The sequence below is a fragment of the Rana temporaria genome, chromosome 4 (genome assembly GCF_905171775.1).
Source record: "Rana temporaria chromosome 4, aRanTem1.1, whole genome shotgun sequence".
In the NCBI taxonomy this organism is placed as follows: Eukaryota; Metazoa; Chordata; class Amphibia; order Anura; family Ranidae; genus Rana; species Rana temporaria.
This window is the reverse complement of record NC_053492.1, coordinates 32,737,769-33,026,126: the sequence shown is the minus strand read 5'-3', so window position 1 is coordinate 33,026,126 and position 288,358 is coordinate 32,737,769. Positions and strand designations below refer to the sequence as shown.

The 288,358-nt window shown below is 45.1% G+C and overlaps 5 protein-coding genes across 7 annotated transcripts; 2 read left to right on the top strand and 3 right to left on the bottom strand.

Moving 5' to 3' along the window:
• The first annotated feature begins 4,277 nt into the window (after positions 1–4,277).
• LOC120936096 (GRB2-associated and regulator of MAPK protein 2-like) lies at positions 4,278–16,885 on the top strand. The gene is made up of 4 exons (XM_040348212.1): positions 4,278–4,419; positions 7,988–9,151; positions 13,084–13,259; positions 15,524–16,885. Exons 1-4 carry the CDS (start codon positions 4,393–4,395, stop codon positions 16,509–16,511), a joined length of 2,355 nt encoding a protein of 784 aa, XP_040204146.1. The 5' UTR covers positions 4,278–4,392; the 3' UTR covers positions 16,512–16,885.
• A 36,624-nt stretch (positions 16,886–53,509) lies between these two features.
• HADHA (hydroxyacyl-CoA dehydrogenase trifunctional multienzyme complex subunit alpha) lies at positions 53,510–108,041 on the bottom strand. 2 transcript variants are annotated; one of them, XM_040348210.1, is made up of 20 exons: positions 107,938–108,041; positions 93,604–93,645; positions 93,446–93,516; positions 87,832–87,965; positions 86,521–86,659; positions 78,689–78,808; positions 76,909–77,011; positions 76,671–76,793; positions 75,894–76,012; positions 74,448–74,504; positions 70,865–70,974; positions 69,312–69,446; positions 66,166–66,337; positions 65,984–66,070; positions 64,630–64,770; positions 62,745–62,813; positions 62,100–62,295; positions 60,770–60,884; positions 56,273–56,418; positions 53,510–53,954 (listed from the first exon to the last, which is right to left on the bottom strand). In XM_040348210.1, exons 1-20 carry the CDS (start codon positions 107,987–107,989, stop codon positions 53,809–53,811), a joined length of 2,277 nt encoding a protein of 758 aa, XP_040204144.1. In that variant the 5' UTR covers positions 107,990–108,041; the 3' UTR covers positions 53,510–53,808. The 2 variants fall into 2 exon arrangements, with proteins under 2 accessions (XP_040204144.1, XP_040204143.1); XM_040348209.1 differs by lacking the exon at positions 107,938–108,041 and adding an exon at positions 93,741–93,951.
• A 187-nt stretch (positions 108,042–108,228) lies between these two features.
• On the top strand, positions 108,229–162,938 carry HADHB (hydroxyacyl-CoA dehydrogenase trifunctional multienzyme complex subunit beta). The gene is made up of 16 exons (XM_040348211.1): positions 108,229–108,334; positions 121,023–121,088; positions 127,190–127,231; positions 128,735–128,834; positions 129,120–129,164; positions 132,297–132,396; positions 132,739–132,826; positions 134,497–134,684; positions 135,927–136,107; positions 136,406–136,527; positions 140,371–140,450; positions 142,540–142,587; positions 144,274–144,361; positions 150,557–150,631; positions 153,595–153,759; positions 162,499–162,938. Exons 2-16 carry the CDS (start codon positions 121,034–121,036, stop codon positions 162,532–162,534), a joined length of 1,413 nt encoding a protein of 470 aa, XP_040204145.1. The 5' UTR covers positions 108,229–108,334; positions 121,023–121,033; the 3' UTR covers positions 162,535–162,938.
• Positions 162,939–168,774: 5,836 nt separating this feature from the next.
• LOC120936093 (adhesion G-protein coupled receptor F3-like) lies at positions 168,775–190,527 on the bottom strand. Its single transcript, XM_040348208.1, has 8 exons — positions 190,317–190,527; positions 190,053–190,193; positions 182,800–182,993; positions 180,673–180,864; positions 178,583–179,971; positions 174,297–174,338; positions 170,925–171,011; positions 168,775–169,209 (listed from the first exon to the last, which is right to left on the bottom strand). Exons 1-8 carry the CDS (start codon positions 190,522–190,524, stop codon positions 169,147–169,149), a joined length of 2,316 nt encoding a protein of 771 aa, XP_040204142.1. The 5' UTR covers positions 190,525–190,527; the 3' UTR covers positions 168,775–169,146.
• A 35,923-nt stretch (positions 190,528–226,450) lies between these two features.
• On the bottom strand, positions 226,451–264,484 carry LOC120936091 (adhesion G-protein coupled receptor F3-like). 2 transcript variants are annotated; one of them, XM_040348205.1, is made up of 10 exons: positions 264,185–264,484; positions 259,827–259,862; positions 258,289–258,321; positions 253,113–253,148; positions 252,928–253,001; positions 247,653–247,826; positions 243,760–245,118; positions 237,067–237,108; positions 232,275–232,328; positions 226,451–226,957 (listed from the first exon to the last, which is right to left on the bottom strand). In XM_040348205.1, exons 1-10 carry the CDS (start codon positions 264,390–264,392, stop codon positions 226,934–226,936), a joined length of 2,040 nt encoding a protein of 679 aa, XP_040204139.1. In that variant the 5' UTR covers positions 264,393–264,484; the 3' UTR covers positions 226,451–226,933. The 2 variants fall into 2 exon arrangements, with proteins under 2 accessions (XP_040204139.1, XP_040204140.1); XM_040348206.1 differs by lacking the exon at positions 259,827–259,862.
• Positions 264,485–288,358: the final 23,874 nt, after the last annotated feature.

Below are 288,358 nucleotides of genomic sequence, written 5' to 3'. Positions count from 1 at the left end.
ATTTGGCCTTGGACGTGGCAGTGTTCAGCTAATGGTGCTGAAGGACAGCGAAGGTTGTCTCTGGATCTGGACTCTTGTGCCCTCTAGTGGAGACAGAAGATATTTATAAATGGACCAGGAGAATAGACTAAAAGACCACTCCGTGGGTAGAACATATATGAATGCTGAATAGGCTGTTTTCTTAATTTGCTTCTCATTAAAAATGTAACAAGCTTGATAATGGTGTTTTTTTTAACATAAGAGCAACGGTGCTCAGCTCTGTCCCTAAGGGCTGCCAACAGAGCATGTGTTCTCAACAACCAGGTAGAGGCACGACGGCAATAATAAGTCATTAGGAAAACATTGATTATCTCACCTGTGAAGGGAACGGAGATCTGAGGACCAAAAGTTAAGATTCCGGTCCTAAACACAAGGGGATTGTTTCATTTTTGTTTCTAAACACTAGGTTAACCTCTTAACCACTTCAGCCCTGGAAGAATTTACCCCCTTCCTGCCAGAGCACTTTTTGCGATTCGGCACTGCGTCGCTTTAACTGACAATTGCGCGGTTGTGCGACGCTGTACCCAAAACAAATTTTACGTCCTTTTTTTTCCCACAAATAGAGCTTTCTTTTGGTGGTATTTTATCACCTCTGCGGTTTTTCCATTTTACGCTATAAACATAAAAAGAGCGTAAATTTTGGAAAAAAAACTATATTTTTTACTTTTTGCTATAATAAATATCCCCAAAAAATAAGTTGTTTTTCTCAGTTTAGGCCGATACGTATTCTTCTACATATTTTTGGTTAAAAAAACCCACAAAAAGCGTATATTGACTGATTTGCGCAAAAGTTATAGCGTCTACAAAATAGGGGATAGTTTTATGGCAATTTTTATTATTCCTTTTTTTTATTATAGTAATGGCGGCGATCTGCGATTTTTATTGTGACTGTGACATTATGGCAGGCACATCAGACACTTTTGACACTATTTTGGGACCAATGTCATTTATACAGCGATCAGTGCTATAAAAATGCACTGATTACCGTGTAAACCAACACTGGCAGGGAAGGGGTTAACCACTAGGGGGCGAGGAAGGGGTTAAGTGTGTCCTAGGGAGTGATTCTAAAGCCCCGTACACACGGTCGGACTTTTGCCCAACCAACTTCAAAATCCGGCAGTTTTCGTATTTGTCCGACCGTGTGTACGTTCCATCGGACCAACTTTTTTGGCTTCAATCGGACAAAAAGTTGGGTCTGTGAACGGACCAACTTTCTGTTCAAAAAGTCCGATTGTGCAAAGTGCGACCGTGTGTACAGCAAACCATCGGACTTTTGGACAAAGTACAAATGCGCATGCTCAGAACCAATGTTAAACTCAACCAACAATAGCAGAAGTTAACCAAAGGGTGGCGGTAAAGAGCAAGTAAAACCACGTGATGTTGGGAAAGTGTTAGAAAAGTTTGCAGAAAAGTCCGAGCGTTGGTATGCTATGGGTGTGATCGGACAAATCAATTAAGACAAAAATCCAAGGGAAATTTTGTTGGATGTCCGACCGTGTGTACGAGCCTTTACTGTGTGGGGGCTGGGATACAAGTGACAAGACACTGATCACTGCTCCCGATGAGAGGGAGCAGTAGATCACTGTCCTGTCACTTGTTTACACAGGCATCCCCCTGTTCTGCCTCTCCGTGACACGATCGCCGGACATCAAGTCCCACGGTCACGGACCACGCGGCAGGGGCGTGCGCCCGCACAGCGGAAAATTCAAAGCAACGTACAGGTACAGTGCTTTGCTCATCCACGCCATTCTGCCAACGTATATCTACAGGAGGCGGTTGGCAAGCGGTTAACTATAAGCCTGAAATACCCCTTCTTCACCAGGCCATTTTCCAGTTTTCTGTGATGTGATAGTTTGACTGACAATTACTCCATCATGCATCACTGTACCCAAGTGATTTTTATATCATTTTTTGAGCCAGTGGTATTGGTGGTAGTGATGTTATTATTACCACTGGTCATTTTTTTTTTACTATATAATAGAAAACAAACATTTGGAAAAAAAAAACAATTCCCCTTTCTTTCTGTTATAAAACATATCAAATAAATATACTAGCACAGTACAAACACCCCCAAAATGTTTTTTTTTTTATTGGGGGGGGGGGTGGAGTAGATATTTAAAGGTGATCTTAGTTTTTGCCACAATTTTTTTGAAAATTAAGAATAATGGTGTTATTTAGAGGGTTGAAAAATGGAGCTTAATATTCATTAATGTACAAGTCATACGCAGAGGGAGGAGGAGGTAAGGGGATACATGTACTGGTTGTAGCGGATGGCGATAAAGGGGTTAATGTGCAGGATGAGTAAGGTGAAGGGTGTGATGTACAGGCACTGCGGACAGGTGAGGAGAGGGCAGTGAAAGGGTTAAAAAAACAATCCCACAATCATATTATTAAACCCCCCCCCCCCACCTTTAATCTGCTGTGGCCTACCTCCCTTTTTACCATCACTTCAATTATTTATTCCTCTTTTCCCCACATTGGAGGAAGGGGAGGACTCTCAAGTGTAAACAAGGGCAGTGTTTATATTTATGACTGCAATGATTGGTCATTACAGGGAAGACAAGGCACAGAGCCCTTCAGATTGGCTCTATGTATTCTGCCTGTGATCTGCAGTGTCTGTTTTTTATTATTATGTGGCAATAGTAAGGTGCAGCACAAATTTTTCAAAGGATCAGACAAGCAAATTTCATGAAGCCGTTAAAAGCACTCTACAGCAAAAGCCAGTCTACAGGTGCTTTTCCAATGCAGGACAAAATAATAGGGTCACTATCCACCCTCTTTACCTAGCAGCACATACTCATCTTTCCTTCACTTCGCCACTGCTCCATTCAGTGTCTTGTGTGTCTGGGTACAAGAGATCATGTGACTTGGTCCAGCATGAAAGCAGTAGTTAATTGGCCCAGCACTGTCACATGGAGGTGTGGAGAGAGTCCATGGTCCTGAGAAAGCTCCAGGTCCAATTTCGGCACTTACACAGGGCTTTCTCTCTTCTCTCTCGTCAGCTTAAAGTGGTTGTAAAGCTTCAATTTTTATTTTTTTTATAAATAACAAACATTTCATACTTACCTCCACTGTGCAGCTCGTTTTGCACAGAGTGGCCCCGATCCACATTTTCTGGGGGTCCCTCAGCAGCTGTCTCGGCTCCTCCCCGCTTCTGATAGCCCCCTTGGGAAGCGCTCTCCCAAGGGGGTTACCTTGTGGGCGTGCTCCCGAGTCCTGTATCCGGCGTCCATAGCCCCCGGCTACAGGACTCGGCCCCGTCCCCGGCCATCGCATCATTGAAGTTGATTGACAGCAGCGCGAGCCAATGGCTGCGCTGCTATCAATCTATCCAATGAAGAGCCGAGAAGACCGGGCCGAGATCAAGCACGTTGTCTACGCGGGACTTTCGAGGGCGCAACTAAGTAAACCGGGGGGCTGCTAGTCAGATGTTTTTTCACCTTAATGCATAGCATGCATTAAGGTGAAAAAACATGAACCTTTACAACCCCTTTAATGTAGCAGCAGCAGAGCAAAGGAAGATATCTATGAACTGCTGGAGAAGGGAGATCTTGGAGAACCTGTCACTTTACCGTCCATTGAAAAAACACAGGTTCACTTTACCCTTTAACACTTCCGATTGGCTTCTACATGCTAAATGCATGCTCTCTTGACATACTAAAATAAACCTAAAAAGGCAATTGATGAGTGGTCACAGGACCCATCGGGCTGCCTTTATCTTTCTCTAGTCTTCCAATTACTGAAAATTGTGCGAAAAGGGCTCTCTGACTGGAAGAACTTCATGGAAAGAACCTTTCTTTATAGACTGGTGATGTAGCCTATGTCGCTTAAAATGTATCAAAAGCAAAACATTTTTTAAGTGTTTGAAGGCGCTTAGAACCCCTATTGTCTTATTACTGCTGCCCCAACTTGGGAAATTTGCCTTCTCTATTTGTCCTGGTGGTCATTGTCATAGAGAAAGTAAGGGCAAATCCAAGATTTTGTGTTGTCTGTGGAACAGGAAAAGAGGGAAAATCTTCTAATGAGGACCTGTACGAAAAAAAAAAACAACAAATCATTGACCCGACATAAAAAGGTAAATTCTACAGGCCAAGACTTAGCCGTCTTTTAAGGACAGTGAAGTTGACCACCTCTATCTTAGTGGAACAATGACAGTAGACCTTCTAGGCAAGCAGCTTATGTTATAACATTTGAAGGCGGGTTTTATTTTTTTCCTTCAATCCTTGACCAGATTCTCTCCTCTCTTCAGGGAAGTTCAAGCTGTTGGATCAGGATCGGGATGTGCGGGAACCTGTGCAGTATTTCAACAGTGTAGAAGAGGTGGCAAGCGTCTTTCCGGACCGAGTGTTCGTCATGGAAGCCATCACCTTCAGTGTCAAGGTCAGACGTTGAGAAGCCTGCAAGGATATGTGTGTGTGTTGAGGTGTGTGAGTCCAAGAGAAGCATGAGCAACGTGAATTGTGGTCTATCTGTCATACAGTAGTCCTGTAAAACCAATTGATAAACCAAATGTGTGGCCATTACCACCACAGGAACCTGCTGGTGTAATAATAGCATAGGCACCTCCAAGTGTCAACACCAACATTGTTAGTTTTTGGACAGAGTGGTGATGGAATGGCATCTGTGTCAGTTTTTTTACGGCTATTTTCAATCTCTGTTACCATGTCTGGATCTAGGGGACTGTTTGGGGGGCTGTGCTCCCCCATAGTTCATTCATTTAGAGTTAAACATGAGCTATGGCTGTTCTGCCCTCACTATACGTGGCTGAGGTATAATTCGACAGACAGCTAACTCTTCTCCCTTAACAACTCATTGAGGCAGGTCCTTTTTTCAACTTTTATTTCATGGAAGTTAGAGTAAAACTAAAATAAAATAAATAACATACAATCAGTATACACAATATACAAATATACAGTCCTGACACACTAGTCTAACTAGGAAAAGGGGTTATGAACATACCGGCGATGTTTCCATTAGGCTGACATTAGAATTGCAGCTGAACGGGTGTGGAGTTCTCTGGAGAGGGTGCATGGATGAAGAAGGAAGATGGCTACTGGGGGCTGTCTCTCAGACCTCATGGTATAGATCAGTGTTTCTCAACTCCAGTCCTCAAGGCGCCCCAACAGGTCATGTTTTTAGGATTTCCCTCAGATGAAACGGGTCTGGTAATTACTAAAGCAGTGAAACTGATCAAATCATCTTTGCAAAATAATGGAAAACCTGAAAACATGACCTGTTGGTGCACCTTAAGGACAAGTTGAGAAACACTGGTATAGATAACTGAAATACATGACAGGTGATATAATTTGCTGCTCAGTGAATGCAGTATTCTAGTCTGCATCTCCCCAAGGTATTACATACAACCTGGCCTGCTAGTGGGCCCTGAGGACAGGGTTGATGACCACTGCAATACAGGACAAAACATTGGGGTCACTAACCACCCTTCTTCTCTAGCAGCACAAACTCATCTTTCCTTCACCTACGTGTGTGTGCGTTTGCATCTGCGCGTAAGCCCCGGGTGGGGGGGCAGTGCTTTTAATGTTTTTTTATTATTTAAATTTCTTTTATTTAACAATTTTTTTTTTTTCAATTAATTTTATCTCTATCACAAAGGTGTTAACAAGACCCTTGTGATAGCTTTGAGCAGTGACAGATACTCTTTATGGACGTATCAGAGGACTATTAGACCCCTGATATATCCCCTGCCTTCCAAAGCAGCTGATCAAACACATATCTGTTAGATCAGCTGCTTCCATGGCTGTAATGGCCAGAGAAAGAAAGCTCTGAAACCAGAAGTGACGAAATCCTGATCACTTCCAGCTTTATTCATCACAGAGGAGATCAAGGAATGGATGTTCCTTCATCTCCCCTTTGGGCAGATGACCTAACCACTTACAGCAGTCCTTGGCTCCCCTGGTGGAATGGCAGAGCCCGGGAAGGGCGGCAGGAGGGGGAGGCTCCACAGTGATGTAAAAGTTATCACAGCTGCCCAGATCAATTTTACATGAAAGCCGATTGGCGCCACAAAAAATTGGCGCCAGCTTCATGGCTGAAACTGCAGCCATGATCTTGGCTTAACCACTTGCTGTAATTATAAGTAAATGCCTGCACACCACTACTAAACACTTGCTGTCTTGGACGTATATATACATAAACTGGACGGCAAGTGGTTAAAGTATGGTAATGATTCTAGCTGTACACTTAGGGGTTGATTTACTATAACTGGAGAGTTCAAAATTTGGTGCAGCCGTGCATGGTAGCCAATCAGCTTTTTCATTTCAGCTTGTTCGGTTAAAGTGATACTAATGCCGCGTACACACGGTTGGAATTTCCGACAACAAATGTTCGATGTGATATTCCGACCGTGTGTAGGCTCCATCGGACATTTGCTGTCGGAATTTTCCGACAAGAAAATTTCGAGAGCTGGTTCTCAATTTTTCTGACAGCAAAAGTTCTTGTCGGAAATTCCGATCGTCTGTATGCAATTTTGACGCACAAAAATCTTACGCATGCTCGGAATCAATTGGACGCATGCTCGGAATCAATGAAATAAAATTTTCTCGGCTCGTCGTAGTGTTGTACGTCACCACGTTCTTGACGTTCGGAATTTCCGACAACATTTGTGTGACCGTGTGTATGCAAGACAAGTTTGAGCCAAAATTCCATCGGAAAAAAATCCACGGTTTTGTTGTCGGAATTTCCGATCATGTGTATACGGCATTAAGCTTTGTTTTTTTAAATAACAAACATGTTATACTTGCCTGCTCTGTGCAGTGGTTTTGCACAGAGCAGCCCCGATCCTCTTCTTTTTGGGTCTCTGCCGGAACTTTTGGCACCTCCTCCTCGAGCAGTGCCCCCAGAGAAAGCTGCTTGCCCTGGGGGCATCACTGTGAGCTTTCTCCCGAGCCGCTGCTTAAGAAGACACATAGAGCCATGGCTCAGCCCTGCCCCACCCCTGCCTGGTCTCTCCTCATTGGCTCACTGGCTGTGATTGACAGCAGTGGGAGCCAATGGGCTCCCACTGTTGTCTCAGCAAATGAGGAGGAAGAGTCCACATACAGCCCAGGCTATCATGAACATCACTGGATCGGAGGAAGCCCAGGTAAGGATTGGGGGGGGGGGGCACTGCACACAGAAGGTTTTTTAGCTTCATGCATAGAATGTATGAAGGTAAAAAAAAACTTCAGCGTTTAGGACCACTTTAAGCTAAAAGCTAATTTTCCCAACTGGATTAAATTAGAAAAATGTGTAAATACTGGGAAAAATACTGTGTGAATCTTACGTGAAAACATTTATACAGTATATAGACCCATTAATCATTTTCTAAACTGGTGCATAACTGGTTAAAAGGGATGCATTTTTTTACAAGGAATTTTGTTTTTACCTATCCTATAACCCACAAGTGTCAAACACAAGGCCCGCAGGCCGAATCCAGCCCGCTAGGCCATTTCATGTGGCCCTCACATCTTTTTTTTTGTTTTTTAGCCAGATCCCTGCACCCTGTACGCATTGCACCCCTGGACTTTGCACTCTGTACATAGCACACCCCTGGACTTTGCACTCTGTACATAGCACACCCCTGGACTTTGCACTCTGTACATAGCACACCCCTGGACTTTGCACTTGGTACATAGCGCACCCCTGAACTCTGCACATAACGCACTTCTGGTATTTATTGCTCCTTTAAGATCCTCCCACAGGTAGTGCAATTTGTGGTCAAGTTCCTGCACCAATTTAAAGAAAAGCCCTGGATAAATGTATGTACCCTTACAAATACAAACGGCCCTTTGAGGGAAACCATAATACTGATGCGGCCCTTGACGAAATTGAGTTTGACAAACCTGCTATAACCTAACCTCCTAGATGTTGTCACAATACTCAAAGTTTAGTTTTCAACAGACACATATGTTTGGAGGTTTTTTTATCTATGTTTTTTTTTTCTTTCTAGGTGGTGTCGGGGGAGTTCAGCGAGGACAGTGAGGTATATAACTTCACACTTCACACAGGAGATGAGCTGACTCTCATGGGTCAAGCAGAGATCCTGTGCGCTAAGACAGTAAAGGAAAAGTCCCGTTTCAACACCATCTTGAAGAAACTGGGCAAGACTGGCACACTGGGCAAACAGGTGAAAGGTAAAATGCCCTGTTTGATATGCATGAACCATCGAACAAATGAGAGCCTAAGCCTTCCATTCCAGTGCAAGGGAAGTTTTAGCACCAGGAGCCCATTGGAGCTACAGATGCAGGAGGGCGAGCACACCATCCGGAGTATTATTGAGAAGGTTCGGCTGCCTGTTAACGTCATAGTGCCTACTCGCCCTCCTCGCAACCCCTATGACCATCACATTATCCGCGAAGGTCATCGGTACAAGCTGGTCAGCATTATCTCCAAAACTGTTGTTCTTTGTTGTCTTCTACGTAAGGAAGAGGTCAACCCCTTCCATTTCTTGCTGCTCACAGACATGCCCCGTTTTTCACTCCCTGAGGGTCTTCTTTGTGGAGATCCCCATTTTGACAAGTTGGTAAAAGACTGCGCTCTTTACTGCCAGGATCAGAAGTTCAACCCGGATGAGTATTCCAAGGCTGTTCGAGAGACAAAGACTGATTTTGCTGAGGAATGCGCCAGCCCGCGTAAAATACGGGTTTGCTTGCAGGGTTTCTCGGCCGGCTCAATAAACTACACCCGTGAAGAGCTGAGTCAGGGCCTACAACGCTTATCCTTGTGTGTTTACAGCGGGACAATCTCCAATGATAACAGTCCCCAGGATTGTCGAGAGGCCCTACACCAGGGACTAGGATCCTCATCTGACAACTCAGATTTAGATCGGGAGTATATGACACCAGATTGGGTGGAAAATGATTTTAGGACTCAGGAACAGTTAGAGATACCCTATGAAGAACTTTGGACAAATCAGAATGTGGAAAATTACTCTGAGCCCAGCAGCAAGCCTGTTGGGCTAGAGAGTGGCAACAAGACCCAACATGACCTTATCTCCTTTGCGACCTCCCCATCTCCTCTCGAGAGCAAGTCGTGTTCACCACCTCCACCAGCCGTAGCTATTAATGAAGTAAAAACGGAAGCACCTCCACCGGTGCCCCCAAAATCCGAAGCAGTAAGTACAGAATCCTTTTTCTTCTTCTTAAAGCGGAGTTCCGGCCACAATTTCACTTTTTAAATATAAATACCCCTGTAATACACAAGCTTAATGTATTCTAGTAAAGTTAGTCTGTAAACTAAGGTCCGTTTTGTTAGGTTGTTACAGCATTTAGACACTTTATAAAATAGAAATTGACTGGGGCCATCTTAAGTGTGGGCATCATGAAGCCAGACTGTATGACTTCCTGGATTTCAGCCTTGCAGACCTCGCACATGCTCAGTGCTGCACAAGCAATGTAATAGTTTTCAGATCAGGTTTCAGCACCTGTACTGTCCAAGTCACATGATTCTTCGAGACTGGGGAGTGCACAGACTCCTGGAAAGTTACACCCACTACATTCCCAGGAGTCTGTGCGGTGAAGCTTAAGCACCTAGGTGCAGGAAGAGGGAAGATTAACTATCCTGCCTAGCAACAACACTTTGAAGGCATCTAAAAAAAAAAAAAAAAATTTCTTAAAGGACTAATGACACTTTTTTAAAACTACTGATGTAATGTTATATTTATGGGTGGAACTCCACTTTAAGCCTCATACGCACGATCATCTGACTTTTCCGTGGATTTTTGTCCGAATGGACGTTGGCCGCGAACTTGTTCGGCAGAACATTTTTAGCCAACTTTCACCAAACCACGTGGTTTTCCAGCTCTTCACCGACACCCTTTGTGCAACTTCTGCTATTGCTGTCTGATGTTTAGCATTGGTTTCGGAGCATGCGTGTTTGTACACACGATCGAATGATCCAACGTAACACATTTGTTGTTGGAAAGTTTGAGAGCATGCACAGCGAACATTTGTCCGTGGAAATTCTGACATTTGTCCAATGGAGCATACACACGGTCGGATTGTCCGATAGAACACGTCTGTCGGACCGTTGTTGTCAGAAAGTCCGATCGTGTGTATGGGCCTTTAGAAGATATATCCCCTTCAGCCTGGTACACACAATTCTTATTTTTCTGTTTTTTTTTTTTTTTTTTTCCATTTTAAAAATTAAGAGGTTAATAAAGTTATACGACAGAATAAAAATTCGGAAGTAATGTAATGAATTGTATTGGATTTTCCAATGAAAACTGAACAGAACACCTCAATACAGGGCACTTTCACGCCCTTCCTGCCCAGGCCATTTTTTTGCGATACATCACAGCGTCGCTTTAAATGACAATTGCGTAGTCGTGCAACGCTGTACCCAAACAAAAGTGACGTCCTTTTTCCCCCACAAATAGAACTTTCTTTTGGTGGTATTTGATCACCTCTGCGTTTTTTTTTTTTTTTTGCGCTATAAACAAAAGAAAAGTGACAAGTTTGAAAAAAAACACAATGGGCCAGATTCAGGTAACACTTACGCCGATGTATGTGTAGATACGTTGCGTAAGTGCACAGATGCGCCGTCATATCTCTGCGCCTGAGTCTCAATGCAAGATACACCTGAAATGTGGCTTCATCCAACCGACGTGCGTCTCCTACGCCGTCGGAGCCTGGGCGCAAAATTACGCTGGCCGCAAGGGGCGCTTCCATTGATTTACGCGTTGAATATGCAAATTACTGAGATACGCCGATTCACGAACGTACTTGCGCCCGTCGCAGTAGTATACACCGTTTACGTCCAGCATAAAGTTATTCCTCCTATAGGAGGCACATCACATGCAAAGGTATGGATGACGAAACAGCCGTCGTATTTTACGTCGTTTACATAGTAGTACGTGAATAGGGCTGGGCGTAGGTTACGTTCAGTGATTCGACGTATCTTAGGCATTCGATCCGACGTGATTCTGAGCATGCGCACTGGGAAGCGTCCACGGGATGGCGCATGCGCCATTCGTTCGGCCCTTCATTTGCATGGGGTCACGGTTAATTTAAATGCATCACGCCCACTACCTTCCTACTTTGAATTAGGCGGGCTTACGCCGGCCAATTTACGTTACGCTGGTGCAACGTAGGGAGCGAGTGCTTTGTGAATACTGCTCTTGCCTCTCAGGTTACGTCGGCGTAGCGCATATGAGATGCGCTACGCCGGCACAAAAATGCGCTGATCTACCTGAATCTGGCCCAATATTTTTTACTTTTTGCTATAATAAATATCCTATTTTTTTTTTTTTTTATTTCCTCAGTTTAGGCCGATACGTATTCTTCTACATATATTTGGTAAATATAACTTTTGCGCAAAAAAAAACGCAATAAGCTTTTATTGATTGTTTGCGCAAAAGTTATAGCGTCTACAAAATAGGGGATAGAATTATAGCATTTTTATTATTATTGGGCCAGATTCACGTAGCTCAGCGGATCTATAGATCCGCTCGATCTACGTGAATTAAGATCCGCTCCCGCAAGTTTAGGAGGCAAGTGGCTAATTCACAAACCACTTACCTCCAAACTTGCGGCGGCGGATCCTAAATCCCCCAGCGGAATTCAAATTCCGCGGCTAGGGGAGTGTCATATTTAAATCAGGCGCGTTCCCGCGCCGATTTAAATGCGCATGCGTCGTCCGGGGAATTTTCCGGCGTGCATTGCTCCCACTGACGTCACTAGGACGTCAGTGGTTGCGACGTGAGCGGGACTTGCGACGCGCGTTTTCGTGAATCGGCGTACGCAAACGACGTAGGAAAATTCAAATTCGACGCGGGAACGCCGGCTATACTTAACATTGGCTGCGCCTGATAAAAGAAGGGGTAAGTATACGACGGAAAACCGCTACGGAAACGACGTAAGAACACTGCGACGGGTCTGCGTACGTTCGTGAATTTGCGTATCTCGCTGATTTACATATTATTTATCGTAAATCAGCGGGAACGCCCCCGGGGCCATTTTTAAATTGAAAAAAAGATCCGACAGTGTAACACAGTGTAACACTGTCGGATCTAGCCCTATCTATGCGTAACTGATTCTATGAATCAGGCGCATAGATAGGACCAGTTTACGCCAGAGATACGATGGTGTATCTGTAGATACACCGTCGTATCTCTTTGTGAATCTGGCCCATTATTTTTTTTTTGTTTACTAGTAATGGTGGCAATCTGTGATTTTTATCATGACTGCGATATTTCGGCGGACGTATCGGACACTTGACACTATTTTGGGACCATTCACATTTATACAGCGATCCGTGCTATAAAAATGCATTGATTACTGTATAAATGTGACTGGCAGGGAAGGGGTTAACACTAGGGGGCGATCAAGGGGTTAAATATGTTACCTAGGGAGTGATTCTAACTGTAGGGGGAGGGGATTCACAAGGGGAGGAAACCAATTGGTGTTCCTCTGTACAATGGAGCATACACACGGTCGGATTGTCCGATAAAACACGTCTGTCGGACCGTTGTTATCAGAAAGTCTGATCGTGTGTATGGGACTAGAAGATATACACACCATCGGTCTCCTATCACCTGACAGGACGTGGATCTGTGTGCTTACACACACAGATCCATGGTCCTGCTCCGTATACTGGGCAATCGCAGGTGCCTGACGGACATCACGGCCGCCGGGCACGCGCATCAGGTTCCCAGTGAAGCGGCCGGAGCCACCTACTGGCTTGGGAAAGCGAGGACATCATATGACGCCCGCCCAGAACGAGAGCGGCAAGTGGTTAAACGAAAATCATACGATCTGGTATCGTATGAGAACATTTTATGTGTTTGTCCCTTTGGATAATTTCACATGAACTGTCATGATCGGCTCTCAAAAGCTGTGTACTAACGATCAGATTATGGTATGATCGCTTTGAAAGCGGTATCTTTCGTAAGATTTTCTGATCGTGTGTACTAGGGCTTTACTTTGTAGAGCGTTCTCCTAGCTTCCTGGCGTTTCTACAAGGCAGCAAGTAAACAAAAATTCTTTATATCCTTGCGCTATATTTTATTCTTGTTTTGTATTCTATGCTTTTATTTTTGTCCTGTAGGTAAGGTATGAATGTCGCCTTCTGAATGCCCCACCAGTGCCCCCACGGGATGGCCGGCTCTTCTCCTCATCATCCAGCCCTCCTGTCCCACCAAGGCTTCCGAAAGTCCAACACTTATCCCACACGCAGTCACCCAGCCCCAGCCTTTCCTACTACTCGTCTGGGCTGCATGACATGTAAGTAACTTCTGGCCTGCCAAATCAAATTGCATGCTGTCATAGCTTTAGGAGGATCAGCCATGACTTATGCCGCGTACACACGATCATTTTTAATGTATGTACGTGTTGTACGTCACCGCGCTTTGCTCGAGCATCAAGAATCACGTCGAGAAAAGCTTAGGGCCAGATTCAGATACATTTACGTTGCTCCACGGCAGCGTAACGTATTCCATTTACGTTACACCGCCGCAGGTTTACAGCGTAAGTGCCTGATTCACAAAGCTCTTACCTGTAAACTTGCGGCGGGGCAACGTAAATTCGCTTGGCGCAAGCCCGCCTAATTCAAATGGGACGGGCACCATTTAAATTAGGCGCGTTCCCACGCCGAACGTACTGCGCATGCTCCGTCGGGAAAATTACCCGACGTGCATTGCGCTAAATGACGTCGCACGGACGTAATTTGTTTAGACATTAACGTAAATGGCGTCCAGCGCCATTCACGGACAACTTACGCAAACAACGTGATTTTTTAAATTTCGACGCGGGAACGACGGCCATACTTAACATTGCTTAGAACACCTAGGGCTCAGCCCTAATTTTACGACGCGTATCTCGACGGAAACAACGTAAAGTTAGAGCGACGGGTAACGCGGACGTTCGTGGATCGCCGTAACTAGTCATTTGCATATTCTACGCCGACCGCAATGGCCTCTCCACCTAGCGGCCGGCAAAGAATTGCATCCTATGATCCGACAGCGTAAGTCAATTACACCTGTCAGATCTTAGGGCTATCTATGCGGAACTGATTCTATAAATTAGCCTCATAGTTAGGACGGGCGGATCACAGAGATACGACGGCGTATCAGGAGATACGCCGTCGTATCTCTTTTGTGAATCTGGCCCTTAGTTTTTTCCATGACATTAAAAACGGTTGTGATGTACAACACGTACGGCGGCACTATAAAGGGAAAGTTCCATTCAAATGGCGCCACCCTTTGGGCTTGATTATGCAAATTTCCCTTCTCATAACTTGCTTCTGAGCATGCACGTTTTTTTTCCTCCGTCGTTAAAGCCTACACACGACCATTTTTCACGACGTGAAAAACGTCGACGTGAAAAAACTTCGAGAAAAATGCTCTGGAGCCTACACACGTTTTTATTGACCAATTTAAAAAATGGCATTTTTCTCGTCATGAAAAAAACGGGCGTGTGTACGTGGCATGAGATTAGCATAAAACCATAATGTTTATTCTAAGGTTATTGTAATTCTGCAGGCTTGCATAATTTATTTTTATTATTTTGTCTGGGCATTAATCATGACGCTGAGAGACCCTCCCAAGCCTGACAATTGCTACCCATTTCGTCTTCCATCAAATCTTGCTATCCCCGGTTCCTTAGTGTACATAACAGTATCTAAAAACAGTGCATACAAAGAATAATTCCTTGGGAAGATCAAAAGAAAAAAAGTAGCTACACGACGTGAAAAACGACGACGTGAAAAAACGTTGAGAAAAAATGGAGCATGTTCTAAATTTTTAATGCCCATTTTTTACATCGAGAAAAATGCTCTAGAGCCCACACACGACCGTTTTTAGACAGTTTGGACACTCACTAGCAAAAAAGGATACAGTTGCCATTCTCTAAGGCCCTGTACACACGACCGAACATGTCCGCTGAAACTGGTCCGCGGACCAGTTTCAGCGGACATGTTCAGTCGTCTGTACGTCTGACCGGACAATTTTCCGGAGGATCGGACAGGTTTCCAGCGGACAAATGTTTCTTAGCATGCTAAGAAACATGTCCGCTTGAGCCTGTCCGTCGGACATGTTCGGTCGTCTGTACAGACTCACCGGACATGTCCGCTCGGCCGAAAGCCCTCGCATGCGTCAAAGTGATTTGACGCATGCGTGGAAGCATTGACCTTCCAGGGCCGCGCACGGCGCGGACATGTCACCGCGTATCGTGTCCGCGCGGATTTCTGTTTGATGGTGTGTACAACCATCAGACAGAAATCCGGCAGCGGACATGTCCGATGAAAACGGTCCGGCGGACCGTTTTCATCGGACAGTCCGTCCGTGTGTACGAGGCCTTAGATTAAACATTCCATAAAAAAATTTTGGTATTTTGTGGGCCACATCTATAGACCCGTGGTTTTGGAGTGGGATGTCCAACACGTTTAGGTGTGATGGTCAGGTGTCCACAAACCTTTGTTTACTGTAAATTTTATGTTTATTATCACTTTATTGTAAAACTGATATATATATAATATTTTATCTTCACAGATCAGGAAATCGTAGTGGCAATTGTTCACCCTCCCCAGATTCCTATTCTTTATACTGCTACCCTTGCACCTGGGGAGACTGCAAGGCAGGAGATGCATCAAACCGGCAAATGTCAAACAGCATGGCCTCCACTGCCCAGCCCACACAGACATCCTGGTCAGATTCTTGGGCCTATGCAGACACCGGTCCGAGTGTGGCCAGTGGTCGCTCTACCCCTATACTGAGCACAGACACCACCATTAAGACTTACTACAGCTGTCCCAGGTTGAAGCCCCCACAACCCCAAAAACGCTTTGCCCCTTTCGGAGCCTTGAACCCCTTTGCCAATCCAGCCTTTGCCTCTACTCCTTCCTCCGGAGAGTGGTTAGATCCTCTAGAACATGCTAAATCCTCTACATCTTCCGTCTCAGATGTCCTGGATCCCTTTGATGTCAGTACTAGTCAAAGCACATCCCCAGACTGCTCTTCCATTGGTTCGGAGCTGCGATTCATTCCCGAACCTGTATTTAAAGGTGAAGGATCAGGGACTTCTCCTGCTCCACCACCCCGACCAGCAAAAGGGTTTGAGACTGAAAATATTGTAATTAGGAGCACGGCCCCAATGTCACCTACCATTGTAAGAGGAGCAGAGGGAGGGATCACTAGAGTTTATCTTACTCAAGGTGTCATTGAGGTGCCACCAATCTCATCCAGGAGTAACATGGATGCATCCTCCTCTCACACTCCTGGTGCCCCCAGAGCCCCTGGAGACCCTACAGCTTGGAACCCACCACCTGATCTATCAGCCCTGTCAGTGGAGAAAGTCTCAAGGTGCCTCAGGTTCATCGGACTGTCTGAAGACGTAGTGACGTTCTTTGTGAGGGAGCGTATTGACGGCAGCATCTTCGTCCAGTTGACAGAGGAGATCCTTTCGGATGATTTCAAGTTGACTAAACTTCAAGTTAAAAAGATTATGCAGTTCATCAAAGGATGGAGGCCTAAGATATAGATGACATTGGGCTCTTTTTAGCCTATATAAAGAAGACCGTGAGGTGTAGATAACGTTACAGGGCACAGACTGGGTTATTTTTATCAATAGACTTCCTGACTTTTCAAACTTTTTCCATATTTTGCGGACAATATTTGTTTTTAACTAATAGGTCCTCATAAAACGGTATACATAGCACAATTTGCACAAAAATGTAACACAATGTTGAAGGCAACAACTGCTAAAGGTTTAATATTGGAGCTGTGTATTAAATATTGAAAATGGCACAACTACTGGAAATGTACTATATTTTAAAGATGATGTTGCATGAGATGATTTGGTTCTTCTTTTAGGTCAGTCTTTCAGAGAGTATTGCAAATACAAGTAATAAGCAATTAGGACCTGTTCTCTGGTTATTTTTGCCTTGGCCATGTGTTGGATACAATGGGCAATGGTGTGGGGGTGATGGCGCTGTCTAAGTGGAGGCTGATGTTACCCAGATGGGGTAAGAACAAACTATATGGACCTCAAACTAATAAGTGATAAATATAGTGCCTCTATGAAATATGCCAGTGATAAAAACAAAATAGCTTATGTGTGGCTAGAACCACATGCTGTAAATACAACTTAGTATATAACGTTGGACAATAGTAAAGTGATATCGCACAGCGCAAGTGCTGAAAAATTGTGTCCAAAAAAGTAAAAAGTTGTGTCCACAAAAGTAAAAAATCCAAAAGACTAAAAAATGTCTAAAAGTTCAGGAAAAAAATATATATATATATAAGGAATATATATATATGAAAAGCAACAATCCAGGTGTGAACCAATATAAATAAATTAACAGCAGTCCAGAGTGATATTAGTGACAATGTGACTTTCCAAGTGGGTAAGTGGTCACGGTATGCAGTAGTGCAGTGATGCGAAGTGGGTCCGGTGCTCCCCCTCCTGGGTCCCTACTCACCAGAGGCCCTCACCCCTGCAGGGGTAAAGAGCATAGAAAATCTCCAACCGACTCGGGTCCTCGCTCTCCTAATAGGTCCTACGATCCAGCTGGTACCAAAAAAGATCCTGGATATCCGGATTCCTCCAAGGGATGAAAAAAAGGGGTCTCATAGAGTAGTAGGTTCAGGTTCCAGTGGGTAAGTTTTATTGGTACAGCCACAGGCTAATATTAAAACAATATATACAAGTGTATACAAACAAAAGAAAAAATAATAAAAGATAAAAATAGATTTAAAAATGAAATAAAAACGGGGGCCAGATAGAATGCTTGTGAAAACAAGCAGACAGTTATCTGTGTGATAGCAAGCTTCCCAGCACAGCACAAGCTCCACAAATGAGAACCAGCGTGGGAACGGCGTGCGTTCCACCAAATGAACAGCTGGTTAGTCCAGGAAGTGCGTGCGGGCGTGCGTGTATCCGCTTTACGCACGTTTCGTTCTCTTACGTCTTCAGAAGACGTAAGAGAACGAAACGTGCGTAAAGCGGATACACGCACGCCCGCACGCACTTCCTGGACTAACCAGCTGTTCATTTGGTGGAACGCACGCCGTTCCCACGCTGGTTCTCATTTGTGGAGCTTGTGCTGTGCTGGGAAGCTTGCTATCACACAGATAACTGTCTGCTTGTTTTCACAAGCATTCTATCTGGCCCCCGTTTTTATTTCATTTTTAAATCTATTTTTATCTTTTATTATTTTTTCTTTTGTTTGTATACACTTGTATATATTGTTTTAATATTAGCCTGTGGCTGTACCAATAAAACTTACCCACTGGAACCTGAACCTACTACTCTATGAGACCCCTTTTTTTCATCCCTTGGAGGAATCCGGATATCCAGGATCTTTTTTGGTACCAGCTGGATCGTAGGACCTATTAGGAGAGCGAGGACCCGAGTCGGTTGGAGATTTTCTATGCTCTTTACCCCTGCAGGGGTGAGGGCCTCTGGTGAGTAGGGACCCAGGAGGGGGAGCACCGGACCCACTTCGCATCACTGCACTACTGCATACCGTGACCACTTACCCACTTGGAAAGTCACATTGTCACTAATATCACTCTGGACTGCTGTTAATTTATTTATATTGGTTCACACCTGGATTGTTGCTTTTCATATATATATATTCCTTATATATATATATTTTTTTCCTGAACTTTTAGACATTTTTTAGTCTTTTGGATTTTTTACTTTTGTGGACACAACTTTTTACTTTTTTGGACACAATTTTTCAGCACTTGCGCTGTGCGATATCACTTTACTATTGTCCAACGTTATATACTAAGTTGTATTTACAGCATGTGGTTCTAGCCACACATAAGCTATTTTGTTTTTATCACTGGCATATTTCATAGAGGCACTATATTTATCACTTATTAGTTTGAGGTCCATATAGTTTGTTCTTACCCCATCTGGGTAACATCAGCCTCCACTTAGACAGCGCCATCACCCCCACACCATTGCCCATTATTTCTGTATCCTTTAGGGGATCACATTCTTGGGGGGGCTGCAGTCTTATTATTTACCTATTTTATGTTCGTATTTTAAGTACTACTACATATCTCCAAACTAGTGTTTCCTAAGCGCGGTTATTTGCTTTTTATTCATGTGTTGGATACAGTATGCAAAAACATCAAACATATTGATTACAGACACATTTTCGGTACAGAGAGGAAGGGTTAGAAGTTTGGACATGTCTTGTACAATTGTCACAGGAAGAGATGGAAAATTCCCCAAATGGGGTCACAGAAGAACCTGACAGATTTTTACCCTTCCTCATTCATAGCCCAAAAAATAAAAATGATGGCTAGAGTTATGCCGTGTACACACGATCGGAAAAGTTCGATATGAGCTTTTGGTTGGAAATTCCGACCATGTGTAGCGCTCCATCGGAATTTTTCTGTTGGAATTTCCGACAAGAAAAATTTGAGAGCTGGTTCTCAAATTTTCCGACAAGAAAAGTTCTTGGAGGAAATTCCGATCGTCTGCATGAAATTCTGACGCACCAAAAACCACACATGCTCGGAATCAAGACGACGCATCCTCTGAAGCACTGAACTTAATTTTTCTCGGCTCGTCGTAGTGTTGTACGTCACCGCGTTCTTGTTGGTCGGAATTTGGTGTGACTGTGTATGCAAGACAAGTTTGAGCCAGGATTCTGTCGGAAAAAAAAAAACATGGGCCCAGATTCAAGAAGCTATTGCGCCCGCGCAACCTAGGATATGACAGACATAAGCCTCCTTATGCCTTCATATCTCAGGCTGCATTCTTGCGTTGGCCGCTAGGGGGCGCGGCCATTGTGATCGGCGTATAGTATGCAAATTGCATACTACCACCGATTCACAAAAGTTGCGCGGGCCCTGCGCACGCAAGGTACGGAGTTTCCGTACGGCGACTTTAGCGTAAGGCTGCTCCTGCTAATAGTAGGAGCAGCCAATGCTAAAGTATAGCCACCCTTCCCGCTCGTGAAATTTAAATTTCACGTCGTTTACGTAAGTGATTCGTGAATGGCGCTGGACGCCATTCACGTTCACTTAGAAGCAAATGACGTCCTTGCGACGTCATTTGCCGCAATGCACGTCGGGAAAGTTTTCCTGACGGAGCATGCGCTGTTCGCTCAGCGCGGGAGCGCGCCTAATTTAAATGATTCCCGCCCCCGGCGGGATCATTTACATTAGGCGCTCTTACGCCGGACTAATTAGCATAGCGCCCGCGCAATTTACGGAGCTACTGCTCCGTGAATCGCGGGCAAATCGAAATATTTGCGTGGGCGCAGAGCAAAAATCGTTGCCCTTTGCCCACGCAAATATTGCGCGGATCTACCTGAATCTGGGCCATGGTTTTCTTGTCGGATTTTCCGATCGTGTGTACGCGGCATAAGACTTTAAATTCTCTCTTCAAATTAATCAACTGGACATATTTCATCTAAAACCAAATTATAACAAAGCATTTTTAAACACAATATCAAAAATGTAATATAGTACAGTTTACTAGACTTTAGATGAGGTGGGTGCAATACTTTTTTAGTTGTTTCCTCTATTTTAAACTAATTTATCCTGCCAGTAACATTCTATTTGTTCCTGATTGACCACAGTCACTCACTGCAATGTATTTTTTATTTTTTTTTTGTTTACAAACTTTATTTGGTACAAAATGGTGGTACAAAAAGCAAAATGGCATACAAAAAAAGAGTACACATAAGAAAATGTCCAGGAGTCAAAAAATAGACACTAGTAAACTATACAATCTTATGTAACATTAATAAAACATAGTTCTAAAGAGAATTAAGATGAGTGTCAAAAAGTAGATATAAAACCATAAGTGTTATTAGGATAAACAGATCAGCAAAAGGAATTATGCGATCACTGCAATGTATTCATGGAAGGGCAGCGATGTCACCCTAGTCTGCCCTCCTGATTTAGACTGGAGACACCTACCATTCTGTTACAAATGCCATTTCATGGATTGATATACCTCCTTATATAATATGGAACTGTTTCCCCAATGGGACTTTAGACAGCAATATAGTAAAAGGTCAAACAAGTATGGAATGGATAGCAAAAGGAGACATTTATTCAGAAATAAACAGATGTCATGATTTAATTAAAATACAACATATAAAAACTGGCCAAACAATACAGTACGTATAGCATGTAAGCAAAATTACACAAAATTGTACACATCGTTACAAAGTGCTAGAGAGTGTAGGAACACCAGCACGTTTCGACCTATGCACGGTCATCTTCAGGGGGATAATTGGCTCTATAAGATACATTAAATATCTTCAGAATTTCAAAACATATCATCATAAATCCCATTACAGGTCTAAAATGGCAATATATTTACGGCTAGAGGTCTCCTGATTCCTTCGCACTACCATTCACAGGCAGTTTAACTTCAGATAATTGTAGTACAAAAGGATGTTTTCCAGTTATTTGAATATGTGAATACCCAACACTGACTGAGGGAACATGGAAGAAGTGGGGATGGTCTAGCTAGGACTAAACGAACTAGCACTAAACAGGAGGGGGTGGACACAGGATTGGACAGTGGATTTCTGGTAGGAACAAGTATTTTTCTGTACTTGCAAAAATTGTACTTGGCCTGAGAAAGGAAAAACAAAAGCATCCACTGCATCTAAGGCCTGGTGAACTTCCAAGATATGTATACGAAGGGTCGTCAAAAAAGTTTCCGAAAATATATATATAAAAATAAATATAAAAATCTTACTTAAAAAAGGTTGGATATGATATGATATATAGATAGATATATCTACAAAAATATTGGCACCCCTGCTTTTGTCAGATAATGCACCACTTTGCCCAGAAAATTGTTGCAATTACAAATGTTTAGGCATTCTCATGTTTGTTTCTTTTGTTTGTATTAGTCTGTTACAAAAAAAAAGCGGAGAAACAAAAAGCCACATTCTACGCAAAACTCCAAACATGAACTGGATGATATTATTGGCACCCTCAATTTAGAATTTGGTATCACGCCCCTAGGAAAAAAAAACTGAAATCAATTTCTTTCTGTAACCATCACCGAGTTTCTTACATCGCTCTACTGGAATTTTGGGCCACTCTTCTTCCGCCAACTGCTCCAGGTCGCTCAGATTGGAAGGGTTCCTTTTGCAAACTGCTGTTCTGAGATGTCTCCACAGGTGCTCTATGGGATTTAGATCTGGACTCATTACTGGCCAGTTCATTTCTCTCCAGCGTTTGTCTTAAAGCATTTATAGGTGCTTTTTGATGTGTGCTTTGGGTCATCGTCCTTCTGTAAGACCCATGACCTCTGATGGAGATCCAACTTTCTGATACTGGGCCCTACATTGCACCCCAGAATTTTTTGATAGCCTTCAGATTTCATAATGCTATGCACACGGTCAAGACATCCAGTGCCTTAAGCAGCAAATCATAGTGCCGCAAAAACGTCAGTAAAGTGCGCTAAAATAGCGGTGCTTTACTGCCGACGGCGCAATGCCCCAGTGTGCTGCTGCGCTGCCTGTCTTTGGGGTTCCCCTAATTGCAAGTCTCCTCTCTGTCTTGTCCTCCACAGAAACCTCACCTCATTTTACATTACACAGCACCGCACCTCTGGACCCCCTTTACATTACACAGCACCCTGCACCTCTGGACCCCTTTTACATTACACAGCACCCTGCACCTCTGGGCCCCTTTTACAGCACCGCACCTCTGGAACCCTTTTACATTACACAGCACTGCACCTCTGGAACCCTTTTACATTATACAGCACCCTGCACCTCTGGGCCCCTTTACATTACACAGAACTGCACCTCTGGGCCCCTTTACATTACACAGCACCGCACCTCTGGGCCCCTTTACATTACACAGCACCCTGCACCCCCTTTACATTACACAGCACCTTGCACCTCTTGACCCCCTTTACATTACACAGCACCGCACCTCTGGACCCCCTTTACATTACACAGCACCCTGCAACTCTGGACCCCTTTTACAGCACCGCACCTCTGGAACCCTTTTACATTACACAGCACCGCACCTCTGGAACCCTTTTACATTACACAGCACTGCACCTCTGGAACCCTTTTACATTATACAGCACCCTGCACCTCTGGGCCCCTTTACATTACACAGAACTGCACCTCTGGGCCCCTTTACATTACACAGAACTGCACCTCTGGGCCCCTTTACATTACACAGAACTGCCCCTCTGGGCCCCTTTACATTACACAGAACTGCCCCTCTGGGCCCCTTTACATTACACAGCACCCTGCACCCCTTTACATTACACAGCACCCTGCACCTCTGGAACCCTTTTACATTACACAGCACTGCACCTCTGGAACCCTTTTACATTATACAGCACCCTGCACCTCTGGGCCCCTTTACATTACACAGCACCGCACCTCTGGGCCCCTTTACATTACACAGCACCGCACCTCTAGACCCCCTTTACATTACACAGCACCGCACCTCTGGACCCCCTTTACATTACACAGCACCCTGCACCTCTGGACCCCTTTTACATTACACAGCACCTCTGGACCCCTTTTACAGCACCGCACCTCTGGAACCCTTTTACATTACACAGCACCGCACCTCTGGAACCCTTTTACATTACACAGCACTGCACCTCTGGAACCCTTTTACATTACACAGCACCGCACCTCTGGGCCCCTTTACATTACACAGCACCGCACCTCTGGGCCCCTTTACATTACACAGCACTGCACCTCTGGGCCCCTTTACATTACACAGCACCGCACCTCTGGGCCCCTTTACATTACACAGAACCGCACCTCTGGGCTCCTTTACATTACACAGCACCGCACCTCTGGGCCCCTTTACATTACACAGCACCGCACCTCTGGGCCCCTTTACATTACACAGCACTGCACCTCTGGGCCCCTTTACATTACACAGCACCGCCCTCTGGGCCCCTTTACATTACACAGCACCGCACCTCTGGGCCCCTTTACATTACACAGCACCGCACCTCTGGGCCCCTTTACATTACACAGCACTGCACCTCTGGGCCCCTTTACATTACACAGCACCGCACCTCTGGGCCCCTTTACATTACACAGCACCGCACCTCTGGGCCCCTTTACATTACACAGCACCGCACCTCTGGGCCCCTTTTACATTACACAGCACCGCACCTCTGGGCCCCTTTTACATTACACAGCACCGCACCTCTGGGCCCCTTTTACATTACACAGCACCTCTGGACCCCTTTTACATTACACAGCACCGCACCTCTGGACCCCTTTTACATTACACAGCACCGCACCTCTGGACCCCTTTTACATTACACAGCACCTCTGGACCCCTTTTACATTACACAGCACCTCTGGACCCCTTTTACATTTTACAGCACCGCACCTCTGGACCCCTTTTACATTACACAGCACTGCACCTCTGGAACCCTTTTACATTATACAGCACCCTGCACCTCTGGGCCCCTTTACATTACACAGAACTGCACCTCTGGGCCCCTTTACATTACACAGCACCGCACCTCTGGGCCCCTTTACATTACACAGCACCGCACCTCTGGGCCCCTTTACATTACACAGCACCTCTGGACCCCTTTTACATTACACAGCACCGCACCTCTGGGCCCCTTTTACATTACACAGCACCGCACCTCTGGGCCCCTTTAACATTACACAGCACCTCTGGACCCCTTTTACATTACACAGCACCTCTGGACCCCTTTTACATTACACAGCACCGCACCTCTGGACCCCTTTTACATTACACAGCACCGCACCTCTGGACCCCTTTTACATTACACAGCACCTCTGGACCCCTTTTACATTTTACAGCACCGCACCTCTGGACCCCTTTTACATTACACAGCACTGCACCTCTGGAACCCTTTTACATTATACAGCACCCTGCACCTCTGGGCCCCTTTACATTACACAGAACTGCACCTCTGGGCCCCTTTACATTACACAGCACCGCACCTCTGGGCCCCTTTACATTACACAGCACCGCACCTCTGGGCCCCTTTACATTACACAGCACCCTGCACCCCTTTACATTACACAGCACCCTGCACCCCTTTACATTACACAGCACCCTGCACCTCTGGAACCCTTTTACATTACACAGCACTGCACCTCTGGAACCCTTTTACATTATACAGCACCCTGCACCTCTGGGCTCCTTTACATTACACAGCACCGCACCTCTGGGCCCCTTTACATTACACAGCACCGCACCTCTGGGCCCCTTTACATTACACAGCACTGCACCTCTGGGCCCCTTTACATTACACAGCACCGCACCTCTGGGCCCCTTTACATTACACAGAACCGCACCTCTGGGCTCCTTTACATTACACAGCACCGCACCTCTGGGCCCCTTTACATTACACAGCACCGCACCTCTGGGCCCCTTTACATTACACAGCACTGCACCTCTGGGCCCCTTTACATTACACAGCACCGCCCTCTGGGCCCCTTTACATTACACAGCACCGCACCTCTGGGCCCCTTTACATTACACAGCACCGCACCTCTGGGCCCCTTTACATTACACAGAACTGCACCTCTGGGCCCCTTTACATTACACAGCACCGCACCTCTGGGCCCCTTTACATTACACAGCACCGCACCTCTGGGCCCCTTTACATTACACAGCACCTCTGGACCCCTTTTACATTACACAGCACCGCACCTCTGGGCCCCTTTTACATTACACAGCACCGCACCTCTGGGCCCCTTTTACATTACACAGCACCTCTGGACCCCTTTTACATTACACAGCACCGCACCTCTGGACCCCTTTTACATTACACAGCACCGCACCTCTGGACCCCTTTTACATTACACAGCACCTCTGGACCCCTTTTACATTTTACAGCACCGCACCTCTGGACCCCTTTTACATTACACAGCACTGCACCTCTGGAACCCTTTTACATTATACAGCACCCTGCACCTCTGGGCCCCTTTACATTACACAGAACTGCACCTCTGGGCCCCTTTACATTACACAGCACCGCACCTCTGGGCCCCTTTACATTACACAGCACCGCACCTCTGGGCCCCTTTACATTACACAGCACCCTGCACCCCTTTACATTACACAGCACCCTGCACCCCTTTACATTACACAGCACCCTGCACCTCTGGACCCCTTTTACATTACACAGCACCGCACCTCTGGACCCCTTTTACATTACACAGCACCTCTGGACCCCTTTTACATTTTACAGCACCGCACCTCTGGACCCCTTTTACATTACACAGCACTGCACCTCTGGAACCCTTTTACATTATACAGCACCCTGCACCTCTGGGCCCCTTTACATTACACAGAACTGCACCTCTGGGCCCCTTTACATTACACAGCACCGCACCTCTGGGCCCCTTTACATTACACAGCACCGCACCTCTGGGCCCCTTTACATTACACAGCACCCTGCACCCCTTTACATTACACAGCACCCTGCACCCCTTTACATTACACAGCACCCTGCACCTCTGGACCCCTTTTACATTACACAGCACCGCACCTCTGGACCCCTTTTACATTACACAGCAACACTCTGCACCCCTAGACCCATTTAGATTTACACAGACACCCCCCCCCAGCTTTGTCCTTTCCTACATTAATCATGCAGATGGAGAGAAAGTGAGCAGGGCTGAACAGCGGACAATCACCTGCTGGTTTACTTACGTTAACTTCAGCAGCTGAGAGCTCTCTACTCAGCACTGCTCACTGTCTCTCTCTCTCCCCTGCTTACACTGCTGCTGGATGCTTCAGAAGTTCAGATGGATGTAGAAATTAAAACCAAATTTGGCGCCGCCGTGCTGTAAACAAACGAGCCTAGAAAAAAAAAACGTTTCCCCGCCGGGTGGGCGGGGAATCGTTTTTTTTTTCTAGGCTTGTTTGTGTGCGATTGGCGGGCGGCGGAGTGGGAGGCGCTGTGCCTCTGTGGTGATTGCCCGTATTTGAAATGATGCTGTGTTTACAGCACGGCAGCGCCAAATAGAGAGGCCGGGAGACAGACCACCAGGAGCCCTAGTGAAGTGCCGTGCCACCGCGGCTATAGTGTGGGAGGCGGCAAAGGACGGGTTTTATTTTTTCCCGAGCACTGCGAGCAGGGAGCTTTTTTTTGGTCCCCCCCCCCCAGGGTCGGCGCTGGCGCTGTAAGTCAATTTCCCATGTTGCCTTGTGCTAGCGCCAGCCCTGAGTGTAGGGTAAAAACCAGCAGACTCCTTTTTTCTAACACATGTTACACGGATATCTCACTTCAAAACACCTCCCTCCCCCACCCTTGGAAAACAGGGTGGGTTAAACTGTCCAATGACAATGGACACACAGGTCAGGTGTGTTTAAACTTCTCATTAGTAAACAGTCTTATCAGCAGGAGGGCTGTTGGAGGAATCCCCCTCCCTCTTTCCTCACAGCAAGACACTTGCACATCTCATAATAGTTGAGGCAGACAGCCACAATAGAATACAGTCCCACCCCAAACCATCACATCAAATTGTACACAACAGCATGAGACAACACACAATATATACAGTATACAACATTGAGTCTGATTAGCACAGATCATAGTGGGGTTCTCATTCACCCTGTGCCCCTATTAGAGACATAGGGTGACGTACACATAAGGGGGCCTGGAGAAGCTAGACAAGGAGCCTCCAGAGCTCTCCAAGGCAAGTTGAGTTGCACAAACCCCCCATCCAAAGTGACCCCCGTCGCAGGACTGTATTCTTTTTCTGAAAACAGTAGAATGATAGGCTTTACCAAACAGCTGTCATTTTGTTTCTTCTGTCCACATTACTTCATCCCAAAAAGGATTTTGGCTTCCTCAGGTAAGTTTTGGCAAACTCTTTGATCGATTTTTCTGTTAATTGATACAGGCGAGTTTAATTACAAATTACAAGGAGCTTTACAAACTTGGAATGCAATTATTTCTTACATTTTTGAGAAGGTGCCATTCATTTTGCCCAGTCCATTTTGGAAGTTTTGTGTTGAATGTGTCAGATTTGGCTTTTTGTTTCTCCACTTTGTGTCCAAACAAAACAAAAAATAAAAAAAATAAACACAAAAATGTCTAAAGGTTTATAATTGAAAAATTTTCCGGGCGAAATGGTGCATTATCCGACAAAAATGCAGGGGTGCCAACCTCGGAATTACGAGCATAATCTGTTCCAGGAGAATGCTCGTAATCCAAAGCACTTGCATATCAAAACGAGTTTCCCCATCAATGGAAATGAAAATAATTTGTTCCGCATTGACTTCTATGGCATGCAATACTGCATGTGGCCAGAGGTGTGGGCTGGGGCGCTGGAGAGCCTTGGAAAGGCAGTATTCCAGAGTATTTCCGAACGGCTCCGCTCCGGCGCCCCAGCACCTCTGGCTAAATGCGGTATTGCACACCACTGTGGCTTGAATCCTGCTCGTTTTGCGAGATAACGCTCGCAAACCGAGTCAGGATCTAAAAAAAAATAAAAAAAATGCTTGTATTGTGAAATGCTCGTTAACTGCGTCACTCGCAATCCGAGGTTTCACTGTATATCTAAAAGCACAACTCTGTGCATATGTTTTGGGAAAAGAGGTTGGTCCAACACACAGCAATATTCACCAGTCAGCTGTAGCCATGCGCTCATCATGCATTCTCATTTCTGCCCTTCTCACCAACATCATTACATCTGCTCTGTAATCAGTGCAGGACAAGCTGCCATCTCATTTGGGTAAGGCCCCATTTACACGGGGCAATTAGTTGCGTGCCCTGTACAGGGCCATGCATTACCGGTATGGGGATGCATGCATCCCCATGCTGGCAGTCCTATAGATGTGTAACACATGGTTACAAGGACACAGTCGCTGTGTCCCAATGGGACATGTGTGCCGGTCCAACAGCATGCCCCTGAATGCACCCACCTGTGCATCCCTTTACCGTTAACACTTGGTCCTGTATAGTGCACACAACTAATCTCCCTGTGGTAAAGGTGCCTATGTCTTAGCTGCTGGTAGGAGTGTGCTCCCACATTTTCAAGTCCCATGTCTGGTAGACTTGCAGTGGCATAAGAGGATCAGCAAAGCACAAGAATTTGTTCAAAACTGCTAAGCAAGAAGTAGCACCCGCATATACGTTGAGCGGAAATTTATGATGGGCGCTGAAACTTCGGCCTCGTACAGACGGACGGACTGTCCGCTGAAAACGGTCCGCCGGACCGTTTTCAGCGGTCATGTCCGCTCGAAGATTTCTGTCTGATGGTTGTACACACCATCAGACAGAAATCCGCGCGGACACGATACGCGGTGACGTGGCGACGTGCGCGGCCCTGGAAGGTCAATGCTTCCACGCATGCGTCGAATCACTTTGACGCATGCGAGGGCTTTCGGCCGAGCGGACATGTCTGGTGAGTCTGTACAGACGACCGAACATGTCCGACGGACAGGCTTCCAGCCGACATGTTTCTTAGCATGCTAAGAAACATTTGTCCGCTGGAAACCTGTCCGATCCGCCGGAAAATTGTCCGGTCGGACGTACAGACGACTGAACATGTCCGCTGAAATTGGTCTGCGGACCAGTTTCAGCGGACATGTTCGGTCGTGTGTACGGGGCCTTCAAGTTTCTAAGGGACAGCCAAGAAACCCTAATGATTTAGAGAAGATCTGTAAAGGAGAGTGGACAAAAAAACCCTTCTGAGATGTGTGCAAACCTGATCACCAACAACAAGAAATAACTTACCTTTGTACTTGCCAACAAGGGTTTCTCCACCAAGTACTACAGTTGAGCTCAAAAGTTTACATACCCTGGCAGAAATTGTGAAGTTTTGGCAATAATATTGAAAATATGACTGATCATGCCAAAAAACTGTCTTTTATTTAACCACTTACCGACCACACCATGTAGATATACGTCGGCAGACTGCCGCAAGCTCTGTGACCGTGCCCGCGGGACCCGCAGACTCTATGTCCACCAGTGTTCCCGCGATGGGGTCACGGAGCTGCAAAACGGAGAGAGGCCAGTATAAACAAAGCATCTCCCCGTTCTGCCTAGTGACACGACACTGATCTTCGGCTCCCTGTAATCGGGAGCAGTGATCAGTGTCATATGACTCGTAGCCCAGCCCCCACACAGTTAGAACACATCCCCAGGTCACACTTAACCCCTTCCCCGCCCCCCTACTGGTTAACCCCTTCACTGCCAGTCACATTTATACAGTAATCAGTGCATTTTTATAGCACCGATTGCTGTATAGATGCGAATGGTCCCGAAATGGTGTCAAAAGTGTCCGCCATAAGGTCACAGTAACGATAAAAAGCGCTGATCGCCGCCATTACTAGTAAAAAAAAATAAAAAAAAAAAATATTATTAATAAGAATGCCATAAAACCAACCCCTATTTTGTAGACGCTGTAAATTTTGCGCAAACCAATCAAACGCTTATTGCGATTTTTTTAAACTAAAAATATGTAGAAGAATACGTATCGACCTAAACTGAGGAAAAGATTTGTTTTTTTATATATTTTTGGGGGATATTTATTATAGCAAAAAGTAAAACATATTGGGCCAGATCCACGTAGATCGGCCTAATTTTAAGCAGGCGTAGCGTATCATAGTTGCGCTACACCGCCGCTACTTTGAGAGGCAAGTGCTGTATTCTGAAAGCACTTGCGTCTAAAGTTACGGTGGCGTAGTGTAAATGTGTCGGCGCAAGGGCGCGCAATTCAAATGGATAAGATGTGAGCGTGTTTTATGTTAATTCTACTTGACCCCACGTAAATGACGTTTTTTTTAACGGCGCATGCGCCGTCCGTGGGGGTATTCCAGTGCGCATGCTCGAAATCACATCGCAAATAGTCAATGCTTTTGACGTGAACGTAATTTACGCAACACCCTATTCGCGAACGTTTGACGTAAACAACGGAAAATTCGGGGGGGCGTGGCCGCGGCATGAGCGAGTGAAGACGTGCTCTCTCTGAGCTCCGTGAGACCCGCGCTCTACTCGGCACACACGGCGACTTCCAGGGGGGATTTTCGCTCTGAAAAGATGCCACCGAAGCGCAAGTCATCCCCGCAGCCTCAGCGGACACCACGGGGAAACTCCGGATCCTTGGATGCCTTCTTTGGGACCGGAGGTGAGACGGCAGGCGCAGCCAAGATGGCGCCCGGATCCCACGCTGCCAGGCCTTCTTCCCCCATCATCTCCCCGCACGTGCAGGCATCCACACAGCCTCGATCCCCGTCCACCTCCGGCTCTGAAAGCGTTGATGAGCGGGGGAATGGAGGGGACCCTTGGGAGGATAAGGACATCCGCTCCCATATTCTATCTCTCCCCACCAAAGCTGATCTAGAGCGCTTTGCCCATAAGATGGAGAAGGCTCTGAGGCAGGACATTACAGATCTGCAGACTGACACAGCCCACCTGGGAGGCAGAGTGGAGGCCCTGGAAGCACAATGGGAAGAAACCACCCCAACCCTGCAGGCACTCACTGAACACTGTAAGATGCAGGACCGCAGGCTTGAGGCCCTGTTAGATCAAATGGACGATTTTGAAAACAGAAGCCGCAGGGTCAATATTCGCATCAGAGGCCTACCTGAAGCGACAGGCCCGAGGGAGATTGTCCCCACCTTACAGGGGGTCTTTAAACAAATTCTTGGCCGCCAAGCCCCTGATTTTATTGAAATAGACCGGGCACACCGTGCCCTACGCCCCCCCTCAGAAGATCCGGATAAACCCCGGGACATTATATGTAAGTTACATAAGTACTCCCTCAAGGAGCGTATTATGGCACAGGTCAGGGGAGTTCGGCACGTGGACTTTGATGGCGCGCAGCTGACCTTTTTTCCGGACCTGTCCAGACGCACGTTGATGCAACGCAGGGCACTAAAACCCCTTTTGGGGGCTCTCCAAGACGCCCAGCTGACCTACCGGTGGGGCTTCCCATTTAGCCTGTCGGCTACAAAAGATGGCCAGTCACATACCCTACGTACCAAGGAGGACTTACCCCGATTCCTGGAATCTCTGGGGCTTCCCCGCGTAGATATTCCGGATTGGAGGGCCTCACCAGATATACCACTACCTACTCGCCCTGGACAGTGGCAACAGGTCCGCCGCCGCAACAACCGCCGCCGCGGCCCCAGGAGGGGCCCACCTGGGCACACCCCGCTCCCCCATTCCCCGCAAGGAGAGGCGTGAACTGTGGCCTCAGGGACCCCTGGCCCCCGGTGATGCTTTCTCCCATCCTCACTACCGACTGATGTCTGTCTGATGGCATTGCCGGATGAACTGTGGCTCCTACTGTTCCTGGCATCAGATTTGCTCTTTCTTCCATTTTTTGCTGCTGATATATGCTGGATGATATTCCCCCCTGACTGCCGTTATAATATTAGTCTCCCCTGGGCTCAGGGGTTGACACTAATTTGAGTGATACTTGCGGGCCACTGGACGGGCTCGCTCTCTCGGTGCCTCGTCACTAACCCCCCAGTAGGCCGACTCCATTGGAGTCATGCTCCCTTATTGGGGACAACCTCTGCTCGCTGATCCCCGCCGCTTCCCCCTTTTTGGGAGGCGGGTGGGATCCCCGACCAGGGGTGATATTGCACTAAGTTATGCCCATAGGGCGTATGGTTTTTTTTGTTGTTGTTTTATGGTTTATGTTTTTATGGATGTTTTTTCCTTGTTCCTTCCTCATCCCCCTTGTTTCCGGTACTTGGCATCCGTTATAACCGTGCTCTGTTTCCTAGGCTCCTTAGAGGTTCGGTGGCTCCTGTATGCACCTGTCTGCTGGCGAGGTTGTGTGAAGGGTCTCTCCCAGGTCCAGTTCCTGAATATCTGAGATGGCTGATGTGAAAGTCGTATCCTATAACGTTCGTGGACTGGGCTCGCCGATGAAACGCAGTAAGTTGTGGCTTGAGATGAAACGCACGGGGGCACATGTTCTTTTTTTGCAGGAGACACATTTCCGCACTGACTCGGTTCCCCGCCTTCCCACCCACCTCTACCCCCTGTGGTTCCTGGGCAATTCCCCCCGACCTAAGTCGGGGGGGGTGGCCATTGCGATCCACAAAAATTGCCCTTTTATTGTTGAGGACCAAAAACTAGACCCCAATGGCCGCTTCGCTTTCGTTAAGGGCTCCATCTCCGGCCGCAAATATACCCTCGCTACGCTTTACGCCCCGAACAGCGGTCAGATTTCTTTTCTGGACACTGTTCTGGAATCACTGTCTACCTTCCGGGATGGTCACCTCATCCTGGGGGGGGACTTTAACGTGTGCCCGGACCCCCGGGTGGACACGTCCTCCGGTCGCTCGGGACACTCATTCGCCTTTTTGAAGCGCTTCCGGAAGTCTCTACAGACCCACCATTTGGTGGACTGCTGGAGACTGCTGCGCCCAACGGATAGGGACTATAGCTATTTCTCAGCCACGCACGATGTATATACACGCATTGACCTCCTGTTGATGGATCAGTTCTCCCTGGACTCTTTGGCTGGGGCTACTATTGGTTCCATCACCATCTCCGACCACGCGCCGGTGTCCATCTCCCTGCGCCCCCTTTCGGTGGAGGCACGGACATGGTCATGGCGCCTGAATGACGGCATCCTAGATGATGCGGTTGCCCAAAAACGGGTCTCCGATACTATCTCCATGTACTTTGCAGAAAACACGGTTGGTGAGGTAGGCATGGGATCCGTGTGGGAGGGCCACAAGGCAGTGGTGCGGGGAGAGTTGATCTCACAGGGGGCTAGGCTCAAGAAGGTTAGGGAGGGTGAATTACAGACCCTATTAGCTAAACTTCGTGTAGCAGAGCTCACACACAAGAAAAACGTCACCCCGGCACTGGCGGCGGAGCTGGCCTCCCTCCGCCGGGACTTGGCTGACTTATTGGATTCTAAGATTAGGGCGCGGCTGCGTTACATGACCCACAAATTCTACGAATTCGGCAACAAATGTGGAAGGATGTTGGCGCGGGCCCTTAGAGGCCAACGGGACGCGGGACATGTACACAAATTAAAAACAGCGACGGGCGCGTTGGCGGTTCATTCGTCTAAGATAGCGGCGGAGTTCCGGGATTTCTATGCCCAGCTTTATCACCTGCCTGATACGCTGCCTGGCATATCTGAATCGCAACGGGCCGCTAGAATACACCAATACCTGGAGGAAGCGCAATTCCCACAGCTGGAAGCCTCTGTGGGCAAACAACTCGACGCCCCCATTACCGTCGCTGAGATTCGGGCGGTAGTGAAGGATCTCCCTAACGGGAAGAGCCCTGGCCCTGACGGCTATACTAATACATATTATAAAAAATATCTAGAGGTACTGTCGGGACCTATGTGCAAGTACTTTACGGCACTGGCCTCCGGCACGGCTATGCCACCTGAGGCGCTGCTGGCCCATATTTCGGTCTTGCCGAAAGAAGGGAAGGACCACTCCTTACCGGGTAGCTATAGACCCATATCACTTCTGAACACCGACGTTAAGATTTTGGCCAAAATATTGGCCAATAGGCTTAAGCCGGTTCTCCCGTCTGTTGTCCACCCGGACCAAACTGGCTTTGTTATGGGCAGGGAAGCGAGAGACAACGCGAATAGGGCACTCCAGCTGATCCACTGGGTGGAGTCGCAGGTGGCCCCACAACCGTGCCTTTTGCTTTCAACTGATGCCGAGAAGGCATTTGACCGGGTGGACTGGATGTACATGAACATAGTTTTGACCAAACTTGGCCTGGGGCCTAATATGCTGGCCTGGATATCCTCACTGTATAGCTCCCCATCCGCCAGAGTTAAGGTGAACGGCCTATTGTCGGACCCTTTTCCGATTAGCAATGGGACACGGCAGGGATGCCCGCTGTCACCCCTGGTGTTTGCTTTGACGCTTGAACCGCTGCTCAGCCGGATTCGCCTCAATAGCAATATCAGGGGCTTTACGGTTGGCCCGAGGGAACATAAGTTGTCCGCTTATGCGGACGACGTGCTGTTCTACGTGTCTGAACCTCTGCTGTCCCTGCCCAACATCATGGCGGAGCTGGCAGAGTTTAACCTCTTATCTAATTTTAAGATAAACTATGCCAAGTCTGAGATCCTATCTCTGACCATTCCCCCGGATTTACGTGCACAGCTGCAGGCCTCCTTCTCATTCACGTGGTGCCAGTCGTCCCTGAAGTATCTGGGAGTTCAACTACCAATGAGCTGCACTCAGTTGTATGAGTGTAATTACGCCCCGCTGCTCTCAGCCATCAGGGTGGACCTAAAGAGGTGGGATAAGGCGGCCTTCTCATGGATGGGCCGGGTCAGTGTGCTGAAAATGAATGTGCTCCCCAGAATTTTGTTTCTCCTACAGATGGTCCCGATCGCGCTGCCCAGGGCCTTCTTCTCAAGCCTCAACAGCCTGTTCATCCAATATATCTGGAGTGGGAAGTGCCCCCGGTTGGCCCTTCGCATTCTGCAACGCCCTAAATCTGCAGGCGGGTTGGGGGTCCCTGTGGTGAAGAGGTACTATGAATCGATAGCCCTTCAACGCATTTTGGACTGGTACCATGGGGTCCAGCACAAGGTGTGGGTGCCCTTGGACAAGTTCCTGGCGGGGCGTAATCTGTCCCACGCCCCGTGGGTGCCTGGAGAACATAGGGGCCTGTCGGGGCTGGTGTCCCCTTTTGCCGTCCACGCTCTAGCGATCTGGGATGCCTTAAATAGGACGGGGAGGCTTGCTTTGCCGACTTCCCCGCTGGCACCCCTGGGGGGCTTCCCTTGGTTCATTCCCGGGGAACACCCATCCTTTTTTCGGACGTGGGCGGAGGATGGGGAGTCCAGATGCGGGAGATTTGTCCAGGACCGGGGGCTGCTGCCCCTGGCCACGCTGAGGGAGCAATATGGTCCCTTCCTAATGGATGAGTGGCGCTACCGGCAACTCAGCCATTTTCTCACAACTCTACCCCAGAGGGTCAGGTCACCAACACAGGCGTCCCCTTTCGAGCGCCTCTGTATGGCCCGGGAAGCTGTCCCCCATGCCATCTCTGTGCTATATGCCCTGATATACTCCCTACGGGAGGATGGGAAGCCCAGGTTCATAAGGGAGTGGGAAAGAGACCTGCAACACAACTTCACTAAGCCGCAGCTGGACCACCTATACAGACTAACGCACTCGAGCACGGTTGATACAGGGATGCAAGAAAATAGCTACAAGGTCCTCACCAGATGGTATAGGGTCCCAACTAGACTTGCTCAGATATACCCCTCCCTTTCGGATGCATGTTGGCGGGAGTGCGGCCAGAGGGGCACCTTCCTGCACATTTGGTGGGAGTGCCCCAAACTGTGCCCCTTCTGGCAGGATGTACATGCCCAGGTCAAATTGATCTTGGATGTGGCGCTTCCGGACTCTCCCTTGGAGTCCCTGCTTCACTTCCCTACGGTCCCGGTCAGCCAATATTGCAAATCTGCACTGCCCCATTTGCTCAATGCGGCCAGACGGCTGATTCCGATACATTGGAAGACGCCCACAGTACCGACCCGCTCGGAGTGGGTGTGTATGGTGAACAAAATTATGGAGGCAGAGAAGTGGATGGCGCAGTGCAAAGACAAATACGATAAATTCTACTCCATATGGGCGACTTGGATACACTATGTAGGACCTGAGGAGCTGCCTGTGACTGGGCCCCCCCAGGGGGTGTCCCCCTCTGGAAGGGGGCCCAGGGCAGGAGGGGGGAGAGCCGCTGGGGACCCTGATGATGCTGCAGTGGGCTGTTAGAGCCATAATGGAAACTCTATAGTTTATTTAATGCCTTTTTGATGTTGATGCACATGTACCGGAAGTTACCCCCTCCCCTTTCCCCCTTTCCCCTCCCTTACTGTATGAGTCCCCCTTTTTTTTTTTTTTTTGTTTTTCCCTTCCTTAGTTCCCCCATGGCATGAGGGTCCGAGGCGCAGAGGCCTGTTTTTGATTATCCTGACAGATGGAGGGACTTACCTCCTTTCCGGGGTGGGCTTAGGTGGTGCGGGTGGGTAGATCCACTATGGTTATAGCTCAGAACATGTCCTACATATGCTGTTCACTATTCCCCAGGCCGCGCCTCCAGGCGCAGGCACGCCCCGGAGACATTTTTTTTTTTTTTTTTTGCCACATATGCTTCGCTTGACAGCCCGGGACAGGACCCCTATTGACATGCCAGGGGACTGTTACATTGCCTGTATTCTAATTGCTAGGCCATGTTGGCCGACATTACAACTGTATGCTTGTTTTTCCTATGCAAAAACTTTTTTGAAAATAAAGATTATATAAAAAAAAAAAACAACGGAAAATTCAACGCTGGCCCGACGTCCATACTTAACATTGCGTACGCCTCATAGACCCAGGGGTAACGTTACGCTGAAAAAAGCCTTACGGAAACAACGTAAAAAAATGCGCCGGGCGGACGTACGTTTGAGGATTGGCATATCTAGCTAATTTGCATACTCTACGCGGAAATCAACGGAAGTGCCACCTAGCGGCCAGCGTAAATATGCACCTTAGATCTGACGGCGTACTAAGACGTACGTCAGTCGGATCTAGCCCACATTGTCGTATCTTGTATTGTGGATACAAAACAAAGATACAACGGGGCATCGTAGAACATACGCGGCGTATCAATAGATACGCCGGCGTAAGTTCTTTGTGGATCTGGGCCATTGCCTTTTTCTCAAAATTGTCGCTTTATTTTTGTTTATAGCGCAAAAAATAAAAACCGCAGAGGTGATCAAATACCACCAAAAGAAAGCTCTATTTGTGGGTATAAAAGGACGCCAATTTTGTTTGGGAGCCACGTTGTACGACCGCGCAATTGTCAGTTAAAGCGACGCAATGCTGAATCTCAAAAAAGTGGCTCGTCATTTGGCAGCCAAATCCTCCGGGGCTGAAGTGGTTACGGATAGTGATCATATGAAGCCATTTATTATGACATCGTTTTTTGGATCCTTTTTAAATCGTAATGATAACAGAAATAACCCAAATGGCCCTAAAAAAAAGATTACATACCCTGGAATGTTTGGCACACAGGTTAACCACTTGCCTACTGGGCACATATACCCCCTTCCTGCCCAGACAAAATGTTAGCTTCCGGCACTGCGTCGCTTTAACTGACAATTGCGCGGTCGTGCGACGTGGCACCCAAACAAAATTGACGTCCTTTTTTTCCCACAAATAGAGCTTTCTTTTGGTGGTATTTGATCGCCTGTGCGGTTTTTATTTTTTGGGCTATAAACAAAAAAAGAGCGTACATTTTGAAAAAAACAAATACAATATAGTTTAATTTTTGCTATAATAAATACAGTATCCAATTTTTTTAAAAAAAAAATGTTTTATCTCAGTTTAGGCCGATACGTATTCTTCACAATAATTTTGGTAAAAAAAAAAAATCGCAATAACCGTATAGTGACTGGTGTGCGCAAACGTTATATTGCCTACAAAATAGAGGACATAATTATGTTTTTGTTTTTTTTTACTAGGAATGGCGGCGATCTGCGATTTTTTTTCGGGACTGCGACATTATAGCAGACACATCGGACACTTTTGACACATTTTTGGGACCATTCACATTTATACAGTGAACAGTGCTATAAATATGCATTGATTACTGTATACATGTGACTGGCAGGGAAGGGGTTAACCACTAGGGGAAGGGGTTAAATGTGTAGCCTAGGGAGTGTTATAACTGTAGGGGGAGGGGGTGACCGATCTGTGTCCATATGTACAAGGGACACAGCATCGGTCTCCTCTCTCCCTGACAGGACATGGATCTCTGCGTTTACACACAGAGCTCCACGTCCCTGCTCAGTTACTGGGCAATCGTGGGTGCCCGGCGGCCATCACGGCCGCCGGGCACACGCATTGTGTTCCCAGTAACGCGACGGGTGCGCGCGCGCCCCCTAGTTCTGATGTCCTGTCAGAACAACAGAGTATTCCGCTCGCCGTCATTTGACGGCGGGCGGGTGCTAAGCAGTTAAAATGGCAATTAAAAGGTAAATTTCTCAAATTTGTGGCTTTTTAAATAACAATTAGTGTCTGTGTATAAATAGTCGATGAGTTTGGTAGCTCTCACTTGGATGCACTAAGCAGGCTAGACACTGAGCCACGAGGAGGTAGAAAAGAACAGTCAAAAGACCTGCGTAACAAAGTAATGGAACTTTATAAAGATGGAAAAGGATATAAAGATACCTAAAGCCTTGAATATGCCGTTCAGTACTGTTTAAGCACTTATTAAGAAGTGGAAAATTCTGAGCTCCTTTGATACCAAGCCAAGGTCAGGTAGACCAAGAAAGATTGCAGCCACAACTGGTGGATTAATTGCCCAGGATACAAAGAAAAACCCACAGGTAACCTCAGGAGAAATACAGGCTGCTCTCCAAGAAGACGGTGTGGTTGTTTTTAAGGAGCACAATTCAACAATACTTGACCAAAAAAAGAGCTGCATGGTTGAACTGGCAGAAGGAAGCCTTTACTGCGCCAATGCCACAAAAAAAAGCCCAATAAGGGATGTCAAGGTGTTGTTGGGCATAATGCAACCAGGCTTTTTTGTGGAACTTGTGCAGTAAAGGCTTCTTTCTGGCAACTTGATCATGCAGCTCTTTTTTTGTTCAAGTATCATCGTATTGTGCTCCTTAAAAACAACCATGCCATCTTTTTACAGAGCAGCATTTATTTCTCCTGAGGTTACATGTGGGTTTTCTTTGTATACCGAACAATTCCTGTGGCAGTTGTGGCTGAAATCTTTCTTGATCTACCTGACCTTGGCATCAAGAGATCCCCAAATTTTCCACTTCTTATTAAATTATTGAACAGTAAGTACTGACTGGCATATTCAAGGCTTTGGATATCTTTTTATATCCTTGTAAAGTTTTATTACCTTGTTACGCAGGTCTTTTGACTGTTCTTTTCTGCTCCCCACAAGTTAGTATCTAGCCTGTAGTGCATCAATGTTAGCGCTAACAAACTCATTGACCACCAATTTCGATTTAAAAAGCCACAAATGTGGGAAATTAACCTTTAATAGCCATTTTAACCTGTGTGCGCCACCTTCCGTGTCTTTACCAAGGCCAAACATTCCAGGGTATGTAAACTTTTTATCAGGGTCATTTGTTATCATTATGATTTTAAAAAAGAGCTGAGATGTGATAAGTAGTTTCATGTGATTACTATGCTTGAATAAAAGACAGTTTTGCTGGCATGATCAGTCATATTTTCAATATAAACGCCAACATTTTACAATTTCTGCCAGGGTATGCAAACTTTTGAGCACAACTGTAAATCATGTTTTTCTTGGGGGATAAAATACTTATTTTACTCACTGAACTGCAACTCAATTTATAACATTTGAGTCATGTGTTTTTTCTGGATTTTTAGTTGACATTCTGTCTCAATCATTTAAAATACACCCATGCAGGGGAGGGCTGGCAGGGTGGAAATCTCCCCCCGGGCTGGTGACACTATGCACAGCCACCGGCCACCACTACCAAATGCTGTTTTTACAGAGCAGGAATATGCCTGCTGGAGCTCTGTTAACACAGGTCACAGCCGCTGCTCACCTCCCACTGTGCAGCCGTGCCTGTGTCGGCTCCGAGGTAGATGGCTGCAGGGCTGAGCTATGTCCCGTCTCACACATAGCTCAGCCTCAGCGCACACCAGCACTGACATCCTCTTCTCTCTCTGAGAGATAAAGCTCATCTGCTCCTCCTCCTGAGTCGGCCCTGCCCACACTCCCCGGGCATGTGTGGGCACTGGACAGGAAGTTTGAACCCAAAAAAGCATCAGACAGCCTGCGCCTCAGCCTCCATACTGGCAAGTTAACCCTCTCTAGTCTCTCCTGCCTCCCAGTGTATAAAAAGGGGTGCTCTGTGGACTTTGTTAAAGGGGAGGGGGGGCAGGCTTTGGTGAGCAGAGACTCTCTTTACACAATAGTCCACAGCATGCACCCTTAAATCAAGTTTCCCAGAACACCTCTTACATCAGATCTGGGGTCTGTGCGGACTCTGATATATATGGGATCTGTGCGGACTCTGATGTAAGGGGGGGCCTCTGTGCGGACTCTGATGTAAGGGGGGGCCTCTGTGCGGACTCTGATGTAAGGGGGGGCCTCTGTGCGGACTCTGATGTAAGGGGGGCCCTCTGTGCGGACTCTGATGTAAGGGGGGCCCTCTGTGCGGACTCTGATGTAAGGGGGGCCTCTGTGCGGACTCTGATGTAAGGGGGGCCTCTGTGCGGACTCTGATGTAAGGGGGGCCTCTGTGCGGACTCTGATGTAAGGGGGGGGGGGCCTCTGTGCGGAATTCTGATGTAAGGGGAGGCTCTGTGTAGACGCTTGTGAGGCTGAAAAATCTTAGACTGTTTTCCTCGATCCATCACTTTTCCACGCTCTATGGGCCACTAGACTGGACTTTCCCCCCAGGCTTAAGGCTGCCAGCCCTCCCCTGCACCCATGATAAAAATTATAAACCCTTAATTTCTATTTAAGTGGTCAAACTCTGAAGGGGATCAAATAATTTTTTTCCCCACTGTATAGCCAGTAAAGTGACTGGCCTCAGGTGATACACAGATGAAACAAATCCTCCTACATACGTTGTAACCTTTTATCTGCAGTCTTCTCGTCATTACAGCCATTCAAAGTCCAGAATTTACAAAGCTTGTCTGAGCAATCAGAAAAAAAGAGGACGGAGAGCTGAAGTTACACAACCACTTTAAAGCGGGGGTTCACCCTTAGAGGGCACTTTTCCCCCTTAGATTCCTGCTCGTTATTACTAGGGGAATCGGCTATTTATTTAAAAATAGGTGCAGTACTTACCCGTTTACGAGACGCATCCTCTCCGTCGCTTCCGGGTATGGGCTTCGGGAATGGGCGTTCCTTCTTGATTGACAGGTTTCCGAGAGGCTTCCGACGGTCGCATCCATCGCGTCACGATTTTCCGAAAGAAGCCGAACGTCGGTGCGCAGGCGCAGTATAGAGCCGCACCGACGTTCGGCTTCTTTCGGCTACGAGTGACGCGATGGATGCGACCGTCGGAAGCCTCTCGGAAGACTGTCAATCAAGAAGGAACGCCCGCTCCCGAAGACCATACCCGGAAGCGACGGAAGAAGATGCAGCTCGAAAACGGGTAAGTACTGCACCTATTTTAATACAAATAGCCGATTCCCCTAGACCGAACGAGCAGGAATCTAGGGGAAGAAAAAAAATTTTTTTAGAAATGGGTGAACTCCCGCTTTAACATATAAATGATAATATTTGCATCAAATTGATCTGAAATACGTTTAAAAAAAAGACAAGCTTTTACCTTTTTAGGCACTCTAAGCAAACCATCATCCAGCAATAAAATGCACCATGAATGTCTAACACGTCTGCTCTTTGTTTTTTTTACTGTGTGCTTTTATTTGAACAAAGTTTTCAGACTGCAGCAAGGACTCTGAACAGGGTCTCCTTTCTTGATCCTGTGGCAAACTATTATATACTGCATACCACAATACATCCAACAGCACATCCTCTCCATCCACATAGGAATCCTTTAATAGTAAGGATTTAGTAAAGCACTAGCTTTGGCAATGTTGCTGCAACCTAAGAACTTGGAAATTTAACCACTTAAGCCCCGGACCATATTGCTGCCTAAAAGACCCAAGGGGTTTTTACAATTCGGCACTGCGTCGCTTTAACAGACAATTGCGCGGTCGTGCGACGTGGCTCCCAAACAAAATTGGTGTCCTTTTTTCCCCACAAATAGAGCTTTCTTTTGGTGGTATTTGATAACCTCTGTGGTTTTTATTTTTTGCGCTATAAACAAAAATAGAGCGACAATTTTGAAAAAAATGCAATATTTTTTACTTTTTGCTGTAATAAATATCCCCCAAAAACATATATAATTTTTTTTTTTCCTCAGTTTAGGCCAATACGTATTCTTCTACCTATTTTTGGTAAAAAAAAAAAATCGGAATAATCGTTTATCGGTTGGTTTGCGCAAAATTTATAGCGTTTACAAAATAGGGGATAGTTTTTTTGCATTTTTATTTTTTTTACTACTAATGGCGGCGATCAGCGATTTTTTTCGTGACTGCGACATTATGGCGGACACTTCGGACAATTTTGACACATTTTTGGGACCATTGTAATTTTCACAGCAAAAAATGCATTTAAATTGCATTCTTTATTGTGAAAATGACAGTTGCAGTTTGGGAGTTAAACACAGGGGGCGCTGTAACATTTAGGGATCACCTAGTGTGTGTTTACTAGTGTAGGGGGGTGTGGCTGTAGGAATGACATCATCGATCGGGTCTTCCCTATAAAGGGAATCACCCGATCGATGCGCCACCACAGTGAAGCACGGGGAAGCCGTGTTTACACACGGCTCTCCCCGTTCTTCAGCTCCGGGGACCGATCGCGACGGAGCGGCTATAAACAAATAGCCGCGCCGTCGTCCCAGATCGCTCCCCGAGCGGACCCGACCTCCGCATGTACCGGGGGGGGGTCCCGATCGGACCCCCCACCCACGTCTAGCAGAGGACGTACATGTACGCGATTGTGCCTGTCCGTGCCATTCTGCCGACGTATATGTAAATGAGGAGGTCGGGAAGTGGTTAAGGGACCCTTAGTATGGACAGCTTTTTTTGAAAAGCCAGTGGTGTGTGAAACACACCCAAAAACTCCACCCGGTGCAAAAAAAAAAAGTTCACACACATAAAGAGTGACACAAAACGTGCAACGAGTGTTACACTATTCTCCCTAGGAAGGACCTTACTCTTATCCCCTGGGGCGTTAGGCTCCAGACGGGGACTGAGGGACTTGCTTTCTCTGAAGGGTCTGACGAAACAGACCCACTCAAGAACTTGGTAGGGCTCCCTCGAAGGGAGACCCCATGAGAGAGGGCGTACCAAGCTAGAAGGCCATGTCCACCTCTCCCAAAACTTTCAGGGTGGGCCCGAGGACCCACACCCTATCGAATGTGTAACAATCAACAAAAACCATACAAAAAAAAGTGACAACACAAGGGTAAAATAAATAGAAAGTGGGGGGGAAGCAAGTGAGAAGTGAAAGTGGCCAATGTGCAATACAATGGCCGGCCATTCGGCCAGGAATCAAATTCCGCTGGTCCCAGCCAAAAGGCTCGGCCCTAGAGGCAGGTGCGAAAAAGAAGTGTGTATGCAAAGTGACCATGGTGCCAACACAACTCAGTGTCCCTCAACACAGTGAGAATTATGGCACCCCTTGACTACCACTCCAGGGGCACATTTACCACAGGTTTCTCTCTTAACCATGGCCCATAGCCCGACCGGTACGGCCCCATCCCAACCAGGAAGGTATCAGAACACAGAGAGCTTATGGAGAGGCCCAATTGGCAAAGCCTCCACCATCGCTCCCACCCAATTACATTTAGAAGTACTGGCCAATACCCCTTAACCCAGTGTTTTTCAACTCCAGTCCTCAAGGCACACCAACAGGTCATGTTTTCAGGATTTCCTTTAGATGAAACGGCTGTGGTGATTACTAAGGCAGTGAAACTGATCAAATCACCTGTGCAAAATAATGGAAAGCCTGAAAACATGACCTGTTGGTGTGCCTTGAGGACTGGAGTTGAAAAACACTGCCTTAACCACACAAATCTAGGCCAGAAGGCCAGGGACCCGACCCTTCGGCCAGACCTGGCGTTTCTCTATCCATATCAGGCGGCTTCCCTTCTGGCTTTCTCTAAAGGCGGCCTAATAACGTCCCTCAGTTACATCGAGCAGTACGCTTTTGCATAGCCATCACCACCCCTAACCCACCACCGTGGATAAGGGATGGTTAGCACAGCGCCACCACTTGGCAACTGATAAGAACAGATACTAAACTTGATCTTAGCAAAAAGGCTTACTATGGGCAGCTACTGAACCGAAAACGTTCTCATTATGACAATTTAAAGACATAAGGTTTAAAATAAAGGTGATTTCAAGGTGAGATCTTTTGGTAGGAGAATGTAATCAGTATTACATTTTTTATTTTAAAGGTGAACCCTGAGCAAATGCAAGGGATCTTCAAAACGTTTCCACACTTTTTTTTTTTTTTAAGTTTCACAGCCATCTTTACCACAGCATGACAACTCTTATACTAAATTGCAAGGTCTGCCGGCTTGACAGACTAGTCACATGACACTCTGACACAACCAATTAGTACTTCTCCCGCCCTCACCATTTACAATGAAAATATAAAAAAGTGCAGAAACTTTTTGAAGACCCTGCCTTTAAAAAATAATTGTTACCAATTAAAAATATAAGTATATGCACACTGCTCAAAAAAAAAAAATTAAAACAATTAAAAGAACACTATGAAAACACATCAGATCTCAAGGGGGGAAAAAAATCAAAAGGTTTGAAGTCAGCAACGATCTCTGAAGGTTTAAGATTCATTTGAACCCTTGCAACATCTGGATAGTAAAACACTATAGGGGGTTATTTACTAAAGGCAAATCCACTGTGCACGATAAGTACACTTGGAAGTGCAGTCATTGTAGATCTGAGGGGGACATGCAAGTAAAAAAATAAAAACAGCATTTCTGCCTGCACATGATTGGATGTTAGAAATCAGCAGAGCTTTTCCTCAGATCTACAGTGACTGCACTTCCAAGTGCACTTGCAGTGTCCTTTAGTAAATCAACCCCAATTGTATCCCATTGTAGTCCTTTGCCAACTGCTCCCTTGAGAGGTGAAAGTTTATGTAGCTCGAAGTTGGAAAACATCAAGAGCAATAGAGGACGAACATTGAAGCCAGCATCTTTGTGAACACCCATAGTGCAGACAGGTTGAGACCACACATTTTCTAGTGTAGGGGGCTATACCACAAAGCTCAGGAAGCGCCTATGCACTATAAACCTGAGTACATGGCATCCTTTAAGTCCAAAGCCACAGAATCTACCCAAGATATGCTGAAATGGTTCACATGGCCACAAGTTTAAGACATTTTGGGATTTGGATGCATTATTTTTTACAACCAGATTAGCTAGTTAGGGGTGTATGGGGAGCAGAATCTTGCTTTCCTTGAGGTGGGTTTTAAGGTGGTTCTAAAGCAGTGGTCATCAAACCTGTCCTCAGGGCTCACTACTAGGCCAGATTTTATGTATTACCTTGGGGAGATGCAGACTAGAATACTGCAATCAACGAGCAGCAAATTATATCACCTGTGATGTATTTCAGTTATTTTTCAAACCTGGCCTGTTAGTGGGCCCTGAGGACAGGGTTGGTGACCACTGTTCTAAAGGACCAAAGTTTAGGCATGAAGGTAAAAAATTTCCTCTGTGTAGCAGCACCCACTAATACTCACCTGAATCTCATCATGATCCAGCAACGTGCATGAGAGCCTCTGCTCCCTGTGGGACTCTCCCTCCTTATTGGCTAAGACAGCAGTGAGAGCCATTGGCTCCTGTCATCATAACCAGTGAGCCAATGAGGAGAGAGGGGGCAGGGCCGAACCACAGCTGTGTGTGCGCACAAATGGACAAGCAGAACCATGGCTCAGGAACGAGACTGCTTGGAGGTCCCTACTGCAAGCGGCTTGTTCTTGGGGCACTTGGCAGGAGAGAGGAGACAACAGAAACAGCAAGGGACCCGAGAAGAGGATCGGGGCTGCCCTGTGCAAAACCACTACAGAGAGCAGGCTAATAAGCAGGGCTGTGGAGTCGGAGTTGAGGAGTCGGAGGAAATTTTGGGTACCTGGAGTCGGCAAACAATGCACCGACTCCGACTCCTACTAAATTTAGATTGGAATAAAAAAAAAAAAAGCAAGTTTAAATGTCCCAATTCACAAAAAGTTATAATTAATGACTTCTCTACTGTAAGAATAAAGACCAATGCATGCAGTGCCTCACGTAACCGCAAAACGAACACGTTAAGTGACCGTGAAGAAGCATGCTTTTCATGTGCTTCGCTATATGGCACGCAACGCACAATTAGGAGCTGCAATACTTATACTTTCCATAGTGTTGTGTTCTGCTGTTACAGGGAACGCATGTTAGAGAACCAGTAAGTGTCCAAATAAAAAAATTCCAACAGGAGTTTTATAAAGCACTAAAAGAAGTTGAAAAGTATGATCGCTCATCAAAACTTACTGTTGAAGAAGCCATCCTTGTTTATCCAGAGATCGTTAGTGATGTGGCCAGAATAGTTACTGCAATGCCACCCACCCAAGTCCAACGGCGGATCCAGGGGGGGGCAACATGGCAATTGCTCCTCCCCGAGGCAATCATGTCACATTGGTTAAAAAAAAATATATATATATATTTTTTTTTTTACTATTTTTTAGGGCTGTGCAAATTAACTTTTAATTAATCGATTAATCTTTAATTTTTTTGATCGATCAAAATCTTTTTGATCGATTAAAATTCTTTTAATTGGTACTCACCTCTCCGCCGGCTTCTGGGCCTTCAGGGAGTTCCGTCGGAGATCCGGTGACATCACGGACACCGGCGGAGCTTGCCGTGTCCATCTGAAGGGCTCCTTTGCTGTGCCTTCATATCTGCATGCCGGCGGGACCTTACTATCTGCCACACACAAGGGCTGTTACACTTCCCTCCTATCAACCTGGAATTCTACAACCATCCTCTGGGAGTTGTGATAGTTCCCTTCACGGGACATCTACATGCCGATGGACTGATGTCAACCTCTCCTCATCTGGATTCAGCAGTGGTATCATTGTACACATTTTTATACCAGTATCATACATGTTTTTATGACTGCTTTTGCTACCGTTTGGTATTACTCGCATCATTTTTACAGTTTATGTAGCTACATCGATTTTATCTCCAGTGCAATATTTATTTGGTTACCTACTATAAGACTATGAAAGTTTTAATGCTATTCCCATCGAGCGCTGCCTTTGTGTGTTTTTTGTATCCTTCTATCCATTTTTCCAGTGGTTGGTAGCTGCACTGGGAATCAGCCTGCAAGGAGATCAGCTAAAAGTAGTTGGATCTGTATGTGCGTTATAATTAATCGAAATTAGTCGATTAATCGAGAAAAAAAAAAAAACGATTAATCGAACAGAAAAAATTTGATCAGTAACAGCTCTACTATTTTTTTTTAAACTGCTTTGTGGCAACGGCGGATCCAGGGGGGGGGGGGCAACATGGCAATTGCTCTCCCCCCGAGGCAATCATGTCACATTGGCTTTTAAACTGCTTTGCGGTGCCTGAAGCTCCCGCTGCCGAGTCTCTCACTCTCTCTCATCACCAGGGCTGGTAGGCTGCTTTGAGCTGTAGCTGACTGCAGCACTCCCCTCTCTCCTGCGTGTATGACATCGGGCATCTCTGGCTGTGTGTGAGAGCTGGATCTGTGTTCGGCTGTGCTGCCTGTGCTAGACCTGCTCGTGTGATAGTAGATGGAGATGGAACACTGATTGAATCAGTGTTTTGTCTATCACACAAGCCCGTCTAGGGTGGGACTTTGCTAGAGCCGAACACAGACCTACAGCTCCTGTTTGTTCCATGACACACGTCGGGAGAGGAGATACCTGCTGTGTGTGATCGAGGCAATGCCATGGTGAGTGCCATGCACAGTGGGGCTGCATGGATATACAAAAGTGGGTCTGCATGGATATACAAAAGTGGGTCTGCATTGATATACAAAAGTGGGTCTGCATTGATATACAAAAGTGGGTCTGCATTGATATACAAAAGTGGGTCTGCATTGATATACAAAAGTGGGTCTGCATTGATATACAAAAGTGGGTCTGCATTGATATACAAAAGTGGGTCTGCATTGATATACAAAAGTGGGTCTGCATTGATATACAAAAGTGGGACTGCATTCATAGACAAAAGTCGGACTGAATTTATACACAAAGGTGGGGCTGCATTCATATGCACAGTGAGGCTGCAATGGTGGGCACTGATGAGGCTGCATTGATCTCTTGTACCATGTGTTCAGTCTCTGACCATCCCTTGTACCATGCCTGCAGTCTCTGACCATCTCTTGTACCACGTCTGCAGTCTCTGACCATCCCTTGTACCATGCCTGCAGTCTCTGACCATCTTTTATACCACGTCTGCAGTCTCTGACCATCCCTTGTACCATGCCTGCAGTCTCTGACCATCTCTTATACCACGTCTGCAGTCTCTGACTATCCCTTGTACCACGTCTGCAGTCTCTGACCATCTCCTGTACCACGTCTTCAGTCTGACCATCTCTTATACCACTTCTGCAGTCTCTGACCATCCCTTGTACCATGCCTGCAGTCTCTGACTATCCCTTGTACCACGTCTGCAGTCTCTGACCATTTCTTGTACCACGTCTGCAGTCTCTGACCATCCCTTGTACCACGTCTACAGTCTCTGACCATCTCCTGTACCACGTCTGCAGTCTCTGACCATCTCCTGTACCACGTCTGCAGTCTCTGACCATCTCCTGTACCACGTCTGCAGTCTTTGACCATTCCTTGTACCACGTCTGCAGTCTCTGACCATCCCTTGTACCACGTCTGCAGTCTCTGACCATCTCCTGTACCACGTCTGCAGTCTCTGACCATCTCCTGTACAACGTCTGCAGTCTCTGACCATCTCTTGTACCATGCCTGCAGTCTCTGACCATCTCTTATACCATGTCTGCAGTCTCTGACCATCCCTTGTACCACGTCTGCAGTCTCTGACCATCTCCTGTACCATGTCTGCAGTCTCTGACCATCCCTTGTACCACGTCTGCAGTCTCTGACCATCTCCTGTACCACGTCTGCAGTCTCTGACCATCTCTTGTACCATGTCTGCAGTCTCGGACCATCTCTTGTACCATGTCTGCAGTCTCTGACCATCTCTTGTACCATGTCTGCAGTCTCTGACCATCCCTTGTACCACGTCTGCAGTCTCTGACCATCTCCTGTACCACGTCTGCAGTCTCTGACCATCTCCTGTACCATGTCTGCAGTCTCTGACCATCCCTTGTACCACGTCTGCAGTCTCTGACCATCTCCTGTACCACGTCTGCAGTCTCTGACCATCTCTTGTACCATGTCTGCAGTCTCTGACCATCTCTTGTACCATGTCTGCATTCTCCGACTATCTCTTGTACCATGTCTGCAGTCTCTGACCATCTCTTGTACCATGTCTGCAGTCTCTGACCATCTCTTGTACCACGTCTGCAGTCTCTGACCATCTCCTGTACCACGTCTGCAGTCTCTGACCATCTCCTGTACCACGTCTGCAGTCTCTGACCATCTCCTGTACCACGTCTGCAGTCTCTGACCATCTATTGTACCACATCTGCAGTCTCTGACCATCCCTTGTACCACGTCTACAGTCTCTGACCATCTCCTGTACCACGTCTGCAGTCTCTGACCATCTCCTGTACCACGTCTGCAGTCTCTGACCATTTCTTGTACCACGTCTGCAGTCTTTGACCATCCCTTGTACCACGTCTGCAGTCTTTGACCATCCCTTGTACCACGTCTGCAGTCTCTGACCATCCCTTGTACCACGCCTGCAGTCTCTGACCATCTCCTGTACCACGTCTGCAGTCTCTGACCATCTCTTGTACCATGTCTGCAGTCTCTGACCATCTCTTGTACCATGTCTGCAGTCCCTGACAATCGTCTACAAACTATGGGATAGATTTATGGCATTTATATTTAAATATTTTTTACTAGTAATGGCGGCGATCATTGATTTTTTAGCGGTACTGCAACATTGCAGCAGACACCTAATTGAGTTCTGTAAGCAACACCTTATATTCTGGCAGTGCCCCTCCCGAGACTAGACTCTGGATCCGCCCTTGCCCAAGTCAGTGTCGAAAGATTATTTTCAGCCCTAAAAATAATAAAGTCTGACTTAAGAGCCTCTATGAAAGAGGATCTGGCAGAGGCAATTCTCTTCCTTAGAACTCTACATTGAATTGATTTGCATTTGCTAAGCCTATAACTACATTTCAAGATTAATATAAACCATTTCTAGGTTTTACAGATTTTGTTTTTGGTTCATTATAGATCAGCTTTGTTTTTGTTCTAAAACAACCAAATAATGTGGTTTGTATTTTTGAACTGGTAAAGATCCTGTTCCTGATGTTTATGCCTGCTGCTACTATCCAGCCACTTGATTGATTAATAAAAAAAAAAAAAAAAAAAACTTTGTTTTCATTGTGTTTGTCTTTTGCTTAAACTGTGCAATACAGTAGACTGTTGGCTTCCCAGCCAGTAGTCCTGTGGTAGGTTGCCTTTCTTTCCCTCAAGGAATGTATAAAATACATTTGCATATTAATACATCGGAGTCGGGGAGTCGGAAGTACATAAAACTGAGGAGTCGGAACATTTATCTACCGACTCCACAGCCCTGCTAATAAGACATGTTTGTTATTTAACAAAAATGCCTTTAATAGCACTTTAGTGCTAGTGACAGACTAGATCACATGTGCCATTTTATATTTTGCCCAGAGTTACACTTTAACATGTCCCAATGAACAATGACATGACACATGATGCAGTCCTGTCAATAGCATTAAAAGTGCATGTCAAATGTAGAGGTAGACCGATATGGGTTTTTCTATGGCCGATGCCGATATTTAGAAATTAGGGCGGCCGATATATAATGCAGATTTTTGCGGCCGATATTTTGGGCCGATTTTTTTATTTTTTGCTAGGCGCGGGTGGTGCTGCGTTGTGGAGAGGGATGGGTGGTGCTGCGTTGTGGAGAGGGATGGGTGGTGCTGCGTTGTGGAGAGGGATGGGTCGTGCTGCGTTGTGGAGAGGGATGGGTCGTGCTGCGTTGTGGAGAGGGATGGGTGGTGCTGCGTTGTGGAGAGGGATGGGTGGTGCTGCGTTGTGGAGAGGGATGGGTGGTGCTGCGTTGTGGAGAGGGATGGGTGGTGCTGCGTTGTGGAGAGGGATGGGTGGTGCTAGGTGTGGGTGGTGCTGCGTTGCGGAGAGGGATGGGTGGTGCTGCGTTGTGGAGAGGGATGGGTGGTGCTGCGTTGTGGAGAGGGATGGGTGGTGCTGCGTTGTGGAGAGGGATGGGTGGTGCTGCGTTGTGGAGAGGGATGGGTGGTGCTGCGTTGTGGAGAGGGATGGGTGGTGCTGCGTTGTGGAGAGGGATGGGTGGTGCTGCGTTGTGGAGAGGGATGGGTGGTGCTGCGTTGTGGAGAGGGATGGGTGGTGCTGCGTTGTGGGGAGGGATGGGTGGTGCTGCGTTGTGGGGAGGGATGGGTGGTGCTGCGTTGTGGGGGGGATGGGTGGTGCTGCGTTGTGGGGGGGGGATGGGTGGTGCTGCGTTGTGGGGGGAGGGATGGGTGGTGCTGCGTTGTGGCAATGAAAATGATTGATTTGCAATGCATTGTGAAAATGAATGAGGATGACAGTTACATTGTGAAGAGGATCTCCACAATGTAACTCTGATATGCACCCAGAGTCATCCTCATCCATTTTCTCAATGCCAGCCTCAGCCAGGTTTCACTTTAAAAAGACATAAAATTAAGTCTGCAGGTATCTATCTGCATGCACCTGATAGGCTAGGTTCATGCTGATGTGATGACCAGCAAATCATTGAAGTAAAATACCAGCAGCCAGCAGGCTCCACCTCAGCAGGAAAGGAAGACAGAGATAGTGCTGTCCACGATCTCCTGCTGGGGGGAGTTACCATGTCAGGTGGAAGCTGATTTTTTCTCTATTACAGCACGCCGAGGGAGGGGGCGGGGCGGTACGATGAATGCCAGTGAAATCTCTCCCTAGCTTCTCTATAGTGGCCGTGCGGGTGTATGAATCAAAAATATATTGCTTCAAGAGCACTGATCAGTACTGCAAGTCAGGTGGCAGAGAAACAATCATTGGCCCTTTACAAGTATCTGCCACCTGACTTGCAGTACTGATCAGTGCTCTTGAAGCAATATATTTTTGATTCATACACCCGCACGGCCACTATAGAGAAGCTAGGGAGAGATTTCACTGGCATTCATCGTACCGCCCCGCCCCTCCCTCGGCGTGCTGTATTAGAGAATCAATCATTGGCACTAAGTATCTAATACAGCACGACGAGGGACGGGGCGGTACGATGAATGCCAGTGAAATCTCTCCTTAGCTTGTGATTGTTTCTCCAATACAGCGCGCCAAGGGAGGGGGCGGAGCGGGGGCGGGGCGCTACGATGCAAGGCCAGTAAAATCTTTCCTTGACATCAATAGTGGGCGTGCGGATGGAGGATTCAGGGACACACGCTGCTAGAGCACTTGTCAGTACTGCAGGGCAGGCGGCCATGCCAGCCGTTTTTTGTAATAGACGCGAATGCCGCGAATCGGCCGATTTTTTTACAATAACCTCGGTCGACCTCTAGTCAAAGGACCACCCAAATGGACCCCCAAACCTCCCTCTCCAAGTAATATGCTATGTTTATTTATTTTTTCCTTTCTAGTGTTCTTGTAGCAAGAAACAGCTTCTTATATTCCCTGTGATGTCACCAGGATTCATAGTCCCTGTGATGTCACCAGGATTGCAAAAATCTTACAGCAGCTGCAAGAAGGTCATTTCCTGTCCAGGAACTACGGCTCCCAAGAAAGTTTTTCCACCAAAACAAATCTAGACTACCCCCTTAAAAAGAAAATCAGCCACGGCACAAAACTGAAAAGAAACGTTTTATTAATCATGCCCACAGAGTGGAATGGACGCATTGCTGGGGTTTAGAAACCTAGGTTTCCTCATCCATATTGGACATTCGAGTTAAGTCTTTTAGCCAGCGCTATAAGTGCAAAAATTAAACTCCATTCAAGAAAAGCTTCTTTGAGGCAGAACACAGTGTCCGAGTAATCGTAGATCTAAGGCACGTACGGCTTCTAGCCTTTCCTCTTCTCCGCAGCCTCCTTACAATCACGGGTCTCAGGGCTCAAACACTGGACACAGCTACGATGTGGGTGGATATAGTTAGTGGTGAAACTTCTTGCTGGGGTCGTTGGCGTGGTCAAGCAGTAGCTGGCAGGGTGTGAACTGACTTCCATACACGCTTTCATATTTCCTCATCTTCGCCACAATACCCTTTGCTCCATAGGCATCTGTGTATCTGAATGGACCTGTGTGAAGCAGATACAAAAGGTTTCATAAATAAAGCAAAAATAACAGTTGCTGAGCAGGTAGAGAATTTGGAATTTACAACTTTTACATCTGAGCTGAAACTAGGAGGTACGTGCAGGAAAAATCTCTCTCTCTCATCGGCAGGACCAAATACATGTTAGCATTGCCAAAGCAGTTGAGTTTGTACAAGAAAAGATGAATGGACATAAGTCTGTGAAAGGATTTTTAAGTCCTCAGTCTGACACGGTGTCACATATTGGGCAGCTATCTTCACCATTGGCTCCTCTTCTCCCAGTAGAAATTGGAGTTTCCTCTTCTCTTCTGTAGAATTGAAGTCTGGGATGAGAGCGGAGAGTCTCCCTCACTGATGAGTTCTCTCTCTCCTAAACGGTACCTTTCATCTCAAATTCCTCCTGATAAATAAGAGTGCCTAGGCAATCATGATCTGTAGCCTCCAAGCTGTATACCTGCAGTGTGATATCTAAGGCACCTCCATCTGACTGCCAATTTCAGGAGATTTGGCGATGCCGCTATTGTGCTGCTCACTGTTCTACTTGCTGGAGAGGAAGCTCTACCTGAAGACCTGCAGTGCAAGGATCTCCCTGCTTCATCTATTCTATGGATCTGTGCTGCCTCCATCTTTCCTGCAGGTTCTTGAATATAAACCCCACCAGTCATCCGAGGACAGCTTCTCGACATAAGGAAGCAAATCCCAGCTTCCACCAAGATAGCCATCACTACGCCAGAATATAAGGCATGGTACAACAGCAATAGTGAAAAGATTAGTTGCAGGGAGACCACTGTTGACTAGTCATTATCCTCTGCTTGCCTATTTTAGTCACAGCTTTATTTAGGACCTCTGTAACATATATGTACATGTTCATTTATTTTAAATATGAACATCAAAATTGTGACCAAGGCTTTTGGAGAGGACTGAATGCGAGCATCCTGCCTTCCGATTATCGGCCAGGGCCTCAAAACAGGAATGCGGATGGGTTATCCCGGCAGACAGACCTGGAACCTTAAGACTTTTCCAACATCCTCGAGTTGACCCGTTCGGGGTCCCACTGTGGCTGTTGGACTGTTTCTCAGGGGGGAGTATTGTCATGGACCTTGGAATGCTGAAGTGTTTGAATCCGTTACACAGTGGGGGGTCTTCAGCCCTGTCTTAAGGCTAACCACCCCCCCACTCCAGACGGCTCCATGGTCTGGAGGAAAAGCACTGTTCTGTGTTTGGCTGTTTGTGTACTTTGATTGCCCCCTGGGGCTTCTGTCTCATTACACATAGCAGTCCTCCTATTCAAGCTATCGGACCAATCCCTGCCGACCCTGTTTCAAGTCCTCATTTGCATGGCTAAGAGGACCTAATTGAAAACTACAATGTACTTTACAATTGACCAATAGGAAAGCAGTTGTTGGGGGCGGGGTGTTCAAACTGCTGTATAAAAGTGTGTTGTGTGCATCCGATAAAAGAGTCTCCTGTTTGAACTTACATACAGCCTGCCTGGTGTTTGTTCTGATGGATTTCGAACGGCACATAGCTGTAGTTCGAAACCCGGAGCATCGGATGGCCGAACCATCAGACGTTGCGATCTGCAATCTGATCCAATAGTAGCAGAGGAGTGTCGGGAGAGTGGAACAGAGCGAGCAAGGGTCTCGTTACATAAAAGCACCTAAAAATGTGACTTGGCATCAGCCTCTTGTAGTTTACTGCACAGGGGAACCAAGTCTGGGAGAGGAACAGCACAATCAGGTGTGCTGAAGGAAAATACACTATATTACCAAAAGTACACAACACCTGTGGCAAATGTGGGTAGTTATTACTACCACCACTTCTAATCTATTGCTATGGCAGTGACATATTCTTAAAATAACCACCACTAATTCTAAGTTTAGGAAACTAGCGGTGAATACCAGCCCCGAATTTGTATAGAGAAGTAGTGGGCTGTGCCTGTATTGTGAAGATAGAATGCATGCGACAGCTTCCTGCACAGGAGACGACCAGACCAAAGGCTAAATGGTAAACAAAAGTTCAGTGAAAATGCTGGTGTCATTACCGGCAATGCCTATATTTGGGAAGTGACTTGTCATTGTCCAGAGTGGACACTCTTTACTTTACAAATTTAGGGAACCGTCACAGAAAGGTACATTGGGAGCCATCGCCAAAACTTTGGCGTTGCGCCCTGACCGAAATCCAAAGGACATCTTTAAAACGCTTGAAAAATTTCCCTGAGTGAATGTTTCCTGCTGACACAGCGTTTGCCTCCCAGGCGGATCTGCTGCACAGAAGATGCTAATAAACCAAATACGATCTTACCTCCAAGGCATGGTGGGAAGCCCAGGCCAAACACCGCGCCGATATCTCCCTCAACTGGATTGCTCAAGATACCTTCCTGCAAGCACATGATGGCTTCATTCACAAACCGGGTGATCAGACGCAGCTGGATGTCCTCATCAGAGGAGCTACAAGGAAAATAGATAAGAGTCAAAAAGTGCCAACATCACTCAAAAAAACAATCTGAGATTTACGTGGTTGCAAGTTGAATAATATTCCTCCTTCTTAAAGTGTTACTTAACCTAGGACCTCCCATTCACTATATCTGGTCTCCCACAGTACACAGAACACAGAAAAGCAATTATTTAAGTAAATATAAACTGCTAAATACCCTCTCTCATCAGCAGTATATAGCAGTCTTGTGAATTCCATCAGTGTCTGTTTAAAGCTTGTAGGAGGAGTTTTTCATTCTCCTCTGACCACCCTACAAGGCTTTATGACGCCTGACCCTCTGGACAATGCCGATCACATGCACCCTTTCAAGAAAAAAACTACTGTAGCAATACACATCAAACGGAGCATGTGCACAGTGCCCGCAAGGCTCTGTTCCATCAGAAAATGGATTGGGGACTATGGAAGAAGAGGAGCAGAGGAGAGACAGGATCAAACAGCCTTTTTTAACCACTTAAGGACAGAAGGTGTTTTTCAGATTCGGTGTTTACAAGACTAAAACTGTTTTTTTTGCTAGAAAATTACTTAAAACCCCCAAACATTATATATATTTTTTTTCTAACACCCTAGAGAATAAAATGACGGTCATCGCAATACATTTTGTAACACGGTATTTGAGCAGCGGTCTTACAAGCGCACTTTTTTTGGAAAAAAATCACTTTTTTTAATTAAAAAATAAGACAATAAATATGGCCCAATTACTTTATATATTGTGAAAGATAATGTTACGCCGAGTAAAATGATACCCAACATGTCAGGCTTTAAAATTGCGCCCGCTGATGGCATGGGGTCAAACTTTTACCCTTAAAAATCTCGATAGGCGACGTTTAAAAAATTCTATAGGTTGCATTTTTTGAGCTACAGAGTAGCTCTAGGGCTATAATTATTGCTCTCGCTCTAACGATCGCGGCGATACCTCACTTGTGTGGTTTGAATACCGTTTTCATATGCGGGCGCTACTCGCGTATGCGTTCGCTGCGCGCGAGCTATGACGGGTGAGGGCCATCTTGCCCTCACTCAAGTCCTCACACACGAGCTGGCAGCATCCGATCTCCTCCGCCGCTACCGACGGCTCCGGTAAGCGGCGGAGGGCGCGGAAGAGCGGCGGGAGGGGCCCTCTCCCGCCACCGATAACGGCGATCTCGCGGCGAATCCCCCGCGGAGACCGCCGTTATCGTTTACACGGCCGACCACTGTATAGATGGATACCTCAGTTGTGGCAGCAGCAGCTGCTGCCGTTACTGAGATATCCATCTTTAAAAACAGAACGTATATATACAGTGGGCGGGCGTTAAGTGGTTAAACCATGGGTCTTCAAACTACGGCCCTCCAGTTGTTCAGGAACTACAATTCCCATCATGCCTAGTCATGTCTGTGAATGTCAGTGCATTACAAGGCCTCATGGGATGTGTAGTTCTACAACAGCTGGAGGGCCGTAGTTTGAGGATCCTTGCGTTAAACAATGCAGAGGATTAACCCCTTAGGTTTCACAGTGAGTATAACAAGCATGCTTTACTGCATATACACACACTGACAACACACTCAATACTCTCCTCCTTCTGCCCAGTCATCACCAATGAAGTTGATAAACTCCTCTCCTTGGCCCACCTCACTACCTGTCCCCTCAATTATTGCGACCACCTTCTCGCTCTATGCTTAACTCCCTAACCCACATCTTCAACCTCTCCCTCTCCTCCGGCACTTTTCCTTCCCCACTCAAACATGCACTGGTTACCCCCATACTTAAAAAAAAAAAAAAAAAAAAACCTCACTAGACCCCACCTGTTTGAATAACTTAGGACCCATCTCCATGGTCCCGTTTGCCTCCAAGCTCATTGAACGTCTTGTCCATGACTGAATGAGTCGCTACCTCATGGTCAACAACCTTCTCGACCCCCTACAGTCCGTCTTCCGCCCACAACATTCTACTGAAACTGCCCTACTAAAACCAATGGCCATTACTCCATACTCATACTCTTAGACCTCTCTGCTGCCTTCGACACAGTTGACCACCTGCTCCTCCTCCGCAAACTACACTCCCTTGGCCTCCGTGATTCTGCCTTATCCTGGTTCTCCTCCTACCCATCTCAGAGCACTTTCAGTGTCACAACGCCATGTCTTCCACTCCTCTTCCTCTTGGGGTACCCCAGGGCTCTGTATTTGGGCCCCTCCTATTCTCTCTATACCTCCTCACTGGGCCAGTTGATAAACTCTCATGGCTACCAATACCACCTCTACGCCGACAACCCCCAGATCTATCTCTCAACTCATCCCCTCATGGATCTCAAACTTACTGAATGACATATCGATATGGATGTCACACCACTTTCTAAAACTCAATCTTTCTAAAACTGAGCTTGTTATGATTTCTCCTTCCCGCCCCCCCCCCCCCATGACTTTACCATTAATATCAGGGTCCTGGGTGCAATTCTTGCCTCTGACCTCTCCTTCAGCCCCCACATCCAATCACTGGCCAAATCCTGCCGCCTTAGCCTCCGCAACATCTCCAGAATTCGATTCTTCCCAACTAATGACACCACAAAGCAACTTATTCACTCCTTGATTATTTCCCGCCTTGACTACTGCAACTCTTCTTAATGGCCTACCCTTTACGGAGGCTATCCCCCCTTCAGTCTAAAATGAATGCTGCTGCTAGACCAATATACCTCACTAACCGATCCGTGACAACTGCTCCTCTCTGCCAATCCCTTTACTGGCTTCCCCTACCCCACCGTATAAAATTCAAAATGCTAACCACAACATACAAGGCCATCCACAACATACAAAGCCATCCACAACATCGCCCCCAGCTACACCACCAACCTCATCTGCAGATGTCGCCCAAATCACCCCCTCCGCTCCTCCCAGGACCTCCTGCTTTTTAGCTCCCTCGTTACCTCCTCCCATGCTCACCTTCAGGACTTCTCCAGAGACTCTCCCATCCTCTGGAACTGCCTACCCCAGTATGTCCAATCATCACCCAACCTGTCTACCTTAAGGAGATCCCTGAAAATTAATTTATTCAGGGAAGCCTATCCCACACCTACCTAATAACTGTCCCTGAGCCACCCCTATCAAACCATTCACTGGCAAGCTCAGTGTGCGGCTGTGTCTCCTCCCCCCAGCGCCGATGTAGCTGAGAACAGAGGGAATGTGAGCACGTATAAGGCATTTATAATGTATTTTTATATCTATACAAAAATCTTTTGCCTTTTATTTCCATTATAAAAATGAATGGGTTGTTTCAGCTCACACCCCACAGCCAGTGGCAGAGGGTGTGCAAATTAACTGAAAAATTCTAAAACAAAAACATCAATTGCAGCCACTGTGCCATCATATGTAGCCAACTGTACCCCATCAATTGCAGCCTTGTGCCCATAATATGCAGTCACTACGCCCAGCAAACTCAGCCAACTGTGCCCCATCAATTGCAGCCTCTGTGCCAATATGCAGCCAGGTAGCGAGCTGTGCGACTCTGCGCGCGTCTTCTTCCTGTTCTGCACAGCGGCCAATGAGCTTGGCCTTCAGCCAATCAGGTGACCGGTATTACATCTGCTCCTCCTGATTGGCTGAGAGGGGGTTCTGTTAGCGAAGCAAATATTTTATTTGCTTTGCCAACACACCTGGGTAAACTATGAGCGCAATGGATTGCGCTCGCAGTGCACCTTTTTTGAAGCCTATTAGCGCCTATGGCTCCAATTAGGTGCTTCAAAACCTGCCCCCGCTCTAATTCAGGTGCCCGAAATGGGGCCAGATGCCTAAATATGGGGTGGCTACAGCGCCCATGAATCTATCCATACTACACAGAGGGGGTGGCCAGAGAGAGGGGGCAGCACCTGTGCGCCCTTAATGGATGCACCACCACTGCCCACAGCTATTACCTTTTGCATCACTTGACCCCCCTCCCCCTTAGATTGTAAACTCTAACGAGCATGACCCTCTAAATTCCTGCACTGAATTGTATTGTAACTGTACTGTCTGCCCTCATGGTGTAAAGTGCTATGCAAACTGTTGGCGCTATATAAATCCTGTATAATAATATCAATGCTGATAAAGCAAGGAAACACCCGTCTACATTTCCTTTTTTGTAAAGCTGTACATAATGCTCAGTGCAAACTTGTATCTGCATTTGATGCCAGCACTATATAAATCAAAAACGAAAATGTTGGAGATACATTTTATTTGTTGGCAAGCAGGGCCCAGCGTAATTTTCTTTTACACCCTTGTACAGTCCCTGAACTTTTTAGTTATAAGCTGCCAGAGATGCTGCAATTTGTTTTGTTTGATCACATTACGACAAAGACTTACACGTCAGGCCTTGCCTGCAGCTTGAATTTCTCCAGAAGTTCCTCTGTGCCGGAGTTGATGGCTCTTTCCTTCGTTCCCTGCTGGTAGATGTAAAAACCTTTCCCGGATTTACGGCCTGCGACAAAAACACAAGGATGTTCAGGACCTGCATGAGGCAGAGTTCACAAAAGTAGAGAGAAAGTGCCAATTTCATGCAGGGAAACGAAAATTCCATTGGAGTGCAGAATCTGGTGCAGCTCTGCATAGAAACCAACTTCGTTTTTTTTTTTTTGTCAAAGCTTAATTGAACAAGTGCCTGCGTCTCTCTCCACCCTCATAACAATGCATCATTGTACAGTAAGCAGGAAATGATCCAGAGGTAAGTAGCAGAGTACAGCGATCTTCTGGGCTGTACTGTGCAGTAGGTGTGTGTATAACACAAGATTGATTGTACAGAATTACAGGTAACACCTGCAATTGTATTTCAACTGGTATTTACCCGTTTGCCTTGAGTTCCACTTAGTGATACTAAAGGCTTTCTTTTTATTTTTAAAAAAACAAACATGTTATACTTACCTGCTCTGTGAAATGGTTTTGCACAGAACAGTGGGGCAATCCTCCTCTTCTCAAGTCCTCCACCATGGGGGCACTCATGTGAACTCGCTCCCAAGGCCCACTCTGTGTCCATATGACACATAGAACAGGACTCAGCCCTGCCCCCTCCTCACTGGCTACGATTAAAATAGCGGGAGCCAAAGGCTCCCCCGCTACTGTGTCTGAGCCAAAGAGGGAGAGAGCAGCTGCTCTCACACAGTACTGGATCACGATCAGGCAAGTATTAAGGGGAGGCTGTGAGGAGAGAGCTGCACACAGTTTTTTTTTTTTGGTACCTTCATGCAAAGAATGCATGAAGGTAAAAAACCTCCAGCCTTTAGAACCACATCTCAAGTAACAAAAAACATTACAAAAGAGCTTAAAGCAAAGTTCCACCCAAAAGTGCAACTTCCGCTTCAAGCACTCCTCACCCCTTACATGCCACATTTGGCATGTATTTTTTTTTTTGGGGGGGGGGGGGGAGCGGAGCTTCGGGTAGCCACGTCGCTGGACTGTGGAGCAGGTAAGTGTGTTTATTAAAAGTGAGCCGCTACACTTTTTGTAGCGGCTGACTTTTAACATAAAATGGCTGGAAATCCTCTTTAATTCACTTCATTATGCATTATGACACATGAAAAGAACGACTCATTATTATTCCCTATCTGTTAATATAACCCAGAGAGCTCTTAGTGCCTACAATGTTAGCAAAACATATTTGGAGACCAATGTCCAAACCACAGTCTCTCCAAAAACGTACCCAGAAATCCCTTCTGTACCATGGCTTTCAACAATTCAATGTTTCCCCCTCCAAAACGCTCGCCAAAAGCTTTTCCTAGATCTTCTGCCACATGAGCTGCCACGTCAATACCCACTTCATCAGCCAGAGTGGAGGCGCCCACTGGGAACCCAAATCCAGTGGAGAGAGCATCCAGTTTCTTGGGAGCAACCCCTTCCTAACAAAAATAAGGAACACATACAAAGTAAGGAACACATACAAAGTAAGGAACACATACAAAGTAAGGAACACATACAAAGTAAGGAACACATACAAAGTAAGGAACACATACAAAGTAAGGAACACATACAAAGTAAGGAACACATACAAAGTAAGGAACACATACAAAGTAAGGAACACATACAAAGTAAGGAACACATACAAAGTAAGGAACACATACAAAGTAAGGAACACATACAAAGTAAGGAACACATACAAAGTAAGGAACACATACAAAGCAAGGAACACATACAAAGCAAGGAACACATACAAAGCAAGGAACACATACAAAGCAAGGAACACATACAAAGCAAGGAACACATACAAAGCAAAAGATATATAAAGATAAGAGATGCCATCAACCTAATCTGTAGAGAAGGTATATACAAAAGTTTATTCATCACTGACCTGCAGAACTCTCACAACTTCTGCCATCATGGGGCCCAGACACCTTGTGGTATAAAATCCTGGCCCGTCCTGAAAGTAGATTAAACAGTAAGTAGGCATAGAAGCAAAAATCAGAACTGCGGCATAAATATACAATTTAAAGATAATTCAAGTATCCAGCCTAAAGTGATTTCAGTTCTGGACATACTGTGAGTTAGCCTACAACTTCTCTGTACCTGGCAGTATAACTCAAAGGTGAAAAGACCTCCTGTGTCCCTCAATGGCCAAAAAGAATCAAATACATAAACTTGAATCAAGGCATATCTCCCCCCCCATCATAATTGCCACAGTAACTTTCAGATTTGGGAATACAACCACAAATCACACCCCCATACTACCCAGGAGTAAGAGGTAATAAGAACTTTCAGATACTGGTGCAAGAAACCATCCAGAGAACCCTTCCCTCGAAGCCTGGTGGCAGACGATAGGGCATGGTCGCAAGTACGACCCCAGTAGCTCTGCCACCGGTGTCAGTAGTTTACTTTTTTTTATGAATTTTATACCATTTTATTTATTCATTCATTAATTTCTAGGAGTCCCGCTGGGCTGTCTCGAGATATCAGGGGTCTAAACAGAACTCCGATGTTTCACCTTTGAGACAGAGAAAGGTGATTTAGGACACAGCCCTCCATCTCTGCAGCCTCAGCGGCACAGAATGAACGAACAGGAATAGTTTTGTACAGAACCTCCCATTTATTCACAAACTGAAGCATAGTTCATCATACTGCAGTTATGAATGAACATAGTCTGCGATCAGCATAATCACTGACTGTCCATTCACAAAAACAAGGGGCCGGTTAATGACATTTACAGGACCCTTCCCCTGCTCTTCATCCTGACACATCCCTGCACCAGCCAGGGGGGGAGAAGCTGGCTAAAAAAAATAAAAAAAAAAAAAAAATAATATGAGAAAGCTGGATAGGAGGTGCAGCATATAGAGGAACAATCCCCTCCCATTTTCCTCCTGCAGGCGCTGAATGCTGACGGGAGGGAGAGAAGGAGAAGCAGGTTTTTAGCTGCTGGAGGAAAATGGAGGGGGGGGGGGGAAATCGGTTCCTCTATAGGACGCTCCTCCTATACAGGTAAGCCACATGGGGACGGCTCGCAATTGCGACCCTTGTAGTTGCACCTCTGCTAGGAAAAAAAAAAAACAAAAAAACATTTTAGCATTTTAACTGCAGCATTTACTAAACATTGAAAAAACGGTTTTGGGTAAATGTAATCTTTAGGAGCAAAAAAAAAAAAAAAAAAAAAATAACACTGAAAAATAAAAACGTTCCCTATTACAAAGGACATACTAGCACACAAAAAAGTAGTCCAACGTCTGAATGTGCAAAAAGGAATGTAAACAACTATGGGGATTTGCAACTATATGGTAATGTACTCTCAGGAGCTAGAGGGCAACATAAGGGTATCAGCATGAGGCCAGGTAGAGGACAAGGCAACGTTCACTTGTCAAGGACCCATCAGAATTGACATTGCTCTCTGACTGTGAAGAGATAATAGAACACATAAGGGCTTATTAAAGGTCTAAATTATAATTACGACATTTTCCTTCTCAGAGAAAAAAATAAATAAAAATTCAGAAATTATCTGACAAATATTTTATTCTGCAGACAACAGTCAATTTTAGGATTATGCAACCTTTTATTATATAATCTTCTCCTCAAAGCCAGTCCCAACACTTTCTAGTCTATACAGTTTTCTATACCTACTATTTTGCCTGGAAAGAGGTTGAGCAAAACTTTCAGCAAATAATAAAACGGGATTACAAATTCTAATATCCTAAGTCCGCCATTCCCTTTACTTGTCACTAGGTGGCAGTATGCATCAGAAAATAACTCACCTTCACCACAATGATGACTTTGCCCTGCTTCAGCCCAACAGCTACAGCGGAGGCGGCTGTGTCTGGGGAGGTTTTATCTGTAGTGATGATTTCTAATAACTGCATCTTATCCACAGGGGAGAAATAGTGCATTCCTATCACCTGTACGAGACAGAAAAAGGAAAAGGTACACGAATAAGAATAAAAATGTGCATTCAATTTCAGATGCTCTCAAGATCCTGCAGTCCTGGGTCTGGAGAAAGTCTACACACCACCTATTTCATCACGCAAAGACAGCACAGTGGCTAAGTGGTTAGCACTTCCTGCTTGGTACCTCGAGGGTTCTCCGTTTGATCCCAATCACAGCACTACCTGCATGGAGTTTGCATTTTCTCCCTGTGCGGTTTTCCTCCCACACGCCACAGACATGCTGATAGGCCAAATGGCTCCTGTTTAAATTGACCCTAGGATATGTATGAATGGGAGTTCGGGACCTTGGATTTTAAGCTCCTTGAGGACAGGGACTGACGTTGGTGTACAATATACTGTACATGTAAAGTGCTGTGTAAATTAAATAAGTACCCAAAACAAATAAGAGAAACAAACTTAGAGGTCTCGAAAAAGGCATTAAAGATGGCAAGCGGCTGTTTGTTGTAGTGAAGCACCCAGAATAAGCTCGTTAGGTTGTACTTCTCCTGGGGATCACAGAAGTGCAGTCCGTTCTGCGCTCCTGTGACCCGTTTACAGCCGACAGGCTGAAGCCCACTGTTGGCTGACGCCACGGAGCTGGTGTTCTGTCGATTACTGCAGATCATAAGATAATGCCTCAGACGATCTGCGCATGTGCAGAAGTGTATAAAGGGGGGAACTAATGCGCAAAACCAAACTAACCAGGGGCACTAAAAATAGTATAAAATATTAAAATACGATGAATAAATTAAATTTAAAAGGCAGCAGCCACTACTAAAAAAGTGCTCACGCACCAAATAGCATATGTAAAGAGGGGGGTGTAATGGCGCTTACCAGTTGAGGACTGAATAATCAAAATTATATCTAATACGCACAACAACGTATGAAACTTGACCAGTAAATCCAATAAAACGTGTTCCACTCCTATTTCCTCAAAGACCCCTCACACAACAACCATGATGGGAAGGATGGAAATTGTGAAAATAATGAAATCCAAAATTGTGACTCAAACACCAAATTCAAGTCGTACAATAAAATAATGTGAGACAATTGCAATATTAAGTGATAAAATCCAGTGCAAACACCAAATATGCAAACGTTTTCCTATTTCCAGACTTAAAGATAAACCAGTAGCAGAACTGTAAAAAAAAAAAAAAAAAGTATAAAAACAGAACAGTGCACTCACCTTGTCTGGTCTCTTACTGACTGCAGCGATCTGACCAATTGGGAGGGCGGATGTGTTACTGGCAAATATACAGTGAGGGGGGACAACCTGCAGAGAACAATCAGCCAGTGTTATAAAGAGGCCAAAGCATAGATTACATATATATAACTGACATGTACGTGGAATAGGATCTGAAAACTCACAGCCTCCACTTCCTGCAGCACTTTGTGTTTGATCTTAATGTCCTCGAAGACGGCCTCAATCACCATATCTGCCGTCTCAAAGCCCTTATAGTCCAGCTGTCCCGTCAGGTTACTCATCACGCTGTCCCTCTCAAAGGAGGTCAGAGTTCTCTTCCTCACCTTGTCATTCAGGCTGCAGGAGAGATGACAATGATATAACAAGGCACACAGCAAAGTGCGCTTAAATAATTAAGTGGATCAGTGCCCCGTAATTAAATAGTAATCATTTTATTGAAGGAAAAGCATAGAGTTTTGGATCAGTTTGGGCTTTTAAAGTTTTAGGTCGTCATAAATTATAACTAATATTTAGGACTGGAATGCATCACCTCATTATGCAATAAGCACACCTGTGCTTTACTTAGTATGTCTATTAAACCCCTTTCACACTGGGAGGAGTTTTTTTCAGGCGCTTAAGTGCTAAAAAAGAGCGACTGTAAAGCACTTGAAAAAAGCCTCACCTGCAATCCCAGTGTGAAAGCCGGAGTGCTTTCACACTGGGGCGCTGCGTTGGCAGGGTGAAGTCCTGCAAGCAGCTCCTTTGCAGCACTTTAGGAGCAGTGAATACACAGCTCCTGCCCATTGAAATCATTGGGCAGCATCGCCAAATCGCCTCAGTAGTGGCGCTTTTAACCATTTATTCGGCCGCTAGCGGGAGTTAAAAGCGCCCTGCAAGTGCCGCAAAAATTATGGTAAAGCGCCGTTTTACCGCTGACACCCGGGCGCTGTCAGTGTGAAAAGGGCTCCAAAACCCCGTTCACACTGGAGTTTATCAGGCACTTTAGCGCCTGTAAAACACCTGAAAAACGCTGCATCAGCAAACCCAGTGTGAAAGCCTGAGGGCTTTCACACTGGGGCGCTGCGCTGGCAGGACGTCAAAAAGTCTTGAAAGCCGCTTCGAGGCACTTTAGGAGCGGTGTAAACACCGTTTTCTAAAGTGCCCCTGCCGATTGAAATCAATGGGCAATGGCGCTTTTCACCCCTGCCCCACTAGCGGCCTAAAAGTGCCTCTGAAATGACAGTAAAGCGCTGCTAGTTTTAGCGGTGCTTTACCGCCGACGCCCCCCCGCACTGTCAGTGTGAAAGGGCTCCTAAAAACGTGTCCATCTGCAAAGGAGTAAATCAAACGGACTCTATTCCCAATGCATAAAGCTGAGAAATACAATGGTGTGTGTGTGTGTGTGTGTGTGTGTGTGTGTGTGTGTGTGTGTGTGTGTGTCAATTGCAAGAAAAAAAATAAAAAATAAAGAGCAGTTTCCGCCCTACAAGCAGTGCCAAACTACACATGTTCAGCCAGTGAAACTAGACTTGCACGTGTCTGGACTACATAAGGTTCTAAACAATAGAAGGAGGAGAGTGTCTAAAAAAAAAAAAAAAAAAAAAATAGCCAAAGTCCCAGCATGCCTTGCCAACTTAGATAAGGACAGGCTGGATCACCTTGGACTCTGACAACGTGTACAGTGGTGGAACATTACCGAGGATCAAATGCTACATGCAGGAATAATGTTATCTCCAACTAGCCATAAAAGGGAGGACAGTTGTAGCATACACTACCAGGAGCTGGAAAGATGCACAAGGAAGGGTGCCTCATTTGCTGCTTCTGCAGTTATGAAGCAGCAGCATTAACCACTTGCCTACTGGGTCCTTTTTCCCTCTTTCCTGTCACTGTCACACTTGAATGACAATTGCGTGGCCATGCAACACGACCCATATAAATGTTTTTATTATTTTTTTCCTCCATACAGAGCTTTCTTTTGGTGGTATTTAATCACTAAATGTTTTTACATTTTTTGCTAAACAAATAGACGGCACTCATGGGCAGCACTGACAGATGACGCACTGATAATCAGGGTCAATGTTATCGCGAGTTATCTCTCCTCACGCTCTTAGGAAAGAAAAGCCAATAACCGAATTGTGTGGGCATCTGTCACTGGACACAGTTGATCATGTGGTAAAAGGCCACTGTGATTGGCCCTGTGACCAGCTGAGTCGCAAGGACTCTGCGATTACAGAACGTGCGATCACGGGAGGACATCAATAGACACCCTCTCACCAAAGTTAAACCCCCGCTGTAGCCGTCATTCGACTATAGCGCCGACGGGATGGGGTTAAAAGCACATATTCACTTTTTTTTAATAACCTAGGTATATCCAGCATTAATGAGAAGCATTAAGCAAGTTTTTTTTTTTTAACAAAATAAGAGTCAGTCCTAAAGCCTGGCACACACACCGACACTTCAAGCCAGCCATTGGCCGAGAGCGCCAATCAGGAGTTGGTCGGCAGCTGGTTTTCCAGCATGCTTGTCTGACACAAGTCAGTCAGACCGACATACACACGGGACGAATGTCTGACTTTATTTATTTTTTAACCGGCAAATGTCCTGTTTGTACCCGGCTTAAGTCAGTCCTCATTAAAATATAAGGCAAGAAGGCCATCCTGTAAGACCTTAATCCTTTGTTAGGTTAGGACAGTGTTCAAATCTAGTTGCAATTAATAATAAAGATTTGTCTGCACAATACAGACAATTATGGCAAACACAGCTCCCCCCCCCCCTCATAAACAGAGGCGATTCAGTTCGCATGTGTTGCGCTATATAAGTTTCTCACTCACTCGCTCAATGGGTAGGATTTTTCTTGCTGGAGGGTCCAGAACAATGTAACTTAAAGTAAGCTGCAAATGTTTTAATATTAAGTTACGCTATGTGAATGGGGACGTGTAATAAATATAAAAGTAGGTGTTACATCAATTAACTGCTAAATGTGGAAATACACTTTAAACATTCAGTCTGCTCAATAAAGCAATACATTGTAAAATAAAGGCAGAGTTAGTATCCCCCTAATTCACTCTATTCCATTTATATGAAAATGCCATTACACATCCTGCCTTTTACATGGGAGGCTCCCCATGGTGCCTGGCACTCACAGGGTATCATTACACCATGAGCGCAGGGTGCTGTGGGGCATCATTGAATTCCACATAGAAGGTGAAGAGAGGATCATTGCTGTAAGCAAATTTGAAGAACATTTTTACCATCTCTTGCCCTACCTTCAAAAACAAGGTCTAGCATTTACCTTTATACCGGAGATGAGCAAATGAGAAGCTTTCCTTACCCTTTGTAGACCTGCTGCTGTCCTCTGCCCAGACCTTCCACCGTCGTATCTTTCAGAATGGTCTTAAAACCTTTATCCACAGAGACTTGAGCGACACCAGCTCCCATCAGACCAGCACCCAAGATGGCCAAATTTCTGCAATAGGAGGGAAGGCTGTTAGAACACTTCATGCACCGCTGTACAGTATAATCATTTTGATAACTGGGGTATATACAGAAATAATAATGAGCACACTGTTGGATATACAGATAGAGAGAGTATATATATATATATATATATATATATATATATATATATATATATATATATATATATATATATATAAAAAACACAATTACTCAAACATATTCACTGAGAAGTTACACAAGTATTTCCCCTTTAAATCTGGACTCCAAGCAAGCAGTTAAATATACAGATGAAGTACACATACAGCCGTTTCACCGGCCAAAGGATCTGATATTTTGGTCCATCCAGTTCTGGGATTTACTGACACACAGCACAGACCTGTTTGGCAGGACAGGAGACCCGATTTCTCCTTGCTGCAGATCAGTAACACTCACAGGTCTTGTCCCATCCCCAGCCTGTGATTGGACAGTTAATCAGAGAAGCAGCAGATGAATGAGCCCTCTGTCACTCTGCTCTCTCCTATCACCATGCTCCTTTAACAAAAAGGGGGCTGAAGCACAACGGATTGGCTCTTTATATGGCTGCTGGATCGCTTTCGTTAGAAAGCCGACAGATGGCTTGTGGAGTGTATGCAACCCTCCCCCCCCACCACTACTGTGGGCACGATCCCTCCGTCGCTCTCTATCCAATGAAGAGCCGAGAACCGTGGACATGGATAGCAGTGCAGCCATTGGCTCCCGCTGCGGTCAATCAAATCCAATGGCGAGTGTGCTTCCCAGAGGGGGTTATCTGGGGGAGGAGCCGAGAGCCACCGTGGGATCCCAGAAGAGGATGTTAGGGGCCACTCCACTGTGCAAAATGAACTGCACAGTGGAGGCAAGTATGACCTATAGCAGTGATGGCGAACCTTGGCAGCCCAGATGTTTTGGAAGTACATTTCCCATGATGCTCCACTACACTGTAGAGTGCATGAGCATCATGGGAAATGTAGTTTCAAAACATCTGGGGTGCCAAGGTTCGCCATCACCGACCTATAGTATCACTTTAAGTTGGCCATAAATGATTTGAACCTCAGCTGGTTCAGCAGGGACCAGACTATCTATAGGCAGGCTGGCTGACTGTACCCAATTTGATTGTTGTACGACTTGGGTACAACCAGCATGTTGGATTCTTTATGCGACCATTTCCAGTGGCTATAACTGTGAATAATCACTGTGGCAAAGATGGCTCCCTCCAACCACATGGGGTGAACACGACAGCTCAACCAGAGGGATTTCCCCATCAACACAGTCATGGAAATCAAGTAATTTGTTTTTCCTGCAAGCTGTGGTCGCAGGAAAGGGGGGGGGGGGTGCATAGTCTATGGCATGCCTTATGTACATCTGAACTAGGGGAAATACAGATGGCTCTTTGGACCAGAGACTTACTTGACTTCTTTCTGAGGAGCGCCAAATTTATTCTTTTTGCACTGAACCTGTCCATGGTAGAGTCCAATCAGGGCTTTTGATTCGCCGGTCATTGCTAGCTCTCCAAATTTCTGCAAGAAAAAAAGAAGAATGAAGGTGAGAAACAGCAGCCACATATCAGAACTGGGGAAAAATGGCAATACCAATTTCCTATTCCATGTGAAGGGGGTAGCAAAAGACAAGTCAGTAGGGGAAATTTACTAAAGCTGGTGCACTGTGTATGTATGGTAGCCAATCAGCTTCAACTGCAGCTTGTTTGGTTAAGCTTTGGTAAAAAAAAAAAAAAAAAAAAAAAAAAAAAAACTGGAATCCGATTGGTTTCTATGCAGAGGTGCACCAGATTTTGCACTCTCCAGTTTTAATATCCCCCCCGTGGACTTATACGGGTACATTCACCCCCCTGAACCAACTGATAGTACCTACTTTCATTCTTCCATGTATATACACTGGACAAGGAAGAACCAATCATTGGCTGTCAACATAAATCCAAAATGTAATGTGTATATTAGGGGCACTAGAAATATTCAATGCAATCAATAAAATGTTGCTGGTTTTATAAAGTGTCTAAATGTTTAAAGCTGCACATCAACCCAGCTACAATATGTAAACTTTTCACCAGCTAAAATATCATTCTTTTCAGCCAGTTTTAAGGTGATCACACTCCTGCCAAACTGTATAGCCAGGGGATCGACACCAGTTTATCTGTACTTAAAGAGCTCTAAAAAAGCCAAGTAATACAGTAGTGTCAGCTCCTTGCACATAGGCAGTTTACTAGATAGTGAGTAGAAACACATTGATGAGTTCCGTCCTGTAATCTTGCTCACTAGAAGCATTTTCAGTGTTAGACTATCAATCCTTTAAAACGCTACTCAATATGCGCTGCTGCGCATGCAAAAGATAGCCGGTAGACAGATTGAGGTGTACTAGACAAAAAAAAAAAAAAACACATACATATGCAGACTGTTTATTATTTGCTTATGGCTAAATTATGACACTCAATAATGCTGCTATATACAGGCATACCCCGCTTTAAAGGAACACTAAAGGTACAATTAAAAAAAAAAAAACCATACATGTTATACTTACCTCCACTGTGCAGATCGTTTTGCACAGAGTGACCCGGATCTGTGTCTTCTGGGGTCCTTCGGGGGCTGTCTCGGCTCCTCCTCGCAAAAGCTTTCCACGTTCATGCGAGGTCCATGGTGGAAAGCTTTTGCGAGCGCGCTCCCGTGATACAGCAGCGGCCATAGCCGCCGACTGTATCACTCAGCCCCGGCGCGCCGCGTCATCCGCTGTGATTGACAGCAGCGCCAGCCAATGGCTGCGCTGCTATCAATCCGCCCAGCCTAGCCAATCAATGGCCAGGCTGGGAACCGAGCAGGATGACAAGCACGCGCCCGGGACTTTCGAACGGTGAGGTAAGTAAAACGGGGGCTCGGGGGGGGGGGGGGGGGGGGGGGTGCGGTGCTGTCAGATGCAGATAGGATGCATTAAGGTAAAAAAACTTTTACCTTTACAAACCCTTTAAGTACACTCACTTTACATACACTCGTGGGTATGTCCTTATTCGCGAGTGCATGTAAAGTGCCTTACAAGTACTGTACAGACATTTTGCAGCTGCAGTAGAAGGAGCTGAAGCTCCGAGAGCATAGCCCGCCCTGTTCCAGTGTGCCACTGACACCCCCACTACAGCCCCTGAGACCTCAACTACAGCCCCCGAGACCCCCCACTACAGCCCCCGAGACCCCCCACTACAGCCCCCGAGACCCCCCACTACAGCCCCCGAGACCCCCCACTACAGCCCCCGAGACCCCCCACTACAGCTCCTGACATACCCCACTACAACCCCTGACCCCCCCACTACACCCTAGAAGTGAAAAAAGTTATTGTTTCACTTTAAGTACATTTTAGTTTTACATACATGCTCAGGTCCCATTGTGTACTTAAAAGTGGGGTATACCTGAATACAGCCGTCATAGGTATATCAATGTAGCAAACTGACAAAAAAACAAACAAAAAAAAAACAACACACACACACACACAACAGGTTGACATATTGGCATTAGTAGGCTCTTAACCACTTGACCCCCGGAAGGTTTTATCCCGCATTTTTTGCTATTCAGCACTGAGCTACTGGCAAGTGCACGGTCATGAATCGCTGTACAAAAATTTTAAGTGTATAGAATTTCTTTCAGACAATTCGAACTTTCTCATAAATTTAGGACCAAATGTATTCTGCTACAGTTCTTTGGTGAAAAATAAAATACAAAAATAAACCAAATAAGTGTATATTAATTGGTTTGTGTGAAAGTTATAGCATCTGGTAGAGATACTGGAATTTTTATTTATTTCTACTAGTAATGCAAGTTATAGTATCTGCAAACGATGACATATATACTGGAACTTCCCAAGCTATGACGCTATACTGGTAATGGTGGTGATCAGCAACTTCTAGTGGGACTGCGATAGTGCGACGGGAAATCTGGTACAAACAGACCCTCGCTGGGAGATACACTAACTGACAAATGACTAATCTCAATAGTGACACTAAAAGTGATCAGGTATAATAATGTACACTGGCTGGGAAGGGTTTATCAAAAATGTAAACCTCTAAGAAAAAAACCCTGAAAGACAAAAAAGGCATAATGAGCTAGTATGGATCGCATACTAGCTCATTATGAAATACTTACCTTAGAACATGGATATGCAATTAGCGGACCTCCAGCTGTTGCAGAACTACAACTCCCATGAGGCATAGCAAGATTCTGACAGCCACAAGCATGACACCCAGAGGCAGAGGCATGATGGGACTTGTAGTTTTGCAACAGCTGGAGGTCCGCTAATTGCATATCCCTGCCTTAGAACGATGTCCCTGTAGTACCACCCGCATTCCGCTCCCATGGCCGACATCTTTCACCGGAGTTACTTCCAGGTTTGCGGGCTCCAGCGCTGCGATTGGCAGAATCTGCGATGACATCACTCTCCGCGCATGCGCACAGGGTGCTGCAGGAATGGGCCCTTTCTTCTGTGCGCATGCGCCGATGACATTGGCAGCAACGCATATAGTGAATCTCCTGAACTGTGCAAGTTTAGGATATATTTACCAGTACCTACCTGGTACTACCTGTAGGTCCAAGTGGCGCAACAGTTTACAACCACTTTAACTGTGTGCCTAATAAATGTAATGCGTGTATTATGTTCTGATTTTACCAACAGATCTGGCTGTTTTTTCTTCCCGACAAGAAACAACCAGATCACTGATCTGTGTACCGAGCACTGTGTGTTCATAAACACAGGACTCTGATGTGATTGGCTACAGATGATCAACAGGTCTCAGACATAAACCATTGTCCGGGACCTACTAACAAAGTCTCGCTGTAACCAGCAACAGCGCAGGTTAGCAGTGGGAGAGCACACGTCTGCCCCTAACCCTGAACAGGCTGGATGAAATACATGTACGAGATCCAGCCTGCCCGTGTCGACCGTCCGCAGTAAAAGGTACTGTGGATCAGCAAAAACTGATTAACTTCAGCAAACACTTTACCTGTGACTCTGACAGATATCCGGCTCCAGAACCCTGATCCAATCCAGTCTTCACCACCTGAGAGAGAACATGGAAAAACAGTGATGTCAACTCAGAACTGAGCGAAATTATGCTTTTATGATAGTGTACAAAGATATAAATACTGCAAATGAAACCAAATTTCAAAAGGCAATTTTTTTTTACGTATGACTAGAATGTAACTAATTTAAAAAGAAAACTATGACCATTTGGGTTTGGCCTCTTCATTGACCCTGTGTAGACCAGCGATTCCTGCTTTGCTGACCTTCCCACTGGCGACAGAGTGTAAGATGCAAAGGCAGCAGGAAGGGATGGACTAGACCAGTGTTTCTCAACTCCAGTCCTCAAGGGGCCCCAACAGGTCATATTTTCAGGCTTTCCATTATTTTGCACAGGTGATTTGATCAGTTTCACTGCCTTAGTAATTACCACAGCTGTATCATCTGAGGGAAATCCTGAAAACATGACCTGTTGGGGCACCTTGAGGACTGGCGTTGAGAAACACTGGACTAGACAAAGACCAAAAAGAGCTCTGGATACTCTTTATTCCAACATATGGTACAAAAAAAATGTAACAGAACTTTAAAGACTTCTGGCTACCCTGGATGGAATTGTACAGTGTCAGTGAAGATCAATTATGGGACAATGTGCAACATGCTTAACTGAACCTCCAACCTGGGGGGCCACATGTATCCCATAGGAACTTTTTCTATGGGCCTTGCAGACAGTAGTCTATGTTTTGATGCTTACATCGCGCCTATGGTTTATGTCTTTCACACTTTATGCCATGTATCCCTTTTCTCTCTCTACATTTCTCCTACTTTTTTTTCTCATCTTTTACAATGAATTTTGCAGAGAGAAAAATAAAAATGTGCCACAACAGATTTTTAAGTAGGCAGCATAGAAAGCGACAATTTGTAAAAAGGATGCAATAGCAGCGGTCTCATTTAATGTGTCTTCAATATACGACTGGCCCCATTCCTTATTTACGAAAGGCAAATCTACTTTGCACTACAAGTGCCATTGAAATGGCACTTGGAAGTGCAGTCGCTGTAGATCCGAGGGGGACATGCAAGGAACATAAAAACAGCATTTTAGCTTTCACATGATTGGATAATCAGCAGAGCCTCCCCTCATTTCAGAGTTTCCCCTCAGATTTACAGCAACTGCACTTTCAGTACAATTCCGAGTGCAGTTTGCAATTGTAGTTTGCACTTGTAGTGCAAAGTGTATGTGCCTTTTGTAAATAACTGCTAGCGTCTTGTAGACATGCCAGTAGGCTCTGACTATCTCCTCTTGCACGTTTGCAGCCCCTGGCAGCTTTCCATAGCATTACATATATTATGTGCTGCCCTTTGGTGATGGCTGGGTTCAAGACCGCCTCCCCCCCCATAACAAGTGAACCACCACTGGCCTAGACATGCCTACCTCAATGATTTTCAGAGGAGCCGGATACAGGCCTTTGGTCTGTTTACGGACTTTGTTCTCCACAGTCTTGTAGATCTGCTGCCTTACAAAAGCGATGGACATGATATAGTCTGTGATCTCTGGAAGAAAGGATGGCACATATCACTTACACATGTGAAACATACTCAATAGAGATTACATATGACACATACACAACAGACCGTGTAATATGATACAATGCAAAAAGCCTACCAAAGAATTCTAATCTCTCTGCAACCACTTGTAGACCACTATTGGTGAGATTTCTGCGCTGCAATCTTTAGTATTCATGCTTTGATGAAGGCTTCTTAGCCAAAACACGTCAGTGTATAGCCTGTACCCATCTAACCAATAAAGTACGTTTATTGAAGAGCATCAGAGTTGCCAGCCCTTTTTGATTCAAGCAGTCTTTGGTCTGCTTTGGCCTGAACAATGGGTTCCTGCTCTGCCGGTTTAATCTCTTTAGGCCACAGACAGAGCCAATTTATTTTCTGCAGCCACGGTAGAACATAGTGCTTATTGGTAGTGGCCATAACAGCTGCTAGCAACAATCACATGTAAAATCCAGCAAACTCATTGCATCCAAGTTGATCGATTGATCAACTTGGGTACGTTCAGCCTGTCCATACAAGTTTCAAATATCGGCCAGTTCCTGCTGAACCGGCCAACATTTGAGCCAGCTTTAGTTTGATATCATGGAGAAAGAATCAGGACTGTGAAAACCAAAATCTTCCATATAAGTGAACACCCAGTTCTTACTTGCTATCAGCCCCTTGTGCTTCTTCAGGGAGATTTGCTTGTTGGCGATCCCTCTGGCAAAGCCCACAGCAACTTCTTCCAGATATTCCATAGTTCGCTCTTCAGGGTTTTTCAAACCAGGTCCTAAAAGAAAAAAAAAAAAAAAGTTACAATGCTTGCTGCACTTCCCAAGGCCCAGAAACTGGGCGATAGCCGTCAATTGAATACAAGACGTTGCAGATTTGTCATGAGGACTCACCCAGTGGATCTACAAGTTGATCTACAAGACCCATCTTCTTGGCACGGTCAGCACGAATGTTCCTGCCAGTCAGCATCATGTCAAAGGCAGCTGGTATGCCAACCTTGGAAGAAATGACAAGAAGCATTACAACAACAGGTACAGACTTCTCCAATATATTTTTTGGACTCGTCTATAAAATCCTTTTTGGGGAGCACATTAAAAGGTCACAGAAATGTTAATTCCTAAACTATTGGGTTATAATTCTCCACCTACAAGTGACTGAACACTGGAAAATAGCAAACACTTCTGGTGCACTGGGGTTTCACAGGAAAGGAAGGAACCCTACACCTTTTATATAGCAACGTCTGGAGTAATGATTTGCGTAAACCAGGGGTCTCCAAACTTTCTGAACAAAGAGCCAGTTTACTGTCCTTCAGACTTTAGGGGGGCCAGCCTGAATTGAAAGTTAACCAGATATCTTTGGGAGTAAACAGCGCCCCATCTTTAATACTAGGGGGAGGAATAGGGCCCCATTGTTGGTGCCAGTGGCATGAATTATGCTGCTTTTTTGGTGTCAGATGGCAGAATAGTGTCTCATATCAGTGGAAAGAATAGTGCCCCAAGGGCCAGATAAAGGCAAGCATCTGGCCCCCGGGCCTTAACCACCTAGCAATTGTGGATCGAGAGAAAGCCTGTCCCTTTTGGGAGCCTTCAGGCAATACAAACAGGGCGTCAGGTTGAGGAATCAATGCAGTGGGGTAGACTTGCACAGCCCTAACCACATCCAAGCAGTGGAGAGAGCAATCTCCTTGGGATGTTTTGGATCCAGACAAAAAGAGAGCAACACTATGGGGGAGATTTTCTAAAACGGGAGCACTCAGAATCTGGTGCAGCTGTGCCTAGTAGCCAATCGGCTTCTAACTTCAGCTTGTTCAATTAAGCTTTGGCACTAAAACCTGGAAGTTGATTGGTTTCTATGCAGAGCTGAACCAGATTTTGCACTCTCTAGGTTTAGTAAATAACCGTTTCACATGAAACACAAAGACCACTTTAGGGAAGAAGCAAAACGCATTGTCTCAACAAAACCTTGTCCTTCTGAAGCACAGAAAAAGGCTCCTTACAGACTAAAGCCGTGAGCTCAAACACCCACAAGAAAGGCAACCTGATGTGACAGGAGACTGAAGAGAAATCACTCAAATGGGTTCAAACTGTGGCCTCAGTGACCAGCACTCCCAGATTTAGGACCCAAGGAGTGGGCAGAGAGTGTACTGGTGTGTCAACGTAAGCGCAAAGGCTCTGCTCAAAGAGTAAGCCGCCAGCAATCTGGTCTCATTTCATTGTGTTCTCTGCTATGTCACTTAGTAACGATCATGTGCCCAGTAGATTTCAGTGATTGAGAATGGTAAAGCTGTCTCCAGGTAGATCCAGAAGAAATTAAAGCGCTAGTAAACAGTGGGGCGTTCCCCCAACTTAAAAGGTAATGTCATAGCACATAGTGTACTAGCACATTATGACGTTACACTTTCCTGAAAAAGAAGCATTCCAGTGCTAAACTGTCACCGCTGGAGGCACTTCCATCTTCACACGGTCTTCCTTCTACGTCTGTGGACTCCAACTGTATGGCTGGCCGGAGCTGCAATGTTATCCCTACTACGCGGGAGCCGCCATTTGCAGCACAGAACTCTATTGTCTTCAGGCAGGCCCTGTCTGATAGGCTTGTAGTGAGGATTACCAGGGCCTTAAATATCTGCCCATAGTTTCAATTTAAATCAACATACCCTGCATAACAGACACTTACCATCTTGGGCAGCCTCTGAGTGCCCCCAGCTCCTGGTAACAACCCCAGGAGGACCTCAGGGGTACCTAGAACCGTCTTTTTGTCTTTTGTAGCCACACGGTATTGGCAAGCAATGGCCACCTAGAAAAAAAGCAAGAAATTAGTTGACAAAACATGCACAAAATTTTAAACATATCTATAAATTTAAAGTGATACTAAAAGCTATTTTTTTTTTTTTTTTTTTTTAAAAGGGAAAAAAGAAACAAACATCTTATATACTTGCATGCTCTGTCTCAGTGGTTTTGCATAGAGCAGCCCAGATCCTCTTCTTCTCGGGTCTCTTTGGTGCTCCTCCTTTTGAGTGCCCCCCCCACAGCAAGGAGCTTACTATGGGGTCACCTGAGCCAAGCTGCATTCAGACACACAGCTGCGACCCGGCCTGCCCCTTTCTCTCCTATTATTTCCCCAAATAGGGCTTTCTTTTGGTGGCATTTGATCACCTACGGTTTTTAATTTGGCTGCCAAATAACCAGAGCACTTTTTGCGATTCGGCACGGAGTCGCTTTAACTGACAATTGCGCGGTCGTGCGACGTGGTGCCCAAACAAAATTGGCGTCCTTTTTTTCCCACAAATAGAGCTTTCTTTTGGTGGCATTTTATCACCTCTGCGGTTTTTATTTTTTGCGCTATAAACAAAAATAGAGCGACAATTTTGAAAAAAAAAAAAAAAATTTTTTACTTTTTGCTATAATAAATATCCCCAAAAAATATATATACAATAAAAAAAAAAAAAAAATAAAAAAAAAAAAACACGATTTTTTTTCCTCCGTTTAGGCCGATACGTATTCTTCTACTTTTTTACGAAAAATATCACAATAGGCGTTTATTAATTGGTTTGCGCAAAAGTTATAGCGTTTACAAAATAGGGGGTAGTTTTAGTGGCGAGCGGGTGGCGCACGCCCCTAGTGGCCGCTTCAACTGCCGACGTAGAGCTACGGGCTCTTGCGCAGGAGAGCCGACCTGCCGCCGTAGAACTGCGGCGACTGGTCGGCAACCAGTTAACTGACAATTGTGCGGTCGTGCGACGTTGTACCCAAAATTTACGTCCTTTTTTTCCCCCCACAAATAGGGGATAGTTTTATGGCAAAAATAAAATATTTTTTTTTTACTAGTGATGATGGCGATCAGTGATTTTTGACCACTTTTGACGCCATTTTGGGATCATTGTCATTTATACAGCGATCAGTGCTATAAAAATGCACAGATTACTGTGTAAATGACACTGGCAGGGAAGCGGTAACCACTAGGGGGCGAGGAAGGGGTTAAGTGTGTCCTAGGGAGTAATTCTGTGTGGGGGCGGGGGTACATGTGACACGACATTGATCACTGCTCCCAATGACAGGGAGCAGAAGATCAGTGTCCTGTCACAAGGCAGAACAGGGAGAGGCCTTGTTTACACAGGTATCCCCCCGTTCTGCAGCTCCGTGACCCAATTGCAGGACAGCGGCGGCAAATTTAAATGGACGTACTGCCCGTGCCATTCTGCCGATGTAAAAGTGCGTGCAGCGGTCGGCAACTGGTTAAAAAAACCATGTGAGTGGCCAGATGCTGTACCTTTATTAAATGTAACCATATGGCTACACTTAGAGGCGTCTTTCTCATCTTATATACAAAGTTGTGACATGACGCTACTTGTATATCAAGACATCACTTGTAAGTCAAAATGTATTTTAAAAATGTTGCTTGTCTTGCAAAACGCTCTCAAACCAAGGTTCTACTGTAGAGATAAAAATACACAATACTTCCAAGTAAAAGGCAGAAAGTGACTCTGCATATGGCCGCAGGAATAGTAATCCGAGTCATGATTAAGGCCCGGGTTGAAGTGACTTGGAGCTTACATTGGGATTCTTAAACTCCCAGTAGCTGAATGGAGGAGTGAAGAGAAGACAAGTACTGCCTTGCGGCGGGATATCCGACACCAACTTACACTTTTGAAGACACTGTGGGAACCAGTGACACCAATACAGTAAATCAGTACTAAAAAATGTACACTGTCACTGTACTACTGACACTGGCTGGGAAAGGGTTAAACATCTAAGGGGGCGGGGGAGGAGAAATCAAAGGCGTGTCTAACCCGTTTTTTTTTTGTGTACTGTGTGTGCTGCTTTTACTAAGAAGTGCTGGTTTTTATTCCCTTTGCAGGGAAACAAAAATAGGATTTTTGTACTCACTGTAAAATCCATTTCTCTGAGTTCATGGACGGACACAGCAGCAATTGACCTTAGGGTATTATCCTCCCTTTTAGGACATTTACTAGGCAGAAAAACACCTCCCCCATTCTCTGTTCTGCAGCCTCAGTTCGTAAACAAGCAGTACAAGCAAAGGAGGGTGGGTGCTGTGTCCATCCATGAACTCCGAGAAATAGATTTTACGGCGAGTACAAAAATGCTATTTTCTCTTCTGCTCATGGACAGACAAAGCAGCAATTGACCTTAGGGATGTCCCCAAGCAGTGTCAAAAATCGAGGGGTGGGAAAACACAGCAAACCAACTTCACCCCAAATAATCAGAGCTCCTCAACGGAGGAACTTCAACCTTAAACAGCCGCCTGCAAAACCTTGCGGCCAAAGAAGGCATCTGAAGATGCACTCACATTCACCTTGTAAAACTTTGAGAAGGTGTGGACCGACGACCAGGTCGCTGCCTTACACACCTGTAAAACAGACGCTTGATGGCGATAAGCCTAAGAGGCACCAATCGCCCTGGTCGAATGCACAGTAACCAGGAAGGGGGTCGCCCGCCCCTTTAGGGCATAGGCCTGAAGCACGACCTGCCTGATCCACCTAGAAATGGTGGCCGACGAGACCGCTAGACCCTTCTTAGGACCAGTCACCGACACGAACAGTGAATCCGACCTCCGAAACGGAGCCGTAGCAGACAGGTACACCTGTAGGGCTCGAACCACGTCCAAGGAATGCAACGCGGCCTCCTTTGGATTCGCCGGCCGAGGACACAAGGATTGAAGAACAATGTCCTCAATGTGAAAGGCTGAAACAACCTTAGAAGGAATGATGGCTGCGGCCGCAGCACCACCTTATCCCTGTGGATGACCAACTAAGGGGCCTTGCAAGACAAGGCCGCTAATTCAGAAACCCATCTGACCGATGTAATTACCACCAGAAAAACCACCTTCTGGGAAAGAGTCAATTTCCCTAAATGTCCTCAAACGGAGACCGTTGAAGCACAGAGAGGACTAAATTCAAGTCCCATGGAGGCAGTGGAGGAGGGACCACATGTCGAACCCCCTGTACAAACGTACGCACCAGAGAGTGCGCCGCCAAGGGTCGCTGAAAGAAAAACAGCCAAGGCCAAAATCTGACCCTTAATCGTACTTAAGGCGAGAGCCTGATCCACTCCACGCTGTAAGAACAGCAGAATCCGGGACATCACGTATGTACGGGATTGCCAATTAATCTCCTCACACAGAGATGTAAGCCTTCCACGTACGATGGTAAATCTTCCGTGAAGTAGACTTCCGCGCCCGCAGCATGGTAGAGATCACCCAAGTCCGACAGGCCTCGATCCTGCAGCACCTGGCTTTCAATAGCCACGCCGTCAAAGCCAATGACTGTAAAGCAGGATGAAAGATAGGACTCTGCGACAGAAGATACTCTCTCAGAGGCAGGCGCCAAGGAACGTCTGCCACTAGACGCACCAGATCTGCGTACCAGGGGGGGGGGGGGGCGAGGCCAATCCGGAGCGATTAGGATTGTTGGTATCCCCTCGGCTTCCACTCTGCGTAACAAACTAGGGAGAAGCTTCAGAGGGAAGGCGTAGATTAGGCGATAATGACCCCACGGAGCCACCAACGTGTCCGCCCACGGGTCTCTTGACCTGGCCACGAACCGTGACACCTTGCGATTGAGACGGGACGCCAGAAGATCCACGTCTGGAGTGCCCCATGACAGACTCTGAAACACATCCGAGTGTAGTGACCATTCTCCTTGGTCTAGCGTTTGGCGACTTAGGTAGTCGGCCTGCCAGTTCTGTACTCCCGGAACATACTTTTCGGCCCACCGGAGGATGTGCGCGACTTCCGTAGCTGCAGCCGAGCTCCGTGTGCCCCCTTGATGATTGACATACGCCACAGCCGTGGCGTTGTCCCACTGGATCCTGACCGGGCGGCCCTGCAGTCTCAGAGACCACTTGGAGAGGCACAGCCTGATCGCCCGGAGCTCCAGGACATTGATCGGCAGACGGGACTCTTCCAGAGTCCAGCGCCCCTGGGCTGACTGAACACCCCAGACACCCCCCCAGCCGGAGAGACTGGCATCCGTCGTGACCACCGTCCAATAGTACGGCAGGAATGATTTTCCGGCCCGAAGTACCGGAGATGTCAGCCACCACACTAGGGAGGACCTGACCAGGCGACTCACCCGGACTTGGTAATCCAGAGACGAAGGGAGCTTGTCCCAACGCGACAGAATTTCTCTCTGTAACACTCGAGTGTGGAATTCAGCACACGGAACCGCCTCGAAGGAGGCCACTTCTGGGTCGCCAACCGCTGCACCGCAGACTGTAGTTTCTCCGTGGGAAGGAAAACTCTCGCCTCCGAGGACCAACCCCAGGTATTCCAGACGCTGAGACGGGACCAACACTGACTTCTGGACATTTAGCAGCAAACCGAAATCCCGGAGGGTCTGGCAGGTGATAGACACATCCACCTCTAATTCTGAGCTTGAAGAAGCTCTCAGAAGAAGGTCGTCCAAGTATCCTACAATAGCGATCCCGCGCTGCTCAGCAGGGCTAGAATCGGAGCGAGCACCTTGGTGAAAACCCTTGGCGCCGAAGCCAGGCCAAAAGGAAGGGCCACAAATTGAAAGTGGTCTTCCGACCGCAAAGCGCAAGAAATCTCTGGTGCTTTGCGCATATGGGGATATGCAAGTACGCGTCCTTGATATCCAAGGACACCAGAAAATCCCCCTGATGGAGTGCCGCCACTACAGAGTGAACCGACTCCATCCTGAACTTTTGCACTTTGACAAAACAGTTGAGGGCCTTGAGATCCAGGATTGGACGGACCCCTTCCTTCTTGAGGACTACAAACAGATCCTGAACAGCCCCAAACAGGGCCTCCCGACGACCTGGGGAAAGCTGGAGGTTGGAAGGAAAAAAAAATCTGTTTGGCGGACAAGAGAGAAACTACATCTTGTACCCCGAGGAAACTACTTCGCAAACCCAGCGGTCGGAAAGAAGAGACCTCCACCGAGCCGCGAATTCGCGAAGCCGGCCCCCATGCAGAAGCAGGCTTTTCTGCAGGCTTGTTGGGCTTGCGGAACCAGGGGCGCTTCTGCCCTTCAGCAGGCGCCTTAGCGCCCTGGAAATGGTTACCTGCCGCACCGGGCAGACGAAAAAAACGCTTGGGAGCGGTAAAGGAGGGCCCCTGCCTACGGCAAGGCTCCTTACCTTTACCCGATTGTGGGAGCAGAGTGCTCTTACCTCCCGTGGCATCTTTTATGATGTCATCCAGAGACGCCCCAAAAAGCCGTTTACCCTTAAAGGGTAAGTCCACCAAGGCCTTTTTAGAAGACACTTCAGCCAGACAAGGCTGAAGTGTAGGCGGAGGCCCTGGAGAGCAAGGGAAGCGTATCCAGGGCCGACTCACAGACAAATTTTAGGCCCTGCACTAACTGGTCGGCCAGCGCCACACAGTCCTCAGGGGCAGTATGCGCCTCCAACTCCTGAAGCAACAACTCTGCCCGTTCAGTAAGTGTGACACTAGAGCCTCGGCCAAGACCGGTCTCACCGCCGACCCCACCACTGTGAACATGGAGCGGGCCACAGCCTCCCTATCTGTGGGGTCCTTGAAAGCGGGAGCCCCCTCCACAGGCAACATGGTAGCTTTGTTCAGCCTGGACACAGGGGGGTCCACTGACAGAGGAGAGGTCCACTTCTTTAGGAAGTCCTCCTCAAAAGGGATAACGGATCGAAAAGCATTTCGGAACAGAAAAAAAGTTTTGCGGCCGATCCCATTCCAAATTTTTTTCCAGATGAGGAACACAAGGAAACACTTTCGCAGTGCGGGCCGGCTTACGGAACCCAAAAGGGACCGACATCTCTGATGTCTCCGCCGAATCCTCAATTTTTTTGAGTATCCCGCACCGCAGTGATAAGAGCTCCCACTAGCGCCCTATCATGTGCTGACCCTGATGCAGAGTCATCCTCAATGTCCGTGTGGACTAGGCCTGCATCCTCTGACACCACGGAACCAGGGCCCAATTCCGTGTCAGAGGCATCCCCAGAAGAAGGCGGGGGGAGGGGGCTTTTTACCCCCCCCCTCCTCTGGCTACGCGCCGCTTCAATCCTGGCAAAAAAACGCCTCAAGGACGGCCGTCATAGCATCCACAGAGGCCGCAGGAACAGGGGCACTAAGGGTCAACTCCGGCATGTCTGGGGAGAAGCACCCGGTTCGGACGCCATGCTGACCCACCCAATTGCCGCCCTTGGACTGCAAGGCAAGATTCACAGGCCACCCTCCCGGCCGCAGCTGTCCGTGCTGTGCCGTCCCTTAGGAAGTGTGCTGGAGTCGTTCGCGCTGTTATTCTAGCCACTAGAGGCAAAAACCCCATCCAAAATGGCCACGACATGCAAAAAACAGCATTGCGGGCTTCAAGAAAATGGCCGCCGATCACTAATAAAGGCGCCAGCAAAACCGTCGGCCACGATAGAGCAGAAAAAAACAAAGTAAACACACGAGCAAACACCCGGGACCCCCGCGGACACGTACGGCAGTAAAAAAAAAAAAAAAAACACACAGCACCCCCGATAGCAGACACAGCCCCCCAGACACAGGATGGAGCCCCCCAGGCGGACCCCCACCTCACAGCCGACCACCCAGAACGCAGGGAAGGAGGGAGAGGAAGGGAGAGAGGAAAGCAGGGCGGACCCCCGATCGACCTCCCCAGGAATGCCCCAGCCGCACCACCCTGCCAAAGCAAGGGGACTGCTACTTACCCGTCCTGCGACCACCGGCTGGAGGCATCCCGGACAGAACCAACGTCCGCGCAGTTACGGCATGGCTGTCGGCCCGGCACACTGTGACACAGACATAGAGCCCGGTCATATGTGTGCCCTGGAGCGTATAGCTCACCGGCCACCCCTGGAGCAACGGGGCATGTCGTGGATGGCCCAGCGCGTAGCTAAAGGCCAGCACATGCTCGATGGCCAAACATGGGGGGACTACAAGGATCGAGGATCCAGCCTGTCACCCAGTCGGCAGTTGATTGTAGATCCCAGGATCCAAAAAGGAAGGAAAAAAGAAAAAGAAAAAAAAAAAAATCTCCAGAGCACATGGGCCCATAGGAGCCATGTCATCTCCTTGCTAGGCAGAAGAAAAAAAAAACGAGGCTGCAGAACAGAGAATGGGGGATGTACCTGGGGGAACCGCCCCCTGGGAGGTACTGTGGAGTGTTTAACACTTAACATGCTGTTTTTCTGCCTAGTCAATCTCCTAAAAGGGAGGATAATACCCCAAGGTCAATTTCTGCTGTGTCTGTCCATGAACGGAAGAGAAATCCAGGACATCCCTGCCAACGGGGATGTTGTTTACAAAGGCAGAGCTCCATCCAGTGTTTCTCCTTGCCGATCAGTGGGTGCCGGCATCTGCCGATTAGCTTCTGCTGCGACTCATCACAGCAGAAGCGCCACATGCATCCCTTACCCAGAAGTGCAGAATAACACACACACACACAATGGTATAGGGCAGTCTGCAAGTGATTAGTCTAAAGTACTACATCCCACACTCACCTAAATAAGACATTAAACATCTCATTCTAGCTCAGTCTTTACACCCACCTCCAGGCCTCCTCCCAAGCATGATCCATTGATTGCAGCCACTATGGGTTTTGGGGACTTTTCAAGTTTTTCAAACATTTTCTGACCCTCGGCGGACAACTGCGAGACTTCTTGTGCACTGTTACAGGATTCAATCATGCTGAAAGAAAGATTGATTAAATGAGTCATGAACAGAGCAACTTAACTTGATCTCAGTTTAACAGGAACACATTACGAAGCTTTAGACAAAGTTTGAAAACTGCCGCTTGCTTGGAAAAAAAATATAAAAGTATATCTAAAGAGAATTTTTTTTTTTTTAAAGCCCAATTACAGACACTTGACCTTACCCAGGTTAAAGCAGTCAAGAAATTCCTTTGCTTTAAAATCCACCTTCTTGTTTACTAAGGGGGACAGTGCAGCGATGTTGCAGATCTTCGCATGTAACTAGAAAATGCATTTCCTGCAGAAAATGTGTGGGAATGCTGAATTGCTAAGCCCACACCAAAGCCATTCCCCATAACCACTACACTATCTTTAGGACATATAAACAGTGTTCCTTCAGTATTTATAAAGCCTCTCTTTGAACATTAATCCCCACACCTAATGAGTAAGAGACAGTGTGAGAGAACCCTTCAAACAAGCCTTAATAAATCCACAACAGTACATGCTATCAAAACAGCGACTTCACCATTAGAGACACACAGCCTTTGTGAACGTATCGGTATAAAATTTATGTTGATAAACTAAAAAATGTGGGCATTTCAGCGATTTAAAAAAAGAAGTTCGCTGTGCATTTCGCTGGGAAATGTGAAGAATTTTATACAGGACAGTCAGTCAAATGGAAGAAAGTGTAGAACTATTGTCATTTGGAAGCTCAACCAGCCTAAAGTAAAAGGCCCATCACAAAACTGATAATTTTGCATGACCTGTCCTAATCAGCTCTTGAAAGCGGTGTACCAAAGATCAGATTAAAAGGTACGATTGCTTTAAAAGCGGTATTTTCCCATACGATTTCCTGATCGGACCTTTAGAGTGACCATACAAAGATCAGATTCTGGCCGAACCTGGGCATTATCTGCAATGACTGGCAAATGTAGGTCTTCAACAGCAGGCTGTAGTAAACTTTTCTAGATATCGGAGTCCAAAAAATAGTCAAGTGCAATGGAAAAAAATCTTAAGATTCTTACCATTGGGAACACCACCTCTTTTTGCTTGTTAAAAACCCCAACAAGGCAGTGATGTGTTTGAGGATCAGCAAAAGACACCAACTGGCCTAAAAGGAGGCCTAGAAAAATCTAAACAACCAATTCCATCTGAAAAGGCATCTCTTACTTGATATCAGCCCCAGCGATGAAGCAGCCTGGTTTGCTAGAGATCAGGACGGCACTATTCACAGCATCATTGGCCCAGACTTCATTCATGACTTCACCAAATTCACTCTGCACTTGCTTGGACAGTGTGTTCACCTGCACAGTACATAAGAAATACCATTTGAGTGATTAGCATACAGCTACTACATTGTATTTTAGAACATCAAGTAGTACATGGTTTAAACATCTACAAGAGCAGTTTGCAGTCTAGTCATTGGCTGCCACGAGCGACATGAACTTTGTTAACACTTACAGTGAAGTCAGCATCTAAGGCAGACCATACATTAAGCATTAACTGCAAGAAAAAATAAAAACATAACAGGCTGGTTGTACAGCCTATCCCTGTCCCACCCCTTTTATTCATTGGATTTCAGTTTTGTCAATCACGAAGGCTGAGCATTACATGTGGACGTTACCTAGGGTGGTGTGCATGGGCAGGTGCCATTCCTCTGGAATGGCACCTGCCCATCAAAGCATTCTGATATTGGCATAACTCACCCCAGGGCTCTTGGGAGAAGTACTGAGGCAGGGGGCACTGGGATGTTTTTAGGACGCTATGTACAGAATTCTGCTGGACTATCCCATCTGCCATGATGACCCCAGCTCACCACCGTCAATAGTAATTGAAGAAAAATACCAGTTACACTTACGGTAGCTGTTTTTCTGTAAGTCTTACAGGACGGCACCTTGAGAGTAGACTGGCTCCACCTGACAGGAAACACAATCAGAAAGAGGTTTAAAAGCCCCGCCCCTCCCCGTGCACCTCAGTTAGTGATAAAGTAACCACCATAAGAGCACGGGAACCAGTATATAAAAATACAAACCATATAAATTCCTCAGGGTGGGAAATAGGCCTGCCGTCCTGTAAGACTTACAGAAAAACAGCTACCGTAAGTGTAACTGGTATTTTCTCAAGTCGTCTTCCAGGACGGCACCTTGAGAGATAAGCAAGTAACCCTCAGGCCTACCTTAGGGCGGGAAAACTGCCTGCAGGATTCTTCTGCCAAACGTCAAGTCTTGGGGTGACAGAAGTTCCACTCGGTAGTGTTTGAGAAAGGTGTTCTGGCTTGACCACGTTGCTGATCTACAGATTTGTTCCACTGAAACTCCTGCTCTCTCTGCCCAGGAGGTTGCTATAGATCTCGTGGAATGTGCCTTGACTTTAGGTACCGTTTTGCCAGCCTTAATGTATGCTAATGAAATTGCCTGTCTTATCCACCTAGATATAGAGGCTCTAGATGCTTGGCAACCCTTTTTCTGTCCTGAAAAATTAATTAGCAAGTGAGATGAGCGTCTGAACTCGCTCACCCTTTCCAAATAACTTAACAAACAGCGTCTTACATCCAAACAGTGGAAGGTCTCTTCCCTTTCGTTCTGTGGATTTGCGCAAAATGAAGGAAGAATAATTTCTTGTGACCTATGAAATTTCGTTGCCACCTTAGGTAGGTACAGGGGATCCTGACTTAGGACTACCCTGTCTTCAAAAAGACGAAAATAAGGCTCTTTGATTGAGAGCACCTGCATGTCTCCTATTCTTTTGGCCGTAGTAATAGCCAGAAGAAAGGAGAATTTAAATGTCAACAGCCTAACCGGAATGCTGTCTATCGGTTCAAACGGAGGTTTGGATAGATGGTCTAGAACCAAGGTGAGGTCCCAGGGGGGAACCCTGGAGATTTGAATAGGGGATAACCTATCCCTAGCCAACAGGAACTGCTTGATCAGCGGATCCAGGGCCAGCCTCTTGTCTAAAAAGTAGGACAAGGCGGCTACCTGTACTCTTAAGGTTCTTGTGGCTAGTCCTAGATCAACTCCTTCCTGGAGAAATTCCAGGATGACAGATATTTCAGGTAGTGGGGCTTGCCTGGCTGCACACCAGCGTGAAAAAACCCCCCAGGTCTTAGCATAGATTTTCCTAGTGACCTCCTTATGACTAGCCAAAAGGGTATTTATTACCTTCTCCGAACAACCTCTCCGCTGCAGGTTCCACCTCTCAAGTACCAGGCCGTCAGACTGAAAAAGTCGGGCTCTGGGTGAAAGATCGGTCCCTGCCGCAGAAGGTCCACTCGGACCGGGAGGACAGCACCGGAGCCACGCTGAGGAAGCCCTCACACCCGCCCAGCAGGTAAGGGGTCCTGGAGGAGAGGGAACATGGCCACATAGGAGTACTGGAATAGCCACTATCCCAGGGATTCCTACAGAAAGGAAAGAAGGGGGGTATTGTTTGCAATCTTCCTCCCCCCCCCTATCACACAGGGAAAACCCCCCAGGACAGGCATTACACCTTTTAGCTGAGGCAGGGACGGCCCCCAGGACCCACTGCTCAGTACCCGGAGGGGGACCACCAGCCCCAGGCCTTAGGTCTGATAAAAAATAACAAACTGTTTCGCTGGTGGGAAACACAATCAATAACTGAGGTGCACGGGGAGGGGCGGGGCTTTTAAACCTCTTTCTGATTGTGTTTCCTGTCAGGTGGAGCCAGTCTACTCTCAAGGTGCCGTCCTGGAAGACGACTTGAGAAATAAAGTTTGGTCGCACGCCATGGAAGGAAAAAACTTCCGTAGAATAGTTACTTTATTGCCAAAGGATGTAGACAGGACATTACAGGAACATTGGTAGACCGGTTTCACACAGATAATTTGTGCTTATTCACAAAAAAAAAAAAAAAAAGGGGGGTCATTCAACAGGATTGGTTAATAAAATCTGCCGGAAGATCTAAAACAATGCAAACTTTGATTAAAGCAAGTCATAGACGGAATTACATTTTCCCAGTTCAGCAGGGACTGTATGAACTTTGATCCATCTATGGCCACCCCCCAGCCCCCCCCCCTCTACAGAAGTTGACAGAAGTGAGTGAATATGAGGTAGATGGGACCCCGCCACTTCATCCATCCTCTGCCTGTGGCCCCTTTGCAGCCAATATGGATCATAGCTGCAGCAAGGAGCCCATGCCTCAATAGCTGTACATGCCCATAAGTAATTTGGCCAGGGCCATGGATAAGGAGGTACCATCGGTCCTCCTGTATGAGGCCAAGGCATGAGGGTAAATCGTGTGGGCAGGGAAGGTGATCAGCAGCTGAGAGCTGGCTTATTTTCCTTCCCTCCCACCGGCTTTGAGCTGCTGCAGAGAGCCATACAGGGGCTTGGTTCCAGCGATTGCCTCACTGCCATACCGATCACCTTCACTCTGCACCATGATTTCCTCCTGCTACCCAAGCTCCACAGTGCTGCCGACTTCCCTCTTCTCCTTCCTGCTGGGACACAATAGGATCCTTTTGGGAGGGCAGTAGAGGAAAGGTCCAGTAAATATATTTACCAGCCCCTTCCTTTCCTGAATGAACACAATGAGGGAACGGTACCTATTACTCATAAGTGAAGCATAGTAAAATTTGGAGCGTTTATTTGGAGGGAAGGGGGCTGTTAGGTTGGCTGTATGGGGCCCCGTGGATTCCAACAGCAGCCCTGACCATGGCCGGGATCCGACTTGGTATTTTGCGAGAATGACACCATCCACGTGCAAAAGGAAGGGACATCACCACAAGGATGCCAGAGACAGTCCATGTGCTCCCTGCACAAGGGCCACCATTTTGAAGAGCACTCCTGTGTTCCAGCCCAACAGGTATGCAAAAGACATGGCCCCACTCCTCAGGGAGTAACCCTCTGGTTACTGATAACCCCCAGGCACTGTAATCTCCTCTTCCCTGAGTGGGATTGCTTGGGACAGTTTGAGATCCCTCAGCAACCAAAAAAAAAAAAAAAATGGGGATGTGTCCTATCTGGCCAGGAGGATGAAACGCATAAAACAGAGGACATGAGAGCATGCCGGCGTTTCATCAGATTAGGCGACCCGCTAGTAACGGAAATGACGTTCCGTCGCCGCCATCTTGCTACACCCTGCTTTCGTCCACAGAAAGGATAGATACAGTAAGAAGGCGGCAAGCGGACACCTTGTTACACTCACAGGAGTCTTGCATTGAACGCTTATTTTTAACAGTTAACGGAGCTTATATAGTGAAATTCAGTATTTTGAAATCCATCAGACTGTTTTGATGTTGATTTTTCAAAGCAGCGGTGTTCTGTCATATGCAAACCTGCGAGATCAGCAGACTTGCCATCGCTTTTAAATTTCAACATCTAAACAGTCAGATTTCTAAAACCTGTATGTCACTATATAAGCTCAGTTTACTGTTAAAAATAAGTGTGAAATGCAAAACTCCGGTGGTTGTAACAAGATGTCCGCATGCCGCCTTCTCACTGTATCCTTACTGTGGACGAGTAGATGGAACGTCACTTCCATTACAAAATCTGTTGAAACACCGGGGGTTTTAAAGAAAAAGTTGATCATGTGTTTCCTGGTGGGGGGGAGTGTCTCTCTCATGCAAGAGATCTTAGCAGATGACTTGGGGGGGGGGGGGGGGGGGGGGTGGCGGTGAAGTTTTCCAACGGAAATGTTGGAAAACTTGCGTCGATCGCTAATCAGTGTATGCCGACAGCGGAGTCCTACTGTCAGAATACAATATGAGGGTGGGGAGGATTCCTTTAAAAGGGGTGGTTCACCCTAAAAACTACTTTTTTTTATTAAACTGGCCCCCCACATTACAATACGATTAAGGCTATTATTTTTTTGATGCTGTACATACCTTTGTACAGCATATTCACCCGTTGCGAGTCCCGCGGGAGTGGGCGTTCCTCACATGTCTGTGATTGACATTTTGACCAAAAATGAGCTCCCCCCCGTTGCGTAAGCCACGTCACGGTTGGCGAAAGGAGCCGAACGGCGAGTCGGCGCTATACTGCGCATGCGCATCGCCGTTCGGCACCTTTCGCCAATCGTGACGTGGCTTACGCGCGACGGGGGGGCACTCGTTTTTGGTCAAAATGTCAATCACAGACATGTGAGGAACGCCCACTCCCGCGGGACTCGCAACGGGTGAATATGCTGTACTAAGGTATGTACAGCATCAAAAAAATAATAATAGCCTTAAAGGGGTTGTAAAGGTTCATCTTTTATTTTCTAATAAGGTTCCTTTAAGCTACTGCATTGTTGGTTCACTTACCTTTTCTTTCGATTTCCCTTCTAAATGCTTTTTTTCTTTGTTTGAATTTCTCACTTCCTGTTTCTCCTCAGTAAGCTTTCCACCATCATTCGAGCGGTGGAAAGTCATTTAGAACAGCTTACTGAACACCTTACTGAGGAGGAACAGGAAGTGAGAAATTCAGACAAAGAAAAAAAACATTTAGAAGGGAAATGGAAGGAAAAGGTAAGTGAACCAACAATGCACTAGCTTAAAGGAACCTATTTTGAAAATAAAAAACAAACCATTACAACCCCTTTAATCGTATTGTAATGTGGGGGGCCAATTTAATTAAAAAAAAAAAAAAAAAAAAAAAAAAAATAGTTTTTAGGGTGAACCACCCCTTTAACCACCATACTTGTGTAGATGGGGGATTTATTTTTTTCCCCCGTTTGACCCGCTGGCTTTAAAAAATAAAAAAAATAAAAGGATTTATCTATGGGCAGCTTTAGGATCAGAAAAGACAATTACAAATGAACAGATTATGTGGAGTCTACGTTATACCTTAGAATTTGGGGTGTTAAAGCGGACAACGGCGACATCTTTTTTGACTTCGTAGTTTACATGCGTTCTTGCTGCAATGACATAATACAGATAGTAGCATTATACAGTGAGCTGCGATTTCTTCACACCACAAGACAAAAACACAGTTTGCGACTTACAAAGCATGGCGGATGATATCGATAGCGATCGGCAGGTGAAGCCTGTAAACAAAACAAGATCAATGGTGAAAATAGGTTTATAAACAGAAACATATAGAAGTTCCATCATGGCTGAAGGACAATACTTTGACATGCACCTCCATTATGGTTAGGAAGGTCGGTTGAAGTTTTTTCCCTTCCATTAACTAATGTTCTTGCGTTTATTTGCAATATATGATTGCGACGCTTGAACAAAAGGAAAAAGAATAAATTGACTAGACGGAGGAAATTTAGATCAGGATTCAATCTGAATAAGAACTCTTGTATATAGAAGGGCTTGGCAATGATTTCCATCGCTCCACCCCGATGTGGAAACTCTCCAGTACTCCCACACCTCTAGCTAAAGGACTAACCTTCACACACACGTGGACTTTGCCCTGCGGCTGAGTCACATGGGAGGATCAGAGAGAGAATTGGCTGGCTGACAGATGGAAAAGATCACTGCCAAGTGTACAACGTTCACTGCAAGAGAAACCTGTACACCTCTGATTGTATTACATGACTGGAGAGCCGGGCCGGGACATGATAAGCAGCAACATGGCGATTAGATACCATCTCACAGTACACACGTAGATAACTGCTTCATGCAGATGCACAGAGATGGGGGGGGGGGGGGGGGAAATAAATAAAAAAACACAAACAAAAACACAAACGCAAACAAAAACACAAACGCAAACAAAAACACAAACGCAAACAAAACCTTCTCATATAGACCATTTTTATTCACCTACACGGTTTATGCATTCAAGTTATATTGCCAATGTAGTGACATTGATGGTGATTACTTTTTTTTCATCATAACACTTATTTTGTTGTATTTTGCATATAAATTTGACGTTTTTGATAGTGCAGCTTTATTTGTGTTTATTTGTGTCAGTGTCTGCTCTGCATAAGCATAGCGGACATGGACCTGTCCATACAGCTCAGCGGACATCTCCTACTGAGCAAAACTGGATCTGTCCCGTGTGAAGGGGGCCTTGGGGTGCAGGCGTGTACCTGGCTCTTTAAAACATATCTTCAAATTTGATCTAGGAGTCAGCAGGATGCCACTTTCCAAAAGTCAACATTAGCGAATGCTAGGGAATTCCCCTTCTTCTCCACGCTCCGGCCTAGTAACAGGTCTCTCAGACCCCGATCACTGCTCTATGACAAGACACAAGGAATGGGAGGCATGCCAGCTGTCCCCATAGCATGGAATTTGTGGTATTTTTAGAGATCCTGCCGCCGCCTTGGAGGGTTATTGTGGGTAGAAGAATTCAGAGTCTTGCACCTTCTGGTGCCTTTTGTTTTGTAGCATTTCGTTTATTTCATTTTTTGTAATCACCGTTTTGATGTGTCTGCTTTGTATAAACATTAAAGATTTAATTCAGCGGCTGCACCCAGCGAGCAGAATATGTTGGCTGTGTGCCCGGCCCGTCACTATTTATATAGGGTAAAGGTTGAAGTCTACACTGATAAGTAATATAGGGGAAAGGTTTCCGCAGCTATGCAATAAAGCGTCTGACATGTAAAATGTGACCATTCTGGTAATGTCACTTATGTCAGTCTGTTGCTTGTCTCTGTCTGAGGAATATGCCGGCACATTGAACTGCCACATGCCGGACAACACCGACAAGTATGGAATGTTACCACTTCTCTGCTTTTCTAAGATCCCTTTCACACTGAAGCGCTGCAAACACAAAGCGCTGGTCGTTTTCGTAGTGCTTTTCGGGTGCTAGTGGGTCACTTTTTTTATTTTTTTAAGGTCATGTGATAAGGTGACCTTAAAAAGAAACAAATAAGACCCATTTTGAGGCGCTGCCCATTTATTTCAACGGGCAGGGGCATATTTGGAGCGCTTTTTACAGTACCACAAAGATGCTGCTTGCAGGACTTTTTCTACCGCTCCACAAGCGCACCGCCCCCAGTGTGAAATCCCCCATTCAAATGAATGGGAGGCAGTTTGCAGGCGCCACTTCTTGCGTTAAAACGCCTGAAAACTGCCTCAGCGTGAAAGGGGTCTAAAACATGGTTTGCCATTAAATTAAAGTAATATTACCGTATTTTCCGGCGTATAAGACGACTTTGTGGATGCAAAAAAATGCATCCAAAGTCGGGGGGCGTCTTATACGCCGGGTACGGTCTCCTCGTGCTGCGAGAGCGTCAAGGATTTAAAAGACGCGCCTTCTCCTCAGAGTGTCCTGTGTTAGGCGGAACACAAATCTTCCCAGCAGCGCCTCTGTTCTGTTCTGTGTTCCTCCTATCACAGATGCCTTATCATCCTCGGACGAGATGAGAAGACGTCCGTGATAGGCGGAACAAAGAACAGAACAGAGGCGCTGCTGGGAAGATTTGTGTTCCGCCTAACACAGGACACTCTGAGGAGAAGGCGCGTCTTTTAAATCCTTGACGCTCGCAGCACTGAGACTGGCCTGCTATTCAGAAAAAAAAGTGAGTACCGTAAATGCACCGTTTGCAGTGATGGCACAGAGAGGGGGCAAGTGATGTAATGGCACAGTGAGGAATGTAATGTAATGGCACAGTGAGATTTGAAAAAGCCTGTTTCTGTCAGCGGTTCTGGCTCCCCCTCAGCTTCCAGAAAGACTAGTAAGAAGGGGGTAGTCTTATACAGTGAGTATATCCCAAAATCAACATTTTTCCTGGAAAATTAGGGGGTCGTCTTATACACCGGAAAATACGGTAAATAGAATTGTTTTTTTTTTTTTAAATAAACAAGAGAAAATATATTATAATATATATATATATATATATATATATATATATATATATATATATATATATATATATATATATATATATATATATATATATATATATATATATATATATATATATATATATATTTTTTTTTTTTTTTTTAAAGTGCGCAAACCTAACAGAACTGTCAAGTTATATGAGATCATAAAGTCCATATAATGATAAAAATCTAGTGAATGTCCATATATATATTTCAATATACAAAAGTGGACATTCGTATATTCAGTGGTGTGTTAATATCATTTCATAAAAGGAATAAGATTGGCCTCTTACCAGATAGGATGGATCCCAGATAGGGATCAAAAAGCGCTTGTTATCAGGTAACAACCTGCAATATTCTAAACTGTTAGCTCCCAGGTGAGAGAGACCTCCTCCCGCTGTAATATTCGATCCACTAGAGACCAAGGAATAATTAGGGCAGCTTAGTTTCTCTTCAGCATATATGGGATTCAAAGAAGGAGAAACTTCATGGTATAGTAGAAAATACTTGTGTTTATTCCAAATATTTGCACATCCATGAACACCCGTAGAAATCTATGTAAATTATAGCCGCAGAATTCCTCATGAACCTGCGGCTATGTTTTACATAGATTTCTATGCGTGTTCATGGATGTGCAAATATTTGGAATAAACACAAGTATTTTCTACTATACCACAAAGTTTCTCCTTATTTGAATCCCATATATGCTGGAGAGAAACTAAGCTGACCTATCGAAGGACTCTGGAAGTGTTTTCACAATATTCCTTGGTCTCTGGTGGATTGATTACAGCGGGAGAAGGTCTCCCTCACCTAGGAGCCGATAGTGTGGAATATTGTAGGTGGTTACCCAATAACAAGCGCTTTTGATCCCTATAATGTGGGATCCATCCTATCTGGTAAGAGGCCAATCTTCTTCCTTTATGAAAGAAGAAGAACATACAGCTGAAAATATAGATATCCCCTTTGTATGTTGGAATATATGGACATTCACTATATTTTTAATTATATGGACTTTATGAGATACAACTTCACAGTTCTGTTAGGTTGCCACACTTTAGTTTATATATAAAATAAATAAATAAATCTTTAGTTGCTGCTGCACCTACATATTTAGTTTCCGATTTTTTTTTTTACATTATTATTTCACAGATTTTTTACATTATATTTTTTTCCACTAATATTTTTGGGTAAGCGCAAGATATAATTTGAACATGTTATTTACCTAATCTGTGCCCCCTGTCAGCGGTCCTGACCACTCCCTCCTGTCCCCAGAGCAAGCAGCTTGCAATGTTGGCACCTGAGTAGGCTCACTCTCGAACCACTGCTGCGCGTGTCCATTTACACACACAGCTTTGGCTCAGACCCGCTCCCTAGTCCCCTCATTAGCTCGCTGGCTGTGATTGACAGTAGCAGGAGCCAATAAGGAGGGAGAGCCAAGGCTCTCGTGCACATTGCTGGATTGGGGCTCAGGCAAGTATAAGGGGGCTGCTACACACAAAATACTTTTACACATAAAATGCATAAAAATAAATAAAAAAAAACTGAAAACCATTTTAAAATTAAATCTGTGGACTACAAAAAGGTTTTACAGTACAAAATCAGCAATCCTCCGAGGTTGAGCAGAGGGTACCCCACAAGGACCAAAAGGCTTGGGTAGATCAAAGTGACTCAACATTCTGGCTGGGCAGCAAAGCCGATACTATATGTGATCTTAGCCAAAAGCCCAGAGAGGCAATCTAGAACCATTCGAATATTTAATGACCATTGGAATTTACATACCAAGCCTCCCTTTTAGATATACAGAATTCTAATAAAGTAATGGTTTTAATGGAACACTTCGTACTTTACACCTCTGTAGCACCTGCAAAAGCCCCAGCATGTAACTAACTGCAGCAGTTGTACATACAGTAGTAGCCTAGAATGAAGAACTTAATTTGTCCTCCAGAGGGCGATGTGACCCCTCAACACCACTTTCCTTCCCTCGTGCCCACTGAACCAAAAACCCTGCAAGGTCAACTATATCTTTGTTCTCTGGACAACTATGAACACAAAGTGAGGGTTTAGAAATATGCAGAAAATTCTAAATTCGGCAACTCAGATTGCAGAAGAAAGAAAACAGGACAGGGAGAGCTTTGCATATAGTAAACGTCTGATGCTTAATGTCTTTAAGCTTTGTTACTGCTGTCATTCGAGGTTTACAACCCCTTTAACCACTTGCCAACCAGGTCAATTCTGACATTTCTCTCCTACATGTAAAAAAATCATTTTTTTCGCTAGAAAATTACATAGAACCCCCAAACATTATGTATTTTTTTAGCAGAGACCCTAGAGAATACAACAGCGGTCATTGCAACTTTTTATCTTGCGCGGCATTTGCACAGCAATTTTTCAAACGCTTTCATGCTTAAAAAAAACAAAAAAAACAGTAACGTTAGTAATTTTTTCACATAAGCATTATTATTAAAAAATGCTTATAAACGCAGTCTTACCCATGGGCCTCAATGCGTATGACTATAATGAGCAGGGAGATTCTGATCTTATTAATCTTCGTCTTCAAACTCTTCCTGAAGCTTAGCAAATTTGGGGTGTTATGCCGAGTAAATAGATACCCCACATGTCACGCTTCAAAATTGCACACTCGTGGAACAGCGCCAAACTTCGGTACTTAAAAATCCCCATAAGCGACGCTTATTTTATTTTTTTACTGGTTGAATGTTTAGTTACAGAGGAGGTCTAGGGCTAGAATTATTGCTCTCGCTCTAAAGTTTTTGCGTCACCGCACGTGTGGTTTGAAGACTGTTTTCATATGTGGGCGGGACTTACACATGCATTCGCTTCTGCGTGTGAGCACACGAGGACAGGGGCACGTCAATTTTTTTTTATTATTTATTGTTAATTTCATTTAAAAAAAAAATTTAGTTTGACACTTTCAAAAAATAAAATAAAAAAAATGTATCACTTTTATTCCTATTACAAGGAATGTAAACATCCCTTGTAATAGGAATACGCATGACAGGTCCTCTTTACAGAGAGCTCTGGGGTCAATAAGACCCCACATCTCACCTCTAGGCTGGGAAGCCCGAAATCAAAAATAAATAAAAACTCTCGGCTTCCCAGCCAAGGCGGCGCCGTTTGAATGCAGAGGCCGGTCGTGACGTCATAACATCGCGCCCTACCTCCGACGATCATAGAGACTCCGGCGACCATCTGGTCCGCCGATAATCTCTATGTTAAACATCCGGGGCCGGCGGATTCGTTCTCCGACTCGCCGATCGCAGAGGTGAGACGGTAGAAGCACCGGAGGGTGGCGGAAGGGGGACGTCGCCTCTCGCCGCCCAGATAAAGCGACTAACCAGCCGCTAGGATTGTTCTTATGGAGTAGGGCAGTGATGGCGAACCTTGGCACCCCAGATATTTTGATACTACATTTCCCATGATGCTCCACTACACTGCAGCGTACATGAGCATCATGGGAAATGTAGTTCCAAAACATCTGGGGTGCCAAGGTTCGCCATCACTGGTGTAGGGAATCGCCAGCTGAAAAAGCCAATATTTGAATGATGCCTGTTGCTGCAGACATTGAGATATCCCCACACAAAGCCCAGGACGTCATGACGGCCAGCCATCGGCAAGTGGTTAACTCAAAAAAGTCCCATCTATTGCTCTCAGCCTCCTTCAAATGCCCTTTCTGCTGTTGCAATCCACCTTCCTGTGAGAGGGTGGCTACGTTCGTTCTTCATGGTCTGACTTTATATAGGAATGTAGCCACCATCTCTTACTCGCTCCAGAGATGGACTATGGGATGTCTAGTGTGCCTAGAGCACCAACGTGCATGGCTCTTTCCACAGTAAAGCGAGAAGAAAAAAAGAACGAACAACAAGAAGAAAAAGAACGAACAACAAGAAGAAGAAGAACGAACAACAAGAAGAAGAAGAACGAACAACAAGAAGAAGAAGAACGAACAACAAGAAGAAGAAGAACGAACAACAAGAAGAAGAAGAACGAACAACAAGAAGAAGAAGAACGAACAACAAGAAGAAGAAGAACGAACAACAAGAAGAAGAAGAACGAACAACAAGAAGAAGAAGAACGAACAACAAGAAGAAGAAGAACGAACAACAAGAAGAAGAAGAACGAACAACAAGAAGAAGAAGAACGAACAACAAGAAGAAGAAGAACGAACAACAAGAAGAAGAAGAACGAACAACAAGAAGAAGAAGAACGAACAACAAGAAGAAGAAGAACGAACAACAAGAAGAAGAAGAACGAACAACAAGAAGAAGAAGAACGAACAACAAGAAGAAGAAGAACGAACAACAAGAAGAAGAAGAACGAACAACAAGAAGAAGAAGAACGAACAACAAGAAGAAGAAGAACAACAAGAAGAAAGAAGAAGAAAGAACAACAAGAAGAAAGAAGAAGAAAGAACAACAAGAAGAAAGAAGAAGAAAGAACAACAACAAGAAAGAAGAAGAAAGAACAACAACAAGAAAGAAGAAGAAAGAACAACAACAAGAAAGAAGAAAGAACAACAAGAAAGAAGAAAGAACAACAACAAGAAAGAAGAAAGAACAAGAAGAAAGAAGGCGGCGGCAATGTCATTAAAAAAAGATTACAGGATCATCAAGTAGTAGGTGTGTATGGACTCATTATGATAAGGATATTGCTTTAGGGGCCCTTTAAACTGTTGTCATTCTAAATCTTTTAAATTACTCTTAAAATTCTTTTTTTTTTTTCTCCCCCTCTTTTTCTAATTACTCCTCAATTCTACATTGATTTGTCCATCCTCAATTCAGCCAAGGATGGGATTTAAAACTCAGAACTTCAGATCACATGAATAATACACATTCCAAACAGTAATCTTTTTTTTTTTTTTTTTTTTAAAGAAGGAAGAAAGGACTTTCTTGCGTCTCGGCCTGTGTTGCAGGATCCAGCCATGTAATCGGGTTATCTGAGGACACACAGTTGACACTACAGAGCAGCAGCAGCAGAGCCACCGCCTTATTAATAGTCTACAAGATGGAAGCTGGCAAGTATGTAATCTCACTGACCCAACAACAAGGCCTGAAGGTCGTTTTATAAGAATGGCTGAAGAGCGGAAGGGTCGCGTCACTGCAGAGCCAATTACAATGACATCACTTGGCATTAGGAAGTAAAAAGGAAACTAAAAGCATCTCTGCAGCTGGACAACGTCCCTTCTGTAATTCTGTTATTCTTTCTATATCCATCTATTTATTCCCAATAAGTGTGACTTTTTTAATACGAAAATAAACTCAAATTCTAAAACATTGGAATTTTATGGCCATGAATCCATTCACACTTGTTAGGTATGTTGCTCAAGGGGACCCCCCTTTAGAGAATTGGGTGCAGAACCTCATCTTATGCTCTGCACATTGCCCATATATAGATGAAAACACCAGCTGGCTGCACTCTACAAAAAAAAAATTCAAACAATGGTATCTTTATTCATCAGGACAACATGGACCTTGTGCTCTGAAGTATTTCACCCACAAAGCTGGTCTTCCTCAGAGGTCACCTCTCTGATCCTTGTGGGTGGAGCATGTCAGAGAAGGAGGTCCTAGGTGGGGACTCTCTGTTCATGTTGTCTAGACAAATAAAGTTACCAGTGCTTGATTTTTCTTTTATGGTGCAGCCAGTCTTTTCCCTTGGATTTCTGCACACTTGCTACTCTTGCAATGGTTGTATGAGGAATTTCTATCTGCAACCACTGTAGCATGCAATTCGCACCGCATTCCTGACCACAACCCATGTGATGTCTGTGCAGTGCGATTTGAGCCATACATTCTGCATGGCTCAAAGCGCATCAACATGGTGCAGGATCCTTTTTTTCCCCCTGAACCACATCACATGGGTGTCCACACTCATATGATGTGCTGCTGGCAATCGCACTGCGTTTCGGGGGTGTCATGGATACCCGTGGATCACATGAACACCATTTGACTGCAATGTGGTGCTGGAAATGCATAGGATTTGCTGTGTTCCCCCACATCGCATCAGTGTGAACAAGGGCTTAAAGCGGAGTTCCCCCCCCCCCCCCAAAAGTGGAAGCTCCGCTTATCTGCCTCCTCCCCCTCTCCTCCTGTGCAACATTTGGTACCCAGTGTTTGACAGGTACCCATTCCCACTTCCGAGAGATCGCACTGCAATCACTCAGATGTTCGCCCGCCCCTCCTTCCCCAGCCGCCAGGCCATTTAGCGTGCATGTGCAGTAGGGCAACGGCTGTGAAGTCGAAAGGCTTCACTGCCAGTTTCCCTTACCACAAATGAGTTGGAAACATCGACTGGGGTGCCGACATTGCTGGATTCCAGGACAGGGAAGTGTCCTACCATTAAAAGTTGGCTGCTACGTTGTATTGAGCTGCTGACTTTAATATTTTTGCTGGGGGGGGGGGGGGGCTGGCTACAACGACTCCCCGTAAAAAAAAAAAAACGAAACCCTAGAGCCACTTTAAAAGCGGAATTAAACAAGCCTATCCTTTGCAGCCAAGGAAGCTGCTTCTGTTTGATCTGCAACTGCCATGGTGCAGCACATGTGATCAGTGATGACTCCAGCCATTTGAAGGTTACGACAGTTTGGTTGAGGGCACAAGCAAACGTGATGGTTACCAATCCCAGTATTCCAGGAATGGTTTGTAAAAATCATTAGAATTGATGGCTTTAGTTCCACTTTTTGATTTACTGCTGCTCAGGGGCTCTGGGCTTCAGCAAAAAAATGGCAGAAACAAGAAAACTGGAAAAAGTCTGGAGGCAATTTACAGCACACACTAATCTTGGTGGCACAATTATTAATGTGCAGTGTATGCTCCTTGCTAAAGAACATTATTTTTTTTTATCATGTTATGAGTAAAGTTCTGCTTTAGACCCCTTTCACACTGAGGAGCTTTTCAGGTGGTTTAGCGCTAAAAATAGCGCCTGAAAAACTCCTGCCCTGCAGTCTCAGTGTGAAAGCCTGTGCGCTTTCACACTGATGCGATGCGTTGGCGGGACCGCTCCAAAAGTCCTGCTAGCAGCATCTTTGGAGTGGTGAGAGGTGCGGTGTGTTTACCGCTCCCTCCTATTGAAAACAATTGCGCATTGCCGGCGGTATTAACCCCTTTTTCGGCCGCTAGCGGGAGTTAAAACCGCACCGCTAGCGGACGAATACCAGTGCAATTCCGCGGCAATTCAGACGGTATAGCACTCTATACCGCCACCGCACCTCCCGCCCCGATGTGAAAGGGGCCTAAGGTTGGGGTCACACTGAAGCACTGAGCGGCTCACAGCAGGGGTCCGGTGCGTCCTCGGTCACCATTTCAGCCCAAATTTTTGGCCTGCGCCATTCGCACCGGAGCCGCGTGAACTGGCTCCATAGAGAGCCAGTCACAATCTCCTGACATGCGAATTGGATGCAGTGAAACTCGCATCCAAATTCACACTAGTGTGAACCCAGCCTCAGAGTGGAAGTAAAACCCTCCTATCCTTTTCAGCTGATGAAACTGCCATCTTGGCCTCTGATTAATCTTCAACTGCCATTGTGCTACGTGACAGTCCCAGCATGTGCCAGGAATGCAACCGTTTTTTTTAAACTGTTTTATCGATGGGTTTACCTCCGCTTTAACCACTTCCCGACCGCCGCATGTAGATATACGCCGGCAGAATGGCACATCAACGTACCTGTACGTGCCTGCCTAGACGTGGGTCGGGGGTCCAATCGGGACCCCCCCCCCCCTACATGCTGCGGTCGGATTCCCGCGCGGAGCAATCCGGGACGACGGCGCGGCTATTCGTTTATAGCCGCTCCGTCGCGATCGCTCCCTGGCGCTGAAGAACGGGGAGAGCCGTATGTAAACACGGCTTCTCCGTGCTTCACTGTGGCGGCGTATCGATCGAGTGATCCCTTTTATAGGGGAGACTCGATCGATGACGTCACTCCTACAGCCACACCCCCCTACAGTAGTAAACACACACTAGGTGAACCCTAACTCCTACAGTGCCCCCTGTGGTTAACTCCCAAACGGCAACTGTCATTTTCACAATAAACAATGCAATTTAAATGCATTTTTTGCTGTGAAAATGACAATGGTCCCAAAAATGTGTCAAAATTGTCCGAAGTGTCCGCCATAATGTCGCAAGTCACGAAAAAAATCGCTGATCGACGCCATAAGTAGAAAAAAAAATAATAATAATAAAACTATCCCCTATTTTGTAAACGCTATAAATTTTGCGCAAACCAATCGATAAACGCTTATTGCGATTTTTTTTACCAAAAATAGGTAGAAGAATACGTATCGGCCTAAACTGAGGAAAATAAAAAATTTGATATATGTTTTTGGGGGATATTTATTATAGCAAAAAGTAAAAAATATTGAATTTTTTTCAAAATTGTCGCTCTATTTTTGTTTATAGCGCAAAAAATAAAAACCGCGGTGATCAAATACCACCAAAAGAAAGCTCTATTTGTGGGGAAAAACGGACTTCAATTTTGTTTGGGAGCCACGTCGCACGACCGCGCAATTGTCTGTTAAAGCGACGCAGTGCCGAATTGTAAAAACCCCTTGGGTCATTTAGCAGCATATTGGTCCGGTCCTTAAGTGGTTAAAGTGATAGGTTAAAGTAAACCCACCTATCATTTTCAGCCAAGGAAGCTGCCATCTTGGCCTATGTTTAACCTTCAACTGCCATGGTGCTGCACATGTGATCAGTTATGACACCAGCCATTGGATGGTTTGACAGTTTGGTTGAGAGCGCAACCAATGTGACAGTTAGAAATCCCGGCATGCCGGAAATGTAACTGCTTTTTGAAACTGTTAAAATCGATGGGTTTACTTTCGCTTTAAGTTTCAGGTTTCTTTAACTGATCAAAAAAAATGTATCTCTGACATGCTCAGAATGGATACAAAAGTAACATTATGCTACATTGTTTCTTTGTACAATCTGAGCAGCTTGGTAGACCAGCTACAGATTCTCAGAACTTCTCTGCATGCACATTGGAGACATTAGAGTGTAAGCTCCTCTGGTACAGAGGCTGAGGACTGGCTCAGTGTTCTCTGTACAGTTCTCTGGTATATGTCAGAGCTCTAGAAATGTATAATAGCATGACTGTGGTGGAGAGAGTGTAAGCTCCTCTGGTACAGAGACTGAATGAATGGCTCAGTGTTCTCTGTACAGCACTGCAGTATAGGTCAGAGCTATAGAAATGTATAACCATGTGTCACATTAGAGTGTAAGCTCCTCTGGTGCAGAGACTGATGTGGCCCAGTGTTCTGCACTGCTGTATATGTCAGAGCTATAGAAAGGTATGATATTGGAGGACGGTGGTGGGGACAGAGTGTAAGCTCCTCTGGCACAGAGACAGAAGTGACTGGCTCAGTGTTCTCTGTACAGCACTCTGGTATATGTCAGAGCTATAGAAATGTATAACTGTGGTGTAGCCATTAGAGTGTAAGCTCCTCTGGTGCAGAGACTGATGTGGCTCAGTGTTCTGCACTGCTGCATATGTCAGAGCTATAGAAATGTATAATAAAAAGTGTATGACTAACAGGGACATTAGAGTGTAAGCTCCTCTGCTACAGAGACCGATGTTAATGGCTCAGTGTTCTCTGTACAGCACTCTGGTATAGGTCAGAGCTATAGAAATGTATGATATTGGAGGACAGTGATGGGGACAGAGTGTAAGCTCCTCTGGTGCAGAGACTGGCTCAGTGTTCTCTGTACAGCACTCTGGTATATGTCAGCGCTATAGAAAATGTATAACTGTGGTGTAGACATTAGATTGTAAGCTCCTCTGGTTAAGAGACTGATGACTGGCTCAGCGTTCTGCGTACAGCAATGTATAATAGCATGACTGTGGTGGAGACATTAGAGTGTAAGCTCCTCTGCGACTGGCTCCGTGCAGAACCACACAGTGTATGTCAGAGATATATAACGGTTTAAAAAAAAAAGCGATTGTGATGGGGACATTAGAGTGTAAGCTCCTCTGGTCAATGTGACTGGCTCAGTGTTCTCTTTACAGCAATCTGGTATATGTCAGATCTATAGCAATGTATAACCATGTGTGATTGTGACAGAGTGTAAGCTCCTCTGGTACAGAGAATGATGTGACTGGCTCAGTGTTCTCTGTACAGCGCTGTGGTATATGTCAGAGCTATAGGAATGTATAATAAAAAGTGTATGACTCTAACAGGGACATTAGAGTGTAAGCTCCTCTGGTCAATGTACCTGGCTCAGTGTTCTCTATACAGCACTGCAGTATATGTCAGAGCTATAGAAATGTATAACCATGTGTCACATTAGAGTGTAAGCTCCTCTGGTGCAGAGACTGATGTGGCCCAGTGTTCTGCACTGCTGTATATGTCAGAGCTATAGAAATGTATGATATTGAAGGACGGTGATGGGGACAGAGTGTAAGCTCCTCTGGTGCACAGACTGAAGTGACTGGCTCAGTGTTCTCTATACAGCACTCTGGTATATGTTAGAGCTATAGAAATGTATGATATTGGAGGACGGTGATGGGGACATTAGAGTGTAAGCTCCTCTGGTACAGAGAATGATGTGACTGGCTCAGTGTTCTTTGTACAGCATTGTGGTATAGGTCAGAGCTATAGAAATGTATAATAAAAAGTGTACCTGTTATAGGGACATTAGAGTGTAAGCTCCTCTGCTACAGAGACCAATGTTAATGGCTCAGTGTTCTCTGTACAGTGCTGTGGTATATGTCAGAGCTATAGAAATGTATGAATCAGTGTGTGACTGTGGTGGAGACATTAGAGTGTAAGCTTCTCTGGTACAGAGACCGATGTTAATGGCTCAGTGTTCTCTATACAGCAATCTGGTATATGTCAGCGCTATAGAAATGTATAACCATGTGTGATTGTGATATTAGAGTGTAAGCTCCTCTGGTACAGAGACTGATGTGACTGGCTCAGTGTTCTCTGTACAGCACTCTGGTATAGGTCAGAGCTATAGGAATGTATAATAAAAAGTGTATGACTAACAGGGACATTAGAGTGTAAGCTCCTCTGCTACAGAGACCGATGTTAATGGCTCAGTGTTCTCTGTACAGCGCTGTGGTATATGTCAGAGCTATAGAAATGTATGAATCAGTGTGTGACTGTGGTGTAGACATTAGAGTGTAAGCTCCTCTGGTACAGAGAATGATGTGACTGGCTCAGTGTTCTTTGTACAGCATTGTGGTATAGGTCAGAGCTATAGAAATGTATAATAGAAAGTGTGACTGTTATAGGGACATTACAGTGTAAGCTCCTCTGGTGCAGAGACTGCTACTACGTATCTCTATGAATCTCCAAGTGTTGCTATGGTGACAGAGACCCCAAGACAACTATATATATATATATATATATATATATATATATATATATATATACACACACACACACAACCATCCCAACCAGTCTAATGGTGAGATGACTGAACTCCTTACACCCCTCATTAGTCAGTCATGTCCCGTACAAGGGAACACCCGTCCCCCCTCCTCTTCCCCATCTGGTTCCTTTCCTCCCCTAGTCACCCTGCACTCTCTCTCCCCCGTTCCCAGTTACCTGTCTTCCCGCCCAGCCGGAGCAGCGCTCCCACACTCCTTACAGCCGCCATGTTGTCCGAGGTGACACTGACAAGACCCCTCCGAGAGCCGGTTTTCTGTCCTGCTCGTCACGCCTCACCCTCAGGGCTGGCCAAAGAACTGCCTGACTGACTTTACCCATTATCTACAACGGTAACCCGAAAAATAAAGGAATATGTTCAGATGGATGAGAAAAATTGTATGAGATTTAGTGGTTTGAGAGTATCAGAGAGGAGTGAAGGTGGCGGAATACGAAGATAATTGATACAGGCACTCCATAGACAGCCCTAGAAGGCAGAACATGAGGAGGGGGCCTCGTAGTGAACTTGACGCATCTGGCGGCTGAGAGAGAGAAGAGTGAGCGGAGGAGAGCTGAGGTGAGGGGGAGCGCTGACCTGGGGGGTGTCATAGAGACTGGAGGGGGGAGAGAGGAAAGGGCCGTACACCTCACTCTGTTACTATACCAGGACCCTCAGTCCAGTCATGTTTAGGCCTTCTCTGCCAATTGGGAGGGTCTCTATATGTTGTCACCAGTCATGTGTAGTTCTCCTAAGGTCCTTGAAAGTTTCTACGTTGTCACCAGTCATGTTTAGGTGTCTGAACGTTGTCACCAACCATGTTTAGCCCTCCTCTGAGGTCTCCACATTGTCACCAGTCATGTTTAGGTGTCTGAACGTTGTCACCAGTCATGTTTAGGCCTTCTCTGCCAATTGGGAGGGTCTCTATATGTTGTCACCAGTCATGTGTAGTCCTTCTCTAGTCTTCCGGGGGGCTCCATGTTGTCACCAGTTATGTTTAGTCCTCCTCTGATCTTCTGGGGTCTCCACGTCGTCACCAGTCATGTTTAGGCCTTCTCTGCCAATTGGGAGGGTCTCTATATGTTGTCACCAGTCATGTGTAGTTCTCCTAAGGTCCGTGAAAGTTTCTACGTGGTCACCAGCCATGTTTAGGTGTCTGAACGTTGTCACCAACCATGTTTAGGCCTCCTCTGAGGTCTCCATATTGTTATCAGTCCTATTTCGGTTCCTAAACGTTGTCACCAGTCATCTCCCCCCCCCCCCCCCCCGGTTATCTGGGGTCTCCATGTTGTCACCAGTCATGTTTAGTCCTCCTCTAGTCTTCTGGGGTCTCCATGTTGTCACCAGTCATGTTTAGTTCTCATCTAGTCTACTGGGGGGGTCTCCATGTTGTCACCAGTTATGTTTAGTCTTCCGGGGGGCTCCATGTTGTCACCAGGCATGTTTAGTCCTCCTAAGGTCCTTGATGGTTTCTACGTGGTCACCAGCCATGTTTAGGTGTCTGAACGTTGTCACCAACCATGTTTAGGCCTCCTCTGAGGTCTCCACATTGTTATCAGTCCTATTTCGGTTCCTAAACGTTGTTACCAGTCATCTCCCCCCCCGGTTATCTGGGGTCTCCATGTTGTCACCAGTCATGTTTAGTCCTCCTCTGGTCTTCTGGGGTCTCCATGTTGTTACCAGTCATGTTTAGTCCTCTAGTCTTCCGGGGGGCTCCATGTTGTTACCAGTCATGTTTAGTCCTCTGGTCTTCTGGGGTCTCCACGTCGTCACCAGTCATGTTTAGTCCTCCTCTAGTCTTCTGGGGGCTCCATGTTGTCACCAGTCATGTTTAGTCCTCCTCTGGTCTTCTGGGGTCTCCATGTTGTCACCAGTCATGTTTAGTCCTCCTCTGGTCTTCTGGGGTCTCCACGTTGTCACCAGTCATGTTTAGTCCTCCTCTGGTCTTCTGGGGTCTCCACGTTGTCACCAGTCATGTTTAGTCCTCCTCTGGTCTTCTGGGGTCTCCATGTTGTCACCAGTCATGTTTAGTCCTCCTCTGGTCTTCTGGGGTCTCCACGTTGTCACCAGTCATGTTTAGTCCTCCTCTGGTCTTCTGGGGTCTCCACGTCGTCACCAGTCATGTTTTAGTCCTCCTCTAGTCTTCTGGGGTCTCCACGTCGTCGCCAGTCATGTTTAGTCCTCCTCTGGTCTTCTGGGGTCTCCATGTTGTCACCAGTCATGTTTAGTCCTCCTCTAGTCTTCTGGGGTCTCCATGTTGTCACCAGTCATGTTTAGTCTTCCGGGGTCTCCATGTTGTTACCAGTCATGTTTAGTCCTCCTCTAGTCTTCTGGCGTCTCCACGTCGTCACCAGTCATGTTTAGCCCTTCTCTGGTTTTCTGGGGTCTCTACGTTGTTACCAGTCATGTTTAGCCCTTCTCTGGTTTTCTGGGGTCTCTACATTGTCACCAGTCATGTTTAGTCTTCTGGGGTCTCCACTTTGTCACCAGTCATGTTTAGTCCTTCTCTGGTCTTCTGGGGTCTCCACGTTGTCACCAGAAATGTGTAGTCCTTCTCTGGTCCTTGAAGGTTTCTACGTTGTCACCAGTCATGTTTAGTCCTCCTCTAGTCTTCTGGGGGCTCCATGTTGTCACCAGTCATGTTTTGTCCTCCTCTAGTCTTCGGGGGTCTCCATGTTGTCACCAGTCATGTTTATCCCCCCCAGTTATCTTATCTGGGATCTCCACATTGCCACCAGACATGTTTAGGTGTCCTCAGGGGTCTCCACATTGTCACCAGTCCTGTCTATGTGTCTGCAAGTTGTCACCAGTTCTGGACTCATCCAGTCCTTGGAGGTCTCCACATTCTCACCAGTCATGTGTAGGCCTCCTCTGGCTCAGGACGGGTCTCCATTATTTTTTTTATTTTTTTTTAGGCCTCCTACGTCCTGTTGTCACTGGTCATGTTTAGGCCTTCCACAGTCCTTGGATGTCTCCACAATCTCACCAGTCATGTTTAGGTCTTCATATTGTCACCAATCATGTTTAGGCTTTCTCTGGGGTCTCTACACTGTCACCAGTCCTGTTTAGGTGTCTGCACATTGTCATCAGTTCTGTTTAGTCCTCCTCCAGTTTTTGGAGGTCTCCACACTCTCACTAGTCATGTTTAGGCCTTCTCTGACTCTGGATGGGGGTCTCCATGTTGTCACTGGTCATGTTTTCTTCTCTGGTCCTTGGAGGTCTCCACATTCTCGCCAGTTCTTTAGTCCTCTTCTGGTACTTGGAGGCCTCCACGATATCACTAGTCATGTTTAGGCCTTCTCTGGCTCTGGAGGTCTCCACACTCTCACTAGTCATGTTTAGGCCTTCTCTGGCTCTGGAGGTCTCCACACTCTCACTAGTCATGTTTAGGCCTTCTCTGGAGGTCTCCACACTCTCACTAGTCATGTTTAGGCCTTCTCTGGCTCTGGAGGTCTCCACACTCTCACTAGTCATGTTTAGGCCTTCTCTGGCTCTGTAGGGGTCTCCATGTTGTCACTGGTCATGTTTTCTTCTCTGGTCCTTGGAGGTCTCCATATTCTCACCAGTTCTTTAGTCCTCTTCTGGTACTTGGAGGTCTCTACGATATCACCAGTCATGTTTAAGCCTCTTCTCTTCTCACCGGCCATGTGTGTAGGCCTCCTACGGTCCTGTTGTCACTGGTCATGTTTAGGCCTTCTACAGTCCTTGGATGTCTCCACAATCTAACCAGTCATGTTTAGGTCTTCATATTGTCACCAATCATGTTTAGGCTTTCTCTGGGGTCTCCACACTGTCACCAGTCCTGTTTAGGTGTCTGCACATTGTCATCAGTCCTCCTCCAGTTTTTGGAGGTCTCCACACTCTCACTAGTCATGTTTAGGCCTTCTCTGGCTCTGGAGGTCTCCACACTCTCACTAGTCATGTTTAGGCCTTCTCTGGAGGTCTCCACACTCTCACTAGTCATGTTTAGGCCTTCTCTGGCTCTGGAGGGGTCTCCATGTTGTCACTGGTCATGTGTTCTTCTCTGGTCCTTGGGGTTCTCCACATTCTCACCAGTTCTTTAGTCCTCTTCTGGTACTTGGAAGTCTCCACAATATCACCAGTCATGTTTAAGCCTCTTCTGGGGTCTCCACATTGTCACCAATCATGTTTAGGCCTCCTCTAACTCTAGGGTCTCCATGTTTTCACCATAGCAACAAGGGGAGATTGGGATTTTGGGGAATTGGGTTGCAAACATCGCCGGTTTTCCTCTGCATCTAAATCGCATGACAGGACAGTGTGCCCGGCTTTCAATGGAGCCAGTGTTCTATCGAATAGGTGGGCACTATTTGATAGAACACCAGTTCACACATCTCCGGGGTGGCTGTGAAGCGCACAGTAGAAGGGTCCGGTGCGTTTTTTGCTCAGTTTCAGGTCTGAATTCAGCCCTAATTCAGACCTAAAACGATTAATCGGGGACGCACCGGACCACCTGCCGTGCCCTGCGGCTGCACATAGTCTGATCCCAGCTGAATGTATATGTGAACCCTCGCCATGTAAAACCATACATTCAGTTCAAAATAGTAATGAAAAGCAAAACATTTTGTGTATAGATATACACAAAATAAATACATAAAATGTATCTCGGCTGCATAAGGGTCTTTGAGGGATGGGGGTAGAGAAACGGCAGCACGCTGATCTTCCCAGAGAATGGCTGTGTGTGGGGAGTCAGCACAAGTCTTGGTCATTGGAGGACAGGCAGGCTGTGCAGCGGTGGGGAGTCGGCACAAGTCTTGGTCATTGGAGGACAGGCAGGCTGTGCAGCGGTGGGGAGTCGGCACAAGTCTTGGTCATTGGAGGACAGGCAGGCTGTGCAGCGGTGGGGAGTCAGACCAAGACTTGGTCATTGGAGGACAGGCAGGCTGTGCAGCGGTGGGGAGTCAGCGCAAGTCTTGGTCATTGGAAGGCAGGCTGTGCAGCGGTGGGGAATCAGCGCAAGTCTTGGTCATTGGAGGACAGGCAGGCTGTGCAGCGGTGGGGAGTCAGCACAAGTCTTGGTCATTGGAGGACAGGCAGGCTGTGCAGCGGTTGGGAGTCAGCACAAGTCTTGGTCATTGGAGGACAGGCAGGCTGTGCAGTGGTGGGGAGTCAGCACAAGTCTAATCATTGGAGGACAGGCAGGCTGTGCAGCGGTGGGGAGTCGGCACAAGTCTTGGTCATTGGAGGACAGGCAGGCTGTGCAGCGGTGGGGAGTCAGCACAAGTCTAATCATTGGAGGACAGGCAGGCTGTGCAGCGGTGGGGAATCAGCGCAAGTCCTGGTCATTGGAGGACAGGCAGGCTGTGCAGCGGTGGGGAGTCGGCACAAGTCTTGGTCATTGGAGGACAGGCAGGCTGTGCAGTGGTGGGGAGTCAGCACAAGTCTTGGTCATTGGAGGACAGGCAGGCTGTGCAGCAGTCGGGAGTCATCACAAGTCTAATCATTGGAGGGCAGGCTGTGCAGCGGTGGGGAGTCGGCACAAGTCTTGGTCATTGGAGGACAGGCAGGCTGTGCAGTGGTGGGGAGTCAGCACAAGTCTAATCATTGGAGGACAGGCAGGCTGTGCAGCGGTGGGGAGTCGGCACAAGTCTTGGTCATTGGAGGACAGGCAGGCTGTGCAGCGGTGGGGAGTCAGCACAAGTCTAATCATTGGAGGACAGGCAGGCTGTGCAGCGGTGGGGAGTCAGCACAAGTCTAATCATTGGAGGACAGGCAGGCTGTGTAAGGAAGCAATACAAAGAGAACAGGATAGTTTTTCATACAAGTACATGGTAGAGCAGCCACATATCAGGAATATGAAATGTTGGGGGAAATATGATTTAAGGATATCTAAACCAAAGAACAAGAATATAATATATCTTGGCTTAGTGGCCCCTACAGGTGGTGGCTGCATTGGGTTTCTTATTTCAGGCTAAGAACAATTTCAGCAAGTACAGAAAATGTTCATCCTGACAGAAATGCCGTGTCAATCCTCCCTACGTAATGGAGATGGGGAGAGATATTCTGTAATCCTGTCGTCGGATGACAACGCTGTTCCTCCATAGGTACAATAGAGTGAGTGTTGTCACCCTAGGACAGGAAGTGTATTCCTGGTAGGATCACAAGATGAAAATAAAGGAGGGGAAAACCTGATGAAAGTAAAGTCAGCCACCGGGATGAAAACATTTGTTTCTATTTGCCCCTGCAAAGATCTTTTATTGATCCGGCGCAGAAAATCTTGTGTTTCCACGTATGGTGTGAACAAGCTCAAGTTCAGCTTAGGCAAACAAATAACAAAAAGTCATGTAAACACCAGTAGTGTAGCGCTGCTAAAATAGAAAATATTTTTTTTTTTTAGAGAACACACAAATATAAAGTAAGGAAATTATGGCCAAAATCTCAGTGCTGTAAACCACAGAAAAGATCACATGCGATATAAGTGTCAAAGGGACAGCATGCTGGAAAACCTGTCAGTCAGTGGCTGCAGCTGCCGATCAGTGCATTTTGAGAGGGGCAAGTCCTGCTGTTAAAATGCAGTATCATGGCGGGAGTGTGGCTCCTCCAGCCGACGTGGTAGGTGGCTCCTCCAGCCGACGTGGTAGGTGGCTCCTCCCAGCCGACGTGGTAGGTGGCTCCTCCCAGCCGACGTGGTAGGTGGCTCCTCCCAGCCGACGTGGTAGGTGGCTCCTCCCAGCCGACGTGGTAGGTGGCTCCTCTCAGCCGACGTGGTAGGTGGCTCCTCTCAGCCGACGTGGTAGGTGGCTCCTCTCAGCCGACGTGGTAGGTGGCTCCTCTCAGCCGACGTGGTAGGTGGCTCCTCTCAGCCGACGTGGTAGGTGGCTCCTCAGCAAGGCACGTGTTATGGGGACACTCGTGCAGGCTCTCGATCCCAAGCCAGCTCTGTGTGTCCATTGACACACATAGCCCAACTTCCTCTTCACTTAGCCTCTGCCCTTGTGCACATCACTTGATTAAAATCGGGCTCAACGGCAAGTATTGAAGAGGGGGGGAGCTGTATGTAGAAGGTTTTTTACATGCATTTTATAGAATGCATGAAGGTAAAAACCTTCTCCCTTTTAAAGTGATACTAAAGCTTTTTTTTATTTTTATTTTTTAAATAACAGACGTGTTATACTGGCCTGCTCTGTGCAGTGGTTTTGCACAAAGTGGCCCCAATCCTCTTCTTTTCAGGTCCCCCGCCGGCGCTCCTGGCTCTTCCCTTTCAAAGCAGTTTACCCAGAGAAAGACCTGTCCAATCACATGACAAGTCGCACCCTATTGTTCCCTACTGTCTGCAATGGAACTGTTAAGAGTGGTGAAAAAGAAGTTCCTGCACCATATGTGCCGATTTCAGGTGCGGCTTGCATCGATATGTGCATGAAGTTGCACTGACATGCGGCTTTGAAATCGTGCGATTTCAATTGAAGTTGCATGATTTCAATGTGCCGATTTGGTGTAAGCGGAGGGCTTAAAGCTCAACTCCAGCCAAACCTTTTTGTTCTTTTTGATTTTTAGGATATGTGGAAGGTTTAGAACATCTGTAAGTATTATATGACAGACAGTGGGGGGTTATTTACAAAAGGCAAATCCACTTTGCACTACAAGAGCAAAGTGCACTTGAAATTGTATTGGCAGTGCAGTCGCTGTAAATCTGAGGAGTAGATCTGAAATGAGGGGAAGCTCTGCTGATTTTATCATCCAATCATGTGCAAGCTAAAATGCTGGTTTTTATTTTCCTTGCATGTCCCCCTCAGATCTACAGCGCACACACACACACACACACACACACACACACACACACACACACACACACACACACACACACACACACACACACACACACACACACACACACACACATACATACATATACACACTCGCTTGCTGTCCAGGTGATGGGTGTCACACAGAACAGGAAGTGAGGGGAGATACCCTACAGCAGGGGTCGACAAAATCCGGGCGCCAGGTCGCAATTGTGACCTGGCGGCCGGTAATTGAGGCCGCGGACTCCATTACCGGCCGCCGCAGTCGAGCACAGAGGCACGGAATCCTGTGTCTCCGTGCTCCCCCACCGCGCGATCACGGCGGGCCTGCGACGGCCGGTAATTGAGGCCGCAGCTTTGCGGCCTTGTGAAGTCCCAAGCTCTTCCTTCCGTGAGCTGTGACCTTCTGTGAGCTGGCGCCATCTGGTGGTGGCCGTTGGCATTACAAGTTAAACAGCTGTTCTAATGTGTAATCTTTCACTATTTCCACTGCCATCTCCTTCCCTCTAAGTAGAACCCCCAAACATATTATATATATATATATATATATATATATATATATTTCTTATTCTAACACCCTAGAGAATAAAATGGTGATCGTTGCAATACTTTCTGTCACGCCGTATTTGCGCAGCGGTCTTACAAGCGCACATTTTTGGGGAAAAAATACACTTTTTTTATTTTTAATTAAAAAAATAAGACCACAGTAAAGTTATCCCAATTTTTTTTATTGTGAAAGATAATGTTACGCCGAGTAAATTGATACCCAACATGTCACGCTTCAAAATTGCGTCCGCTCGTGGAATGGCGACAAACTTTTACCCTTTAAAATCTCCATAGGCGACGTTTACAAAAATCTACAGGTTGCATGTTTTGAGTTAGAGGAGGTCTAGAGCTAGAATTATTGCTCTCTCTCTACCAATCGCGGCGATACCTCTCATGTGGTTTGAATACCGTTTACATATGCGGGCGCTGCTCACGTATGTGTTCGCTTCTGCGCGCAAGCTCGTCGGGACAGGACGCGTTTTCTGGCTCCTAACTTTTTTAGCTATCTCCTAGATTCCAAGCAAATTTGTCAAACCCTGCCCTACGGGACACAGCATTGAAAACTGACGGCGACTCTACAGTCCTGTATGGAAAGATATTTGGCTTGGACTTTTAAAGCTGGAATCCTCAGATCTGAATGAAGTAATAGGGGTTGCCGCTGTGCCAAACTTCAGAGCCGTTCAGAGACTCGGCAAGGCGATCTCAAGACGACTTGAGAGGCAACTTGCAAAATGACTTCTGTATCGAAGTCAATGCGAGTCTCCCCCCAAAGTCGTACAGGAACCTTTTTGTATTGCGTCGCTCCTATTAGAACGGTTCCATTAAACAGAGCGGGCCGCGACATGTCAGGGGGCTGAGTCGCCTGACAGGTGGCCCCTGTGTGACCCGGCTCTGAGGTGGTTGTAGCCGTATCGGCAAATGAATACTGTCCGTGATATATTTTTTTTATTTGCACAAACACAATTTTTTAGGACATTCTTTCGGGGGTGTCCCCCCTTCTTCAAGGTCCCAGCAGTTCTGATTTATTGTATGAACCAGATTATAATAGAATACCTGTGTTACAGTCTGATCATGTGACCTCCCATTGAATCCAAACTTGATGTGATTGTAGCCGTATTAGTGCAATTGTGAATTATGAGTACTGCTTGGACCTTGAAGAAGGGGACACACCCCGAAAAATTGTATGTCGGTGCAAATAAAAAAAAGTCTCACGGGCCGTTCTCAATCCGAACAAATTTTGTATGTGAGATTTGCTTTTGTAATGGAGATCTGTCACGTGATGGCGATACTTTGATACCCTTGATGGGTCATAAACCCGTTGGTGTGGTGGTATGTATGAGCGGAGGAGGTCATTGTCATGACATTGCAATAGTACATGACATTGCCTGCTCTCCTATGTAATAATAGTGAACATGTGGGTCTCAGGCCCCGGTGGAAGGATTGACCTTCAGGGCCCGTGTGACTTTGTATTGTTCCTGATATGTGGGAGGAATCTGCTGCGATGGAATTGGGTGAAAGGTGACGGAGGGAGATGTAGGTAAAAGGTCACCGCCTGGAGGAGTGTGTGTGACCAGATTTGTAATGATGGGAGGAGGGGAGAGAATACTTCCTGTAGGAGACCAGATTTGTAGCATGCTTTCTGCTTACATTATGTACATGCTCGGGGCTTTATTGGCTCCAGGGAGGAATAAAAATAGGACTGAAACTCCGCTTATTATAGTGTCTGCTAAACCTTTTATAATCGGCGTCGTGTCCTTCTTTGTACACAGCGTAGGCATTTGTATTCCATTCACACTTTTTATTTCCCCCTGCTTTAGTTTCTTCCCTGGATGTTCCAGACGCCAATAAAATCAGTTTATTAAAGCCGCATTACCCACTTAAAGCGGGAGTTCACCCAATTCGGTTTTTGTTTCTCTTTTCCCCTTAGATGGATGCTCGTTTTGGTCTAGGGGAATCGGCTATTGGTTTTAAAATATGATCCGTACTTACCCGTTTTCGAGATGCATCTTCTTCCGTCGCTTCCGGGTATGGGTCTTCGGGAGCGGGCGTTCCTTCTTGATTGACAGTCTTCCGACGGTCGCATCCATCGCGTCACTCGTAGCCGAAAGAAGCCGAACGTCGGCGCGGCTCTATACTGCGCCTGCGCACCGACGTTCGGCTTCTTTCGGAAAATCGTGACGCGATGGATGCGACCGTCGGAAACCTCTCGGAAGACTGTCAATCAAGAAGGAACGCCCAGTCCCGCAGCCCATACCCGGAAGCGACGGAGAAGATGCATCTCGTAAACGGAAAGTACGGATCATATTTTAAAACCAATAGCCGATTCCCCTAGACAAAACGAGCAAGAATCTAAGGGTAAAAAGTGTGCGCTATGGGTGAACCTCCGCTTTAAGGACCTTGGAAAAAAGAAATGTTCCTGGACTGCCGCACTCTGATAGGCGATTTATTGAAACAAAATGAACAAAGGATAAAATCCAAAGCTGTATAACATCCAAAAATTAATGCAACACTGCAATCAATGGTAGAAAGTGAACATAGGGGACAAAAAAGCTGACTAAGCATTAGGGTTGTCCTGATACCGATACTGAGCATTTGCGCAAGTACTTGTACTCGCGCAAAAGCTCCCGATGCTTTACCGATCCTTTTTTTTTTTTTTGAGAACGGTTGGAGAGGGGGCGGAGAGCAGAGCAGTCCTCGTATGGAGGAGAGCCGCTGCCGCCTAGTCCCCTAAGAGAAAACCAAGTCCCCCCCGCCGCTGCCGACATCTAGTTGATTTGCGCTGGGGGAACATAACAGCTTTCATTTGAATAGCTGTGTGTTCCCCAACGCGCCTCGTCATGTATAGACACTCCTTGCCCGGAAACTTTGATAGACAGATCACCCGTCCCCTGGATTGGATGGGTGATCGGTCTATCAAAGGGACATGGCTGCATTTGGGGACACATGGCTGCATTTGAGGACACAAGGCTGCATTTGGGGACACATGGCTGCATTTAAAAAAAAGTATCGGTAATCGCTATCGGCGAGTACATGGAAAAAAAAGTATCGGTACTTGTACTCGGTCCTAAAAAAAAGTGGTATCGGGACAACCCTACTAAGCATCTATCCATGATGTGAAACATGTTAGCTTTTTTGTCCCCTATGTCCACTTTCTACCATTGATTGCAGTGTTGCATGAATTTGTGGATGATTCAATAAAGCGCAGAGTCTGCACCTGTCCGTACTACAGGGCGGGAGCACAGCATAGGTCGCAGGGCTTGGAGCGGTACTCTTTTCCACTTAAGGACCTTGCCTGTTTTTTCAGACTCAGTGTTTACAAGCCTAAAACAGTTTTTTTTTTTTTTGCTAGAAAATTACTTAGAACCCCCCCCAAAATTATATATATATTTTTTTCTAACACCCTAGAGAATAAAATGGCGGTCATTGCAATAAAATGGTCCTCTCTGATGTCACAAGAATTGAGGAATATAATGCCCCTCTCACACGGGGGACCGTTCAGGTGCGCCTGTCGGTTTTCTTAGGCGGAGTTACTTTGGACCCGGGGAAATGACCGCTTCCAGCACAAGTACCTTTTTTTTTTTTTTTTTTTTTTATGACTGGTTGTAATTTAAAGGGAATTTCTAGTGTGTTTTTTTTCATGGCACATTAAGTTATAGTAAAAGTGTACAAAAGAAAAAATGTTAAAGCCATTACATTTTACTCTTTACTACTGTACATTCTACATGTTATAATTGTGTTTTATATATAGATCTGCTGGTCCTCTAGCACTTGTGTGTATGACGGACATTGGCAGTTGGCATCTTTTGCCCAACAGCTGCAGACATAAGACCAGATACATAGTAAGTCACATTGAGATCACCTTGTTTTCAGACCAGCAGAAACCTCATACAACACTAAACTAAAGGAGAAGCACAACTTCTTCATGTGTAATGTGTGAATAAAAAATGCTGCCCCATGTACAAAAGTCTAGCTTGGCCCAGAATCTCGAGTCCCACCATCGGTCCTTTTTCATAGGATCGGCAGTCTCATTGAGCAAGTCAAGAGAGTCGGGCCAGATTCAAGAAGCAATTGTGCCTGTGTTAACCATAGGTTACACAGCGCAATTGCTTACTTGCTCCGGCGTAGCGAATGCTCCTGATTCAGGAACATCGCTACGCCGACTGCAGCCTAAAATCTGCATGGCATAAGGCTCTTATGCCACGCAGATTTTAGGCTGCATTCTTGCGTTGGCCGCTAGGGGGTGCTCCCATTGTGATCTGTGTATAGTATGCAAATTGCATACTAACACCGATTCACAACATTGCGCGAGCAAATTATGTAGTTTGCGTACGTCGGGTTTCGCGTAAGGTTACACATCCTAATGGCAGGCGCAGCCAATGCTATAGGATACCCACATTCCCGCGTCGTGATATTTAAAATCTACGTCGTTTGTGTAAGTGAATCGTGAATGGTGCTGGACGCCATTCACGTTCACTTTGAAGCAAATGACGTCCTTGCGATGTCATTCCGACGGAGCATGCGCTCGGCGTGGGAGCGCGCCTAATTTAAATGATTCCCGCCCCCGGCGGGATCATTTACATTGCGCGCGCTTACGCCGGGCAATTTTGCCGGCGCGCCCTCGCAATTTACGGAGCTACTGCTCCGTGAATCGAGGGCAGCGCAAAATATTTGCGGGGGGGCGCAGGGCAAAATCGTTGCCCTGAGCCTCCGCAAATAAAGCGCAAATGTATCTGGGCCAATATTCACAGGGAAAGTCAATATACATTCACCTTTCTATATCTGATTTTTCTCACATTTTTAGTAAAGGTATCTTCTGTTCAATGCTCAATTTGAAATGCCCAGCTTTGCCGTACATTTTACTATAACAAGGCAGCAAATATTTATTCTTGGCTGCAGGTATATTATTGTGTAATTTGGAACTTGTCTGATTCTTGCCTGACTGCTTTTTCTTTTTCTTGTAGCAAAATCCAAGATGGCCTTCATGTTAAAACAAAGCGCCCGATGCCTCCCCACAGCAAGCAGGCTTGGTAAGGATGAAACTGCAACTTGGATTTCTGGTCTTGGCTTTATAGTTAGTGTAGTGTTTGTGTTAAATACATTTGGTATTAAAACAATAAATATACAGGTGCATCTCAAAAAATTTGAATATCAAAAAGTAAATTTATTTCAGTAATTCAATTTATAGAAAGAAACTCATATTGTGTACAGTGTCTTGAAATTTTTCACATTTTGTCATGTTCCAACCAAAAACGTAAATATATTTTATGTGATAGACCAACATTTATACTGGGCCAGATTCTCGTAGATATCCGGCGGCGTAACGTATCTCCTTTACGTAACTCCGCCGCAAGTTTAACGGGCAAGTGCCTGATTGCCAAACCACTTACCTGTAAACTTGCGGCGGCGTAGCGTAAAGTCCACCCGCGCAAGCACTCCTAATTCAAATGATCCTGCTAGGGGGCGTGGATCATTTAAATTAGGCGCGCTCCCGCGCCGATCGTACTGCGCATGCTCCGTCGGGTAAATTACCCAATGTGCATTGTGCTAAATGACTTTGCACGGACGTCATTTGTTTTGACGGTAACGTAAATGGCGTCCAGCGCCATTCACAGACGACTTACGCAAACGGCGTTAAATTTTCAAATTGCGACGCAGGAACGACGGCCATACTTAACATGGAGTACGCCACCTAGGGGGCATGTTTATCTTTACGCCGCGTATCGCTTACGGAAACGATGTAAAAACACTATGACGGGCAAGCGAATCCGCGTGACTAGTCATTTGCATATTCTACGCTGACCGCAAAGGAAACGCCACCTAGCGGTCAGCATAGATATTGCAGCCTAAGATACAACGGCGCTGGCCGTCGTATCTTAGGCATGTTTAAGTGTATCTCAGTTTGAGAATACACTTAAACATACGACGGCCTTAGATTCGGACTTACGTCGGCGTATCTGCTGATACGCCGGCGTAATTCTTTGAGAATGTGGCCCACTGAGATTAAAGTGGATGTAAACCCATTTTTTATTTTTTATTATTAAGGCTTGCACTTTGTACAGTATATGATTTCATGTCATCTGTGCCCAGCCTTGCCACAAAGTTAATCCAGCTATGAGCAATCCTTTTTTCAGTGAGATAAAAACTGACAGAGAAATAGGAGCCAGTTCCTTCCCCCTTGCTGTGAGTGACAGGTGATTTACATATCTCATGCAGGAGTCTGAGAGGGACATTGTGTGTACTTCAGATCCCCCATCCTTTCCTCTCCAGCTTTCCCAGGATTGGCTGCTCCACACCTCTGCATGATTGGGCATGCTGAAGTCATGTGGTGACTTTTCTGGGTTTTGACTGGATGTTGGTGATCATAGCAGAAGTTCAGTGTAAGAAATACACAGGAGAAAATGCATGTTGACAAGGAGTGTAGAGGTGGGCGGGGAGTCTATTGACATCACGACTCCACCCACCGAGCTCCGGACAACAGACCCACCCACAGAATCTGCAGTTTTTCAGGTCTCATAACAGGCAGAAGGGAGAGACATATGACAGGTAAGGACACTTCACACCAGATGCAGTTCAGTGCGCTCTTTTTTTTTTTTTTTTTGTTGCACTAAAAATGCATGCACAGTGTTTTCCATGTATTCCAATGGCTCTAGTTCACACCATGCAGTCAGTTTCCAGTGCAGAAACTGGAAACTGACTGCATGGTGTGAACTAGAGCCATTGGAATACATGGAAAATACTGTGCATGCATTTTGTACAAAAAAAAAAGCAAATGGAACTGCGTCTGGTGTGAACTAGCACTTATCCTTTCTAAAATACTGCCATAGTGGTTGAGAGTGGGTTTACATCCACTTTAAATTACACACATGTGGAGCCTACTAATTTTAGGTGACTTCTGAAGGCAATTGGTTCCACCATATTTTAGTTGGGGGTATCGGAGTAAAGGGGGCTGAATACAAATGCACACCACACTTTTCACATATTTATTTGTAAAAAAAAAAATGAAAACCATTTATCATTTTCCTTCCACTTCACAATTATGTGCCACTTTGTGTTGGTCTATCACATAAATTTTTTTTATTTTAATTTAGATGATTATGGCTTACAGCTAGTGAAAACCCAAAATTCATTCTCTCAAAATTTTGAATATTACATAAGACCAATAAAGTTTTTTTTTTTTAATACAGAAATTTTGGCTTACTGAAAAGTATTAAGTATAGAAAAAATGATTAGCGCTAAAACACACACACACACACACACACACACACACACACACACACACACACACACACACACACACACACACACTATATATATATATATTGGAGGTGCACGATTGATCGCGGAGAGAATCTCGATTCTCCCCGCCCACGATCTCCCCGTGGGAAGACCCGCGATTCTTCCGTGTTCACCGCTGGTTCCACGTAACCAGCGTGTAACGCAAATGCCACCGATTTTGAAACCGACGTCAGCAGCCTGCGCCGCTGGATAGATGTCTGAGCTTCTCTCACAACAGTAGTTTGTATCCATGCGCCACCCAGTGGTTGCCGGCGGTACTGCTCCTGATGTATTAAACCTTCTCACAGTTCTGTACAACTGTGTGTATCCATGCGCCACCCAATGGTTGCTGGCAGTACTGCTTCTGATCTATAAAAAAAAGAGACCAGTGATATGTCTATAATGTTAAAGACCATATAACTCCTATGAAAAAATCAGAATCAAAGTTTTATTCTGCTTTTTTCATAGGAGTTATATGATCTTTAACATTATAGACATATCACTGGTCTCTTTTTTTATATATTCATATTTTCAGATAAATCACAGGTTTATTAATTAATTAAAACATTTTTTTTTGGGGGGGGGGGGTTCTGGCATTACATTTTTAAGAATCGTGAGAGAATCGTGATCTTTTGTCTAAGCAAAAGAATCGTGATTCTCATTTTGACCAGAATCGTGCAGCCCTAATATATATATATATATATATATATATATAATATAATATTTATATTTTCGCCATGTGCCGTGATGCTGATACAGGTAATAAATACTACCGTATAGAATTGGACATTAATATCCATATGTATAAAAATCAATATAGATAACTGATGTGAAAGTGATCCTGTGAAAAATAGTGATAAAACACCAAAAAATTGAACTGTTGCTGAATGCAACGACTCTATATAAAAGTGTAACACGTGCCTCCTGGACCATCAATGTCCGTGATGAAAAATGGTTTAATAATGCAATAAATTGAAATAGTAAATGATGAGATTGTTCCCGTAGATGGGAGGCTGGAAAACCTCCTGACAGTCCAAATTCCGATCCACCCCTGGTTTAGTTGAAATATTGAACCATATTAGTGATCCTCCACCTGTCTCTCAAAACTCCCAACTCTGTATAATAGGCCCATACGAATATTCACAGCCTCCTTGCGCCTGTGGGGCGTCCAGACGGGTGGTCCGCTGGTTACCACAATATGGTATCCTAAAGCAGGTAGCTGAAATAAGGGGAGGGGGGCAGTGGGGGATCGCTCCAGCCAAAGCCCAAAAGGAGAGGAGACTACTATAGTGTAGTAATTTCGGTAAATATTTTAATGTGTGATAAAAATTGGACTCTTACAATTAAGCAGTATAAAGCAGGCAGGGTATAATTGAAGTGTGATAACACTGTCTTACTGTGAACTCCGCTGCTCCCGGTCTGCGCTGTCGGCCTCGGTGTTACGTCACACTCCACGTGACTTCTTCAGGGGAACCTGATTGGCTGTTCAACACCTATTTGACCCCTTTTGCTTCCATAAAACTAAGCTCTGATTCTGTGTCTGCTCTGTTCTGTTTTCTTTGGTGGAATCTGAAAAGTATATACAGTATAGTATGCACTCAATACTTGGTTTGGGCTCCTTTTGCATGAATTACTGCATCAATGCAGCGTGGCATGGTGGCGATCAGCCTGTGGCCCTGCTGAGGTGTTATGGAAGCCCAGGTTGCTTTGATAACGGCATTCAGCTCATCTGCATTGTGTGTCTGGTGTCTCATCTTCCTCTTGACAATGCCTCACAGATTCTCTATGGCAGGGGTGCCCAACCTTTTGAAGGCCACTTAAAGCGACTTAGTAACCAGTCACGGGCCACAATGAGCAGAGTAGGCAGATGACAGGTCTGTGTCCATTCTGCATATGCCAAGCCGATACAGCCCAATCTACTCTATGGGCCCTCTAAACCAATCAGATGGAAGGGGACAGATCCACTTCTGTTATTTTATAGCAGATCGAATTGGAGGTAGGCAGGTGTAAACGGACAAAAGTCTGTTTACATCTGCCGATCCACATCGGTGAATGGAGGGTTTGATTGGGTCGGACCGATCGCTTGAAAGGGGCCTAAGGCTGCTTTTAAACTGATGGTCTGTGGTCTATTGCGGCACAGTGTACCTGTGGTTTTCCTGCCGGTTATCTGCACTTTGCCATAAACATCTATTATATTTCGCAGGCGTGGTGCACTTTCTAAAAAGCCGCTTGCTTCTTCTACCGTCGGCTTTCTTTACAACACTGATGTTCCCAGATGGCAGGGTGGCAACCTGCAATCTGGGCTTGCCAACCAGCCATCCCAGAGCAGGGGGTCGCGGGTCACATCAAAGGGCTCCACGGGCCACTTGTTGGGCACCCCTGCTCTAATGGGTTTAGGTCAGGCGTGTTTGGCCAATCAAGCACCGCAATACCATAAACCGGGTATTGGTATTTTTGGCAGTGTGTATGTGTGGTACCATTTAGAAAAGTCCCATTTGGTAGGCCACTTAAGTCATGACCCTGGTAAGCAAAATTTAAGGGGTGCTGGTAGGAGGAGAAATCGGTGTGTTACTGATTAGGAATCTTTACCGCAAGACAGGGATGTGCAATTCCTAGATCTTTAATGCAAAGTTAGTCAGCATGTCAATTTGACATAAAGGGAGCTTAAACAGTGCAAACTGAGTCCAAAAAGGACAAGTCTTAGACAGTGGCGAATGCCTTGTAGTACATTGTGTTATGTGTGGAGGCAGCCATGTATTTAGAGGCAGGACTCGTGGTCTGATGACTGAAGGGGAAATTATTAAAAAGCCAAGAAGCGGCAGGAGAGGTGGAGGAAACGTAGATCCACAGAATGAATGAAACAGAAGCATGGAGATCTTGCACAGCAGGTCCTCAGGTGCAGCTTTCTCTCCAGCAATAACCACAGTGAGCAGCATAGAAGAGACCTCTCCAAATCTGGTGAGGACAACCATCTGAGGCAGCAGTGTCTTTTCAATGATCTCACACTGCACATATGTAACCTGATTACTTCCATCTCCTTTTGTCTTTCCCGCTGAAAAATATCAATACTTATATTTCTTGTGCTTTCCACTAAGGATGAGCTTGGGCGTGTTGCAACTCCACGTGCCCAGGCCCGCCAGGATGCTGACACTCTGAAGCACTAATTACTGGTAGGCTGCACAGATCAGGAAATGTCTCCCTACCTGTGAATAGCGCTGTGGAGTGTCGGCTTACTGGCGGTTGTGGGCCCATGGAGTTGCGAACACGCCTTACTTTACATCCCCCTCTGTTGGCTTTTTTACATTTTGTGGTCAAAAGAGGGTTGGAGATCCGAAAGGGCAGACAGCACAGTGACCTGATCTGTTTTCACTCTCATGCATCCCTCAGATTGTAAATTACACAAGACACTGTACATAGAAAAGGAACACTACATGAACTGTTGCTGAAGTGGTTGCAGGTTTGCTTTAAAGCTGCGTATATAGTAGGCAAACCTAAAATAAAAAAATTATGTGGTTATGTATTCGTCTAAGTAAACCTGACCTGGCTTAAAAGGTTGCTAATTATAATAATATTCCTGAAGTGGTTCTTGTAAGTACTTCTGGTAGCCTTCAGATTAATGCTTGTGTTTGTATGAATTTCAGCTTTATGTATGCCAGGGCCCCCAAATCCTAAAGCAGTAATGCATTGATATTGGACCTTTGCACAATTCATTACTTTATTTTGATACCTGCTGAATATTGCAGCTATCCCATGTGTACTGACACCGGACTTGTAAGACCTATTATTAGATGTTTTACTGACAACAAAGATCTGTTCATCACTTTTTCTTTCTCTCCTTCTTTTGTTGTTGCAGTGATCAGGCCCATCAGCTGCTCCTCCCACCTCCAGGCACCAGGTAATGCCGCTAATTGGATTTCTTCATGGCCTACTGATGTCAGGTTTTTAAGCCAGGTTATATAAGCTTATTTTAATGCCAGGGATACAAATGCAGCCCTTATGGGTCATGGCTCCATGGAAATCTTCAGTTTTCTTGGAAGTGTCTTTGCAGGTCCCTCCCTCTCCACTCTTGTTTGGAGTGGACAGGCTGACAGGAGTTGGCCACATGGTCCCTCTGTGACAATAGTAGATTTATTTCCATTAAAATCCTGGCAATAGTGGGGAAGGGAGATTTTTATTTTTTCCAGAAAGTAATACTAGTAGAGTTGCTACGTCATCCCTTTAAACCCGAACACGCATAAATTACACAGGTTCTGAGGCTGATTTAAAGCAGATAAGGCACCAAGTGAGTTTAATTACCACCTTAAAGCGGTTGTATACCCGCCACAGGTTTTCTTATATTTTTTTTTTATTTTTTGCACCGCATACTAGCTCATTATGAAATACTTACCTTGTAACGAGATGTGGAGAACTTACCTGGTCCACGCCGAGAAGGTGTCATCTTGCCTCGGCGTGTCTTCTGGGTATCGCCGCTCCAGCGCTGTGATTGGCTGGAGTGGCGATGTCGTCACTCCCGCGCATGTGCGCGGAGACTTCATTCCGGCAAGGTACGGTGGCTGGCGGCCCTTTAGCCGAGAATCCACGCTGCGCATGCGCCGCTGCAATCAGCGGCGCATTGCGAAGGGAATATCTCCTAAACCGTACAGGTTTAGGAGATATTCTTTATACCTACAGGTAAGCCTTATTATAGGCTTACTTGTAGATAAAAGTGGTAGTAAAGAGTTTACTACTACCACTTTAATAATGCTACAGAACCTGTGTAATCCATCAGTGTTTGGTTTTAAAGGGATGCGGTGGCAACCCTAAATACTAGTCGTAGCAATGTTGTAGAGTTGTCAGTATAAACAATGTCTATAGAATGCCTTGACACATGAAGAACTAGTGACAGATCAATGACCAGCTTCATCTTACTAATGGTTTTATAACTGTTCGAAAAGGGAAAAAATTATAATTCACAAAACTGATGCTTTTGTGGTCTGGATGGAATGTTTCCTATGCATGTGGCAAACTTCTTCAGTTGCCCAGAGGGGGTCTGTGATGCCTTTGTCTGAAGTAGAGAGGCTGGAACCAATGGATGTTTTTTTTTTCAACATAAATAACAGTTGTTTGGTATGTGCAAGTAAGTGCCGGTTCACACAGGGGAGACTTGTCGGGCGATTTAGCCTCCTGACAAGTCGCGCTCCGTTCTGTACTATAGAACCGTTCTAATAGGAGCGACTCAAGTCGCTCCGACTTAGAAAAAGGTTCTTTTACTACTTTGGGACGACTTGCATTGACTTCAATATAGAAGTCATTTTGCAAGTCGCCTCTGAAGTCGTGTGCAGATCACCTTGCAGAGTCACGCGGCAAGTCGTACCACCCCTGTGTGAACTGGCACTAACGCTCAACGTTTTCATTCTAGCTGTCCAGGCAAAAACCAAGAAGACGCTTGCAAAGCCAGGAGTGAAGAATATTGTTGTGGTTGAAGGCGTCCGTACCCCATTCCTGCTCTCTGGCACCACGTAAGTTATGACACTGCTAAATTTTGGCACAGGCATCTAGGCTTCAGTGACCTCTCAGCTGTATAGTGATTTAGTTTTTTTTTTTTTTCTGCTTCTACAAATATAGAATATGTATTATAGTGTAGCAAACTTTGTTACAAATTATTGTTCTCTGTTCTGTGGTAATTCATTCCTTACCGCGTAGCCCAAGTACATGCTTGCTTTATGTTACACAGCTTGGGGACAGAACCTAAATACCAAGATGGGGCACATGTAGAGAGTGACTTCCTGTTTTTTGTCTTTCAGGTATTCAGATCTGATGCCCCATGACCTTGCCAGGACAGCATTGCAGTAAGTGTCCTGTAATTCTTCTGTGGGTAAGATGTGGTCTTGTATAATGGGAGAAACGAATGAACCTGAATGTACCCTTTCCAAGAAACTGCATGTGTGGTCCTAGAAAATGACCGGGGGCGCTTTTTGAGTTGTTGAAATCCACATCTTTGCAGCCTGAAGTTCTGACCTTCTCCCTCCAGCTTCTCATAGTGCCAAGAGAGCGGCCTCTATATTTGCCACTGAAATTCCCACACCACCTTTTGGGAGCACAGGCTAAGCCATAGATTCAAACTGCAGCGTATTCAAGCTTTTCCCCAGGTGTAGGTGTTTCCCAGGCATTCTGGAAGACGTGTTGTGGTTAAGGTGGTAATATCTGTGAATTTTTATTTTAACCTACAGGTAAGCTTATGATGGAGGTTACCTGTAAGTTAAATGAATATCTCCTAAACCTGCACCGTTTAGGACAGGGATATGCAATTAGTGGATCTCCAGCTGTTGCAGAACTACAAGTCCCATGAGGCATAGCAAGACTCTGCCAGCGACAAGCATGACACCCAGAAGCAGAGGTATGATGGGACCTGTAATTTTGCAACAGCTGGAGGTCCGCTAATTGCATATCCCTGGTTTAGAAGATATTCTAGGGAACATCAGCTGGTGATGTCACCAGCTAATGCCCTCTAAAGCAATGGCATACCCGTGCTGTTCATTCAGAGCCCTGTGCCATAAACGGTGACTCCCACGCGCAGGAGTGACGTTATCGCAGCTCAGCCATTCAAGCAGCCCACAGACCTGGAAGGAAGATCGTTGAATATGGAAGCCCTGTCAGCGGTGACAGCGTGCCGCCGGAGTACTTAGTTTTAAGGTTAATCTTTTATAATGTGCTCTGTGGGGACGTTCTGTAAACGATCTGTGTACAGAACACCTCCAGGTAGCCATTGCATTGCAATTACAGAGCTGCAGATTGAAAAGGAAAGGTACTTTTTCATAACATTCAATTACAATATGACTTGTGTCACAATTGTATATGATATATTATTTTTATTTTTCCCATGAAAGTGGAGTTACCCTTTAACCACTTTTCACCCACGATATATGAATGCCGGCTACAGAGCGGGCTTCCAGTGCCGGGAGGGAGTCAATAGACTCGGCTGATCACAGAACAGGGTAAAGGGCCAATCGTGGCGGGCCCTTTTATCACGTGATCAGCTGTCATCCAATGACAGCTGATCAAAAAGTAAACCGAAGTCGGTTACCAGCTTTTTTTTTTTTTTTTTTCTTATGATTAGTGTGAGGGGAAAGAATAAAGCCGGTAACCAACTTCTTTTACAGGGACATCTGTCCCGATCTGTGCCGTTAATCATTGTCCACCAGTGACACCTATCGGTGCCTCATCAGTGTTGCGTTTCAGTGCCACCTCATCAGTACCCATCAGTGTAGCCCAGGGGTCTTCAAACTATGGCCCTCCAGTTGTTCAGGAACTACAATTCCCATCATGCCTAGTCATGTCTGTGAATGTCAGAGTTTTGCAATGCCTCAAAGGATGTGTAGTTCCGCAACAGCTGGAGGGTCGTAGTTTGAAGATCCCTGCACATCGGTTAAGGAGAAAAATTACCTGTTTGCAACATTTTTTAACAAGCTCTGAAAATTGTTTTTATATATATATATATATAATTTTTTTTTTCTTTACCAAAAAGTGGTGATTACCACCAAAAGATTTGTTTAAGAAAAAAATATAAATGTAGTTGTGTTAGTTTTGCATGACCACGCAATTGTCATTCAAAGTGCAACAGCATTGAAAATTGGCCTGGGCATGAAGGGGGTTTAAGTGCCCAGTAGGCAAGTGGTTTAATGAAATGGGTTCACTTTAATGTGGAACACCAGGCAAATTAAATCCATGGTTTAAATACTCCTGATAAAGGTTTTACCTGTTAAAGGATTTGATATACACATCTCTGTTGATAACATTACTCTGACACTGTTTGCTTCACTGCTTCCTTACTGCTCTTTGCTCCTTGAACAGACCTCATATATTGCACAATGAGGATGCAGACTTAAAGCGGAGGTTCACCCTAAAAACAAGTATATACCATTCAATCCAGCATACTGCCGACATGTACAGTATGCTGTTTTTTTTTCGGTTTACGTACCATAGTATAGGTATTTTCCTTCCGGGTAGTGAATCCCACGGGAGTGGGCGTACCTATTCGAGACTAAGTGATTGACGTATGACAAAAGCTTCACCCCCGGCGCAAAAGGCGCGTCACCAGTTTCCAAAAAAAGCCAAACGTCGGTGCGCAGACGCCGTATAGCGCCGACTCGACGTTCGTCTTCTTTTGGAAACTGGTGACGCTCATTATGCGCCGGGGGAGAAGCTTTTGTCATACGTCTATCACTTATTCTCTGAATAGGAACGCCCACTCCCACGGGATTCACTACCTGGAAGACGGGGGGAAAATACCTATACTACGGTATGTAAACCGAAAAGAAAAAAACCCAGCATACTGTAAATGTCGGCAGTATGCTGGATTGAATGGTATATTCTTGTTTTTAGGATGAACCTCCACTTAAAGCTGGTCTTGGATCGATTGGAATGCGTCCAGTAGAAACCAACCCTATCACCGTTCCTGCTCAACAGAAGTCAATCTGACGATCAACTTGTGTTGAACTGGACTGTTGGTAAACTTTTATTTGATCAGCAGTTGCAGCGCCCTGCTGTCAGAATACAATGGTATAGTGGGGAAGATTTCTTGATTCACCTCACTTGTGTTCGAATGGGGAAATCCTTTATTTTTTTTTAATGATTCATCCATGGCTGAATTGCTGAACTTGTGTGTTTTTTATCTTTTTGGCTCTGCAGTGTGAAACTTTACACAAATTTAAGTCACAAATTGTTTTGCAAGAAAATCAGTTAGTGTGTGTGTGTGTGTGTGTGTGTGTGTGTGTGTGTGTGTGTGTGTGTGTGTGTGTGTGTGTGTGTGTGTCTGAAATGTTTACATTTGGCTTTAAAAGTAGAAATTCCCATCCAGTTTTTCTAAATATGAGCAGGTGCCACAGTCCTCAAAGTAAAGAGACCATTGAATAATATAAAGCATGTGTTTTGTTTTTTGTTTTTTCTACTTTTATCATCTCTGCTTCTCTACATTCAATCAGGGGTTTGCTGAATCGGACCGGTATTCCTAGGGAAGCTATTGACTACATTGTGTATGGCACCGTCATCCAGGAAGTGAAAACTAGCAATGTTGCCCGCGAGGTGGGTGTGTTTTTTTTTTTTATTTATTCTAAGTGTGTTTTGTCATAATGTCTTGGTAGAATATACATCACTTATGGTTTACGTTAGAGTGGGTGTTGTAGCTACCTTTTCTAATCATGGAGCTGACAAGTGGGCATTTGAGACCTATTTACAAAGATCCTTTTTGTTTTTTACGTAGCCACAATGTTTTGCTCTAGTTTCTGAAAGTGTAAGATAGTGGTACACCATCAACGGGCCATGAAAACTAGATTGGGGGGGTGGTGGTGTTAGTCATGAAATGCAACATTTGGCTGTTGAGATTGTAAATTCTAAACTTTATGTATTTTGTTTTTCTGTGCCCAGGCTGCTCTTGGAGCTGGTTTCTCTGATAGGACTCCCGCTCACACCGTCACCATGGCATGTATCTCCTCCAACCAGGCCATGACCACAGGTTTGTATTCTGTTAGAAGATTCCTACATCCATAAAACCCCCCTTCCCCACCGCAACATTCTATTCTGACAGCAGGGCCTGCGGCTGTCAGAATACATTAATTGGCGAGTGCATCTGTTGGTCGAGAACAGCTTTCTTGCATGTCCTTTCACCAGAAGTCAAATCAAAAGATTGACTTTTGTTAAGCAAGGACAACCACACACTGATTGAAATTTGGCTGGTTCTATGGCCTGGCCAAATTGAAATTGGTGTATGGCCAGCTGAAAGTGGTGTTCCGCCCCCCAAAAAAATGAAAAGTCAGCAGCTGCACATATTGCAGCTGCTGGCTTTTAATAATGGGACAATTGCCATGTCCTGGAGTCCAGCGATGTCGGCACCCGCAGCTGATGTTTCCATCAGCTGTCAGGTGCTGCCATTGCGGGTAAGGGTACCCAGCAGTGCAGCCTTTCGGCTTCACGCCGGAAACCCTACTGCGCATTGCCCGAGGCCCCGCTCCTTTCTCCTACTGGCTTCCGGTGGAGGGAGCCCCAGCCGTGACATCGCCACCCGCGGCTGAGGCTCCCGGAAGTGGGAAAGGACAGGTATCCTGTCCTCCTCCGTTGAAAGGTGCCAATTGTGACACGGGGGGACTCAGATGAGCAGTAGTTCCACTTTAGGGTGGAACTCCGCTTCAACTACTTGCTGACTAATGACGTAGTACAGTACAGTTTGACCGACGCTTGTGTTCACCTTTTGCGCGCATGCATGGGGAAACAGGCTTCTAATTTAATTTTTAAAAAAAATATTCATTATGTGTTATCACAGGGAATGTAAATATCCCCTATGATAGCAATATGTAGTGACAGGTACGGTACTCCTTTTTTGAAAAATTTGGGGTCTATTGGACTCTAGATCATTCCACAGTCCATTAAAGCATCTGACCACACCAAGATCAGTGTGATAGGATTCTTTCCCAATGGCGCTGTTTATATCCGGCGTAACTGAAGTCATGAAATGCTTGTAGCTTCCTGTTTCTTAGGCCATAGAGATGATTTGAGCCATTCTAGTCAACGATCAGCTCTATGGTCAGCTGGTGGAACAACTGGTCTCGCTCCCACTCTCACACACCCTCACTCTCTTTTGTAAAAGCAATCCTAGCAGCTAACTAGCCACTTGATTACTTTTACAAGCAGCTGGAGGGGACATCCAACCATCACCCCAACCCCTTGTTACCAGGGTAATGGCAGATTTTAAATAGCCTGCCAGGCTTTTCTGCTCTCTAGTGTGCTTCACTGAGCTTCTGGCAGTCGTCCTGACACACAGGGGTTGATTTGCTAAAGGCAAATAGAATGTGCCCTCTGCAAGTGCAGTTGCACTCATTTTTCCAAGAGCCTTAGTAAATGTGGTGAAGCTCTGCTGATTTCCATCATCCACTCATGTCATGCAGTCATACTCTCTCTTTGACAAATGTTCCCAAACCCAGAGCAGGCATGGTGAGATTTGCTTGAAAAGTGCAGGCACTGCGCCAGGTGTCTCGGACAGCCATGTTGTTGTTTAACCAAAGCTGGGGACAAGAAATTCAATGTTCGCTACATTTGGAAATCCCCTTTTTAGTCTTTGTGATTGTGGGGGGCGCTGGCAAGACTTGGTTCTCTTATATCTGCTCACAGTCTTTTTCCCCTAATTCACAGGTGTCGGATTGATTGCATCAGGTCAGTGCGATGTGGTGGTGGCCGGTGGCGTGGAGTTTATGTCTGATGTCCCTATTCGTCATAGCAGGAAAATGAGGAAGGCCATGCTAAGTCTTAACAAAGCCAAGACTCTAGGCCAGAAGCTTGCTCTGGCATCCAGAATCCGTCCTGACTACTTTGCCCCAGAGGTAAGAGGATGGGACACCTTGAGATCTAATTTAAAAATTGCATATGGACAAAGGAATTCTGTATTGCCATGACAACCAGTCCAGTTATGTGTTCCATTCTGCTACTAAAAGGTGGGAAGTAGGGACACTTTAAACAATTTTTAGGAAGCCGCCATATATCATGGCTAGGTGTTTGTGTTATTGTTTTCTTGAAGAAAAGATCGTCTTGTTCCCTTCTTTATGGGTCCTATCTTAACTACAAAATGTGTGTGTGGGGGGGGGGGGGGGGGGGGGAACGAGGACACAAGGCTTTTTACCATAGTGTAGTGTTGTTGATGGACCCTTGTACCCTAAGCCCTGTTGTTCTGTGGCAGCCCTCAAGTATTGGGGGCGGGGAGCTTCTGATCTTTTTCTATTATGCATTGTTTAGGCTTGAATGCTGTCACATCATGGAGTGAAGTCATCAAAGATTCAGCAATGTCCAATATGAATCTTGCACCGGGTCTGTCTCGTGACACCTGGGTTTTTCAAGTTACTTTGTCACTTGGCTCTGAAAGGGCAAAGTGAGAGTCTGTTTTAATAACAAGGGTTGGAACATAGAAGTAAGACGAGTCATGGCTTAAAGGGTAAGTTCACCTTTACATAAAATCTGTCAGGTGAACTTACACTGGACCCCCTTCCCTCCCCACGGTCCCGCTATACCAGAGTACCGCTGTCCAGCACAAGTGTCCCGCTTCACCAGCCCAGGGATTTGAAATCCTCCTGGCTTTCTCTTTTCTCTTCTCTCCTCCAGCACTGACAGGATGGGCTAGACAGATTCTGATTGGTCAGTGCCATCCATGTAACGGTGCTGAGCAATTGGCATGTACAGACAAGAGGCATTCTAAGAGGTACGGACAGGGATTTCAAATCCCTGAACCGTTGAAGCGGCGTCCTGGTATTTGACAGCGGGGTATCATGGAGCTCTTGTTCAGCGGGACCAGGGGTGGGGAGGGAGTCCAGTGTAAGTTCACCTGTAAAGGTGAACTTGCACTTTCATGTCCACATGGCTAGACGTGAGGCTCTGTGTACAGCTCGGGCATAGGATCCAGGGGCTGTGCAAAGTAGTAAATTTACATTTACAGCTTTTTACTAAAGGCACTATTGGTGGTTTAGAAACTTTTTAGCCCATGCCAGGGTTACCTTAAATGAGCTGACTTTTTTTATGGAAATATCTGAACTGATGACTTATGTCTTTTTATGTAACTCTTCTCTTTAATTCAGCTTCCAGCCGTTGCAGAGTTCTCTACCAGTGAGTCAATGGGACACTCCGCAGACAGACTGGCCGCAGCGTTCGACGTGTCTCGGGTGGAACAGGACGAGTACGCCCTACGCTCACATTTAATGGCCAAGAAAGCCCAGGATGCTGGACATTTGTCAGACATCATCCCATACAAAGTTCCAGGTGATTGCTGTTGTCTTTCAATCTTATAGATTTTGTTTGCAATCCGTTAATAATGGCTGATCTGCTTTAACATTTTCACTGCCTCCAATATTGTGTTTCACAGGTATGTTAGGAAACGTTTTCCTGCAGCTGCAAAATTTTGTAAAGAATTGGAACAACTTGTTTTTATATTCCTAATACCCTGAGCCGCAGAGAAAGGAGCGAGAGTGCGCACGTGGACTGAACATTTTTTGACATGCTTCATATAGCTTGGTGGTATTGGGTACAACACTCTGACCTTTTCTTCCTCTCGTTGCAGGCAAAGATACAGTGGAAAAAGACAATGGAATCCGGCCCTCCTCTATGGAGCAAATGGCAAAGCTGAAACCAGCTTTTGTAAAACCATTTGGGACAGTGACTGCCGCCAATTCCTCCTTCCTGGTAAACGCTTCTACAACTTTATTACCACCACAGTTTGATCAAGAGCTATTTATTATTTAAAAGTAGAGCTTCTTCCAGTTATTAAAGTGTGTCTAGCAAGAAGCAGAAAGCCTGTGTTGTTAGCATCTGATGGAAGCTGGTATAAGTTATAGTAATTGTAAAGGGAATTTTTTTTTTTTTACCTGCTCTGTGCAATAGTTTTGCACAGAGCAACCCTGATCCTCCTTTTCTCTGGTCCCTCGTTGGCACTCCTGGCTCCCCTTCTGTGCTGAATGCCCCCATAGCATGCTACTTGCTATGGGGGACTCGTGCAAGCTTGGCCCCGCCCCCTCTTCACTGGCTGCGAGTGACAACCGCAAGAGCTCCCGCTGCTGCCTCTGAGCCAGTGTGGTGAGAGAATCAATGCTGCTCCCGTGCACAGCGCTGGATCAACATTGGGCTCAGATAAGTGGGGGGAGGCACACAGAAGGTTTTGTACCTCAGTGCATAGAATGTATTGGGGTACAAAACCTTCTGCTTTCTTCCTTTTTAGAACCACTTCATGCCTCTTCTAGTTCTGAGGCCCTGGGTAGCTAAAAGTCATGGCCCCAGAAAAAGTTTTGAATGGGTAAGGGAGCTGCTCTTCTTCTTCAATTGCTTTTTATTGCTACAGGTATTTTGCTATGTGTTGGGGTCACTTTAATGCAGTATGGATTTTGTAATTTTATATTGCAGCAACTCTGTACAAAGTTCAGGTGTAAAGTTTAAAAATAAAACTGCAACATATACAAATGCATAGAATAGTTAGAACTAATTCTGCCTGTGCAATGTGGGGAGGTTTGTGTTTACAAGTCCAGAGTGGCTCATGTTTGCCAGGATGACAGACTTCTTCACATGCATAGGAGTTTAGTCGTCCTGCAGAAGCCAATGAAGATGCCTGAACACCGGAACCCGGGGGAGAAGATGTTGGCAAGGGACTCCTCCAGTGCCTCTGGAAAGTATTCACAGCGCTTCACTTTTTCCACATGTTATGTTACAACTAGGGCTGTGGAAATGAACTATTAATTCCTTGATTAATCGTTAATTTTTTTTGATCGATCAAAATTCTTTTGATCGGTACTCACCTCTCGGCTGGCTTCAGGGAGTTCCGTCGGAGATCCGGTGACGTCAGACACCGGCTGGGCTTGCCGTGTCCATCTGAAGGGCTTCTTTGCTGTGCCTTCATATCTGCATTCCGGCGGGACTTTATTATTTGCCACACGCAAGGGCTGTTACAATTTCCTCTATCACTTCCCTGGGATTCTACAACCAGAGTTGTGATAGTTCCCTTCACGGGACATCTACATGCCGACGGACTGATGTTAACCTCTCCTCATCTGGATTCAGCAGTGGTATCGTTGTACACATTTTTATACCAGTATCACACATGTATTTATGACAGTTTTTTTTATTTTTTTGCTACCGTTTGGTATTACTCGCACCATTGTTACAGTTTATGTAGCTACATCGATTTTATCTCCAGTGCAATATTTATTTTGTTACCTACTTGAAGACTATAAAAGTTTTAATGCTATTCCCATCGAGCGCTGCCTTTGTGTGCTTTTTGTATCCTGCTATCCATTTTTCCAGTGGTTGGTAGCTGCACTGGGAATCAACAGGCAAGGAGATCAGCTAAAAGTAGTTGGATCTGTATGTGCGTTATAATTAATCGAAATTGGTCGATTTAATCGATAAAAAAAAAAGATTAATCTAACACGAAAATTTTAATCAGTAACAGCCCTACTTACAACCTTATTCCAAAATGCATTAAATTAAAATTAAACGTGAAAGAAGTTTGTTTGAAATCTTTGCAGATTTATTAAAAATAGAAAAATTCCATGTACATAAGTATCACAGCCTTTGCTCAATACTTTGGTGAAGCTCCTTTGCCAGTAATTAGTCTCAAGTCGTCTTGAGTATGATGCTACAAGCTTGGCACATCTATTTGGGCAGTTTCTTCCATTCTTCTTTGCAGGACCTCTGAAGCCCCATCAGGTTTTTTTTTTTTTTGTGTCAATGCACAGCCATTTTCAGATCTCTCCAGCGATGTTCAAGTTTGGGCTCTGGCTGGGCCACTCAAGGACATTTACAGAACTGCCACTCCTTTGTTATCTTAGCTGTATGATTAGGGTCGTTGTCCTGTTTGGAAGATGAACCTTCGCCACAGTCGGAGGTCCAGGGCGCTCTGGGGCAAGTTTTCATCATTCGTTCGATCCTGACTAATCTCCAAGTTCCTGCCACTGAAACACATCCCACCAGCATGATGCTGCCACCACCATGCTTCACTGTAGGGATAGTGTTGGCCAGGTGATGAGCAGTGCCTGGTTTCCACCAGACATGAAGCTTGCCATTCAGGCCAAAGAGTTCCATCTTTGTTTCATCAGACCTGAGAATTGTGTTTCTCGTGGTCTGAGAGTCCTTCAGATGCCTTTTGGCAAACTCCAGGTCGGCTGTCATGTGCCTTTTACTGAGGGGTGTCTTCTGTCTGGTCACGCTACCATACAGGCCTGATTGGTGGAGTGCTAGAAGGTTCACCTCTCTCCACAGTGAAATGCTGGAGCTCTTTCAGAGTGACCCTCGGGTTATTGGTCACTTGTGGTGCAACGGATCGTCATTGATCCGTGATCTGAACAGGGCAACCTCCCCCACTGTAATATATTATAGTGGGGGGAGATGTGGACATTACAGTGTGGGGGAGATGTGGATATTACAGTGGGGACTATATATGGTGGTGGTCTGAAAAATGATCCGATCTGTGACTCTGATCCAAGGAACGATCCGAATCGTGAGAGTTTTTGATCTGTTGCACCCCTATTGGTCACCTCCCCGATTAAGGCCCTTCTCCTCCGATCTCTTAGTTTTTCTGGGCAGCCCACTTTAGGAAGAGTCCTGGTGATTCCAAACTACTTCCATTTAGGGGTGATGGAGGCCACTGTGCTCATTGGGACCTTCAATGCTGCAGAAAGTTTTTAGTACCCTTCCCCCAGATCTGTGCCTCCATACAACCCTGTCTCGGAGGTCTACAGACAATTCCTTGGACTTCATGGCTTGGTTTGTGCTCTGACATGCACTGTTAACTGTGGGACCTTTATATAGACAGGTATGTGCCTTTCCAAATCGTGTCCAATCAACTGAATTTACCACAGGTGGACTCCAATCAAGTTGTAGAAACATCTCAAGGATGATCTGTGGAAACAGGAGGCACCTGAGCTCAACTTTGAGTGTCATGACAAAGGAATGTGTATATGTATGTATGTGTGTGTGTGTGTGTATGTGTATGTGTGTGTGTATATATATATATATATATATATATATACACACACACACACACACACACACACACACACACACACACACACACACACACACACACACACACACTAATGAATTGAATCCATTTTGGAATACAGCTGTAACTTTAACAAAATGTGTAATAAGTGAAGCGCTGTGAATACTTTCCTGGACGCATTGTAAGTATAGTGCCTTTAGTTCCACTTCATGCATTTAAAGGAGGAGGCATGGCTATGTGCTTGAGTTTATAAGACTAGGACAGTGATGGTGAACCTTGGCACCCCAGATGTTTTGGAACTACATTTCCCATGATGCTCAACTACACTGCAGAGTGCAAGAGCATCATGGGAAATGTAGTTCAAAAACATCTGGAGTGCCAAGGTTTGTCATCACTGGACTAGGATGTTCAGCAAGTTCATATTGGTGTGATGGTAAGCTGTCCACCTGTTTTTGGCCAGACAAGAAAAGATGATGTGCAGTGGAGGGTTTTACGTTCTATTATGGATGTTTTCATTGCTTTTCTCTTCTTTTCAGACGGATGGGGCTTCAGCTGTCTTGATCATGTCTGAGGAAAAAGCTCTGGCCATGGGTTACAAGCCTAAAGCCTATCTGCGGTAAGCAAATCGGGCTTATCTACACCTGCAAAATCCAGGTCAAAAGCCTTCTAATGCTACGTACACACGGGCCAAAAAAAGTTGTTTTTGCAGTTACCGGATGACTTTTGGCCCGTGTGTACAGCTCCTTGTTTGACAGAAGCCAGTCTCATGACCGCCTTCTGTTGCTCAAGCATGCAGGGAAACCAGCAGAAAAAAAAAGAATGAGCTGGATCAACTCTGAAATAATGTTTTCAATATACTTTTGGATTTTGAAGTTGATGGTTTTGAGGCAGTCAAACCATCTTTTTTATTGCATCCAGTCAATTTAAACAATCAGACTTTAGGGATCTGTCACTAAATGTATTTCAAGAGAAAACATCGCTTAACCGCTTCCGGACCAGCCACCACAGTTATACAGCGGCAGGTTGGCTCCTCTGGGCGAGCTGTCGTAGCTGTAAGTCGGCTCTTTAAGACGTTTTTTGCAGGTGCGTGCGATGACCGCCGGGCACCCGCGATCGATTGTGACAGAGCAAGAACCAGGATCTGTGTGTTAAAAAAACAAAAAAAAACACTTGATTCTCTCAGGAGAGTAGAGACAGATCGTGTGCACTTACTAAATGAAATGGGAACACCAATCTGTCTCCTCCTCCTAGTCAGTCCTACCCAGCCTCCACAGTTGGAACACACCTAGGGAACACAGTTAACCCCTTGATCGCCCGCTAGTGTTAACCCCTTCCCTGACAATGACAGTTATACAGTAATCTGTGGCTATTTTTAGCTCTGATCGCTGTATAAGTGTCACTGGTCCCAAAAAAGTGTCCGATCTGTCCACCGCAATGTGGCAGTCACAATAAAAATTGCTGATCATCACCATTTTATAAAAATTCCATAAATCTATCCCCTATTTTTGTAGACGCTATGGGCCAGATTCAGATACAATGGCGTATCTTTAGTTGGGCGTAGCGTATCCTATTTACGCTACGCCGCCGCAACTTAGACAGGCAAGTGCAGTATTCACAAAGCACTTGCTACGTAAGTTGCGGCAGCGTAGCGTAAATGGGCCGGCGTAAGCCAGCGTAATTCAAAGTAGGCTGGTAGGGGGCGTGTTGTATGGAAATGAATCGTGACCCCACGTAAATGACGCGCCTAACGAACGGCGCATGCTCAGTATCACTTTGAATTTTCTCCGTAAATTACGCCGGCTCAATGCTTAGTCAACGTGAATGTAACCTACGCCCATCCCCATTCACGTACGACTTACGCAAACAACGTAAAATACGACGCTGTTCCGACGTTTCCTACGTCCATACCTTTTAACATGACTTACCCCTGCTTTATGAGGGGTAAAGTTACGCCGGTCGTACGCCTTACGTAAACGGCGTATTTTAATACGCCGGGCACAAGTACGTTTTGTGAATCAGCGTATCTAGCTCATTTGCATATTCGACACGGAAATATACGGAAGCGCCCCTAGCGGCCAGCGTAAATATGCACCACAAGATACGACGGCGTAGGAGACTTAAGCCGCTCGTATCTTGGCAACAGTGAGGCGTATCTGATTCTATGAATCAGTCGCAAAGATACGACGGCGCATATTCGGACTTATGACGACGTACGTGAAGATACGCCGTCGTAAGTCCTTTGTGAATTTGGGCCTATAACTTTTGCATAAACCAATCCAATATTTTTTACCAAAAATATGTAGAAAAATACATATCGGCCTAGACTGAGGAATGAATATATATATATATATATATATATATATATATATATATATATATATATATATATATATATATATATATATATATACACCCCCACCCACACACATATCTATCTATCTATCTATATATATATATATATATATATATATATATATATATATATATATATACAAATACCACCAAAAGAAATCTCTATTTGTAGGGATAAAAGGACATAAATTTTTGTTTTGGTACAACGTCGGTACGACCGCACAATTGTCGGTTAAAGCAACGCTGTACCATATTGCAAAATATGGCATGAATAATTAATTTATCCTAGAAGATCTGCTGCGCTGGAGCGCAGACGACTAACTAGACTTTTAAACTGTTTCTTTTTTTTTCAGTGACTTTGTCTATGTCTCTCAGGACCCAAAAGATCAACTTCTTCTTGGGTATGTATGAATATTCTTGCATGTACTGTACGAATGATACTTTATACCACACTTTCTCAACCTTTTCGACACTGAGGAACCCTTGAAATAACACTACGGTCTCGGGGAACCCTGGTTGAAAAATGTCTATAGCTACAACTCATGATACATTGGTGTGATGGTCGGTGGAAGAGTGCTCCCTACATCTGTGGTCTTGGGGAAGAATTGTCTCCCTACAGATGGCTAAAAAGGCAATTGGTGTCACTGGGAACTTATCTGAGCATCAAAAATTGGTCATTGCTCAAGGAACCCCTAGCAATCATTGGAGGAACCGTAGGGTACCACGGAACCCTGGTTGAGAAACCCTGCTATATACAGTACCATACTGTAATAACTGATTCTAAATAAGGTAGAGCAGTGGTCATTACCCCTGTCCTCAGGGCCCACTAACAGGCCATGTTTGCAAGATAACTGAAATACATCACAGGTGATATCATTTGCTGCTCAGTGATTGCAGTATTCTAGTCTGCATCTCTTCCAGGTAATACATAAAACCTGGCCTGTTGGTGGGCCCTGAGGACAGGGTTGATGACCACTGAGGTTGAGGGTCATTTGGACTCCAGTAGCTGGATTCATAAAGACCGCCTTAACTTCGCGGCGGCGTAGTGTATCGTGTTTACACTACGCCGCCGTAAGTTAGCGAGGCAAGTACATGATTCACAAAGTACTTGCCTGCTAAGTTACGGTGGCGTAGCGTAAATCGGGCGGGCGCAAGCGCGCCTAATTCAAATTCGGCTGAGGGGGCGTGTTTAATGTTAATGGGGGGTGACCTGACGTGATTGACGTATTTTACGAACGGCGCATGCGCCGTCCGTGTACATATCCCAGTGTGCATTGCGGCAAAGTACGCCGCACGGTCGTATTGTTTTCAACGTGGACGTAAATTACGTCCAGACCTATTCACGGACGACTTACGCAAACTACGTAAAATTTTAAAATTTTGACGCGGGAACGACGGCCATACTTAACATTACTAGTCCAGCTATTTGATGGAATAACTTTTTTAAACGGCGTATCTTTACTGCGTCGGGCAAGCGTACGTTCATCAGCGTATCTACTCATTTACATATTCTAGGCCGACCGCAATGGAAGCGCCACCTAGCGGTCAGCCTAAAACGTACGACGGTGTAAGACACTTACGCTGCTTGTATCTGAGCCTAATTTAAGCGTATCTGGTTACCAGAATACGCTTAAATTTGTGTCGGCGCAGATTCAGACTTAGGCTGGCGTATCTACTGATACGCCAGCCTAAGTCTTTCTGAATCCACCTAATGGTTTTTATTTGCACATACCCCAGTCCGAAAAAGAAGTAAAGTACACATACTCTAAGAATAAAGTTTATGCGTCCTTGAATGTTTGCATGTGTCCTTTAAAAAATCTGTACGACTCCCTCTAATTTTGGGATACTCGGACACACACACACACACACACACACACACACACACACACACACACACACACACACACACACACACGTTTCCAGGAAGTGTCAGTAGCTGTTACTACTACCCCCATTGCTGTGCTCATTGCCATTGGCTAAAAACCTTTCCTAAACAGCAGCGCCACCTGCAGGTTGGCACTGGATCCAGAGATGGCTTCTTAGTTTTAAATGTTTGCAATTTCTAACATGCGTATAATTCATTTCAGGCCAACCTACGCTACACCCAAAGTGCTTGAGAAAGCCGGTCTGACGTTAGCCGACATCGATGCCTTTGAGTTCCATGAGGCCTTTGCTGTAAGATAGAAGTACACTGTGTTTGCATGTGTTATTGTTTTTTTGTGTTGCTTTTCAATATTTGCTTTTCTGGTGCAGAGACTGATGTGAATGGTCCTATGTTCTCTGTACAGCACTGCCAGAGATATATAAATATATTGTAATAGTGTCTCACTGTGGTGGGACATTCGAATGTAAGCGGAGGGGAAGGAGAAAAGGCGCCAAGCAACCAGTAGTGCAATGGTTCTCAACCTTCTAGGGCTGTGACCCCTTAATAAAATTTCCCAGGTTGTGGGGACCCCTAACAGTAAAATTATTTTCTTAGCGTGGGTTGTCAGCACCCAGAGCAAGACACGTACTTTACGCCCCTAACCATTTAGTGCTCCCTGAGTCCTTTCCACTCATACAGTATTAAAACCCCTTATGGTATATTTTAGGATGTACCACTCTTTCTCTTTGTTCTCCTTTCTTTCCCTTTTATCTTTCTCTATCCTAATTTCTTATTTTTTTCCCCCCATCCCTCTCTCTAGCCGTCATTCTAGCTCTTTCGCTTATTCTTTCTCTCCCTTTTTCTTTGTTTCCCCCTTTTTTTTCCTTTCCCTTCTATGTATTCTCTATTTTTATTCCTTCTCTTACTTCTTGGTTGAGTAGGGTGGGATGAGTGGCAGTGCTGGTGGGGAGTTGGGATGAATGGTAGTGCTGTTACTCACTGTGTCTCCGGCTTCACTGTATCTCTGTGGTGTCTCGCAGCAGTGACACCTATGCCAAAATCAGGAGATGGGGTCTCCTCCAGTCCCTACCACTTCACATTCCTTACCAGTCAGCTGACCTCTAGTCTCTGCCCCCCACCCATGTTGTGAACTGAATGGGTGGCTGTGAAGTGGCTGAGTGGGTGGCTTCCACAGGCTCCAGGGACAGCCCAGGTGGGCAGCCGCAATAAGTTTTAGTTTTATTCTCACTTTTAATCTTATTTTTCATTTATATCCATTTGGACATTCCAGTTTTCAATTTTTAGACTTTCCACCAGACAGACTACGCTGGGAATTTTTTTTTTTTATTGGAATATAAGCTCATGTGGTGCCGATTTGAATGGTTTACTTTTTTGTTATTCAGCACTGTGGTCTCTATCAATATATCTATCAAAATATATAGAGATAGATGGATAGAGCTACAGAGCTAGAGATATACCTGTGTGTGTGTGTGTGTGTGTGTGTGTGTGTGTGTGTGTATGGATAGATAGATAATAAATAAATAAATATATATATATATATATATAATATAATATATATCCGTGCATGACTGTGATGAGACATTTAAGTGTAAGCTCCTCTAGAACAGGGACTTGATAGGCTCAGTGTTCTCGGTACAGCACTGCGGTATATGTCAGAGATATAGAGTATTATTGTTGTTCTAGCTGTGACATCTATTCCGCAGTGTTGTACAGAGAATACTGAGCCAGTCACATCGGCCTTTGTACCAGAGGAGCTTACACTCTCCAATGTCCCCAATGTTTACACTCTCTCCTCCGTAATTCTGTTGTCGTCGTCTTCGTCGTTGTTTATTAACTCTTGCTACCTGTGCATTATTGGGGTAATTTCTCTTCACTTGTCATATACACACAACAGGAAGTGAGAGAAAATCATTTCAAAGCAAGGTACATCCACTGCTAGACAGTTGTTATCAGAATGCATGTCCCCTTGAAAGGGTTCCTTTCACCTCCTACCCAGCGGGGACACGGCACTAGAATCTGACAACTTTTCTCTCCCTTCAAAGCCATATCCAAAAATGCCTAAAAATAAAGTTTTGCCTTTTTTTAGATGCACTTTACCTTTTTTATTGGATACTCTTTCCCCTTTGTGGCCACTAGGTGGCGATCCTTTCATTGTAAATTTGTATTGCCTCAGAGTGCGTTAAGCCAGTGTTCTGTTGAGAAGTGTTTGCTATCGAGAAGTAGCCGGGTTGAACTGTGCATGCGCAGTACAGATGGCACAACAGCTGATTTTTACCATCGGCTGTTGTGCCGGCGAGATATCGCCTGCGCACAATAGTGGGCACTTCTCGATAGAACACCGTCCACTGTTGAGGCACGTTCATGTCGGTGAGGGGAGAATTTTTTTACATGATGGGGGCAGATTAATAAATGATGGGCAGTGCTGCTAAGATGGGGGCGAATTTTTTAATGGTACAAAACCTGCCCTTCGGTTTACTAAACACGCCCACAAGCGTCCAGGAAGAATATCAGAAAAATGTGTTTTGCAGCACTGCCCATCATTTAATAATCCGCCCCCATCATGTACTAATCCGCCCCTCACCGACAAGCGCACGCCTCGGCAGCACGGGGCACAATCTGACAATAAAATTCTTCTGTCTGCTATTGTGCGCAAAAAAAGAGGAGTTTCTTCTGGACAGCCGCACTCCGAAAAAATTGCCTTTTATTGTAAAAGCCAACACAAGTCACAGCACGCCGGTCAAACTGACGCGTTTCACACCATACTAGTGTTTAGTCATAGCTATTGTGCGTAGGCGCCATTTTTCCGTCGCAACAGCTGATCGTAAACTCAGCTGTTGTGATGTGCATGCGCCGTCCGTCCCGGGCACTTCTCGACAGAACACCGACCATACATGAATCCAATTTGGCTGGTTTAGCAGGGACTGGCTAAAATTTGATCCATGTATTGGCAGGAAGATAGAGGTGCCTAGCAACAACCTCAGGGCTTTTGCATGTATATTCAAGGGAGCATTTTTCAGGTAGCATAAAATACACATATAATCTTATGGGGTGATTTTACTTGATACAAATGATCTGGTAACAGGGTCTCTTAGGCCTCTTTCACACCACTGCAACTTCAAAGTCGCGCGATTTTTGACTGTGTAACTCTCATCAAAGTTGGTGGACCAAAGTAGTGCAGGGACTACTTTTGAAGTCGTACTAATATGAATGGTTGCCTTTGGAAATCGTAAGGAACGACTTGTCATGCGACTTTGCAGTCCCAAATCGTGGGACAAGTGTGAAAGGGGCCTAAGTCTGTAACTTTCTCAAGAGCTAAAAGATCCTGGCCCAGATTCACAAACGGCTTACGACGGCGTAACTCCACGTTCGCCGTCGTAAGTCCAAATGTGTGCCGTCGTATCTATGCGCCTGATTCTTAGAATCAGTTACGCATGAATTTTGCCTAGATACAAGCGGCGTAAGTCTCCTACGCCGTCGTATCTTGGGGTGCATATTTACGCTGGCCGCTAGGGGCGCTTCCGTATATTTCCGCGTCGAATATGCAAATGAGCTAGATACACCGATTCACAAACGTACGTGCGCCCGGCGTGTCAAGATACGTTGTTTACATAAGGCGTCTGACCGGCGTAAGGTTACCCCTCATAAAGCAGGGGTAAGTCATGTTGGCTATGGATGTCGGAAACATACGAACAGCGTCGTATTTTACGTCGTTTGCGTAAGTTGTCCGTGAATGGGGCTGGGCGTAGGTTACGTTCACGTCGACTAAGCATTGAGCGGGCGTAATTTACTTTGAAAATTCAACGTGATACTGAGCCTGCGCGTGCATGTGCCATACGTTAAGCGCGTTATTTACGTGGGGTCACGAATCATTTACATACAACACGCCCCCTACCAGCCTACTTTGAATTACGCATGCTTACGCCGGCCCATTTGCGCTACACCGCCGTAACTTAGGACGCAAGTGCTTTGTGAATACTGCACTTGCCTCTCTAAGTTGCGGCGGCATAACGTAAACAAGAGACGCTACGCCCACACACAAAGTTACGCCGCCCTACGTGAATCTGGGCCTCTGTATTTACTTAAAGCGAAGCCCTAGCCCCCTCCCACCACCACCTAAAAATTTAAGTCCGCAGCTACAGAATGTTCCTTACATTGGTGATCAGTGTGAAGAATGTCCCTTACATTGGTGATCAGTGGGAAGAATGCTCCTTACATTGGTGATCAGTGGGAAGAATGTCCCTTACATTGGTGATCAGTGGGAAGAATGCTCCTTACATTGGTGATCAGTGGGAAGAATGCTCCTTACATTGGTGATCAGTGGGAAGAATGTTCCTTACATTGGTGATCAGTGGGAAGAATGTTCCTTACATTGGTGATCAGTGAGAAGAATGCTCCTTATATTGGTGATCAGTGGGAAGAATGTTCCTTACATTGGTGGCCAGTGGGAAGAATGCTCCTTACATTGGTGATCAGTGGGAAGAATGCTTCTTACATTGGTGATCAGTGGGAAGAATGCTTCTTACATTGGTGATCAGTGGGAAGAATGCTCCTTACATTGGTGGTCAGTGGGAAGAATGCTCCTTACATTGGTGATCAGTGAGAAGAATGTTCCTTACATTGGTGATCAGTGAGAAGAATGCTCCTTACATTGGTGATCAGTGGGAAGAATGCTCCTTACATTGGTGATCAGTGGGAAGAATGCTCCTTACATTGGTGATCAGTGGGAAGAATGCTCCTTACATTGGTGATCAGTGGGAAGAATGCTCCTTACATTGGTGATCAGTGGGAAGAATGCTCCTTACATTGGTTGGTGATCAGTGGGAAGAATGCTCCTTACATTGGTGATCAGTGAGAAGAATGCTCCTTACATTGGTGATCAGTGGGAAGAATGTTCCTTACATTGGTGGCCAGTGGGAAGAATGCTCCTTACATTGGTGATCAGTGGGAAGAATGCTCCTTACATTGGTGGTCAGTGGGAAGAATGCTCCTTGCATTGGTGGTCAGTGGGAAGAATGCTCCTTGCATTGGTGGTCAGTGGGAAGAATGCTCCTTGCATTGGTGGTCAGTGGGAAGGATGCGCCTTGCATTGGCGGTCAGTGGGAAGGAGATGCGCCTTGCATTGGCGGTCAGTGGAAAGGAGATGCGCCTTGCATTGGCGGTCAGTGGAAAGGAGATGCGCCTTGCATTGGTGGTCAGTGGGAAGGAGATGCGCCTTGCATTGGCGGTCAGTGGAAAGGAGATGCGCCTTGCATTGGTGGTCAGTGGGAAGGAGATGCGCCTTGCATTGGTGGTCAGTGGGAGGAATGTCGCCTTCATTGTTGATCAGTGGGAAGGATGCTCTTTACAGGTCTGTGTGCATGTCACAATTCAATTCAACTTACCCGCCTGAGGACTCACTCTGCTCTCCGTCCCCGCCCCCCGCACCTCACCCCGCCCTCTGCCCGCACCTCGCCCTGCCCTCTGCTCCCCAACCCTAGTCACCATATTTACTTGGGATAATCCAAAGTAAATGTGGCGGCATCTGCTGAGAGCTCGGCTGCCTTCTGAATGCAATGTTGTGATCTCATAATTCCCTTCACCTTATATATGATGACCATTGTCACCAGGGCAGAATGTAATTCAAAAACAGTTGTCACTGGAACAGGAGGTGAAGGGAAACTTTTACAATGGTGATGGATTCCTCCAAACTTGATTGTAAAATCTCGTATTTTTTAGTTATTTATTTTTCCTATAAAAATAACAAACCTGTTGTTATACTTACATGTGGAGTCTCCATGACTCAAAGAACTGAATTCAAAAGAATGTATGTCGGCTGGCCAGGGACACTCAGACTGGGGAGGAAAGGCCTAGGTCAGTGATGGTGAACCTTGGCACCCCAGATGTTTTTAAACTACATTTCCCATGATGCTCAACTACACTGCAGAGTGCATTAGCATCATGGGAAATGTAGTTTCAAAACATGTAGGGTGCCAAGGTTCACCATCACTGGCCTAGATGATGTTGCATGTCCTTCATCCAGGAAATTAGGTGGGCTCTATCTGACTTGCTGCAGCTTCTAATGCACATTGTGAGAACGTCAGTGTGCGGTGAATTCGGAGTAAATGATTTCAAAACGGTTGAGTCTGTACAGCTGTGCAAGACTGAAGGGAAGGAATTAAAGAGGAGCGTTCCGATCTGTAAAAAATATTGTAGCTGCTGAATTTTAATATAAGGACACGGGGTCACTTCTAAACTAAGCCTACCCTGTAAAAGAGGAGCGTATATACCGTACTTGCCTTTGTTTTTAAAACTCTGCTTTGCTGTTTGTTGTGTTTCTGGTGTGCAAATTCCTGCTCCTCCTACTAGCTTCTAGGATGTACAAGCCAGTGAGAGGAACAAGTGTTCCACACACCCAGAATATTGAATATTACAAAAAGCCTGTCCTGTGTCAGCAGACTTTGATAGTTTTGGTAAACATTGTGTTGTTTTTTTTCTTCCTTGTATAGGGGCAGATCCTGGCCAATTTGAAAGCAATGGATTCTGACTGGTTTGCCCAGAATTACATGGGAAGGAAGACAAAGGTGACCTTGCCTAGTTGTGGTTTTTTTTTTTGGTTTTTTTTAGTTCTTAAAGTGGAGGTTCACCCTATAAAAAATTTCTAACATTATATCCAGCCCAGTTCTGCAAATTGACACTGACCTTTTTTTTTTCCTGTAGATATCGTTTAGCCATAGAATTCACCGCGGCTTCCGGGTAGGGAAAATCCCGCGGGAGTGGGCGTTCCTATTGACATGCCAATCAATTGGAATGCTAAACGACGGCGCACACAGCGCGTCACGACTTCCCGAAAGAGGCTCGGCTCTATTCGGTGCGCAGGCGCCGAATAGAGCCGAGCCGACCCGAGCTTCCTTCGGGAAATCGTGACGCGCTGTGTGCACCGTCGTTTAGCATGCCAATTGATTGGCATGTCAATAGGAACGCCCACTCCCGCGGGATTCCCTACCCGGAAGCCGCGGTGAATTCTATGGCTAAACGATATCTACAGGGAAAAAAAAGGTCAGTGTGATTTTATTTGCAGAACTGGGCTGGATATAATGTTAGAATTTTTTTATAGGGTGAACCTCCACTTTAATATAATACATTTAGCCCTCAGGTCTGGAAAGGACTATGTTGCATTTTTTTTTTTTTTACTGGTCGTTGGAGATGGGCTCAGGCGTGTTTGGTATCCTAGTCCCAACCCACCTGCCTGTTCCTGCCAGGAAGCCAACACTGCAAACCGCTAATCAAAGGCAGTGAGACATTTCCCGGAAATTTCTCACTGTCTGTGATTGGTGGTGTTCAGTGTCGGCTTCCTGGCAGGAACGGGCAGGTGGGTTGGGACTAGGATACCAAACACGCCTGAGCCCATCTCTACTGGTCATTTGTCCAGGACAGCACAGTAGAGAGCATAACTCCACCTCCCCAGAGGCAAGAAATGCAACAGGAAAGACTTTGAGCCTAGGGTTCACACTAGCGCGTTCTCAGATCGCATGTGATTCCCTCCTGCACCGCAGGTGCCGATCACATGCGATCTCTGAGCAATGTGAGTGCAGCCATACAGTTGTCGCATTGGATTCGCACAGAAAATAGTGCAGGGACATTTTTTTTCCCCCGCACTAGAATCGGATCGCATGGGTGTTCTTACCTATTCGATTCAATTCCTGTGTGAGTTCACAGTTCGCACTGCGATCTGAGAACTAAATTTTGGGGTGCTATTAACCCACAGTGGTTCGCAGAAGGCAGTGTGAGCTGTCTGCGGGAAGGATGCGATGCGAGAACCGGCGCACGTATGTGAACCCAGGGTAAAAGGACGGTATTTGTTTCCTCCCAGGGTCTTTTGGAGCACTCTCCTGTGGTTTGTCTGTAGGGGAATATAGAAGAGAGGATGTTTTTCTTTATATCCCTTACTTCCAATATGTCTTTTTATTCATCTTCCTATTTGGAGCCCATTCCTCAGTTCCAAGGTCCATGAAGGCTCATGTGCTCTCTGTGTTTTAAAGATCCTCAAAAAATCTTTAATTGGTTAAAATAAATGCATTTTAAATCACAAAAGTGGTGTAAAGAGATGCTTCTCAGATCATTTCCATAAGGATCATCTTATCCACCCATTAGTGCTTCATTTGACGACCGACCTCTAATGTCCTGGCTAATGCATTTTGAGGCAGCACCTCTTCATCAGAGCATCACTGGAGTTGGCTTTGCTGAAGAGCTGCTGCCTCGAAACGCATTAGCCAGGATTTTAGAGGTTGGTCTTTGAAGGAAACACTAATGGATAAAGATGTTCTTTCTAGAAATTATGTGAGAAACCTGTCTTTATGCCACGTTTGAGTAAAATATATTTATTTTTAACCAATGAAAGATTTTTGAAGATTTTGCACCATGCCAGTGCACTCTGCTTTTATTTACAGTTACCGTATTTTCTGAGGATTTCCCGGTCTGGAGAAAGCTGCAAGGAAGTGGATGTTTTTCCCTCTAAATTATGTTGAGGAAAGAGACTAATAATAGACCGGTAATAGAACTTTAGTAGACATGTAGGGGCAGATCCACAAAAGAATTACGCCGGCGTATCTCTTGATATGCCGCGTAATTTCAGATTTTGCGCGTCGTATCTTTGTTTTGTATCTACAAAACAAAGATACGACTGCATCTCGGATCGATCCGAGAGGCGTACATTTTAGTACGCCGTCGGATCTCGGGTGCATTTTTTCGGCGGCCGCTAGGTGGTGTTTCCGTCGATTTCCGCTTCGAGTATGCAAATTAGCTAGTTACGGCGATCCACGAACATACGTCCGTCGTTTGCGTTTGGCTTTTTCCAGCGTATAGTTACCCCTGCTATATGGTGGCGTACTCAATGTTAAGTATGGCCGTCGTTCCCGCCTCGCACTTTGAATTTTTTACGTCGTTTGCGTAAGTCATTCGCGTATAGGGATTTGCGTAGAATGACGTCACCGTCGTAAGCATTGGCTTGTTCCGGTTTAATTTCGAGCATGCGCACTGGGATACCCCCCACGGACGGCGCATGCGCCGTTAAAAAAAAAAACATTGTTTACGTCCGGTCACAACGTATTTACATAAAACACGCTCCCATCACATCCATTTGAATTCCGCGCCCTTACGCCGCCGTAACTTACGGCGCAAATTCTTTGAGGGTTCCAAAAAAAATAAATAAGTTGCGGCGTAGTGTATCTTAGATACGCTACGCCGGACGCAATAATGCGCCGATGTACGTGGATCTGCCCGTAGATTCCATTGCTGTTGAGTGAGTTTATTATTATTTTTTGGTTGTTGCAGCGAATCGATAGGTTTACTTTAAACTGTATGTCCGGCATTATCCAAACCCCAAACCGCTCTCCTCCTCCTCTAGATCTTGTTCCTATAATAATAATAATATATATATATATATATATCTATCTATATATATATATATATATATATAATTTTTTTTTTTTTTTCTATGTTCCTGCAGTAAGAAACTGCTTTTATTTACTCCCTCAAATTCTTGCAGGTTGGCGCTCCTCTCCTGGAGAAGTTTAACACCTGGGGTGGATCATTATCTCTCGGTCACCCTTTTGCCGCTACGGGTGTTCGGCTGGTGATGGCAGCTGCTCACCGGCTGAAGAAGGAAGGAGGACAGTATGGACTGGTAGCAGCGTGTGCTGCTGGAGGACAGGTGAGCTTTTCACACACCGGGTCTACTCTGTGCCTTTTTGTTTTGGATTTTATGTTCATGTGATCTGCTCAATCTTCGCCGTATGTGTGTGTGGTTTCTAAATACATGAGCTTGTATGAGCAGCCATGATTAAAGCGGAACTAAACACATAGATTTAACAGTGTGGGGGAAAAAAAAGTTACATTGCCGGCACATGCTGGGAATGTAATTGTCACATTGGTTGTGCTCTCATCCAATGGCTAGTGTCATAACTGATCACATGTGCATTATCATGGCAGTTGAAGATCATGCAGAGGCTAAGATGGCAGCTTCCTAGGCTGAAAAGGATAGAAGGGTTTAGTTCCGCTTTAAGCTTATGCTGCTGCTGCTGTGTAGTGCTGCCCATGCTGTTCAGAGAACAGAGCCACTGCCAGGGTTGCTCAGAGATCAGTGTAATGCAGAAATCACTTTAAAAGCAGATCAGTGATGGTGAACCTTGGCACCCCAGATGTTTTAAAACTACACTTCCCATGATGCTCATGCACTCTGCAGTGTAGTTGAGCATCATGGGAAATGGAGTTCCAAAACATCTGGGGTGCCAAGGTTCATCCTCACTGGACTATATGGAGTCTATCAAAATTCTTGTGTGCTTTTCCTTGGTTCATTCACGAGCGGCGCTCACTAAAGCCCAGCTGTTCAGGACATATTTAGAAGCACTAATGTCCCCTATCTGAAGAAGTCGCAGGATTTGCAAGTTTTCTTTACTCTGCTCTTTTGTCCTATTTGAATGGGCGCAGTTGTTCCAAAACTGGTCTACAGCTGTGTTTCTCAACTCCATTCCTCAAGGCGCCCCAACAGGTCATGTTTTCAGGATTTCCATTTTTCCATTTTTTTTGCACAGGTTTTTTTGCACAGGTTTTTTTGCACAGGTTTTTTTGCACAGGTTTTTTTGCACAGGTTTTTTTGCACAGGTTTATTTGATCAGTTTCACTGCCTTAGTAATTACCACAGCCATTTTCATCTGAGGGAAATCCTGAAAACGTGACCAGTTGGGGGTGCCTTGAGGAATGGGAGTTAAAGTGGAGTTCCACCTAAAAATTGAACTTTCTCTTAACCCACTCCTCCCCCCCTTACATGCCACATTTGGCATGTAATTTTTTTTGGGGGGGGGGGGGGGGAGTGGGGGCTTCAGGAGAAGGGAACTTCCTGTCCCACTTCCTCCTTCCGCCGAGGGGCTGGAAAGGCGATTAGCTTAATCGCCTTTTCACAGCCCCTCCCTGTAGGCGAGCGCCTGTCCAATCGGACGGCACCGCGCCGCCCGCGCATGCGCACTGGGTGCCCGGCCGTGAAGCCGAAAGCTATCACTGCCGGGTGCCCACACTAGGAATGAAGATGCCGGCCGGCACGTCGCTGGAGCCGTGGAGCAGGTAAGTGTCTGTTTATTAAAAGCCAGCAGCTACACTTTTTGTAGCTGCTGACTTTTAATAAACTTAAAAAAAGGGTGGAAAACCCCTTTAAATCACTGGTCTACAGCATGCTCTGCCCCTCACGCGGCTCTGTAGGAAAATAATATTTAGATTTGATTGACACTGGTTTAATCCCTCCCAATATAAAAACACGTTAACTTTGAACACTATGGAAAAACAAAACTTAATTCCAGTACTCAATAGATTAAGCTTACATTTATATACACAAATAAACACGTCAGAGTAGTGACTCCTGCTCTGCACAACATGAGGGGGGGAGGGGATGTTAAAGTGGTAGTAAAGTTCACTTTTTGATTTATACCTACAGTTGAGCCTGTAATAAGGCTTGCCTGTAGGTACAATGAATATCTCCTAAACGTGCATCGGAGATGGTTGCTTTAGTAGCAGTTGGCTGAAGCCCGCAACCCGCAAAGACTGGGTGAAGATGGAAGCCCTGGCAGCGGTGACAGTGGGGGTTATTTATGGAAGGCAAATCCACTTTGCACTATAAGTGCAATTGAAAGTGCACTTGGCAGTGTAGTTGCTGTAAATCTGAGGGGTAAATCTGAAATGAGGGGAAGCTCTGCAGATTTTATTATCCAATAATGTGCAAGCTAAAATGCTGTTTTTTATTTTCCCTGCATGTCCCCCTCGGATCTACAGCGACTGCACTTTCAGTGCAATTTCAACTGCACTTTGCACTTGTAGTGCAAAGTGGATTTGCCTTTAGAAAATAACCCCCAGTTTGTTGCTGGAGGGGCTTCGCTTAACTACTTTCCGACCTGCCGCCGTCGTTTTACGGTGGCAGGTCGGCTCCCCTGCGCGAGAGCCCGTAGCTCTACGTCGGCGCTCTCGCAGGCCCCTAGGGGGGCGCGCGCCGCCGGAGGGGCGCTCGCCACCGACTCCCGTGCGTGTGCCCGGCGGGCACGATCGCCGCCGGGCACACGCGATTGCTCGTTACAGAGCGGGGACCGGGAGCTGTGTGTGTAAACACACAGCTCCTGGTCCTGTCAGGGGGGGAAATGCTGATCTTCTGTTCATACATTGTATGAACAGAAGATCAGTGTTTCCCCTAGTGAGGCCACCCCCCTACAGTTAGAACACACCCAGGGAACATACATAACACCTTCCCCGCCCCCTAGTGTTAACCCCTTCACTGCCAGTGGCATTTTTATAGTAATCCAATGCATTTTTATAGCACCGATCGCTATAAAAATGCCAATGGTGTCAAAAGTGTCCGAAGTGTCCGCCATAATGTCACAGTAGCGAAAAAAAAACTCTGATCTAGCGAAAAAAAAACTCTGATCTAGTAAAAAAAAATATTAATAAAAATACCCCCTATTTTGTAAACGCTATAACGTTTGCGCAAACCAATCAATAAACGCTTATTGCAATTTTTTTTACGAAAAATATGTAGAAGAATACGTATCGGCCTAAACTGAGGAAAAAAAATGTTTTTTATATATTTTTGGGGGATATTTATTATAGCAAATGTAAAAAATATATATTTTTTCAAAATTGTCGCTCTATTTTTGTTTATAGTGTAAAAACTGCAGAGGTGATCAAATACCACCAAAAGAAAGCTCTATTTGTGGGGAAAAAAGGACGCCAATTTTGTTTGGTAAACAACGTCGTACGACGCGTAATTAACAGTTAAAGCGACGCAGCGCCGAATCGCAAAAAGTGCTCTGGTCTTTGGGCATGCATAATAAGCTGGGTGTTAAGTGGTTAAGGCTGTTTACCAATAAACGGCCGGCGCTTTCAGTGTGTAAAGCATCGCTAAAATGTTTTTTGGAAACCTTCCCCCTCCGGTGTCACATTTTGGCACCTTTCAGGGGGAGGGGGGTGCAGATACCTGTATAATACAGGTATTTGCACCCACTTCCGGGGAGAGACTCCCACAGGAGTCACTCCACTTTTCGTCCTCTCGTCCCCCACCCCGCTGCCTTCTGGGAAACACAGGGGTCCCAGGAGACAGCGGGGGAACACTGGGAAAGTCCCGCACTACTTGAGCATGCGCAGTAGGGAACCGGGCAATTGAAGCCGCAAGGCTTCACTTCCTGATTCTCTCACCGAGGATGGCGGCGGGGGCAGCAGAGAGACCAGCGATTTGCTCATCTTCTGCTGTCGACTTCGCGGGCGCGCTGGACAGGTAAGTGTCCGTTTTATTAAAAGACAGCAGCTTTAGTATTTGTAGATGCAGACTTTTTTAATATCTATTTTTTTTTGCATGTTGCATGTTACACCCTAAATACAGTTGGGTCCATATATATTTGGACACGGGAACAATTTTCATACTTTTTTAAAACATTTTACAATTTTCATACTGCCACCAGAATAAAATTAAACAATTCAAATTTAATTTGAAGTCATAGCTCGCATTGAAACAGCTTTTTGATTTAATTTTCCAATTACTTTTGGTCCTTTGAAAAAGGGGGGTTGCTATTCTTAAAGCGGGGGTTCACCCTATTAAAAAAAAAAAAAATTTTTTTTTTTTTATTCTAGCATTACATTCGGCATCGTAGCGCGAGCTACAGTATGCCGGTCTTACATTTTTTATCCCCGTACTCACTGTGCTATTGTACATTGAAGATTCCGGGGAATGGGCGTTCCTATGGTGAGAGAAGGTGATTGACGGCCGGCCCTGGCACGTCACGCTTCTCCGGAAATAGCCAAAATAGGCTTGGCTCTTCACGGCGCCTGCGCATAGCCTGTGCGCAGGCGCCGTGAAGAGCCGAGACCTACTCCGGCTGTCTTCGGGGAGCGTGACGTGCCAGAGCCGGCCGTCAATCATCCTCCCTCTCCATAGGCACGCCCATTCCCCGCGGGGAGTCGGAATTTTCAATGTACAATAGCACAGTGAGTACGGGGATGAAAAATGTAAGACCGGCATACTGTAGCTCGCGCTACGATGCCGAATGTAATGCTAGAATGATGTTAAGGAGGGTGAACCACCGCTTTAAGCGCTGTAATTCCTAAACCCTTCCTCCCATTTTGGATGTACAAACTCTCAAATTAAACCTGAGTGTTGCACTTTCAGCTCATATCCATGATATAACTATAGCTTGAATATGTTTTGGTAAGTACATGAAAAAAATTGTGCCTGTGTCCAAATACATATGGACCTAACTGTATGTGTGTAGCATGGAGTCATGGGTGCACCCTGTATTTGAAATTTTTGATTTTTTTTTTTTTTTTTTTTTTTTTATAAATCTTAAAATAAATGTTTATGCATTAGCTTAAAGTGAATGTAAAGCCCTCTCATCCTTTCTAAACTACTGCCATAGTGCTGATCTATAAGGATATAGATGCCTCCTGCATGTATCCTTACCTGTCAAATGTCTCCCCTCTGTCTGTTCTAAGAACTGAAAAACTGCAGATTCTGTGGGTGGGTCTGTTGTCTGGAGCTCGGTGGGTGAAGTCTTTACTGTCAGTAGACTCCCCGCCCTCCTCTACACTTCCCTTTGTCAACATGCATTTTCTCTTGTGTATTCATTACACTAAATTCTGCTATGATCACTAACATCCAGTCAAAATCCAGAAAAGTGACCACATGACTTCAGAAAAGGTGTGGGGGTGGCAATTAAAAAATAATGCCTGTCTGAAGCTAGTGCATCAGATATGTAAATAACCTGTCACTCACAGCAAGGGGGCGGAACGGACTAAGGTTTTTCTCTGTAAGTCCGTTTTGAACAAGAAAAGAGGATTGCTCAGAGCTGGATTAACTCTGTGTGGCAAGACTGGGCACAGATGATAGGAAATCTTATACTGTACATTGTGACATAAATAAAAAAAACAGGTTTACATCCACTTTAAAAATCTTTAGAAAACCTTAAAAATAACCGAAAACCATTGCGTTCTAACTTCCAAAGATCTAATATAAGATGTCATGGTAAGGAGAAATTAAGGTAGATTCAGGTAGAGAAGCCTATAGTTACGTCGGCGTAGCTTAGCGTGTTTAGGCTACGCCGCCGTAAGTTAGCTAGGCTAGTACATGATTCTCAATGTACTTGCCTGCTAATATACGGCGGCGTAGCCTAAAGCGGACGGGCGTAAGGGCGCTGAATTCAAATGTGTGGAAGGGGGGCGTGTTTAATGCTGTTAAGGCTTGACCTTACGTTTTTTCGTTAGTGCGCATGCGCCGGGCGCCTGCATTTCGGCTAAGTACGCCGCACGGGCCTATTGATTTCGACATGGACGTAAATCGCTATTCGCAGACGACTTACGCAAACGATGTAAAAAATTCGAATCTCGCGGCGGGAACGGCGACCATACTTTAACATTGTTATTCCACCTAATAGATGGAATAACTTTAGGCCTGAAAATGCCTTACGGAAACGGCGTAAATCGACTGCGGCGGCCGGACGTACGTTCGTGAATCGACGTATCAACTCATTTACATATTCTACGCCGACCGCAATGGAAGCGCCACCTAGCGGCCAGCCGAAATATTGCCATCTAAGATAGGACGGCGCAAGCCGTCGTATCTTAGATATGTTTAAGCGTATCTCTGTTTGAGCATACGCTTAAACATAGGTCGGCGTAGATTCTGAGTTAGGCCGGCTTATCTACTGATAAGTCGGCCTAACTCTTACTGAATCTACCTAATAGTGTGCAGCAAGTTTTTTATATTTTGGTCATTTTGTTGTCTGCTGTTATCAATCGCAGCAGTGTGAAATGTGTATCTATGGCTAAGATGTAATTCCTCCAGGTAAACTTGTTTTGCTATTCCTGCTGCGGTGAGCAGGCGCAGGCTGTGGATAAATATAACCGCATTTACCTTGTGTGTTAGTATTTTCTGTCTGATCTTCTCCCCGAAGTTTATTGTCAGAGGGAAATCTCAACATATTATGAATTACCAGCAGGTTGAGTGAGTGTTTGTGAGTTGTATGCCTTGGGGGGGAGAATTCCCTGATCTCTGAGCAGAGAATAGAACACACAGCACCTGTCGCTGCTCTCATGGATCCCTCGCTGCCGTTTCTGTCTCTATTGTGTGTTTATCTTATTCAAACATCCGCACCTGAGCACACCGCGCTTCTCTGCAATCAAAGGTCACGGAGGGTGCGATCACACATTAAATCATCTGACATATAGTGCTTTTGTGTGTGTAAAAAAATATATATATATATATATATATATATATATATATATATATATATATATATATATATATATATATATATATAATATTTTTTTTATACTGTACACAGTATCTCACAAAAGTGAGTACACCCCTCACATTTTTTGTAAATATTTTATTCTATCTTTTCATGTGACAACACTGAAGAAATTACACTTTGCTACAATGTTGTGTAGTGAGTGTACAGCTTGTATAACAGTGTAAATTTGCTGTCCCCTCAAAATAACTCAACACACAGCCATTAATGTCTAAACCGCTGGCAAATAAAAGTGAGTACCCCCCCTAAGTGAAAATGTCCAAATTGGGCCAGATTAGCCATTTTTCCTCCCCGGTGTCATGTGACACGTTGGTGCCTCATACTGCTCACTTGACGTTCAACATGGCACCTCATGGCAAAGATCTGAAAAAAATAATTTATGTTCTACATAAAAATGGCATAGGCCAGGGGTAGGCGATCTCGGCCTTCCAGCTGTGGTGAAACTACAAATCCCATCATGCCTCTAGGAGTAATGCCTTTGAATATCAGGGTCTTGCAATGTCTCACAGGAATTGTAGTTTTAAAACTAGTGGAGGGCCGAGGTTGCCTACCCCTGGCCTCGGCTATAAGAAGGTTACGAAGACCCTGAAACTGAGCTGCAGTATGGTGGCCAAGAAGACCATACAGAGGTTCAACATGACAGATTTCACTCAGAACAGGCCTTGTCATGGTCCTCCAAAGAAGTTAAGTGAACATGCTCAGCGTCATGTCCAGAGGTTTTCTTTGGGAAATGGACGTATGATCAGATCCTCTTCTATGGAGCAGCGGGTGTCAACAGACATGTTCGTTGATGGCAGTCGGGTGTAAACGGACAAGCTGTCCATTTGCACCCGACCTCCCATAGAGGAGATCATGCGGTGTCCACTCAGCAGTAGCGGAGCGGAGACAGGCATGCTGTCCGCCTGCTCAGTGAGGATCAGCAGGCTGAGTCCACCCCGTATGAAAGGGGCCTTAGATGTTCATCCGGTTTACAGCAACTGATTACAAGGCTCAGTAGCTCAAGCTTACATTTACATACACACTCAGCGAAAGAGCTAGACAAGTGATTCATTTCCTAAGCCCTCTCTGCCTGCCTTTTCAAATCTGCATATACAATTTAAAGTGGTATTAAACCGAAAACCCGAAATTTTAATATATTGCAGCTTGCCAGTCCTTTCCAAATGTGGTGGCTGCAATCTTTTTTTTTTTTTTTTATGCTTTTCTTTCCTCCATAGGCTCTAATAGGCTTCAAAATAGGGTGGACTCGGAACGCAGAGCATTGCGTCTGGAGCCCACCAATAAAAATTCACTGTTGCAACACTGATCCTCCTCCCGGCCAATAGGGAAGCAGGTATGAAACATGTTTCCCGATTGGCCAAAACGTCAGGTGATTCTATTGGACGCCTAGCGCTGGGAGAGGAGACACCGCGGAACCTGCTCCAGGAGAGGTCACCGGAGCAGCTTTCCCACACTTTTTTTTTTTTTCCTTTTGAGTGCAGCTATCAAATAAGAAGGGGGGTACACAGGGCAGGACTGGGAGTGGCCTCATTGGTCAGTACTGGTCTTTGCCCTTTAATCGATGCATAATGACATGACAAAAGGGAGGACTGGAAAGCCTATGACCTCTGAGATGTATAGCCAGAAGAGAGGTAGTGAGGTCAGAGTCCCAGCAGCTGGGAGACCTTCAGGAAAAGTCATAAGGCACATTGGGGTTGATTTCCTGAAGTCGAATAGACTGTTCACTTTGCAAGTGCATTTGCTCTTTGCAAAATATTTATCCCCAGAGCTTAGTGAATGGGTTCAAGCTCTGCTACCTTCCATTATCCTATCATGCACAAACAAAAATGCTGTGTTTTTTTATTTTCCTTGAATGTGATTGGGTATTCTTTGCTAAAGGGAAACCTCACCACATTCACTAAGCCCTGGAGAAATGTATTTTTCAGGCTGCAAAGTCACTTGCAAAATGAACAGTGTATTTGCCTTTTAGTTGGTCACCACAGTTTTGCACGTATACCTGCATGCATTATTTATACTTTGGAATTCCAGTGTTTGTATAAAAACAAAATATATGTTTCACTGAATGTAGAAACCCTTGTGTACTTTTGATAAATGTTTTTTTTTTTTTTTCCTTTTCTTAGGGTCATGGAATGATTGTGGAGGCCTATCCCCAATAACCTGTAACTCGGTTTACTGTCCCAGCCTATGCACCAGAGCAATGCACTAATAACAAAGAATGTCTCCCTCCTGCACAGGATAATTTTGCCGCACTGTAAATATTTTTTTAGTTGCCTTGTCTGCGGTTTTCAATACAATACTGATTTGTACTGAGCACCAAGCAATTCCTACAACATCGGATTCAATTACCTAATGATGGACGGGGCCTATGTACGTACCCATGGCCGTTCCTTGCTTTTCTATGTCCTGCACAAGAAAACAGGAGTTGTTGAAATACAGAAGATGAATTGTTGCTGAATAAAACGGCTTTGAAATGAGCTTCTGGAAATATGAACTGTGTCAGCGTCTCTGCAGGAATTACAGAGTGTTAAGAAGTTTTGCAAATTAATAAAAATTTAATTTAGCAAATATTTGTTTTGCTTTTATTCAGAGCAAAGTGTCAAACTTCCTTTTTTTTAACCACTTCTCTACTTTGGGTGTTTTTCAGATTTGGTGTTTACAAGACTAAAACAGTTTTTTTTTGCTAGAAAATTACTTAAAACCCACAAACATTATATATTTATTTTTTTCTAACACCCTAGAGAATAAAATGGCGATCATTGCAATGCTTTTTGACACACCATATTTGCGCAGCGGTCCTACAAGCGCACTTTTTTTGGAAAAAAAACACTTTTTTTTTAATTAAAAAATAAGACGGCAATAAATTTGGCCCAATTGTGTTGTATATTGTGAAAGATAATGTTACGCCGAGTAAAATGATACCCAACATGTCACGCTTACAAATTGGGCTCGCTCGTGGCATGGCGTCAAACTTTTACCCTTAAAAATCTCGATAGGCGACGTTTAAAAAAATCTATTGGTTGCATTTTTTGAGTTACAGAGGAGGTCTAGGGCTATAATTATTGCTCTCGCTCTAACGATCGCGGCGATACCTCACTTGTGTCATTTGAACACAGTTTTCATATGCGGGCGCTACTCGCGTATGCGTTCGCTTCTGCGCACGAGCTCGTCGGGACGGGGCGCTTTAAATATATATTTTTTTTTTTCTTATTTATTTTTAGTTATTTTCTTATTTTTTACACTGGAAAAAAAAATGATCACTTTTATTCCTATTACAAGGAATGTAAACATCCCTTGTAATAGAAAAAAGCATGACAGGTCCTCTTAATATGAGATCTGGGGTCAAAAAAGACCTCAGATCTCATATTTACACTAAAATGCAAAAAAAATTTAAACTGTCATTTTTTCAAATGACAAAAAAAAAGTTTCTTTAAGAGGCTGGGCGGGACTGACGTTTTGACGTCACTTCCGCCCAGCAGAGCTATGGGGGACGGGCGAAGGAGATTTTTCCTTCAGTCTCGTCCCCGCTCAGCTGCAGAACGCACCCGATCTCCTCCGCCGCTACCGACGGCTCCGGTAAGCGGCGGAGGGCCCCACTCCCGCCGCCGATAACTGCGATCTCGCGGCGAATTCGCCGCGGAGACTGCCGTTATCGTTAACAGAACCGCTGACACTAAAGATGGATACCTCGGTTGTGGCAGTAGCTGCTGCCGTTACCGAGATATCCATCTTTAAAGTTAGGCCGTATAAAGACGTACGGCGGTTTGGAAGTGGTTAAAGAAATGAAGCTCCAATATTCTTAAAGGACGTGCGTTGGTATAACTGTTACTTGAATAGACAAAGATTCACACTGTTGCATATTAGTTCAGCGGGCTGCTTAGCACACTGCTGCCTGGGGGTAAAGAATTTTGAGCTCTTACTGGAGCTGACTTTCGGACTCGCACCAAAGTAAATTATTAAAAAAACTGTTTTCGTGCACAGTATCTCGTTTTTAAAGCAAACCTGTATTGTCATGGGAGAGTGCCATTGCTGGCCTTGTCTAGTTGTTTTGGCTGTCTTATACCTCAGTGCTTCATAGTCACAAGCCCCAAAATAAACCTGCATTAAATGAGAGCCAGGGAAAAGGCAGAAATACTTATTTCTATACTTGTGACTCAACAATTATGAAAGCGAAAGTATCTGCAATGTAGCTTGGCTATTGTCATTGATCGCTTTTAAAGTGGAGTTCCACCCATAAATATAACATTACATCAGTAGTTTTAAAAAAATGTCATTAGTCCTTTACGAAAAAAAACCCTTTTTTTTAGATGTCTTCAAAGTGTTGTTGCTAGGCAGAATAGTTAATCTTCCCTCTTCCTGGACCTAGGTGCTTAATGCTTCCTAACCTACACCGCACAGACTCCTGGGAATGTAGTGGGTGTAACTTTCCAGGAGTCTGTGCACTCCCCAGTCTCAAAGAATCATGTGACTTGGACAGCACAGGTGCTGAAACCTGATCTGACACTGCTTGTGCAGCACTGAGCATGTGCTAGATCTGCAAGGCTGAAATCCAGGAAGTCATACAGTCTGGCTTCATGATGCCCACACTTAAGATGGCCCCAGTCAATTTCTATTTTATAAAGTGTCTAAATGCTGCAACAACCTAACAAAACGGACCTTAGTTTACAGACTAACTTTACTAGAATACATTAAGCTTGTGTATTACAGGGGTATTTATATTTAAAAAGTGAAATTGTGGCCGGAACTCTGCTTTAATAAGAATAAAATTGTATGGCTGTATTCTCCAAACTGAGCCCTGGGGGCCAGATGTGGGCCTTTGCTTGCTTTTATCCCGCCCTTGGGGGAACTTATTCATTCACGGATACCTACAATGGGGCATAATTCCCCTTCCCCCCCCCCACAGAGACCAATGATGTGGCACAACACTTTCCACCGACGCCAACAAAGGGGCACAGCACAATTCCTACTAATGAGCTGGTACAATTCCTCCTAATGACACCAACGTTGGGGCACAATGCTATCAATGTTAGGGCACAATTCCTCTCAATGACGCCAATGATGCGGCACGATTCCTCCCATTGATGTTGAGGATGGGGCATTGTTTTTCCTCACTGACTGTCGGTACCTTTTCTACTCCCAGTGGACACAGTCTGGCCCCCCCTAAAGTCTGAGGGACCGTAAACTGGCCCCCTGGTGTAGAAGTAGAGCTGCACGATTTTGGAAAAAATGAGAACCGCGTTTCTTTTGCTTGGAATAAAGATCACGATTCTCAAAAAATCTCTGTCCTCCCTATGTCACCATGCACCACCCACAGATCTACATTTTAAAATGGTTAATTAAAAAAAGAAAAATCTATATCGAAGTTAAACTCGGCAAGAAAAAAATAAATTGTGTGTGTTTATTTATTTATTATATATATATATATATATGTTTCTTTTTTTCTTTTTTTTTTTCTTGTTGAGTTTAGCCACTTAAGACCCGGACCATTATGCAATTCGACACTGTGTCGCTTTAACTGACAATTGCGCGTGGCTCCCAAACAAAATTGCCGTCCTCCCCCCCCCCCCCATAAATAGAGCTTTCTTTTGGTGGTATTTGATCACCTCTGCGTTTTTTTATTTTTTGTGCTATAAACAAAAATAGAGCGAAATTTTTTTAAAAAAATGCAATATTTTTTGCTATAAAAAATACCCCCGCGTTTATCGATTGGTTTGCGCAAAATAGGGGATAGTTTTATTACATTTTTATTTAATATATATATTTTTTTTTTTTACTACTAATGGCGGCAATCAGCGTTTTTTTTTTTTTTTTTTGTGACCGACATTATGGCGGACACATCGGACAATTTTGACACATTTTTGGGACCATTGTCATTTTCACAGCAAAAAGTGCTATACAAATGCATTGTTTACTGTGAAAATTACAATTGCAGTTTGGGAGTTAACCACAAGGGGGCGCTGAAGGGGTTAAGTGTGACCTCATATGTGTATCTAACTGTAGGGGGCGGGGCTGGACGTGTGACGTCATTGATCGCCTTTCCCTATATCAGGGAACAGACGATCAATGACAGCGCCACAGTGAAGAACGGGGAAGGTTTGTTTACATATACCTCTCCTCGTTCTTCAGCTCCTGTAACCGATCGCGGGTCTTCGGCGGCGATCGGGTCCCGCGGTCACGGAGCTTCGCGACCCATGGCTGGGCATTTAACCGCTTCCATACCGGGCACTTACGCACCTTCCTGCCCAAGCCAATTTTCAGCTTTCAGCACTGTCGCACTTTGAATGACAATTGCGCGGTCATGCTACACTGTACCCAAACAATTTTTTTATCATTTTTTTCCCACAAATAGAGCTTTCTTTTGGTGGTATTTGATCATCTCTGCGGTTTTTATTTTTTGCGCTATAAACAAAAGAAGAGCGACGATTAAAAAAAAATACTATGTTTTACTTATTTAATAAATATCACAATTTTTAAAAAAAAAAAAATTTTCCTCAGTTTAGGCCGATACGTATTCTTCTACATATTTTTGGTAAAAAAAATCCCAATAATCATATATTGATTGGTTTGCGCAAAAGTTATAGCGTCTACAAAATAGGTGATAGATTTATGGCATTTTTATTTTATAATTTTTTTTACTAGTATTGGCGGCGATTTGTGATTTTTTTTTTTTTTTTTTTTTTTTACTGTCACCGTGACATTGCGGCGAACACATCGGACACTTTTGACACGTTTTTGGGACCATTCACATTTATGCAGCGATTAATGCTATAAATATGCATTGATTACTGTGTAAATGTGACTGGCAGGGAAGGGGTTAACCACTAGGGGGCAAGGAAGGGGTTAATATGTGTCCCTAAGATGTGTTATAACTGTAGGGGGCAGGGGACTCTCAAGGGGAGGAGACCGATGTGTGTTCCTCTGTACTGGGAACACACATTGGTCTCCTCACCGCTGACAGGAGGTGGATCTGTGTGTTTACACATACAGATCCACACTCCTGCCGTGATTACCGGCAATCGTGGCCGCAGGGCACCCGCGCCGGGTCCCGAGCGTCGCCGCGGGCGCGCGCCCTAGATCGCCGGGAACGCAGGACGTCATATGACGTCCACCCGGATCGAGAAGGGGTCCCTGCCGCCATCATTTCACAATGAGGTGGTAGGGAAGTGGTTAACAATCACGTACATTCTGCCAACGTATATTGGCGTTAGGCGGTCCTTAAGTGATATCAATTTTTTTTTATTTTTTATTTATTTATTAACCATTTTAAAATGTAGATCTGTGGGTGGTGCGGCATGGTGACATAGGGAGGACTGACATTACTCCCCTTGTATGTCATGGGCTTTCTGGATATCAAGTTTAAGCAAGCAGTCATAATATATTATAAGCTCACATATGAGTTGGAAAAAGCATACCATGCGATCAATGCTACTGGTGCGCACGCTCCACACTGCAGTGTTTCCCGGCTGGGGTCACTGATGAATAAACATGGTACCGCCCACGCCCAGGCGTCCACTGCGCCGCATCCCACCTTCACTGCATTCCTCCATCTACTGCTGCAGCCTATACAAAATATTCTGCAAATACCAGCTGTCTGTATTTGCATGGGGCTTGGCATGCCCTCATGGGACAATGTTTGGCCCTGGCATTTGGACATTTAGGAAATGTTCACTGTATTTGGATTTCGGGGTGCTGCTGAAGGTAAGATCACACACTGTGTGGTTTAATAACTAAGGTGAATAGAAACAAAACGGTATAACACTTTAAAAACATTTAAAAAATAAAAGCAAAATTGCAACCTCACACATAGTATAGTTTTCCATTAACTCAAATCGACAGGACCAGCCCCCAAAAAAAGACTACTGTGCTGGCTCATCGGCTACCCCATAGGGTTCTGGGAATCCTTTTGCCACATATTAAAGGGGTTGTAAAGGTTTTTTTTTTTCTAAATGGGTTCCTTTAAGCTAGTGCATTGTTGGTTGTTCACTTACCTTTTCCTTCGATTTCCCTTCTAAATGTTTTTTTTTGTTGTTTTCTTTGTCTGAATTTCTCACTTCCTGTTTCTCCTCAGTAAGCTTGCCTCCATCATCCGAGCCATTCTGGTTGGGGGTTAGTCAGCCAGAACGGCTTACTGAGGAGGAACAGGAAGTGAGAAATTCAGACAAAGAAAACCAAAAAAAACATTTAGACTTTAGATATAGAACACATTTTTCCGATGGAATTCCGTTAAAATTCCAATGTGATTTTGGCCGGGCAAAAGCCTGATCGTGTGTACGCGGCATTACGCTCCCACCCTGCGACAGGATAGTGGAAGTGGAAGCCAATCTTTTGGCCACCTATCAGCATGCTGATTCTGTCCCTGCACCTCTCCAAGCTCTACTGTACAGTAGACTGCAAGAAGCCAATACCAAGCCAAATTCAAGTACTTACAGATAAATAAAAAACAAAATAACTGAATAGAGAGCTGCATTTATTTGTATCCTTTAAAGCTGAACTCTTGGCATATATAAACATAAATCCGCATATAAAACATATTTCCGTAAACATACAGATTCAGATCAGAAAAGCATATAGTACACGTCAAAGCCTTTTGAGGTAGGAGCACAGCTAGATGCCATACTTGCTGAAAATGCTTCTTGCCATGTCCTTAACAAAATATTTATCCAGAAAAAATAACTGGTGTATTGTCCTTCTGTCCACATACTGTTCAAGACCGCCAGGACTGTGACAAGTGTGACATAAATGCCACTCATATATGATGACTGCCACTGTTTTCAGCTGTCCTCTATCTTTCGGTAGGTCTCCACACTGTACACAGCCAAGTCTTGATTCTGCTCCTGTAATGATATGAAAAAGTACCATAGCTGCAATGTTACAGCAAAACATAATTTGCAGACGTAGCATTATCATATATAATATATTGCTCTATGTAATTTATTTAAAATTTGTACTTGTAAAAGGGCAGACATTACAACATACCTGCTTTTATATATTATATTATTATTATTTAATATTATCCCGAAAAACTGCTTTTGTGCCGCTCTATGATTTAGTTTCACATTGTCACCTGGACCTGACCTAATGGCTAAGGTCCAACAACCACCATCTCTAGTCTAAAGCCTCGTACACACGGTCGGGTATTCCGACAACAATTGTGCGATGGAAGGGTTATGTGCGGATAATCTGACTGTCTGTATGCTCCATCGGACAATTGTTGTCGGAACAAATGTTCTGACAACAAATGTTGGATGGCCATGGTCTCAAATTGCCCGACAATAAATGTGTGCCGTCGGATTATCTGATCGTGTGTACACAAGTCCTTCAGACTAAAATCCAAAGTACAAATACGGATGCTCCGAACCAATGCTAATCATAAGACAACATTAGCAGAACTTGCCTAAAGGGTGGCGCTAAAGAGAAGAAAAACTACATAGTTTTGTGAATGTTGGCTGAAAAAGTCAACCGTGAACTTGTTCTGCATACAGACGGCAGAACTTTTACAACCAACATTTACGAAACTACGTGGTTTTTCTGCTCTTTAGCGCCACACTTTGGACAACTTCTGCTAATGTTGTCTTATGGTTAGCATTGGTTCGGAGCATGTGTGTTTGTACTTTTTGTATTTTTTTTCCGAAGGACTTGTGCACACACGCTTGGATATTCCGACGGCACACATTTGTTGTCGAAAAATTTGTAAGCATGCTATCCAACATTTGTTGTAGGAAAATCCAACAACAATTGTCCGATGGAGCATACAAATGTTTGGATTTTCCAACAAAACCCTTCCATCACACAGTTGTGTGTAGGGGCCTTAAGAATCTCTGATTTATTTTTCTGCTTGTGTGCCCATTGGGGACATTTCTGTTAACTTCTCGACAACAATGCAACCTGGACAAGAAGTGAGGGGAAATTTCAAACATGGACAAAGGCAGCAGTTAAATATTGACAGAGGTTCTAACTTCCCCAGTTCTACTGACAAATTCCTGTTTCCAGAACAGCAGGCAAGGGCTAATCTCCCCAAAGTGAAAAAAAAATAGCCAGTAAAAACCTGACTGAGAATTCTAAACTAAATGAAAAAAATAAATAAAAATTGCTTGAGTTACACTTTGATACTTCATTTAGAAAGGTGGAAACACATAAAATTCTGGGACTTCCAACAAAAACTATATAGACGATTAAGGAGTATGTAACCTAGACTTACATCAAGGTGTAATTCTAGAAAGCCTTGCAGGAAAACCATTTTTCATCAGACAGACCCTCCCTCCAAGGTACGATCTTTCTATATCCAAACTATCAAGTGGAGATGACCTTTAAGACCAAATCTGAATTACCTTGATGCTTCGTTTAGAAAGGCGGAAACACATACAATTCTGGGACTTCCAACAAAAACTATATAGATGATTAAGGAGGATGTAGCCTAGACTTACATCAAGGTGTAATTCTAGAAAGCCTTGCAGGAAAACCATATTTTATCAGACAGACCCTCCCTCCAAGGTACGATCTTTCTATATCCAAACTATCAAGTGGAGAAGACCAAATCTGAATTACTTACCAGATTGTAAGAGCTACATTCACAGCAGCTAAGTGATGGAAATATAGCCAGAAATTTTGGAAGTCTTTCAGAAATTGCTTCCCTCGCCTGTGGACAAAACAAGATTGCTAAAGATCTAGGTAAAGATCAAATTATTTTACATGCTGCACAAAATGCGTCAATCCTCAATTTCAGCCAAGAACATTTTACCAATCTGCCTAAGGCTGGATTCACATATCTCCAGCTGTGGTTCCCAGCATGGGGTCTAGTGCGTGTCTGTACACCGATTTAGGTGGGGTTCAGGTCTGAATTTTTGCCTGAATTCCCAACACACACAGGACCCTTTTCCAATGCGCTCTGCCGCCGCCCCCGGACCTGTTTGAACCGGCTCCATTGAGAGCCAGTCACACTCGCCTGTCGTGAATTGGATGCCGAGAAACCCGCATTCAATTCGCATATATGTGAACCAAGCCTAAATTAGATCTGCAACACATTGAGTAGAGATGCTGGGTCAATGGCTACCAACTAATGTCTACAGTCTTAAGCCTCGTACACACACGATTGGATTTCCACCCGACAAACCCTTGGAATTTTGTCCAAAGGGCGTTGGCCGTGAACTTGGTATGCATACAGATGGCAGAAACTTTTCAGCCAACATACACAAAACTGTGTGCTTTTTCAGCTCTTTAGCGCCACCCTTTGGGCAACTTCTGCTAATGTTGTGTTATGGTGTTTGTACTTTTTTTCGGATGGAAACAAATACCTACAGTTGAAGCCCTTGGCATACATCTTTGTTGCTGCTAAATGAACCCTTTTACAACAGCATGAATATCTTCAAATCCCACCACAACCAGTTAAGCATTCAATGGACTGGTGAACCACAACAAAAATCACAGGTGCTGCTCAAGGCTCCACCAGGTCTTCACGACAAACCCCTAGGATTGCCGACAAGGGCAGAACTCGTAATAGCTCAAAACATACAGTCAGGAAAGTAAGTCCTAAAAGTCGCACATCACAGCAACACCCTGTGAGAGGGTGTAAGGTTGGCGCCCGGGATGAGGCTGTCCTATACCTTCTCACATTGTTTTGCTTTGATGTGCGACCTTTCGGACTTCCTTTTTTGGTTCAATGGACTGTGACTGAAGAATGAAAAATTGTCATTGATCATACCAATCTCTACTACGTTTCTTATTCCTTGCAACATGATGTCCTTTCCACAACATTCAATAAACACTAGTTGACAAGGAGAACTATAGTCTGGATAAAACCCAAGCATAAAGGTTCATACTCTCTGGTTATGTGTGTCACAGGCAGCAGTGGACTGCTGGCCATATCTAGGGGCCTTTGGGAACTACTGGGTTTAAGAGACTTAATGAAAGAAGCATACAGGCAATCCAGGGCAGAGCGGATCTCAGGTCAGGGCAGGCAAACATGACAGCACACCAGTGATGAAGTCGTAGCACCTTAAAACTACTTCTCCTCTTGGGGTGTCTTTTTTCTCAGACAATGGGTGCAGGAACTCCCCCTTTCCGAGTCACCCCCTTTCTCAGTCCCCTACCCACCTCCGAGCAGCGTCCCTTGGTTCCATCCTCCTACCCATCTCCCAGACAATACAGAACCAAGTATCATTTTTTTTAAGTAATTTGTATGGAATTTGGTAATGATATCAAGAAAAGCCGGATCCCCTGCAGCCAGCAACAATAGACCCTGCTAACAGCAAAGGATCAACCCACGAAAAAATCCCCCCCCCCCCCAGCAACAATAGACTCCCGGCAGCATCAACAGATCTCTACACAGCCAGCATTAACAGACTCTCCAGCAGCCATCAGCCAACAATAGACCCCTTCCCACAACAGTAGATCTCTTTCAGCAACAACTGATCCCCCCAGCAACTTAAGATCTTCCACCAGCAACAATAGACCGCCCCCTTCAAAAATAGATGCCTTCCAGCTAGTATAGATGCCCCAGCAGTGATCATCAATACCCTGCAGCACACCCCAGCACCCCTTGTCATTACATACAGTAAGTCCAGGAGGTGCCGGAACTGCGTTCACCCGCGTTCCCGCTGAAAAAAAGCCCTGCTTAAGGCTGACTGTATAAAGTCTCCATTACAATTGTTTTTGTTCTTGGCACTCCCTCACCTCTTGCCAGCAGTAGATGGTAGAACTGGTACAACCAAATGTTGAGGGTCATGCTATGGACATGTTTGTTTTGCTTCCGATTTGTATGTAGTGTTTTATTATACTGGTATTAAAAGATGATGTTCTGCAAAGTCCTTTGTGTTGTTTTATATTTTACACACACATGGGTATACTGTATTGCAATCTAATAGCAAATGGCTTTCACCAGATGCAGAGATAAGAGCCATTGAAGGTACGGATGGAACTTGTTTGGCAGGGTAACTCCTGGTATACCTTACGGCCCACGAGATTGCCTATCAGGAAACCTACAGACTATTGGTGATCAATCTGCATTGCATGCAATGGCTAGATGGGGCTTAACCACACAGGAACGACATAGGGCCAGATTCACAGAAAAAGTACGCCGGAGTATCTGCTGATACTCCGGCGTACTTTCAAATTTGCCACGTCGTATCTTTATTTGTAATTCACAAACAAAGATACGATGGATTTTGGCTAAGATCCGACAGGCGTACGGCTTCATACGCCTTCGGATCGTAGGTGTAATTCTCCGGCGGCCGCTGGGTGGAGTTTGCGTCGTTTTCCAGCGTCGGGTATGCAAATTAGCTGTTTGCGGCGATCCACGAAGGTACGCGCGTTTGTCGCATTCTCTTACGTCGGTTTTTCCCGTCGTAAAGTTAAGAGTGCGATTTAGAATTAAAATTACACCATCCATGTTAAAGTATGGCCGTCGTTCCTGCGTCGAATTAAAAAATTTTTTTTTTTTTTGCATAAGACGTCCGGGAATACGAAATTACGTTACGCACGTCGCCGTTCAAAAAAACACGTCGGGCGCCATAATTTCGCGCAGAGCATGGCGGGAAAATTCCTAACAGGGCATGCGCAGAACGTTCGGCGCAGGAACGCGCCTAATTTAAATGGTACACGCCCCATTTGAATTAGGCGGGCTTGCGCCGGACGGCTTTACGCTACGCCACCGAAAGTTTACACGCAAGTGCTTTGTGAATCAAGCACTTACGCTGGAAACTTGCGGCGGCGTAACGTAAACGGGATACGATACGCCGCCGTAAATATTCATGAATCTGGCCCATAGTTCTTAACAGGCTTCACTTCCTAAAGGTTTTACCTTTCAAATGTTACATCTACAAGGAAGAAGTAGACCCACGTCTGTCTTTTTATTTTGTATATGTACTAGTACTACTATGTTTTTTGTATCTTGTCTGCCGTTATTACGCCCATTTTCTTAACTCACCTTTTTATCCAAAAGGCACCCAAATATCATAATAAAAACACCCTAAAAAGAAAAAAAAAATATTTTAGCAAATATGTCACATTATAGAAACATACATAGTTACTTTGAGTGGTTCCAGTTAAAGTCTCTTTCTTATGCAGCATGAAATTTTCACGGAGATGTGTGAGTAGTTCACAAATTGAACCGTACAGCCCACTGGTGCAATTCATTTGGCCAGGTTGGATATCCAGATTATTTTAAAAGTCTCCCGCCCCTAAATGAAACTTCTAAAAGGGTGCTTTTTTGGACCACTTCTCAGTTCTCCTCAGCTGGCCATAGATGTATAGAATTTTGAATGAAAATTCTTAGGAAAAGTCTTATGAAAATTCATATGAAAATTCTCAAAACCTTCAAATGTTCAAAATGTTTTGTTTGCTTTTAACATTTGATTTAGGAATGAATGGACTTTACCAAACAAAATCACGTACACTGTTAGAAAGTCATTCAGGGAAAAATTTTCCTTCCTGCTCCTTCAAATGTTCTCATCACTCTGGTCGAAAATGGACATTGATGTGAACTAATGATTAGAAAAACAAACAAACTTTCTGAAAACATTCTTCCTAAGAATTTTCATTCATAATTAAGTATTTTCCTAAGAATTTTTGTTCGTTAATTCTACCCGTCTATGGCCAGATTTTACTCATCCTTCTTCCATGCCTAGAATTGTGGTCTCTCCCACTTCCGTAGAACGTCACTATTTAACCACTTGCTTACTGGGCACATATACCCCCCTCCTGCCCAGGTGAAATTTCAGCTTCCGGCACTGCGTCGCTTTAACTGACAATTGCGCGGTTGTGCGACGTGGCTCCCAAACAAAATTTACGTCCTTTTTTCCCCACAAGTAGAGCTTTCTTTTGGTGGTATTTGATCACCTCTGCAGTTTTTATTTTTTGCGCTATAAACAAAAAAAAGCGACAATTTTGAAAAAATATTCAATATTTTTTACTTGTTGCTATAATAAAAAGCCCAATTTAAAAAAAAAAAACATATTTTTTTTCTCAGTCTAGGCCGATACGTATTCTTCTACATATTTTTGGTAAAAAAAAAAAAATCGCAATAAGCGACTGGTTTGCGCAAAAAGTTATAGCACCTACAAAATAGGGGACAGAATTATTATTATTTTTTATTATTTTTATTTTTTACTAGTAATGGCGGCGTTCTGCGATTTTTATTGGGACTGCGACATTATGGCGGACACATCGGACACTTTTGACACATTTTTGGGATCATTCACATTTATACTGCGATCAGTGCTATAAATATGCACTAATTACTGTATAAATGTGACTGGCAGGGAAGGGGTTAACACTAGAGGGTGAGGAAGGGGTTAAATGTGTACCCTGCATAGTGTTTCTAACTGTGGGGGAAGGGGACTGACTGTGGGAGGTGACCGATCTGTGTCCCTATGTACAAGGGACACAGATCGGTCTCCTCTCTCCCTGACAGGACGTGGATCTGTGTGTTTACACACACAGATCCATGTCCTTGTCTGTGTAACTGCCGATCGCGGGTGCCTGGCGGACACCACGGCCGCCAGGCATGCGCATTGGCATCTCAGTGATGCGGCGGCGCTCGCGCGCCCCCCCAGTGGCAATTGGCATCCACACTGCGGCCGTACAAAGTCGTACGGCCGGCAGGAAGTGATTAAATACTCTAAATCAGGGGTCTCCTAACTTTTCAAACAAAGGGGCACTTTATTGTCCTTCAAACTTTAGGAGGGGCGGATTGTGGTCAGGGGGGGGACGGGCAGAAAATGTCCTGGACCCAGCTCCAGTGAGAATAAATGTGGCCTCAGGGTTGGTGGTCAGTAGGAGGAGGAGTAGGGCCCCTATCAGTAGGAGGAGGAGTAGGGCCCCTATCAGTAGGAGGAGGAGTAGGGCCCCTATCAGTAGGAGAAGGAGTAGGGCCCCTATGAGTAGGAGTAAAAGTATCCCATCATTGATATTAGTAGGAGAAATAGTGCCCCCTTGTTAATATCAGTGGGAGGAATAGTGCCTCATATAAGTTGGAGGAATAGTGCCCCAGGGGCCGCAAAAAGGCTATCAAAGGACCACATCTGGCTCTCGGGCCGCAGTTTGGAGACCCCCTGCTCTAAATGATGATGTATCTCAAGAAATTATGGGCTGGGAGTCCTGTGCTGTTAGTTGGGTAGGATAACTGTGTTGTCAGTTAAGTCCAACTGCAGCCAAACCTTTTTATTTTTTGTAGAGTGAGGAATAGTCTATGCTGTCTACATTCCCATATTGGAGATTTCTCTTCACTTCTGTCTATTTCACAGGAATCAGAATGGACTGAAAGTGAACAAATAGCAATAAATTGCTTTTTTTCCCCCCCAAGTGTGGAGAAAGGTTATAACATTCTTTAGGTCTATATAGCTGTCTGTCCCAATTTAAAGGAGATTTTTTCATAATTCCTGTTCAGATAATGAGTGGCGGAGAAAACAAGAAATGAGGGCAATCCACTTAACTTGGACCCAAAGCTAAAAAGAAGGCTGGAGTGGGCTTTTAGTGGCATAACACAAACACCCTTCCCAATATGTCCCTGGATTGTCATTATTAACTACATCAATAAAAGAAGAACTACTGTAAAGGCAAAATGTTTCACAGGTTTGGATAGAATAGTGAGGGGTTAGAGTCACTGACAGGTTTATATTACTGTCTGTATCCCCGTTGGGGAGATTTCCATTCTGAAAATATCCTATCATCATCACAATGCCATCACTGGAGAATGGAAGTGAGCATAAATCCATATTTTGAGTAGTTACTAGAACAAGACCAAAGGGAAAATCTTCCAACAGGGACACTTAAGCCTCATACACACGATCCAGTTGTTGGCAGGGGATTGTTGTCCTAAAATCTGACCGTTAGTACGCTCCTTTTAACAATTGTTGTCCAACTTTCTGTCAACAAATGTTGGATGACATGCTAGTAAATTTTCGATTTTTTTGATGGTCAATACACAAGTCCTTCACACATAAGTTGGAAGTACAAACACGCATGCTCGGAATCAATGCTCACCATACATGAAATTAGCAGAAGGGTGCTCAAGAGCTAAAATTCCTTGTAGTACGTCACTACATTCATGTTTGTTGCACGAAAATTGTGTATCCTTAGTGTGCAAGACAAGATCCAGGCACACACCCTTAAGACAAAAATCGGGCACTTCGTTGGCCAACAATTGGATCATGTGTACAAGTCTTAACTCTACTGTCCGAGAAGGAACAGAGGGCCAGATTCACATAGAATTGCAGCCGTGTAACGTAACCCGTTTACGTTACACCGCCGCAAGTTTTCAGTGTAAGTGCCCGATCCACAAAGCACTTACCTGTAAACTTGCGGCGGTGTATCGTAAACACGTCCGGCGCAAGCCCGCCCAATTCAAATGGGGCGGGCACCATTTAAATTAGGCGCGCTCCCGCGCCGGACGTGCTGCGCATGCTCCGTCTTGAAATTCCCGCCGTGCTTTGCGCGCAGTGACGTCATTTTTTAGAACGGCGACGTGTGTAGCGTCCATTCATATTCCCGGACGTCTTACGCGAAAACAAAAAAAAATTGAAATTCGACCCGGGAACAACGGCCATACTTTAACATGGCTCGACTAAAGTTAAGCCATGTTAAAGGTGCCCTAACTTTGCGTCGGGAAAAAATTACTAGCGCCGACGTAACGACGGGAAAAACCTTTGTGGATCGCCGTAACTGCTAATTTGCATACCCGACGCTGGATTACGACACGAACTCCCCCCAGCGGCGGCCGAAGTATTGCATCCTAAGATCCGACGGTGTAATTCAATTACACCTGTCAGATCTTAGGGTTATCTATACGGAACTTATTCTATGAATCAGTCGCATAGATACGACAGGAGATACGACGGTGTATCAGGAGATACGCCGTCGTATCTCCTCTGTGAATTTGGCCCCGATTTCCTTCATTGGAAAGATTTCCTCTCACGTCCTGTTGAGTTTACAGTGAATGCAAATCTCACAAATGAAAAAGTGGCTTTATATATACTTTATTAGGTAGTAGTACAGTAGAGATGAAACTCAGAGAGTTTGGATGTGGCAACCCACCCCTAAATCAAACTGAACTGGACGGTCCACTGCCCAGGAGAATTAATTTGGTTTACCCTGTAAATCTAGAAAGATTTGTGCATATTTTAATATATGTATCTTCCCCATCAAGGCTTCATTGCAATTTATAAAACCAGTGCTCATCTCTCTTTTTGAAGTAATTAATTTTAAAAAACATACCTGGAAAGAGTTGATGATTGTAAAAGCATATTCGAAGAACTCATGAGCTTCTTCTATTAGTGTTAAGGTCCCCAGTATCCAAGACACACCAAGCACTGATGACAGGATTGCAACGGCTCTGGCCACCATGGCTTTTCTGTCTTCTTCCTGGTCTTCAGACATAGGGGGCCTCAGTATTCTCCAGATGACAACTCCAACAATAAAAAAGTTCATGAACGTGATAAGAAGAACCGGTCCAGAAAAGGCAAACACAGCTCCATTCTCACCATTAAGAAAACAATCCCCTTCTCTGATGTATGCATTCTTGGGGTAGTCCAAAATTATTGTCACAATTGCAATGACAAGGGGGCAAATGTATCCGATAATCACCATGCTGGGAATCACAATGCTCCTCACCAGCTGATGAAAGGAAAATACCAACTGGTGAAAAAGAATAAGCCCCTGAAACAACATCCAGAAAAACGAGGCTAAATAAAACAGGTGCTGAAAGAAAGCTGCTGCAACACAAAGTTTGTTTTCTTGACTCTCTGAAATGAAGGTTGAGGACAAGAACCAAACATCAGCAATCAATATAGACAGAAAAATATTGATCATAGCTGTCTGACGGTAAAAGGAGATATCATTATTGACAACTACCTTCCACTCTACAATATAGACAGTGATAGATATAAGCAGGCTTAAGATAGATAAACTAACACCAATTTGGCTGAGAATTTCCAGAAATTCATCTTCGAGAACACCAATTGACATCAGCACAGAGATGGATGTCAAATGGTTACACCTGCATAGAGTGACGTTACGTCCAAGGAAAGTCAGACATCCTTCTGTTGACCACCCTCCAACTCCCTCAAATAGAGAATAATCCCAAAACACACATTGTGGCAGAGCGTCTTCCAATGAACTGGGATTTATCACTCTCCCAAAGACAATATCTAAATTGACTTGTCTTAGACTGTGGCTACTCATCCTAACGTTGTTAATTACAAGACGATTGCTCACAAAATGGTGGTGTCCTTCAACGCTATCTCCAAAATAAGGAGGAAGAAATTTCCCAAGATTCCTAAGCATCATACTTGTCACCATGAGTTTGTCGACCATGACTTGGTCAAGGATTTTAAAAATTTTCATGTAGACTTCTGTGGTCAGGGTTGTGTTAAAAGTTTTGTTGTAGCCAGTCAATGCAGAGCTACTAAGAATCACAGCATCCAATTCAACATTGGGGTAGTAAATGGTAAAGTTAAAACTGTTTTCATCTAGCTCAAAAAGTTGAGTTATGTTTTCAATGGACTGCATGAAGATGGGAGCAATGGTTGGGTCTTCATAACGAACATCCATCCAGATGGCCCCCAGACTCTTATCCAACATTTGACTGTACACTTCAAGAAGACCCTACAGCAGATGAAATAAACTCAAAATTACAATTTATAATCCATGCTTGCTTTTTGTGTTTTAGTGCCATTTTAAATTCCTTTGTCTAATTATGTCAAGACAGCATAGACTGCAGCCTAGGTGTCCTGACTTTACTGTGTCACGTTCTTCAGGGACAATGTTAGATCCAATGCATCCCGATGGAGGTGCATCCCATGGTAGCAATAAATCTGAACCTCATCCCTAATATACCACATTAGGGAAAGTCCTGTTTAAAGCCCAATGCCTGGAAATTAAAAAACAATTATCCCTTGCAGGGGGCTGAGCACACACACTGCTAAGGGTTAACCTCTTGCTTAGTCTAGAGAAGAGGAGAATCAATTTTACTTATCTGATCCTCTGCTCCTTCAGCGGATGGCATTCCCCAACGCTCCAGTGCTAGACTGTCCCTTGGCATCATGTCCAATGCAGGACCTTAGATCGCTGGAACATATCGGAGAAGATGCTGTAGGGACTTCTCTAGCATGGCAGAGGAACAAGTAAGTAATTCTACTTTAACAAGCCCCTAGACCTAAAGTGGGTGAGTGTGGTGTGTGACTCTTTTTGATAGCATATACCCATCATCCCTAATTTTTCCAAGGAGTGAAAAAAGTTTTCATATTACTATCACGTTTGTCAATGTTAAGTCTACAAACTTCTATAATTAAATAAAACATACTTACAGACACAATGCTAAAATTTAATTTGATGTTGTTGTCCAAAGCAGTCAGCGAGATTGTCTTTATTGTCTCTACCACATTACAAATATCCCAGGAATTATTGACATGTCCTTGGCTTGACAAAATTAGGTTACTTAAAGTTTTGATCATCCCGGAGATCTCCAGCTCTGGAGTTCCCAGTCCACCACTGACCCACTGAGAACACCACAAAGAAAAGAAACAACTATTGTTAGTATGACATTTAGAGAATAATTCCTAAGACTACAGTTGAGTTTTCATCTTTTGCTTAAAATCTGTTTTTATGTTGTGAAACCACAGCAGAAAGTTAAAACTAAGGCTTGCCATATGAGTGCCTGCACTGTAATGATGTGTGGAAGATAGAGCTAACTAGGTGAGCTAGTAGGTTCAGCGGTGTTGTGATGTTCACTGGTATTCCATAAAATGGCAATAGCACTGAATTTTGGTGTCTGTATGTTGAAGGGCCCCTAGCATCCAGGTTATTAAGCCAATTCCTAAAGGTACAGGGGCCTCTTGCGCAGTAGCAATGGACTGTGCACTACCTTGCCCCCCCCCCCCAGATCCTAACACATTCTCTTGGTGGTTATCCTTGCAGGCCTTAAGCTAGGAGCACTACACATTTTCTTGCAAAGACCCTTATTATCTACAGTAGTCCAGATGCAATTAACAAATGGTCAGGTCCACAGCTGGGGCCAGTGCGACATGGGTACCCAGGTGTACCTGAGGGGCCTACCCAGTCACCACTTTAATTGACCCATACAGTTGACCAACACCATTCCTGTACCAAGGTAGTAGTAGAACTGTACCATTGTACCCTGCTATAGGCTTCACAATGTGTACCCTCCAAAAGAGATCCACACTACCCCTCCATCTTGTCCTCTTCCCTTCTAGACCCAGAAATTCCCCTCTCATAATATATATGGGCCTCTCCCTTAGCTCTATGCCAATTGGTGGGTAAACGCTACCTAGTTAGTAACCTTTTTTTACATTTAGGCTTTAGACCTAAATATTTTCCCCCAATACTCCTTCATCCACAACATAGAACCATACCAAAGTTCTTTATCCAAATTACAGGCTCTGGGTTGTGGCTTCTGGCTGACTATCACTTTAAACATAGGGCCAGATCCACAAAGACTTACGACCGGCGTATCAGTAGATACGCCGTCGTAAGTCTGAATCCGCGCCGTCGCAACTTTAAGCGGATGCTCAAACTGAGATACGCTTAAATGTTGCTAAGATATGGCCGGCGTAAGTCTCCTACGCCGTCGTATCTCAACTGCATATTTACGCTGGCCGCTGGGGGCGTGTACGCTGATTTACGCCTAGAATATGTAAATCAGCTAGATACGCCTATTCACGAACGTACGCCCGGCCGTCGCAGTAAAGATACGCCATTTACGTAAGGGGTTTTCAGGCGTAAAGATAAACCACCAAAAACATGGCGCAGCCAATTTTAAGTATGGACGTCGGAACCGCGTAGAATTTTTCAAATTTTACGTCGTTTGCGTAACTCGTCCGTGAATGGGACTGGCCGTAATTACGTTCACGTCGAAAGCATGACGATTTGCCGACGTCATTTGGAGCATGCGCACTGGGATACGTCCACGGACGGCGCATGCGTCGTTCGATCGAAACGTCATTTACGTGGGGGTCACAGTTAATATACATAAAACACGCCCACATCTTTGTCATTTGAATTCCGCACCCTTACGCCGACACATTTACGCTACGCCGCCGTAACTTTAGACGCAAGTGCTTTGTGAATACAGCACTTGCCTCTCAAAGTAGCGGCGGCGTAGCGTAACTACGATACACTACGCCTGCCTAAAATTACACCGAGCTATGTGGATCTGGCCCCAAATCTTTAAATGGCACCAGTGGTCATGTGAGCTCCAGTGACTTTCTCATGGGGACTGGGAGAGTGATGTGTTAGTCATGTGACTACCATTTGCCCCACCACATATGCAACTAGGGGAAAGAACGTCAAGAATAAAAAATAGGGGCCTGAGAGGAATTCAAACTCTTACACACTCTATCCGAAATGCGAGGTGACGGGAGCAGGAAGAGTGATTTTAGCATTGGGCCAGCAGAAGCCATGAATAATTATCTCACCTGGGCCTTCTGGAGCAGACGAAGCAGCCTGACATCCACACAGCTATTCTTTGGAATGTCCCACTGACCCTTCTTGGAACAGCTTCTGGTTATTCTGCCTCTTTTACCAGAAGGACAAAGGATTTCAGCTTCATGTCCAGCTTTGGTGGTGGTCCATACTTTATCACTATCGGCTGAGCAGAAGGCATCTTGGCCTGTACACACAACACACGCCATAGAAGACAATGGTTAACAGAACAGATAGAATAAGTAAATGGCAATGTCCATGTCCCGCAATTCCTATGAATCATCCACACTGCAAGGCAAGAAGTATGTCACCAGCACACCAAAGAGTGATGGTCACATACTTCTTCCCTTGAACGTCTTCGGTTTCCAGGCAGTTGGTCGCTGCATTTACATTTACAGCCAACTTCAAGAATGTGTGCATTGCGAATATTGCACTTGATCCACACTGCAAGGGTGCAGTTCCTGATGCAACAGAATACATTTGAATTGCATTTGTTATTTATTGTAATGAAGATGCAGTTGTCATTCACATACTGTAGTCACCTTTTACCAAACATGCCCAACTGGGCACATTTTTATATTAACTAGGAGTGGTAGTGCAACAGAAAGAGGCTCAAAGTAAAGCATTTTTTTCTAGCTTTGGGTGGAGTGGTGAAGGGTTAGAACCATGTCAGGTGTTTATTGCTGTCTGTGTTTCTGTTGGAGAAGTTCACCTTTTCTGTTGGTTCTGGTGACCAATGTCACAGGACAGAAAAGTATGAGAAATGCTGATGTCACCAGACTAGTGGCTTAGGTGAAATCTTCTAATGGGAACACTGGTTTGAGTGATTTCTTCTTTTTTTGACAGACAGCCTCACTGACTAATAGAGAGGCACATGGGAAGGTGCTCAACTAGCAAACGAGGGATAAACCTACAGGAAAGTAAGAACAGAAGAATTCCAGATATGGTATATTTTTATATTGTTACAGCTTGGACCAATAATGCCATATATAAACCCACCTGTGGGATCTCTCCAGAAGGTGGAAATCACTGAAATTAACACTGCTACTCCAGTGATCCCCACTTGAGGTTCAGCCATTCAGAATGGGTACTATTCAGAGAATGCTTTGTGTTTTCTGAAAGAATGTAAAGTGATTTCTGATTGGATGAGGTAGAGAGGTTGGGCAGTGATGTCACATTCTCTACTTCCTCCAATTAGAGAACACTTTGCATTCATTCAGAAAATGAAAATAATTCTCTGATTGGTGCCTGTGCTCAGGGCCTGACCTCCTGTGTTCAGAACGCATTAGGCCAACTGCTGAGCATGGGACCCAGTGGAGTTCACAGGAGTATGTATTGTGTTTGATATATACAGTACAACTGTCTCTAAACAATGAGATACTATTGTTGTATATTGGGCTAATTGTAGTGTTGTAGTGTTGTAGTTAAATGCTTTTATTGTTCAACAATTCAGATAACCAATGGTCAGCATTAGCTTTACCCATTTGACATATAGGACACGTATAATACAACAGTGCCAACAAGAAGTTCAGCTGTGAAATGTTCTCCGATATGGAAGTAGTGAGAGCAGATACATCCACGTGGGTTTGTCTACCTAAACTTTCTAAACTAAAAGGCCAGCAGCTTAAAGGGGTGGTTCACCCTAAAAACTACTTTTTTTTATTAGACTGGCCCCCCACATTACAATACGATTAAGGCTATTATTTTTTTTTTGATGCTGTACATACCTTTGTACAGCATATTCACCCGTTGCTTCGGGGTTGCGAGTCCCGCGGGAGTGGGCATTCCTAACATGTCTGTGATTGACATTTTGACCAAAAACGAGCTCCCCCCCGTCGCGTAAGCCGCGTCACGGTTGACGAAAGGAGCCGAACGGCGAGTCGGCGCTATACTGCGCATGCGCATCGCCGTTCGGCTCCTTTTGCCAATCGTGACGCGGCTTACGCGACGGGGGGAGCTCGTTTTTGGTCAAAATGTCAATCACAGACATGTTAGGAACGCCCACTCCCGCGGGACTCGCAACCCCGAAGCCACGGGTGATTATGCTGTACAAAGGTATGTACAGCATCAAAAAAAAAATAATAGCCTTAATCGTATTGTAATGTGGGGGGCCAGTCTAATAAAAAAAGTAGTTTTTCTTTTACCAGAAATATGTAGAAGAATACATATCAGCCTAAACTGTGGAATAAATTTGTTTTTATATATATATATATATATATATTTTTTTTTTTTTTTTTGGGGGGGGGGGGGATTTATTATAGCAAAAACTAAAAAATATAGCTTTTTTTTCAAAATTGTTTATAGTGCAAAAAAAAAACCATGGAGGTGATCAAATACCACCAAGAGAAAGCTCTATTTGTGTGAAAAAAAAGGGTGCAACGTTTCACGACCGCGCAATTGTCAGTTAAATCAACGTAGTGCCGAATCGCAAAAAATGCTCTGGTCAGGAAGGGGGTAAATCCTTCCGGGGCTGAAGTGGTTAAAAATCACAAAACAAAACAGAGTAGCGGTGTGTATTTTATTGATTTCCAGTTTCCATCAGTCAGGTGTGATACAGTGTCTTGAAAAAGTATTTATACCCCTTGACATTTTCCACATTTTGTCATGTTACAACCAAAAACATAAATGTTTTTTTATTGGGATTTTATGTGATAGACCAACACAAAGTGGCACATAATTGTGAAGTGGAAGGAAAATGATAACTGGTTTTCATTTTTTTTTACAAATAAACATCTGAAAAGTGTGGTGTGTATTTGTATTCAGTCCTCCTGAATCAATACTTTGTAGAACCACCTTTCACTGTAATTACAGCTGCAAGTCTTTTTGGGGATGTCTCTACCAGCTTTGCACATCTAGAAAGTGAAATATTTTCCCATTCTTCTTTGCAAAATAGCTCCAGGTCTATTAGATTCGATGGAGAATGTCTGTGAACAGCAATTTTAAAGTCTTGCCTCCACAGATTCTCAATCGGATTTAGGTCTGGACTTTGGGCCATTCTAACACATGAATATGCTTTGATCTACACCATTCCATTGTAGCTCCGGCTGTATGTTTAGGGTCGTTGTCCTGCTGGAAGGTGAACCTCTGCCCCAGTCTCAAGTCAAATTTTGCAGACTCTGAGGCCCCGTACACACGACCGAGGAACTCGACGTGCCAAACACATCGAGTTCCTCGTCGAGTTCAGTGTGGAAGCCGCCGAGTTCGGCGGGCCGACTTTTCCCATTGACTAACGAGAAAATAGAGAACATGTTCTCTTTTCGGCCCGACGAGTTCCTCGTCGGCTTCCTCGCTGAAAAGTGTACACACGACCGAGTTTCTCGCCAGAATCCAGCTCCGACCGAGTTTCTGGCTGAATTCTGCCGAGAAACTCGGTCGTGTGTACGGGGCCTAACAGGTTTTCTTCTAAGATTGCCCTGTATTTGGCTCCATCCATCTCTCCATCAATTATGACCAGCTTCCCTGTCCCCACTGAAGCATCCCCACAACGTGATTCTGCCACCACCATGTTTCACGGTGGGGATGGTGTGTTCAGGGTGATGTACAGTGTAAGTTTTCCGCCACACATAGTTGAATTTTGGTCTCATCTGACCACCTTCTTCCACATGTTTGCTGTGTCCCCCACATGGCTTCTCGCAAACTGCAAATGGGACTTCTTGTGGCTTTCTTTCAACAATGGCTTTCTTCTTGCCACTTTTCCATAAAGGCCAGATTTGTGGAGTGCACGACTTATAGTTGTCCTGTGGTCAGATTCTCCCACCTGAGCTGTGGATCTCTGCAGCTCCTCCAGAGTTACCATGGGCCTCTTGGCTGCTTCTCTGATTAATGCTCTCCATGCCTGGCCTGTCAATTTAGGTGGACGGCCATGTCTTGGTAGGTGTGCAGTTGTGCCATACTCTTTCCATTTTCAGATGATGGATTAAACAGTGCTGCATGAGATGTTCAAAGCTTGGGATATATTTTTTATAACCTAACCCTGCTTTAAACTTCTCCACAACTTTATCCTTGACACCACAGCAACACTAAGATTCTCTGAGGGCTTCACAGAACAGCTGTATTTATACTGAGATTAAACTACACACAGGTGGACTCTTTTTACTAATTAGGTGACATCTGAAGGCAATTGGTCCCACTAGATTTTAGTTAGGGGTATCAGCGTAAAGGGGGCTGAATACAAATGCACGCCACACTTTTCACATATTTATTTGTATAAAAAATTGAAAACCATTTATCATTTTCATACCTCAATACCATAAATAATAATGTAGCGCTACCCCCTCAGGAGCCGCTGATTGATTTGGGATCAGCGTATTAAGTTACCTCTATGTAGTGTCTAGGGGTGAAGGTAGTAAGCAGAGCAGTAATCGAATGTCCAATCTGTAGTTAAAGGTTTTGAATGCTTTATTTTCCTGGCCCAACACGACCAACATCAACTTGAGGTAGACAGGAAAGGTTGATGAAAATAGAGTAACTTCGCAGTATCAGGCTTTGGATAAGGAAAGCAGTCCTGTCTTCTGTAATTGTATCAGTACGTCGCCACTCCAGCCAGAGTGGGTGAAGTGCCCCCGGACAGACCTCTGCCACAGGCCTGGCAGCCAGAGCGCCACTTAAGGTTGCTGGGAGGAACAAGTCTCTGCCACAGACTTGGCTCTGATTAAATGTTGAGACCTCTGCCACAGGCCTAGTGCAAGGTTAAGCTGAATGATAGAGTGAATCCTCCCAGCAAATCACGTCAGGGTCACCGGGTTGACAGTGTGAGTGTACCTGTCAGTGTCAAGCCGATCCCCACCGAACAGCATACAGCCTGGGATCTTCTCGATAAAGGCGGGGACCCAGTGAGTCACTGGGGCCCCTTGGTAGCATCAGTTGCTCCAAGCCAGGAGGGCCCAGAGTCAGAAACTCCGCGTAGCACGCGACCCGAAGTCAGGAAGGCCATAGTGGTGGGGCCCATGATGTGCGCACACCCTAAAGGTGGGTGCCGCACCTGGAACCAGGAACCCGCGAAGAACCCAGAACAACGGCCTCCGCCATAGAAATACCCTTCCCCAGCATGCCCCGCGAGGGAAAACTCCTCCAATTGGCTACTGGGAAGAAGCGGCTCCGCCTGGACCCCCTCTGGCGCCACCTGCCGCCCAGAGATGGAACTGCATGCCTGGAACGCAGACTGACCCACAGAACAATCCAGATTTGGCGACAGCCAAATTTGACAAAATCAAGAATGAGAGCAACATAACTCTCTCATTCCCCCACTAAATTTAAAATAGCGTCCTTTCTAAAAGTAAAGGGGCGCTACACAAACATATTCTATTTTTCACTCCAGTAGTATGTAATAAGATTGGAAATTGTAGCGAAATGTTAACTAATGCATTACAAGTTTAGTCTACCAAAATGTACTGGAGATTTTAGTCGATTAAAACTTAGTAAATTTTAGTTGACTAAAATCTATTGGAGATTTCGACTAAATACAACTAAAATGCCATTTTAGTCCTAAGACTAAAACTAAATCGAAATGTGCTGCCAAAATTAACACTGTGTGCCACTTTGAGGTGGTTTATCACATAAAATCCCAATAAAATACATTAACTTTTTTGGTTGTAACATGACAAAATGTGGAAAATTTTAAGTGGTATGAATACTTTTTCAAGGCACTGTATATACATTGTTTACATTGGTCTAAGCTGGATCAATGTAACTATGTATAAAATATATCATGCCTGGAATTAGTCTTTAACCACTACACTATACACTTTACTGTATAATGTTCTCTGGGCCAGATTCACAAAAGAGATACGCCGTCGTATCTCTGAGATACGATTGTCGTATCTATGCGCCTGATTCATAGAATCAGGTTACGCATAGATAGCCCTAAGATCCGACAGGTGTAACTGTGTTACACCGTCGGATCTGAGGCTGCAATTCTAGGCCGGCCGCTAGGTGGCGATTCCATTGCGGTCGGCGTAGAATATGCAAATGACTAGTTATGGCGATTCACGAACGTCCGCTTTGCCCGTCGATCTAAATTTACGTAGTTTCCGTAGAGATGCGTCGCGTAAAACTAAGCATGCCCTCTAGGTGGTCTAAGCAATGTTAAGTATGGCCGTCGTTCCCGCGTTGAATTTTTAAATTTCACGTCGTTTGTGTAAGTCGTCCGTGAATGGCGCTGGACGCCATTTACGTTAACGTCGAAACCAATGACGTCCTTGCGACGTCATTTAGCGCAATGCACGTCGGGTAATTTTAGGGATGGAGCATGCGCAGAACGTTCGGCGCGGGAACGCGCCTAATTTAAATGGTCCCCGACCCATTTGAATTAGGCGGGCTTGCACCGGGCGGATTTACGTTACACTGCCGCAAGTTTACAGGTAAGTGCTTTGTGAATCAAGCACTTATGCTGTAAACTTTCGGCGGTGTAACGTAAATGGGATACGTTACGCCGCCGCCGCATCGTAACGCATTTCTATGTGAATCTGGCCCTCTGTATTTAATGATACAGGGCTAGATTCAGGTACGAGATACGACGGCGTATCTCCAGATACGACGTTGTATCTCTGAGTTGCGGCGTCGTATCTATGCGCCTGATTCATAGAATCAGTTACGCATAGATTTCCCTAAGATCCGACCGGCGTAAGTGTCTTACACCGTCGTATCCTAGGCTGCATATTTACACTGGCCGCTAGGTGGCGCTTCCGTATATTTACGTGAGGAATATGCAAATTAGGTAATTACGCCGATTCAGAAACGTACGTCCGCCTGGCGCAATTTTTTACGTCATTTACGTTAGGCTTTTTCCGGCGGAAAGTTACCCCTGCTATATGAGGCGTATCCTATGTTAAGTATGGACGTCGTTCCCGCGTCAAATTTTGAACATTTTACGTTGTTTGCGTAAGTCGTTCGCGAATAGGGCTGGACGTAATTTACGTTCACGTCGAAAGCAATGACGATTTGCGGCGGAATTTCGAGCATGCGCACTGGCATGCGCCATTCGTAAAAAACGTAAAATACGCGGGGGTCACCATTCATTTAAATAAAACACGCCCACATCATCCCCATTTGAATTAGGCGGGCTTACGCCGGCCCACATACGTTACGCCGCCGTACTTTAGGGCGCAAGTTCTTTCTGAATACGGAACTTGCGCCCTAATTTACAGCGGCGTAACGTATCTGAGATACGTTACGCCCGCAGAAAGATACGCTTATCTTTCTGAATCTAGCCCACAATCTCTAGATGTGAAATATATCCAGATCTAACCTTTTAGAACGGCAATATGAACTCCAGACTCTACAGCTTTTTTTGTGCTGTCCTGGAAGACACATCTGTAGTAGGTATCCTGCTCCGGCACCCTATTTATGGACAGGGAGTAGCAGTGCTGGTCTCCTCGCAGCACAGCCTCTACATAAGATAGGTAAACAAAAGTCAGACAGGTTATGTTAGAACAAGCCTGGAATATCATGAATCTAAGGTCCCAACATTCACTTCCCTCCTCGAAATATTCAGAATCGCTGTTGCTCTGACCTGATAGGATGTGGCCAGGCTCCCAGGAGACGTGGTAGGAATTGCCATCATTCCAGATACAGCACTCAACGGTGACCCCAGGGAAGTTGGTGTAGTTATTCCAAAGGAGGACGTGCAAAGGGTTCGGGGTGATGTCCAGGGACTGAAGAGGGAATTTCACAGGGTGACTGGCCTGCCATTGTAAATGGCGATACTTAAACCTACACATGTATATCCCTGCAAGACATAAGGAACACTATCAGAATGTCCAATCCCCTTTTACCCTGTTTCTCCGAAAATAAAACCTACCCCTAAAATAAGACCTAGCGTATTTTTCCAGGAGGACTGCAATATAAGCCCTACCCCGAAAATAAGCCCTAGTTTAAAATCCTATAACCCACTCTATTACAGTAGTACACAATGCACAATGTGTGTGTTTCTGTAACATAAATGCAGGGAAGAGAGCTCAGGCAGGTCACAAAAGCGCAGAGCGGTGCTATAACGAAGGTATTTGGTACAATTATATTACAGAAATACACACATTGTACATTATATACTACAGTAATAGAGTGGATTACAAGATTTTACAAGCATTTTAACTAAGTTCACACTGGGGATTCCTAACAGGCAGGTTGAGAGAGGGGAAGAGAAGACCGCACATTACATGGTAAGACCTACCCCAAAAATAAGCCCTACTGTGTCTTTTGTTGCCAAAATTAATATAAGACCCGGGCTTATTTTCGGGGAAACACGGTATTAGCTATGCATTCCCCATGTCTGGCCAAAAACAAATCTGATGAAGCTAAACCATGTGCAAATAATAACGCCCTCCCACCCCCTCAAACCCATCCTGCAATTTTTATCCTACTTTGTGAAGCAAGGTATACTGGTAAGCAAGGCCTGGACAAGGTACTTGCTTGGGAGGGACCACTCATACACATAGACCAGGGGTCTCCAAATTTTGTAAACAAAGGGCCAGTTTACTGTCCTTTAACTACTTGAGCCCCGGGCCATAGTCAAAAGACGACCTCAAGGTGGCTCTATAAATCTGGGAGGACGTCTTTTGACGTCCTTGCGTCCTCCGGCCACTGGGGGGCGCACCGGCGGTGCGTCCCTGAGATGCCGATGCGCGTGCCTGGCGGCCGCGATGACCGCCGGGGTACCCGCGATCAGCAATGACAGAGCAGGGACGTGGAGCTCTGTGTGTAAACACAGAGCTCCTTGTCCTGTCAGGGAGAGGAGACAGATGCTGTGTCCCTTGTACATAGGGACACAGCATCGGTCACCTCCCCCAGTCAGTCCCCCTCCACAAACAGTTAGAACACACCCAGGATACACATTTAACCCCTTCCTCGCCCCCTAGTGTTAACCCCTTCCCTGCCAGTCACATTTATACAGTAATCAATGCATTTTTATAGTGCTGTTCGCTGTATTAATGTGAATGGTCTAAAAAATGTGTCAAAAGTGTCCGATGTGTCCGCCGCAATATCGCAGTCCTGACAAAATTCGCAGATCGCCGTATTACTAGTAAAAAAAAAAATAATAAAAAAAATGTCAGAATTCTATCCCCTATTTTGTAGCCTCTATAAATTTTGCGCAAACCAATCACTATACGCTTATTGCGATTTTTTTTATTTACCAAAAATATGTAGAAAACATATCGGCTTAAACTGAGATTTTTTTTTTTTTTTTTTTAAATGGGATATTTATTATAGCAAAAAGTTAAAAATATTGGGCTAGATTCACGTAGCTATTAAGGCGGCGTATCTCCAGATACGCCGCCGTAATTTCAAATCTGAGTTGGCGTATCGTTACGCCGATTCTCAAAGGCAGATACACTCAAAAAATAGGCTTCCTCCGCCGACGTATCTTGAATGTGGCGGCGTATAATTGTGTGCAATACTACGTTGGCCGCTAGGGGCGCTTCCGTTGTTTTCGGCAAAGAATATGCAAATTACCTAGATACGCCGATTCACAAACTTACGTACGGCCGGCGCAATTTATTTACGTCGTTTACGTTAGGCTTTTTCGGCGTAAGGTTGTTCCTGCTATTAGGAGACGCAGCCAATGTTAAGTATGGACGTCGTTCCCGCTTTGAAATTTGAATTTTTTACGTTGTTTGCGTAAGTCGTTCGCGAATAGGGCTGGACGTAATTTACGTTCACGTCGAAACCAATACGTCGTTGTGGCGTACTTGGGAGCAATGCACACTGGGATATGTACACGGACGGCGCATTCACCGTTCGGAAAACACGTCAATCACGTCAGGTCATCACACATTAGCATAAAACACGCCCCCCTTCCACATTTGAATTACGCGGGCTTACGCCCCTCCCATTTACGCTACGCCGCCGTAAGTTAGGAGGTAAGTGCTTTGTGAATACAGCACTTGCCTCTCAAACTTACGGCGGCGCAGCGTAAATACGATACGCTGCGCCGCCGTACAAATGGGCGCAGCTACGTAAATCTAGCCCAGTGTATTTTTTTTCAAAATTGTCGCTCTTTTTTTGTTTATAGCGCAAAAAATAAAAACCGCAGAGGTGATTAAGTACCACCAAAAGAAAGCTCTATTTGTGGGGGAAAATAGACGTCAATTTTGTTTGGGAGGCACGTCGCACGACCGCGCAATTTTAATTTTAAGTGACGCAGTGCTGAAAGCTGAAATTTTGCCTGGGCAGGAAGGGGGTATATGTGCCCAGTAAGCAAGTGGTTAAGCTTTCAGGGGTCCGGACTGTGGCCAGTGTAAGTAGAAAATGCCCTGGTGTTGGTGAAAGAATGAAAACATGCAACTGCGGAGCCTGGATCCAGTATTGGTAAACTAGCAATAATATTGCAACCTATCGCCATACAGTCCACGTGACCCGTAATCATATGTAAAAAAGGAAGGATAACCAACCAAGAGGGTCACATATGCGGAACACTACGGTTGAATTAAATTATTTTATTATAGAAAAAGCACCATAAATTTATAAACAGCAGAAAATCGAAAGAAAAGGCCTTCCAAAAACAATATTAAAAACACAAAGTTGTCGTGGGGGAAACCAATCACAGCTGCGCTCGCATCCATACACCCAGGAAAACACATATCCTAGGTACTAATGGACTGGGCTGAATAATAAGGTATAGCAACTGCTAAATTGAATTGATGTTAAATGCCTTAATAGTTCAAAACTTCTGTGATGGGCAAACTAGGAAATAGTGTAACGTCCACTGATGTGGATGCATGTACAGTTAGCGCATTGGGTTCTTCAGCTGCCCAGTATGAAATTAAAATTCTATACGTTCAGTCCATTCCTTGTCTTCATGGGCTAGGCTCATGAGATGTGTTGACTAGAGGCATAATGACTGCGATTGGCTGTGACAGGTAATTAGTGTCTTGACAATTTGTGGGAACAGTTTGGGGATGGCCCCTTCCTGTTCCAACATGACTGCGCACCAGTGCACAAAGCAAGGTCCATTAAGACATGGGTGAGCGAGGTTTGGGGGAGGAGGAAAGTGACTGGCCTACACAGAGTCCTGACCTCAACCTGATAGAACACCTTTGGGTTGAATTAGCGTGGAGACTGTGACCTGGGCCTTCTCGCACACATCAGTGCCTGACCTCACAAATGCGCTTCTGTAAGAATGGTCAAACATTCCCATAGACACACTCCTAAACCTTGTGGACAGCCTTCCCAGAAGAGTTGAAGCTGTTAGGCCCCGTACACACGTCCGAGGAACTCGACGTGCCAAACACATCGAGTTCCTCGTCGAGTTCAGTGTGGAAGCCGCCGAGATCTCGGCGGTCCGACTTTCCTCATTGAACAACGAGGAAATAGAGAACATGTTCTCTTTTCGGCCCGACGAGTTCCTCGTCGGCTTCCTCGCTGAAAGTGTACACACGGCCGAGTTTCTCGGCAGAATCCAGCTCCGACCGAGTTTCTGGCTGAATTCTGCCGAGAAACTCGGTCGTGTGTACGGGGCCTTAGAGCTGCAAAGGGAGGGCCAACTCAATATTGAACCATACGCACTAAGACTGGGATGCCATTAAAGTTCATATTTATGTAAAGGCAGGTACTTTTGGTAATATAGTGTACATGTCAAGCCAAAAGCAATTTTTTTATTTTATATATATATATATATATATATATATATAGGAACATTCCCACTGGATGCTTAATGTAACGAGGATCAGGCGGGAATAAAAACAATTCTAGTGGGTAGATTCAGGTTGGGGCGCGTAAAATTAGGTCGGCGTAGCCTAGCGTGTTTACACTACGCCGCCTTAAGTAAGAGAGGAAAGTACATGATTCTGAAAGCACTTACCTCCTTACTTAGGGCGGCGTAGTGTAAATACGGCGGGCGTAAGGGCGCCTAATTCAAATTGGTTGGAGGGGGGCGTGTAGTATGGTAATGAGGCTTGACCTCACGTTTTTTGACGTTTTTAGTTACTGCGCATGCGCCGGGCGCCAACATTTCCCAGTGCGCATTGTGGCTAAGTACGCCGTACGGGCCTATTGATTTTGACGTGGACGTAAACGACGTAACTCCCGATTCGCGGACGACTTACGCAAACAACCTACGTACGCCCGGCGGCCGGGCGTACGTTCGTGAATCGGCGTACAAGCTCATTTACATAATCTACGCCGGCCGCAATGGAAGCGCCACCTAGCGGCCATCCAAAAAATTGCAATCTAAGATAGGACGGCGCAAGCAAGTTGACTTGACTTTAGTTGTATTAGAGTGAACCTGTACCTGTATAATGGGCACTTTAAAGGAATCTGTCTGGGTATAAATATAGAAGTGGCCACTGCTGACTTGGTTATGAAGGCCAAAACTTTACCCTCCGTCCTTCCTGTAATGAATATGTGGCCAATCCCAAGGCTAATGACACTACCATTAGTCCCTGCTGGATACTCTCTAGGACTACATTGGGAATACACCTCAGAGCCACAGAGAACGAGAACACCACAAAACCACGGAAAACTAAAGCTGGGTCTAGTTTTGTCTTAATTTAGTGCACCTTTCGCCTGATGTCCCCATACATAACATACACACAGTATATAAATGTAACACCTTCCCAGTCCCTGGGTATGTTGTCAATTCTGAGGGTTGATTTCCTGCTGGAGGTGACAATGGTGACTTTGGTGCCGTTGTAGACCTCCTTTGCTTCCTCCCTCATCAGGTTCACCATAAACCATCGGACGTTGGAGACATCTTCCGTGGAGGAGAATTCCAGACATACGTCACTCCCAGGGATAACCGGACTCGGAAATAGTGTCACCCGTCCCGGGACTGCACAATGAAGAGAAGCAAACAATATTGACAACAGCCAATGGGGCTATTAATACATGTCACTGCAATAATAATAATATCTACTCTATTCAACACCGTTGTCTGATGTGGCAATGTACAACGTGCACTATATGGTCAAAGATTTGTGGATGCTCCTACAAATGATTGAGTTTTGATGTTTCCAGTGAAGGTTACTGTTATTTCAACATCATGCAAAGACAATTTATACAATGGTGCTCTTTTAATCCTGTTGTAACAGTTTAGGGAAAGTAATTTTCTGTTCCAGCATGACTTTGCACAAAGCCAGCTCCATACACACATGGTCAGGGATGGACTGGCCATTGGGACTACAGGGAGTTTCCCGGTGGGCCGATGGCTCAGTGGGCCGGCTTCAGTGACAGCGGACCGCCTCCCCCCTCCGCTCCTCTGTCTCTCCCTTCCCGCACTGCTCACCTGGGGGGGAACAGAGAAGCAAGGGGAGGACCAGAGGAGCAGGGGGGACAATAGGGTGAAGGGACAGACATCTGACTCAACAGCTATGGCCTGGGAGTTTCTCAATGCCTAATCTTGTCCCCTAAAGTTGGGTTCTGAACTGATTCTTTCCCCCGGGTGAAATAATGTCTAGCTTCCCCACTGGTACTGCCTATAAGAGTACCAGTACCATCCATTCTACTCTAATAAAGTAGAATGGCTAGTGAAGGGGGAGAGGAGGCTTGGGTGGCCGGGGGGGTGAGGAAGTTGTCCGGCAGCCAGGGGAGAGACCTGTCAAAGTGGGCCAGTCTGGATGAAGTCCTGGGCCAAATTTTTGTCCCAGTCCAGCCCTGCACATGGTTGTATGGTTTGACCAATTTGGTGTGGATTAACTCGAGTGGCCTGCATAGAGGCCTGACCTCCACTCTACTGAGCACCTTTGGGGTGAACTGGAATACTGATTGAGAGCCAGGCCTTATCCAACATTGGTTCCTTGACCAAGACCTTGTAAACTTTGGGTGCTGCTTCAAGCAGTCATCCTATAATGCTCTTGTAACATTGAATGCAGGTGCCAGCTTTGAGTCTGTCCCAGCTCTACATACACATATGGAGAAAGGAAGATGGAACGTGGAGGTGAGAAAAGGGGAAATAAGCTTTAGTTCAACTCCTCCCAACACATGGCACTGACACGTTTCGCCCCACCTTCAGGGCTTAATCATAGGGGTCATGACGGCGCTCCATCATCCTTTCTCCACATCAGTACCTGACCTCACAAATGGGCATACATTCCCACAGACATAATTGAAAATCTTGTTGAAAGCCTTCCAGAGGAGTGGAGGCTGGTATAAGGAGGCAATTCCAAATTAATGTCTATAGTTTTGGATGGGCTGTCCAACAAGCTTACATACCAGTGGCCTACAAATTGCGGCCTGGGAGCCAGATGTGGCTCTTTGCTTGTACCATTCATCTCCACTGACTCCATTAATGGGGCACAGTTCCACTAACTGACATCAATGGGCACCATTCCTCCCACTGACACCATTGATGGAGCACCATTCCTCCCCACTGACATCATTGACGGGGCATCATTCCTCCAACTGACACCATCAATAGGGCACTATTCCTCCCACTGACACCATTATTGGGGCACCATTCTTCACACTACCGACACCATTGATGTGGGCACCGTTCCTCCCCACTGACACCATCAATGAGGCACCATTCCTCCAACTGACATCATTGATGGGGCACCATTCCTCCCACTGACACCATCGATGGAGCACCATTGCTCTTACTGACACCATCGATGTGACACAATTTCTCAGACTGATATCAAAAAGGGGCAAGGTTAAATCCCACTGGCACCAGGGTATTTTCTACTCCGGTAGGCCGCAGTCTGGCCCCCTAAAACCTGAAGGACAGTAAACTGGCCCTTTGTTTAGAAAGTTGGGAGACCCTATTGTATACAATAGGTGTGATGCTCAGGTGTTCACAAGCCTTTTTGGCCATATATTGTAAGTGATACAAACAAAGGTAACTAATGAAAATACACAGTGAAAAAGGATGTAATAGAAGTGTGAATCTCCAAGAAATAATCATATGGGGTTGTGAGGCACTGGCTGGCAGGATTGTGGGTGGCATATAGGTGTCACCTAGATTCTCACCTACATATCCTGAGAGGCTTCATGGTCTATTATGAATGATATAGAGAAAACTAATTTTGTATTTTTTTCCAAATCTTAATAAGTCCTGTTTTGGGTCCTGGAGCCTGGAGACTTCATAGAAGTTTGAGAAAGATTAAGCCTCCATTCCCAGGTCAACATCCTGGTAGTCAGACCTCATTATTAGTCTCAGCTGTCCACAGGCCTTTGCATATGAGCTGATTGATGCTCAGGGCTCTTTCTGGTTCTGTTGTGGGAGCGTGCTGCTTAGTGAAAAAGCTGATTACTAACAGAACACTAAAAAGGTATAAGAGTTGACTGTTTGTTTAGGGGAACCCATTAGTGGCCACCCTGTTAGTCAGGAACTGACCTGAGTTTAGTTAATGACTTGGACAAGCAGATGTTTTGTCTGTTTTATACTATAGACTGCATTCAGACTGTCTTTATTTGCTGCCTTGATAAAAAAAAATGCAAGAAAAAACTTCTTGGACTATTTCTGACTGTATCAGTCTCGTTCGTGGTTTAATGCTGCTAGTAACAGTTCAGCCTATCCCCTTTTAAATAGTTTACCTTCTCCTTTGTGTCAAAGGGAACATATTGGCCCGGATTCTCGTACGAGTTACGCCGGCGTATCTCCAGATACGCTGTCGTAACTCTGAGTCCGAGCCGTCGTATCTATGCGCCTGATTCTTAGAATCAGTTACGCATAGATTTGTATTAGATCCGACCGGCGTAAGTCTCTTACGCCGTCGTATCTTAACTGCATATTGCATATTGCTAGGGGCGTTACGCTGATTTACGCCTAGAAATATGTAAATCAGCTAGATACGCAAATTCACGAACATACGCCCGGCCGACGCAGTACAGATACGCCGTTTACGTTAGGCTTTTCCCAGCGTAAAGTTACCCCTGCTATATGAGGCGTACATGAGGCGTACCAATGTTAAGTATGGACGTCGTTCCCGCGTAGAATTTTGAAAATTTTACGTTGTTTGCGTAAGTCGTTGGGCTGGGCGTGATTTACGTTCACGTCAAAAGCATTGGCTTCTTGCGTGTTAATTTGGAGCATGCGCACTGGGATACTTTCACGGACGGCGCATGCGCCGTTCGTAAAAAGCATCATTTACGTGGGGTCACATAAAATTTACATAACACACGCCCACATCTACCACATTTGAATTAGGCGGGCTTACGCCTGCCTATTTACGCTACGCCGCTACAACTTTCGTTTGAGAATACAGCACTTGCCTGTAAAAGTTGCGGAGGCTTAACGTAAATAGGATACGTTACGCCCGCACAAAGATACGCGATTCTACGTGAATCCGGGCCATAGTGTCTAATATTTTTGCTTATTATTGCAGGAGCCCAGGTTTGTGGACACAGCCACAGCCGGGAAGCCTGTGACAGGCTGTCAGTGGCTGCAACTGTCTGCCGGAGTTCAGATGCATTTACAAATGGGGCGATTACCTGTGTTTAGGGGCAGATGAACGCCCCTGGAAGAAAGAAGCTAGCATCTAGGGGCAATCATCTATCCTTACCTGCAGGTAATTGCTCCATGTGTAATTACTTCCAGACACTGGTGGATAGTGGTGGCTGCTGTCAGCCTGTCATTGCTTTGTACAAGCTTCCTGGCCAGGACTGATGCACACACCTGAGCTCTTGGCTACAGTTTCCTGAAAGATACTTGATGCACCATGGCTGATTTGGCTGTGATTATACACCTACTTGCTGGCAGCTCGTCACAATACACGTCACTGCTGGAATTCAGGTTATTGCAGACACAGTACGAGTCGATTTCCAGCGGGATGTGACATGACCGGAAGGATTCACACTTGTCCATGTCGAAGTGGAAGCCGGGCTGGCAGGAACACTGGGTACCCTCTTGTCTCTTGGTACATTCTAGAAGACAAATAACCCTTCCATCAGGCACACTAACATCTCTACACATGACCAAAAAATCCATTGGGGAGAGTGCAAGGCATAGGCTTATAGATAGGCAATAGGTTTTCTGGTCATGTGTAGGGAGCAGAGATGGAATTTCAAGTGAACTTGTCAGGATAGAAATAAGCTGCCTTTGTTGATTCGGTTATGAAATTGGAGACTCCAGATGACCATACACCATAAAGACTGTGGATGTCGTTTCAGGTCTCCATCACAAGTTCTGGTGACTCTCACTGAAAAGGGTGCCGGATTGGATGTAACCTATGGAGACTTACGCCGGTCGTATCTTAGCAACAGAGAAGCGTATCTCAATTTGAGCATACGCTTAAAGATACGATGGCGCGGATTCGGACTTATGCCGTCGTAAGTCTTTGTGAATCTGGGCCATAGTAATTAGCAGAAGCTACCTGGAAATAAAAAGGTCAAAATGATCAGTTGATCTCAAGACAGGCAGCTGAAGTAAGTTAAGTGCAAATCGTGAATACTCCAGTAAATCTGACCTTCAGCCCGGCCTGTACCTCATCCATAGCCTTTCTGTTGGTCAGCGAGGCTACCAGAAAGGTAGAGGAGGTGGGAGGGGGCGGGACCAACCATAACGTGTACAAGAAATGTGGAGGTTTCAGCTGCTTATGTCTCTGCATCTACTGATTGTTTTTGAGGTGGCACGTAGCACCAACTTTTTTACAACTCAGTGCTGCTGATCCGGGCTTCTTTCAGCCACTTCCTATCCACATGCATTCTCCTCCAGTGTGAGATGTACATCGCTGCTCTGGACTGGCTTCCTGACGGTAACTCCAGTAGACCATACCCGCGCAATAAGTGCAGCGCTAAAAACATATCAGATTCTATGATAATACAGTCCTTAATAGAGTAATGCCGCGTACACAACATGATCAGATTTTCCGTCGGAAAAACCTTGGATGTTTTTTCTGATGGAATTCCGCTCAAGCTTGGCTTGCATACACACGGTCACACAAAAGTTCTCTTAACTTTCGTCCGTCAAGAACGCGGCGACATACAACACTATGACGAGCCGAGAAAAGTTCAATGCGTCCGAGCGTTTCCAAGCATGCATTGGAATTTAGCTCATCGGAATTGCTACAGACGTTCGACGATCGACGAACCTGCTCTCAATCTTTTGTTGGCGGAAATTCCGACAGCAAAAGTCCAATGGAGCATTCACACGGTCGGAATTTCCGTTCAAAAGCTCACATCGGACTTTTGCTGACGGAATTTCCAATCGTGTGTACGGTGCATAAAAGTCCTTTTCAGAGAAAATCCAGAAGTGCTCAGGAGAAACAGTTGCACAAACACAAATCTGGTGCTTCAGAGAAAAGGAAAGACCACAACCCTCACCCGATCACACTTACTTACTCTTACTGAAGGGTTAAGGATGTTTCTATGCTGTTTCTATTCTGTATATTTCCATGTTGTTCCTATTATCTGAGTTAAACTTGGAGTGTGTTTAATTGCTAGAAATGTTTAGAGTCGGTTCACATTGCGGCGGCACGACTTCAGGGGCGACTCTGCAAGTCATCCTGAGGACGACTTCTGTATAGAAGTCAATGCAGGTCGCCCCGAGCCGCTCCAGAAGTCGTGCAAGAACCTTTTTCTAAGTCGGAGAGACTTGCGTCGTTCCTATTAGAACGGTTCCATTGCATTGAATGGGACGCAACTCGTCAGGCGGCTGAGTCGCCTGAAGAGTCGCCCCAGTGTGAACCGGCTCTTAGGCTAATAGATTAAGTGTGTCTGGTTTGTTGTGAGAACATTTTAGCTTGTATGTTTTACCTGAAAACATTATGAGACTACACGTCATATGGAGATAAATACCTTTTCTTAGAATTGCCATCCTTTTTTTCTGTAACCAAACCCTAAATGTATTGTAATCCATCCTTTCTTTATTTTGTATAAAACAAAGGGACATCTTCCTTAACTACTTGAGACCCGCGCTATTGACAAAAGACGTCAACAGCGCGGCTCTCAAGTGCCAAGTGGACGTCTTTGGACGTCTTTTAAAGTGCATTACCTGCGCCCGCCTCTGGGGGGCGCGCATCGGGTAAACACTGTCCCGGCGCATCGCTGGGAAGCCGATGCGTGTACCTGGCGGCCGAGATGTCCGCCGGGTACACGCGATCGTCAGTAACACAGCAGGGACGTGGAGCTCTGTGTGTAAACACAGAGCTCCACGTGCTGTCAGAGGAGAGGAGACCGATCTGTGTCCCTTGTACATAGGGACACAGCATCGGTCACCTCCCCCAGTCACCCCTCCTCCCCCCACATAGTTAGAACACACCCAGGATACACATTTAACCCCTTCCTCACCCCTAGTGTTAACCCCTTCACTGCCAGTCACATTTACACAGTAATTAGTGCATTTTTATAGCACTGATTGCTGTATAAATGTGAATGGTCCCAAATTTGTGTCAAAAGTGTCCGATACGTCCGCCGCAATATCGCAGTCCCAATAAAAATTGCAGATCGCTGCCATTACTAGTAAAAAAAAAAATAATAAAAAAAAAAATCATAATTCTGTTCCCCATTATGTAGGCGCTATAACTTTTGCGCAAACCAGTCGCTTATTGCAATTTTTTACAAAAATGCGTCGAAAAAAACGTATCGGCCTTAACTGAGAAAAAATATAGTTTTTTTTTTTTTAAATTGGGATATTTATTATAGCAACAAGTAAAAAATATATATATATTTTTTAAATTGTCGCTCTTTTTTTGTTTATAGCGCAAAAAATAAAAACCGCAGAGGTGATCAAATACCACAAAAATAAAGCTCTATTTGTGAGGAAAAAAGGACGTCAATTTTGTTTGGGAGCCACGTCGCACGACCGCGCAAATGTCAGTTAAAGCGACGCAGTGCCGGAAGCTGAAATTTCGCCTGGGCACGAAGGGGGTTTATGTGCCCAGTAAGCAAGTGGTTAATAACCACAGATATTTTGATCTCATCTTGCGTGGGTTTCAATCTGTGTTCCCGGGATCCCGGTGGAAGTTATCCAGCTGTCCGGTTCAAGTCCTTGACACTTACCATCAAGTATGGACCCTCACAAAAGAAGGCCAAATGCACAGTGTAATAGCACTCCTGAAAAGGTGTCCTGTGGGGATACCACCCATCTCTTAAGGCACACTCTTATTCTCCCGATTAACTTCTCCGAGGACTCCACAATAGTATAGAAAACAGTGAAGAAAGCATCTCATAGTGTAGTAATTTCAACTAAATTTATTTGTTTAAAAGTATTACATTTCAGTAAGATAAAAAACAGCATGTCTGTATATCACACCAGCGTTACCAAGCAGCAAGATGGCTGCCATGTCCCGATGAGCAATGACATTGCATGTTTTTGACTCCTCCCAGGAGGAGTGCAATAGTGAGTGCAATACTGTTTATTGAATAAATAGGGCTAGATTCACAAAGAAGATACGACGGCGTATCTCCTGATACGCCGTCGTATCTTCGAATCCGGCCGGTCGTATCTATGCGACTGATTCATAGAATCAGGTTACGCATAGGTCTCCCTAAGATCCGACAGGTGTAACTGTGTTACACCGTCGGATCTTAGGCTGCAATTCTAGGCCGGTCGCTAGGTGGCGATTCCATTGCGGTTGGCGTAGAATATGCAAATGAGTCGTTACGCCGATTCACGAACGTACGATTTGCCAGTCGCTGTAAATTTACGTTGTTTCCGTAGAGATACGCGTCGTAAAGATAAAGCTGACCCCTAGGTGGTCTAGCCAATGCTAAGTATGGCCGTCGTTCCCGCATAGAAATTTGAAATTTCACGCCGTTTGCGCAAGTCGTCCGTGAATGGCGCTGGACGCCATTTACGTTAATGTCGAAACCAATGACGTCCATGCGACGTCATTTAGCGCAATGCACGTCGGGAAATTTTAGGGACGGAGCATGAGCAGTACGTTCGGCGCGGGAACGCGCCTAATTTAAATGGTCCCTGCCCCATTTGAATTAGGCGGGCTTGCGCCGGGCGGATTTATGCTACGCCGCCACAACTTTACAGGCAAGTGCTTTGTGAATCAAGCACTTGCCCGTAAAACTTGCGGCGGTGTAAAGTAAATGTAATACGTTACGCCGTCGCAGAGTAAGCCGATTCTACGTGAATCTGCCCCATAGAGTTGAAATTACTACACCATGAGATACATTTTGAGAAAATTCAATTTCAATTACATTTTGAATAGAATTCTAATAGATTTCAAATGGAATTTTCCAAATTTGGTTGAATTGAACTAAATTAATTCCAAAAACGAATTAAATGAATTTAACTAAACAAATTTATGTAAATAACAAATCGATTCAAACGCGATAAACAAAATTAATTCCGAAAACAAAAAAATGAATTGAAATAAATTTTAATCCAAAACACATTTTTCCTTCTGCACATGTCTAGTCGCTGTACATCCACATGTGTGACCTCAGCATTACACAGGGATAAAGCTAACCTGTTGATGTCTGAATTCTCGTGATCTCGATGGCAGAGTTGACGTCAGCCAAGTTCCTGCTAGTCAGTAATGTCTTCAAAAGCGGCAAGTCTTCTGCTGCCCCGTTTTGAGGGATAACTTGTATGTAGGCAGTAGCGTGGTATCCCCCTGTTGGCAATGAGCGATCGTGAAATATCTACATTTGTGTACAGTGTACAAATCCTCACCCACAATTAGTGGGCTTCAAGTTTAATTTAGGGAAAACAAGGATGACCTACTGACCACATGCACTTTTAACCATACCCCCCCCAAAATCACAACCACAAAATCATGCCCCCTGTTTTGATTGGGGGGACGCAAGTTTGTGCGAGCGTAGCGTATCCTATTTACGCTACGCCTCCGCAACTTAGACGGGCAAGTGCAGTATTCACAAAGCACTTGCTCCGTAAGTTGCGGCGGTGTAGCGTAAATCTGCCGGCGTAAGCGCGCCGAATTCAAATTGTCAAGAGGTGGGCATGTTTTATGCAAATAAAACATGACCCCACGTAAATGACGTCTCTAAAGAACGGCGCATGCGCCGTTCAGGAAAGAATCCCAGTGCGCATGCTCGAAATTACGCCGCAAATCGACAATGCTTTAGACGTAAACGTAATTTACGCAAAGCCCTATTCGCGAACGACTTACTCAAACGACGTAAAAATGACAAAATTCGACGCGGGAACGACGTCCATACTTAACATTGCGTACGCCTCATATAGCAGGAGTAACCTTACGCCGGAAAAAGCCTAACGTAAACTACGTAAAAAAATGCACCGGGCATACGTACGTTTGTGAATTGGCGTATCTACCTAATTAGAATATTCCTTGCGTAAATCGACGGAAGCGCCACCTAGCGGCCAGCGTAAAATTGCAACTAAGATAGAACGGCGTAAGAGACTTACGCCAGTCGGATCTTAGGCAAATTTCGGCGTATCTTGCTTTCTGAATACAAAAAGAAGATAATCTATTATTTTCTATTCTATTCAAATTCGAATTTTGGAAGAGGGTTATATTCTTTCTATTTTATACTATTCTATTGTTTTCTTCTATTCTTTTCTATTCTATTCTATACTACACACTATTTTATGTGGTGACATTTTGTGGATTTCCTTAATGTGGATTGCTGCTGAATTTTAATAGTATTTAGAGCCTAATCAGTTATATATTGTAAATATCTTTGTACATTTCCCCCTGAAATTATCTACATTGTTCTATTCTATACTAATTATTTTTATTACAGAGCACCTCCTGGGTGGGTCTCTCTAACCACAGCTGCCAATCATGAAAAGCACCATGAGAAATAATTTATTTATAGGTTTAATATTTTATAAACAATGTGATTTTTAAATGTTCTGCATTTACTTACCAGATCTTTTGGATCTGTATTCATTGTCTGTTCTTTGGATCTCTGCCTACACAACACAAACAGATCAAATAAACAAGAGATGTATATTGAAGCAGAAATGGGATTGGCACAAATAAATCATGGAATTTTATTTGCACAGATTCCAAAATTAGGTAGTGTGTCTAGTTGGGAGTTCAATCACTTAGTGGAATTGAAGTGGAAATGGAGACTAGATAAGCAGGGGGTCCCTAACCACTTGCTTACTGGGCACTTAAACCCCCTCCTGCCCAGACCAATTTTCAGCTTTTAGCGCTGATGCACTTTGAATGACATTTGCGCGGTCATACAACACTGTACCCAAATTAAATTTTAATGTTTTTTTTCCCATAAATAGAGCCTTCTTTAAATGGTATTTGATCACCTCTGCTGCTTTTTATATTTTGTTAAATTTTTTTAAAAAGACAGATTAAAAAAAAAAATACAAAACCGTTTTATATTTTGTTATAAAATTTTGCAAACAGGTAATTTTTGTCCTTCATTGATGTACGCTGATGAGGCTACACTGATGGGCACCGATAGGCTACACTGATGGGCACCGATAGGCTGCACTGATGGGCACCGATAAGGCGGCACTGATGGGCACTGATAAGGTTGCACTAGTGGGCACTGATAGGCAGCACTGGTGGGCACAGAGAGGTGGCACTGGTGGGCACTAAGAGGTGATCACAGCGCGCGTGCCCTGCAGGGGGCGCGTGCAAAAGGGAGGACATGGTAATGGCACATAGTTAATAGGAAGTGGTTAAAGAATATGTTACCCCAACATTTCATCATTTCATCATTTTCTTGATATGTCCCTGCTGTACCATGTACTCATATGAGAATGTATCCTGTTCTCTTTGTATATTGCTTCCTTTGTGTGAAATTTCTGGTGTTCCTGCCAGTCCCTCTTCTTTCCTATTTAAAACTGACCACCCTAGGCATGAGATCCATCCCAGTGTAATCAGTTTTCTGGCCTGTCCTCTAATGATCAGATTTATGCTGGCACACTGCCCTACTTCACAGCCTGCCGGCCCATCAATGAACAAACCAGTGCAAACATTCCCCCCCCCCCCACCCCGCACAGCCTGTCTGTCCTTCAATGATCAGACTTGTGCTGACACCGCCCCCCTGCACAGCAATTTACTGGGAAGACCAGTGTGCTGCTCTTTCTCCACTCCCACCTCTCTAAGCCCCTTATGCAGCTGAGAACAGAGATTTTATATATCTATATATATATATATATATATATATATATATATATATATATATATATATAAAAATATATGTTTGTTAACAGAACTAGTGTCCTTATTGGAAGATTTCCTCTCTATCCTGTTCGATGATAATGGTAAACAAGACAAATAGACAGGGTGAATGCCTCTAGCGGAGGCACAGACAGCAATAAAAACCTGACAGGGGTTCTAATCCTTCTCCACTCTATTCAAAACAAACAGAAAAAAGGTTTGCCTTTAGTTACACTAAAATACAAAATACAAGTACAAATTCTGTCAGCGTGTGATAGTTCTCACTTCATGTCATGATGATGGGAATGTTCTATGACCCGTGAAACACATTGGCTCTGTAATAGCGTCTTTTGTGTTTCAAATATTTTATTGAATTTTATAATTATCAACAAAATTCCATTAACAGAGCATATGCAATAATATATTAGAAATACCGGTAGATATTCCATTAACAGTACATGTACATTAGTATAGTAGAAAAAGGCGTAAACATTCAGGAAAGTAACTCTTATTAATGTAAATGAAAATAGATAACCTAGCGAATTGTAAGATAGGATTATGTAACATGAAGTGTCATAATCATAGCTTCATGGCAGCTATTTGACGACAAGTAATTGAGAAATTAAGTTGATTGAAATAATATAATATAATCATGTCATCTATGAAGAGAATAGAATTGAAGGAACCTATAAATAAATATAAAGTGAATGTGTTGTAGAATAGCTGGGGGAATAAATTAGGCTAAACCAGGGCCAAGTTACTTCTCTTGGCTTGGCTTTATCTGGTGCGAAGGTGAAAAATCCCAACCATTCAAAGCATCTTCTATTACAGTTGGCATATAAGATAATTAACAAGAATAAACCTAGTAGAGGGGATAGGGCACAGAGGGGAGAGAGTAATAACGTCTTTTATCTGGAATTCATTTACAGTGGAACCTTGGATTGCGAGTAACGCGGTTAACGAGCAGTTCGCAATACGAGCACTGTATTTTAAAGTATCCTAACTCGGTTTGCTAGTGTTGTCTCGCAAAACTAGCAGGATTCAAGCCGAATCGGTGTGCAGTACCGTGTTTGGCCTTAGGTGGGGGGGTGCCGGAGCCGAACGGAACCGATCGCAGATAATATGCGCCGTTCGGAAATGCATGGAAAGGCCCAAGGACAGCCTGACTGACCTCGACAAACCTCGGGAACGGAGTCTTTCCGTGGTTTGCCGAGGTCAGCCGAACTGTCCTCGGGCCTTTTCGGCCGTTTCCAGGCTCTCCGGCGCCCCCTGCCTCTGGCCGCATGCGGTATTGCATGCCATTGAAGTTAATGAGGAACAACTTATTTTAGTTTCCATTGACTTCAATTGGGAAACTCGCTTTGATATGCAAGTACTTTGGATTACGAGCATTCTCCTGGAACGGATTATGCTCGTAATCCGAGGTTCCACTGTATATTGTTTTTGGGCAATTCACTTCCAGGGTGGCACTTTAATCCCAGACTTATAAACCAAGGAAAGAGCAGCAATAGGTCCTAGGACCCCTTCCATTTCTCCTAAGTATCAATGATGTAACAGTGGTGTTGACCTGGTGAAGTTGGCACTGCTCTTTGTATCATTGGATGTGAGTACAGGGTACTGCAAGGATACACCATCAGGAGGCAGATCTATAGTGCCCTGTACTCACAGCATGTCCTCAGCATCATTCAACCCAGAAGACTGAGGACATCTAGTTGTGAAAAGGAATAACTGCAGGAGAGCCCAAGAAAAGAGGTGAGTATTATAACCAGAACCCCTTCTGGGGTTCTATTAGAAAATGTGTCCATATTTGGTCTCTTAATTGAATTTCTTTTTTTTTTTAATCCAACCAAAAAAGTTTTTATTGAAGAAAAGGTGGTATACAACGTGGGGGACATTTTTCACAGCAAAACCAAGAATACATTTCTCATATATCGATCACAGCCAGGGACTACAATCACTGGGCCTCTTAATTGAATTTCACTTTTCCCCTCCCTACCTGAACACCGGAATAGAGTAATTATTTTTCCGAGGAGTTTATTTAACTCCCTGTTTACACTAAGCTTCATATCCTGCTATAGATAAAATAGCAAACAAAAACTTGGACAGTATTTGAATAAGGAAACAAATAAAAGGGGCCGGATTCTAATAAATTGGCATTGAAGAAAGTGGGCTGACATTTGTTGAGGTCACGGAGGTGAATACTGTAACCAGCCTAGATCCATCTTATGTAGACTGGTGTGTGAATGTGACTAATAAGACACACAGGCCATAGACATAACAATGTGACTGTACAATATAAATCAATCAAATTGCGTCTTTCAGAAATTAGTTGTACAAGATGACCTATGGGTGACAGTCCTTCATGGTGAAATGTGTGACAATGTACAGAGGCTATTGTCTATATTTATTTATTAATTTATATGGTTTTCTATTATCTCTATTGTTGTTTGTTTAATCTATTTTTTGTAATAAAATTATATTTTTTATATACTTCCGTCTTGCCTTTAAAGTCCGACCATCAATTGCTTTTTTTGAGCAACTGTTCTCTTTTTTGTTTACTCACCTAGTATGTGATCCAGCTCTTCCTGGGTAGGGCGTGCGCACGCGCCCGCCACCCCGGCTGTTCTGTGATTAGTCACAGCACAGGCTGATCAGCAGGTCCCGGCCAACGATTGCCAGACGGGGCCCGCTAATCTGCAAAGAGGATTACAGGACAGAGCTAAAACAATGTAAACGACACAACGCACTTTCCTGTCAGTGATGTGCCAGTTTTTGTTTCGCTACAAAGCAGGGAATAAAAACCAGCACATCCTTTAGTAAAAGCAGCTCACAGTGAATGCACCAAGCACCGTTAGGCGCACAGTTAACCCTTTGCCCTTAGATGTTTAACCCCTTTCACAGCCAGTGTCATTAGTACAGTCACAGTATATATTATTAGCACTGATCACTATATTAGTGTCAACGGTTCTCCTAAAGTGCCAAAAAGTGTCAGTTGATGTCAGATTGTCCCGCTATAAGTCACTGATAAGACATAAATAAAAATTCCAGTATACATCCCATAGTTTGTAGACGCTATGGGGCAGATCCACAAAAGGATTACGCCGGCGTATCTACTCATACGCCGGCGTAATTTTAAATTTCCCGCGTCGTATCTTTGTTTTGTATCCACAAAACAAGATACAACGGCATCTGGGATCGATCCGACAGGCGTACGTCTTAGTACACCGTCGGATTTAAGCTGCAATTTTTCGGCGGCCGCTAGGTGGCGTTCCAGTCGAAATCCGCGTTGAGTATGCAAATTAGCTAGTTACCGTGATCCACGAACGTACGTCGGCCCGGCGCATTTTTTTACGTCGTTTGCGCTCGGCTTTTTCCGGCGTATAGTTAAAGCTGCTGTTCTGAGGCGTACTCAATGTTAAGTATGGCCGTCCTTCCCGCCTAGAAATGTGAAATTTTTACGTTGTTTGCGTAAGTCGTTTGCGAATAGGGATTTGCGTAGAATGACGTCACCGTCGGAAGCATTGGCTTGTTCTGGGTTAATTTCGAGCATGCGCACTGGGATACCCCCACGGACGGCGCATGCGCAGTTTAAAAAAAACGTTGTTTACGTCGGGTCACAACGTATTTACATAAAACACGCCCCCATCACTTCCATTTAAATTCCGCGCCCTTACCCCCGCAAAAGATACACTACGCCGCCGTAACTTACGGCGCGAATTCGTTGAGGATTCAAACAAAAAAAAAGTAAGTTACATACTGGCTGGAAAAAGCGCCCAGAGGCGATTCAGTTCGCTTGCGTTGCGCTATACAAGTCATTCATTCATTCATTCATACAGCGGCGTAGTGTATCTTAGATACGCTACGCCCGGCGCAATAATGCGCCGTTGTACGTGGATCTACCCCAAAAACTTTCGCTCAAACCAATAAATAACTCTTTATGGGATTTTTTTTGTATGTAGCAGAATACATTTTTGCCTAAATTCATGAAGATATTTGATTTTTAAAAACTTTTTTTTGTTTTGTTTTTTCAAACTTTTAGGTATTTTTTTTCTTATATAATAAAAAAATAAAAACCCAGCGGTGATCAAATACCACCAACAGAAAAAATGATAGATATCAATTTTTTTTTGGGTGCAGCGTTGCATGACCGTGCAATTGCCAGTTAAAGTAGTGCAATGCTAAATATCAAAAAATTACTAATTTACAAAGCAGTCGCCTGTCAGAATCCACGTTACTAAAGTCAGACAAAAGCGTTTCAAATTGAAATAAAGGACTTACTGTATTCCTGGAGGAGCAGGACCAGACATGGACCAATGTCAGGAGGAGCAGCGATACCTGGAAAGCCATGCTGAGCTCTCAGTGATCCACGCTGTGTCAGGACGGGACGGAGGAAATGGTTGGCCCTGTGCAGCACTTTGAATAGGAAGCAATGGGCACCCATCCAAAGATTAGATGAGGACAATGATGGGATCAGGTTTCAAAATCCTGACCTCTCTCACTCTAGTCTTACGCTGGCCATACATGGATCAAAATTCACCTGGTTCAGAAGGGACTGGACAAATTTCGATCCATTAATGACAGAATGTCTCCTGCACATAAGTGTGATAGCCTGGTGCAGGTGTAAAGATGGCATCACATCGCTGGGGAATGCTTCAAGCCTCGCTGCCCTCTAGTATTCGGGATGAAGCCACCACAATTGTGCATTATCACACAACATTTATTTAAGATTAACAAGAATAATACTAACAAACATGTGAATTAAAATCACTCATCTACAGTCGTATGCAAAAGTTTAGGAACCCCTGACAATTTCCACGATTGTCATTTATAAATATTTGGGTGCTTGGATCAGCAATTTGATTTCGATCTATCAAATAACTGAAGGACACAGTAATATTTCAGTAGTGAAATGACGTTTATTGGATTAACAGAAAATGCGCAATATGCATCAAAACTAAATTAGACAGGTGCATAAATTTGGGCACCCTTGTCATTTTGTTGATTTGAATACCTGTAACTACTTAGCACTGATTAATTGTAACACACAATTGGTTTGGTGAGCTCATTAAGGCCCCTTTCACATGTGCGGACCGTATGTCCGCATTTTCATCCATCCGTTTGCGGACGAAAACGGGACATACATTGGTCCCTATGTGATTGCGGGTGTCAGCAGATGAACATCCGTAATCACCCGCCTCCGCAAAGATCCGATTTTGTGGACGGAAGAAAACCCTATTTTTTCTTCCGTCTGCGGATCGGATGAACACAGACACACCGTCCATGTTCATCCGATCCCCCATAGGGGAGAGCGGAGAAAAGACAGGGCGGTCCCTGCACAGTGTCAGCCGCCGGCTCAGCGGGGATTTACGGAGCGATCCCCGCTGAGCTTACGGACACACGGAGGCGGATTATTACTGATCCGCCCCGTGTGAAAGGGCCCTTAGCCTTGAACTTCATAGACAGGTGCATCCAATCATGAGAAAAGGTATTTAAGGTGGCCAATTGCAAGTTGTTGTTGTTGTTCTCTTTGACTCTCCTCTAAAGAGTGGCAACATGGGGGCCTCAAAACAACTGACCTGAAAACAAAGATTGTTTTACATTATGGTTTAGGGGAAGGCTACAAAAAGTTATAAGCTGTCAGTGTCCACTGTGAGGAAATGGAAGACCACAGGCACAGTTCTTGTTAAGGCCAGAAGTGGCACCCCACATAAAATATTGGAGAGGCAAAGGATTGTAAAGGATGGCAAAAATGGTAAAAAACAGCACACGGACCACCTACAAAGACCTACAACATCAACTTGCTGCAGATGGCGTCACTGTGCATCCTTCAACAATTCAGCGCACTTTGCACAGGGAGAAGCTGTATGGGAGAGTGATGGGAAAGAAGCCTTTGCTGCACACACACACCACAAAGTTGAGGGTCACATGGATTCCAATCAATATCAGCAGATTCTTGAGAATAATGTTGAGAAATCAGTCACAAAGTTGAAGGTACGCCGGGGCTGGATATTTCAACAAGACAACGACCCAAAACACAGCTCAAAATCTGAGAAGAATATAAATCGCGCTACCTCTAAAGCAGAAAACACTTGTTGAAAACCCAAAATTATGAATTTACAAATAGGTGATATATGATGATATATATAGCACTCACTACTATATCAAAAACATTGAAGTTTAATGGCCACTAGGGTGCACTATACAGCAATCTCAAAAACCCTCCAGTAATAATGAAATAAAAGTGATATAATGGTGACTAATACATTTCGATCAAGAAACATATATATACAATAACTGAAAATAAAATATAGTTAAAAATAATCAAATAAAAATAAAAATAATAATAAAAAAAATTGAAATTGTGACAATAAAAGGCCATAAATATTTAACAGATGAGATGTCAAACACCCGTGTATTTGTGCCACATTTCAGATTAGTTGAAAAGCGTGTCCAAAAGAAAACAGTGATGTATCCTCCACCAGACTATGGATTGGCTCCTTACCAGATTTCCACGATCCCTTATGACAGGGGATCATAAAGAGCATGTATTAGGTAGTCACTCCCAGTCTCGCAGTTCAGACATATACGGTCCTAATGGGTCTCATTCACAAGTAATTTCACCGGCATCAATGCCCACCATGTAAGAAACAATAACAGCTCCACATAGTGTATTAAATGAGTAAAAGAATTTATTAAAAAGTAGTATTGCACTTACAATCATGCAGTTAATAAATCGCCTTGAATCTGATGTGCCGGCCGGTACACAAACTCTCAGGAGCCTGTCCACTGGGGGAACGTTTGGAGCTTCTTGGATGACAACAGCGCGCCGCTCCGCCCTACGTCCGTTTCGTAAAATATTACTTCTTCCAGGGGCTCAAAATCTACTCGGGGCATTTATGCAGAGGAACAAGTACAATGTTCTGGAATGGCCGTCCCAGACCTGAATATCATTGAACATCTGTGGGGTGATTTGAAGCGGGCTGTCCATGCTCGACAACCATCAAACCTAACTGAACTGGAGATGTTTTTTAAGCAGGAATGGTCCAAAATACATTCATCCAGAATCCAGACACTCATTACAGGCTATAGGAAGCGTCTAGAGGCTGTTATTTCTGCTAAAGGAGGCTCTACTAAATATTGATGTGATTTTTCTGTTGGGGTGCCCAAACTTATGCACATGTCTAATTTCGTTTTGATGCACCTCATTTCACTACTGAAATATTACTGTGTCATTCAGTTATTTGATAGATCGAAATCAAATTGCTGATCCAAACACCCAAATATTTATATATGACAATCATGGAAATTGTCAGGGGTTCTTAAACTTTTGCATATGACTGTATAGCCCAGTAGTCCTAGACTTGGCACACTGCAAAGGGTAGGAGGACCTCACCAGGATCCTTTAATGGCTAATGGGTTTCGAAGGTAACCCCTTCTTCATCAGAGCCAAACGTAGCTGCCAAGATCGCTATAGCAACAGCGTGAAAAAGCCCTGTCATAGATATTGCAATAGTTAAAGGAAAACTCACATGGATCATGTTAAATGAAAAAATTGTGAGTGTCCTACGTGATAAACAATCCATTTTTGCTAAAATATGGTCCCCTTGGCTAGCTTACCTGCAGGTCCCAGATGCATGAATCTGGCCGTTTGAATAGGCTAATGTAGGATCCTTGGACGGAACCCCTTTCCTTTTCTTCTCTTTTCCCTTTCTTCTTTCTTCCATTGATTCCTTGATTCCGGACAGCCTTGGCTTCATGTTCTCTTAGCCCAAATTGTATCCCCCCCTCTTTTATCTTTCAATATTTTTTATTGAAAATGAACAATGTTGTATCAGACACAAGTAACAAAGATAGAAATAACAATCGAGCTCTGTCAGATTATATTACTCATACAAAGAGTCGTAAACAAAAAACCTATAGACAAAAAAGAGACTCAACATAAAATGCAGTTAGCGGGAAAGCCTGTTAATATATCCATATGACATAAGGATAACCAAGGAAAAAACACAATGTTCCCTTTGAACTGTATTCTTCCCCTCTTCCGCTGTTAAATCATTCATTGAATGGTAATAAAAATAGAAATAACAAAAAAGAAAATAAGAATAAAGCTAATGAGCTATATTCTCGACTCCCTAGGGTCCAACTAGTGGTTGTCCCAGGAAGCCACACTAACCCATAATCGCAAGAATGATTCACACCGGGAGCAAGATGTATATTATAAAGAACAGAGGAGGAAGAGAGGAAGAGAAGAGGGAAGAAAAAGGAGGGGAGGGATTGGGAAGGGTAGGGAAAGATAGGGAAGGACAAGGAAGGGTAGGGAAGGGGAAAGAAAAGGGAACCCCTCCATATACTTCCACCAGCATCATGTTAACATAGAGATAGAAGTTCCGTTAAAGCATCCCACAGTTGGCAACAATAACAACAATAGCCAATTCAACATTAAATGTTTTTTAAAAAAAAAGAGAAAAAGAAAAGAAAAGAGGAAGAAAAAAAAAAAGGAGAGGAAGAGAAGAAGAGAAGAAGAGGAGAAGAGGAGAGGGCCAGCCGGAAACATTTTATGGTGGAGATAGGTAACGTATCCACGGATCCCACGTTATATCGAATTTCTTAGTAGAATCGCGAAGGATACAGGTGAGTCTGTCGTTAACCATGATCCAATTAAGTTTATTCTTCACATAATCAAGAGGAACCACCGACTGCTTCCAATATCTAGCAATAGTTATTCTTGCGCCAAAAACATATATGTGATTAACGTCATTGATTATTTGGGAACCTCACCGGGTAACTTATGAAAAAGCGCTGATTGCGGGGATTGACGTATATTAACACCCGTTACCGAGTAAATTAAATTAAATATACGAATCCAAAATCTAGTGACCACGGGGCACTGCCACCAAACATGAAGCATTGTACCCATCTGTCCACAACGCCTGAAGCAATTGGGCGATGCGGTCCCCCCCTCTTTTTATTTTTCACTATTTATTTATTTTTCTTTCCAATTCAAGAAAGCGATGTCTACATTCAGGGACTCAAAGCCCCTCTTGCGGGCCTGAAATAATGCTCGATAACGAGTAATCCTTATTGGCCATGATCTCTGGGGATGGACTTCTCTACATAGGGGGCCTACTCCCAGAGATTGAGCTTTCCGGCGGTCTTGACCACAAAATCACGGGTTTACTGGCCCACATTATGACTCAGGGGCTGATTGTGTAGAGACCACGCCACAGTGTTCATAAGGTTCTGGTCGTTTCTACATCCATGTTATAGCACAAAACTTTTACTCCTGCTTTTAAAGGTTGGTGATTAAATGCTCATCTGTGAGTTTAGAGAAGACATCACTCAATTGCCGAGAGATTCTGTAACCTTGTTTTCCCCCTACTCGTGTACCATCTCTTCCTGTTTATACAGAGAACGCAAGGATTGTTTGCTGCTCTGCACAATGTTCATATTGCTTTTACTCTTTAAAAATTTAAATAAAAACGATTGAAACAGAAAATGTTCGCTCCATCAGCACTGTTGACTACAGACAGCAAAGCTGATCAGTGCATTCTGGCAGCAGGGAAGTCTCCCCGCTGTCAATATACAAAGGCTTAGTGGGAGAGATTCCCCCCATCCACATTGAGAGGTATGGGCTGCTTTACTATGCCACCTGTGTTTTAAGCATGTCGGGGCCCCCCATGAAAAACTAAGACTCCATTCACACATCAGACAACCCTTTTTTAAACAAATGAGTTACATATGAATACATTTTATTTAAAAAAATGACCTGTCCCCCTCTCTTTTCCCCCTCACTTTTTTTACTTCCCTCCTATTTTCTCTATCTCCTCTCTTCTCCTTTACATTCCCCCTCTCCCCTCCCTCCTCCCACTCTCCCTTCTCCTCCCCTTTCTCTTCCCTTCTCCTTTATTCTCCTTCTCTCTATATCTTCCTCTTTCCCCTACCCTCCCTCTCTCCCTTCCCCCTTTCTGCCTTCCTCCTCCCCCTCCCACTCTCTCTCCTCTCCTACCCTCTCTGTCCTTCTCCTCCCCTCTCTCTTTATCTCTTGCTCTCTCCCGCTCTATCAATCTCTCAATCTTTCTCCTCTCTCTCTCCCTTCCCCCTCTCCTTTTGCTCCTCCCCCTTCCTTTCTCCCTCTCTCTCCCCCTGATCCTCTCCCCTCTGCCTCTCTCCCTCTCGCCTCTCCCCCTGCTCCTCTCTCGCCTTTCTCTCCCTCCCCTCTCTCTCCTTTCCCTCTGCTCCTCTGCCCTCTCCCTTTCTATTGCCCCTCTCTCCCACCCACCTCCCCCTGCTCCTCTCTGCCTCTCTCTCTCACCATTCTCTCCCTCCCTCCCCCTCTCTCACCTCTACTTCTTCTCCTCACCCCTCTGCCTCTCTATCGCTCTTTCTCCCTTCCCTCCCTCTTCTCTCTCCACTCCCCTGCTCCTTTTCTCTCTCCCCACTCCCTGTCTCTTCTCTCTCTCCCCTCACCTTTCCCCACTTCCCCATAAATAGTGGTTATACAGTAACTGTTTCCTACTAATCTAACAAAAAACGAATTTGCTTGAGATAAACCTTAACCACTTCCCACCTTGCCTCGACACTCATTTAACTGGGACTTTACGTCTGGCGTCTGGGGGCAGGATGGATTTCCTGATCACATGACCACTGTGATTGGCTGACACAGTTCAGTACTTGAAAACCTATGCCTGAGTGACCCTACAATTAAGCTTCTTGCTGAGCGAAACACGCTGAGATGTGTGCATCTTGAATGGACTGGTATTTTAGTTGGACTGGTGAATAAGACGATATGAGGTATTTTATACAGTGAAGCATTCTTTCTCTTCTTTTTGAGTTGCTGCAGAGTCGATCCTAAAAGCCTACAACTGTAAAGAACCGTCTCCTGTCATTGGTGAAAGCAGGGGAAGTAGACATGTGCAATTAGTTTCGGTTCAAATACAAATTCAGACAAATTTTTTGTTATTCGGAGATTCGGATGTATCTGAATCTCTGAATGTAATAGTAATGAATAGTAATGAAATTCATTAAAATTCGTTTAGCTTATTAGTTTTCTAACGAATTCCAAATTTTCAGAACGATTCAAATTGTTCAAAAATGATCAACCAATTATAATTTTGTGTGAAAAATAGCTGGTTGTCAAGCAGCAGGCTGGAAAGCCGGCTGCTGCATCCTTAACAATCGATGACTCATCAGCTGTCAGCAGGCTTCCCCACTGACAGCTGAAATGTAAACAAAACAATGCCGGCAATAGAAATTTCAGAAAAAATCAATCAATACTAGGCCCTTACCCAATTCATACCAGGCCCCCTGCCCCAAAACACACCCCCTGTTGAAGGGGGGCGCTCACTCATCCCCCTACTTTCCTGGCCTCTGGACTGCCAACTCGCATAAGGGTCTAGTATGGATTTTGGGGGGGACCCTACGCCGTTTTTTCAGGGTTTTAAGGGTTCCCCTTAGAATCCATACCAGAGCTAAAGGGCCTGGTATGGATCGGGGTTGAACCCTACACTGTTTTTTTGCCAGTGGGGAAGCCTGCTGACAGCTGATGAGTCATCGGTTGTTAAGGACAAAGCAGACAACCAGCTATTCTTCATACAGAATTTAAATAGGTCGATCATTTTTCCAACGATCCAAATTGGAATTGTTTCTGGAACTTTGGAATTAGTTAGAAAATTTATAAACAGAATGAAATTTAACGAATTCAGTACATTTCGACGCTAGGTACATTTTGCTTTTGGTTCCCTCTATAACTAGGGGAGCAATGATTGCTTGCTCTGGTCTGTTCAGGGCTTCACAGGCTGGGAGTATGATTGCTTACCCTTGCCTCTAGAAGAAATTTATGGAGTTTAGGGAGAAATAATTCAAACGACCAGCCTGAATATTGAGCAGGGCCTAGCCAATCCCTGGGGAGGTTTACCCAGAAGGTGGCTGGAATGCTGTTAAATAGCCTGGAGCCTTGAGGAGATTGTCTTTTTCCTGATGAGGGAATGGATCTATGAGCTGAAAGGAGTGGGAGGGGGCTGCTTTCTTGTTCTAGGATCTTATGAGTAGAGACTCTTTACTTGTGCTCCAACCTATTTCATGGTCTCCAGCTGTGAACCTGTAGACTGTTCCAGACAACCTTTACTTGTGCTTAAACCTACTTCAAGGTCCCCAGCCGTGAACATGTAGACTGTTCCAGACTACCTTTACTTGTGCTCAAACCCACTTCAAGGTCCCCAGCCGTGAACATGTAGACTGTTACAGACTACCGTTACTTGTGCTCAAACCTACTTCATGGTCCCCAGTGGTGAACCTACAGACTGTCCCATCCTACCTGTTACCTGTGCTGCTGTTACTGAACAAGAAGTGTCCTATGCTAACTATGGATGCACCGATATTACAACGAGTATGAGTACCGATACCATTTACCGATACCTATTGTTGGTATTTAGATGGATCAAGATGAGGAGGAACAGGGAGGAGGGTGTCCATCATCTATCAGTGTGCTGTCTAATATTACCATCTGGATGAGACCAAGTGATGAAGAAATACAGCACTCCCAACACTCAGCACTGTTGGCCCCACAATTACGACCTCCTCCTCCTCTAATCTGGGTGACAACTGAGCCAGAAGGTATTGGTTTTAAGTATTGGTGCATTTTCACAAATACCGATACTTGTGTAAATGCTTAGTTTCAGCACCGATACCTGTATCGGTATCGGTGCAACCCTAATGCTAACAATACCTACTGTTACGGAGTGTACCGTACTACCTAAATGCCCCTCTTGTTACCACTTCTACAAGCAAATAACGTTTAAAAAGACATCCCCTAGATTGTTCAATGAGCCGGAGTGTTGCTTTGTGCCTGACTGCCCCTGCACTGTTTTGAGAAAGAACCTGTTAAAAATACAGTGGCCCCTCCAGGGGTAACACTACATTATTTTTTGGGAACAGAAACTATGCAATGCCTGAGTCTTGTCAATCACTTTAAAACACCGGGTTGTGAGACGATAATAGAGCATTCCCATGTCTATAGTCTCATTTCTGGGTCATACCTTGCATTAGTGTCATGGCGCATCTTTATAGCCCACTAGATAGATATTTAATCAGCGAGAGCCATCTATTGGCTATGATAGCCTTGTGGGTATTTTGTTTGTGAAAGCTGAAAGCACATACTTGCAGGGCACAGGATGATCACCACGATCCTGAAACCGCGTCACAGAAATTACTCCTCTTCCCGGACCGCCCTTTCTTTGCGCCCAAGTAAGTTTGGTGAAATGCATTAAGGAGGAGCGACATATGAGTAATGATCTTTTCAGATTGGACAGTGGTGTGTAGTTCTCTTTATTACAGTTTACTGTATGGCAGGCTGTCACAGTTGTCTCATGGTTGGGATGCAGTCCCGCCAGCTCCTGATCATTACTAAAGACCTGGAGCAGTCTTTGACAGCGAGTCCTAAGAACACAGAAACCTCAGCCGTTCATGGACGCATATGTGTGGTGCGTGGGCTTTTCTTTTGCTTCTTTTAGGTTACTTTGTGGTAAAGCAAGGAAGCGGAAACCCCTCTAGTATATTAATGTGCTTTTACTAAACAAGAATGCTGTAAATACAAACTAAAGACATACAGAGTATTACAAATATACAAACATGCATGCACTATTTAACCTTTCTAGGAAATGAGCATTGGTAATGGTCTGTATGTGATAAGGATACACTATAAACTTACGGAGCTTGGGTTATAATTTGCAATTTCAGTAAAAAACGCGAGCCCAGACTATTTCAAGCAATTACAGAAAACAAGGTTCTCTCGTAGTATAGATTTAGTTTCATCCCCAGGTGAAGTCCCTTCTTAGTTCTTGTGAAGTCTCCTCTGGCTCAGATCTTCCTTGGTGTTATGGACTGTCTCTCTCCCATTCTTATCCTGGTTCCTTCTAGTCACAATCATTGAGGAATCTCTGAATGGTCACAACCATATCTTTTTCATGAAAGGCAACATTTTTATTTTTTTCGGTTGAGAGGGATTAGAACACCTGTCAAGCCTCCTGGCTTCCCATAAGGATGGTTTTTTACCCTTTCTATTTGTCCTGTTTACCATTGTTACCGCGTAACGTAATAGGAGAAGGAGCCTTCAAATGGGGACACGCAAGGATTCCTTCACTTTGGAAGGATTTCCTCCCACTTCCTGTTGTGGCTATGGGAATTGAAAGGAAATCCCCACAATTTGCCCACAGAGGTGACAGCTTCCTGGCGGGCTCACACATGTTGGTTGGGATCCTAGTCCGAACACGCCCAAGTTCATCACTACTTACTATGAATACACAGCATCTTGTCTACTGGTTTCTGCTTTCTTCCAATAGAATATGAAGTTCTCTGCCCCCTATATACCCCCGCAGTGGTGATCTTCTGGTGCTGCTGGAGTTAATATGAGTGGCTGCACCTGTGACCAACTATGCCAGCTTTTCACCCCTTCTTCATTCATAGAAGTCATACAAATGGTTCCTATTATGTAAATTGCTCTATAAATGCAGGATGGTTGCATGGGCATCCGCTTCATAGGGCAAGGGACGGGCAATTGACCCCCCTGGAAAATCGAGAAGGTGTTGAAGAGTCTAGTGGCCGCGGGTTGTCTGAGCGGTTTTGGCCCGGATGTCACACAGGCACAGCGAGCAGAGTGAAGCCGCCTCCCCCTCCGGTGTTTATGTGTACACAGGGGGAGGGAACCTGCTGTGCCACGCTGATGGCTGATCTGAGGTACTGAATGGGATGGGGGTCCATCTGTGCTGAAGATGGACCCCCTGTCTGTACATTCTCTAGGCTATATTTATATGGGCATGGAGTGAAGCTGAATCATCTCAAGAGCTATTTCACACTGCCAGATGACCGCGTTATCGGTTTAAGAAAGGGTTAAATGTGACTGTGTATCACCGCTGCCGTAGCGCCCCCCTCTGAAAAAAATTCTGCAGACGCCCATGAATGGTTGGATGAATCCAAGGTCTGTTGCCTTCATTCATAGAAGTATTATCAGCTCCCACAAAAAGGCACTCTATGAATGAAGGATGGGTGGATGAATGAAAGGTCCTCCTCCATTCATAGAGTGTTTTTTTTATTGTGGGAAGCAATAGCATGGCTTCTATGAATAGAGGAGGGGAGAAGAAAGGGAGGTATAGTCGGCACTTGAAGAGTGCCTGTCATAGCTAAAGCCATTTAAATTAGAAGGATGGCACTCGCTCATGTACTACTAGGGAGTGCTTGTCCTAATGGCTGGTCCAACCTTGAAAAAAGGACAGGATTGAACTGTAAAAAAAATCTGAAGGGTTTGGGGCAGCCGTCACCTTAAAAACAGGCATAAATTAATATTTTTACAATCAGATTTGGCTAAAATTATGGAATGGGGTTTATGGGCTGCACAGTGTATTTTTTTAAAAGGGTGAATTAACCATTTAATGTGGTACAGATGTTCAATGGGTACTCAGGGGCCTAAATCCTGGGCTACACATTAATCAAAAGACCCAAAGGTACACTCTACGTTTCAGGCCAAACCTGCCCACCCCCATCCCCAGTTCTCCGCTGAACTTAGCTCAGTGGGTGATTAGCTGTCAGTGCCCACCATGCAGCTGGTGCAGCTGTCTGGAGAGTTGCTAATCTTTAATAAAGGCCCATAATGCATATTTTAAAATTCACATTTCTCAGGACACCAGGCGCTCCTTTCTTTTTATCTCAATCTGCATGCTGAAATGACCTCAAGGTCGCACAGAAAAGGCAGCAGCCCAATCCCCGAAAGGGCCCATCGCCACCATCCATCATCAAGCACTATCCATCGGAAGGTATTCCTTCCTTTTTTCCCCCACACGAATACCCATTCAGGACCAGTGACCAATCCAGGTATTCCAGTGTGGTCTCCAACACAAGTCTGATCTGTCCCGGAAGCCCTAAGGCAGTGGTTCTCAACCTTTTAGTGCCGTGACCCCTTAATAAAATTTCCCAAGATGTGGGGACCCCCCCAACAGTAAAATTATTTTCGTAGTGTGTGTTGTCAGCACACAAGGCAAGTAATTTGCGCCCCAACCCACGGCAATTTAGCGCTCCCTGAGTCCCTTCCACTCGTACAGTATTAAAACTTCATATGGTACATTTTAGGATTTACTATTATTTCTCTTTGTTCTCCTTTCTTTCCCTTTTATCTCATTATCCTCATTTCTTTTTCCCCCCCCCCACCCCTCTCTCTAGCAGTCTTTCTTGTTATTTCTCTTATTCTTTCTCTGCCTTTTTTTTCCCTTTCTTCCTCCTCTTTTTCTCTCCCTTCCATGTATTCTCTATTTTTATTCCTTGGTGGGGGGAATGGGATGAGTGGCAGTGCTGGCAAGGAGTTGGGATGAGTGGCAATGATGGGGGGGGGGGGGAGTTCTGATCAGCCAACTTAGGTGCTCTTGATCAAGGTCTTCTGCTGATCTGAGAACTGTATTGGGGACATTTAATGGCAACTATAATCACAGGTTACTCACTGTTGCTCACTGTGTCTCCGACTTTGTGGTGTCTCGTAGCAGTGACACTTATGCTGAAATCAGGAGATAGGGTCTCCTCCAGCCCCTCCCACCTCACAATCCTCACCAGTCAGCTGACCTCTAGTGTCTGCCCCACAACCATGCCGTGAACTGAATAGGTGGCTGCGAAGAGGCTGAGTGGGCAGCCATGGGCTCCAGGAACAGTCCAGCTGGGCGGCCACTGGCTCCAGAGACAGCTCTGCTGGGCAGCCGCAAGAAGGCTGGGAAAGTGGTGCGGGCTTCAGGAACAGCCCAGGATTTGGTGACCCCCTGGCAAATCATCATTTGACCCCCGAGGGGGTCCCGACCCCCAGGTTGAGAACCACTGCCCTAAGGAAAGACCGGCTCCATGGGCGGTGACAGGTAATAACCCACCGCTATAAGTTCAGCTGGAACCAGGGGTTTGGGAAGGGGGTAGGGTGTTATTTCACCTTTTTAATTTTCTGCAAAAAGTGAATTTACACTTTAACTGTTCATTACCTAAAGGGAAATTACTCCCAGCCATTTGTGTTCTTCATTGTGATACTAATTCTATTCTATTGAATTATGTATTCTTAAAGCGGAGTTCCACCCAAAAATGAGACTTCCACTTTAAGTATAGGTGACCCCCTGACATGCCACATTTGGCATGTCATTTTTTTTGGGAGGAGCGGATACCCTGTTTTTTTCGGGCACCCAGCTCCCACTTCTTCCCTGGCTCAGCGGCGCCAGAAGGAAGATCACCTTCTCCCCCCACCCCCCTCCCTGCAATCTTCTGGGACTTGTGACGTGTCAATGCTGGCGCCGCGGAGAGGAGGGGGAGAGGAGCGGGGCTCCGTGCACCCACATCGCTGGACCGCAGGACAGGTGAGTGTCTGATTATTAAAAGTCAGCAGCTACACATTTTGTAGCTGCTGACTTTTAAATGGGGTTTAACTAAAAAAAAGTCAATTTTATTGCTCTCGGCCTCCTCCTAATTTATGAATTCCTTTTTCTTCCTGTTGTGTTCCAACTTCATTGGTACATTTGTTCTCCATGGTCCCACTGTATGTAGGAACGTAGCCATCCACTCTTGCTGGCTCCCAAGATGGACTATGAGCTATGGGATTTGTAGTGTACATAAAGTTATGAACATGACCACATCTAATGTGCCATAAACTAGAGGTTCAGGAGCTCACAAGGAGGCAGAAAAGCCCAGTAAGAAACAATTTAATGATAAATAGATTATAGGACCATGTATGGAATGTGGATGTGTATGGAATATTTATGGAGAATAGGGATATCATTTAGCCTAGGTTCACACTGCTGCGAATTCAAAATCGCGGTAAAATGCGCGATTTTGCCGCGATTTCGGCCGCAATTTAATGTAAATCGCGGCCCGAAATCGCAAAAAGTAGTACAGGAACTACTTTTTGAAATCGCAGATGCGGCATCGCACTGATTAGGACAGTGCCATTGCCGACAATTGCCGCCGATTTGAGATGCGATTTGACATGTCAAATCGCATCTCAAATCGTTCCAAATCGTACCCAGTGTGAACCAGGGCTGAATGTCACTTTAAATATAACATTCTACTTGTATCCAAAAAGAAAAGCAATGCTACAGCAAAGCTACGTTCTAAAACATATTGAATCATAAATAGATAGAGAATAATATAAGACAAATGTGAAACTATCCACATGGAGCCTATAGAACCCTGAGCTGTACATGTATAAATCACAGTAAAAGGAGTAGGTGGAGCCTTGTAGTAAAGCGAAGTTCCAGCCAAAGGTGTAAGCTCCGCTCATCTGACTCCTCCCCCCTCTGCTGCCAAATTTGACCCCTTCCGGAGGGGAGGGGGGGACAGGTTACTGTTTTTGACAGGTACCCATCCCCACTTCTAAGGCCCCGTACACACGATAGAATCCATCCGCTGAAAAATCTCAGCGGATCGGTTTCAGCGGATAGATTCTATGGTGTGTACATTCCAGCGGATATTTATCCGCGGATATTTCCCAATTCCAGCAGATAAAAATTTGTAGACATGTCTACAAATCTATCCGCTTGATTTGGCTCCCGCGGATCGATCCGGTGGTCTGTACAGACTCACCGGATCAATCCGTCCGAAGGGATCCCCCGCATGCGTCGTAATGATTCGACGCATGCGTGGAATTCCTTTTATGACAGCGTCGCGCACGTCGCCGCGTCATCATCGCGGCGACGGCGCGACATGTCATCGCGATGGGATTTCGGCGCGGATTTCAATGCGATGGTGAGTACACTCCATCGGATCAAAATCCGTGGAAATCCTCGAGAGGATTTATCCGCGGATACGGTCCGGTGGACCGTATCCGCGGATAAATCCTCTCGTGTGTACTAGGCCTAAGACACTTTGCCGTGGTGCGATCACTCGTAAGTTCGGCCCCCCTCCTACTTCCCCCGCCACCGGGCCATTCAGAAAGTGCAGCGTGCTTCACGCATGCACAGTAGGGAACAAACCGGCTTCCCTTACTACGAATGGTGGTGGCAGCACCCAACAGCCGATGGAAACATCGGCTGGGGTGCCGATATCGCTGGATTCCAGGACAGGTAAGTGTTCTAATATTAAAAGTCAGCAGCTACAGTGGGACGGATTCAGAAAGAAGATACGACGGCGTATCTCCTGATACGCCGTCGTATCTCCTGATACGCCGTCGTATCTCTGAGTCCGGCCGTCGACAGGTATAAGTGACTTACACCGTCGGATCTTAGGCTGCAATTCCAGGCCGGCCGCTAGGTGGCGCTTACGTATCTTTTACGCGTCGAATATGCAAATGAGCATTTACGCCGATTCAGAAACGAACGACCGCCCAGGGTTTTTTTTTACGTCGTTTGCGTTCGGCTTTTTCCGGCGGAAAGTTACCCCTGCTATAGGAGGGGTAAGTGCGGCGTATCCTATGTTAAGTATGGCCGTCGTTCCCGCGCCGAGTTTTGAATTTTTTACGTCGTTTGCGTAAGTCGTTCGCGAATAAGGCCGGACGTAATTTACGTTAACGTCGAAACCAATGACATCCTTGCGACGTCATTTGGAGCAATGCACGCTGGGAAAATTTGCGGACGCGCCTGATTTAAATTCTACACGCCCCCTAGCCGCGGAATTTGAATTCCGCCGGGGGATTTACGATACGCCACCGCAACTTTAGAGGCAAGTGCTTTCTGAATAAAGCACTTGCCTCAAAAAATTGCGGCGGCGTAACGTAAATCAGATCCGCTAACCTATCTGAATCTAGCCTAGTATGTGTAGCTGCTGACTTTTAATTGTTTGCGGAGGGGGCAGAACTACTCTTAAAAGGACGGAGCCGTGTTCCATATATCCACATTTCTGAACACTGTAAAGAAAGAGAAAATTGCAATATCATACAGATCACAAATCAATCTGAAATTATCTTGTTTGCTGGGATTAAAATTATACTACAAAAGTTTATAATATGGTGACATACAAAGACACTGTCATGTAATAATCTACAAAACAAATGCAAGACTGACAACATCCAGAAGTGTCTGTTGTGGCAGCAGAAGTGAGACTCCAAGATGAGCGGGGTCAGAAACTAGACTGGGGAAAGCTCTACATTGGACCTCCCATGATATACAGGAAACCAGTTCAGGCTCCACCGAAATCCCACTTATTGGTGGGTGACCCTTTATTGTCCTATTACCATCAGGCGTGGTCTTCAGTAGGAGCTGACAGTTGTTGCCTACAGATAAGGAAAAGAGAATTAAAACTACGCAATTCTACATGGAAATGTACAAGCATCTTGGGAAATTCAAATCCCAAAATCGAAATTCCATTCTGTGTCTCAGACAATCACAATAAAGTGAACCACTGTATAAAAAAAAAAAAAAAAAAAAAATATATATATATATATATATATACACATATAAATAGGGCCAGATTCACGAACGACTTACGCCAACGTATCTTCTTACACGCCGCGTAAGTCCACGGATGCGCCGTCGTATCTATGCGCCGTATTCTTGAAACCAGATATGCCTGAATTCTGGCTCCATCCGACCGACGTAAGTCTCCTACGCCGTCGTATCTTGGGTGCATATTTACGCTGGCCGCTAGGGGCGCTTCCGTTGATTTACGCGTCAAATATGTAGATGACCTAGGTACGCCGATTCACGAACGTACTTGCACCCGTCGCAGTAAGCTACGCCGTTTACGTAAGGCGTACGTCCGATGTAGGTTAGTCATGTTAAGGTATGGGCGTGGGAACAGCGTCGTATTTTACGTCGTTTACGTAAGTCGTACGTGAATGGGGCTGGGTGTAAGTTACGCTCCTGTCGTACGCATTGAGCCGTCGGATCTTAGGGAGTATATGCGACGTGATTCTGAGCATGCGCACGCATGCGCTGTTCGTTCGGCCATTCATTTACATGGGGTCACGGTTAATTTTAATACAACACGCCCACTACCTGCCTACTTTGAATTAGGCGGGCTTACGCCGGCCTATTTACGTTACACTGGCGTAAATATGGGAGCAAGTGCTTTGTGAATACTCAGCTTGCCTCTCAATGTTATGTTGGCATAGCGCATATGAGATGCGCTACGCCCGCTCAACGATACGCCGAGCTACCTGAATCTGGCCCATACAGTATATATATATCTCACATAATATAAGAATATAATATAAAAAAATAATATAGAAAATATAATATAATCCATAATGTAACATATATACATACGCACCGCTCAAAAAAGAAATAAAGGAGCACTTTGATAACGCATCAGATCTCAATAGGGAAAAAACTCATGCTGGATAACCATACTGATATGGGCTGGGTAGGAATAAAAGGATGGCACATCATTTGATGGAAATGAAAATTATCCACCTACAGAGGGCTGAATTCAAAGACACCCCGAAAATCTAAGTTAAAAAACGTTGCAGCAAACTAGTCCATTTTGCTGAAATTTAATTTGTATGGCCCCCAAGTGCTTGTATGCATGCCTGACAACATCAGGGCATGCTCCTAAAGAGACGACGGATGGTGTCCTGGGGTCTTTCCTCCCAGATCTGGAGCAGAGCATCACTGAGCTCCTGAACAGACTGAGGTGCAACCTGGCGGCACCGGATGGACCGAAACATAATGTCACAGAGGTGTTCTTTTGGATTTAGGTCAGGTGAACGTGGGGGCCAGTCAATTGTATCAAGCTCTTCATCCTCCAGGAACTGGCTGCATGCTCTCGCCACATGAGGCTAGGCATTGTCGTGCACCTGGAGGAACCCAGGACCAGCGTAGGGTCTTACAATGGGTCCAAGAATTTCATCCCGATACCCAATGGCAGTCAGGGTGCCATTGTGTAGCCTGTAGAGGTCTGTGCGTCCCTCCATGGATATGCCTCCCCAGACAATCACTGACCCACCACCAAACCGGTAAGGCTGAATGATGTTACAGGCAGCATAAAGGTCTCCGTGGCTTCTCCAGACCCTTTCACGTCTGTCACATATGCTCTGGGTGAACCTGCTCTCATCTGTGAAAAGCACACGGCACCAGTGGCAGGCCTGACAATTCTGCCAATCAAGCTCTAAGGTGCCGGGCAGTGAGCACAGGGCCCACTACAGGACGTTGGGCCCTCAGGCCACCCCCATGTTTCTGATTGTTCGGTCAGAGACTTTCACACCATTGGCCTGCTGGAGGTCATTTTGTAGGGCTCTGGCAGTGCTCATCCTGTTCCTCCTTGCACAAAGGAGCAGATACCGGTCCTACTGATGGGTTGACCTTCTACGGCTCTGTCCAGCTCTCCTAGAGTAGCTGCCTGTCTCCTGGAATCTCCTCCATGCTCTTGAGGCTGTGCTGGGACACAGCAAACCTTCTGGCATCTTGGAGGCGTTGGACTGCCTGTGCAACCTCTATAGGGTCCAGGTATCGCCTCGTGCTACCAGTAGTGACAGTGACCCTAGCCAAATGCAAAACTAGAGAGAATATATTTATAATTATATTTATTTTTTATTCTATTTTATATTATATTCTTTTTTTTAACTTTATATTTATGTTTTTTTGTTAGTCATCAAGGGTATCTAATACCCTTTGCTAAAGTCGCATGTGAGTGAAGAAACGCATCAGAGCGGGGCTTGAGACGTTATCACATCGTTTGTATGAAGTATACGGCCACCCGACTTGCAGACGATTTTGTGATGCCAGGCATGGATCTGTATATGTTCAAGTACATCACCTGTATGCACCAGGGATAATGCATTCCTAAAAAGAAGTAGAATAGTTGCTTGTGTTTGAAATACATTTTGTTTTACATTATTACACTATGCTAGTTCCTTTTTTTACCCTTATGTTACCATCCTATATGAGAGATCACGCTTGCAGGAGTTCACTATTGGGAGCCTAAAGATCCTGGATTAAGACCCCAAAGGAGAAGGTGCTGCTTGGTCCAATTGGGGGCCGCTCTGGGAGGCGAGCGCATTGTGTGACTGGTGGAGGGTCCATGTGGTGTTAAGTTACTAATTTTTTATCATTTACCATTGGATTGTGTGTGGACAGCATTGGTTCACAGAGTATATCACTGGTTCAATGGACTTTGCATGATATATATATGTGTTATAAGTTTTGTAACCACTAGAGGTCACTGGTTGTACATATTAAAGCGGGGGTTCACCCCAAAAAAATGTTTTACATTACATTCAGCCGAGTTGTTAGAATGACAGTCGGCAGTTTTTTTTAAATCTCCTTGCCGTACATACCGTTCTATATATATATGTTTACCGCGGCTTCTGGGTATAATCTGCGGGACTGGGCGTTCCTAATTGATTGACAGGCTTCCGACCGGCGCATACAGCGCATCACGAGTTGCTGAAAGATGTCGAACGTCGGTGCACAGGCGACGTATAGAGCCGACTCGCAGTCAGCTCTATACTATACCCTGAGGCTGTAGTCGGCTTCCTGAAGCTCATCCTCGGGGCGTACCGGCCGTACGTCCGAGGATAAGACTGACAGGCGTCTCAGCCAATCAGGTAACCTGATTGGCTGAAGCGTCATCGAGGGCGGGACGAGGGACATCGAGGGACGTAGAAGCCATAAAGGTAAGTGCCGGGGGGGTACTGGGCACAGTGGCTACAAGTGGGGGCATAGTGGCTACAAGTGGGGGCACAGTGGCGGCAATTGGGGGCACAGTGGCGGCAATTGGGGGCACAGTGGCGGCAATTGGGGGCACAGTGGCGGCAATTGGGGGCACAGTGGCGACAATTGGGGGCACAGTGGCGACAATTGGGGGCACAGTGGCGACAATTGGGGGCACAGTGGCAACAATTGGGGGCAAAGTGGCGACAATTGGGGGCTGTGTTTGATGGCATAGTGGTGACAATTGATGGCACAGTAGCTGCGTTTGATGGTATGGCACAGTGGCTGTGTTTTGATGGCATGGCACGGTGGCTGCGTTTTGATGGCATGGCACAGTGGCTGCGTTTTGATGGCACGGTGGCTGCGTTTTGATGGCATGGCACAGTGGCTGCGTTTTGATGGCATGGCACAGTGGTTGCGTTTTGATGGCATAGCACAGTGGCTGCGTTTTGATGGCACGGTGGCTGCGTTTTGATGGCATGGCACAGTGGCTGCGTTTTGATGGCATGGCACAGTGGTTGCGTTTTGATGGCATGGCACAGTGGTTGCGTTTTGATGGCACAGTGACTGCATTTGATGGCATGGCACAGTGGTGACAATTGATAGGTACAGTGAGGCTGCAATTGTTTTGTTTTTTTTTCATTTGCGCCCCCCCAAAAATTTTGAGCACCAGCCGCCACTGGTTGGATGATTACACAACAAAGCTTCATCTCACTCACTAAGCTGTTTGAACATTTAATAAATAGTTTAGTTTAAATAGAAAAATAAATGACAGGGGCTTTATCCGTTCTCTACTGAATGCCTTAAAGATTAATTCCAGTTGTGGCAATTTTTACATAGTTACATTGGTCTAAATTGGGCTAACGTTATTGTTGTCTTTTTTTATTAAAAAAAGTGATTTTTTTTACCAAAAATCAAAAATCAATAGATACGCCGGCGTAATTTCTTTGTGGATCTGGGCCACTGTGTTTACAAGTTAAAAACAATTATTTTTTTTGCTAGAAAATTACTTAGAACCCCCAAATATTATACATTTTTTTTATAACACCTTAGAGAATAAAATGGCGGTCATTGCAATACTTTTTGTCACACCATATTTGCGCAGCGGTTTTACAAGCGCACTTTTTTAATTTCTAAGATCCCCCTTCGTATCTTTGTTTTGTATCTACAAAATAAGATACGACTGACTGAGGGCTCGATCCGACTGGCGTACGTCTTAGTTCGCTGTCGGATCTTAGGTGCATATTTGCGCTGGCTGCTAGGTGGCGCTTCCGTCGATTTCCGCGTTGAGTATGCAAATTAGCTAGATACGGCGATCCACAAACGTACGTCTGGCTGGCGCATTTTTTTACGTCGTTTCCGTAAGGCTTTTTTTGGCGTAACGTTACCCCTGCTATATGAGGCGTAGCCAATGTTAAGTATGGACGTCGTTCCCGCGTCGAATTTTGAAAATTTTACGTCGTTTGCATAAGTCGTTCACGAATAGGGCTTTGCGTAGAATTACGTTCACGTCAAAAGCATTGGCTTGTTGCGGGTTAATTTGGAGCATGCGCACTGGGAGACCCCTACGGACGGCGCATGCGCCGTTCAGAAAAAATGTCATTTACGTTGGGTCAAGTAAAATTAACATAAAACACGCCCATATCTTTATCATTTGAATTCCGCGCCCTTACGCCGGCAGATTTACGCTATGCCGCCGTAACTTTAGAGGCAAGTGCTTTGTGAATACAGCACTTGCCTCTCAAAGTTGCGGCGGCGTAGCGTTACTATGATACGCTACGCCGGACTAAAATTACGATGCGCTACGTGGATCTGGCCCAGAGTCTGAAAAATAAGCTTGGTCCTTTAGTGGTTAAACACAAATAAAAACCTACCCATGTTAGCTTTAGATTTGATTTCAACTGTCCATATTAGTTGACAATATAAAAAATTACTTACAGTGCTGCTGAAGACAGAGGACTTATATATCCGCTTCTTCACCGTATCCATCACCTGCAACAATAAAATAGGTTTTCTATTATTACCTTAAATATGCTTGCTTTTATAATTTAGGTATATGGGCAGCACAGTAGCTAAATGGTTAGCATTTCCATCTAGCAGCACTAGGGTCATCCCAACCTTGGCACTACCTGCATGGGGTTTGCATGTTCTCCCTGTGCCTGCGTGGGTTTCCTCCGGGTACTCCAGTTTATTCCCACACTCCAAAGACTAGCTGGTCAGTTAATTGGCTTCTGTCTAACTTGTCCATAATATGTTTATGTATGAATGTGAGTTAGGGACCTTAGATTGTAAGTTCCTTGGGGTAGGGGCTGATGTGAATGTCAGTGCTATAGAAATACCAATAATAAAGAAAATAATAGAGTTGTGCATAGCTAACCTCATTCATCTAGTTTTGAATTCACGATTGTATTATTACATCCTCATAATAGATGAGGCAGTTGTGAGGCATAGGAGGTCAAATCAAGACACCACATCCCATATGACGATCAAAAAAAGGGAGAGAGGGGAAGGGTAACAAACCCTGGGACTTTAGAGGTGTCACAATAAATGTCAAGTAGATCAAAATAGATAAAGTAAAAAACGATTTATTTATTTAATTAACATACATAATTGATAAAAATGGAAGTACAAACAACCAGAATTCAATCCTCTAAGGACATGAGTGGCTTCAATGAAGAGCCACAGCAAAAACCTGTATGTCAGATGCCCAACATGTTTCGCTCTGAATAGAGCTTCATCAGGAGCTTATACAGGATATACCATCTGGGCCACGTTCAATCCAAATGCATTACAGAAAAATATTTGTAAATTCAATGAGGATTTAAGGAAAAAATATATCCAAAGATTGCCACCATCTGCCCCAATCAGGCCACTGAAAATCCGGTCCGTCCCACAATAAAGACATCGGCTGATCCTTTTACATTAAGCATAGGGTCAAAGATGATTTGGCTGCAGTAATGAGGACAAATTCAGTAATTGAAAGTCCCAGCCACCTTCAAGGTATGAGCAGCAAGTGGTCCTATTTGGATAGCTGGAGATTTTGGCTTTGATTGATATGTGATAGTGGATAGCTGTGATCCACAGCACTAGTGGCATCAAAGGGCCAGGCAGCCCAGTCAGGATCCCTATGCTTATTGTAAAAGGATCAGCCGATGTCTTTATTGTGGGACGGACTGGATTTTCAGTGGCCTGATTGGGGCAGATGGTGGCAATCTTTGGATATATTTTTTCCTTAAATCCTCATTGAATTTACAAATATTTTTCTGTAATGCATTTGGATTGAACGTGGCCCAGATGGTATATCCTGTATAAGCTCCTGATGAAGCTCTATTCAGAGCGAAACATGTTGGGCATCTGACATACAGGTTTTTGCTGTGGCTCTTCATTGAAGCCACTCATGTCCTTAGAGGATTGAATTCTGGTTGTTTGTACTTCCATTTTTATCAATTATGTATGTTAATTAACCACTTCCATACTGGGCACTTAAACACCCTTCTGACCAGACCAATTTTCAGCTTTCGGTGCTCTTACACTTTGAATGACAATTACTCAGTCATGCAACACTGTACCCAAATTATTTTTTTGTCCTTTCTTTCCCACAAATAGAGCTTTCTTTTGGTGGTATTTGATCACCTCTGCGTTTTTTATTTTTTGCGCTATTAATGAAAAAAGACCGAAAATTTGGAAAAAAAATGATTTTTTCTTAGTTATTATCTTAGTGATAACATTTTGCAAATTATTAATTTTTCTTCATAAATTTTGGCCACAATTTATACTGCTACACGTCTTTGATAAAAATAACCCAAAGTTTTTGGAAATTATTTGGTCTGTGTGAAAGTTTTAGAGTCTACAAGCTATAGTGCAAATCATAAAAAATTATCACATCTGATCACACCTGATGTACTGAAGGCCTATCATTTCTTGAGACCCTAACAAGGCAGGAAAGTACAGATGGCACTGATGAGGTGGCACAGATGGCACTGATGAGGTGGCACAGATGGCACTGATGAGGCGGCACTGAGGCGGCACAGATGGCACTGAGATGGGTACTGATGAGATGGGTACTGATGTGCACCGATGAGGCCTGTGTACTGGTGGACACAGATGAGGCGGCACAGATGGCACTAATGAGGCGGCACATATGGCACTAATGAGGCGGCACAGATGGCACTAATGAGGCGGCACAGATGGCACTAATGAGGCGGCACAGATGGCACTGAGATGGGTACTGATGAGATAGGTACTGATGTGCACTGATTGACTGTGGCACAGGTGGGCACTGATGAGGTGGCACAGGTGGGCACTGATTGCAGATGTGCACTGAGGTGGCAGATGGGCACCGTGGCACAGGTGGGCATGGTGGCACAGGTGGGCACGGTGGTACTGGTGGGCACGGTGGTACTGGTAGGCACAGGTGGGCACGGTGGTACTGGTGGGCACAGTGGTACTGGTGGGCACACGGTGGTACTGGTGGGCACATGGTGGTACTGGGGGGATACTGTGGTACTGGGGGGGCACTGTGGTACTGTGGGGGGCACTGTTGTACTGTGGGGGGCACTGTAGTACTGGGGGGCACTGTGGTACTGTGGGGGGCACTGTAGTACTGGGGGGCACTGTGGGGGGCACAGGTGGTGGCACTTGTTACTCACTTTTTTTTTTTTTTTTTTTTGCGCTGGTTACTCGGATTTCTCTCCCTCTCCCTCCTCACACGCGGTGTTTGTGTGAGGAGGGAGAGCCGGCAATGAGAGATGATCTCATATGTTTACATATGGCGTAAAAAGACGGCCTGTTAGAGATTGGGAGCCGCGCTGCGGCCGTACAAAGTCGTACGGCCGTCAGCTAGTGGTTAAATAAATCTTTTTTTACTTTATCTATTTTGATCTACTTGACATTTATTGTGACACCTCTAAAGGCCCAGGGTTTGTTACCCTTCCCCTCTCTCCCTTTTTTTGATCCTCATAATAGATGTTAAAGTGTAGAAGTAGAGGGAGCCCTTGACAGCAGTCAAAACCTGACAGGGGTTGTAATTCTTCCCCACATTAACCAAAACGAATGCCACGTACACACGACCGGTTTTTAATGGCATGGAAAAAAATACGTTTTTCTCAACGTGATTCTTGTCAAGCCTGCCTCGCATACACACGATCGTGAAAAAAAAAATGCTCGAGGCAAAACGCGGTGACGTACAACACGTACGACGGCACTATAAAGGGGAAGTTCCATTCGGATGGCGCCACCCTTTGGGCTGCTAATTTCGTGTTAGTAAAAGTTTGGTGAGAGACGATTCGCGATTTTCAGTCATCGTGCTTTTCAGTCTGTTACAATGTGACGAATGTACTATCTCCATTACAAATGCTAGTTTTACCAGAACGAGTGCTCCCGTCTCATAACTTTTTCCCGTCGTTAAAGCCAACACACGACCGTTTTTCACGACGTGTTCTGTCAATATCTCCAACCCATCAGAAACTCCAACAACGTCACTTGCGGTTTATTTAAAGCCTTAGTAATCTGAGAGTTTGACGAATTGGTGGTTGGACACAACACCGACAACCGAATAGAGTCCGGTACATGAAGACTGAGCTGTTTTGACAGCACAGCGGCTAACGAGGCAAAGTTGTCACTGCCTCAGAGACGGACATTTATTGGGCTAGTATCGGAGCAGAGTAAGATAGCAGAGGGAGGAGAGATCAGAGAGGAACCACACAAGGGGGCAGATTCAGATAGAGATACGACGGCGTATCTCCTGATACGCCGTCGTATCTCTGAGTTCCGTCGGTCGGATCAATGCGCCTGATTCATAGAATCAGTTCCGCATAGATCTCCCTAAGATCCGACAGGCCTAAGTGACTTACACCGTCGGATCTTAGGCTGCAATTCCAGGCCGGCTGCTAGGTGGCGTTTCATTTTTTTTACGCTACAAATATGCAAATGAGGATTTCCGCCGATTCAGAAACGAACGACTGCCCGGCGCATTTTTTTTACGTTGTTTGCGTTCGGCTTTTTCCAGCGTATAGTTACCCCTGCTATGTGAGGGGTATCCTATGTTAAGTATGGCCGTCGTTCCCGCGCCGAGTTTTGAATTTTTTACGTCGTTTGCGTAAGTCGTTCGCGAATACGGATGGACGTAATTTACGTTCACGTCGAAACCAATGACGTCCTAGCGACGTCATTTGGAGCAATGCACACTGGGATATGTACACCGACGGCGCATGCGCCATTTGTACAAAACGTCAATCACGTCAGGTCAACACACATTAACATAAAACACGCCACCCCTTACATATTTGAATTACGCGCGCTTACGCCGGCCCCATTTACGCTACGCCGCCGCAACTTACGGAGCAAGTGCTTTGTAAATACTGCACTTGCTCCTGTAAGTTGCGGCGGCGTAGCGTAAATACGATACGCTGCGCCGCCGTAAGATCAGGCGCAGCTACCTGAATCTAGCCCAAGTGCTTTCTGAATAAAGCACTTGCCTCAAAAACTTGCGGCGGCGTAACGTAAATCAGATAGGTTACGCGGATCTAAAGATCCGCTGACCTATCTGAATCTGGCCCAAGGTGCTTTGGATTGAGGCTAGTACACACTATAGAGGGATATGCTTTGTTTATTTAAGAGATTTATAACCACTTAAAGTATTTACTTAATTTTCGTGATCAAAAAGGGATAAGCCACACAGGATTTGCAAATCCAAGCATATATGATCATCATTAAATGTGAGGTCACCTACCTTTTTATCGAGCAGGCAACCAAAGATAAAAATGAAAAACCCCTGTGAAAGTAGAGGAAAGATTGTTAATAAATGATGCATTCACACTTATGACTCTTTATGCCGAGTGACCTCATCTTACTTTATCTCTAGAAGGCTATAAAAATGTTTTTCCATTCAAGGCCAGCATTTACTTCCCGAATTAAAGTCCTGCCCCTGTTTGACGCTCTTCATTTTTCTCACGCCACTTGCCAATCACTTTTTGACCAGTTAAATATTTTAGGCTCTTGTTCTGTTTTCTCCCCCAACAAGTGTGTAGCGCCCCTTAGTTTCAGTATGGGCACTACGCTAAAGTTAATGGGGAATGGGAGAATTATTTTGCTCCCATTCACAATTTGTTAAATTATGGGCTGCTGTCATTCCAGAACTGTCCTGTGGGTCAGTCTGCGCTCCAGGGGTGTTGTTTCCACCCTTGGGCGACAGATGGCGCTAGAGGGGGTTCTGACAGAGCCACTCTTCCCCAGCAGCCAATTAGAGGAGTTCTCCCTCGTGGGGCATGCTGGGAAGGGGTATATCTGTGACAGATGCCATCTTTATTGGTTCTTCCCGCGAGTTCCAGGTGCGGCATCCACCTTAAGGGTGCGCGCATCCAACGGACCCCAATGATGACCTTCCAGGCCAGGGTCGCATACTACGCAGAGCTCCAAATTGCTGAGAGGGGCCCCAGTGACTTACTGGGTCCCCCAAATTACTGAGAAGATCTCAGGCTGGGTGCTGCTCGATTGGGGGGTCGGCTTGAGGAGAACCAGGAGGCAGGTTGTCCAACAGAGCTTGAACGAACCATCGGGGATCTGGTGACTGGAATGCTGACAGGTACTCTTGCTGTCATCCGGTGACCTACTTTCAATCTACTGGGAGGATTCGCTCAATTCGTCCATTTAGCTCATACAAGTAATAGGCCTGTGGCAGAGGCCCTAGAGCCAGGTCTGTGGCAGAGGCCTGTTCCTCCCAGCAACTCAAAGTGACACTTCGGCTGCCAGGCTCGTGACAGGAGTCTGTCCGGAGGCACTTCACCCTAGAGTGGCGACGAACGGTGACTATTATTATTGTGCTGCTGAGAGCAGGATTGCTCTTTCTATTTCCAGGCCTGATACCGCAAGTTCTCTATCGCTTCATCAACCTTTCCTTCCTACTGTATGTTGATGTTGGCTATGTTGGGCCTGAAATAAAGCATTTGAAAACCTTTCTTCGTGTACTGGACATTCGCTCACTACTTTATTCATCAGCTGCACCCCTAGACAACATTGAGGTAACTTAATATGCCGATCCCAACAACAAACCAGCGGCTCCTGCGGTGGTAGCGCGACAAGTGTAAAAATCCATCATAATCTTTTGGTTCAGTTCCCCAGTTGCTTCCTCTACCTTGTGATAAGCCATGGTAAACGTTTGCCATACCCACAGAGCTCAGTCCTCTTGTTGCTCACTTCACCCTGTGACCAGAAGTGTGCCTTCCACTGGCCAAAATGTAAGGGGGCACTTCATCACTAACCACCAATGTGACATGGTATTTACATTGACTTTTGATGTAAGTTGACCAATGTAAGGGGGCTTTCATTAGAGGCAACAACTCTATTTGCAGTTTATTACATACTCTAAACCACTTTGCATTGTATGCTGTATGTATGTTACATATTCTACAAAGCTGCATCAGACATACTCTGGGCTGCCCCACTCTGTGCATCCTTGGTGCCTAACCTGTGGCCCTTTGGCACTTTTTGTGCAGCCATCTGGGTCCCTGCAAACAACCCTTTGTTCTGTAATAGCAGACTCATGTAACATGTCTCCGACCTATGGCTGTCTCGTAAAGCACCCTCAACTCCTATATCAGTGGTCTCCAAACTGCGGCCCGGGGGGCCAGATTCTCATCCACTGATACCAACAATGGGACATAAATCCCCCCATTGACACCAATGATGGGACTCAATTAATCCCAATGGCGCCAACGATTGAACACAATTCCTCGCAATGACACCAATGATATGGCACACTTCCTCCCAATGACATCAGCGATGGGGCACACGTCCTTCCATTGACACCAACGATGGGACGCTATTCCTCCCACTGACACCAAAGATGGGGTAATGTTTCTTCCTACTGATGTTGGGACCTTTTCTACTTCCAATAGCCACAGTCCGGCCCCCTTTAAGTTCTGAATGACCCATATGATGACATAGAGAGACAATGACCCATACGATGACAGGGCTGGATGTATACTATTTGCCTGCTAGCTTGTGGCACCCAACCCCCACCACCCCACAACCAACACTCTTTGTGAATTGCAAATGTACTGAGCACCATGGTCTACTGTATGTAGCATACAAAATGGTCTACAATATATAGCGGTCAGCAGAGGATACTATATATTGCATACTGAATTTGATATGGGGGGCCTTCAAGTGTGACCCCCGACATCACCAAAGGGCCACACAGAAAATTCTGTGAATGTTTATTATCAAAGACAGTTGGTTTAGAAAGTTTCCTATATCATGTTCACAGACTCTGACAGTCTTCTGCAGCATGTCCAATGTCTTTGACCATCTCTTTTACTTTGCCCATTGTCTATAACTATATCCTGTTGTATGTCTGCTGTCTCTGATAATAAAGATTCACTGAATTTTCTGTGTGGCCCTTTGGTGATGTCGAGGGTCACACTTGAAGGCCCCCCATATCAAATTCAGTATGCAATATATAGCATCCTCTGCTGACAGCTATATATTGTAGACCATTTTGTGTGCTACATACAGTAGACCATGGTGCTCAGTACATTTGCAATTCACAAAGAGTGTTGGTTGTGGGGTGGTGGAGGTTAGGTGGCACAAGGTAGCAGGCAAATAGTATAACTCCAGCCCTGTCCTCGTATGGGTCATTGTCTCTCTATGTCATCGTATGGGTCATGGTCTCTCTATGTCATCGTATGGGTCATTGTCTCTCTATGTCCTCGTATGGGTCATGGTCTCTCTATGTCATCGTATGGGTCATTGTCTCTCTATGTCCTCGTATGGGTCATGGTCTCTCTATGTCATCGTATGGGTCATTGTCTCTCTATGTCGGGGATAAGCAATTAGCGGACCTCCAGCTGTTGCCAAACTACAAGTCCCATCATGCCTCTGCCTCTGGGTGTCATGCTTGATGCTGTCAGAGTCTCGCTATGCCTCATGGGACTTGTAGTTTGGCAACATCTGGAGGTCCGCTAATTGCTTATCCCTGCTCTATGTCCTCGTATGGGTCATGGTCTCTCTATGTCATCGTATGGGTCATTGTCTCTCTATGTCCTCGTATGGGTCATGGTCTCTCTATGTCATCGTATGGGTCATTGTCTCTCTATGTCATTGTATGGGTCATGGTCTCTCTATGTCATCGTATGGGTCATTGTCCCTCTATGTTATCATATGGGTCATTGTGCCTCTATGTTATCATATGGGTCATTGTCCCTCTATGTTATCATATGGGTCATTGTCCCTCTCTGTCGATGTATCGGTCACCAAAACTCTCATAAACTTGCAGACCAGGAACTACTCTTCTATGACTGACAGATGGATTTTCACTATCATGACCAGTTTCTTTCCTCTCCATCATCCTAACACATTGCAAATTACATCTCCTGTTCTTGCCCCACTCTTCTTCGTTGACCCTTTTGTGTGTTCTAACACACACTACATCCTTCTACTTTGCCAACATGGTCCAAGTCTTCTTTGATACAACCTTTTAGCACAGATATTTTCAGAACAGGAAAGGCCCTCACAAACTCCACCATTGTGGAAATCAATAAAGAGGCCTTATCTCCTCTTCACAATAAGAGCTAAAGTGTATGAAAGCCAATTTATTTTTAGTTTTGGATTGAGTTCGGAAATGCTAAAACTTATTTCAGGCTTCTGTTGCTGTCTATGTCCTCATTGAGGAGGTTCACCCTTTTGTTTCCAGTACAGAAAGTAATGGGAAATTTAAAACAGAAATAGTGGGGACCAGTGGCGGTTTGTCCATAGAGGGAGCTGGAGCGCCGCCCCCTCTGCCTCTCGCACAGCCACTGAAATACATAGATTCATGTATTGCATGAATCTATGTATTTTCGCAGCTGCCGCCCACTATTCAGATGGCCGGATGCTGAGCGCTGGCCATCTGAATAACGGCAGCTGGTTGGCTGTGTGGAAGTGCCTATCAGAGCCAGTGGCTCTGATAGGCTTTCCGAGTACAGCCCTCAGGCTGTAGTCGGCTTCCTGAATGCTTATCCTCGGGACGTACCGGCGGTGCGTTCCTTGGATAAGACTGACAGGCGTCTGAGTCAATCAGGTTCACCGGTTCTGGTTACCGGTAACCTGAACGGCTGACCCCAGAAAGGTAAGTGACAGGCGGGGGGGCATTTTACAGGTCACAGTGGCAGCATTTTACTGGGCACAGTGGCGACAATTGTGGGGCACAGTGGCTACAATTGCTGGGGACAGTGGTAACAATTGATGGCACATACAGGTCACAGTGGCAGCATTTTACTGGGCACAGTGGCGACAATTGGGGGGCACAGTGGCTACAATTGCTGGGCACAGTGGTATCAATTGATGGCACAGTGGTAACAATTGATGGCACAGTGGTGACAATTGATGGGGGGCACAGTGACTACAATTGCTGGGCACAGTGGCTACAATTGATGGGCACAGTGTTAACAATTGATGGCACAGTGGTAACAATTGATGGCACAGTGGTGTCAATTGATGGCACAGTGGTGACAATTGATGGCATGGCATAGTGGTGACAATTGATGGAACAGTGGCTGTGTTTGATGGCATGGCACAGTGACTGCGTTTGATGGCATGGCACAGTGGTGACAATTGATGGCACAGTGGTTGCGTTTGATGGCATGGCACAGTGGTTGCGTTTGATGTCACAGTGGCTGCGTTTGATGGCATGGCACAGTGGTGACAATTGATGTCACAGTGGCTGCATTTGATGGCATGGCACAATGACTGCATTTGATGGCATGGCACAGTGGTTGCGTTTGATAGCATGGCACAGTGGTGACAATTGATGGCACAGTGGCTGCATTTGATGGGCACAGTGAGGCTGCAATTGAGCACCAGCCGCCACTGGCCGGGACGTCTTCCAACAGAGACACTTGTTCCAGTGACAGTTGCCTTAGAGGTGATATCCCCTCACTTTGTAGAGATTCCTACTTCCTGTTGTTTCTCTGGCACAGGAAGTGAAGGGAAATCACCCCGACTGAAAGTTGTTTACACATTTTTTATAAGTAATTAAATTACATCTATATTATTTAATGATCATGCCCTTAACCTTACACTTACGGTATACTACTAGTGGTTTAGAATCCACCTGTTATCTAAAGCCTTTTGGAAATTATTTTATAATTTACCTCCAAAATTTCCATGTTCATTTTACTATGTTGAGCTTCAATCTGGACTGTTCTATCAAATGTGTGCTTACAAGTGATTTCTATAAAGGCAATGCTGTCCTAATACTAGGTGTTTGTATTTCCTTTATATATCCCCTTCTTTTTTTTTTACCTTTGCAGTTGCTGATTGGCATTGAATGTTGCTGTGAAGCTTGTTATTAACTAGTGTTCCCATGTCCTTCCCCAGCCCTTTTTTGGCATTTTTCTCATGTAATGATTTGGTAGGAAAAACTATACTCCTGGCTTAAGTGCATAACCTTACTATAACAATAATTGTAACCTTTAACTGCATATTTTGCCATTCAAGATCCTTCTGCAATATGTCAATATCCTGCTAAGTTTTATGAATTCTACGTTATTTCATCCTCAAAATCCATCTGAAAATTACTAGGCCCAACACTGACTCCGTAGAATTTCCAACAACAAATGTTTGATGTGAGCTTTTGGTCGGATATTCCGAGCGTGTGTAGGCTCCATCGGACATTTGCTGTCGGAATTTTGAGAGCTGGTTCTCAATTTTTCCGACAACAAAAGTTCTTGTCGGAAATTCAGATCCTGTGTACCCAATTCTGACACAAAAAATCCTACGCATGCTCAGAATCAATTTGACGCATGCTCGGAATCATTGAACTTAATTTTTCTCTGCTCGTTGTAGTGTTGTACGTCACTGCGTTCTTGGCAACCTGAATTTCCAATCAACATTTGTGCGACCGTGTGTATGCAAGACAAGTTTGAGCCAACATCCATCGGAAAAAAATCCACGATTTTGTTGTCGGAAATTCCGATCGCGTTTACCAGGCATGAGTTAGAGTTTGGTGTTTTGAGAAATTCACAATGCAGTAAAAAGCTATAATTGCCTATAACATCATTATAGCATGGGAAAGCATTCACTGCAACTGTGAAGCCTCGTACACACGTCCGAGAAACTGGACGGGCAAAACACATCGTTTTGCTCGTCAAGTTCCTTGTGAAGCCGCCGAGGATCTCGGTGAGCCAAGTTTCCTCATTCACTAACGAGGAAATAGAGAACATGTTCTCTATTTGGCCCGACGAGATCCTCGTCGGTTTCCTCAGCCAAAAGTGTTCAGACGACCGGGTTTCTCGGGCAGAATACGGCTCCGATCGAGTTTCTGGCTGAATTCTTCCGAGAAACTCGGTCGTGTGTACGGGGCCTTTAGTGAATAGGATGTATTGGTTGATTCACTAGTTGGTCAGCTACAAAAATTCACCAACTTACCTCTCTAATCATCACTTACTTGGAGTGGGTTGAGCAAGACGAAAAGATAATGTAAAGCTATTACACTCCCATCAGACAGTAAGGGGATCCCAACAGCCCAGGTCAATCCAAACTGTGGGGTGCAGAATACAATGGCCTTCAAAAGCTTCTTAATAACTTCCTCATCCTCACTGTTGCCTTCAGAAATAGATGGTCTGAGTAGCTTACGGATCACCACAAGAAGCACTAGAAAATTTCCAGATATGGTAACAATGGTGGGTATATTGAAAGCCATTGATGCCCCAGAGTCACTGCTGAGCCAACAAACATTGACCTTATTGTATTCATTCGTAGGTGTGTAGTAAAGGAAGGTCCATACAGCTATCACACTGGGACATATATACCCAAGACCAATGGAAAGGCCCATGAATTCCTTCTTGGTTATGTGGTGGAATACGAAAACCAAGCGGCAGAATAAGAAGATACTTTGGACCAAGGTCCAACAAAAAAATGCTATCAGAGAAAAATGAGTCAAGAAAGTCAACCCAACACAAAGCCTTATGTGCTCTTTTGGTCTGATGTAACTTGTGGCTATAAATGATATATTACTCAGTAGCAGGAAACTGGAGACATTGAGGATAGCCGTATGCCGGTAGTAAGCTACAAGGTTCATTGGAACCCTCATTACATACACCTGGAATGCAATACAAAGAAGAAGAGATGCTATAGAAATGGCAAGACCCGTGATTGTGATGTAGTCAAGTATGGGGGAGTTTAGTAGGCTTTCTGGTATGAATTTCGCCATCAGCACAGAAAATGAAGTAAGATGCTGGCAAACACAGCTGGTGACACCATCCATGACTTCGGTGGTGCACCCATCAGAAGACCAACTGTTTGTGGAGAAATTCCAAAATGCACATGTGGCTGTCTCGTCACAGTCTCTGCTGTTACATTGGAATCTCAAGTTCACTTTAGGGTTGCTGTAGCTTTCATTTCCAAGCAACATGACATTAGTTAGGATGTTGCTGTCCACTCTAAGTGCACCCAGGTCTTTGTCATAGTTATCTGGAAATCCTATGCTTAGTTGCCTGTAGGACAGTAAAAAAATGTTGACTAGACAAGAAGGACCAAAGTCTTGCTTGCTGTCTTCTGCAGATAATGCAAGACTACCACGTGGAAGTCTCAAGGCTGTCTGATTGGTCAAGTTACTGCAGGGAGCAACCAAGCAGTAGAAGTCAATATTTTCTTTGGACACATTGAAAGATGATTTAGACATTGCCATCCTTGATAAAATTATCTCCAAACTTTCCAAAAGTTGGGGACCAATGGCATTGTGGGAGCTGGAGGCTGGACTCCAAGAAGATTCGTTCAGAAGATGGTTAGTGATAGTGAGAATGTCCTAAGAGGAAGAAAACAAAATGACTGGATTAGACTTCTGAATCAGCTACTTTATTCAAAATATAACGTCCTCTACTGCACAATTCTTTCTTGCTTTCAAATGTCATAATTCACTAACTTTCTGGGAAACTCTATTCCAGTGGTCGCCAACCAGTGGTCCTTAGACCACCGATGGTCCACAATAAACTTTTATAGGTAGATTCACGTACGGCGGCTTAACTTTGTGTAAGCCCGCCTAATTAAAATGTGGAAGAGGTGGGCGTGTTTTATGGAAATTATTCGTGACCTCATGTAAATGACGCTTCGAACGAACAGCGCATGCGCCGTCCGTGGACGTATCCCAGTGCGCATGCTCCAAATCACGTCGCGAAAAGTCAATGCTTTCGACGTGAAAGTAACTTACGCCCAGCCCCATTCACGGACGAGTTACGCAAATGACGTAAAACGTGAAAAATTTGACGGCTGTCCGACGTCCATACTTAACATTGGCTGCGCCATCTTGTTGGTGGTTTATCTTTACGCCTGAAAACGCCTAACGTAAACGGCGTATCTTTACTGCGACGGCCGTGCGTACGTTCGTGAATAGGCATATCTTGCTGATTTACATATTCTAGGCGTAAATCAGCGTACACGCCCCTAGCGGCCAGCGTAAATAGACAGCTAAGATACGACGGCGTAGGAGACTTACACCGGTCGTATCTTAGCAATATTTAAGCGTATATCAGTTTGAGCATACACTTAAATATACGACGGCGCAGATTCAGAGTTACGTCGGCGTATCTACTGATACACCGTCGTAACTGTACCTGAATCTGGCTATTAGTGGTCCCCAGGGGTTCTGTTGCAAACCAACATTGTGGTGGATGTATACCGCCCAATGTTGTTTCCAGTGTTGTTCTCAGTGCGCTCTGACAGTCAATACTGTGATACCCAATGCCTCCTCTGTAGTCCCAGGCTTCTGTGAACTCAGAGGGAGGTGCCGGGAGTAGTGCAGAGAGCGGTAGTTAAAGAAGGAGGGGACTTCAAATAGCAGTGCTGATGACAGACTGTGGGAGGGAGCACGGTGCTCGAGCACATGGCTGGATAACGAGGTGAGATCCAATGATGGATAAAGAGGTGAGATCCTGTGTAAGGCAGCAGTGTGATGCAGAGTGTGGGAGGGGGGAAGCAGAGGGGGCAGAGCGCTAGAGCATTGTGTGTATAAGGCAGCAGTGTGATCCAGGGGGAGGGGGGCAGAAAGCAGGAGTACTGTGTGTATAAGGCTCATAAAATTCATGTTAGTGGATTCAAAATTGAGAGTTTAGTAGTCCATGTGGTCCTAAAGGTTGGCGACCAGTGCTCTATTTCACAAAAAAATTGAAACAACACTGGGAGAACTTGCACCTACCAAGACAAAATTACCAGCCTGTATATTTTTTGTTCTTGCTTTTTGTTACGTTCTCTTGTTCAAATAAGGGTAAATCTGCCTCTATATACAGTAAATTAAACTTTAACCCCTTGCCGACTGCTGCACGTCTATATGGGTCGGCAGAATGGCACGGCTGGGCAGATCGACGTATATATATGTCGCTTAAGGCCTGGGGTTGCGGGCGCCCACCGCAAGCTCCGTCAGTCTGACCGCGGGTCCCGCGGACTCGATGTCCATCGGGAGTCCTGCGATCATCTCACGGAGAGGAAGAAACAAGCATTTCCCCGTTCTGCCTAGTGACAGGACACTAATCACAGCTCCCTGTAATCGGGAGCAGTGATCAGTGTCGTGTCACACGTAGCCCATCCCCCCTACAGTTAGAACACATCCCTAGGTCACACTTAACCCCTTCAGCGCCCCCTACAGGTTAACCACTTCACTGCTAGTCACATTTACACAGTAATCAGTGCATTTTTTTTAGCACCGATTGCATTAAAATTGTGAATGGTCTCAAAATAGCGCCAAAAATGTCTGGTGTGTCCGCCATAATGTCACAGTCATGATAAAAATCGCTGATCGCTGCCATTACTAGTATTAATAAAAATGCCATAAAACTATCCCCTATTTTGTAGACGCTATAACTTTTGCGCAAACCAAAATAATGTAGAAGAATACGTATCGGCCTAAACTGAGGACATTTTTTTTTATATATATATATATATTTTTGGGGGATATTTATTATAGCAAAAAGAAAACAATATTACTTTTTTTTTTTTTTATTGTCGCTCTATTTTTGTTTATAGCACAAAAAATAAAAACCGCAGAGGTGATCAAATACCACCAAAAGAAAGCTCTATTTGTGGGAAAAAAGGACATCAATTTTGTTTGGGAGCCACGTCGCACGACCGTGTAATTGTCAGTTAAAGTGACTCAGTGAAAGGTAACCATGAGCTTTAGATACACCCAACTTTCACCAATTAGTGCACATTGCATGGAACATGATATTTACGCAGGAATACGTGCCTAAACTGCCTATCAAGAAAGGACTATCCCCAAGCCTAATATATCCAGTCCTCACCCTTGTGTTGGCCAGTATTAGAACTCACAGACTAACATTCAGGACTCACCAGGACCACGCTAATAGGAAAAGTCATGTTTGATTGGACAGCTGTTTGTGTAACATTCCCAAGAATATAGACAATGAGGACCACTTCATCTTTATGGATTCCAGAGGGGCTAGCTGAAGAAGTGTATTTCTGTAATGCTGGAATAATGTCCATTCCTATGTCCATAGACCCATTCTGTTAATGGAAGAAAGATCAGTAAATAGTTACAATCCACCCTATTTTTTTAAAATAATCTTTATTTTTATTTTTCAAATTAAAAGACAAAAACAATATGACTTCACAACAAAGCCACAACAATCAGGGAGCGAGGGAAGGGTAAGAGGCCAGGGGAGGAACAGAGGGCAAGTGGAAATGGGGGAAAGGGGAGGACACTGAGGGGAGGGGGGGAGCACCAGGGGGTATGTTTAGCATAGTCCGAGCATAGACAACCATCACATTTCGCTTGGGAGAACCGCCATCAGTAATGTGCGAACGTCGGGGCACCCCGCCCGTCCCGGCCCGACCTGGACATTCGGTCCTTGTGGACAGGCCTCCCCCTTAAACTAGAGGGGGGGCAGGGTGGCCAGACGCTCCACCCCCAGAGTGCTTTATGATACGGTGCTTTATTGCACATATTATATATGTTCTGTTTAATATGTATGCTAAATACCGATATACACGTATAAACCATCAACAGTCTGTTCTTTTCTTAGAAATATCATTAGCTCCCGAAGAAGCGTTTTCTCCGCGAAACATGTCGAGCTGGGTTGTGATCTACCACTATTTATGCTAGCCATCATATCTCTTTGGAGATTCTATTGATGTCCTTTCTGGATCTTTATTGGTTTAATCCGATCCGTTGTTGTTTAATACAATTTACTGTGTTAATTTTTCCTTGTATTTTTTATGTATACTTACTGTAATGTTGGTCCAATAACCCCTGTGGGAAATTGCATCAATAAATATATTTTTAACTTCACAATTGGTGCCTATAAAGTCCATTTTTGTTCCTCTCCAACAACCATTTTGTAAAGGAAACCTAACAATACACTGTTTTCTTGAGTTCCAATAAAAATATTTTTGTTTAAATTACTCTCAGAAAAGGGATTGTAGTTATGATTGTTTTAATTGAAAAACATATAAAAATTATAATTATTTCTCATTTTAAAAAGATAAACAACACAGGGCTCTCTACAGACCATGGGCGTCCGCTGAAATTTTTTCAGGGAGGGGCTCTTCGGCAGCGGTGATACACAGTCGCATTTAACCTTTTCTTCAAACGCTAGCAGGGTTAAACGTGCCCCACTAGTGTCCGAATAGCGCAGCTAAAATTATGGTAAAGCGACACTTTTTAGCAGGGCTTTACCGATAACGCGGCCAGCTGGCAGTTTGAAATAGCTTGAGATAATTCATGTTCACTCCACGCCCATATAAATATAGCCTAGAGAATGTACAGACCCCCCCTTCAGCACAGATGGACCCTCCTCCCCCCACCCCATTCAGTACCTCAGATCAGTCAATTGCCCCCCCTTGCCCTATGGAGCGGACGCCCATGTACATAAGGTCACTCTGCCATGGAAGGCAGCCGGCCAGAACTATAATTGAGCAGAGCAGGGTATGTACTTACACCACTAAAATTATTAAAGAGTTCCTGCAATGCTACCACCTCCTGGGCCCCTCTGTTGACCTGATAGGGCCCAGGAAAATATACTTATACACCCCCCCAAAGAGTGTAAGAGCAGGGATGTATTTTAGTAAGCCCTTTCTTTGGCAGACATTAAAGTGGATGTAAACCCAATTATTTTTTTGGGGCTGGTACAATGTATAGTATAGGATTTCAGATTATCTGTGCCCAGTCTTGCCACAAAGAGTTAATCCAGCTCTGAGCAATTCTCTTATCTTTTTTCAGTGAGATAAAACTTCTTCCCCTCTGCTGTGAGTGACAGGTGATTTACAAATCTCATGCAGGAGCCATTATGCAGGCATTATTTTTAAATTCCCACCTCCACTCCTTTCTTTTGCAACTTTCCCAGGATTGGCTGTTCCACACCTCAGCGTGATTGGGCATGCTGAAGTCATGTGGTTACTTTTCTGGGTTTTGACTGGATGTTAGTGATCATAGAAGAATTTAGTGTAAGACATACACAGGAGAAAATGCATGTTGACAAGGGGAGTGTAGTGGTGGGAGGGGAGTCTACTGACATCAAGACTTCACCCACCGAGCTCCGGACAACAGACCCACCCACACAATCTGCACTTTTCGAGGTCTCATAACAGACAGAGGAGAGACATTTGACAAGTAAGGATACATGCAGGAGGCATGTATATCCTTATAGATAACCACTATGGCAGTAGTTAAGAATGGATAAGAGTGTGTTTACATCCACTTTAACTATAAAGCTCCCTCTGTTGAGATAATGGGGCCCGGGCCAGATACAACAGGTTCGGTTGTACTGCCTTATCTGCGGCCCTGACAAGGGGACTAAGAAGCTTCCTGTGTGATAGCATGAATGGGTCATAGTTACACTTTATGGATGGGTTGGGGGTCTATTAGACCATTTTCCATTACTTTTATAAATATTTCACCTGTTGATACTGCTTCTTAGTCTATTTCAGGTTTACTAATACTTATTAATTACTGATATTCTTACCACTACTTCTACTATTGCTATCAGTACTGCTGAGATTACAAACTCTACAATGGCTGCTTTTGCTACAGCTATTACTGTGTTGTTGCTGATACTACTACTACTCAGGCCTCTTACACACGACCGAGAAACTCGACGGGCAAAACACATCGTTTTGCTTGTCGAGTTGCTTGTTCGCGGCTGTCAGAAAACTCGTCGAGCCAAATGTTCCCATTGCCCAACGAGGACATAGAGAACATGCTCTCTTTTTGGCTCGACGAGTTTCCCGACGGGGTTCTCGGCGAAAAGTGTACACACGACCGGTTTTCTCGGCAGAATACGTCTCCCATCGAGTTTCTTGCTGAATTCTGCCGAGAAAACCGGTCGTGTGTATGGGGCCTGACGCTATTAACCACATCCATACCAGCCCATTGTAAAATGACATCCACAAAGGACCTCTAACGATCCGGGTGGACGTCATATGATGTCCTGGGCTTTGTGGGGGGATATCTGAATGATGCCTGCAGCTAGAGGCATCATTCAGATATCCTTCTCTTGTCCCGGCGATTCTGCACAATGTAAGAACGATCTGGTGACCATATGGTCACCAGTCATCTCTATGACCGTCGGAGGTCCCGGGCGCGATGTGATAACGTCACGCCCAGGTCCCCGTAAGTAAACAAAGCCGCAATTGCGGCTGCTAAGCAACAGTAAGCATGAGATCGGTGAATTTTTTTTCACCGATTTCATGCTTTTCAGCCTGGAGGAGAGATGTGGGGTCTTATTGACCTCGCATCTCTCCATAAAGAGTACCTGTCACACGCATTCCTATTACAAGGGATGTTTACATTCCTTGTAATAGGAATAAAAGTGATAAGAAAAAAGAAAAAAGAAAAAGAAAAGTGTAAAAAAATTAATAAATATGTAAAAAAAAAAAAAAGAAATACATTTTTTTTTTTAACGCCCCTGTCCCCAGTAGCTCGCGCGCAGAAGCGAACGCACACGCAAGTCCCGCCGACATATGTAAACACCGTTTAAACCACATATGTGAGGTATTGCCGTGTGCGTTAGCGTGCCAGCAACAATTCTAGCACTAGATCTCCTCTGTAAATCTAAACTGGTAACCTGTAAAATAATTCAAAGCGTTGCCTATGGAGATTTTTAAGTACCGAAGTTTGGCGCCATTCCATGAGTGTGCGCAATTTTAAAGTGTGCCATGTTAGGTATCTATTTACTCAGTGTAACATCATCTTTCATATTTTACAACAAAATTGGGCTAACTTTACTGTTTTGTTATGTTTTTAATTCATGAAACAATTTTTTTCCAAAAAAAAGGCGTTTGAAAAATTATTGCGCAAATACCGTGCAAGATAAAACGCTTCAATGACCGTCGTTTTATTCCCTAGGGTATATATAATGTTTGGGGGTTCTGCGTAATTTTCTAGCAAAAAAATTATGATTTGTACATGTAGGAGAGAAGTGCCAGAATAGGCCTGGTATGGATGTGTGTATAAAAGCTCTGTATGGAAGTGGTTAAAGAACAAACTTCTATTTTTTGCACTCTTTTGGTCTGTTATATATAATGTTGAAGTTTTTTTGTTATATCTGTTCAATAAGTGCAAAATAAAAAAGACCTGTCAAAAAAAATCAGAGCTGTCCTGCGTTCCTGTGCACACTTCCTGTGCTATCACAAGGAGCCTAATGAGCCCTCACAGTTCTTGTCCACAATTACAGAACCTAGTTTGTGGAGAATTAGATAGCGGGAGTGTTTGAATAGTTTAGCAAAAAAAAACTGGGTTGACATCACTTTGTCTACAAAAACCCTGTGTGTTGTCATCACCCAGCAGCCCCCCCCCCCCCCCAAGTGAAATTTACTGACAGACCACCCAAAACTCACCAATTTGTTATTACTGAAATTTACTGATAGAGACACTTTTTTTACTGACACTTTTAAAAAAGTACATAAAATGGGCACCACAGCAGGACTTGCATTTCTGTCAGATCAGCAGTTTTCTTTTTTTTACTCAAAGTGACTGTAAATGATCACCTTATAAAAAATCCATTTAGTTTAAAATAGAAATAAAAGACAAAACATTTTTGTTTTGAAAAAAAAACAACCCATTATAAATACCTTTTTCTCTTTTTCATAAATGATCACATTCCCTCTGTTCTCAGCTGCATAAGAGCTGGGGGAGGAGAAGCAGCAGCACACTGAGCTTCCCAGTGAAAGGCTGTGCAGCAGGGGCGTATCAGGACGAGTCTGATCATTGGAGGAGAACAGGCTGAATTCCAAGCACAGCTAGGGAACCGACCATGGTGTACTCTCCTGCTTAGTGTGGTCCGTTTTTAATAGGAAAGCAGAGGGACTGGCAGGAACACCAAGGATGTCACACAAAGGAAGCAATACAAAGAGGACAGTATACTTTCTCACACAAGTACATGGTACAGCAGGCACATATTAGGATTATAAACTGTTGGGGGTAACAAACCCTTTAAAAGATAGACCATGAGGAAATATGCATATATTTTATGGATGTGCTGTATATTTTTTACCATTATTATTACTACTATACCTTTAACCTTTAAATTTGTTGGAGGTGGCAATGGTATATTGCCACCTCCAACAAATTTTAATATTACAGTAACCAACAACATCAAGCTGTACTTACCTGGCTTAATAGGTCTAGCCATTGGGCCAGCTGCTCCCAGTCAGTGGAATTAGTGATGTTAGATGAAGTAAAATCTAAAATAAATAATAGTTTAAAAATGTGCTTTCCAACCTATTTTAATTAATAATTTCTATGTATGTTCCATATCATGGGAGAATACCCTCTATGTAAGAAGTGTTACTTACCTGGTGTCTGTAAAGTGCTCGTGGTTGATTGTGTACCTGTACAATGGAAAAGGGAAAAAATGATCTTTTTACACTTTTACTTATAAAGCCTCATTTGTATATAAATATTACAAAAGGTTTTTTTTTTTTAATTATTGCAGTAGCTTTGATTTCATAAAATAATTTACATACCTGGACATTATTTTTATGAACTCACTTTAAAAGAAAAAAAAATCCAAACTTTCAAATACAGCCTAAATAATTATTAGAACAAGGTTGCATTTTTATGAAATTATGTTTTTTAAGTGTCTCAAACATTGCCTTTAAGACATGAATTAGAAGGATGGTCCTTTGGAACCCCTAGTAATCCACTACACGGCAATACTGTATATTGTGACTTTTAAAGAAGCAGAGCCCAGGGATGTCTACTCACGGAGTAACCAAATCAAAAGCTGGGAATATATTATATATATATAGGGCCAGATTCACAAAGGAGATACGACGGCGTATCTCCAGATACGCCGTTGTATCTCTGAGTTGTGCCGTCGTATAGATGCGCCTGATTCTTAGAATCAGTTACGCATAGATTTGTGTTAGATCCAACCGGCGTAAGTCGCAGGGGCGTGTACGCTGATTTACGCTTCGAAATATGTAAATCAGCTAGATACTCAAATTCACGAATGTACGCCGGGCCGCCGCAGTACAGATACGCAGTTTACGTTAGGCTTTTCCCGGCGTAAAGTTACCCCTGCTATATGAGGCGTACATGCGGTGTACCAATGTTAAGTATGGCCGCCGTTCCCGCGACGAAATTTGAAAATTTTACGTTGTTTGCGTAAGTCATCCGTGAATGGGGCTGGACGTAATTTACGTTCACGTCGAAACCAATACGGCGGCGTAGCGTAAATAGGCCGGTGTAAGCCCGCCTAATTCAAATGTGGAACAGGGGGGCGTGTTTTATGTTAATCACTCGTGACCCGATGTGATTAACACATCGGGTCACGAGTGATTTGGAGCAATGCACACTTTGGAGCGTACTTTGGAGCAATGCACACTTGTATATGTCCACGGACGGCGCATGCGCTGTTCGTGGAAAACGTCAATCTCATCGGGTCACGAGTGATTAACATAAAACACGCCCCCCTGTTCCACATTTGAATTAGGCAGGCTTACACCGGCCTATTTACGCTACGCCGCCGCAACTTACGGAGCAAGTGCTTTGAGAATACTGCACTTGCCCATATAAGTTGCGGAGGCGTAACGTAAATAGGATACGTTACGCCCACTCAAAGATACGCGGCTGTACGTGAATCCGGGCCATAGTGTGAAGGCAGGTGCAGGCTGCGCTATCTCATCCTAACCGGAAGGTAGCATTGCGCCATCTCTTTAGCTTTGTAGGAGCCCAGTGGGGAAAGAATGTTTCCTATCAGAGGAAAAGGTGATCCTCTTGGATGCTGAAGTTCTGTGAAATTTGTGTGCCCATCTTGATGGAGGACCCTATAAAGGTGATCCTCTTGGATGCTGAAGTTCTGTGAAATTTGGTTACCCATCTTGATGGAGAACCCTATAAATATAAGGGTCAATACGGGCACCTGCAGTGAGGCAATAGGAAAGGCAAAAGCTCCGCTGGCTAGGGAAAGCACAGTTGTAGTATTCGGGAGAGGTTCTGGACGAGTAGGAACTTGTAGGCTTATTTTTCACGGTGTTCATGCTAATCTGGTCTGGATTTTCCTAACGTTACCACAGTACCACCACCAGTACCACCACCCCTTCTCTGGCACCATCGAATTGTACATGGACCTTGTATCACTGTGGAGTAAAGTCTACATCTTTACCAGTATTCTGCAACCAAGTGCATCTCAGAGCTTTTATAAAGGCAAGAGCTCCGCTGGTTAGGGAAAGCACAGTTGTAGTATTCGGGAGAGGTTCTGGACGAGTAGGAACTTGTAGGCCTATTTTTCAGAGTGTTCATGCTGCTCCGGTCCAGATTCACCTAACGTTACCACAGTACCGCCACCAGTACCACCACCCCATCTCTGGCACCATGGAATTGTACGTGGACCTTGTATCAAGTGTATCTCAGAGCTTTATTGTATTTCACTGTTGTGCCTTGTTGGTTGACTATTGAACCATAAAAACTGTGTCAAGACAACCTTGTGTGATGTCTTATGGTTCTTCCAAAACGTTGAGTATACCACTTAGGTCCTGCCTACTATTGGCCAATACAAGATTGTCTTCCTCTTTTTTTTCTTTTACTTAAGTTTAATGTTTTAACAGAAGAAACAGTACACATACAGTACAGTGCAATTAAGGAAAGCTTTCTGGTAAACAATTGTACAAAGTTTCCACCATTGATAAAAGACAATTCATAGGCAGATTTAGGTAGCAGAGCCTATAGTTACGGCGGCGTAGCTTAGCGTGTTTAGGCTACGCCGCCGTAAGTTAGCTAGGCAAGTACATGATTCTCAATGTACTTGCCTGCTAAGTTACGACGGCGTAGCCTAAATCGTTGGGCGTAAGGGCGCCTAATTCAAATGTGTTGGGGGGCGTGTTTAATGTTAATGAGGCTTGACCTCACGTTTTTTATGTTTTTTTTAAACTGCGCATACGCCGGGGGCCTACATTTCCCAGTGTGCATTGCAGCTAAGTACGCCGCACGGGCCTATTGATTTAGACGTGGACGTAAACGACGTAAATCCCGATTTGCGGACGACTTACGCGAACGACGTAAAAATTTCGAATTTCGCAGCGGGAACAGCGGCCATACTTGACATTACTATTCCACTAGGGCCTAGCTCTAACTTTACGCGGCCTATCTCTTACGTAAACGGCGTAAAATTACTGCGTTGGCCGGGCGTACGTTCATGAATCGGCGTATCTACTAATTTGCATAATCTACGCCGACCGCAATGGAAGCGCCACCTAGCGGCCATCCAAAATATTGCAATCTAAGATAGGTCGGCGCAAGCCGTCCTATCTTAGATATGTTTAAGCGTATCTCTGTTTGAGCATACGCTTAAACATAAGTCGGTGTAGATTCTGAGTTAGGTCGACTTATCTACTGATCAATCGGCCTAACTCTTTCTGAATCTACCTAAGAGACAGCAACAAAACAGTAAGGTATGACTTAGATGTGGAATATTAGCTGAAGACCCTTGCATAAAGAGTAAAGAGTATTCCTGTTATGTAAACATGCCTAAACAGTTAACTACAATGAGAAAATCTTCAACGGAGCAATTGAAACACTGTAATACCCCTTATTCCACAGCCATACAATCAGCAATGAAGCCTAAGAAAGCCCATTCAAAGGGGGCCTGGCCAAAAAATGGAATAAATAAAAGGCAGTGGGGGTAGGGTGTGGAAGAAAGGTGAGTGAGTGGCCATGGTCTGAGTTAGGGAGGAGGGCTCATCCAGAGCTTCAAGAACACAGAATCAGAGTGAAAGCAAGAGAAAGAAAGAGGAGCAAGTCTAATGCCGCGTACACACGATCGGACATTCCAAAAACAAAACCGTGGATACATTTTCGACGGATGTTGGCTCAAACCTGTCTTGCGTACACAGGGTCGCACAAATGTTGTTGGAAATTGCGAGTCTTGTACAGCATGTATGACAGCACAATAAAACAGAAGTTCCATACCAAGTGCGCCACCCTTTGGGCTCCTTTTGCTAATCTCCTGTTAGTAGAAGTTTGGTGAGAGACGATTCGCGTTTTTCAGTTTCGTGCTTTTCAGTCCGTTACAGCGTGACAAATGTGCTATCTCCATTGGGAACGCTAGTTTTACCAGACCGAGCGCTTCCGTCTCGTACTTGATTCAGAGCATGCGTGGAATTTTGTGCGTTGGAATTGTCTACATACGCTCGAAATTTACAAGAACGGATTTTGTTGTCGGAAAATTTCATAACCAGCTCTCAAATTTTTGTTGTCGGAAATTCCGACTGAAAATGTCTGATGGGGCCTACACACGGTCGGAATTTCCGACCAAAAGCTCCCATCGAACATTTGTTGTCGGAAAATCCTGAGCGTGTCTACACGGCATAAGAAGAGAAGAAAAGAGAAAAGAAAGTAAAAGAGGGGTGAGAGGTAAGAAAAGGGTTGGGTAAAGGGTATAGAATACCCCAGGGACTCCTAGCTGCCCATTAAAGAATAACTATAGCTCTAGGAAGTGGGGGGTCATTTGAGATGGAGAAAAGTTGTGAGGCCAGGGTTGCCAAACCTGTAAGAATTTGTCATGTGTATCATTAAGAACCCCTTTATTTTTCACTGAGGATGATTTACTAACAAGTACAGGTATTCGCTTAGCAAAGTGTATGCCCATTTAGCTTAGCATACAGGGGGAAGCAATGTTCTATTTTCACATGAATACCTTTAACCTAATACTGATGGCTTAGGGGTAGATCCACATAGAAATAGATCGGCGCAGCGTATGTGAGATACGCTACGACGCTGTAACTTACTTTTGGCCGGTTCGAATCCCCAAAGAATTTGCGCCGCAAGTTACGGCGGCGTAGTGTATCTCAAGCGGCGTAAGGGCGCGGAATTCAAATCGGCGATTAGGGGGCGTGTTTAATTTAAATGAAGCGCGTCCCCGCGCCGAATGAACTGCGCATGCGCCGCCCCTAAATTTCCAGCCGTGCATTGTGCTAAATGACGTCGCAAGGACGTCATTTTTTTAACATAGACGTGACTTACGTACATTCCGATTCACGGACGACACGAAAGTCAAATTAAACGTGGGAACGACGACCATACTTAACATAGCAAGTCTAACTATACGCGACGAAATACCAGCTTTAACTATACACTGGAAAAAGCCGACTAGAGACGCCGTAAAAAAATGCGCCGGACGCTCGTACGTTCGTGGATCGTCGGAAATAGCTAATTTGCATACCCAACGCGGAAAAAGACGTGAACGCCACCCAGCGGACATCGAAGAATTGCATCTTAGATCCGAAGGCGCACGAAGACGTACACCTGTCGGATCTAACCCAGAAGCCGTCGTATCTTGTTTTGAGGATTCAAAACAACGATACGACGCAAGAAATTTGAAAGTACGCCGGCGTATCAGTAGATACGCCGGCGTACTCGCTCTGTGGATCTGCCCCTTAGTGTATTAAATGCACTCTGAAATGTCTTATACGTGTTTATTGATCAGATAGGAATATCCTCTACAGTTCTCTATAGTAAAATATTACTTACCCAGAGTCCCTGAAGTGTTTGTCATTGGTGTATCTGCTCAATGGAAAAAATAAAAATAGTCTGTTTTATAAATAAAATATTACTTACTTTTAGTTATTTATTATGTTGGGGACTAAAAATAAACATTTAACATATCTTTCAATTAGCCACTTTTTCAGATGTTTACCAAGTCTTAACTGTTTGCTATAAAAAAACAAAAACAAAATCCTGATGTTTATAGAGCTCAATAGCTAAAGTTGAAATGTACACATATCGCCTTCACTCTGTTAAAGAAAATTAATTATCAATATCATTTTTAGAATGATTAAACTAAGTGCTTATATGCTAATTGGCCACAGGAATGAGGCCTAAATCTTTTGTGTAACAGTGAGGTATTTGTGAGGGTAGAGGTTGCTCAACCTGATACATAGCATAGGCCCAAGATAGGGCAAAAAATATACATATTTATTTTGGGGTGATATTTTCATAATTTTTTTATATATACATATAGCTAAAAATCATTGATAAATAAACTGAAAGATTGAAAAATAAATAATCATAAACTTTAATTTTAACTCTAAAGAGTCTGTGGGGTGGATTCAGTAAGCAATTGCGTCTGCGTATCCATAGTTACGCAGCCGCAGCGCAATTGCATAGTTGCGCCGGCGTAACGACTTTTCTGTATTCAGAAAGCTCGTTACGCCGACTGCAGCCTAAGATATGACTGGCATAAGGCTCTTATGCCGTCGTATCGTAGGCTGCATTCTTACGATGGCCGCTATGTGGCGTTCCCGTAGTGGTCAGCGTAGAGTATGCAAATTGCATACTCACGCCGATTCACAACCGTACGCGCGCCCTGCGTACGCATTTTACGTTGTTTGCGTTCGTCGGGTTCCGCGTAAGGCTGCTCCTGCTATTAGCAGGGGCAGCCAATGCTAAGTATACCCGTCATTCCCGCGTTGCGATGTTTGAAAATTACGTTGTTTGCGTAAGTGAATCGTGAATGGCGCTGGACGCCATTTACGTTCACGTTAAAGCAAATGACGTCCTTGCGACGTCATTTTCCGCAATGCACGTCGGGAAAGTTTCCCGACGGAGCATGCGCACTACGTTCGGCGCGGGAACGCGCCTAATTTAAATGATCCACGCCCCCTACGGGATCATTTAAATTACGCGCGCTTACGCCGGCCATTTTTACGGAGCGCCCACGCAAATTACGGAGGTACTGCTTCGTGAATGAAGCGTAGCGCAGGTAATTTACGGAGGCGCAGCGTTAAAACGGTACGCTGCGCCTCCGTAAGAGTGCGCAGCCCTACCTGAATCTAGGCCTTTATTTTCATATTTGGTTATTCTAACAGCCCTTATTTATGATCCATACCGCGTTGTAGCATAATTTAAATAAAACATTTTTTTCTTCTGTCTTCTTGCCTGGTTCCAGATAATGCTGGTGCTGATGCTGATGCTGCTAACACTCCAAAAAGTTATGCACCCCAATGCTCCCAGCTAAGTACAGTCTTTAGTGACACCAGAGATCCATCAACAGAAGTTGTATAACTTACTTGGTGGTTGTGACATATTCATATCTGGTGCTGTACCTGCACAATAAAATGACAAATACTATTTATTTGGTGTTATCTATGAAACATCACTCAAACTTTTATCCAATAGTTGACCACATCATCTATCACTGTATTACCAAAATTATTTAGGCACACCCTCCAAATTACGGGATTCAGGTGTTTTTAATGAAGGATACTGGGCCAGATCCACAAAAACCTGACGTAACTTAAAAAATCCAATTTAAGTTACACTGGCTTAAAGTTTCTACCTAAGTGCCTGATCCACAAAGCACTTATCTAGAAATTTCAGGCTGTGTAACTAAAATTCCGCCGGCGCAAGGCGTTCCTATTCAAATGGGGCGAGTCCCATTTAAATGAGGCGCGCTCCCGCGCCGGCCGTACTGCGCATGCGCGTCGGCCGTACTGCGCATGCGCGAAGTTACGTTACGCCGAGTTTTGAGGATCGCGACGGCTTAAAGTTGCGTCGGGGAAAAAAAAAATGACAGCGGCATGCATTCCTGAGGGAGAACTCCATGCCAATTTTCAAAGAAAAAACCGGCATGGGTTCCCCCCCCAGGAGCATACCAGGTCCTTAGGTCTGGCATGGGTTGTAAGGAGACTCCCCCACGCCGAAAAATTGACGTAGGGGGTCCCCCTACAATCCATACCAGACCCGTATCCAAAGCACGGTACCCGGCCGGCCAGGAAGGGAGTGGGGACGAGCGAGCGCCCCCCCCCCCTCCTGAGCCGTGCCAGGCCGCGTGCCCTCAACATGGGGGGGTTGGGTGCTCTGGGGCAGGCGGGCGCACTGCGGGCCCCCCCACCCCAGAGCACCCTGTCCCCATGTTGATGAGGACAGGACCTCTTCCCGACAACCCTTGCCATTGGTTGTCGGGGTCTGCGGGCGGAGGCTTATCGGAATCTGGGAGTCCCCTTTAATAAGGGGGCCCCCAGATACCGGCCCCCCACCCTAAGTGAATGGATATGGGGTACATCGTACCCCTATCCATTCACCTGGAGGCAAAAAGTAAAAGTTAATAAACACACAACACAAGGCTTTTTAAAATATTTTATTATTCTGCTCCGGACGCCCCCCCTGTCTTCGTTATTAGCTCAATTACCAGGGGGGGCTTCTTCTTCCACTCTCCGGGGGTCTTCCGCTCTCCGGGGGGGCTTCTCCGGACTCCGGGGGGCTTCTTCCATCTTCTCCCCTCTTCCGCTCTTGACTCGGCGAACCCCGGTTCTTCTGCAGCTCTCCGGTGCCTTCTTCTTCAGCGCTGGCTGCCTGCTATGTTTGTGTGTTAGCTCGATTTCAAACAGGCAGCCGGCGCGGTCTTCTGTGGCGTCAGGGTCTTCTGGTCTTCTGTTCTTCCGATGTTGCCTCGTCGCCTGTTGTCGCTGTAATGATGGAAGCGCGCCTTGCATCACATTTATATAGGCATCACCGTCCCATCATGCTCCGGTAGGTACCCACGTGGTGGGTGCCTACCCACGTGCACCCACCACGTGGGTACCTACCGGAGCATGATGGGACGGTGATGCCTATATAAATGTGATGCAAGGCGCGCTTCCATCATTACAGCGACAACAGGCGACGAGACAACATCGGAAGAACAGAAGACCAGAAGACCCTGACGCCACAGAAGACCGCGCCGGCTGCCTGTTTGAAATCGAGCTAACACACAAACATAGCAGGCAGCCAGCGCTGAAGAAGAAGGCACCGGAGAGCTGCAGAAGAACCGGGGTTCGCCGAGTCAAGAGCGGAAGAGGGGAGAAGATGGAAGAAGCCCCCGGAGTCCGGAGAAGCCCCCCCGGAGTCCGGAGAAGCCCCCCCGGAGAGCGGAAGACCCCCGGAGAGTGGAAGAAGAAGCCCCCCCTGGTAATTGAGCTAATAACGAAGACAGGGGGGGCGTCCGGAGCAGAATAATAAAATATTTTAAAAAGCCTTGTGTTGTGTGTTTATTAACTTTTACTTTTTGCCTCCAGGTGAATGGATAGGGGTACGATGTACCCCATATCCATTCACTTAGGGTGGGGGGCCGGTATCTGGGGGCCCCCTTATTAAAGGGGACTCCCAGATTCCGATAAGCCTCCGCCCGCAGACCCCGACAACCAATGGCAAGGGTTGTCGGGAAGAGGTCCTGTCCTCATCAACATGGGGACAGGGTGCTCTGGGGTGGGGGGGCCCGCAGTGCGCCCCCCTGCCCCAGAGCACCCAACCCCCCCATGTTGAGGGCACGCGGCCTGGCACGGCTCAGGAGGGGGGGGGCGCTCGCTCGTCCCCACTCCCTTCCTGGCCGGCCGGGTACCGTGCTTTGGATACGGGTCTGGTATGGATTGTAGGGGGACCCCCTACGTCAATTTTTCGGCGTAGGGGGGGTCCCCTTACAACCCATACCAGACCTAAGGGCCTGGTATGCTCCTGGGGGGGAACCCATGCCGGTTTTGTTTTTTACAAATTGACGTGGAGTTCTCCCTCGGGAAAGCATACCAAATGCCGTCGCTGCAATGGGCCTTTACAAGGTGTGACTAACTTTACACTTTGTAAAACAAGCCCTAATTTTACACTTGCAAAATAACACTTACGGCGCAAAAAAGAAGCTAGAAAGCTTTGTGGATCGCCTTAAGTGCTAATTTGCATACTAGCAACGGCATTTCGACTCGAAATGCCCCCAGCGGCGGATGCGGTACTGCATCCTAAAATTAGGCAGTGTAATTCAATTACACATGCCGGATCTTCTGTGTAACTTTGGAAAAAGCCTTTTGAGGATCGTTTCCAAAGTTACACACAGACTGAACAGCACTTAAGTCGGAGTATCTCTTTTGAGGATCTGGCCCACTGTTTTTAGGAAATTGAGTGCTTCAAACCTACAACCAACAGTGCAGACTAGCTCAGAATTTCAGGAGTACGCTACGTACAGACTGCAGAGTTCAGGAGTACGCTACGTACAGACTGCATAGTTCAGAATTACACTACGTACAGACTGCAGAGTTCAGGAGTACGCTACGTACAGACTGCAGAGTTCAGGATTACGCTACGTACAAGGTTCTGGATTATGCTACATACAGACTGTGACGTGCAGGATTACGCTACGTACAGCATTCATAATTTTGCTATGTACAGACTGCAGAGTTCAGGATTATGCTACGTACAGACTGCAGAGTTCAGGAGTATGCTACATACAGACTGCAGAATTCAGGATTACACTACATACAGACTGCAGAGTTCAGGAGTATGCTATGGACAGACTGCAGAGTTTAGGAGTGCACTACGTACAGACTGCAGAGTTCAGGATTATGCTAAGTACAAAGTTCAGGATTATGCTACATACAGACTGCAGAGTTCAAGAGTACACTATGTAAAGGCTGTAGAGTTCAGGATTACACTACATACAGCATTCAGGATTATGTTACGTACAGGCTGCAGAAGTCAGGAGTATGCTACGTACAGACTGCAGAGTTCAGGAGTATGCTACGTACAGACTGCAGAGTTCAGGAGTATGCTACGTACAGACTGCAGAGTTCACAAGAGCACTACGTACAGACTGCAGAGTGAAGGATCACGCTACATACAGACTGCAGAGTGAAGGAGAACACTTCACACAGACTGCAGAGTGTCACTATTTTATTTCATTTATTTTGTATTTACACCACATAGTGTTTTTTTGGAAAAGAGGGAGCGCTTCACATATTTTTCTTTTTACTCAGATCTGCTAATAACAGTTGGTGTTAAGCAGCAACCTCTTAGATTTAATATATAGCACTTACTTTATATTAGTAGCGCAAAAGTACATTTCTTTTTATTTATGTACAGAGTACAGAGTTTATGAGTGTGATACATACAGAGTGCACGGGTCCTCAAACTATGGCCCTCCAGTTATTCAGGAACTACAATTCCCATCATGCCTAGTCATGTCTGTGAATGCCATAGTTTTACAATGCCTCATGGGACTTGCATTCTATGCATTAAGGTGAAAAACATATGACAATAAGCGGCCCCCCGTTTACTTACCTGAGCTCTCGAATGTCCCACGTCGTGAACGAGCTGGCTTCTCAGCCGGGCTTCTCGGCTCATTCATTGGACGATTGATAGCAGCACAGCCATTGGCTTCCGCCCACAAGCTAACCCCCTTGGGAGAGCGCTTCCCAGAAGGGGGTTAGCTCCTGCGGGGAGGAGCCGAGACAGCCGCCGAGGGACCCCAGAAGACGAGGATCGGGGGCCACTCTGCAAAATGAGCTGCACAGTGGAGGTAAGTATGATATGTTTGTTATTTAAAAAGAAAAAAAAAGGAACCTTTACAACCCCTTTAAATTAGCCTATGAAGATTACATGATCATTGATTATTTGCATCACTTACCTGGCATGGATGTGGTCACTCCACCCACAGGAACTGTGGTGCCCGTGTTCTGAAGGTAAGATGATGCTGTTGGCACATTAGTATTAGGAACAGAGGTATAAGCGATGGTGCTACCCAATATTCCTGTCTCTACTGGAGAATTTTGGGGAAGATTCTGGGCTGTAGTGACAGCAGGCACTGAGGTCTCAGCAGAAGGTGCTGCAGCCATTGTGGCTGTGTCAGTAGCGAGAGTTGTTGTGTCCAGTTGACCTCTTCCAATAGCTTTAGACTGTACAGTGCTACTACTGATGGTACTGGCTTTCAAACCTACAAACACACACAAAACTTATATTACTATTGCTTCAAAGTAGAAGTCCAGGCAAGCTACTAAATGTAATCTTGCATCACTGCCAATATTAAAATGGTGAAGACAACAAAAGCTACAGTCAATATTAAATTGATGCTTATGTCTGAAAAAGACTTTTCCTGAGTATTCACTGCATCCAAAGTCACTTATGCAATTTTTACAGTAATGGATTATTTAGGACAGCGGTGTCCAACTTTCTTGATATAGGGGAGCCTGATGTGTGACCCTTGATCATGTAGGGATAGCACATGATTGGGCAGTATGTAAATGGCCTACACCTATAGCAATGGCTTTATTAAACTTTTTAGTCAAAGCTGCACAGTTTGTTCTTATCTACATACACACCGGCCTGGCCCCAAGCTATCTCGTTTTCATAAACAAGCTTTTTTAGATCACTCAGATCTACCGGCAGAGATCTCCTCTACATCTCGGTGCCCAAGAAGATCTGGCGTGGTGGCTGGGCCTTCCCCCACCAGGGTGCTGTTCTATAGAATAGCCTCCCTGTCGAGCTCCAGGAGGCCCCTACTATTCCGGTCTTCCGCGGGTTACTGAAGACTTGGCTTTTCATGAAAGTCTTCCCTGCGTAGCCTCTCTCTTCCAGCCTTTCTGCCACTCTGTGCTGCTCTGGTTCCTGGGTCCTCTTTTCCCAGGAACTCTGCTATGCGCGTTGGGACCCTTCCGGGTAAGACCATGCTATATTAAGATACCTCTCGAATCAACTTAACACCCTTACCTGCATAAATATTATTTTTTTTGTAAAGGTGAACTAGCCCTTTCTCCACCTTTTTACCCAAAGGGACCCCTAAAATAATTTTCAGATCTCAGGGAACCCTTACTGATGCCTCGTACACACAACCAGTTTTCCCGTCTGGAAAACTGCCATGACAGCTTTTGGCCGGGAAAACTGGCTATGTGTATGCTCCATGGCAGTTTTCCCGACAGGAAAACCGCCGTGAATGCCGGCAGGAAAAATGAGAACATGTTCCCTTTTTTCCTGTCGCGATTCTCGTGGTCTTTTCCCCAGCAGTTTTAATATGGGAAACACTGTGGTGGAGCATACACATGGTCGGGTTTCCCGGCCAAAGCTCTCATGCCAGTTTTCCTGGCCATGTGTAGGGGGAAAAAGCTGCCGAGGAGGTTCTTGGCTTTCCCCTCGGGTTTCCCAGCAGTAAAAAGTCCTCCGGGAAACCCGTACGTGTGTACTAGGCATAAAACTAATTCATTTGCAGTCAATGGCAAAAATGCCTCCTATGTTGGTGGTCAATAAAAGAATGCAACCCTTACAGTGATAACATGCCACCCTTAGGCCCCATACACACGAGAGGATTTATCCGCAGATACGGTCCAGCGGACCGTATCCGCGGATAAATCCTCTCGAGGATTTCAGAGGATTTCTATGCGATGGCGTGTACACACCATCGCATTGAAATCCGCGCTGAAATCCTCTGCCGATGACGTGTCGCGCCGTCGCCGCTATTATGACGCGGCGACGGGCGCGACGCTGTCATATAAGGAATTCCACGCATGCGTCAAATCATTACGACGCGTGCGGGGAATCCCTTTAGACGGATGGATCCGGTAAGTCTGTACAGACGAGCGGATCCATCCGTTGGAATGGATTCCAGCAGATGGATTTGTTGTGCATGTCAGCAAATATCCATCTGCTGGAAATCCATCCCAGGGGAGATTTCTCTGCGGATAAATATCCGACGGAGTGTACACACCATAGGATCTATCCGCAGAAACCCATTTGATGGGATTTATCTGCGGATAGATTCTATGGTGTGTATGGGGCCTGACAGACAGCTAAAAGATCATTGGTCTCATGCTATTGGTTTTGCCAAGTGGTGTTGGTCCTGGATGGGAGGTCAATCAGCCACAACTCAAGGAACAACCTCTTAAGGAACCCTGTGGGTTCCACAGAAACCCTGAATTAGAATGGCTGCTTTAAATAATGTTGCAGGATACCATTTTCATCTCTGAATCTGTTTTTTGGTAAGGGGAGGAATAAGTTGGGCACAAGGCACTTTAGTCTTTTCACCTTTCATTGCTGAACACAATTCTAGGAGATAGGGTTAAGGTGTGCAGAATTCTCACAAACTGCATAATATTAGGGCAGGTATTTTGAAGTAGTAGTAGTAGGCCCCTTTTATGAGCGGCCTCTTGGTAGCTGCTGGCCCTGTGAGACAAACCAGACAGATCTAGGACCCTGTTTTGCCTAGTACACACGACCAAGATTCCAGACGAAAAAAGGTTAGTCGGAAATCCCGAGGGGAAAACCAAGAACCTGCTCTCTACTTTTCCCCCGTACAGACGATCGCTTTTCCAGTCGGGAAAACTCAGATGAGAGCTTTTCCTCGGGAATCCGGACCGTGTTTATGCTCCATCTGAGTTTTTCCCTATAGGAAAACGGACAAAAATGGTCGTTTTCTGATGGGGAAAAAGTCAGTCGAGAATCGCGGCAGGAAAGAAGAGATTTGGTTCTCTTTTTTTGTCCGGCGGGTTTGGCAGTTTTCCAGTCGGAAAAACTGCAAGGGAGCAATCACACGACCGGGATCCCCGGCCAAAAGCTCTCCTCTCAGTTTTTCCGTCAGAAAACCCAGTAATGTGTACGGGGCATAAAAGCTGCCACAGTGTTCCGTTTAAATTGCAATGGAGCTCTTCCTAATAATATGGCTCTTGACCCTCTGATAGAAGTCACAGATACCTTGATTTTTGGGCAATTATTCATTCTTACAGTGTTCAGCAGGAGCTTATACCCAGCTTCTTTGTAACACTCTTCAGCAAGATGCTGGACAGATACTCTATCCAGGCCACCATGTTTCAGTTCAGCTCCTTCTGAATGTACAGTACATTCCAGCAGGACAGCTAACGTCTTGATCCTCCATTACATGACCCTGGCTGAGGTAATGTCCAAATAGAAGGATTACTCAATGCAAAGGGTAGGAAATTAAAGTTCCCAAGGGGCTGAAATTTGGGAAAAAACATTGATAGATAAACAACATTACATCAGGGGCCTATTGAGAAACTGGGACTGTTGTGGAGGGTAAAACCAATAGGCTGAACTTAATTCTGCTGAATTGTAATTATAAGTTCTATGTCTACAATACATATAAGGAACCAACCTTATGTAATATGGTAAACGAGCATCTTCTTGGGCCCAAGATACATATAGTCAGCAGAGCAGCCTGTCTATGGGAACCCCATAGGGGTATGAATATATTCCTTTCCCCGCGTTGCATTCCCCTGGCGTGTAACATCACTTCTGTAGCAATAGCCGACTAATGGGGGCGAAGGCTCCACCCCTTACCTGTGAAGTGGAGATCAGCACCTTGCAACACCCTTCCATATGCCCTCACACCTTGTTATGCTTGTTGCCCACCTCCCAATGTTCATCCCTGTCTCTCAAGGGAAGATGCTGTCTCTCCTATATGACTAAAGCCACTCACAAAGGGCGGACGTGTGACCCCCACCATCTTTGCGACCGTAGGACCAACAAGGGTGAAAGCACAGCTTCCACTGTATGTTGCCTGCCCAACCTGGATCCAAGGAACACATATTCCTTTCTGAATGCCAAGGAGTAGTGTCAGATGCCCTGGGGGGAGAGTAGAAGTTCATCCACTGCCATTTGATGGTGGCTTCACATGTGGACTCTCTGATCAGAAGTGCATTCTTTGATCAAAAGTGCCGGAGTTAAAAACCAGGAGTTGGCTATTATCTGCTTCTGCTTGCAGAATTTTTTCCCCTCTTTTTCTCTGACACTTTTTAAACAGCTTTTTTTTCTTTTTCCTTTCTGCTAATTAAGGGGAGGGTTTAATTGTTCACAGGTGTGTGTTTGTTCACAGGTCTTCACAGGTGAGTATAAAGTGGCTGTACAAGCTCCCAGAGGAGCTGGCTCCCAATGATGGTGGCTTCACATGTGGACTCTCTGATCAGAAGTGCATTCTTTGATCAAAAGTGCCGGAGTTAAAAACCAGGAGTTTGAAACAGGAGGTAAGACAGGAGTCTTCATTATTTTTTTTCAATCACAGAGCCAGAACAAGCTTGCAGCTAATAAAGTTGGAACTCTTGCTATATAGATTCAGCGGTGCAGCAGACGCTCTCATCTTAGTCTGCTCACCCCAGGGATAGTGAGAGCAGGACGCTCTCAAACGAGTCGGCTCTTCCCAGGGATAGTGCAGCCAGGCAGGGTCCTCCCAGCTCTCAGGTGCTGCAGACACAGCTCAAAAAAACAGGACTAAGACCCCCCCTCCCCCACACCCCCCTAGCCAATTGATCCAGGGTTGCACCGATCGCCGTTAAGGGGTCAGGAAGGAATTTTTTCCCCCGATCGCTGCAGATTGGCACAGCACGCCTGGGGTTTTTCGCCTTCCTCTGGACCAATCGGGGAGAGAAGACTCAACGAGTGACGGCTCACTTGGACAGTCTTCCACCCATCACGTCCGGCGTCTCTCGGCTCTTCCTGCATCCGCGCCAGACCAGGCCTCATTCGCGGCCGCCGCAATTAGGAAAGACTGACGACAATGTGACTGGCGACAATGGCTAATCTGCGATACTCTGCGGACTCTATTCGGGGTCTGAGACAATTCGCAACAGCATTACCAGCCGTCACCAAAAAGGCCTTAAAAATAGAGCAACTTTTGAGATTCGATCGACGATCGACCATCAAAAATGTAAACTATTTAACCCAGCTCAAGCACATATCATGTGCTTTGATCAACACAAGATCGGCAGTAAAACACCGATTAGAAATCCACGATTTCTTACTACAAAACGATCTAGACTGCCTCTTTATTACAGAAAGCTGGCTCTCAGACAACTGCAACACCATTCTCGGAGAATTGGTGCCAGAAAACTATCGCATTATAACGGAAAACAGAATAGGGCAAAGAGGAGGAGGCCTGGCGGTGATCCACAAGAATCACATTACAATCACTAAGCCAGCCCTTCAAAATCCTCTTCCATTCATGGAAACCCTTACTCTTCAACTTCAAACTTCCCCCCAGGAGACTGTTCACATTCTCCTCTGCTATAGGCCACCTGGGCCAAAATCGCAGTTTTTGCCATCTTTAACGGAGTTTATATCCACTTATACCCTTAACAGCAAACACCTTTTGCTCGGGGACTTTAATCTGTGGGCCAACTCCGCACAGGATCCCATTGCGGACGCCTGCATCGATCACCTGGAGGGATTAGGGCTACAGCAACTTATATGCGGGGCAACACATGCTTCAGGTCACACACTCAACCTAATTTTCAGACAAAATCTGAAAACGAACCATTGCCATGGACAGACCACCATGCAATCAATTTCATAATCTCCAAAATTCCCCCAGTGATAAAAGCACCCAAGCCGGTGACAATACACTGGGCTAGATCTCAGAAGAAGCTCCATTCGGAACTCTTTAAATCTACCTTGGGAAACAGAATCAAAACAATCCATCCACATCAAACAGCCGCAGATACACTGGATGCCATAAACGCAGCCCTGCTACAGTCAGCCGATTTAGTAGCACCGAAACGCAAAGCCTGCATCCGAAAAAGAAAGTCTGGCTGGTTCAACAACCAGCTGTCGCTTCTGAAGCAAGAGCGCAGAAGGGCGGAAGCCGCCTGGAAAAGAAGCCCTGCAGAGGATAACCTCATCTACAAGGCAATAACAACACGATATCATAAAGAAATCTTCAAAGCCAAGAAACATCATTTTTCTATGGCGATTAACAGCGCCCTAAACCGCCCCCGCGAACTCTTCAAGATGGTCACCCAGACCATGAATCCAGGATGTCTTGAAGTCCCCAACTCAGACACCCAAGAGTTCTGTAATGAACTATCGGATTTCTTCATCAACAAAATTGAAAGAATCCGGGAAAGCATCTTGCAAAACAATACCCCCCTCAACCCCACCGTCAATCAACCACAAAACACCCACAGAAACGCTCTACAATCAACAAAGTTCACTCTGGAACCGATCTCCATCGATACCACAAAAAACATCATTGGTGCTTTGCGGAACAGCACAGCACCCAATGACATCATTCCCACCAAGCTGCTGAAGGAATGCGCCGACATCCTGGCACCACCCATCACACAGCTTATAAACCAGTCATTTAAGGAAGGCACAGTGCCATCCCTGTTGAAAGAGGGCACAATCCAGCCCATCTTGAAAAAACCTAACCTGGATCCCAAGGACCCAACTCACCGCCGTCCCATAACAGGCCTAAATGTTCTCTCCAAGATAATGGAGAAAGTAGTGGTACAACAGCTGCAACAGCATCTAGATACCCACAATTTACTGGATCCATTACAATCAGGCTTCCGTCCCGGACACGGGACAGAAACGGCCTTACTCAAAATATGGTACGATGCCCTCGAGGCTGCAGACGAAGGAGAATCTTGTCTCCTGGTTCTGCTGGACCAAAGCGCAGCCTTTGACACGGTAGACCACAAACTGTTACTGATGCGACTAGCCAAGGTAGCAGAAGTCGCAGAAGGTGATTTACCATGGTTTTCTTCCTTCCTTGAAAACCGATCACAAACAGTTAAATTGGGTTCTTTCACGTCGGAAAAGCGCACGGTGTCATGTGGAGTCCCCCAAGGATCCCCCCTGTCACCGGTGCTTTTCAACATCTATCTTCGCCCTCTCTTTGATATTATCAGTAGCCAAGAACTACTCTATCACTCTTATGCAGACGATACGCAACTGTATTTTTGCATCTGCAACAAAAAGGATCATCATCCCAGTTTAGAGAAATGTCTCTCTTTGATAGAAAACTGGATGACAAAGAGTTATCTTAAACTCAACAGTTCAAAAACAGAACTCCTTATGTTTCACGCCAGCCGAAAGAGTCAACTGGCAACAACCTGGACACCCCCGCCCATTCTGGGCAAAATCATCACCCCTAGCTCCAAAGTCAAAAGTCTCGGGGTCATCTTCGACACCTTCATGACAATGGACGCACAAATAGGGTCAGTAGTCAGCGGAGCGCACCATCTGTTGCGCCTACTACGCAGACTTATTCCATTTATCCCCAAAGAAGACGTAGCAGTCGTGGTGGGAACAATCGTGAATTCCAGACTGGACTATGCTAACGCCCTGTACCTCGGACTCCCAAAGTACCAAATCTCCCGTCTGCAAGTCGTTCAGAATACGGCCGCCAGACTGGTGACTGGGAAAAAAAATGGGAATCAATCTCACCTTCGTTGAGAACCCTTCACTGGCTGCCAGTAAAAGACAGAATTGCATTTAAAGCACTCTGCCTGACACATAAGTGCATCCATGGGAAGGCTCCGCAATATCTTTGCGACAAGATAGAACCTCACAATTCGAATCGCGTTCTGCGATCCACCGACCAAAATCTGGTCAGGGTACCAAAAACCAAATACAAGTCCAAAGGAGAAAGAAGGTTTGCTTTTCAAGGTCCGAGACTATGGAACGCTTTACCAACCAGCATTCGGTTGGAGGAAAACCACCTGACTTTCAGAAGACAGATCAAAACTCTGCTCTTTTGATGTCATGAGACACGAACAACTAGCGCCCAGAAACGATTCAGTTCGCATGCGCCGCGCTTTATAAGTTTTTCATTCATTCATTCATTCATTTCTTGTAGACACCTGTTCTCCAAAACATTACTGTGAAGGTGCATAGGCACACACAAACATATGTAAATTAGAAGAAAAAAAAATAGCAGTTGACTTCAAACTAAAAACATTGCAGGACTATTGCATATATAGCGTACACCTATTTACATTTGATTTCTATTTTACAATTGACCTCACATGAGTTGGACAGGGACAGGATGTAGCCTGGAGGCTGTAAAATGCCCAGGTCTGCTTTAGGCATTGATCAGTAGGTAAAACAACACTCTGAAAAGGTATCCCAAATAATTATCACATTTTCAAACCATACTTCTAGACAAGGACCTCAAGAATTAATTGGTTCATTAATTACTAGAACCTCCTTCACAGTAAAAGGTAGAAACAATCAACCCACTGAGCCTAATGAAGACCTGCAAAGGCTAAAGAAATGTAGACAGGCTTGGGACAGACTGGCAGCAAACACACTAAATTGTATTAGGGATACAGAAACAGGGCAGAGTCTGTACAAAAAAATTCTAAAAGATAAATTTTTTAGTAGTTTTGTAAATCTTTTTCTCCAATTAACTAATTTCTCTTCATAGTAGACACTGAGGGCCAGATCCAGAAAGAAATACATTGGCGCAGCGTATCAGAGATACACTACGCCGCCGTACCTTACCTGGCGCATTTTCGAATCCTCAGCGAGTTTGCGCCGTAAGTTACGGTGGCGTAGTGTATTTCTGGCGGCGGATTTGAAATTGGGCGGGTTGGGGGCGGGTTTCATTTAAATGAAGCGCGTCCCCGCGCCGAATGAACTGCGCATGCGTCGTCCCGAAATTTCCCACCGTGCATTGCGCTAAATGACTTTGCTAGGACGTCATTTTTTTAACTTAGACGTGAGTTACGTCCATCCCTATTCACGGACGACTTACGCAAAAAAAAAAAAATAATTATTTAGACGTGGGAACGACGGCCATACTTAACATGGCAAGTCTATGTATACGCCGAAAAATAGCAGCTTTAACTATACGCCGGAAAAAGCCGACTACAGACGACGTTAGAAAATGTGACGGCCGCGCGTACGTTCGTGGATCGTCGTTAATCGCTAATTTGCATACCCGACGCAGAAAACGCCACCCAGCGGACGCCGAAGTATTGCATCTTAGATCCGAAGGCGTACGACCTGTAGCGGGTGATTTAGTTTCACCTTGATGATAATAATGATAACTTTGATTTATACATTCCAGACTAGATCCACAGGTAATATAGAACTTTCATTAAAGGGTATATATAGACTTTTCTTTCATATTTTCTTTCTTTCCTTATGTCAGGACTAAAAAATAAAATTTTGCTTTTATCTATTATATTTAATATATAATAGGTAGCATACTGGGCTTCTTTTCACACATTTCCCCATCTATCTTTAACTGTTCTTTTGACTTGTTTACATTGTTCAAAAGCTCAAGCTCAAATTTACAAGCACTGAGTCTGAGGAGTGATTCGAAGTCTGAGCAGTGGTTTAGCCCTCTCTCTTAGTCCGACTCTTGTCACACATCAGAAAGAAGGAGAAAGTCTGAAGGCGAGTAGCTTTTACTGTATCCTCTGTAGAAAACCAACAAGTAATTGTTATACAATCACCCTGAGTGCACTCTGTATAAAATATACATTTTTGAAAAAACATATTTTATATAAATAGCAGTTATAAAATATCAGAAAGTTTTTAAAAATGTAATACAAAGGGATTCCAAACTACTATAATTTCCATTTAAAGATCTAAATTCAAAAACAAAAATAGCATAGAATATATTGTAGCCTATCCGTCCCATTAGTGGCTGCATTTGTTTTTCTTCAGGATTTTTTTTCATGATGTAATTCTGTGAATAACACACTTCCTGCCCATTTGTGGAAACACCACTGGGGTAGATCCACGTACAACGGCGCATTATTACGCCGGGCGTAGCGTATCTAAGATACACTACGCCGCCGTAACTTACCTTTTTTTTTCGAATCCTCAAAGAATTCGCGCCGTAAGTTATGGCGGCGTAGTGTATCTTTGGCAGCAAATCTCTGTGATGGGGGCGTGTTTTATGTAAATACGTCGTGACCCGACGTAAACAACGTATTTTTTGAACTGCGCATGCGCTGTCCGTGGGGGTATCCCTAAATTAACCCGGAACAAGTCAATGCTTCCGACGGTGACGTCATTCTACGCAAATCCCTATTCGCGAACGACTTACGCAAACAACGTAAAAATTTAAAATTTCTACGCGGGAACGACGGCCATACTTAACATTGCGTACGCCTCATAACAGTAGCTTTAACTATACGCCGGAAAAAGCCGAACGCAAACGACATAAAAAAATGCGCTGGCCGGACGTACGTTCGTGGATCGCCGTAACTAGCTAATTTGCATACTCAAAGCGGAATTCAACGGAAACACCACCTAGCGGCCGCCGATAAATTGCATCTTAGATCCGACAGCGTACTAAGACGTACGCCTGTCGGATCGACCCGAGATGCCGTCGTATCTTGTTTTGTGGATACAAAACAAAGATGCGACGCGGGAAATTTAAAATTACGCCGGCGTATCAATACATACGCCGGCGTAATTCTTTTGTGGATCTGCCCCACTGTATTTATAGTGGGAGCCATGGTTGTCAGACAGGCTAGACTTCCAACATATTTGCATTGCTCGTCTACATTCTATTAGGGTTATAAAATTGGGCGATTACAGAAGAAAGATAACATTGTTATTGATGTATTTTCCATTCACAGGAAGTCACAAGAACATTGCATTTCTGGTACGATCAACAGGTATTTTCAGTGCTTGTCAAAAATGTGAAAAAAGCCTGAAAAGTGACAACTAATGCAACCACCACATTTAGGCTGGGTGCACACTATTGCAAATTGGATGCGGTTTCCCTGCATCTAATTCGCAATAGCAGGGTATTTAGACCAGCTCTCTATGGAGCCGGTGATGTGACGAGAAATGACCCCCGTCGAATAATGCCCGCCCTGTACTGCGCAGACGCAGCACTACAGGGCCGCCGAAAGTCTCCGAGCATGAACAGCTGTACACGGCGCCTGCTCAAAGGAGACGATATCGTGCCACGCGCTCCCGCACGCTCCCGATGCTCGTGCAACTCTGCAAGGGGCAGGTGTGTTATTGATTAAACTCTGCAAGGGGCGGATGCCTACAGAAGAGGCCGTATTGTATCATGATGGGCAGAGCTGATACGATGGGGGTGTATTTCTCAAAGGGGTGGATGTAGTATTGATTGAAGCGTGTAAGGGGGCGGATGCCTACAGAAGAGGCCGTATATTTCTCAAAGGGGCGGATGTAGTATTATTCTAAAATACGGCCTTTTCTGTAGGCATCCGCCCCCTTACATGCTTCAATCAATACTAAATCCACCCCTTTGAGAAATAAACCCCCATCGTGCTCTGCCCATCATGATACAATACGGCCTCTTCTGTAGGCATCCTCCCCTTGCACAGTTCAATCAATAATACACCCGCCCCTTGCAGAGTTGCACAAGCATCGGGAGCGTGTGGCACAATATCGTCTTCTTTGCGCAGGCGCCGTGTGGGCAGTACAGGGCAGGCATTATTCGTCGGGGGTCATTTCTCGCCAGAACACCGGTTTACATATCTCCGCTGCAGCTCTGGTGCGAATTTGGTCTGAATTTAGGCAAAAATTCTGGCTAAAAATTGGAACTGAAACGGTGAACGCGGCGCACCGGACCCCTGATGTGAGCCGCATGCAAAGGTAGTGTAAACTCAGCCTTAAAGACTAGTAAGCTGCAATATATTACATTTTAATTTTGGGGTTTAGATGCATTTTAGGTGAGCCTATGGCAATTAGATGATCATTGATTCTGTGCTTCACTTACCTGGTATGGATGTGGTCACTCCGCCAGCAGGAATTGTGGTGGACACATTCTGAAGGTCAGATGATGCTTCTGACACATTGGTAATAGGAACAGAGGTGAGAGCAGTGGTACTGCCCAATATCTGTACTGAAGCATTCTGGGTAAGAACATGGGCTTTAGTGACAGTGGGCACCAGGGTCTTATTGGAAGGCACTGTGGTTCTTGTAGATGTTGCAGTAGAGAGTTTGGTTGTGCCAAGTAGACCTCCTGTAGATTGTACGGTGGCACCAATGGAAGTACTTAGTTTTACACCTACAAAAACACATAAAACTTCTATTAATATCGCTTCAACTCCAATTCTAAGACTATTTTAACAAAGTTTTATAAGAATGTTGATGTTATATCCACACCCTAGAGTGAGTGTTTACAGGTAATATTGAAGAGTTTTTTTCTGTTCTTCAGAGTTTAGAGGTCAGTTGTAAGTGATGCAGAGTTCAGGGGTCAGTAGTGACATAGGGCCATATTCTCATAGAAGTTACGATGGAGTATCTCAGGATACTCCATCGTATCTCCCTTTTTTGGCCCGTGTATCTATGCGACTGATTCTTAGAATCATTTTCGCATAGATACACTTAAGATCCGCCATCTGTAAGTCACTTACACTGGCGGATCTTAAATGTAATGACGCCGGCCGCCGCTAGATGGCATTTACGTGAAGGACTCATTTGCGTATGCAAATGATCCTTCTACGCCGATTCCCGAACGAGTTTGCGTCGCGTAACCGTCGCTAACGTCGTTTGCGTAAGCGGAAACTTACTCCTGCTATATGAGGAGTAAGTTTCCGCAAGTCCCACGTAGGCCATGTTACGGATGGCGTCGGGTCCGCGTCGTGTTTTTTCGTCGGGTACGTCGTTTCCGTAAGTCGTTCTTGAATACGACTTTACGTCAATGACGCACACGTCGGCGTCATTGACGTTTTCCGCCGAGAACTGGAGCATGCGCACTGGGCTTTTTGAAGCCCGGCGCATGCGCAGTTCATTAGAATCGGGGGCGCGCTTAATTTGAATACAAGCCGCCCCCTTGGAGATCCGCCAGGCTACGCCGGGGCATTTACACTCCACCGTCCCAAATTACGGAGCAAGTGTTTGGGGAATACAACACTTGCTCCTGTAAGTTGGGACAGCGGAGTGTAAGTGCCTTAAGCGCAGCCCGCGGATTTTTAGAGAGAATATGGGCCTATGTAACCAGTTTACGCTACCAAAGAGTCTGCTGGTTACTTAACATTTACAGGGAGTGGAAGCCAGGTTTCATCCGATCCTCTCCCCCAATGCCGGATCTCCTCCACATCTCAAGCACTAGATAGATTTTTGCTGCAGCTGAGAGTGGTAATTACAGCTGCAGCAAAGATCACCTAACTTTAGGTACAAAATATAATTGTTGTAGTGCAATAATTATTAACATTTATCACATTGATGACTATATAAGGAGCTGCTGGTTTGATTTGGGTGGCATGTTACCTCCACTGTATCTCTCTGCCGTCTTGGGTACTGGATGAGAGCTGTAAGAAAGTCCATGTCCACACTGTAGGTATCTTTTTCTGGGCTTTATTACCCAACGGGGTAAAATTGGTAAAAGTAGAAGAAGGTGAGAAGATGGAAGAGGTGGTAGGTAATGGATTCAGGCGTATAACTGGGTCTCGGAAACAGACCTGCTTCCAATAACAACTTTCGTGGCCACTCTAGCCAGAGTGGGTATAGTGCCCCTGGATAGGCCTCTCTTACCAGCCTAGCAGCCAGGGTGTCACTCGGAACTGTAGCAAAGTCTCTGCCATAGACCTTCCCAAAGGTGGAGATATTCTCGGTCCAAAATCCTTCTCAACACTGGATTAAGCACCTGGATCTCCCTTGAACAGCTTTAGTAATTTTGGGACTTACAGGCGACCATCATTCAGCCTCTCAGAAATGATGTGTCCTTCAATGAATCAGTAAGCCTCTCTTGAGATACCAGCCTCGTGCTCGGTATTCCCCCAGACAGGTTCTTCATCAGTCGGCTTCCTCCCTCGGGACGGACAGCACAAGACAACTCTGCAAACGCATACTCAGTCTACCCACTGAGCCCACAAGGCAGAGCCAGGAATCCAGGAACACTGGAACACACACCCTGGCCAGGAGGGCCACACACGGGGGTGGTGGGACGACTGCCCAGGCAGATGGCGGCGACGACGACCCCAACCAATGGTGTCTCTCACCTAAATACCCCTCCCCAGCATGCACAGCGAGGCGATCAACCCTCACTGATTGGCCGCCGGAGAAGAATATCCACACTACCTTGAACCTACTGCTGCCGCCTGTCGGTCCCGGGTGGGACCAGCTCCCCAGACAATGACAGTGGACACATACAGTACAGCCAAAGCTGGAACAGAGGCCCTGAATTTAGCCAAATAAACACGGTCAGGGGCAACTAACTCTCTGACCACCCTCTAAATTTACAGCAGCACCAGCTATGAACAGTAGCAGGGCGCTACATATATATATATATATATATATATATATTTATGGTCGTTACCCTCTGACCGAGAGAGATGTGGATCACATAAACACGCGACAAGACTTACAACATAAATAGACCTGAAGTGTGCCTTGGTGGTCTGGTCAGTATGCCAAGAAAAGGGGGCATACCCAAGGTAAGTAATGGGTAGTTAATTGAAGAAGGACATGCTGAGAAGTGCCCTGAAAAAGGGAAGGGCGGGAGGGTGTCGAATGCGATTGAATGTGCAGACTCACGGACATGAGGTGAGCTGGAAAGAGTCGGCCCAGTGACGTGTAGTACCGCACACTGAACCGACAAAGAGCATGTGTGAGTGGGCTGCTTAAATACCCTCCGGGCTCCTCCCATAAACTCAGGCCACCATACTGGCCTTCTTATTTATGGTCGTTACCCTCTGACCGAGAGAGATGTGGATCACATAAACACGCGACAAGACTTACAACATAAATAGACCTGAAGTGTGCCTTGGTGGTCTGGTCAGTATGCCAAGAAAAGGGGGCAAAAGACTCAGATAGGGAAATAGTTTATATTGATTTCTTGTATTTATTGAGCCAGCTTGGTAAAGGCTTGTGCCATTCCTTCATGAGGATTTGGGATGTATGTGGCAAAACAAGGAGACTTCCATCAGCCTGGTATCTTGATTACGTAGTCTGGTACTCCCTGTTGGGAGGCAACTGAGACTGCTCCAATTCGGAAAGAATGTCCAGAGAACTGACTGGGGTTTGAAGCCCAAGTTACTTAGGAGGATTCTGACATGCTTGACACACTGGCTGACACTCAGGGAGCTGGTTTAGAAAGGGTAGCAACGAGCTACCATCAGATTGGCTGGGTAGATGGAGCAGTAGTGGGTCGAACACCGTCACTGGGCGTCAGGCGTTGTCAGTCTGAAACAGGTTGATGTCAACCCCAGGGGCTGGTTTGTTGCGTTTGCAGACTGTGAGAGTGTAGTGGTTCGAAAGCGAGTCGGGTGGCGTCGGAGCAGTGTGTGACTGCCGGAGCCGCTGACTAAATTCACTAGGTTGTAGGGAACCGTAGAAGGCCTGGTAGATGGCTGTTGGGTGACTAGACTGGGCAAAGCGCTAAACAGGGAACGAGTAAGGATTTTAGACATGTCCCTAAAGAGGGGACTCTTGAAAGGTAGGTGCTTGCCACTGACTACAGGTTGGTGCTTCTGTATGCCCTGTAGGAGGGACTTGACTGCATGGGCTCGAGAATACTGACGGTTTACTGGGGTCCTGCAGGGACAGGAAATGCTGGATGCCATCTAGATATGGCGTGATAGTATTGAGAAATGGTCAGCTGCATGTGGCAATACGATATGAAGGCTAGGATGTGTCCAACTGCTGCTTCGGGGCAAGGGGCCAAAAATTTGCGATTAGTGTTCCAAGCAGTGCGATAGGCCTTCAGTGTGTTGCGTGCCAAGGAGTGGTTAATAAGTTGGATTGCGTTGGCGAGATGCGACTTCAGTCCATCGTCAGCAATGTCCATGGTGGGACAGGGATAGTTGTTGGGTCGGCTCCAGGCTCTTGCTGGAAAAAACATACATTCCAAGGTTGGAATAGGAAAGCGCATCAGCTGCTGCATTTGCCTGGAAAAGGTCTACATAAGATATTAACTGGTGACGGAGTGACAGCTGCGCGAGCCTGCGCAGGAAGTGATGGGGAGTGACTTAGATCTATCTTAATTGATGATGTCGGCTGTGGCCTGATTGTCTGTGGTGAAGAACAGTGTCTGTCCTGTTCAAGTGTGGTCCCAGACCTGGGCAGCTGCCACGATGGGGTGCAGCACGAGGCGTGATGAAGACTGGGTGAAGCAAAAATTTAAGAGAATTTCTGGGGGCCAAGGTTTGGAGAACCAGTGGCGGCCTAAAAAATGGCTGCAAAAGCCTTTGGTGGCTCGGCTGACACTGCCGGGATGAAGATTGAAATGATGTTCTATCAGGTGGGGAAGTTGTCCCACATAGCTAAGTCTGCTACTGATGCTTGGTCTAGTTTGAGAACTTGGACTGGATCTTGCATTGGTGTGAGAAAATCAAGACAATACACAGGTGCTCAACAAGACGATATACATGCACTCGCAGGCCAACGTGCACTCGCTGGTGCTGGATGAAAACCTGAACTAACCGCAGGGAAAAAACTGAGAAAAGATGAGTGGCCCGCGTGCCACTGAAGATGAATGGCCAACTGGGTGCCACTGTGTGTTTGTGTGGCTGATTGTTTGTCACTGAGGTGTGTTTGCAAGTTTAGTTTGTATTCGGGTTTGCACGTAGGTGCGTGCCGCTAAGTGTTTTATACTACTGCAGACAATATTGTGCGGTTGCAAGGGTGTCAGTGAGTGTCAGGTTGCTGGGACGATATTGTGTGGTGGCAGGGGCCTTGAGTATGAAGGTTTGATGGTATTGGTGGTTGCAAGGGTCTCAGTCGTTTGCTGAGACGATATTGCATGGTTGCAAAGGTGTCGATGATTATGAGGTTTGTTTTGAGATGGAATGGTGTGGTTGCACAGGTCTCAACAAGTGAGGGGTTGCTGAGACGATGTTGCGGTTTGCAATGGTCTCAAATGAGTGTCGGCCGCTGAGACAACTTTGTATGGCTGCAAGGGTCTAAATGAGTGTCAGGTTGCTGAGACGATATTGCATTTGCAATGGTCTCAAATGAGTGTCAGGTTGCTAAGATGACTTTGTATGGCTGCAAAGGTCTGAACGGGTGTCAGGTTGCTGAGATGAGATTGTGTGGTTGCAAAGGTCTAGAAGGGTGTGAGGTAGCTGAGATGATATTACATTTAGCAAGGGTCTCAAATGAGTGTCAAGTTGCTGAGACAATATTCCCCTTTATTTTAATTTTTTATGAAAACGACTGTGAATGAAACGCTGGTAAACATGAGTTACCGCATCTGGCAGTGTTTACAAGCTGTTACAGGCATTGGCGTTTCGAATGCGTTTCGAATGCCTCTGAACATCCGTCTGAACCCATTTTTTTTTTTTTTTTTTTTTTTTTACCAACAGCAGTGTACATGAGGCCAAAGATGATTTGTCTGGCTGCAAGGGTCTCAATGAATGCCAGGTTGCTGGGGCGAGACTGTATGGTCACAAAGGTCTTTGACGAGTGGGAGGTTGCTCATGACAGTATTGCGTGGTTGCAAGAGTCTTGATGAGTGTGGGGCTGCTGAGACGGTATTGTGTTTGCAAGGGTCTGAACTATGGTGTGAGGCTGCTGAGACGGTATTCCGTGGTTGCAAGGGCCTTGATGAGTGTGGGGCTGCTGAGACGGTATTGCGTTTGCAAGGGTCTGAACTATGGTGTAAGGCTGCTGAGACGGTATTGTGTGGTTGCAAGGGTCTTGATGAGTGTGGGGCTGCTGAGACGGTATTGCGTTTGCGAGGGTCTCAACAATGGTGTGAGGCTGCTGAGACGGTATTGCGTGGTTGCAAGGGACTTGAGTGTAGGGCTGCTGAGATGGTATTGCGTTTGCATGGGTCTCAACAATGGTGTGAGGCTACTGAGATGGTATTGTGTGGTTGCAAGAGTCTTGATGAGTGTAGGGCTGCTGAGACGGTATTGCGTTTGCAAGGATCTCAACAATGGTGTGAGGCTGCTGAGACGATTTTGCATGGTTGCAATGGTCTCAAGAGGTGTCAGGTTGCTGGGCCGAAATTGTGTGGTGACAATTTTTTTTTTTTTTTTTTTGCATATTTTTTTTTTTTTTTTTTTTTTTTGCGTTTTGTAAGGGTCATGTGTTGCAAGGGTCTTAACAAGGGTATCAGGCTGCTGAGACAATTTTGTGTGCTTGCAAGAGTCTCCATGAGTGTGGGGCTGCTGACACGGTATTGCGTTTGCAAGGGTCTCAACAAGGGTGTCAGGCTGCGGAGAAAAATTTTGCGTGCATGCAAGAGTCTCCATGAGTGTGGGGCTGCTGAGACGGTATTGCGTTTGCAAGGGTGTCAGGCTGCTGAGACAATTTTCTGTGCTTGCCAGAGTCTCCATGAGTGGGGGGCTGCTGAGACGGTATTGCGTTTGCAAGGGTCTCAACAAGGGTGTCAGGCTGCGAAGACGAATTTTGCGCCGTTGCAACGGTCTTAACAGGTGTCAGGTTGCGGGGCTGAGATTGTGTGGTGGCAATTATTTTTTTTTTCTGCACTTTTATATTTCTTTTTTCTTTTTGCGTTTTTTTTTTATTTTTTTGCGTTTTCTTATTTTTATTTTATTTTTTTGCGTTTTTTTTTTTTTTTTTTTTTTGTTTTGTAAGGGTCATGTGTTGCAAGGGTCTTAACAAGGGTGTCAGACTGCTGAGACGATTTAGTGTGGTTGCAAGACTCGATGAGTGTGGGGCTGCTAAGACGGTATTGCGTTTGCAAGGGTCTTAACAAGGGTGTCAGGCTGTGGAGACGAATTTTGCATCGTTGCAACGGTCTCAACAGGTGTCAGGTTGCTGGGCTGAGATTACGTGGTGGCAATATTTTTTTTTTTTTTTTGCGTTTTATATATTTTTTAACTTTTTGCGTTTTTTTTTTTTTTTTTTTTGCATTTTGTAAGGGTCATGTGTTGCAAGGGTCTCAGACTGCCGAGATGATTTGCATGGTTGCAAGGTCTCAATCAATAAGAATTGGGTTACTGAGAAAGGATAGAAACACCTGGTTTGTTTGTACCTTAAGCAAGCAGTATAAGGTAGAAGGACAACGCCTGTTTGAATCGTAGGTTCCATAGGGGCCACTAATGAACGATATGGGAGACAACGAATGGTAGCAAATTGATAAGACATAAAGCATGTGTAATCTTACTTGCGACAGTGGGCCATGCGAGTGAGTTTGCGGCGGACTGTGGCTGGAGTGAAACATGTCGGGAACGTGTAGCGTGATGCCGTGCATGGGGCAAAACAAGGAGGTTTGGTGTAGAAAATAGAACACGAGAAGTGCGTATCAATGCTTTGTAAGCTCCACTGCGGGAACCAAACATATGGTACAGGTGACACCATGAGTGGCCACGAATTTGACATGACAAACAAGCTAACGAATCCTACCTGGGACAGTGAACGTGCGACTGGGTTTGCTTTGGACTGGAGTGGATGTGCAACACATCCCAAGAGTGTGGTGTGGCGCCATGCATGACGCACAGGCAATAACTTTAGTAAATAAATGAGAGAGAAGAGCCGTGAACAAACAATTCGTAAGTTCCGCTGTGGGAAATAAAACACACGGCATGGGGGAAACAATGAATGACAACGGTAGAAAGTATGCAATTGTATCTCATACAAAAAGGTTGTAAAATGCATGAAATTAATCTGATACGAATTGATAGTAAGGAGTATTGAACGAATCTGATACGAATTGGTTGTAGAGTGTATGCTACCCCTTGCTTTGAAACCGAACACCTACCAACCACCCATCCCCCCAGGCTAATCAAGTGCAGAGAAGGCACCATGTGAGTCCAATTACCACCTCAATCTGCCAAAGAACCCATACAAACACATGTCAATCTCCAAATGGATTTACAAATGAATCGTATGTTTGGCAGAAGGAAGTTGCAAATGTATTATGCCTGAGCCGAATGATGTTGGAACATAAGCAAAAGTAACTCAGGCAGATTTTTTCCCAAAAGGGATGCAGGATAGGAAGCATAACGAATTGTAAGATTGCACAAGATTCGAAAAGGTTTGAATCCTACCTGCGACAGTAAGCGGGAACCGCCGGCGAAGACCATGAAGGGAGAAGCCGCAAAGCGCTTGCGATGTCGAATGCGATTGAATGTGCAGACTCACGGACATGAGGTGAGCTGGAAAGAGTCGGCCCAGTGACGTGTAGTACCGCACACTGAACCGACAAAGAGCATGTGTGAGTGGGCTGCTTAAATACCCTCCGGGCTCCTCCCATAAACTCAGGCCACCATACTGGCCTTCTTATATATATATATAAAACGGGAGTCACTTTTGGACACAGATTGAGCCAGGAAATAATAGACATATGTTGGATTGCTGTAACGTGGGTCTGTAATCCACAATGTATTCAAGAATGTCTGCAAGAACTATTTACAGGTTGTTGATTCTGAACCCAACAGGTCAATTGAAAGAGTGACTCATTCAATGTGGGAACATAGACTGTTAAGGTGTTAATGTCGTCTGCTACTGTGATGTAAATGAATTTTAGTATGGCTCCGCAGAACCTTTCATTGTGTTATGCTATTTGACCCTGTATTGTGTAAAGTTCTATTGATGATAGATGTGTGTTGTGAGTTAGCACAGTCCAAAGGTCAGATGTCTGACTTGTCAGCTGTAGTTAATTAGCTTATGTAAATTATGTCTACTAAAGGAATGTGTATTGTATAGCAGGTGAGAGAAGCCGGAGTCATGATGTCTACCTAAAAGATGTGTATTGGAGGCTCGTTAGGAACCATTGTCTAATGTTGTGGGTGTCATTGTTCATATTTGGTTGCTGACTGTATATAAAGAGCCTGAGTTTCTCATTAAATAGTCTATTACTGTTGAACCAGAGAACAGAGCTGTGTGTCTCGTTTCTGGGGGGGAAATCTGTATGGGTCGTGTCGCCGGATTGTGAATGAATGAATGAGAAACTTATATAGCGCGACACATGCGAACTTAATCGCCTCTGGGCGCTTGTTGTTCCTGTCTCTTTTGATATCAAAAGAGATGAGTTTTGATCTTTTTCCTGAAGGCTAAGTGGTTCTCCTCCAACCGAATGCTGGTTGGTAAAGCGTTCCATAGTCTGGGACCTTGGACCGCGAATCTTCTATCTCCTTTGGTTTTGTAGTTGGCTTTCGGTATCTGAAGAAGATTTTGATTGGTGGATCACAGAATGCGATTGGGATTATGGGCTTTTATTTTTTCGCATAGATAATGGAGAGCATTCCCATGGATACATCTATGCGTTAGACAGAGTGCTTTAAAAGCAATTCTGTCTTTTACTGGCAACCAATGAAGGGTTCTCAGTGAAGGTGAGATTGATTCCCAGGGTTTTTTCCCGGTCACCAGTCTGGCGGCCGTATTTTGAACGACTTGCAGACGAGCGATTTGGTACTTTGGGAGTCCGAGGTAAAGAGCATTAGCATAGTCCAGTCTAGAGTTCACAATTGTTCCCACCACGACCGCTATGTCTTCTTTGGGAATAAAAGGAGTCAGTCTGCGTAGTAGGCGCAGCAGATGGTGAAATCCGCTGACTACCGACCCTATTTGTGCGTCCATTGTCATGTCGGAGTCGAAGATGACCCCGAGACTTTTGACTTTGGCGCTAGGGGAGATGATTTTGCCCAGAATGGGCGGGGTATCCACAGTGTTGCATGTTGATTCCTCCGTTTGGCGTGAAACAGAAGTTCTGTTTTCGCTCTGTTGAGTTTAAGATAAATCTTTGTCATCCAGTCCTCTATCAAAGAGAGGCATGTCTCTAGATTGAGGTGGTGATCCTTTTTATTGCAAATGCGGAAATACAGTTGCGTGTCATCTGCATATGAGTGATAAAGCATTTTTTGGCTGCTGATGATATCAAAAAGAGGACGAAGATAGATGTTGAATAACACCGGCGACAGAGGCGATCCTTGAGGGACTCCGCACGATACTGTGCGTTTCTCAGAAGTGAAGGGTCCTAGCTTCACTGTTTGAGATCGGTTTTCCAAAAAAGAGGAAAACCAAGATAAATCGCCCTCTGCAACTCTGGCTACTTCAGTTAGCCGTGACAATAATAGTTTGTGGTCTACAGTGTCAAAAGCTGCGCTTAGGTCTCACAGAACCAGAAGACAAGATTCTCCTTCGTCTGCGGCCTCGAGAGCGTCGTCCCATATTTTAAGCAATGCTGTTTCCGTCCTGTGTCCTGGTCGGAAACCCGATTGAAATGGATCAAGTAGGTTGTGGGTATCTAGATGCTGTTGCAGCTGTTGTACCACTACTTTTTCCATGATCTTTGAGAGTACATTTAGGCATGTTATGGGACGGCGGTGGAGAGGGTCCTTGGGGTCTAGTGTGGGTTTCTTCAAGATGGGTTTGATTATGCCCTCTTTCAACAGGGAGGGCACTATGCCCTCCTTGAAAGATTGGTTTATAAGCTGCGTGATGGGAGGTGCCAGGATGTCGACACATTCCTTCAGCAGTTTAGTGGGGATGATATCATTCGGTGCTGTGCCGTTACGCAAGGCACCGATGATGTTCTTAGTGGCATGGATAGAGATGGGTTCCAGCGTGAACTTACCTGATTGTGGTGGATTGTTGTGGGTATAGTGTGAATAATTGCGGGGGGAGTTGAGGGGGGTATTGTTTTGCTGATTGCTTTCACGGATTCCCCCGATTTTATTAATGAAGTAATCCAATTAAATTATTGCAAAATTCTTGGGTGTCCGAATTGGGGACTTCAAGACAACCTGGATTCATGGTCTGAGTGACCAGCTTGAAGAGTTCGCGGGGGCGGTTGAGGGCGCTGTTGATAGCCTTAGAAAAATAATTTTTCTTGGCTTTGAAAATTTCTTTGTGGTATTTTCTTGTTGTTGCTTTGTAGAGGGAGAGGTTTTCCTCTGAAGTGCTTCTTTTCCAGACGGCTTCCGCCCTTCTGCGCTCTTGCTTCAGTAACGCCAGTTGGTTGTTGAACCAGCTGGAGGAATTTTTTCGGACGCAGGTTTTACGTTTCGGCGCTATTAAGTCAGCGGACTGTAATAGGGCTGCGTTTATGGCATCCAGTGTTTCTTCGGCCGTTTGATGGGGTTGGATTGTTTTTATTTTTTCCCTTAATGTGGTTTTGAAGAGTTCCGAGTGGAGCTTCTTCTGACATCTAGTCCAGTGTGTTGTCACTGGTTTTGATGTTTTTGTTAGGGGGGGGGATTTCCGAAATAATGAATTTAATTGCATGGTGATCAGTCCATGGCAACGGTTCATTTTCCAAGATTTTTATTTCCAGATCTTGTCTGAAAATAAGATCGAACGTGTGACCTGAAGCATGTGTGGGCCCACATACTAATTGTTGTAGCCCTAAACCTTCCAGATGGTCAATACAGGCGTCGGCAACGGGGTCTTGTGGAGTGTCGATAAGCTGTCTTGGGTTCAGAATGGAATATATTTAAACGGCGTTTACCCCTGTCCCATTTGGGGTTCCGTTACAATATATATACACACACCGGGATTCATTATATTGCTGCACTGAGTGAATAGCTGCTGAACTAATTTTCACTCTGTCTTGTATATCTTATCAAAGTAGTACTCCAAATACACAAATAAACAGGTGTAATATCCATATGTGAGCTGTCTCATCTGTGAAAGGGTTTCTCTTTTGTGATTCATACACTTCTGCTCACCAGCACAAGCAGAAGGGTGACACATTCTCTGCTACAGCTAATGAATGCAGTGGTGTCACCTTCCCACCCCTGGCCTGCTAAATGGACTATTAAGGATACACAGTATACTGATATGCACTGATAAGTCATCAGCAGCTCTGCTTTCTCCATTTGTCAGAACATGTGCATGCAGCAGAAAACAATTGGCTCCTAACTTTACATCTTCCTCTCCCAGTCTGAGCACTGGTTTACAATGGATGGCAGAAGGCTGATATCAAGACAGATTCAGGAACCTATGCTAGCAATGAGTAAAAATACAGGTAATTATTCTAGCACCCTCCAAGTTAGGTTGCTATGGCTTTAGGTGAATTTCGTTTTTGGCTCCTCTGTAGCTAGAGGAGCAGGTTAATTGCTTTTGGCTGTTCTAGGTTTCACTGGTTTCAGGATTGATTGCTCCTCCCTGCATTCCTAAAGGAGGTTCTGGAACATAGGTGTGGAGTAACCAAATGGGCAGCCTGAATATTTATGCTACCACAGCCAATCCCTGATCAGGAGAGTGGCCAGCAGGGGGCTGATGT

Bases quoted from the DNA above. Each gene is read 5' to 3' on its own strand.
- LOC120936091 (XM_040348205.1), bottom strand. From the start codon at position 264,392: ATGGCTGCAGCACCTTCTGCTGAGACCTCAGTGCCTGCTGTCACTACA. The intron at 253,002-253,112 runs GTAAGTAACACT...TATTTATTTTAG, and splicing joins GAGCACTTTACAGACACCAG to ATTTTACTTCATCTAACATC. The intron at 245,119-247,652 runs GTGAGTCCTGAA...TCTTCCTCTTAG, and splicing joins TTCCTATTAGCGTGGTCCTG to GACATTCTCACTATCACTAA.
- HADHB (XM_040348211.1), top strand. From the start codon at position 121,034: ATGGCCTTCATGTTAAAACAAAGCGCCCGATGCCTCCCCACAGCAAGC. The intron at 142,588-144,273 runs GTATGTATGAAT...AATTCATTTCAG, and splicing joins AAAGATCAACTTCTTCTTGG to GCCAACCTACGCTACACCCA. The intron at 144,362-150,556 runs GTAAGATAGAAG...TTCCTTGTATAG, and splicing joins AGTTCCATGAGGCCTTTGCT to GGGCAGATCCTGGCCAATTT.
- LOC120936096 (XM_040348212.1), top strand. From the start codon at position 4,393: ATGGAAGCCATCACCTTCAGTGTCAAG. The intron at 4,420-7,987 runs GTCAGACGTTGA...TTTTCTTTCTAG, and splicing joins CCATCACCTTCAGTGTCAAG to GTGGTGTCGGGGGAGTTCAG. The intron at 13,260-15,523 runs GTAAGTAACTTC...TTATCTTCACAG, and splicing joins TCGTCTGGGCTGCATGACAT to ATCAGGAAATCGTAGTGGCA.
- HADHA (XM_040348209.1), bottom strand. From the start codon at position 93,936: ATGGAAATCATTGCCAAGCCCTTCTATATACAAGAGTTCTTATTCAGA. The intron at 87,966-93,445 runs GTATAACGTAGA...TGTACTGTGCAG, and splicing joins TTAACACCCCAAATTCTAAG to GTGAACACACTGTCCAAGCA. The intron at 60,885-62,099 runs GTACGTTTTTGG...TTTTTGTCGCAG, and splicing joins GGTACAGAAGGGATTTCTGG to GCCGTAAATCCGGGAAAGGT.
- LOC120936093 (XM_040348208.1), bottom strand. From the start codon at position 190,524: ATGTGTAGGTTTAAGTATCGCCATTTACAATGGCAGGCCAGTCACCCT. The intron at 190,194-190,316 runs GTCAGAGCAACA...TATCTTATGTAG, and splicing joins GCCTGGCCACATCCTATCAG to AGGCTGTGCTGCGAGGAGAC. The intron at 179,972-180,672 runs GTAAGTATGTTT...CATCTGCTGTAG, and splicing joins TAAATTTTAGCATTGTGTCT to GGTCTTCTTGAAGTGTACAG.